Here is a 280,966-nt window from a genome sequence, read left to right on the forward strand (position 1 = left end):
TTTGACATTAGCCAATTTTCAATCTAGTTAGAATCCTAGAAGGAATATTATATAATCCTATATAATATACCATATAGGCACAGTGAAACCTGTGGTAAGGTATATTACACTAACATTGAATTTTAAAGCAATAATAAATAGATACATCTTTAATATATTTCTTAAAAGCCATACAGGAGCAAGGTAACAAGTATGACTGCTGATTGACAGTTGGAAACTGTGAAAGTCAATCAGCAATAGAAAGCAACTTGTAGGGGAGGAAGGAGACAGAGAATTGACCCAGTCTTCACTTGCTAGTTGAGCACTTTACCACTGAGCTTGGCCAATGTTTTGCTTTTATGTTTTGAGACAGGATCTTTATGTAGTGTAGTCTGGCTGGGAACTTGCAATGCCCTGCCTCAGCCCTCTGAGTGCTGGAACTACAGGTGTGTGCCAGCAGGCCCAGCTGGAAAGTAGCTTTTAAATGCTGATACAACTATACCCATTCACCTAGGATTTTATATACATTAAAATTACATTTTAAAAATAAAAGTAGGGACTGAGGAGAAGGTAGGTAGAATGGTTGCCACATAAGCACAAGGACCTGATTTTGGAGCTATAACACCCATGTTAGATGGTGTGTGTTTTGTCATGCATCTGTAGCCACAGTGCCAGAGGGACAGAGATAGGCAGAACCATGGAGCTACCTGGCCAGTCTAGCTGATTTGACTTGCTCCAGGTTCAGTGAGAGACTCTGCCTCAAAAAATAAGGTGGAGAGTGACTGAGGAAGTCACCGGATATATAATCAGGATTCTCTAGAGAAACAGAACTGATAGAATATGTAGCTTGCATCCTGGCTAGCCTAACATTGGCTGTCTCCCCATGGAAAGTCCTATAGTTGTTCCATTCACAAGGTTGAATGTCTCAGCTGGTCTTCAGTCTGCATCAGAATCCTGAAGAAGTGGGATCTAATACCAGTGAAGGAATGAACTTGCCAGCAGGAGTGAGGGAAAGCAGGCAAAGAGAAAATTCTTGCTTCTTACATGTCCTTTGTATAGGCTGCACCAGAAGGTGTGGCCCAGGTTCAAGATGGTCTTCTGACCTTCAGTGATCTAACCAAGAACAATCCCTCATAGGTATGCCCAACTGTTTCAGGCTTTAGTTAATTCCAAAGGTTGTCAAGTTGACAACAAAAATAGCCATCACACCTGATGTCAACTGTCTTAGTTAGGGTTTCTATTGCTGTGAAGAGACACCACGACCATGGCAACTCTTATAAAGGAAAACATATCATTGGGGCTGGCTTACAGGTTCAGAGGTTTAGTCCATTATCATCATGGCTGAAGGCCTGGGTGCACGCAAGCAGGACATGGTGCTGGAGAAGGAGCTCAGAGTTCTACATCTGGATAGGCAGGCAGCAGGAAGAGAGAAACACTGGACCTGACTTGAGCATTTGAAACCCCAAAGCCCACCCCCAGTGACACACTTCCTCCAACAAGGCCACACCTACTCCAGTAAGGCTCTGCCTCCTAATCCCTGTCAAACAGCCGCCACTCCCTAATGACCAAGGATTCAAATCGATGAGCCTTGAGGGGCCATTCCTACTTAAAGCACCTCATTGACCTTTCCCCTCTGCACATGACCTGCGTGTGCACCCACACACACACACTTTTACTCAGCGAATGAATCAGTCTAAAATAAAGACACTTTAAGATGATCCAAGTGGAGAGGACTCCACAGCTGCGAGACTACAGAATGAGGTGTTCAGGGCGAAGGGAAAAGATGGTGATCTACAGGGAGAAACAGAGAGCACCAAAAAAAAAAAAAAAATCTATGTAATGGAAAGACCGCCTCCCTCCGTCTCCCTCTTCTGTAACTAGTTTGAAGTTTGCCATCCTTTGCAAATGAGAGCACCAAGTGACCAAGCCTCACTGAAAGCAGTTTGGTAAGTTTGTTTTGCTGTTGTTTGAAGTATTAAACACAAACTCACTGCAGAACCCAGCAATTGCCTTGCTAAGGGCAGTTACTCAAAAGAGATACAAACAGGTCCTCAAACACATGGTTTTAGAAGGAATGTCTGGAGCAGCAACACTCTTAACATCCAAAAGGCAGAAACAAGCCAAAAGCCATCAAAAACAATGATGAGTGGGTGGGTGAGCAAAACACCGACCCAGTTCTAGCTTTCTTTTGTTTTGAAAATTTCAAAAGTCAGAAGCATCAGGTCCCTTGGAGCTAAAATTATAGAAGGCTGTAATCCACCTGATGATACAGGTTTGGGGAACCAAATTTAGATTCTCTGCAAAAGCAGCAATCATTGCAACCACTAAGCCATCTCTGTAGCTCCCGGTTCCAGCCTTCTTACCCATGGTGTTTGTGAGGTTTGTCATGTAACTCTTACCTTTATCCTTAGAGATGTCCTTAGCATTAAACAGCAAAAACATAACTGAAAGATCATTAGAAAACCTAAGGTGAGCCAGGCCCCGTGGCACAGGCCTGTAAGTCCAGCTACTGAGGAAGGAGGAGTAAGTTCAAAGCCTGGGTCACAGAACAAGTCTGAGGCTAGCCTTGACAACTTATCAACACACTGTCTCCAAATACAGAGTTTTAAAACAAAGGGTGAGATGTGGCTCAATTGCAGAGCACTTGCCTAGCATGCACGAGGTCCTGGGTTTGATCCCCAGGATCGTCAAAAGAAAGGAAGAAAGAAAAAGAGAGTGAGAAAGAGAGAAGGGGAGGGGGGAGGGGAAGCCTACAATGGCATCCTGGAAGACCTCTCTGAGTAATTAAAAAGAAGCAGGAAAGGATAAACAAAGCATAGAGGATGAGATTCGGAAGGGAAATAGTCAGATGACAGACATCCCAACTCCCCAAAGGTCACCATTACCTTAAATATATATTCATAACACCGCATGTTAAAGTGAAGATTATCAGATTGTACAAAAAAGCAAGGCCTACCATATGCCATCCACGGAGAATCTATTATAGATATAAAGACCCATAAAAGTAAGACTTCCGTGATAAACCTTGCAAATGCTCAGCAGGGTAACTGAAGGACCTTTTGAAGACCAGGTCCAAAATACAAGGTGAGAAACACTAGTGCGTATTTCTTAACGATTAAATCGTCAGTTGTCAAAGAGATGCAGGAGTCCTGAGTGTGTGCGTGCCCACTAACAGCACCGGAAAATGTGTAAGGTTAGAGTTGACAGAACGGAGAGAAGTCGAAGAATCACACTGTTGAGGAAATAAATATAACAGTCTGCTCTCCATAAACTGGACACGAAGAACCAGAAATACTGTAGATTTCCACAACGAAACCAGCCAGTGTCCACTCACTGATGCTTGTAGAGTGCCGCATTTAACTGCATCAGAACAACCTCTTTTTCAAGTGTGTGGAACATGAATTGGGACTATGGGTTTGAAAAGAACAAGCTTCCCCCAAGTTCCAAGGACTGCAGTCACTTTCTACAAAGTTAAACATACATTTATCTTGTATCTTAGCAAAGTTCCTCTTCCTGCGAGCCCAAGAGAAATGAAACATCTGTACAGAGAGAAAGACACAAGAATGTTCTAGTAGCTTTTTTTCTAATTAATCCAAAGGGTAAATGATCCACATGCCAGTCAATAAGAGCACAGATAATCAAGCTGGGCAGTGGTGGCCCACACCTTTAATCTTAGCACTCGGGAGGCAGAGGCAGGCCAATTTCTGAGTTTGAAGCCAGCCTGGTCTACAGAGCAAGTTTCAGGACAGCCAGGGCCACACAGAGAAATGCTGTCTTGAAAAAACAAACAAATAAACAAACAAATGAATGAACAAAAACACCCCAAAAACAAACAAGAAGGAGGAGGAGGAGGGAGAGAGGCAAAGGAGATGGATGGACACAATGAGATACTACTGTGGACGTGCATAGCTGAACCCGTAAACATCAGCTACAGCAAGCCAAACAAAGGATCTCAGACATAGAGTATGCACGGTATGAGCCCATTGGTATGAGTTCCACACACAGGTGACACTTATGTGTAGTGCTAGTGTCATGGTCTGACAGGTGGCTGAAGGCCTGGTTCCACTGGGGGCTCTTCAGAGGGCTGATAGGTTATGATGGTGCTGACCTCAGGAATGAGTGAGTTCCTAGCCAGATGCTCTCTCAAAAGGCGGGGTTGGTTGGGGGATGAAATCCGCTAGGTGTGTGCCTGGGAAGAACAAGTCTTGTCCCCAGCCTCTTCCTCCCTCTGCCTTCTGTTTACCACTAGAAAGGCTACTTGGACGCTCCCCACATGATGCACCACCCAGGAGCAGCAGAGCCAGGTGGCCATGGCCTGAAACATCTGAAAGCACAGTGCAAACCTTCTCCCTTAAGTTGATTTCTCCTGGGTATTATGTCACAGTAACAAGGTTTACTGACACAGACAGGTATCAGAGTCGTTGTTGCTTCTTGGAGAAAAGAGGGCAACAAGTTATATAGGTTATATACATGTGCATCATAGATAATGTGACATAGCATATATACATACAAGATAGGCATACATAATACATGCATAAAACATGCACTACACACGTCTATTTATATAATGACAATGTATGTGTATATATATACACATATGCAATATATACATATATAGTGTGGGTGGATATTAATATATACATATATGCAAATATAATATATACCTATATAAGTATAATTTATATGTATGTAATATATACATGTAAACCATATACCTATATAAACATAATGCATACATAAACAATATGTGCATATATAAAAACCATAATCTATGCACATGTAACAGGCTTGTATTATATGTAATGTATATGTAGACTATATACTTTGTACATATGTTCACATAGGTGCATATACATTTATATATGTAATGCATATAATTGCACAAGGCTGTTCTCACTGTCTTTTAAAGCTTTATACAATTTGCAGTTTATATATACATATAATTGTGTATTTCATGGTACATAAAACATACCTTAACTTTCAGAGAGTAAATACAATGTAAAACTCTCACAGGAGTGGCTTAGACTATAACCTGAGAACTCGAGAGGCTGAGGCAAGGGGATGGCGATTTCAAACGAAACTCGGCTACACAGGAAGACACTGTCTCAAAAACTCACCACCTCGGTGGTAGAGGGCCTGCCTAGCATGTCCAAGGCCTTGGGTTTGAGTCTCTCACTGTGGTGAACTAACACAAAACCGGAGCATCACCAGGGCCTTCAGGGGTCCTCATACTTTACAGGTGTGAGTCATGGAGACATCACAAATCACACAAACGAGGAAGCAGAGGCAGCAAGAGCGGCTATCGTGCTCACGACCACAACCTCACGAACCCCAGGGCCAGATGTGTCTGGTGTGCTCCCCTGCTGCGTCAGGTGCTCAGCCCCACAGTTAGAGTCATCAGCCCTGTCTCCTAAAGGAACCGGGACTCAGAGTCTGGAGAAAGGGGTACAACTAGGACTCGAACCTGGCTCTGGCCTCCTCTAGTGTGTCCTCTCAGAGGGCAGGTGTGACCCACAGGCAAGCCCCTCGTGTAGCCAGGCAAGCTTGGCCTTGCCCTGTTCTCCTCCTCTCCCTTGTCTCAGACACCCACCACTCCCACCTAGGAGTCTATAGACACTCGAGAGGAGAGGTGACCTTTTAAAGTGACGGGGCTGAGGACTCAGTCATAACAAAATCCAGAAGCTTCTGCTTTCGTGAGATAAGGCAAGCAATGAACAGAGGCGTGGTAGGAGGCCGGCCTGAGAGCCAAGTGGTTCCAATCATGTGAAGAAAAGGAAAGGAGAGTGGCAGAGCGGACGCTGGTGAATCCTCTGTGACGTGATAGCTGAGGTGTGACTTGCAGGTCGTGTGCCTGGGTGAGTCCTGGGGAAGAACTACATGTGCTGCTTGAGGGAAGTGTGACACAATGTAGAGGTCAGGTGACAATGTGGCCTGCGGCCTATATCTGCTATTTCTGCAGAAATGGCCCGGGCCAAATGCACTTGAAGTCTCTGAGACAATAAGGGGAAAAGGAAGACGCGAGATCTGGCCAGACCAAAATTAGGTCACAGCCCAGGGATAGCCAGGGTCAGGCTTTCTGCAAGAGGAGCAGAGAGTTGTCCTTGGCTAGTAGCCCTGAACTCTTCTGGGTGAGGCAGCAGCAGGGACTTCCTATCCACCCCAAGCACAGAGTTCCAATTCTAGCCTACTGAGGTACCGAGGCCCTGATGTATTCTAGATGCTCCTCAGGGCTGATGCTCTCTGCTTCTTTAAATCCTCATGGTGGTCTGGAGCTAGAAAGCACTGGTTCTATTTTCTAGATAAGAAAACTGACATTATCTCATTGCTGGGAGCTGAATCCCAATCTGTGCAGAACTCGGGTGCCTTCCCTTCTGTGATGCTAAAAAAAGCCAAGAGTAGTTACCTAGGCTAAAAGGTAAGAGAGTGAAACAGGGGAGCCTAAGGTACCTGTTGCATGTATGTATGTATGTATGTATGTATGTATGTATGCATGTATGAATGTATGTATGTCTATGTGAGTGGGTAAGTGAATGAATGTACAGATGTATGGTGGATGAATAGGTGGGGAAGTGGAGGGATGCGTAAGTGGGTGAGTACATAGATGGAGTGATTGATGGCTATATGATGAATGAATTGCTGGATAGATGGATGGATGGGTGGGTGGGTGGGTGGATGGTTGAGTGGGAGGATAGATGGATAGATTGATGGATAGATTAGTGGGCAAATGAATGCATAGATGGTTGAGCAGAGGGATACTGGGTAGAGATACATAGATGAGAGATAGGCAATAGATGTGAAGGCTAGTGAATGGGTGGACGGGTTGGTAGGTGGATGAATAGGTGGGTTGAGGAATGGATGGATTGGCTGGTAGAAGGATGAATGGAGGGTGTAAGGGAAGGTAGGTGAATGGGTAGATGGATGGATTGATGGGTAAATAAATGGATGGGTGACTAGATAGATGGATGGGTGGATGAATGAATAGATGCACAGATGGATGGAGAGATGATTACAGACAGACACAAATTTTCTCTAACATAGGCACTTACATTTTCATGGAGCTTCCTGGTTTTCTGAGCCTCACAGTCTCCATCCAGAAAGTCTGAAGTTTGCTGTTTTCAAACCATTGTCCTGAGTGGTAAAAGCCTCTTTTCAGATGCTGCCTGGTGTGGACAACAGACCATGATGAGAGAGGAAATGCTCTGGACAGCATCAGGGAAGGACACAGGTGGGGTACGAGAAGCTCTGGCCAAGCCCAAGCCCTCATTCTCTGCAACAGAACTAGACACATCTGCAAAATCGAGGAAGGCTATGGACAAAGGGTGTTTTTTTGAACATTCTGTCTTCACATGTAGGAGCAGACATCTTTAGGAGGGAAGGTAGGGAAGTCGGAGGTCTTAGACAAACCCTGTATATATGCACGCCATTTGGCTGTCTGGTGTGCAGGCAAGGGGTCCAAGGGAGTGTGGCTGGAGCTTCCTGACGGTGGGCAGGAGGTGAGCTGGGCCCTACCTGAAGCTTTGCTCCATTATTTACTCAGTCCATAGTGCTGCAGAGAGGAGCAGGTAACTCAGGCCCCTGTGTTATCGACTAGAGCATGGGGAAGCAGGCAGAAGTGGTCAGCCTCAGCTCCTGGCTTTCCTATCCATCCATCCTGGCTTCCTTCTTTAGGCTCCCCCAAGAAGGTGGGACCAGACCAAGCAAGACATCCATTTGGTTTTCCTGGAGGAAGCAGAGCCTCCATCTATGTGGGGACTGCCTGTGGCTTCTGCTGGGGGCTATTGAAAAACAACGTTCTTGGCAGGGGCTAGACTCCCAGCTGTAGTTTCTACACTGTATGGCATCTTGTGACTTGTGCTTTCAACAGAGAAGCAGCAAGACCTGGGGTGAGTCCAGCTCTGCCATTCACCGACCTTGTGATCAAAGCACCTATATTCTCTACAGCCTCATCCCTGGGCATCCAGCCTGGTGAGACCCACTTCCCTAGGCTAGAGCTCTGGCTGTCAAAGAGCCCCATAGCTGTCCTCAGTCTACCTCCCAGCCTGCCCCAGCAGCTCCCTCCCCGCCTCTCTTTCCTGGGGGCAAGGGCTCACTGTGGTTCCCTCTGACAAACCTCTCTCCTCTTCATGGTGTGTTTTTAAGGAAATACCAAGAGTTGGAACAAATAAACTCCCAACACCCTTGGTTGAAGGTAGCAGTTTATTGATTGTTCTCACAGCCGGCAGGAAGCAGGTGTTCGCACCCTGCAGGTGGCCGGTCCTCGGTAGTGCTGGAGGTGAGGGGTGGGGAGGATTCTTCCAGCCTGTCTCTGCCTCCAGATGGGGAGAGGGAGGAGATGCCCGAGAAAACACACCTGCCTCTTAAAAGCCCAGGCCACAGACCACACAAATCAACTCAAATCCCCCAACAGGATCCTACTGTTGGCCCACACCAGGCGGGGGAGGGTGGGTTGCATCATGGAACCCCTTTCCTGTGACAACTCCCAGTCATAGACAGGGAGCCTGGATTCAGGGAACAGTCACCACTCCTACCACTTCTGGCTAGCTTCACTTTATCCTTCAGATGGCAAGCTCACTGTTGCCTCCTCCAGTAAGCCTGCCTTGAGCCTCCAGGCACAATGGTCAGATGTCCCTCTCCTATGCATTCAACATCCCATCCTCCTTGGTGTTGTACTGCCCTGTAACTGCCTGGATACTGAGCCTTTGGGTAGTGAAATAGAGCAGAAGTACCTGGAGGTAGAATTCTGTGTTTACCTGAGCACCTATGGTATACAGCATAATAAGCTATTGGATGGGTGAGTGAATGAGTGTGGAAGTGGGTAGTGTAAGGATTTTGTATATGTGCAGCTCGGGGTCTTGTCTGGTGCCTTATGACGTCATCAACGGGTGACTGTGTCCCAGCCTTAAAGCCAGATGTGCACCCCCATGCTTTCTCTCTCTGCGCCCCTCTCTTTCTGTTTCCTCTCTGCCAGGCTTGGCTCTCCGTCCTATCCCCTCTTCTTTCAAATAAAGCCCATTCTAACTCTGGTAGCCATGGCTCGTGACTCTTGCGCCGAACAACGAGTGCCATTTATCCTTTCAAGTAGAGTGATGGATGGGCAGACAGATGGGTGGGTGGATGAATGAATGAGGTAGGCCAGTGGGTGTGTATGGTGGATGAGTGGACGGATGGGGTGGGTGGGTAAATGGATGGGTAGATGGGTGGATGGGTAGATGGGTGGGTAGTCAAGGGGATAGATAGATGCTGGGTGGATGGCTTGGTAGACAGATAGATGATAGTTCAGTGGGTGAATAGATGGACAGATGGATGGATGGATGGATGGATGGATGGATGGATGGATGGACAAATCAATGGAGAAAAGATGGACTTTTTCCATGTAAGCCTTCATTCCCATGCCCAAAGGCTGCCTGGGCTGCTTCTTGGCTCTCAGAAAGCTTCAGAGAACTGGAGGATTCTGCTGGGAAACTTCTAGAAGTTCCTGTGGAAACTCTGTGGAGGCTCTGGGTCTGTGAGTCCACTGGCATGGACAGTATTACTTGCCTTCCTCCTGCCCCGTTATTCCTGGCAGCCTGAAATGGGTGTATTTTAACCCCAAGCACTAAGCCTTCAGGGATCCTGAGGCTAGCTCCAGCCCCAGCAGCTGTAGAATATTTCTTCCTTTGCTCTTTCTAGGGAGTGGCCTCTGGACCCCACTGAACTTCTCTCTTTTCCTTGGCCTCATGGATAACTTCTATTTCCTTCCCTTCTTTGATTGGATCAGCCCAATGTTATCCAAGACTAACTGGGTGGGAAGAACCAGCAACCTACAGCCCCTTCCCAAACCTCTATTCTACAGCCCTGTCTGCCAGGCTGAACCCCTGAGGAGGCAGGGCCTCCCCCAGGCCATGAGATCATTTCTGGACAGCAACCTGGGCTACATGGCTCCCAGACAGGAACTAGGAGGAAAGGTTGAAGTGGAAGGCAGAGGGCTCAGAGCTTCCTTCTCTTGCTCCAAAAGAGGACATCCTCAGAAGATCCTGGGGCGTGAGCACTGAGTGAACATTAAAATGGTGGTCTCCATGTAGAGGCGAACCTAGTGCCAGCCAGAAGACAGCAGGGCCTAGGAACCCAGCTTGGGGCAAAGCTTGGTCTGTAGATTTACTTCTGCCCTGAAGAGCCAGTGTGTTTATTTCCCCCAGAGTCTTTCTAGAAGGCTTGTTCTCTGGGTCCCAGCTGTGCTGAAGGAAGAATCCATGTTCACCCAGCTCTGAGCGTCTGTGGGGACACCTGTCAGCTCTTGGAATCCAGAGGGACCATCCTAACAGAAGCTATGGTGGTTGGAGCAGTGAGGGTGTCTCACATGATGTTGCTTCTAGTTCTTGACTGGATTGATGCCTTTACTTCTCACAAGCACTCGAGAAACAAGGACTATTGCTCTCCTCATTCCACAACCGAGAAAGCTGAGGCAAAAAGAGTTAACTTGTTACCCAGTGACACCCAGGTCCACCTCCCTCCTTTTCATCACTCAGGGTCATGTTCTAGGTAATAAAATACACAAATCCCAAAGCCCAGGTTTGTGCCTTTCCACAAATGGACACGCTGGCATTACAACCACTTCAATCAAGAAGTAGGACGTTTCCCATCACCCTGTTGAGCCTCCTCATCAGTCCCCCACCAAGAAAAGCTGCCACTGCTTCATGTTGTCTGTCCCAAGCCTGGCATGGGTGGAGCTGCACAGTGTACCTGTACCACATGGCCCACCTCCTCCATCCCCCACACTACGCTGGTAAGAACTGAGCTCAGGGACTGAGGAGATGGCTCAGTGGGTAAGAGCAATTGCCTGCCACACAAGCATGGAGGTCTCAATTCTGATTCTCGGCACCCATGGAGAAAGTCAGGCCCGGCCTTTTGAGCAGTTCTAACCCCAGCACTATGAGGAACAGACAGGAACAATGCTGGGGCTTCCTGCCTGCCAGTCTGTCTCCAGGTTCAGTGAGAGTTCTTGTCTCAAGGGAGAGGGACAGAAAATTAGAATAGGACATGTGTCCTCTGGTCTCCATTCAAGTGTGCTCACACATACAACACACACACACACATGCTGTGGGATGTTCTGTATGGCAAATGTGTTGCTCTGATTGGTCAATAAATAAAACACTGATTGGCCAGTGGCTAGGCAGGAAGTATAGGTGGGACTAACAGAGAGGAGAAAAGAAAGAACAGGAAGGCAGAGAGAGCCACTGCCAGCTGCCGCCATGGCAAGCAGCATGTGAAGATGCCGGTAAGCCACGAGCCACGTGGCAAGGTATAGATTTATAGAAATGGATTAATTTAAGATATAAGAACAGTTAGCAAGGAGCCTGGTATGGCCATACAGTTTGTAAGCAATGTAAGTCTCTGTGTTTACTTGGTTGGGTCTGAGCGGCTGTGGGACTGGCAGGTGATAGAGATTTGTCCTGACTGTGGGCCAGGCAGGACTGGAGGAAAACTCTAGCTACACACACACATACACACACACACACACACACACACACACACAAACACACACACACACACACACACACACACACACACACAAACACACCCATCTTTGACATATAAAGTGACATCAAAGCTTAATACTGATGATTGTTAAGTCTTCAATAAGCAGGCTACAAACCATATAGCCACAGAGATCGGGTACAGAGTAAGAGACTAGTGGGAGGGTTAGATCACCCTGAGGAAGGGAAATAGAATAGATAAGTATACTGGATGGGAGGTGGGGGGAAGACTGGAATGGGAGGATCAAACAGCGAGAATGGAAGAGGGAGGTAAGGGACAGCTAAAACTAAGGGCCATGTGAGGGGTCATATGGAACTCTAACACAGCAGCAGCTTCTTAAAATGTATACCTATGTGAAGGTGATCTAAATGGAATCACCAAATAATGGGGGGCTGGACATCTCTCATTACCAAATGAAGGCTCCAGTTCTGGGAATGGGTTACATCTAATTGAATTGCTGGCCAAAGGAGCCCCATGGGAACCCCAAAACAACTCAGGCTCTTGCCCAGGCTATTGGTTGCTCTCCACAAAACCGTTGGTAAGGCCCTATTGCTGAAGACAATGCCCACATAACTCATAGAATATGAGAAGTTGGGCTGGTGCCGACCCAGAGCCTTCATCTCTGCTGACTGGTTCATGGTACCGGAAGGTACTCTGCGTGTGCCACAGGAGAAAAGTAAACAGCAACCCAGGTACAAACTTCAGTCCACAATGGTGACCTGCTACAAGACTTGCTGGTGCCATAGTGTCACAAAGCTTTGACACTAACCAACCACTGTCTGATTGGATTTAAGGCCCACTTCATGAGATGGAACCCGTCCGCAGTTCTGCTTGGGTGGCCAAGAACCTCAGGGACCTAGGGAGCAACCAAGCACTATCACTGTTCTGCTAACGGAACACAGCAATGAAATGACTTCTAATGACATTCCCCTGTCTCCACAGATCAGCGTCTCACTCAGTCATCATCAGAGGAGCGTCCTCCTGCAGTAGATGGGAACTAACACAGAGACCCACAGCTGGACAGTGTGCAGAGAGTGAGAAACCTCACAACACTCAGTCCTAAACGGGATGTCTCCATCAAATCCCTCTCCTATTCTGATTTGTTTTTATTTTATCTAATTTATTATTATTAATATTATTAATTATAATTATTATGTGTCTGTTTGTATCCAAAATCCAAATGAGAGAGAGAAAATAAGGGTGTGAATTTGAGTGAGTAAGAAAGTGGGGAGAAGCTGGGATGAGCTGGGTTGGTCTATAGATTTACTTAGATTACTGAACCATAATCAGAATATATTGTACTAAGAAAATATTTTTTTTTTTTAGAAAAAAAAGCTTAACACTGATGTTTCTCAGGGGTCCTCCAAATGCCTTCTATTTTCTCTGACTTCTGAATCAACTTAGAAAAAAGACAGTAATATTACCATTACTAGAGAACGCTGACAATAGAAAATTGTGCTTACCTCCATGAAAAACTAAACTTCCTAAATCTGAACCCCAGAATCTACCAAGCTGGAGCCCCTGCCTGGAGTGTTGGACACTGTCCTGCCAGGAACAGCCTGCCTGAGCCACGAGCATCTGACAGGAGGAGATCCAGACAGCTCTGGGCCCTATACTAGCTTGATGGTAGACTGGATGGGGGTAGGGGCCAGAAAGAAAAGTAGGGTGTCTCCTGTGTATGTTGCCTGGGTGGGGTGGGGGATGCTGATGTCTGTCAGTACAGGTGAGAGACATGGGAACCAGAACATGTGACTTAGAAAGGAGAAAAGCCATCAGGTAACTGGACAACCCACAACATTTTTAATAGGCCTAGGTGGACACAGAGCCCAGTGAGGTAAACCCTTGTCCCTGGCTAGTTTCTAAGCTCTGGCTTTGCTGATATGCAGAAACATGTGCCTTCAGTTTCCAAGTAACTATGAATCAGTGACAGCTTCAGGGGCTGCGAACCCTATTCAGTGTCTCTGAATGGTCACTTGTCAGGTGGGTGTCACTCTGCCCAGGTCCAAGTCCCTCTGCCTATCATCCTCTCAATGCTAGGAGCATCTGAGGGGGCTTACAGGGCACCTAATGGACCTGGAGACCTGGAGAAGCAGGACCCTTGCTGTGCCCTTCAGTAGGGGACCATCTAGTAACAAAGTCCACTTCCAAGAGGTGGAGTGGCCGAGATGGGCCTCTGACCCCTGGCCAGTAACACTTAATTTCTATCCATCCCCCTACCCACCCAGAGCACCTTTCTTCTAGGACATTTCCCAACTGTTGACCCTCTCCTACCTGAGGCATGGCTGTGATAACTACCCCATGTGACCTGCCTGTGCTTATAAGGCCATACCATGCTTTTGTGCATCTGTCCTTCCCAAGCCACCCCAAGGTCACTCCCCAGGAGCTTTTCCTGACACTGTACAGATTGTTTGGGGGAAAATATTATTCTCCCACAGCTGGGAACCCAGCAGGTGTGAGAAGACTGATATGCGTGGAGCCATCAGAAGGCCGCCACAAAACCACCCAGAGGTGAGCTGAGGGCTGAGGAACCTGGTCCAAGTTCAATACTCAAAGGGTCCACCTCCCACCTGCTCAGCTTCTACCACCATTGTTCACCATTGCTCTGAGCCCATCAGCCAGTAACTGAAGAAGGCAAACTGGCTGCCCCTTGGCCAGAAGCCAATGAGCACCTTGCCTACTTAGAATCATTTCTGGGAAATAAAGTAGTCAACTAGTCCATGTTGACTGCAGACACCCCGTTGCAGGCCATGAAAACCTCAGCTCTGTTCCTTCCAGAGTTTTCCCATGTTAGGGACCTGCACCTCAGAAAGAGCCAGGCAGGGCAGTTGGCTTCCAGGGAAGGCAGAGAACCCCTAAGAAACAGGGGTCACATGGTTCTGAATTGATGCCCTACAGCACCCAGCAGAAAGGACCTATCATCATGTTTATTAATAATTCCTCCAGTCTGAGGCACAGGGTTCCCAGTGCGGCCCATTTTCCTTCTTCTGTCCTTCTACAGCATACCCGGTACCTGGTGGGGAAGGGCTCCTCACTACCCTTCCATTATCTTTCTTCCCCTCGTTTCCGTCGCTATCCTCTGGCAATTTCTCTTCCAAACACCCTTTACAGTCCCTCTGCTACCTTCCCTGGAATGAGATTCTGCTTGCTAATTTATACTAAGACATTAGCATCTCTCCATTAGGGACTTCCTTTCTGGAAAGTCGAATGCGTCTCCATTTTACTCAGATATTTTCCCCCTCACGCCCAACCCTGCAATAAAGGGTTAAAGATTCCTCCCTGCAGCACTCAGGACTCCATTCAGCAAATTTCATAGGCGCCTCTCAGCTTCTGGTCTCTGTGAGGAGGACATCCTCCTCCGAACAGCAGTTTGAAATGAACGATCGTGAGCAGCAGCACAGAGAACTCATCTTTCCTAATTCTGACTCCAGGTCCTTTCAGCAATCTTCCTTGGAAAGGCTTGGAGTTGCTCCTAGATATTCATGGCTAGGGCATTTGTTCAGATTTTTCAATGTGGAAAATCGTCCCCTCAGCAGATTCTTAGCATTTTCCCTTCCTTTTCAGTGTTGATAATTTTGACTTGTGTTTTCTTGCCCTCGTAGCTACCTGGAGCCACTCTGTGGCCTGCTGAGGTTGGGGCTTGCCATGGTGAGATAGACGCCGCCAGGCTGCACACAGGTCGTGGCATTTCCTAGTTGGAGGGTGCTTTCACAACCCACACCTCAGTTGGTTCTTGCGTGGTGATTCAGTTAACCAACAGCTGTGCTGAGGGTTGGGGATGTGGCTCAGTGGGGCCGAGTGCTGCCTACCATGAACAAAGCTGGTCCCAGTCCCAGCACCATAAACATGCTGTGGTTGCACACTCCTGTAATCCCAGCACTTGGGAGGTAGAGACAGGACGATCATAAATTCAAGGTCATCCTCAGCTACAGGACAGCTTGTGTTCAAGCAGGGCAACAATTTGAGGCCAGCCTGGCCTATACGAGACCCTTTCTGAAAACACAAAACAAAACAAAATAAAAAGTGTGCTGAACCGTTCAGATGCACCAAGTGCTGTGACACCTGCCTTTGTCTCCTCTTTGTCACAGCTCAGCATGAGCTAGGGAAGCAAGTGTGACACTCATCATCCTTAAACACAGAAAAATCCAGAGCCCTTCGGAGTGGGAAGAATCATCCTCACCTTCCAGGTGAGGTCAGAGCGTGGATGGGACAGGGACCTGTACAAGGTCCCACAGCCAGGAGATGTGGGGGCTGAGGGGTATCCTGCCCTGCATCTCTGCCTGCAAATCTGGCTTCCTGATCCCTCAGGGCCAGCTGGCCTCCAGGCAGTGCCAGAGTCCCTGCTGGCACCTGTCCTAGTTGGCCAAGGGCTGAACACAAGGCTGGCTTTCCTCGATAGCCAGCCAAGAAGGAGAAGAAGGCCGCTGGTGGAGATCCCATTGGAGGTCAGAGCCAGGCTGAAAACCTGGACCTCTCCAGCTGCTCTCACCAAGCAGGTACCACCTGACCTTGGGGTTCACTGCTGCTGCGTCCCACTTTCCTACCTGGCAGGCACTGCTCTCAGAAATCCGGTTGTAGGAAATGACCTAATTCTGGGCTACATGGCTTTAGGCCCAGCCTAGAATCAAGGCTGTTGTTGCCAGGCCTTGTAAAGTGAGAATGAGTGCGGCCATTGGTATATGAGGTATATTGGTATATTAACCTCAACATGCCCACTGGTTCACAGTGATTCAGACTGTGGCAGTGGAGAACCTTCTGTGGTCCCTACTTGTCATCAAACCAGTACTGTGGAGTAGTGGCTTACACCTAGTAATTCCAGGACTTTGAAAACTGAGGCAGGAGTGCCATTAGTTTAAGGCTAGCCTGAGCTACGTAGTGTATTCCAGACTGGGCTAAAAGTGAGATGCTGTTTGAAATAAAGCAAACAAAACCTGCTAGGTGGTGGTGGCGGTGGTGCATGCCTTTAATCCCAGCACTTGGGAGGCAGAGACAGGCAGATCTCTGTAAGTTCGAGGCCAGCCTGGTCTACAGAGTGAGTTCCAGGACAGCCAGGGCTACACAGAGAAACTCTGTCATGAAAGAAAAAAAAATAGACAAACAAAATCAAACACACACATACTACAATAGAAAAGGGGGGAAGAAAAACAAAAATAAAGCAAGAAACAAATAGGGGGAAGGGGAGAAGAAAAAGAAAGAAAGAGAGAGGGGGAGGGAGAGAGGGAGGGAAGGAGGAAGAAAGAAAGAAAAAAAGAAAGAAAGAAAGAAAGAAAGACAGAAAGAAAGAAAGAAAGAAAGAAAGAAAGAAAGAAAGAAAGAAAGAAAGAAAGAAAGAAAGAAAGAAAGAAAGAAAGAAAAACCAAAAGGAAATCCTAAGGTTTCCTTTTTTGGCTCCACCTCAACCTGGCCCAGCCACATTTCCTTGGTTCATATTCAAGGCCACCTTCTCTACTTGTTTCCCAAACATCTTTCCTCTGTGCTCACTCTGCTCTCACCCCAGGCCCCACCCTAATCCTCTCCACACCCAACTCTTCCCATCGACAAACCAGATCTTATGTCCCAAGAAGTATCATCCACTCCTCCCCATGGAAGATACCTTACCTCCCTTCATGCCAAGTCACACAGACAGGTGTTCCTGGCTTCTCTGTTGCAGAATGAAGAGAGTCAGAGATGAAATCATGGCAGCCACGGGTGCTTGCTGGCTGCCAATCACTGTCCGAAATGATTTCCAAATTCTGCCTCCATTCGGGCCTTCTTCTGGTGTCTGGATTGGAGCGAGAGCCTAGGAGAAGATTTCTGGGAGATGGGACATGTGGAAGGGGGCATGTGGAAGGAGAAATGTGGAAGGGGGCATGTGGAATGGGGTATGTGGAAGGGCGTATGTGGAAGGGAACATGTGGAAGGAGAAATGTGGAAGGGACATGTGGAAGGAGAAATGTGGAAGGGGGCGTGTGGCTTTGGTTGGCAGGAGACAGACCTTACAGACTCACCCTGCTTCCTTGCTGTCTCCCACCATCCTCTGAGCAGCCTTGGAAAGGTCCACTGGGAAGAACATGCTCCTGGGAATCTGCTCACCCAGCCTTACATCACTCCTCTGCAGCAGCTCATCTGAGAACGCACTTTGTGTGGTGATTGGGGAGAGCCCGAGCTGCTGGTGGAGCTGGTTATCACTCTTCAGCAAGTGCTGCTTACAGGATGCTCCAGCTTATGACCCCATTTAATCCTCACTATTCCTCTCTTGTCCATTGACCATCTCCACTCTGCAGGCGAGCCTCAGCGAGATGGAACACCGGCCCAAGGTCACACAGCCAGGAACCCAAGTAGCATCTGCAGCTCTTGCTTTTTCTTGGGCCCCCTGTGGCCGAGAGTAGGAAAGATGGCTCTCCTGGCTTCGTGGTTTGGTGTAGCAGGGCAGGAAGCTGGAGGTGGCATTTAGTATCTGGCTCCTTTCTTCCTTTTCTGCCTCTACCCTTTCTTCCTTTCCCAGCCAGCTGGCCAGCCAGTATGTGCCAGGGACTGTGCTAAATGAGCCAGAGAAGTGCAGTAAAAAGGGCTTTGGGGTGTGGTTCTGTTGGGAGAGTGCTTGCCTCTGGTGCAGAAAGTTCTGGGTGTGAGATCGAGGTCAGGGAGGCCCCAGAGCTGGATCTGAGAGTGAGCAGGGCGTAGCCAGAAGGAAAGGGAAGCTATACCAACTGGGGTGCAGCTGGGCAAAGATGAGGCTGCCTGCACAGGCCCTGGGCTCAGGCTTGGATGAGAATCCTGGGGTCACTGCTGACCTCTACACAGACTCGATGGTCTTTCATCCCCTGAGTCTTGATTGTCCCCAGATCAGCACTACAAGGAGACTTCCTGCAGGCTGACGTGAAGATGCCATGACCTGAAGTGAGCAAAGTCGAAGCATGGAGCCCAGCCCCAGTCAGTGATCTGACCCAACACGACACCTCTCGGTAATAATGGACAAGTAAGACAAAGGTGAGGTGAGGACCATGAAAAGTGAATCCTCCTTAAGAACAACTGTGAAGGGCTGGCCACGGCTTCGGCTCAGGAGCCATGAGGAAAGTTCCCTCAGGTCCCCAAGAGTGATTTTACCTGAGGTGCAGGTTGTTCTCGCTCTGGTGCCCAGAGGCCCTCAGACCAATTAAGTCATCAGAGTCTTGGTGTCCCTTACAGAGCCCAAGTGATTCCAGTGTTCATTTGAGGCCAAGAGCATAGCCTGAGAGACACACTGGTGATTAGGGACCTGAGGGCGGATAAGACTCAATAAATATCGAAATGAGATATTCCCAGGCCCCAAGGAAGATGTTGAGAAGAATCCTGGAGATGGGTTGGGGATGGGGTGAAGCGAAAAGAGTTGGAAGTAGAAGTGTGATGGCAGTGTGGTGAAGTGTGTGTGGGGGTGGGGGTGGTGAAAGTGAGGTTGGGGGAACGCAAGGCTGAGGTGAGAGGGTGTGGAGGTGAGGTGTGGTGTGGAGTGAGGGGTTGTGGAGAGGAGGTGGAGCGGAGGTCAGGTGAGGTGCGGCTGTGGGGTAGAAATGAGATGTAGTAAGGTGAGGTGAGAGTGAGGTGGGGTAAGCGGGGATGTTGGAGTTGACATGAGGGGAGGTGGAAGTGATGTAGAGCAGAGGTGTCAGTCAGCGAGGTGAGGTAAAGGTGAGGTGTGGTGGAGGCCAGGTGGAAATGGAAGTGAGGTAGAGATGGGGTCGAGTGTAACAGTTAGGAACGGGTGTGATATGGAAACAACACTGTCCAGGGAGGAGACTTAACCAGCATGGTGGGTACATGGATGCAGGGAGCTAAGGCCAGTTGCTAAGGACACTTGTAAATGAAGAACCTGGAAAACCTCTTATCCTGGGCTGCCTTAGGATGAGGATCAAGGATGTTATGAATGCTTTGTTAACTTCACACAGCCTGGAATCAACTGGGAAGAGAGTGTCAAGGAAGGATTGTCCACATTGGTTTGGCCTCTGGTTATATCCGTGGCGGGAGTCATCTTAACTAAATCAATGCATGTGGGAAGACCCAGCCCACTGTAGGAGGCACCAATCCCTGGGTGCTATTTGGGTAGAAAAATCCAGCCGGGAAGAAACCAAGCAAAAAGCACACGTATGTTCATTTCTTTCTGCTCTTGACTGTGGGTGTGATGTGTTTCAAGCTCCTGCCACTGTGCCTCCCCCACGATACTGGACTGTAACCTGGAATCCTGAGCTAAAATAAATCCTTGCTCCCCTAAGTCGCTTGTTGTCAGGCGTTTTATCATAGTAACAGGAATGAAGCTAGGACAGATGGCTAGTGATGTCTTCATACACGCCAGTTTTTAGAGCTAAGTGACTCTAGGGAACATCGTGTTGGAAGGAGTCTAGCCCCTATGTGTGATTAGTAGTGAGGACTATGATGGCATCGCATATGCCAGGCATTTCCCATCCTGGTTGAGGAAGCAGCTGGGGTAGGAAGTTGAGATGGCATGTTTGTGTCCTCTAGAATCCATATGTTCACCCCAACCCCCAGTGTGATGGTATTTAGAAGTGGGGCATCTGAAAGGCGCTATCATTTGAGCCTGAAATGCTTGCCAAAGGTTCATTTAGGAAATGCTTGGTCCCCAGCCTGTGACGTTACATGTGACCTTGTTTGGAGGAAGTTAAGTCAGTGGGAACAGGCTCTTAAAGGGAACATTTGGACACCGGCTCCTTCCTCTCTGTTTCCCTGTAGTCATGGAGTGAGCAGTTTCCTCTCCAACCGTAATGAGCTGCCTTATGATGGGATACAAAGTGAAGCTGACCAGCCACAGAATGAACCTAGGTGTCCAAGTTACAGATGTGGAGGCTGGGCACTGAACCCGGTTCCTCTGTAAGAGCAACAAGTGCTGTGCCGCCTCTTCAGCCCCAAGCCTTTCCTTTGTGCGTGTTGATTTATCTCAAGCATTTTATTACAGAATGAAAAGCTAACAGAAAATTTGTGCCAGAAGATGGGGTCAGTACTGTAACATCCACGAGAGCAGCAGTAGAGGAGACTAGGAACCCTGGAGACACTGATGGGTGACTCTGGTGAGAATTCTGAGGACTGGAATGTAACAGTCGAGGTTACACTCGGGATCAGAGCAGAGCGAGAACTGAACTGGGAACAGGAGCAGAGGCCGTCCATGTTACATACTTGAACAAGAATTTGAGTGTTTCATGTGTGTGCCCTGAGACTAGGGAAAGCCTAAAGGTGATAGGCCAGCTGATCAGGTAGAGGACATTGCAGGCAGCTCAGGATTCAGACTGTGACACGAGCCTTGCCAGCTGCCTTTAAGTTCTACAGTGGGAACTGGGAGCAAAGGCTGAGGTGGAAAGGTTTGAAAAGCAGGTGGTGTGTCCAGGAAAGGAGCGCGCCTCACTGCTGATGAGAGGGTGTCGTTACTAACAAGGTCAGTGCTGCGGAAGAGAAGCCGTGGAGCTTATATCTGGACAAGAGGAGAGATGATTTGAGGAATCTCAGGATCAGCACGACCTCCCTCATCCCAGGCTCAAGGGTATAAAAGTGCGAACTCCATTCGGAGACTTTCCTGAGTGTTGGTGAAGTGGCTCAGCGGATAAAATGCTTTCTACGTAGGCTTAACAATCAGCGGTAGAGCCCGGCAACTCCATGGTACAGTCCACAGCTGTGCAGGAGGCAGAGAAACAACTGGGGTCTGGTATGTGAGCAAGGACTGCACCGGACTCCATCAGTGCCACACAACACCTGGCCAGAGATGCAGCGACAGAGGTAAGCATTGCTTGCTGAAATAATATCATGTGAAGGTGTTAGGTCACCTCTCGGAGAATCTGCCCCCAAGTCCTAACTCCTCATTCACCCCAACAGAGAAGATAAATCTGATTTGTCCCTGGTACCCCTTGAGCTGTGCCTGGGGTACCTATTTAGCAGGCAATTGCCACAGGCTGGTCATTGCTTGCAAGTATTTTAATTTCTGTAATCCCATCCTGAATTCCTTCCCATTTTACAGAGCAAGGGAACTGAGGCTTGAGAGGAGCCCAGTAAGTCAACAGGACATGAGCCTCGCCCCTTGGGTTCAGCAGAACCTTGAAAAGCCATCCATGTCTTTTGAAATCTCAGAAGCAGGAAACAAGCACTCGACTTCCCTCACCCTGTGGGCTCCTCAGCATGTTTCAGGGAGGCCGACTGCAGGAGGAGGTTGCCCACCTCCACTCAAGAACACTCACCCTCGGCACCGGCCCAAGCTCTAACAGCTGTCAACAGTAGCCAATAGGGCATGACTTGGGGTCCGGAGTCAGGGCTGGCTGTCACCGACTCCCGTGGACAGCATGACTCTGTCCCACTGTCCCTCCAGTCCATGGATCACAAAGGGTGAATGATACAGTCGGATGCAGTTTCTGACATCTGCCAGTGGTACTGTTAATCAAGTTGTGTAAGGAAGCAGCAGCAGGCATGAGGTGTGGCTGCAGAGGAACTAATCAAGGGGCGTTTCCTGGTGGTGGTGGTGACGCTTGCCTGTAATCTCAGGACTCTGGAGACAGAGGCAAGAGGACCACCACACATTTGAGGCCAGCCTGGTCTTCAAAGGGAGTTCAAGGACAGCCAGGATTAGAGTATGAAATCCTGTCTCCATACAAGGAGGAGGCAAGCTGTCCCTTGCTGTAAAAGTGACCACATGCTTAACGGCTCAAAATGACAGCCACTTCTTCCCCGGAAATCAGAAGTCCCGAAGTACACCATAAGAGAAGAGACTGAAACCAAGTCAGCTGGGCTGGCTCCTTTGAGGCCTCAAGAGAAGAATGTGACCCTTGTTTTTCCCACCTTCTAGAGACTTCCTGCCTTCCCTGGATCTTGGCCTCATCTCTCTAAGCCCTGCCTCCAACATCTATCACCTTCACCTTCCTAAACCCAACAAGGATGCTGAATGTCCGCCCCACCATCAGCCCTCATGGGTAACCAGGACTTTCTTTCCCTCGCAACAGTTTAGCTTAGTCACACCTAAAGCCCCATTTGCTAAATAGAGGGACACAGTCACAGGGCTGGGATCTGGGCCAGATGTCTTTAAGACCCTACTGAAGGGATTCTAGGAAGCTGGGTGGTTCTTCCTTTGAAAGCTTTGGGTGGGATGGCCAGTACCAGAGCTGATCACCATGGAGAAACTGCAAAGGTCTGAGGGTGCCCCTTCCCCAATTCATATGCCGATGGTTTTTGTAGGTACAGTTTGGGAAGATGACTAGAATTTCAGGAGGGATGAGGATGGGTCCCTCACAGTGGCATATATCACTTTAGAGTAAAGGGAAGTGACTCCAGCTGGCATGGATGTGATGACCTCCACACACCAAGATACAGTGGAAGGCCATCACTAGATGTGGACAGGTGTGGGTACTATGCTTCTGGACTTCCTAGCCTCCAGAACCATGACTAAACAAACATCCGTCTTTATAAATCACCCAGCTTTGGGTATTCAGTTATAGCAACGGAAAACAGACTGAGAAACTGTGGCGACTCCTAAAGCCGGGAGGGGGAGGATGGGGGAGAATAGAAACCCTCCCCTTTGCCCTGTGGGTTCCTACTGCTTGCACCCTCACCCCCGTGCTGCTTGCCCCCAGCCAGAGAGCAAGTAACCAACGGACTTCAGGGTGCATCTGAGCAGGGAGGAAGAGGGCAACGGGAGAGACCGAGTGGGTTGCACAATGCTGCCTCAGCTGTGAACTGCCCACGCTGAGGCCTGAGGTCTCTGGAGAGGGTCTAGGGCGATGGTGCTCAATCTTCCTAATGCTGCAACCCTTTAATACAGTTCCTCATGTTGTGTGACCCCCTAATCATAAAATGATTTTCGTTGCTACTTCATAACTGTAATTTTGCTACTGTTATGAATTGTAATATAATACCAGTGTTTCCCGATGGTCTTAGGTGACCCCAGTGAAAGGGTCATTCGACCACAAAGGGGTGGAGACCCACCAGTTGAGAACTCACCAGCAGACATCCCCTGGCCCCAGCACATGATGGAACTATGAGGAATTTGTCCTTCCCATGCTCAGCTGTTAGGATTTGGGGCAGAGGAACCACAAGGGAAATTCAAAGCAAACAGCCGGCAGGCTCTTCAAAGCACATTTCTGTAACAAAGATTGAGAAAGCAAAACGCCACAGGCTAGCAGGCAGCCGGAGCAGCCCAGGCCCTCTGAGAAGGGTGGGCAATTAGAGGAGCTGGGAAGCAATTAGAGCCACCCTGCCCTCCGATATCCCCAGAACCCTCTGAGGTCTTACACCAGCCTTGCCGTGGACTGCAGGCTGAGCAGGGAAACCAAGGACCCCAAAACTTCAATCTGCAGACTGAGGTCATGTCCTGAGTCTGCTTCCGACATCTCCGTGACCTTGAGTAAGGCAGCGGCATTCCCTCCACATTTAAGTTTCATCTGTGAGTTGAGGAAAATCTTCCAGGAGGAGAACAGCCTCCTCGGGGTCCAGGCTTCCTTTGGAAGGGATGTACTGGGTATGCTCAGAGAAGTATCTGCCCCTAGTGAGGAAGAAGGATGGGCCACCAGGCAAGTTTGCCCCATGGTCTGATCTTAGTGGAACTCACAAGGGACCTGGAGTGGGAACAGCCCACAGAGCAGACCTGGTGATCATGGCAGGGCTTCAGGTGCCAGATGTCCCATCCATTTCCTGCTCTGTAGACTGCCTCAGAACCCACAAAGGAGTCTGTACTCTCATCCCAGAATCCTCTGATTGATTATACTATTTATACAGTGACCAAAAACAAAATCAAAATTCCCCCTTTTTACTCTTAAGGCTGCGAGCATTTGGAGCCTGGCCCATGAGGCCTTATACAGACGTGGGGAGCCGCACTTAGAGGCTTCTTAGGCAAATAGCCCATCCTAAGAAAACCACCATCTGGAAATTTACTATTCAGTCAGATAATGATATGTCTGCCCTGTCACCCAGATATTGGAGCCTGCACCAAGGGGCCGTGAAGTAAAGCCCAGCAACTTCTTTTCAGATCCCCTCCCAGGAAACTCACCACAGCTTTCTCAAAGTGCATGAGGGTTTAAACATGAAATGTCCCCCATGGGCTCTTGTGTTTGAAGACTTGATCCCTGGTGGTACTGTTTGGGGAAGTTGCCGAGCCTTTAGGAAGCGAGCCTGGTTGGTGCAGGTAGGAATCACTGGGAGCTGGTCTTTGAAGGTACAGTCCCCTCCTGGTTCTGGTCTAGCTCTCTCTGCTTCCTGCCACCCACAGTTCACAAACCCACTGCCATACGGTCTGAATCACCAAGGATGGATGGGCCACAAGCCTTCCCCTCCGTGACAAACCGAAATCCCCAGAAAACCACAACCCCAAATACATCTTCCTCTCTCAGGTTGTTTCTGTCAGGAGGGCTGTCAGAGTCATGAGAAAGACAACTGAACTGTTGCTGGGATAAACCACCGTTTCCAAAAGCAACTTAGAGATGAAAATGTCCATCTGGCGTATGGTTCCAGGGGCGTGAGAGTTCCTCGTGCCACGAAAGCATAGCCGCAAAGGGCAGGAACAGAAAGCTAGGAGATGGCATCTTCAGCCACAGAGAAACTCTGAGTGAACTGGAGGCTGGTCAAGACTGTAAACTCTTACCACTTGTCGTGTGCTTCCCCAATCAAGACTCTGAATCCAAGAAGTTCAGTAACTTCCCCAAATAACACCACCAGCCCAGGACCATGTATTCAAATACGTGTGCTTATGGTGACACTCCTCATTCAAACCATCACACTGGCAATACGGGGAGGCAGGAAAATCATTATCTAGTCCCAGGTGACTTACAAACTACCCAGGATGCCCTTCGGATGCTGCTTCTCCCTGGAAGAAGGTGTATCCACCCTGCTGCATTTCTGCCTAGATGACAAAGCAGCTCCCAGAATCCCTGGTGACCGCCTCCCAGCCTAGCCTAGCAGCAAGGGCCCTCCCTTCTCAGTCTCATGCCCGGGCTCCTCAAGCGTGCACTGTGAGCTCATCCCTCTCTCTTCCTCAAGCTCCAGTGCCTCCATATAAGCTCCTCCATATACCCCATACACTCAGGAGGCATCATGCCAAATTCAGTGGGCAGAAACCAAGACATTTTTTCAGGAAATCCCAAAACTAGGCAGTTAAGACTTGGGTCCACACCCCAATAGTATAACTTATTAAATAAAATCAACCTAGAAGACAAACTGAGTCCAAACCTAGCTACTGGATGTTCTGGCTCCTTTTAGCCTGGCTCCAGACTGGGCTCAGGGTGAGGGGTAAAACCATGCTTTCCTCCACAAGACTGGTACCCTCTGGCAGGAAAGAGATGGAAGGTTCTCCAGGACATCCACAGGCAGGACAGAAGGCTATATTTTCCATAAGATTCTAGGGCTTCTGCTAAGAGAACCACGTCACACAGCCTGGCTCCTTGCCCTGCTGGAACCTCTCTGTTATTTTGGTTTGACTGTCTCCTCCTGTGACATGTGAGGCCTCATTTTCCTGTTTCCGGGAAGCGGCTCAGCAGCTGCAAGCTTCGTTTGTTTCAATCTCTTCTCTCCTAGACACTGTCCCCTGTTTGTGTAAACACATATAAACACACACAGTTCATGCATGTGTGCATGCACATGTGCTCAAACACACCTAATGTATGCACCACACACACACACACACACACACCACACACACACACACACACACACACACACACACACACACACAGTCCCCTTGACTGTATAATTTAGCAGCACCTTTTCTCACTGAAATTGCCCGTTCCCACTGTCACCCCTGTCCCACGCTCCCCACTCAGAGAGCCAGCTAGGTGTTGTCCCTAAAGGGAATTTCTATGATCACAGCCTTTTCAATCTCCCTTTAAATTAAAAGCAGCCAGGCTAAAGTGCTCCAGGATTTCAAAGCTCTGTCACCAGGCTTCAAAGGCTGTTCTCACTAATGAAATTAAATGAGATAATGTACTTGGAACTCAGCACACTGCCTGCCAAGCTTAAGCTTGTGAGCCTACAAGCTTATTCTCTGGGTCCGGGGCTGTGGACCAAGCCTTCAGCCTTCAGCAGGGAGGTCTCTGCTGGCCTGGGCTGGCTGCCAGGCACCTTGCAAGGAGATGGAAAAGGAAGGGAGGCCGTGGGCATTCCAACCTTGTCAGCTCTCCCTTAGGGCCCTCATTCTGTGGCTCTTTCTTACCACCACCATTGTGGTGGCCTCAGGAAGTCACAGTAGCCACCTGTCCCTTCTGACATGGACTGGACCCTTTCCTTCTGATTTCCTCATCTAAATAGACTGGCCATCACTCCTAAAGCCTTCTGCAGGAAGTACAGGGGGAAAACCCAATTGCGCTTTCTTTGACCAGATGGTTTCTAGTGAGTTCTTAGGAGGAAGGCTCTGGTCTTCAGCAGACTTCTGCAGGCCTCTGATTCTCCACCCTAAACTACCACAAAGACAGAGTGAATACCCCTGGGGACACAAACAAGCATCCTTGTGGGCCACTGAGGTAATGTAGAAAGAGGGGTGCCATATCCTAATTATCCTGCCTGGGCCCAGAACCTCATGCCAGTCATTCACTCATCTCCATGACAATCTTGAGACAGATTTGCCTAGGGTCAGAGTTGGAAACATAGCCCCATTTCTAGAGCACACTGTGAGCCAAGTGGATAGCTAACCCACATTACAAGTGTGAAATCAAGGGACCTTCCCAGAAGAGCTGCTATTGTCACGTGGCAAAGAACAAATGGACACTCTGAGCAGGGCTAAGGTACGTCTTCACCCCGCTGGGGAAGGTGGTCCTCTGAGCCCGGACAAGGAGTGTGTGGGAAAAGCCTCCTTCCATCATCTGCTATGGGGCTTCTTTCCCTCTCTCTACCATTTTTCAATTTCGCAACATGATTTTATAGTATTTATTTGGTACCAGGTACTTATCGCAAGTTTGATCCTCGTGATAACCCCACTATGACTGTCAGTGGGGAGGGCACAGAGGCAACCTGAGGAGTCCCTTTAAACTCTTAGGGATCTCCACTCAGGCAAACCCAGGATTCCTGGCTTGGGCACAGAAAAGAACTTCAGGCTTTGCCAGTATAACACCAAGTTAGGGTTTTATCGAAAATAGAAAGACGTACAGGGAAAGAAGAATACGCACATGAAAACACAGACATGGGCCTCTCAAAGAAGACACGCGGTTTATCAAAAGATGTTTTTCTTTCTTCCTTTCTTTCTTTTCTCTCTTCAAGACAGGGTTTCCCTGTGGAGCTCTGGCTGTCCTGGAACTCACTCTGCAGACCAGGCTGACCTCGAACTCAGAGATCCAAACTCAGAGGACAGAAGTGAGATCTGCCTGTCTCTGCCTCCAAGTGTTGGTATTAACCACATGCTCTGCCATTGCCCTGCTTTAAAAGACGTTTTCAACATAGACTCAAAGCCAGGGGTTTAGGGAACAGGAGGCACTCAGGGGAAGAACAAGACAGGTCTGAGTGTGGGTGCAGGCTCCTCAAGGAGCCTGGTGATCGTCTCAGCATCAGTCATACACACACACACACACACACACACACACACACACACACACACACACACACACACATATATATATATGAGAAATTTGGGTTTTTTTCCCCCTTCTTTCTTGTTTTTGGTGAGTGCTGGCAGTGCTCTGCAGGTACCTCGGGATTATAATCTGCTAAGGTAAAACCAGGAGCCACTGGGGTTGCACAGGGAGGTTGGGCACATCCTTTTGCTGCAAGGGGCTTTCTGTGAGATCCTTAGAGAACTGCAGGTCTTCAGTTAGGAGGGGAGGAAGGCCTTTAGCAGTTAATTGTGCTGAAATTCTTGCATCTCTGGTGGTGAGAGCCTTCAACCAGACTCCAGAGTGAGGGGTTCCTTTCTCTTCCCATGTTCTCATCATGTCTCTTGTCTTTCTACCCTTCCTCAGGGTAAGCACCCCAGCTCTACCCAGGAACTCTAGATCTAGAGAGGGCCTAGCAGAAGAAAAGTGGGAAGCCTCCTACAGAGGTGTCCCAACAAGGTAAGGAGGTGGAGGAGGCCAAGGTTGGAGGATAAGGAGGGGCCTAGTTCAGGGCAGCAGCTGGCTGCAGGTGTGGCTAGAGTTCCAGGCTGTCTTGGGAAAAGCCTCCCAAGGAGGTAAGGAAGCTACCTTGAAGATTCACACCAAGCATCTCCCCCTCCACAGGCCTCAGCCATTGGAGCCACAAAGAGTAATAGGAGACCTCTCTAGGAAGGCTGCCTGCTGCTGCCTTCCATCCCCTGAGGCCAGGCCTGAGCCCTGTGGCTGGCTGCTGGAGCAGGGTGCAGCCTCACCCAGACTGGAGCTACCAGCAGCACAGACTCATTTTGTTTTCGTTATTATTTTGTTTGTCTTGAGATAGCCCTTTTCCCACTTCTTTCTGAGGCAACGACAGAACCAGCTAGCAGGCAATTCACTCCTGTCCCTATCCAGGCTCTCAGAGGGAGTCCTCTGCTGGGAGGCCTGACCCCATGTTGCTGTGGGGATGATTAGGATGCTACCACCTGCCCCCAAATTCATGTTGTCAGATCACGGCCAAGTGTGGCAGGCTGGGGGTTTCATACGGGGTGCAACTGTGGGGATCTGTGCACTTAGGGGCCTCAGGGAGAGATGTTTGCCAGACCTCATAGGGTGCCCCATTTTCCTGTCTCTGTGAACTGGACCAGACCCTTTATCACTGTTTTCCTGATGGACATTCCAGCAACCTGGTCCCCATAGCAACCAGCTTGGATGTCACAAGGAAACCCAGGGACCCTCAGGCAGAGTCAAGGAAGCATAAAGACACATTTAGAAGACAGAGTGCCTGCTCCCTTCCTTCAGCTACCCCCTTGCTTTGTTGGATGTGTGAGGCACAGTGCATGAAGGCCTTGCTCGTGAATGCCTGCTTTCCTGTGACTTTCAGACAGCAGTTTCTCTGAAGATTTGAGCACAGTCTAAATAAAACCTTCCTTTCTGCCTCTCTTTTCTCCTCAGGTCTGAGAAAACGACTTCCATTTCCTCCCGTGGAGAGCAGGGTAAGGAAGCCATACTATGGAGGGCCTGTGAGTTCCAAGCACCCAGCTGGCTTTGCTCATCCACTTCAGAACTACCCAGAGCACACTTCCCTCCTAAGCAGAGGAAAAGGAGGCCGAGCAGCAGGTTGGGCACTAAGCCTGCCTGGCTCCCCAGCCTGTTCTCACCACTTGGGGATGGCACAGCTTCCCCTGTGCACCTTCCCGTGTGAACACATCTCTATATACAGCCGGCGGAGGCAAACTGCCAGGTGGGCCTCCACTCACTGCTTTAGGGTGCTCAGGCTCATTCTGAGAGGAAGGCCCTGTTTCTGGCCCTGGGGTATGCTCAGTGAGTACTGAGAGTACTGTGGACCAAGACAAGAAGGAGTCCATGTGGCTTATCATGCTCCCTCAGCTCAATGGAGAGTTACTTGGCCATTCAGGGGAGGGTCAAGTGTGCTGCCTGCCTTGCTTATGGTCTACCATTGGTCTCATCCTTATTACTCAAGGGGTGCTTAAACTCCTGTCTCAACAGTATTGCAGGGGATTCTCCTCAGACACTGTTCACCTCTTAGTGGTAACTAGCATTTCAAGAAGGTGAGGGGTTGAGTATCTCCTGTCCCCATGGGTCTCTTTTTCCCTCCACAAGGGAATGTTAGTGTTCCTGACCTCCTGAAAGTCTCCTGTAGGTAAGCACAGCTGCTCAGATGCAAAATGGCGATGCTAACATTCAACTGGAACACACAGCTACGTGGCAGCTTGGAACTCCAACAGTGAAGAGACCAGCTTCCCAGATCACAGTGCCATCTCTGTCCCATGGCCTTCCTAGTCTCAGCTTTGACCACTTAGGCCTGCAGGATAGAGCCTTAGAGTCCTTCTGGTCTCTATGGAGGCAGGGCAAACTGGTCAGCTTCTGAGTCATGATTCAGAGGAACCCACTCAAGCTGGTTCAGCAAAGGGGGTATCTTTCTGCTTTCCCAGCCTGGACATATAGGTAGGGCCATCCTGGACAAGTAGGTAGGGCCATCCTGGACAAGTAGGTAGGACCAGCCTGGACAAGTAGGTAGGGCCAGCCTGGACATGTAGGTAGGGCCAGCTTGGACAAGTAGGTAGGGCCAGCCTGGACAAGTAGGTAGGGCCAGCCTGGACATGTAGGTAGGGCCAACCTGGACATGTATGTAAGGCCAGCCTGGACATGTAGGTAGGGCCAGTCTGGGCATGACTGTGTCCCCCACCTCAGCTGGTCTCTCCTTAACCAGCTTGTCACCCCCTCGCTCTGCCAAGTACTACCTCCTGTTCCTCTTGTTACCATACTGCCCTAAGTTCCAACCCAGCCACAGGAGACCCAGGCAGGGCCCTCACCTCTCCCCTCCTCTCCTTCCCTTCCTAGGGAGGAAAGAAGTGACCGGCCCAGATTGAGCCACATGCCTAACCTGGGTCCAATCACCCATGTGTAGGGAGGGACCAGGCATTACAACCCTGCCCCCCCCCGCGGAAGGGTCTCAACTCCTTCGAGTACCTCCCAGGTAGGTGCTTATGAGCCTGAACATCCATCTTGCACCTCCACAAAGCTGCCCTCCAAGTCCCTCTGCAAGGAGTATTTTAAAAAATTTCAACTGGTTCCAGGTCTCAATAAATCTGTTGATCTTTAGATAAAGGCTTATCCTGCCAAAGGAATTTGTAAAATCATGTTCTTCCTGGTTATTATCTTTGATGTTCTTGGTCACTTGTGGAGATCTTCCTGGGTTCCAGGCACAAAAGGCAGAGCTGAGGCTGGAGCCCTTAGCCAGACTCTGTGCACACATGGGAGGTTCTACCCCCCTCTCCAGGTCTCTCCCAAAGCAGGGAGGAGACCCAGGGAAAGATGCTTGGAGATGTCTAAGCTGTGAGGGAGGTTTCTTAGGGGTGAGCTTGGACCTCAGAGGACAAGGGACATTTAGGAGGGGGACCCGCTTTGGGAAGGCTGCAGTAGGGTTGTCTGGGTGACAGCCCAAGTGACTTCAGTGTAGGAGTCTCCCACGGATGTCTGTTGGATGGACAGTCATTTGTTCCTTGGACCTCGTTTCTTGCTTCACCTTGGACCCCAGCACACTAGGGATACATGTTTCTAGTCTCTGTTGTAATGAATTGACTTGGAATAGTGTTAACATAGAGTGACCCAGAGCAGGAACAGAGACCAAATGAGCAACATACCCTTCAAGTCCTCCCTAGGACCTGTAGGTGCGTCCATGGGTGAGACTTCTCTCCAGGCCGAAGCTCCTAAGTCTGTAATGTAGACCAAGTTCACTCTTCCTTCTTTCTAGTTAAGGGGAGGTGCAGACAGGAGGTGTTGCCCAAGCTCATACAGCAAGTGGAGGTTCCAACTCCATGTACTTCAGGGATCCCAGGGGGAATGTTTGGATCACACCTGGGGACGGGTTTCCAGAGACGAAGAAAATCCATGCAGTCCCCAAACGCTGACATTTAGAGCAGAAGGAAATGTTTTGGAAGCACACAGACCTAACTTTGAATCTGGCTTTCCTGCGGGAGCCGGGGCAGTGACTCATCTTCCACGTAGAGATTAGAGGGATGGATGGATGAATGTTAGGATCGTAGGAGGAAGCCCTCGAGGAATGTCAGCTACTGTGTATTGCCAACCCAAGTCGCTTTGCCTCTGGGCCTCATTTGTTTTTTAGACTTCAAAATGGACTGAAGGACTGTTTCTGAGCAGGGCTGCTGATAACATGAACGAGACAGTGTGCCCAGGTCCTGTGCTAGTGCCTGGAACCCTCTCTCTGTTGAAGCTCTGCTTTCTGCTGGAGTAAGTGACACCCGCTCTAAGAAAAGCCCTACGTGTGAACTGGAACGCTCAGGCGCCAGCCGAGGAAACAGACCGCACGTGTCCCATTTCCTTCTCCACCTGGCGAGAGTTTCCAAGGCTCAGGGTAAAGCGGATGAGTGCGTGGGCCCAGTGGGTGTTCCTGGGGCTGAGGAGCCTGGCTGGATCCATCTCCCAGCATGCTCCTGGGGGAAGCCTGGAGAGGCAAGGTGGCCTGAGATGCCAAGCCTGGCTAGAGATCTATCAGGCAGCTGGGCACTTCTTGTAGTATGAGGCAGGCCTGGGGTAGGGCAGAATGTGCAGGGACACAAAACAGGAACATCTCTCTTCCAAAGACAGCCATGGAGTGGGCCCATGAAAAAGATGACCACAAATCAATGGGTATTTATGATGCTCTGGGCGTTGGGCCAACCAGCTGAATGGATCCCAGCCACCACCATCTGTGCGACGGGGCACATCACTTCTTGTCCCTGAGCCTCAGTCTCCCTCTCTGTGAATGGTCCTAACAATGGCATCAACTCCCGGGCCTGCTCTGAGTACTGGACTGGCTGACTGATGAGACAGTGCAGTGGCTGTCCCAGCCATGTTGGCTAGATCAGGGTTTGGAGGTAGCATCCATTGGTACACCCCTCACTACTCTGGAGAAAGTGAAAACATTTGGGTGTTCAAAGCGTGACTCCTTGGGGCCCCTGGCATGCACAGGAAGAGTGGGCATCAAGTTGGGTTTGTGGAGAAGCTGGTTTTGAGAGCCAAAGGTGAAGTTGCTGTGTTCGCAGTGCAGACAGATGTGGAGGCCTGTGGAGTCAGAGACACGGAAATGGGAGACCTGATGGGAGACTTCGAAGTCGAAAGTCTGTTGGGTCAGGGGCTTGGAAGCAGCTGATTGTGGAGTCAGGGGACTTGGAGGTAGGGGACTATGGGGCCAGGGGACTTGAAGTGAAAGTAGCTGTTCATTCAGGACACTTAGGAGTTGAAGGTTCCAATGAGGTCAGGACACTTGGAGGAGGTGTGGAGCCAATGAGATCAAGGGACTTGGGGTTGGGGACCCTGCAGGATCAGGGGACTTAGAGATGCAGAGCCTACAGATCAGACAGTCTAGCAAAGACCACACAACCAGTCAGGGGCAGAGGCAACACTGGAATGTCAGGTGACCCCTCACTAACATTGCTTAACGCACAGGGCACCTCCCCAGCTGCTGTGCCAACCTGCCTTGTCACCCTAGGTGGGGGGGGGGTCTGAACTGACCCCCTCTCTGGAGGACAGTGGGGTGAGATTGTCCCCAAGTGGCCATTTGAAAGCCACTTTGACTTCATCATGGACTCCTTTCCCATAAGCCAAGGAACCGAATTATGGAGATGTGCCCAAGCTTGTGAGTTCAAAAAAGTGGCACCACTGGTCAGGGACATGACCCCCATGGCTTTCACAGACATCCTCCCACCTCCACATTCTGGTGTCTCTGGGATTTCAGGCTTCCCTGGCAAGCTTTGGTGCTGCCAAGGCATTTGGTTATTTTGCTCATTTTATTAATAAATGTGTCCTGATGCCAAGTGCATGGAAACCGCTGCCTGGGAACGGCATCAGAGCATGCTCTAGGGAATCATCTAGCTGAGCTGTGGCTATGGGAGAAAGACAGGGATCTAAGGGGAGAGGAGGCAGGCACTGGGCAGCCCGTGTAAGACACCTGGAGGGATCCGGGGGCCTCAGAGACTTGGAGGAACCAGAGGGGAGGAAGTCTGTGTCTTAACCCCACAACCAGAGGACATTGGGCCACATGGAACCTAGAAGCCTGTTTGGCCCAGACACTGACAGATGGGCACACTTCCTTCCAGAGCTGCTGTGCCTGGGTGGGCAGCAGGGGTCAGAGTTAAAAGCCACCACAATGCCCCCACAGAGAACTTTGACAAGCCCAGTCAGAGTAAACCTGGCCTCAAAGAAGATGTAGGCCTACCTAGAGCTTGCTCTATGGAGGAAGCTGGCAGTCTCACACGTTAAGGACATGGCTAGGGACCTGCCACACCCAGGCCCCTACAGTCCATAGCTGCGGAATCTGCTCCTGATAAGGAGGCTGTCAAGGCAAATATCCCCAAATCAAACACATCATAAGCACCGTGGGACAAGTGGGCTTCTGTGCTGAATAGCAACAAGCGCCTGGTCCCCACCGGAGCTCCCCTCCCCTCCAGCCAGGGCGTGTGTTCCAGTCTATTACTGGCCAGTGAATAAATAATCTCAAGGCCCTGGCAGGATCTTTACCCTTTAAGGGAATGGAGCTCAGTTCATTTGAGAGGGAGAGAACACCGCCCCAGATCAAGGTCAGCTAGAGGAGTGTTGTTTGTAGGGGCCATCATGGCTTGAGCAAAGCAGACAGACAGACAGGCAGGATAATAGAAAGGTGGATACAAAGGCCGGGAGGATCCAAGGGTCCTTCAGCACTATTGGGCCAGGCAGTGACCATGCCACCATCCAGAGAGCCACCTCCTACGGAAGCCATCAGTGGTCCCATCCTGAGCTCTTTATGTGCTAGCCTGGTCTCCTCTCCCAGTCAGATTCTGACCTTGAAAACAGCACATCTGTGCTCTCATTGGAGGAGTGCTCACCAAGCACATAGGAGGCCCTGGGTTCTATCGCCAGCACTGCACAGGCTGGATGTGATGGCACACCCATGTAATTCTAGCACTTGGGAGGTGGAAGCAGGAACATCATAGGTTCAAGGTCAGCCTTGTCTATGTAGGAAGTCTGAGGCCATCTTAGACCCTATCTCATGATAATAATAATAAGGGCCTCCTGGCTCTTCTTGGGTTGGCCATGCTCCCCAGCCCTGTACGACACATGACTGATTATCTCTCCCTCACTCACAGTGCTCACTCCTTGGTTGCAGCCTTAAAAGGCCTCTGTCTTGGGACTTCTGTCACATTTGGTCACGATGTCAGTCTGGACACAGCTCTGTTGTCTCCCCTCTAAGATGATGAGTTTGAGGTTCATCAGAGGATCCAGGCCTGCTGTCTACAGTGTCCTATGCCCCCATCACCTGGTACACTGTAGGTGTCAGATGGACAACACATGGTGAGATGAACGAATCAGGCTGAATGGCCTCAATGGCAGCTTGAGGCTGCTCAATATACAGAGCCCGGCTTCTACCTTCCCAGATGAAGACCTGGCCAGACACCTGCCATGTCAGGTGCAGTCCAAGAGGGGTGCAGGAACCGGGGAGACGAGGGAGGAGGGAAGGGAAGCAGCCTTAGCACTCTGGGCTCCTCATACAGAGTGCCTCAGCCTCAGTGCTGGCTGAGCCCGCCTGGTGTGGCTCTGAGCGCTGCCCCCTCCTCACACTGTTCCGGAATCTGCTAACAGGATGACTATGGGGGCCTTTTCTCCCAAGAAGAGGTCTGTGCGACTTAGCAGGGGGCAGGGGCTGGCCATCTGTTCTTCAAGCCAGCTCCCTACAGAGAGGCCATTCAGAGCTCCGTGGCCTGTGTCTGCCCCTTTCTGGCCCTGGCAGGCGCAGATGGTCCAGGAGTCTGAAAGCCCTAAGGCCAAGGCAGAATCAGGGGGCAGTGAGTCTGTCCTGCACTTACATATGGGGGCACCCTCCTTTACCAGGCCTCTGTCCTGGGACTAGACCTGGAGCCAGACTACCACAGCCAACTCAAAGACAGTCCCCTAAAAGCGACTTCTCATAGTCGTCTAGCCCAGGCCTCATAAATGCCCTAGGAGGCCTGGAGAGGCCTGGGCAGAATCCCAGGACCTCTCACACTCTAGAAGGACCTCACACACTTCAGACAGGTGCTCGGTTACTGAGCTCTTTCTCCAGCCCTCTTTTCCTCTAATCACTGTCTCACTAGGTTGCCTAGACAGTCCTCAGCCCCTGAGTACCGAGACTACAGGACGGTAGCAGGCCACTGGAATCTGCATATTGATTGAGTGATTGATTAAGGTAGGAGTTTAGCTCTGGCTTCAAGCTCCTATGTAGCTGATGATGACCTTGAATGTCCAATCCTCATGGTACCACTTCCCTAATCTGGGATTACAAGGGAGGACCACTTTGCCTGCTTTAAGTGGCATTGGGGATTAAACCCAGGCCTCCATGTATACTATACTATGAGAGCACTCTACCAATGGAGCCACATTCCCATCTGTGTTTTTAATAGACTTCACAAGAGTCCATTAAAGTCTCCCAAATACTACCCTCTGGCTGTTTCTATTTATTTCCAGCCTGGGTGACAGTCAGAGGTCCATGACTAGGGGCATGGGAATAATTGTGATCCCCACTTAACCCAGGAAGAAACTGAGACACACACACACACACACCCTTCCCAAAGGCAGGCTGTTTTCCAAAATAAATTTGATGAGGTCTGTTCTTGCAGAGCTGGTGGCTCCTTAGTTAATGACTTCTGGACACTTGTCCTTAGGGGAAAGGAGGGATCCCCCGAAACACTGCCTTCTTCTTCTGCACAGCTTCATTCAAAGGTCTCAAGTCCTGAAAAGATTATGACATCTCCCTCATCCCCAGTGAATCCTAAATAAAAACAACAGAAACTCCAAATTAACTGTAAGGAATTCCCACAGTACCACAGCGTTCTAAAAGTAGTTCTTAAAAGAAAAAAGTGAAATTGTTTGAAACATCTCTCCCATTTTATTAGTGGTCTTGGGTGTAGAACACAATTTCTCATCTTGTTCTTCCTGGTACACACACACACACACACACACACACACACACACACACACACACACACACACAGCATGGGGTCTGGGTGAGAGGCAGGTGGACAGCTGGAGCATCCTCTGGGCCAGGACGGCTGCCCTCTTGTCTCCTTGACAACCCAGCTTCCCTGGAGAGACATCCTGGGTTTCCTCCATCCCTCACTTCCCCACCTCTACCTCTACCTCAATCAAGTCCTCTCCACTGGAAGGTAGGAAGTCCCCCAAGAACAAAGAGAAGGCTGGAGGGGCTGCATGGCCCAAAAGGCCTGCTGTGTGTCTCTGAGTAAGCCCCTTAACCTCTCTGTGTTTTAGAAAGTAAAACAAGGCCTACATTGCATGCCTGCCTTGACTCTGAGGAAGGAAGGCAGCCAAGGCAACACCCTTCAAAAGGTGCTTAGCCCAGAGGCACTGGCCTCAAGATGTGCATTCATGAGGCTTGTGTCCCCAAGAACTGGTGGCCACTGGACAAGATGTCCATCTGGGATGCCTGGAACTGTCTGGGAGACTTGGGCCGATCCATCCCCAGAGCCTTTCAGAACCTCAGCCTCCCAATCCATGAAGGAAAAGTGGGGACTAGGACCACAGCCTAGTCTCTGACTTTCCTCACTCTGGCACTTTCTATAGCTCCCGTTCACCTTTCCCAGCTATCTCTAGGCACCTTCTCCAAGGTCCTCCCGAACGGAAGCACTTGGCACAGGGCTTCTCCATCTCTGGCAGGAAAGGCAGGACCCTGATGACACCGCTGTGCCCCACTGTCACCTCTGAGTTCCAGCCACCGAGGCAGTCTCTCAGGGCTGACAACATCCCCTCCATTGTGCCCAGGGGGACGATGATGTCCTGGATTTAAGCCCTGAACTCAGCCCTGGGAGCCTGGGAGTCCCAGGGCCTCAGCCTGATTGCCTGTGGTGACTCAGGCTTCGACAACATTACAGCAGCAATTACTCCTTAAACTGGTGATTTCTCACTGTTGATGCAGCTAGGTGGCCTTTTTATTTTCTTTTCGGTTTGCGTTCACCAGGCTGGGGGAGGGGACGACTGGGCTTGAGGGAAGAAACAAAAGGAAGACAAAGAAAATGTCAGGGGGTGGGAAGAGGTCTGGGCACAGAGAGGCCCTGGTTGCCTGATTTCTCACCATCTGGGAGGCCGCCTAGGGTGGGAGGGACAAGGGACAGGCTGGACAGCAGGTGTGCGGGGGCAGGGTCAGAGGTTGCTATTGGCTCTTGGCTCCTTCTGGAGTTCTGATAGTGAACAGGACTCCAGGGCCTGGGGGAGATGAGGGGGGGTGGCCCAGCCTACCTCCCTTTCAAGTTGCCCTCATCTCTATGCCCCTTCCTTTTAGATGTCTCCCATGTGCCTGGCACTGGGTTAGGTGTGAAGAAGCAACAAGAATCTGGGCTGGGAGTCTCGCTGAGCTGATAGAATGCTTGTTCATTATGCGTGCCTGGGGTTCCATCCCCCAGCATCTCATAAGCTGGGCATGGTGATACACACAAGTTATCTTAGTACTGGGGAGGTGGAGGCAGGGGGATAGAAGTTTGAGTTCATCGTTGGCTAGCCTAGCTTACATGTGACTCTGAAAAAGAAAAAAAAAGGAAAAGAAAAAGAAAAAGATGAAAAGAGACAAAAGGAAGAAACATATGGTCCTGGGCACAGTAGCCCAGAGTCAGCCCTGAGCACTTAGAACGCAGCTGTCAAATCTACCACAGTGCCTCCTGGGAGTGGTTGCCAGTTTGAGGTATCTGTGGGGGCCTTGAGCTGCAGGGTCAGGGGTTAGACAGGCTTCCAGAGAAAATAATATCCATGCTGGTATAAAAGGAACGTGAGCAAGGAATGATAATTGAAGATGGAGATGAGCTGGGCAGAGGGATGAGGACAGAGGGAGACACAGAGGGGTCCTGGCAATAACATCTCTGTTCTGTCTTATTCACTGCAGCACAAGGGGCTTTGATGGGTTCCTCTCTCTCTCTCTCTCTCTCTCTCTCTCTCTCTCTCTCTCTCTCTCTCTGTCTCTCTCTGTCTCTGTCTCTGTCTCTCTCTGTGTGTGTGTGTGTGTGTGTGTGTGTGTGTGTGTGTGTGTGTGTGTGTGTGTGTAATGTGCATTCATTCCTTCATGTGTTTTAGATGTGGCCATTCAAAGTTCACCACAAATCTTACCGAACAAACTGGCAGATCTATGATGGCCTGGGCCCTGCGGCCACAATGTACTGTTTGCACGGCTGTGCACTGAACTGCTCCATCTGCTTTGAGAGTAACAGCCTGCCGCCCCGCTCTGCATTGCCATTGATTAGTAGTAATTACCCATTCTCTTTCCCTCTGTTTATATAACATGGATGGAGATAGTAAGATCTGAGAATATGGTGGAGTGTGAGGCATATCAGAGAAATAGGAACTCTTATGGTACCCAGTGATACGTGTGATAAGGTCAGTGGACAGGGTGAAGCAGTGGAGGGATACCATCCAATGTGATCTGCTGAAGTGTCATGCCAACTGAGACCAGCAGAGAGAGGGAGGAAAGGAGCCAGAAGCAGGCTTAGGAAGGACCTTTGCTGCAGAGGGAAGGGCATATGCAAAGGGCCTGAGGTGGACACACATTCGCTGGACCCAACACACAGGAAGATGAGTTTCCTGTGGCTATCTAGGAGGGGCTGTGTGCAGGGAACAGAGCCCACAGGACCACAGTGGCCACAGTGACAAGTGAGAAGGGAGGCTGTGTCTCCTGGTCTCTGATCTGCTTTGCATAAGCTCCATAGGGCTGGTGGGTCCAGAATGGTTTGGGGAAGCAGCGCTTGGAACTGGGGGAATGAATTAGGATGGGCCATGGTGTGGGGGAGGGGATGGAGGAGATGGGAGTGACCACTCAGAGAAGGATAGAAAATATGCAAGGGTGTTGGGTACTCTATCACTCCCAGTGAGAATGAGGGTAAGACAGTATCTTACGGTCAGGAGAGTAAAGCACATTTATACCTGCTTTATCCACCGAGGAAGTGGACGAGGTACTGACTGTGCTCCCCTTAGCAGCAGAATCAACAGGCTCAGATGTGCAGAGTGCTGCTCTGGGGAGACTTGAAAGAACTCAGTACTCTCTGCCTCAGCATCCCTACAGTCTCTTCTGTCTCCATGAATGTGGGTGCCCTGCTCACCACTGACCCGGGGTCCAGGCATCACTGTGTCTGTGCTCAGACTGGGGGCTGGAAGCACATGTTAGCCATTGATGACAGCCAGCGAGCGGGGAGGGTGCAGGTTCCATGCCTGCTGGGCTGACTGGCACGTGCTGTACCCTTCACACAAAGTTAGAAGGCTGTAACTTATTTATACCCAGAAACCAGTTGTTGCTTTCTGCCAGCTCTCCTGCATCCCTTCTCCAGCCAGGCAGAGAGACTCCCAGAATGCCCTGGGGCTGGAGCAGAGTGGAGTAGGAGAAAGGGCCAATCAAAGTTGTCAAGGCCACGAAATACCTACTATGCACCCTTTATAATTTTTCATTAAATTATCTAAACAATCCTGGGAAGCGGGGCAGAGAGACCAGGGTTCTGTCTCTATCGACAGGCAGCTTGGGAGACATAGGTAATGGTGACCATCCACAGGCTTGTGTGCAGAGTTCCAAAAGTCACCCACCCACCACAGCGGTGTTCGGCACAGTAGTGAGAGCTCAAAGAATCCCAGACCCGTTTTGCTGAGAGAAGACTGAGGCCAAAGCCTGCCAAGGCTACACAGCTAGGAGTTGTGGTCTGAGAACTGTGGGGTTTTGGAGATGAGGTCTGAGACCCTCAGCAAGGGTTGGATCTCAAAGTCCAGTGCTCTGAAAGGCCTGCTGTGTCATGGCGGCCTGGCTGAGGCCTGGCTGTGGAGCTGTGAAGATGGACGAGTTAGACAAAAAGCCACCTCTCAGTGCCTGAGGACTTCTGGGGACAGACAGGTGACAATGGATTCTGTGATTCGGTGTGGCAGCTGCCATGGTCAGGTGTGCTCAGAAATAGGAGATGCCCTTCAAAGTCTTGGCAGGAAGGACCTGTGTGGATGAGGGTGCTGCTGGAGGCCCGGCCTGAGCAAAGGTCAGGAGGGTTGAAGCCCTGCTCTGAAGAAATGGGGGCAATAAGATCTGTGGTGGTTAGAGATCTGCAGGATCTGAGGCTGGGGAGAACACCAGCCACCCACAGATTTAAGGATTCAACTTTCTCTGTGTGTGTAAAGCCAACCTGGACCCCTGTTTCCCATCTGAGCAACAGGCCACCTCCCAGAGGTTGACAAATTTGTTATGCACCCATTAGATCTGCACCCTGAAGTCCCACACAACACTGGTCTTTTCTCTCCCTCGTTTGTGATGGAGGGAGAGCCTGGGGTGCTGGAGGCTGAGGGAAGGGAGCGCCTGCTCAGTCTTAAGGGTCCCCTGGGACTGGAAATTATCCACCAGACCCCTTCCGAGGCTGGGGGCTATGCCTAGCTCTTCAGAGGGAGGAACACGGGGTGAGCCGCCTCGCAGGTGCTCATGTGGATGGCCCAGCCCGGGGTGAGGCAGGCCGCCTGGGCTGCGCAGCTCCCAGCAGTTACATAAGGACGCTGGGCGCCGGGAGAGCCGCCTTTGTTGCTGCGATCCGCCTCGGCAGCGCCGAGTATTAATAAACCGATCGCCCGGAACGCAGGCGGGCGGGCGAGCTGCGGGACGATTGGGGCTGCAGCGCTGGGAGGGAGCGACACCCACGGCGCCCTCCCCGCAGCGGGAAGATGATGCTCCCTCCAAGCTCCCCTCCAACCCCTTTCCCCACCCACCTGCTAGTGGGTAGGTGCTGAGAAAGCAAACGGTAATCCAGAACCCACCAGTGTGGGCTCCAGCCACTTTGCTACCATTTCCATGGTGCATGGTATCTGGCCTTACTTGTAAAACAGCAGAAAAGCACCTAAGTGTTAATTAAGGTGCTTACTCACACTAGTCTCCCTCTGCCTCCTCCTGGTCTTCCTCTCTTTCTTCCTCCTCCACACTCCTTCCTTCCTCCCCTTCTTCCTGGTCCTCCCCCACTCGCAGTCCTCCTCTGTGTCCTCCCAGTCTTCCTCCTTTCCTCCCTCCTCTCCCTCCTTCCCTGCTTCCTCCTGGCCTTCCTTCCTCTCCCCATCTTCCCTATGTCTTCTGTCTCCTCCTGGTCTTCCTCCCCTTCCCCATTTCTTCCCCTTTTTCCTCTTCTCCCTTCTCTTCATCCCACCCTCCTCTCCTTTGTGGTTCTGAGAGTTGAAACCAGGGTCTCACACTACAGCAAGGGTTGGACCATTGAACTACACCCCCAGCCTTTCTTTCCCTCTCCTCCCCTCCTTTTCCCCCCTTTCCTTTCCTCTGTGTACTGGAGATCAAACCCAGGGTTTTGTGCATGCTAGGCAAATGCTGTACCATCCAGCTACAACCCCCAGCCCTCCAAACGTAAGGGTGCTTTGGGTTTGTTTGCTTTGTTTGAGACAGGCTTTCTGTATGCAGCTCAGGCTAGCCTCAAACTCACCACCTTTGTGCCTCAGCCTCCTGAGTGCTGGGATTACCAGTGTGCATCTTGCCTGGAAAAGGATCCGTTTTAATGAGCCAATGTAGGAGCCTGACACCTCCCCCAAGTCTGTCTGGCGCACTGCACTCTGTGGAATCCCTTGGAGGCTTGTGGGAAGGTCACTGCCCTGGGAACCCCTGCCCAGCCCAGCTTTCTAATCTGTTGCCTGTGTTGGGGTGCATACATTTTTAAGACTCTCTCCCCAATGTGCTCTGAGAACCAGACCTCGGTAAAGCCCTTTGTAATCAAGAATCCACGGCCTGAGGAAGATAGCTCAGTTGGTAAGGCGCTTGCCTCATAAGCATGAGGAGCTGAATTCAGTCCCCAGTAGCTCATGTAAAAACCCCCGGTGTGGTGACTTGCACTTGTAATGCCAACCCTGGCAGGCAGAAACCGTGGCTATCTGGGGCTCACTGGACAGCCTACATGGTCAGCTATAGAGAGCCAGTCTCAAAGGTGGGTTGCATTCCTGATGATGATACCTGAAGTCATGCACATGTTCTAAATGTGTGTGCACATGCACACATCCAAGCACCCATGCACATTTTTAAAAATTCTGCTTGACAAATGTTTTCCTGGGACCACATGTGATTTCCTTTGGTAAACATGGGTGACAGTTTGAAGAAAAAGTTGGGACCCTTTGGGACACTGTCTGTGGGAGGTCTGGTGATCTCTGCTGTGGCCACCAGCAGAACCAGAGCCACTTTGGGCTCTGGGCTGGACTGTCAGGGTTGCATCCTGTGTAGTGTATGAGTCATCGAGCCTTCATTTCCTTGTCTATAAAATGGGTGAATAATGAGACCAATCTCAAAAGACTTAAGGCTACTCAAATTGGGAAAGCTTCTAGTGGGGTCAGGATGTCTTTCTTTGAGAGACTATGAAGTCTGCTGGGTGTGGTACCTAAGGGACCCAGCATCCTTTTGAGCAGGAGACAGTTAAAAGACTGGTTATAGCTTAAGCTAGAGGCTCAGGGGCCAGAACACAGCCCTCAGCCCAGAGTGACTGTTATGAGGGCCTCTGGGAGTTACCAAGCTGAGGACCAAGAATCTGCTGCCCTCTGTGCCCTCATATCCACAGCAATTCTTTTCATAGCGGGGGTCAGCACTCTTCAGTCTCCAGCCAGCCTGAGGCTCTTACCTGATTTGCGAGAGTGTCATCTAAGATACCAGGTCCCGACTCTATCCCCAGCCAATGAAGGATGGCTTTCTTGCAGACAGCAGCATGCCCCTCCTGCCCCTACCCCTGCCATCTTCTGTTCATTCATCATGGAGTCAATGAGTGTCTTATTGAGAACTTGTGAATTGGGCCCTGAGTTAAGGGCTGGCACATTCAGCTCCCTCAATCCCTCAGTACCCTGGACATCATCATGATTTCTTTTTCCATTTGACAGATGAATGGGCTCAGAGAGGCTGAGTAACTTGTCAAAGGCCACTAAGCTAGTTAGAGAGAGCCAGGGCCTTGTACCTCACTTGGTCCAGGAAGGATTTGCTGGTCTGGTCTTGTCAGCTCCTCAGCTTTCCTGCTACTGATGGCACTGGTTGGCTTCCCAAGCTGCCTGCCATTCTTCCTCTGAGAGGCCTGAGTTTCACTGTGGTCCTCCTGCCCCCCTCCCCTGCTGATAGCTTCTTTCTTCCAGGTAAGGAGCTGTGTGCCATTTCTTGCTCCCATAGCACCCATAGCCAAGTGTGGCAGTGGAACTAGGTCAGAGGGGGTGGGGGTGGGGGCAGCCATGGGGGCGTGAGTCAGGGATGATTTTTACATCCTGAAGAAGAAGAGGAGAAGCAGGCTGCATGAGGGAGGAGGGCCAACCTGGAAATTCCTGATCTTCCCCTTCTCCTTCAGACCCCCAAAGCTGTGTTCAGCCCAAGGCTACCCCAGAAAGAAGGGAGCCGTGGAAGTGAGGGGAGCCTCAGAGGAGTCAGCTTCTGCTTGGGCCTCAAAGGTACCCCTGTGGCAGCCTCAACTCACCCTGGCTCAACAGTGGTCACCTCGGAGCCAAGCTTTACAGCTTCAGAAGCACCTCTACCCTGTTCCTGGTGGCGGTGGCGGTGGCAGCAGCGGTGGCGGCGGCAGCGGCTCCAGCAGCAGCAGCAGCAGCAGCAGCAGCAGCAGCAGCAGCAGCTCCAAGCTAAAGGCTTAGTGTCATGGCTGAAGTTCCTTCGACTCCTATAAAGTTCACCCAGTTCTTAACTCTATTTGTACAGAGAAGAAAACGGAGGCTCAGAGAAGTAGAACTGCTGGCCCAGGATTTCAACCTATGTTTGTCAAGGCCAATATCCCCAGGCTCAACTACCACTGGACTCAGACAGTCCTGTCCTCCTCCAACATCTCCAGGGAGGTGGCATTGCTGAGACCTTTCTGTCTGGGCCCTGCTCCAAAGATCATGTCCAGTGCTAGCTCCCACAGCCCCTCTCCTTTCCTCAATAACCCTACTCGAACAGCAAGCACCTTCGTTTTAAATTATTATCACTGTTACTGTTATTGTGCGTGTGGTGGGGGTACCCATGTCACGGCACACGTGCTGGGATCAGAGAACAACTTGTGTAAAGTCTGCTCTCTCCTTCCACCTTTATGCAGTGCCTAGGGATTGAACTCAGGCCATCACGCTCGTGCAGTAAGCCTTTTACCTACTAAGCCATCTCGCTAACCTGAACTTTTTTGTTTGTTTGTTTGTTTTGGTTTCATTTAGAGATGGTGTCTCATACAGCTGAGAATGCCTTTGAACTCTTGATCCTCCTGACTCCATTTCTGGAGTGCTAGGATCACAGCCATGCATGCGTCACCATGCCCTGCTCATTGAAAGCATGTTCTCTTCCCCAGGGACCACAGTCCAGAAGTGAGTTGTGTGCCCCTCCCCCATTGCTGACACCCACCTGCACGCAGCACTGGCGCAGTCACCCACGCACTTGCCCATACGCCCTCCCTCTAGGGCACAGAGGTGCTGCCGTTCTTGCTGAGGAAGCCCAGGACAGGACAGATGGAGCAGCAGCTGCTGGGTCTCCGTAGGAGTGACCCTCATTGGTTGGCTGCTCCCCAACTCCAGCCCCACTCCTGAGGCTTTCAGTAGAACATTTTAGCACATTCAGAGTCCAGCCTCTATGGGAACAATAAGAATCCAAGTTTCCATTTGGCAAACCTTTTTATCCAGTCACTTCACTGACTTCTCACAAGCTCCAAGGAGCAGTGATGGCTGTATGTCCATTTCCTTCCAAGGTGCAACAGAGGGTCACCAGGACAGAGAGTGTGGAGCGGCTTTTACCCTCAGAATCCATGCAAGCTAAGTATCTGTGTTGCCTCATGTTCCGATGTGCCTGACCAGGTAAGCTTGCCTCCAGCCAATGGGAAGATGAGGTAACTCAGAAACATGTTTGGACAAAGGGCTCAGCATGCATTCTCTCTTACAATGCCAGGCACTTCTGGGAAGGACACCCCATCCTGTCTCCATTTATTGGTAGAAGACTTGGCTGAGTGGTGGTCTTAGGAATGTTCTTAAACAGATGCACATTGCTTTGGAGAAGTGTATGGACAGAGGTGGGCACTCTAGGGGAAATGAGTGAGAGATGGGTAGCTAGTCTCTTGCCACTCAGCACAATATTTCCAATTAGGAAGAGGCTGCCTTAGTAGTAGTGAGCACTCTGTCTGGCAGTGTGTAAGTCGAAGCCAGAGAGAGCTGATGAGGTCCATCAGAGGGGCCTGCACTTGGATGTGCTGGTGTGGATACCCTCTGAGCATGTGTTCTGTGATCTCTCAGCTGAGGCTGAGATATGCTTCCCTTCTAGAGATCGTGGATACAAATCTGTCCTCCCAAGAGGCTGGAAATCCTTTGAGAACAGGGATACCCTTCTGTTAACTCCAAGGCCCTGGGACTCAGCGCTTTACCTGGTATACAGGGCCCATCTGGGTAGCTACACCTCCTTTGCAAAGCATTATGAGGCTCCTGCCTCCTTATAGATGGACATGGAAGCCCCAGAACACAGATACCCAGAGCACAGAGGCTCTGTCTACATCCAGCACCACTGAAGGGGCAAGCTCTGCCACTGGTGAGTCTCTCTGGCTCCTCCTTGGCTCTGTTTGCATGCTTCTAGTGACAGTGAGCTCACTCCTTGTGATATAGCCTCTTAATCAAGGGTAGGAGTCATCATCAGATCCAGCCTCCGGAATTCTACCTTCAGGTCTTGCTTCTGGTGGAACACTGGGAGGTGTCTCCAAGTCGGGGAGGGTGCTCAGGGATGCCACTGGGTTCCAGGGACATAGCCTAGAGCCCTTCACGATAAAGGGACAGATGGTGCGGCAATGAACTCATCATCCCATCTCTATCTATAGGTGAGACTCTAAACTGTTCAGAAACCAGACCATGATGAAGCCCCCAGTCAGGGACAGGTGGCTTGGATGTGCATTTCACTCCACACACTTCGAGACAGGCCTGATCCAGAGCCACAGACGTGACTGGCTGAGTGATTCATTCATTACTGGCCATCACTAGCCAGGTGTTCAGCGAGAGCGGGTGGCACTGTGGGAAGGGAGTTTAGTTGCCTTGGTAATCAGGAGGCTAACCATCACTGAGAGCTGGCTTGCTATGCACCGGGGCACTGTTCTGTTTACTTCCCTGCAAAGGGCACAGCCCCTCCTGTCCAGCCCCAGCTGTTGGGAGGGCCATGGAGCCTGCCTGGTTCATTAGCACCTCACACACGGTCAGGCTTGGTAAACCGGAGCCTGCTGCTGTAACTGGAAATCCCAGCAACAGCCACAGGGCACTTCCTGCTGTAAGCCACACCCATTTTGTAGATAGGGAGACTTGGAGAGGTTAGGTAACTTGCTTGCCTAGGGCCACGCTAAAAGACAGAGCTGGGGTTTGAACTCAGGTGTTCTGGTTCTAAAGCCTGGAATAGAAAAGCAAAGCAAAACTCAGGAGCCAGAGGCACACCTGGTTGGGCTCAGGGGGCGGCCACTCTCCTCTCTGGCCCACTTCTTTACCTTGCTTCTGCATCCCCACCCTCCCTCCAGGCGGGCTGTAGTTACTTACCTTCAGTCCGGAAGACAAGATCTCAGCAGGAGGCAGGCCCTGGGCAATTGACAGCTATAAAAGGGCTTCTCCTGGAGCCAGGCAAGAGATGGGATGTTGTAGGAGCCTGTCTTTCTAGGCTGATAGGCTCCTGAAGACCTCCCGGGACCCCTCAAAGCGCACCCAGAAACACTCTCTTGGCATGGGCTGAGATAAAAGGCTGTTTGGTTCCCCCAACAAATATTCTGCAGTCCCAGGTAAGACCCCAGCCCTGACACACGCAGCATACAGCACAGGGACTCTCAGGTCGAAGGTCTCAGTGCGGTGAGAGTTCTTGTCATTTAGCAGTCCCTTCAAGCTGAGCAGACAAGCTGGGCTGACAGAATACCTACTCTCCAATATCTTCAGGCCTAGGCAAAGCATTAATGACTCACTCACGGTTTTGTGAACTGGGGCTAGCCCTATTTACCTCTTGGGCTGCTGAGAACGCGAAGATTTCATTTTTGAAAGTGTTTCAGCAAACGGTGACCATTATTAACCGTTTTATTTCACACTGGGTGGGAGGCTGCCAGCCAAAGCCAGTCCCTTCCTTCCTAGACACTGGTCTAGGCCTGAGAATGGGTATTTTATCAACTCATAGGGGGATGTTTGCAGTCCCGGGAAAGGGGCGCTGTTTTCAGAACTTCCGAGAAAGTCCTGGGTGGCGAAGCGGCAGGGTGTCCCCGTCCGGGGATCCCCTGTCCAAGCGGGGGTGCGCCCCCCCCCTCGCAGGAGGCGCCCGGCAAGGCCTCGGCTGCAGCCCTGGGTCCCCCAACCCCTCTGTGCCCGCCCTGGCCACCTCGGGGGCGAGGCAGCCAGGCGCGTGGGAGGGGACGGCGCGCCATTGGCTTGTGCGCGGCACTAGAGGAGGGACCAGTGCGGGCCGCCAGACTCGGGTGAGCCCGGCGGCGCAGGAGTCCAGCCTGCCCTGCCCTGCCCTGCCCTGCTCGCCCAGCGGCGCCGCGATGTGAGACTCTCTCGGCCGAAGCGTCTGCGGGGCACGCCAGCTCCGCGAGCGCAGCACCCCGCGCGCTGCGAACGTAAGTCCTCTGCCTCCACCGCTGCTAGCCTCGCACTTCCCCGCCGCTGCCACCGCGCCGGCCGCTGCCTGCGCAGCGGAGCCCGGGGACTCTGGGGGCCTTAGGGACCTCTAGGGGCAGCGGGCACCCTGCGCACGCCAGCCAGGCGCCGGGACACTTGGCACCTGCGGGTCTGCCGGAGCCCGGGACCCCCGCTGAGCACCTCGAGGCACCATCCTCTGTCCTTTTTGTTTATCTCGTTGCACTGACTCGGTTTCCCTTTCTCCTCCAGCTCTCTTCTCTGTCACCTCCTTCCCCTGGGGCTGTTTATTTCGCCCTCGGCCTTCTCCCGGGCTATAGCTCTTTGCTTTGGAGCCAGAGAGAACGGAGCGAGAAGCAGTTTCTTTTATCGCGGGGTCTCTGTCTTTCCGCGCTTAGTTTTCAGTCCCCTCCCCCTTTCTCGCCACCGCACCCCCCTCCCGCCTTTGTTTCCTGGCCCGAGGATTGCGCGGTGCAAACTTGCGAGTTCCCGGGTCCTTGCCCCCAGTGGTACGCGGGCGGAGGAGATGGCAGGGTTCCCGCTGCCCACTGGTCTGACCGGACCTTCGGTATGGGTGCGGGGGACTGGAGGAGTCGCGGTTTCCCTCCTCACAAAGTGGAGGAGTGTCAGCAGCAGCGTGGAGATGAGGGATGGATCGGAGGGGGAAGGGGCAAGGCCGGTGACACTCCAGAGTCCCTGCTGGAGAGCAGCGGACAGAAACATGGCTGGACCGGATCTTAGTCCAGGGGGATCAGGAGGGGATCACAGGTGAACCAGGGCGATCCTCTCTCTTTTAATCCGCGCGGTTAGCTGCGAGGGGAGAGCGTGGGGCCATTGGCTGGCGCGGGGTGGATTGGGGTCCCATGTAGTGCACAAAAATACTCAGCGCACCATCCCTGGGGCACCTCAGGACCAGGTGTTCGCTTAGGGTCCCCTCTCGCCTCCTTCTTGCAGCCTGGGTGGAGCTGGCTTCTCCCGCCAGTGGGGTGGAGGAGCCGGGAGAGGCCCAGGAACCGCCCCCACCTTGCCCCAAAGCCTGAAGAACACGGCCAAGGCCTCCTCCAAGTCCCCGTGCCCTCACTTCCTGTTTCGTTTTTTTAAGACAAACTTTTCTGGATGGGGCCTGGCGGGAGTAGATGAGTCCCTGGGTTTGGGGGACGCCCATACAGCTATGCCTCTCGTTGGAAAGCCACCTCTGGAGGCTCCCGGAGCCGGCGGTGGGACTATGGTGGGTTCGTGGAAGAATCCGGAGAGACATCACCTGCCTCTTAGTGGCAGCCCCAGGCTCAGTCTGAATCAAAAAAAAAATTTTTTTTTTCTTGTCGGGTCGTTGGGAAATAAGAGTATACTTCAGATTTCTGTTGTCGCCTTTGTCCAGACGGTGCCCTCCCCTAGAGTCCCCTCTGGTCTCAGTGTCCTAGCTCTGGCTAGTCCTGCTCTGGCTTCTCTTCTGCAGGACTCTCAAGTCTGGCTGCCACGTCCACTTGATGTCCCCTGCTTTTACCTTTCCTGCCCCCGACCTCGCAGCTCCTCTCGTCCCTACTGGCAGGCTGAACTTGTGACAGCCCCCTCTGCTGGAGAGAGGCCTGAGGCTCCTGGCTAGGGGCGGGGTCTTCATTCACGGTTCTTGCCTTTTCTACGCGTTCATTTACCGCCTAAAGTATCTGGGAGTACTACACAAAAGAACGATGACACAAATGGCCAGCCCAGGTCCCACAGGTCCCCGCACACCTGTGGAAGCTGCCAAGACTCTTTTCTTGGTGGTGCTGTGGCTTAAGCAAGGAGCGGCAAATAAATAAGCGATTGGGTCATGCTTGGTGCCTTGGAGTTGTCCCAGGACGAGGGCGGAGGCAGGAAGAGTTTGAGTTCCTGGCCAGCCTGGACTATGTAGGAAGACCCGCGTCTCAGAAGGAGGGAGAAAGCAAATTCTGTAATGTAGGGCAGAGGTCAGGGGGACGTGTAGAGTGCTGGGGTGTTGAGGCCATGTTAAAGAGGGGTCAGCGGTGTTTTTCCAGTTCTGCAGCATAGCCTGTGCAAAGAGCCGGAGGCGGTAACATGCTGCTCTGTGGGGTGGGCCGGGGAAGAGTTAGGCACTGGTGAGAAAGGACGGGGACCCCGCCCCCCCAATCTCATAAGTGAGAGAATTGATGCTACCGGAGGATCTGTAAGCTAGCAGCCCACCCCACCCAGGTCAGCATCACCCATCCCCAAGGAGGGGCATCCACATGTTGGCCACTGTGTTCTGAATGCAGGTGGGAAGGCCTCAGCCCCACCCCCCAAGTATCATTCTCTGTGTCCATCCCACAGCCATAGCAGTCAGGTCCAGGGAGATAGCCACCCAGGCTGGGTGTCCTGGAAACTCTCTGTCTTCCAAGACCCTCATACTTCTCCCCACCTGCCTCAGTCGGTGTGCTGGTCCTGACCCAGAGTCACCCCTATTCTGTCTCACCCCAGTTCCTCTTTGGAACACTCTTTTGTGTGGGCATGGAATCCCACACAAAAGGGAAGGGGGTCTGCTCAGACATTGCTCTAGCAAAAGGGGAAACAGACCAAGAAGTTGAATCTTCAGGTCTAAACAGCATCATTGTTGAGCATTCGCTACAAAATACAAGCTATTCTGAGTGTTCGTAGGCAGCTTCTAATCAGGGAAAGTAAGTGTCATTACTATGCCCATTTAACAGATGAGGAAATTGAGGCTCAGAGAGGCAGGTCCCTCTCCCAAGGCCACACAAGTTCTTGGGGTATGGAGAGCAGAGCCAGAATGTGAGCATGGACCTTTTGAGGAGTGACTTGCCTTGTTAACCACTCAGCCAGAACCTGAGTATGGGGAGGGAAGTATCAGCCTTGAACTGGGGTTCCCTACCCAGGGGAAAGCAGGGCTCCAGACCATTTAGTCTGAGGACACTGGCTTAGCATGGAGCATGCCTTCAAGGAAGCTCCCAGTCGCCCCTTCTATGTGGTTGACAAGCAGGGAGGGGCCTGAGGAGGGATGATAATGGCTGGGAAGGGGAGCTGCTGCCTTATTCACAGGACAGCCCCAGCCCTGTGGGAACTAGAAGCAGGACTGTCCTGATGGATGATGGGGCCGGCTGCCCTTGAGGGCACTGACTTGGTCACCAGGCTCTGGGGAGGCTGGCTCACTCAGGGTTGAAAAGGACAGGAATTCTCCATGCTGTGTCTTGCCTTTTACAAGTGACAGCAGGACAGGAAAGGCCCTGTCAATGACTTCTGAGTGGTGAGAGGCTGTGTGAGAAGCTGCCCTGCCTTGCATAGGGCAATGGCCTCAGACCTCTGGGTGAAGCCCCTCCCCAGCCCCCAAGGGACGTGGCTCCCAGGCCTGGGCCCCACCCACCTCCTTCAACACAGCAAGGATTCTTTATATTTTGCCCTCTAAGCTCTGAAGATATATGTGATGAAAGTCAAGGCTTTTCCTCTGCCCCTCCGGAAACCAGCCAGCTTCCAAAGACAGAGAGAGTGCTGGGTCCGGGGTCTTGCAATAATGGGGGACAGACCACCAAAGTCTACTAAACCAGAAGCAAACTTTATTCCAGAAAAAAAAAAAGACAAAGAAAAATAAATAAATAAATAAATAAAAATAAAAATAAAAATACATCACTGCAGGGCACAAAGCTTCTCAGCTAGCTGAGACCACAGCCAGAGTTGGATTTCAAGGCTGTGGCAGTTGAAGGGGGTTATGGGCCCTTTTTTATAGCGAGGGGGAAGGCATCAGGCACAGAATGCATGCTAGGAGTCATGTAGTTAACTTTGGTCCAGGCAATTGTCGGCTATAAGGGGCGAGGGGGTTAAAAGTTAACCCCTGGCTGTTGACAGAGGAGCTGGCTGTAAGCAGAGAGCCATTGTTAGCAGTTAACCTTTAGAGTGGATGACTCTCAGTGTTCATCTCTTAAGCTATAATTTTAGCTATAATTTTATTTGTCTATGTTCCTGGACCCTTCAAGAGGACCGGCGAGGAGATAAAATCTCCACAAGGTACTAGGAGAGGCAGGAAGGGCTGCCAAGGCTGGGCAGGGCCAAGCGGAAATGCAAATGAATGTGCTTATATTGCTGGAGTCCTGGTCGCCTAGTCAAACCTGGGGAGGGCCCTCAGGACCACACTTCCCAACTTCTACACAGAAAACTGCCGTGAAGGCAAGCCCTGGGTCATTATGCCAGTGACCTCAGCTGAACTCCTCGAAGCACAGTGACTCGGAGCACCCCGACCTCCCAGTTCCTGAAGGTTCGAGGAACCGGGCATGGACTCCAGAGCTTTGCCGCTGGGATGGGTCTGCTGCCACGGCTGCCGGGCCGGAGGGTTTCACATCGTGGTCTTTGTCTACTGGTTCCCCTTTTGTCCTCCTCACCTTTCACAGCAGCTTAGTGACTCCTGAGCTGGTGAGAGGTGCCAGTCCAGCCCACCGTCACTGCTCTGCCCACCTAGGCGGCATGCTGTAATAATTCTATTCTCTGGGGACTGCGGCTCAGCTAGGCTGCTAGCAGGTGCTGTGCACAGCAGCATCCCTTCCGTTTTCCCTTTGCTTGGGCCTGGAAGATCTGCAAGGAGACCCGTGCCACAGAGGACACTATACATGTCAATACCACTGCCTGTGTCCTGTGACCCTTGGCTTTGTGGGTGAGGCGTGACACCCATTTGCAGGGAATATGGTTCCTCACACAGCAGCAGGCCCGCCTGAGTCCAGGTCTGGGAATGCAAGCCTGGGGTGAGAACGTGGTGTGTTCACCTTCTGCTCCCCGTGACACTCTGAGATGTGGGTCACTTTGCCACAGGGCCCCAGCAGTCGATTCCTAGAAGGTGGTTAGACCTCCATCTTGTCGTAGACTGCTGGGGGGTGCCCTAGGAGAGGCCTTGGGGCCCAGGGGCAGCGTCTTCTCCACCTACCCTCTGACTAGGCCCTCCAAACTCTGAGCTCTGCCTTTCACTGTCCTCACTTGCAAACAGCTCTGTTCAGACCCACTTCCAGCTATTCTGTGCAGAGATAACAGAACAATGGGCTCCAGTCTATGGCACCAGTTCCCAGAGCCCTGCCCACATCACAGGCCCTGAACCCAAGAGAGGCCAGTCCTAGGGAGGGCTCTGCAGGCATTGGGGACACACAAAGACTTCCAGGGGAGATTATTCTGGAAGATGGCTTGAAGCTCAATTATGTTTGGCTGTGTGTGTGTGTGTGTGTGTGTGTGTGTGTGTGTGTGTGTGTGTGTGTGTGTGTGTGTTTTCCAGGAACACTCCATTACCAGGCACTCACACAGACAAACACAGGCATTCATTCCCCAACCTCCCCTCCCTAGACCCTCTCAGGAGAGTCAGTGAAAGCTTGCTCAGCTCACAGCGAACTTGAACTCTAGCTCAGCCACACCCTTCAAGCCAGGGACTCTTGAAGAAGTAAGTCACTTGGGCCTCAGTGCTCCCATCTGAAAAATGGAATGGACTTGGCTGTTGTCACAGGTGATAGTGTGGGCTTCAGGGGGTTCCTAGGCTGGATGTGCTGGCCGCTGGCTGCCGTCCCCAGTTCAGGCAGGACATGTAGGCAGCTCTCCTCACTGAAGGAGGGCAGTTACAGCACCTGTGTCTGTGCTCACGATGGGGAGGAAGCGGCTCCCTGGCTGAGGGACTATGGCTGTGACTCAGGGGAAGTCACCCAAGGCGCTGTGGGTGTTCTGGGTCCCTTCCTCCCCTCCCCCTCCCAGGGCAGCAGGTTTCCTAAGCCAGCCCTCCTGGGCACAGCCTCCTTGTCGGGACAGCTCTGCAGTCCGCTGGTTTCTATGGTAACCAGGCTTCCCCCGTCCTCCAGGATCAGCTTGGGAGGTGTGGACCCCTGCCTCATCAGCTCTGCTGCCCAGGGCTGGGTCTGGCTAGGAGTTCATTAATAACACAATTTTCTGCTGTCCTTGGTGTAGCACAATTCAGGGGCCCAACTCCTGGGCTGCCCTCTTTACGGTACATCACAAACCTCATGAGTGGACTAGTTTCTTAGATGAGGACTTAGAAGCTCAGAGGGGCTAAGTAATTTTCCTGAGGTCACAGAGCAGTGAAGAGGAAGAGTTGAATTTTGAATCCCAGTTTTCCTAATCATTAGAAGTTTGTTCCTTTAGTCCTGGCACTCAGAAGGCAGAGGCAGGGGGATCTCTGAGTTTGAGGCCAGCCTAGTTTACAAAATGAGTTCCAGGACAGCCAGGGTTACTCAGGGAAACCTTGTCTAATAATAATAATAATAATAATAATAATAATAATAATAATAATAGGAAAAATAAATAAAAAAGAAGGGGCACTCCTCATGCCTTGCCCTTGTACCCCCAGAACCCTCTTTTTCCTGTCTTGAGACCCGCACTCCCCTGGCCGGGTGTCTATTATAATATCATCCACGTCATTATACTGGAGCTCCTGATGAAACCATTGGCCTAAAGCGCATGCCTCTTTAGAGAGTGGTTCTGCCTCATCCTCTACACCCCTCTCCTGTCCTGGGCCACCACCAGCTTGCATGAAGCTTAGGGCAGATCCCTTAAGTTCCGGCTGTTCTGTGTGAAGGGATCAAGAGCCTGCCCTCTCTCTCTGGCTGTCCCCATAGACTGCAGCTGGGGAGACCTGGGCTGTGAGGACAGGTGCTCTGAGGAGCACAGGCCCTCTGCTCTCCTGTGGGGTCAGCCTTTGGAACTGGGAAATGAGAAGGGATAGGACATAAGCTGCAAATGGCCAGGGGTAAGCAAGCACAGGCGACCAGCCGAGCCCTGTGGAGGAGGGCAGGGTAGAGCTGGCAGGGAGGACTTTCCCCGCTTGACAGGGCTCAGAGTGACTGTCACTCTCAGAAGGTTGGAGAGTTGCTGGCTTCGTGAGGATGGCTGCCAAGGAGTCTGACAGGGACGGCAGACAGGACATCCGACACCCCTGTCCATCTCCACATCTGTGAGCATGAGGGTGGAGGATTGGCCACCCCTCCCACGTCCACAGTCACAGTGGGGATGTGGAGGCCCTCAGAGCAGCTTGCAGGAAGTCAGGCAGGCCTGAGTGGCAGCAGCCTTTTCCAGTCTTGTCGGCTGGGTGAGGAAAGAAAGGGCAGCAGGTAGGAAGACAGACCCCACCCAGGGCAGCGCACTTGACTGGAGGGCACACACCTACATTCTCTGGCACGTCTGCCTCCCTAATCCCCATTTCACAGGGGGAAACTGAGGCTGAGAGTGCTGTAGTGGCTCCCCTAAAGCCTGGGCCAAGATTCAAGGCCAGAGTCATTGGCTCAAAGCCAGCCTGTAGCCAGGGTTCCCAGGAATGGAGTGGGGGAGGGGCCATCACTTATGTTAAAGTGATATCAGGCCTGAAACCCTTAGCAAGTGGCTTTGGTAGGGAAGAGCGGGGGAAGGGGAGGCCGGAAGGCCACTGGTGCACCTGTGTGTGTGTGTGTGTGTGTGTGTGTGTGTGTGTGTGTGTGTGTGTGTGTGTTGGTGAGTGGGTGAGTCATGGGGCAGAGGAAAACAGTGCTGGGAAGCTTCCAGACCCACAAGGAGGGACGTGCTAACGCTGGTCTTGCACAGGGCACTGAAGTCTGGGAGCTTGGTCCCAGGTAGTGGGAAGGTGCTAATGAAACCAGGCTCCTGGTCCTCTCTGTCCAGAGGCACTGGACAGAGGGTAGAGGAAGCGCTGGGGAGGGTGGTGGTACCCTGTCTGGTAACTGCCATCTTCATCGGACACTAAGACAGGACACTGAGTGCAGACCTGAGGGAGACAGCGTGCTTCTCACAGCATTTTGTGAGTTAGCCCTTTCTTTCCCACATGAGAAGTGGGGAGACTGAGGCACAGGCACTAAGCAGCTGGTTTACAGGCCCACTTAGGCCACTGGAGATTCCAGAAGTGAGTCCAGGCAGCAAGTGTGTAGGCCTCCAGCTGTGGCTCCAGTGGTCACTTTCTGAATTCAGTTTTGCCCAGAGTCTTGCTTCTCCTTAGACCAGCTTGGGGTGGGGTTGGGAGCGGGGGTGGGTGGTTGTTCCCATATCCCAGATGGGAACACTGGACCTCAGAGAGAAGAAGACATTTGCTCTAACTGATGATGACAAGGTACCCCATTCTCTACACCAGCTGAACTCTGGTGTCCCATGCCCACGCTGTCACAGAGGGCTCTCTTCTGTGCACCTGCCTCTCTTCATACTCTGACCCATTTTCTCTTACTGCCTCAAGGTCTCTAGGAAGTTGGAACTAAAGTCCCATTTCACAGATGAGGAAACTGAGGCTCAGATTAATGACGTAACTCATCCAAGGTCACAAGACTAGTGAGGGGCGCAGCAGGATTGAGTTAAGTAGCGTGTCACATCTGGCCCCATGAGAAAGTCGAAGAATCCAGGGGCCTCAAAGAGTGAGATCAAAATAGAAATGGCCCACAGCAGGCGTTGGCTCGAGCATGGGGGAGCTGGAGTGGACGTGCATTGTGGGAGGCATTTGTGGTGTCCCGGATGTCCACTTTGTTCACACACCTCAGCAGGCCCACTCTGGGCCATTTACCTCAGAGGCATGGGAATGTGTGATCCCATCAACTACACACAAAGGAAGGCTAGAAACCTCATGTGGTACGACTGTCCCACAGAATCCTGATGTGCACTAAAAAGGAACGGGCACTTGGGGTACCGGGCCTAGATGAGCCAGGAAAGGCATCCTGTTGTGATTCTGTTTATACAACATCTGAGAAAATCCAGATGAGACTAGAGTAACAGACACCAGACCCGTGACTGCTGGAAGTGGGGATCAGGGTATAGCTGGGATGGCACATGTCCACTGCAGTCTGGACTAGTGAACCCGGTGTCCTGACCTGGAGGAGGCAGTGACATGAATTTTCTGCAAGGTCATGTCTGTGTGGATTAAAATGAAGGGTCAGAGGGGATGTGGGAAGGATGTGGCCAGGTGACTGACCTCTCCATCCTTAGAGGAGGGGTGGACTGGGCTGAGCTCTGCACCCTTGTATGATTTGGTTAGGGATGCTGGGGCGGGTGTTCAGTCTGTCTGGGGTCAGAAGCCCTTGTAGTCCCGCCAGTGTCTCCAGCACCCCCAGCAGGCACAGGAAGGAAAAACAACCACTCATTTTACAGATGAGGAGCAAGGGGGCTGGGTGTCAGGACTGGGGCCCAGGCCTCGCTCTTCCAGCTGGTCCAGTGGTCATTTTGAACAAAAGCCACTGGACCTCCTCTTAATGTATGGATTCCACCCTGGCATCCGCAGTCCGTGCCTCTCTGCTGTTGTGTTTGTTGGGAGGCCTTCTTTCATTTCGAGAGTCTGGCAGATTTGAAAAAGAACCTAGGTGATCCGGGAACATACCCTGGGGCTGGAAGACATGTGCTCAGGGACATGGTACTGGGCAGCAGGTGGCTTGGAGGAGGGAAGACGGCTTCTGCACTCTGCCTTGGAATGAGTGTGCCCGAGGGTGCTTTGGGTGAAAATGAGATGCTGGGGTACGCAGGGCACTTGGCACTGGCTGGTGCACGGGTTGGCTGGGATGCTTTTCTCTTATTGTTCAGGTGACCTCTGAACATTCCAGGAGGACGCTCCTCACCTGTGGAATCGTCCTCATTTGCACCCACCCTTCAGAGCCTTGTGATGCAGAGTTCTGGGGCTGCCTGGGGTCAGCCACAGCCTCACCTTGTCATCCCCCACCCCATACCCTGTCTCCGTAGACTGTGAGGACTGCACACAGGAGAGGAGTGCTCGTCTCGACTCCAGTGCCCATTTCAGCACCTGGCTCACTGCCCATCTCACAGTACGTGCCCAGGACTGGCCTGTGGTATTGCTGGCCAGCAGGGCCGGGGGCTGTGGAAGATGGTGGGTGGATGTGGGGGTGGGGGTTAGAGGCTGTGGATGCCGATGGCAGGGAGTGGGTGAGTTCTGGGCGGTATGGCCCTACCTGAAGCCTCATTTTTTGGGCCTAAGGCCTCCTTCCCTGATGATGAGCCCTCTCCTTCTCTAGGTCCTGGCCAGGGAAGGAGGCTGTCTGGGGGCAGGAGGACCAGCAGGCCGGCTTGCTGGCAGTGGGGATTGTCTGGGCAGGCCCATGCGGCCCAGCGCGTAGGGCTTAGGAGGGCCACTCTGGGCTTGGGCAGAGTCCTTGCTTCTGTGAAGTCTCTTTTGTCTCTGTAACCCATACATCTTGTCAGTGAGACCCATCCCTGTTCAAATGCCTTTTTCTAAAGCCCATATGCCACTCAAGGGTTGACCGTAAGGCTTTGTCTGACCGAAGCCGTCTGGGTCGTGCCATGTCCACGGGGGCCAGGCTGGCAGCATCCCCCTCCACCCATTTTACAGGAGAGGAAACTGAGGCAGCCGCAGCTTCATCTTCTCTCAGGCCCCGGGTAGGGCCTGGCCACACCCTTCTCACCCTACATTGGGACCCGGGGTCTGGAAGTCGAGCAGGAGCGATGGCTGAGGCCAGTGTCTCCCCCCCATGTCCCTCAGCAGAGGACAACATGGCAGCCAAACAGCCTCCTCCGCTCATGAAGAAGCACAGCCAGACGGACCTCGTGAGCCGCCTGAAGACCAGGAAGATCCTGGGCGTGGGCGGGGAGGATGATGATGGCGAAGTGCATCGGTCAAAGGTGCGTCCGACCAGGAGAGGAGGCAAGGCTCTCAGAGCTGCTGGCGCCTACAGCTTCCCTCTGCAACGGCAGGGGAATGATATGCATAGTGGCCGCAGTTTTGTGGAAAGAACCCAGTGCTCCTTAGGGACAGGCACAGACCGTCTTAAAAGCAGGAGCAGACCCTGCTAGCCCTGCAAGCTGTCCACGTGATTAGTGACCCAATGTACAGACGCGGAAGCTGAGATGCTGAGTAACTTCCCTGAGGTTACATCAGTGATGGACAGAACCGGGCGTCCGGTCCGTGGTGGGCAGACCCTGAGCTTTCCTTCTTAACTATCTCCTTTCAGCCTCTCTCTCATCTGGGTGCTAAGGGAGGCAGGATAGGTGAGAGACTCAACTTGAGCTTGCAGTGAGGAGACCTCTGTGTCAGTCAGAGGTGCTCTGGGCCCCAGGTGTACACACAGGTGCTGGGGGGAGCGTGGACGGGTGGGATGCTGAAGGGGCTGCCTTCCCTGATGCCTCTGACTTCTGTGTCCACAGATCAGCCAGGTCTTGGGCAATGAGATCAAGTTTGCTGTTCGGGAGCCTCTGGGACTCAGGTGAGTAGCAGGTCTTGTTTTGGTGGCTTTGTGTCCTGGGTATGTGTAAGGTCCTTCATTACTGGGCCTGGCTCTGGATTCCACCCACACTGTTCATGACCTCCCCAAACAGCCCTGGGTGTCTGTCTGGGCTTCCCCGAGTGTCCCCTGGGGTCTGGGTTGAGAGTGTGGCGGTAACTTTCCCCTCTGCACCTCCCAGGGTCTGGCAGTTTCTTTCTGCTATGCTCTTCTCCAGTGTGGCCATCATGGTGAGTCCTTGTGTCCTAGTCCTGGCTGCAAGCAGGTCTGGTGCTTACCAGCCGCTGGCACCTCAGACTTAGAGCTAGATGGAGGGAGGAGGTGGATGGGTGTGGCCCTTTACCCTCCCTCAGCTTCTGCATCCCACCACTGGTTGATGCTGTCTCCACATTGAGGTCCATCCGTCAGGGTCTTTGTGGCAGTCTGCCCCTCACCAGTGTGCTGTGCCCCAAAGCAACTAGCACCTCATGATCTGGGGGCTCTGGGAACCCCTGGGAGGGGGCAATCAGGTCCTGCCCTGGGGATCCTGGCTATGTCCTTGGAGGAAGGATTCATCCCCGCCTGGAGCTGACCCTGTGGTCCTCTGCTGCTCACAGGCCCTCGCCCTCCCTGACCAGCTCTACGATGCAGTTTTTGACGGGGCTGAGGTGACCAGCAAGACTCCCATCCGCCTCTACGGTGGTGCCCTCCTTAGTGAGTACTTCTGGACCAATGGTGGGGGAGTGGGGAGGCCCAGCTGGCCTCAGAGCAACACCTGGACCCTTGGGGATCCTGATACAGCCTCCTTACATTCCCAAGCAGGCTGGCAGCCTGGGTCCCTTCATCTGTGACTGTGCTGAGCATGGGCTGCCACCTTGTGGCCATTGGTGGAATGCACATGGTTGGTTGGGAGTATTGAGGCTACCAGCGCACTGCCCCGGGCGGTGAGCATTGAGGAGCAGAGTTGAAGGAAGCTCAGGTCCGGCCTACCAGTGTCTCATAGCCTAGAGGAGGGCAGATTCAGAACAGTGTCCTCCAGACCCTTCCCCCACTCCATCTTTATCCCGTATGCATTTGGCCCTTTTGGTTTCTTCTCTAATCAGAGCACACAACAGGTGACAAGCCAAATTATAGTTTTAAAGTTCAACATAAGGGCCATCACTCCCCTCCCTAAAGTATTCTATGGCTTACCACTGTGTGGAGATCAAAGCCCTGCATTTACACCTGACAGTCAAGGTCCTGTGTGGGGGCTGGGCACATCAGCGGATCCAGCCTCACCTCCCTAGCTGCTTCCTCTGGGTTATAGGTTGGGTCTCAAGGGCAGCTGCACTAAAACGTGCCCGCTCCTCAGTTTCGGAGGGCCACTGGTCCTTTGCACATGCAGCTTCTCCAATTTCATGCCAGTTGGACGTAAACTTGCTGTGAGCAAGGCAGTGGTGGCGATGGGCTGTCAGGGTGGCTGACATCACCTGGACACACTACGGCCACTTCTCTGGTGTCCAGAGATCAGACACCGAGGGGGAAGCCACGATGGTTGCTCTGACACTAAAATCAAGCCCTGTCCTGCTCTCCCAAAGTAAACCCTTCCTTGGCACAAGTTTTCTGTCCCCAGGGGCTCCTCTGTTAGGGACACTAAGTTGTAGGCCCAGGTAACTGAGTTCCCAGACTTCCCCACACAGCATCATAAGGGCAGAGGTAGCATGGACCTGGAGGTCCTTGCCCCATTGCGCGAATGCAGACACTAAGTCCCAGGGAAGAGAGCCTGGCCTGGGCTGCATGGGGCTTTAGAAACAATGTGAACAGCCTCCAGAGCAGAGCTGGGTCTGCAGAGACAAGGACCGGGAGAGGGGCAGTTTGATCTCAGGAGTGGGTTTTATGGGATAAGGAGGTTCGGACCCCTGGGCTGGGGGTCAGTCCGCCCCTGTGCTTGATCCCAACAGGCATCTCTCTGATCATGTGGAATGCGCTCTACACGGCCGAGAAGGTCATCATCCGGTGGACTCTGCTCACCGAGGCCTGCTACTTTGGGGTGCAGTCCTTGGGTGAGTAGTGTAGGGTGGGAAGGCTGGCAGGGTGCCGGAAGAAGGGGACAGAACACTGGGGACTGTGACACACACCCACGTCCTGAATCCACAGCCCACCTGCTCCCTCCCTTAGGTGCATCCTTCAAGCCCACCGCCCACTGATACTCAGGGTTGTGCATTGCTAGACACCTGCCACTCGGGGGCAGCAGACTAGGGGTATCTGTCAGCTGGGCTGGGCTTGGTATTGAGCTCCTGGAGGTCAACTAGCCCTCCTTCCTCAGCCCCCCCTCCCCAGGGATGAGGGAGGGCATTTAGCATAGCACCATGGCTGGAGGGACTTGAGTACATCTCTGTTCCTGACTTCTGACTCCCCTGACTTCCTTCACAGTGGTCACTGCCACACTTGTTGAGACAGGCCTCATGTCCCTGGGGACCCTGCTGCTCCTGGCCAGCCGCCTCCTCTTCGTCCTTGTCAGCATCTACTACTATTACCAAGTCGGCCGGAAACCCAAGAAAGTGTAGCTGGCTGGGACCTGCCAGGGCCTGGAGCTGGGCCAGAATAGCTGGGGACTTCACTGCCTGTGGGCCCCAGGCAGGTCTGCAGGCAGGCAGGCAGGCAGGGTGCACCCACCTTCCTTCCCTGCCAGGCACCCCCTGGAGTCAGCTTGCACCTTCTAGGCTTCTAGGAGTGACAAGTCAGGCTGGGGCTTCTGCACCCCACTCCTCGTCCCATACAGGGATAACCCCTTGCCCTGGCTTTCTTGACCTCTAGACTCTAATAGACACACAGTCTGGAGTGGAGTGCTGGGGTCTGGGCTGAGTCAGGGTTAGTTCCTCCACCAGGAAGCCCTTTTCTCTCTAGGAGATTATATCAGCCCCAGCAGCAGATCTCAGCTCCTCTCCATCCAGAAACCTGAAAACTGGGTCTCCCTGTATGAGTCCCTCACATCCCAAACACACACAGACACACATAGACGCACAGGCACACACACACACACACACACACACACACACACACACACACACACATACACACACACACGTTTCCAGGGCCCCTGCTGTGGTCGGCTATCAAGGGGAATGGCTGCCTCCCTTGGGCCTAGGTCCCCATCCTTGATCTGCGTACCTGACCCTCTCTTTGGCCTGCTGTAGAGTGTTCTGATACTCTGGCTGTCTGCACCCCGAAGTCCCTTCCGGACAGAGCAGGGTTAGACAATATAACACAAGTCCTGACAGGGCCTGGCACCCCAGCTGGCCATAGGCTCCTAGTGCATGAGGAATTCTGAAGGGGGGCAAGGCAGGGACTTTTCCTAGGCATGGCCTCCAAGGCCTGCATGGCTACACCTGACTCAGTGCCTCTTCAAGATCCCCTCCAGAGGCTGTCCCAAGGCCTACAGCTCCTCCCACTCTACAGAAGTAAGGACACAGAAGTGGGTCTGCCCTTCCTCAGCACCCTGACAGTGGGCGTCTAGAGCTGAAGACACACCCCTGGAGCCACCGTCCGTGTGGCCCCTCCCCTTGCTCCCAGCTCCCAGCACTTTTCTTCCCTTCAGCATCGAGCACACTAAGTGAGGGAGGTAGCCCAGGGCCTGTCTCTTTCCCTTCTGCAAGGGGGTGGTCCTCCCCTCACCCCACCCCCGCCCCCCGCCCCTGTGCCTGGGGAGCTTTTCTCCAGGGCACCTGGGTTCACAGCTTCCCTGAGCTTATTTGGCCCTGCAGCCAAGTGCCCCATGACAATGGCCGATGCCCAGCAGAGGAGACTCCGGGGAAGTTTTCAATGGAAGACATGCCCAGCGGAGGAGGCCCAGGCTGCTTCTGCTAACCATGGTCTGGCAGAGTGGCGAGAATCTGTGCTTTCAAAGAAGGGACCATTGTGAGCAAGCCACCTTCCGCTGCTGGCTCTGTGCCAGGCTCTCAGTCCCACCTCTTGACTCAGAGCACGGGCCCAGCCGCTGCCACCTCTCAGTACAGTCGCAGCTGCTGTAGTCGGGGTGGCACTGTGGACAGTTCTCAGTGGTGATGGGGATTTATCCTCTCGGATCCCCTGCGAATGCAGAGAGAGTCCCAAAGGGGGTAGTCAGAAAAGTGGAAAGTGCCGGCCCTGCTCAGCCCTTCTGGGGACATCTGCCAGTCTTCCCTTCCGCGACAGGAGGTGGCAGGTCCTGCCCTGGGGTGGGGGTGGGCTGGTCAGGTCACCTTGGTTAAACTGCAGTGATACCTTCACACGGGCTGGGGTCAAGGCCAGACCAAGGCTGGCATTCTGACCTGCTTGTGGCCTCCGGGAGACACTAAGCTAGGAAGGAGGCGGAGATGGAGATAGGAACCCCACCCTGAATCCAAGCTTGGGGTGCCCTGGCTGCCCCTCAGCTCTTGTCATGCTTCTGCCTCAACCCCCCAAGACCTCCTCTGTCATGGTCACTATTTATTCCTCAGTCCTTTTTCTTTTTGTAAGAAACAGTCACAAAAACCAATGTAAGACGATCTGTTTGGTGTCCTGTTTTATATTACAAAATTTCTCTTGATATAGAATATAAAAGGGGGAGCTTGGGAGTTACAATGATAAATTAGCTCTGTTTCCTACTGCAAGGGACATTTACAGATTCCAAAATAGACTATAACATATGATGTGTGTGTGTGTGTGTGTGTGTGTGTGTGTGTGTGTGTGTGTGTGTGTGTGTGATGGGGTTTCTGGAGGCAGGGTGCTGGGCTCAGGACCTGGGTAGGCCAGGGGCTTGGGACAGGGTGCTGAGAAGGGCATGGGCCACAGATCCAGTCTTAGCCCCCTTCCTATAGGATACTGCTGTCCCTTTGGCAAGTGGCTCTGGAACAGGCAGAGGCTGTTCTGCTCACTACTGGGTGAGGGTCACAGGACATCTCAGGTGAAGCTGTAGGTCCTGGGGTGAGAGGTAAAGGGAGGGTTCCGTTCCCCTCCCCTGGGAGTACACAGAGCAGGCCGCCAATCCCCACTAGAGTGACCTCAGACAGTCTTGTAGATGGCTACTGGCAACTTCACAGGGTGGACCGCCAGCCTCCCTCTTGGCCTACGAGGGTGCTGGCTGAGGAGTTGGAGCCATAGCTGGGTTGGATCTGGCCTACCCTGGGGCTCTTCAACATCTATATGCAAAGTTCTCCTGTTGAGAGTATGATTTACCCTGGAACTGCCTGGGCTGGCTGTCTGCCTTCTCAGCCCTCTGTCCCAGTCCTGCCCCCTCTGGAAGCCTGGGCTAGCTCTGGGCAGCAGCCCCTGTGGTTGGGCTCTGTCCTGTTCAGCCAGGCCACGAGCTTCCCAATCGACCTCAGCTGATCCGTTTGCCTTCCTAGGCTGTTGGAGCCCAGTATGCCGTGGGTTCTGAGTCAGAGCCAAGGTTCTCTTAGTCTGGGCTGGAGCCAGCAGGGGGGTCCTCTGACCTGGTGACTCAGTCTCCAGGCTTCATTTTATGGGGATGCCAAGTAAGTTGTCATAAGGACAACTTGGAAAAGTGGTGCTCAAAGACCCCCAGAAAGTCCAGGATGGGTGAGGACATGAAGAGGAGGGTCCCCTTGAACCCAGACAGCACAGGCAGCAGGGGAGCCCTGGGCTCCAGGCTATGACTCCTAGGTGGCAGGAAGGCAGAGGAAAGCTGGAATTAGATTAGGCTCTTCCCTCTGGGAGAGGAGAGTAGGCACCACTCGGTTCCTTCCACCACTGCCCCCCACCCCCACCCCCGCCCTGCTGAGACCATGGCAGACATAATTAATCAAACTTGAGATTCTGACAGACACCACTAATGGATTCAACATGGTCCTGACATGCAACCCAATTGGCAACCTAGTCTGTAGTCTGAGTTTGTGTGTGTGTGTGTGTGTGTGTGTGTGTGTGTGTGTGTGTGTGTGTGTGTGTTTAAGTTGTAGACCCATGAGTCTGGGCAATCTGAGCCTAGAGAGAATAGCAAAATGTCATTGGGACAGCCAAAGGACAGAAAGTGTGCCATGGTAGGAAGGGCTGAGAGGCTGTGGGGTTCTTTAAGTCTGCAGACAAGAGTTATGACCTTAACCTCTAGGAAGGAGAGAGTGAAGGGAATACATGGACAGAAGCACAGGAAAACAGAAACCCTTCTGTCTGTTGAGGTGATGGTGACGTCAGAGCTTCTGAAGGCAGGAGGCCGCATTGGGAGGTAGTGAGCTCCACATGTGGAGGTATGCGGGGGGGGGGGGGGGGGGGGGGGGCGGGATTCTTGGCAGGGACCTTGAAGAACACATTCAAGCCTCAGCTCTGGGTAGAAGGAGAAATGAACAATACCGGGGTGTCTTCCACCTGGGAGAAGAGGGGGGTTGTGTGGCCCACAGGGACAGGTGATGTATGGCAGTAGGCTTAGTAGAGGTACCAGCAGGGCAGAGTGGACACAGGACGGACTTTTCTCAGCTGTAGAACTTGGTGCAGGCAATTCCTGGCCAGTTTACATTGGGATGCTGAGGCAGATCTGAGGGAGGCCTGGCTGGAGTGACAGCAGCCCAGAGATGACCTTGTCATGCACGTGCTGTGTGACCGTGGACAGGTCACTGCCCTTTTCTGGGCCGAGGAGAGGCTTTGATCCAAGAGATGAGGAAATCAAAGACGGCCACTTTCAGATCCAGTGTCCACACTCAGCCACCCTCAGCCCGCCAGGAGCAGGGACAGCCTCGTCCTCCAGCAGATGGCGCTGCAGATTCTGTCCTTGGGTTGTGAAAAGTGCGTCTCCTTGGGGCCTCTGAGCTCTGGCTCATCCTCCAGGGTGTGTTTCTGCCTTCTGGGTGCTCAGATCCTGGAAATGTTAAGAAAGGGGGCCCAGGCCAGAGGACACTCCAGTCTGACAGGGCCCAGGGGCTCTGAGGCTGATAATCCTTTGGTCTCAGGAACAGCTGGTCCCAGGCCAGCCCTAGGTCCTTGTCGACATCCATAGCTCCTGCCTTGGAGCCAAGGTGAGGCCTCTTTAGTTCACATCTGTCTTTGTTTTGTTTTGTTTGTTAAAAATTAGCTCTATGCTCCTGGCCATCTGGGCTGGCTTTGCCTCCTCCCCTGGGGGCAGAGGACAAGGAAGGGAGGGGGCTGGCTACTGGACAGTGGTGGGCTGGGTATCTTCAGACCATGGCCTACTGGATGCCCCGGAAGAGGCACATGGCAAAGATCATGAGGAAAAGCTGCAGAGAAAGGAAGAAGGTGAACCAGAGTCAGGCTGGGTGCACGCCCAGGGGTCACCCAGCACACTTCCCGAGAGGATTTTTGATACCGCCCAGGGCAAGCAAGTGCTCACCATCCATCTAAGAAGAGGGGGTTGGAAAGCAAGCGATCTGTTTAAATAGTTCAAATCTGCATTTCTTGGGTCAGCAAAGACTTTAAGCAGAGCATAACCCTTCTTGGGCCCCAAGTGTGTACCAAGCGCTGACCATGTAAAGTAAATTTTAAGTGCTATATCAGCAGGCTTTCTGACCAGCAGGAAGTGAGGCACAGAGAGGTTGTACAACCTGATTCAGGTCATACAGCTCCAGTGGGGCAGCCAGGCTTGAGCAGAGACCTGCTGCCTGCCCTCAGAGCTCCCCTTGATTCTAGCCGCTGCACTCTCAGTGAGCTCACGGGGACACGATGAGGTTTGCAGAGGTTACAGCACCCTGACCTTGACCTCTTGCTACATTGAGGGAAAGCTATGCACACAGGACACGTTCTTGACATTTGCCCAGCCCCAGGAAGATCTGTGTGTCTGTTGTTAGTTTCAGTTCCCACGGGAGGCTTTGTTCACTTCCGGCAGTGCTAGCATACAGCAAGGGCTTAATATGTGCTTGTGGAATTAACAAATGATGCCCCCGTTTCCCCTGTGGCTTATATTATCCCGAGAGACAAGGCACAGAGGACATTGAACAAGGAGATATCCAGGGTGCCAGGTGAGCAGAGCATCCTTGAAGGGGGCCCTAAACAGCAGGAGGCAAGGGCCTAGCATCAGGCTGGCTGGCTTCATTGCCCCAAAGAGCATCCCAGAACTGGGCAGGGGGCCGTGAGAAGGGGAGGCTGAAGCGCCACCTAGTGGTAGCTCAAAGGTCAGCAGCTACTCAGATGTGTATGCTCTGGGGCCCTGGGATAAAGGGTACTAAGGCTTTGTTGTTAAAAAGACACCCTGAACACTTGCAAAGGCACGGCCTTATCAAGAAGCACCCCAGTCTTCAAGGCAGCTCACGTATCCCACAAAGTGCACTTGGAGTGCAGAGTTGGGGTGAGATGGGGTACCTCTCAGGGCCTGCCTACTCTCATTGTCCTGGGACAAGCAGACTTGTAGCTTCAGGCTACAGGGATTTCTCTAGCAGCAGATGTTTGCAGCAGCCAGCAACCATGGATCTGGGAAGTAGACTGTGTGTCCAGGCCCCAAGGCTTCTTCCCAGGGGGCCCTACTCACCTCAATAGCCAGCACCCCAATGGCAAAGGCCCCAGCCAGGTAGACATAGGTTTCAAAGGTGTTGAGGATCACTGTGTAACAGCCCTGGGAAGGAAAGGATAGGGATGAGGGAAGTGCATTCTGCAACTGGGGACCATTGTTGGCACTGGAGTCCCTGGTATTGGCCCCAGCACTCAGCAACACAGGCTGACATTTTCATACTGATGTGGGGCTGAGGAAGAATCAGGTCATTGACAGAATTGACAGTATCCCCACAGTGACATCCAGTCCCGAGACAAGCTGAAAACTTCCCAAGGCTAATTCAACCTTAGACCCAGGGTATGAGGAAATGTCCAAACACCCAGGCTTTCTGGTGCTCTTTAGAAGTTGGGACTGAACCCCAAAGGCAGAGCTGCCTGAGCTTCTTCAATCAGGATGTCCTATGGTGCCCCATGTCCTAGGGTGGGACAGCAGCTCGCAGAGGTTCACAGTGCCCCTCAGTCCCTCTCTTGACCAGCCTGACTGCTAACTTTTCAGCCCTTCTCCCTCAGTCTCACAGCAGCAGCCACCTCCATGTGACTCATGTGCCTGCTGCCTCTCTAGCACCTTGGGAGACAAGACATCTCCCACTGGGCCTCAAATACATCATACTTTGTGTCCCTGCCCCTGACCCCCATGGTGGCCACAGATATCCGTCCATAACAAGTCCTCTCTGTGAATTATATATACAGCAGTGTTGGGGATCAAACCTAGGACCTAATGCTGACCATGCAAATGCTCTACCACTGAGCCACACCCACCCCAGCTCCAAATGAAATATACACATTTTTTTTTTTGAGATAGGATCTCATGTAGTCCTGGCTGCTCTTGAACTCTCTATGTAGTGGAGGATGACCTTGAACTTCTAATCCTCCTGACTTTATCACCTGAGTGCTAGGATTACCCAGTTTATGGGGGTAGTGGATGGAACCTAGGCTTCATGTATGCTAGACAAGTCTATTGGTTGAGCTATACCCCCAGCTATCCAAAACACATTCTTAAAGAAACAGTTTTCTTTCTTTTATGATTACTGGAATATTCTTTGGGCCCAACTGAGGACTTTCAAGTGAACTGGCTTGGTGGTGTGGCAGGTGTAGGAATTGTACCCATCTCTGTGGGGTGACTGTTGGATTTGGGGTTCTGCCAAGACTGGGGTCTTGGTGTTCAAGTCTCTTGCTGTTTCCTACTCAGAATCCCACTATCTTTGGCTAGAAGTGGACCCGAGGAGGCTATCTCTGAGCAAGGAGACAGTAGGACCTGATCAGAGACAATGGCCAGGTGGGAGTCACAGTATCTTCCAAGTGGAGGCTGGCTAGGAGCTAAGGAAGGGTGGGGGTGCCTATTCTCCCTGGAGCACCATGGAGTGAGTGGACAGACTGCGTAGGAACACACAGACTCCAGCACGAGTGACCTAGTCAAGCAGAAGGTTGGCTGGTGGACACTCCCCAGGGACAGGGAAGCCTTGGCGAGAGTGAGCAGAGGGGATGGATGGTACTACCTACACTTAGCATTCCCTCTGCCAGGAGCTTTCTGGGATTCATGTATCCTCCATGAAGCCCCTAGTGAGAAGTAGCTTATCTGTGGTTTACCTCCTCAGAAACGGGGAGAGAGCAGGTGGGTGGCTCACTTGAGACCACGCACACAGCAAGAGGGGAAGCCCAGATTCAGAGAGGGGCCTGGGATTCCTTTCCCCTTTATCCTGAGGGGACAGAACTATTTCAGAAACGCTGTCCTCTTGTGTCCAAGCCCCTCTATCACAGCCTGGGTCTGACAACACCCTGGGCATCACTCCATGATGGAGCACCCCCATCTGGCAGAGGGACAGAACATCACTCTCCAGATACGTGTCATAGGGCCTATCCTCCAATGTTCGGGGGCGGGGGGATGTTCCTCACCCTGATTCCTTCTCATAGTCACCCCAAACCAACCAGAGAGAGGGCAGCTCACCCTGGGCAGCAACACCCACATTCTTATCATTAGGAAGCCCTTCACAGGCTCCAGGATGAGTACCTCACTGCCCACCTGGGATCCCTGCCTGGATATCTCAAAGGTACTTCACACTCAACATTCCCCAAACTTTACAATGTCCCTCAGCCCAGGAAGCATAGAAACACCTTTGTCACAGGCCTGTACTCACACTGAGATTTATCACAAGGCCAGTAATTCACCTCACCACCACTCCAGCTGTTGTATTATCCTTCCTCCTTGGGACCACTGTTCATGCAGAACTGTTTTGAATTCCTAGCTCCAGGGCAGCCAGAGTCCCAACCCAGCCACCTCCACATTCCCGAAGGAACTACACACTTCTAGCAGTCTGGCTTGTGCCAGTCACACATGTGTCCTGGGCTTTGTGGAAGGCAGTTCTGCGAGAATGCAACTGGAGATGGTCTCCCAGTGGAGGCTCTTCACAGAAAAGATGGCCCGGAGGGAATGCCAGCGAGAGAAGCAGCCCCGGTAGCTCCTAGCCCCACTGAACCCCCAGAGGCTCTGTGGTGGAGAATCGATATGGCTGTGTGGTCCTCAGCCCAGGAGACAGCAGGAGAGTCCTCACGGGGGAAGTGTCTAGAAACCAGGAACTTGCAGGAGAAAGTTCAGGATGAGGGGTGGGGCGGGGCAGGAGCCTGGCTGTGGGACTCTCCCCCAGTCCCACCCAACTCCCGATCCCTCAGCAGCTCCTTCAGTGAAGAAACTGTGCATCTCCTCTATGATCTGCTCGTTCTGTGTAGATCTACCACCACAGCATCTTCTCCCTGTCCTCAGAAGGGTCCTGGGTGGCTGCATTCTGGTGGAAGTGGGGGTGTCACACTTTCTCATAAGGGTGTGACTCGGTTGCCCAAATGTTCTTTGTTCATATCCCCTTGGCTAAACGTGTGATTCCGGGCCTTTGACAGACAGTGGGAGAGGCAAGGCTTCTGTCTCACATTTCTGAGCTGCCTGGGCTTTTCACCCCCTGCAGGGCAAGCATCAGGGAAGCAGTTGGGTCAGCAGGCCTCGCTTTCGATGAGCAGGTAATGGCTAAGGCCTGTCAGCAGTGGAAGCACGAGACCCCCCCACATCCCTAGTGCTTCCCACATTCAACTTGCTCTGCACATAGGTCCCTGCCATCCAAACCTTCAGCGGCCTGCTCTCTCCATTGCCACCACTTCCCGGTGGTGCCCTCCAGCTTTATTCCTGTCTCTTTCCTGGGGGTAGGAAGGCAGGCTGTGGGACAGAGGAGCTGAGCTCCGGCCTATCCCAGACGAGGTACAGGGACAAGAGCTGAGCTCTTGGTGTCAAGTTGAGGCCACGGGATCAGGTCTGAGCCCAGTGATGCCCTCCCTTGGGACTCTGAGAAGCTTAAGCTCCAGCCCATGCACATCTCGGCACTTCCTTCAACTGATTTCCACCCCCGCAACCAGCACTGTGGGATCACTTTTGTTCATGGTTCACCACCTACCACCTCTCCCTAGACCTGGGTCCCCGTGGGAGCAGGGCCGGGTCTCCCCTCTTGTGCTCCACCAGCTCCCGGCATTCGAAATTCTCCCAGGGAAAGTCTGGCCAGAGGACAAACCCAGATGTGGCTCTCATGCTCATCCCCTCCTTCCTCCCTGCCTGCCCGGCATCCTCATAAATAGAGTGTATCCCTAAGGAGGACCCCCGACCCCCCGCCGACCTCTGACTTCTATTATTAGAAGTTTGGAAAACTCACCTTGGAACAACAGCCCCAATTCCCACCCCAGCCTGAACCCAATCGTCTCTCGCCAGTGTGATCCCCTCCCCACTTCCTTGGATCTCAGAGGCATGAGTCGAAGCCCGTGCCGCAGCCAGAACGGTCTAAAAAAAGCCCCCGACCACCTTCCGACCCTCCGGGCAGACACTGCTTGCCCCCAGCTTTGCCCGTATTGGTGGAGTGTCTGCTGGGAGCAGGGAAGTACCTGTTTGTTTATGAATGGACTCCTTCCCAGCTGGCATTCCTCTCTGTTGACCAGCACCCCATCCCGAGTCTGGGGTTCCCTCCGGCAGCAGGCCTTGGGCACCTCCTCACTGTCGAAGGTCAGCAGCCGAAATACTGAGGCCATCTTGAAGTCTTCGGGCCCGTTGACCCCACAGCAGCCAAACTAGAAGAGAACGGAAAGTGGAAGCCAGAGCTGGAGCAGAGGGGCTGTTAGCCTCGGCCAGGGTCCAGCTCCCTCTGCCTTCCTTGTGACGGTGGTGGTGGCCAGTGTCCCTGGGCTTCGGGGTCCTCTCTGTAGGAGGGGCACGGCAGTCTGTTCCTTATCTCACCAGCACTTGGCAAGCACTTCACATATAGTTGCTATGATTTTAGAATATGCTATGCTAATTATTATTGTTCCTTTGGCATGTGTGTATTTGTTCATGTGCAGGGGTGTGTGTGTGTGTGTGTGTGTGTGTGTGTGCGTGTGTGTGTGTGCATGGAGGCCAGAGGTCAGTCTCAGATGTCATAATTCAGGGGCTGTCCTTTTTTTTCTTTTTCCAAGACAAGGTTTCTCTGTGTAGCCTTAGCTGCCCTGGAACTTGTCCTTTAGCCCAGGCTGGCTTTGAACTCAGAGATCTGCCTGCCTCTCTGCCTCCTGAGTTCTGGGATTAAAGGCGTGAGCCTGCATCACCCAACTGTATCTTATTTTTTGAGACAGACGTTTTACTGGTGCCTGGGGCTCATAGATTAGGCTAGGCTGGCTGGCTAGTGAGCCCCAAGGATTTACCTGTCTCTGCTTCCCCGGTGCTGGGATTATAAGCGTACATCCTAACACCTGGCCTTTTACATGGGCGCTGGGACTGAAACTCAGTTCTCTGTGGTGTCACAATAAGCACTTCACTAACTCAACCATTTTCCCAGCCGCTGTACTAATTATTATTAACATCAGTGACAATGGCTATTGCTTGAGGACTGAAGTCAGGGGCAGTGAACAGATTTTGTGGAGAGTCTGGACTTCGATTTACTAGCTGTGACAACTTGGAGTGCTGTACAAATGATTATTCACAGGCCAAGAATGGGATCGGTGATTCTTGCCCGATTGATGATGTCTGGCACAGGCAGGGGACTGAAAACACTCTAGAGGGTGACCTCTAGACCCTTTCCAGGTCAACATTATGGCTTTGGATGCTCACGCATTCCAGGACGGCATGGCAAGGGGCACTCACTGTGATCATGACCGAATTCCAGGTGGCAGAGAACACGTCCGTGTCATTATTGCCTTGGTAGTGCTTGGTGAGCTCCTTGGTGAAGAACTCTCGGGTGAGCTGGGGACAGAGGAGAGGATGCTGAGTCTGCTGAGTCTGGCCTCCCAGGTCATCCTAAGCTGTCCATTTTGGGGCAGGCACTCCTTCCCAAGGCTTGGGGCCTTGCTGTGTCATCACGGGCCATTGCTATGTCAAGGCTGTCTGCACACACAGTGCTCAGCTAACCCCAGGACGGAACACACTAGGGACCCTGCTCAGCCTTGCCGCTCTTCTCAGAGGATGAGCACTGGGGAGGTGGGGCAATTGCCATCCCATCCTTCAGAATCAGCAGGTGGCAGGTCCCACCTACAGGAAGCCAGGGTGTGGGTAAAGAAGGAGACTTCAACGACCCATTGCTCCCGACTGTGTCCTCAAAGTCACTGTTCCTCAAGCTGGCTCCTTGTCCCAGGCCAGCCCATGTGTCTCATCCTACCTTTTCTCCTGTTTGGAGCCCAGGCCCTTCTAGCTGTGGTGCCAGGCCTTGCCCACTAGGCTCAGGGCAAGGAGCTGGATGAAGCTTCTCGAATGAATGGCCCATGATGTAGGCTAATCAGAGGGGCTGGTAGCCTACTATGACACACAGCATGCCCAGACTGGGTTTGTCCTCTCCCACCACCTGATCATGTGACACCTGTCATTGGGTTGGATATAAATTCTAGAATATCAGGTGGTTCAGGAGAGGGGACCCATAAGCACCCCTGGGTGAGGACTTCTGGAAATACTCCCACAGAAGGAGACTGCACTGGGCTGAGTTGCTCTGGCCCCTGGCCCCTCCCTGAGGTGCAGGTCATGTTTAGGCTTGTGGGACAGCTAGTTCTAAGAGACTCTTGGGGGGAGGCAGGGGTCACTCTGCAGCCCCTGTGCTCGGTGGGTAGTGAGGGCAGCAGGGTGGGAAGCTGAGTGGTACATACGTGTTCCCTGAAGATGAAGGCCAGGATGGCTGCTGAGAGCTCTACCAGGAAGATGACCAGGATAAACAGGAAAAACTGCAGAGAGAAGGCGGCCGTGAGGCCCACGTGGGCACCATTTTACCACGCACCCTTCTGTGATAGAGGAGTGCACTCATCCTGTAAGGCAGACCTTTGCTGCCATAAATCACCGTCCTCATAACAAACACGCCAAGGATCTACCCTTGGAGGCACAGAGTTGCAATAAAACGTATGAGCAACACGGGCAGATAAATCTGTCTTCCGAGCACATGGTCACTGGGAGAAGTGGCTTTGTAGAGTGTACAATCTGAGCAGCCCTACCTGGGGGCCCTGGGAGGAGGCTGCTGCTGGAATTTGCTTGGGCTCCCTTTGGGGATATTTCCCTCTATGAATTGTCCAAGCTGTGGGATCCTGAATTTTTGGGGATTCCAGGCTGGGTCCCCTGCCCTGTTAACCTGAAGGCCACTTTTTTCCCTGCCCCAGTGTCTCTGGTTGCCATGGAAATAGGGAGGCCATGCTCTCTTTAGTGGAAGCAGGAAGCCATGTAATCTTCAGCTGAAACGCAGGCGTGAGATGGTCAGCAAGGTGGTGGGACTCCCAGAAAGTCCAGGGGAGGGGAGTTTGATGTCCAACACAGAGCCCTGTCTGCTCCACTCACTAAATCCCTGTGTTCCACAGATTAACCAGGGTGCTCTGGTGTGGAGCCCTCCCATGTTGGGTGGTCTCTTGTTAAGCTCCAGCCTCACCCCTGAGAGGCTTTCCTGACTTCTCCCAGTGGGCCCTCTCCACATCACAGCATCGAGCAGAGGCACCCCAGCAGGCACCCCAGGACTTTGCCGCCAGCTGCAGTCTGCCTCCCTCCAGCACCTGAGAGGCCTCACAAATGAACAAATGATCATGCCGACCCTGTGATACATTATGTGTCTCAGGCACCGGTCCTCACCAACACTGTTCTGGACTTGGCTCAAAAAATAGGAAGAAGCGCTTTGGCCTGCCTTCTTCAGTACACTTACAAACTCCATCCTCACCCCTGCTGGAGCCACCAGCAGGGGACCCACTGCGAGCACACCCGGGCTGGTCCCTATGTCCCATCCTCCTGGCCACACTCAGGCTGCTCAGCCTGTATGGGTTGTACTGGACCAGAAGGAGATGAGGGTGTTGGGCTTAGCTTGAGGAAATCTAGGGTCCCTCTTTCCTAATAATACGGGACGGGTAATGAAGATGGATGATATAATGGAGTGAAGATGTCCCCACGCCATGGAAGTGTCCCCAGGCCATTTGGATGAGCTGTAGAACCTGCCTCTTGCTCAGAACTCAGTCACTTGGCTGTGATGAGTGATGCCCTCATCACTTGGATGCCCTGGGCCATGGTGGATGGCTCTGAGGGATTTTCTCTCATCATTTTCTTTTTCCATCAGAAACCTGTCACTTCGTCCTCATCCTGGGAGACCCAAGTCATTTTCCCACTATGGCTTTTCTGCTCCAACACAGCTTCCCCAGAGAGGTCCCAAACTGTTGAGCATGGGCCACTTTGGGAAGAATGAAGGACAGCTGTCAGACTGACAGGCCCCTAGACCATTGCATAGTCTGCTAATGCAATGTCTGAAGAGAGGAGGCTTGTCTCAGACTATCCACAACGGGACCATCTCCCTGGCCCATTGCTCTGCCGAGGGAGCAACCTGTGGGCTCTCTGCATCCCCCATGGCTGTGCACACCACTGTTTCAGCAGGCGGACGGGCAGACACTCAGGTTCAAGCTGCCTCTGACCTCGGACTCAGGCCCTGGCCCCAGTCTTTCCCATGGCTCTTCTCTATCGCTTTCTCTGGTCCGAGGAAGCTGGGGCTGCCGAGGTGATGACTGGCCCCAAGGTGTGAAGACTGAAAAGCCCCAGGCCACCCCTCTCCTGCTTGGGGCTTCTGGCTGCCTCCGTGCTAAGAGAAGGTCTGCAGGCCGGGGGAAGCATGGCAGGTGAGTAGCAGCCTTGCTGGAGACAGTGTGGGGCAGCCTGGCACATCCAGGCTGACTCCAGCCGGAAACCCAGCAGTCCTCAAAGACTGGGGGAGTCTTGGGCTGAGGACAGGGAACAGTGTGAAATAGGCCAGAAAGCTTCCAAGGCGTGGGGCAGGACCCTGGCCGCTGCTCCCCAGTCTTTTCTGTACCCTTTGGCCTGGCTTCCGTGAGTCTGGCTATGCCTGGGCAGAGCAGCCACTGAGAGAGTGTCTTTTTGCAGCCTCCCCACCCTCCACCCTGGCAGAGATCTGGCACTTCCGTTGGGCTGGTCATCCGCTCTACTCGACGTGGGCTCCCCAGGGCTCCTCCCCACGCTGTGTCCTCCCTGATGGTGGGCAGGTCCTCTGGCTGTTGACCCCACAGGGAAGCTCCCAAGGCTGGCGGTGTCCAGGAGTCACAAATTATGGCTGGCCCGTGCCCATGCGTGATCGCTTTGCAGTCTCCGTGAGATTGTAGGTGGTGAGCTTTGCTTGAGAGCAACCTTGCTGATCTGCCGGGAAGACCACCGAGAACCACCGGAAGCCTGGGCACCATCTAGGAAAACAGCGGCCGCCACGTCCTTTGCTCCCACCACCTCAGTGCAGCATGCCACTCGTGGCGGTCTCCTTTCTGGAGCTTGGGGGAGGGGCAAGTGCCCTGGGCAGCAACCCTCCGTTTTGCTGCTGGACTGTGGCTCTAAGAGGAGGTGGTGTTGATGCCATTTGGAGGTGACTGCAGGTGATGGTACTGCAGCTTTGGGGTGACAACAGGAGCTTTCAGTTCTTAAGAGTTGTGAATGGCCAGCACTGATGCTTTTTATTTCCCATGGATCAGGTCAGGAGCAGAGCTAAGCAAGATGCACCTTTTCCCAGTGGATTGTGAACACAGAATGACAGCTGGGAAGATCTGGTTATCCCCATTTTATATATGAAGAGTCTTAGGTTCAGAGAGGTTAAGCAGCCAGCCCTGGGATGCACAGCCAAACATCAAAGCTTAAACTCTCACTAACACCTCTGATCTGCCTCCTCCTTGGGCCCCCATCCCAAGCTTCCATTGAGCGCCTGCTCTGAGATACTCTGGGCATGGACAAGCCAACACACACAAGGAAGACACAGGCTCACCCGGGGGTGGGCTGCACAGAGCTGAAGCCTTAGGAGAGATGCCAAGAAGAAATGTGGCAAATCTTGGCCCTGGGAAAGGGAAAGAGAAGCCTGCCCAGAGGCCGGGAGCTGGGAGCTCCCACCCAGTGCAGATCTGCCCTGCACAGGGTGTGAGTTTCAAAGTTCAGGTTGCAATACCTACACCAGACACAATGCTGTTTTCGCCCTCCTGGGACTCCTCCAGTCAAGTGACTTCTTCCTGCTCACACAGCTTCCTGCTGCTTGGGACTTTCCCCAGGGGGCACAGGATGCCCTCCCAGGGGATTCCCACCCTTTGATTACTACCTCTGTTGAGGACAGCAGAGCCTGGGTGCTCTTACCCATGGGGAATGTTCTGGTTCTCCTTTCTAATAAACTGTTTCCACACAGTACAGCTCATGTAACTGTTCAATATACTCACTCACTCTCTGCTTCTTCCCTCTCTTTCCCCTCCCCACCCTTGTTAGAATTAAAGATACTCTTTAGGTAAGTTGGATATAGGGCTCCTTGTGACATTCAGAGGTGACACACAGGAAATGGCCAGGACAGACTATCAGTCGAGCTGGTGTTGGGGGACACTGACCCACACATGTGCTGTCATCGTTAGCTAGGTTAGCCATTAGGTGACTGGTCACAGGGCCAATTATCCTCAGACGAAGGCCCCAGAACCAGTCAGGGCTTGCTCCATGTCCAGGTCTTATTGCCACAAACCTTGGAGCCAGGGTCCTGGGATAGCTAAAGCCGTATTCTGTTTGTCCTGTCCAGACAGCCAGGCTAAGGAGGAAGTCAAAAGCCTCCAGGGAGCCCCAGATGCCACCAGGGTCTGACTCAGAGGTCCTCTTCTACAGGAGCAACCACATAGCCAGCTTCAATTTGAGAAAGAGAACTGGTTGGAACCTTTCCGAAAACCTTCCAGAAGGGGCTGTAGCTCAGTAGGCAGAAGGCTTGCCTAGGATATCTAGTCCTGGGCTGGGTCACTAGTAGTGCACAAACTGGGCGTGGGGGCACCTGTAATCCCGGTGTTTTGGGGGGGGGCGAGGCTGGAGGATCAGAAGTTCAAGATCATTATTCTCGCCCCCATGGCAGCCTGGGCTTACATGAGGCCCTGTCTTGGAAAAACAGAAAAGCTTCTCAAATCATCAATGCCCCTCAATCCCACCCCACCACATACATGCTACCTGTACATGTGTTTGCACACAATTCACACACTACTACATAACCCACCAAACACAACACAGGTACACACATCATATACATATAGCAAAACACATATGCACGCGTAATATGTACACATGCACCTGTAATAAGCTATTCAGGGTACCACATACCACACATGTACACACAACACACTTAGAACACACACACACACACACACACACACACACACACACACACACACGCCCACAGCTCTAGCGCTCTTGCACATGATTTTGGCCTGTCCAGATCTATTCTGGGTTGGGGCTGAACGGCGCTGGTTTGGATGGCAGCAGTCTGAGTATTCTGCCTTGCTTCTGATCCACACTGACTTTAGGCTTGTGTGAACCGTTGGAGCGGGGTGAGCAGGGAACAGAGAGAGGCGGAGTGATAGGGAGGGAGATAAAAGGGAGCAGGAAGAGAAACTGAGAGATGGCAGAACCTGAGAGGGCAGAGGAGGGGCTGATATATGAGCAGGACCAAGTGGAGACAGAGGGGGTCAGCGAGGAGGGGACCCGGCTGGGACAGCTCTTAGCTGTCCTAAGGGGACTAGTCTGATCCAGCCTGTCCCCAGCTCTCAGCCTTCTCCTCAGACTTCACCAAAGACAAATGCCCCATTCTCCTCTCCAGCTGGCAGGGTGCAGGGCACACTTAGCCGAGGCTGGCAACACAGCAGGGCACAGGCTGCTCTCAGCCAAGAGCACAGGCTGCCTTCCGGGCTTGGCTGCTGGGATGGACCCATTAACAGCGATGCATCCCCGGGGACCACGGCGAGGAGGGGATGCATCCTGCTTTCCGGATCCCGTTTCTTTCCCCCCTCTCTCTTTTATTGAGACAGAACCTAAGACTGTAGCCCAGGCTGGCCTTGATCTCACGGCAGTCCTGCATTAGCCTCCTCAGTGCTGGGATTACAGGTGTGCACCACCACGCAGGGTTTACAAACCCTCTTTTTATGTGTACATATCTGTATCTGTGTTTTCAGTTAGCATACAAAGCAGCGGGTTTCTTTATGGCATTTTCACACCTCTTTAGTTTTGGTTGCTCCCTCGTCTCCCCATCTCCTCACCTCTTCCTTCTCAGCACCCCCAATCCACCTTTCATATCATATGCATTCTGGTATCTTCCCATTTCCTCCCTTAAAGTCTTTTTTTCCCCTCTCTTGGGCCCCTTGCTAGTTTTCTGGCCTCTACCCAGTGCTTACTCCTACACAAATACACATAAATAAAAATTAGAAGCTTGGATCTGCATGAGAAAGAACATGCGCGATTTGTCTTTCTGAGCCTGAGTTACCCCACTTAATATAATATTTTCCAGTTCCACCCACTTTGCCTGAAAATTTAATAAATTTCATTTTTCTTTATGGCTGAATAAAATTCCATTGTGTATATGCACCACATTTTCATTATCCATTCATCCATTTTCTGACTATTGTGAACAGAGCAACAGTGAACATGGATGTGCAAGCCTCACTGTGGTGTGGTAGCACATGGAACCCTTGGGGCACACGCCTAGGAGTAGCACAGACTGGTCATCACGCACTGAGACCAGGTCCTTCTTAAAGCCCTTGCCTGGCTCCCCAGCTAGAGAGCTGCTACATGCAGGAGCTGACGGATGCGGAAGGGACCATCCACTAGGGGGCGCCCGCAGGTTTCTTTGTCTCTCCTAGTAAAGTTGGCCGTGTTCCGCTCTGAGAAATAAAAGGACCTACAGCTCCCCTGCCGCTCGTGTCACAGGCCATTGCACTTCCTCTCTGGGAGGTGGAGCACACAGCTATGGTAGGAATGAGCCACATGGGGGTGTCTTAATCTGGGAGGAGCCCCAGGCCAGATGTCCTCCTCTAGCAGGCCTGGTGCCACTGTAGCAAAGAGAGTTTCACTACTTGCAAGGCAGTGCCTTTGATCTCAGCACACTTGGCTGTGCCCACGCTGAAGGGATCCCCTGGGGGTCTGAACCGAGTGGCCTGCCCTCCAGGAGTGAGGCACTGGCTAGTGTTTTCTGTCCCGGCTCCTGGGCCTTAGTCCACGGGTCCTCTATGAGGAAGTCCTGCAGCCCACCAGCCAAGGTGGCCCTGTCACTGAATTGCATGCCATCTATGCACAGGGAGCATCTTCAGGTTTGAGGTATGTATGTATTCATCCCTAAGCAGGAACCCTGCAGCAAAAGCTGAGTTCAACGTTGAAATTCTCTTGGCCCCAGGCCCACAGGAGCTCCTGGGAGAGCACCCCATCCACCAAGACCAGGACAGCAAGCCCACCTCACCACAGCCCAGAGGAGTCCAGAGAAAAATCATCTGCTGCTGCCTGATCTGCAGAGAGTCAGCCTCCAGCATAGGTAGTCGGTCCCTCGACACTCAAAGATGCTGAGGCTGAGAGGGTAAGAAACCAGACGGGCAGCACAGAGCAGGGTACACACTCACACCCAGGCTTGCCTCCTGCCTAGCACATCCTCCCTCGGTGGCTAGGTCACCTCTCACAGCTTGGGCATGATGGAGGGGACAGTTACTCCGGGTCCCTGACCCATCTCTAGCACCAAGGGAACTACAAGGGTACCCCAAAGCAGGAGTAGAAGGTTGTGATGGTTAACATGGACTGTCAACTTGGCAGGGTCTAGAGTTACCTAGGCGACAAGCCTCTGGCCACGTCTGTGAGGAAGTTTCTAGGTTGGGTTAACCGCAGAGGGAAGATGTGCCCTATACATGGGCATTACCACCCCATAGGCTGGGATCCCAGAACGAATAAAAACCAGAAGGTGAGTTGAGCACCAGCATGCATCTCTCTCTGCTTCCTGACTACAGAGACCATGTGACCAGCTGCCTCAAGCTCCTGCCACCATGCCTTTCCCCCCTTGATAGATTGCACCTCCAAACTGAGCCAGAAGAAACCGTTCCTTTCCTAAGACGCTTTTGCCCGGCCATTTGTCATAGCGAGGAGAAAAGTAACAAATAGAAAGAATTAACAAGCAGCTTCGGAAAGCATTCCATCTCCACTCCGGAAGTGGAGAGCTGCAGTTGTGATCTGCCTACAGCCAGCTTGGCTTCGTTACTAAGGGTTTATAGATCAGGGCTTTTGGAGGAAGGAAACCATCCTAGCCAATACCAATGCCCGCAGTGGACGGTACCCTGAGACGCCTGGCTGTTTCGACTCAAGAGGCCGAGGCCTCTTCAAGAACCATGAGCAGAGGCCCCACGCAAACAGCGGGCTTAGGATCTGGGGCAGCAAAGCTCGGGGACGGCCTTGTTCCTGGGGAGCAGTATCACTCAGCTCAGACCCCAGGGGGACTTCTTGAGCATGAACACAGTCAAGTGTGTTGTGGCCAAGGGCACTGGCTTGACTTTCGGGGGTGGGGGTTGGGGGTAGGGAAGCCAGGAGAAGTCAACTCCCAGAGGCATGGTGAGAAGTCCCAGGGCAGCACAGGGTCACTCTGTGTTGGGATGGCAAGGAGTTAGATCTGGGGAGAGGAGGGAGACTGACTTAAGAGGTAGCTAAGAATCTTCAAATGCTAGCGCTCCACCAAGCAGTCCTCAAGCTGCTGTCACTGCTCAGCCACGAAGGGACCAGAACAGTCTATTGGTCACAAAGTTAAAATGTAAACCAACGGCAGTGAGTACTGTTACCAACGCCCAAAGGGAAGAGGTATGTTTGTGACGGTACAGTTAGCTATCTCCTATCCTTAAACCGCCATCTTGGGTTTGGGGCTACTCAGAACAGACCTTACCAGACTCAAAGTTAAACTAACAGAACATAGTTATTTTTTCCATGGTTGGTCTAAGGAGATGGAGAGGAGTTTTCATGTCAAAAAGCTCAGGTATTGTCCTGAGCAGAACTCAGTTTTCACGCCCACCTCAAAGGCCTCACTGGACCAAGATTTGAGGAACCAGGTTCTTTGCTCTCTCACACAGACTCATCTCAACCCTCCAAAGCGTGTCTTCCTACCTCTGTCAAATTCAAAGCTCTCTCAACCTTCCTTCTGGTCTCTGCTTCATGTTTCTGGAAAGGTGCTCTGGGAGTGTCCCTGACCTTAGCCTCCTCACCCAAGGGTGAGACGACAGTCCAGGGCTTCCGTGACAACCTCTGCACCAACCCCTGAAGGGCTGTGGGTAAGTAGCAGGACATCTCAGGGCTTCCAGATCACTGACCACAATCAGTGGGCTGGAGATTGAACCCAGGACTCTGTGCGTGGCATGTAGGTTCTCTACCACTGCGTTACATCCCCAGATCTCAGGACTCACTGGCCTTCCTGCTGACAGCCACAGAGGTGGGAAGAACTTTTTAATTTCTGAAACCAGGATGGGCTTGGGAGTCAGCAGCCCTCTATCCCTCCCATAGCAGCCACAGATAGAGTCGGGGTGAGGGATGGGTCACTCACAAATAGCAGCAGACACCTGTTCTCTCGGACAGCCCCACAGCAGCCCAGGAAGCCCAGAAGAAACAGTAGGCCACCCATGGCCAGGACGATGTAGGCGCCGGTGGTCAGCAGGGGGTTGGTAGCCACAATCTCCCGGAAGCCAGTGGGATCCACGAGGACCCAGATGCCAACGCCCAGCAGGCAGGCTCCTCCCAGCTGTCCATAGGCGGGCACGGAGAAAAGAGGACAGACAGACAGTGAGGTTAGACGTTCCTTCCACACCCTCCCCTCAGTGAGGCCCGGGCCTGAAGTGCTGAGACATGCAGGGTTAGGCAGGATCTCAACATGCTGAGCCTGAGTCTCCACAGCTCACAGGCCATTTTGAGTCTCCGTGGGACTCAACGTGGCCTGTGGTTCCTTGGCCTTCAGCATAGCTCATACCCTCTCAATTTATTTTCTGACCTGTGTGTCACCTCAGGCTGTGAAGGACTGTGCCACAGAGGGTTTATTTGTGACTTTCATATGCTTCTTAAAATGTCACAGCTCCAAGCTTAGGCGGTTTCCACACTGTGGCCCAGAGGAGGCCATTGACTTGCAAAAGGTCACCTCTCAAGTTCACGGCAGAGTCAAGGCTGCAGCCTAGATCTCCCTGACACTGAGCAAGCTCTGAGGGCGATGCTAAGATCACAGTGGCCACACTAGCGGCAGGGTTTGCCCAATGAACTCCCATTTTTTGTTGTTTTGTTTTGTTTTTTGAGACATACACACAGGTGTGTGTATGTAGGTTTGGCTGTCCTGGAACTCACTCTATAGACCAGGTTGGTCTTGAAGTCACAGAGATCCAGCTGCCTCAGCTCTCAAGTGCTGGGATTCAAAGCGTGCGTCACCACTGCCTGGCTGAACTCCCAAAGCCTCTCACTGATGTCTTTGCATGGCCCATCTCTCTCTCCATGCCTTGCTCATCTTGGGAGAGAAGCGGCTTAAGCTGGAGCAGGGGTTGTGTCTTATGTGTATTAGCTGTGTGACTTTAAGTAAAGTGGCTGACTTTTCTGAGCCTTGGCACCCTCATGGTTAACTAGCAGCTTGAATTTCCACCTCCCACATCAGAGCAGTCACAACAGATTTCAGCAGTCAGGACATTCCATTTCTCTTGAGTATGGACAATATTGGAAGTGGGTCTGCTCTGTGTGGAACTGGGTTGACATTGAATCTGGGGGCTAACAGGGCCTGATGTTCCCGTTGGCACAGGTGAAGAACAGCAGGTAGGTTGGGGCGGGGGGTCACTGCCGCCTCTGGCTTACTCAGCAGGCCTGTAAGCTGTGGACAGAGCTGAAAGGCTGGGTAAAAGCCACTGGCAGGTGCATCAGGCGGGGTGGGTGGAGAGACTAGAGGAGAAGAGGGCAGGCCGGAGGAGAGGCCAGAGCCGATTGCTGTACCCTAACTTTTGCCTCAGTTTCCCCACAAATCCTCCAGGAAGGTCTGCTCCTCTCATCATTCTGGGTGGCTTTGGAGTTTAATAGTCGTCTGCTGAGAGCTGACAAGGAGGGTCCAGGCATGGGAAAAATGGGCTGGGGTCCCCAGCTAGGAGAATGCCACTTTGTCTATAGGCTGCCTAGTTCCAAGGTCTGGGAGTGGGTTCCAAGGAAACACAAGATGTGAAATGGAACAGGCAGAAATGCAGACAGCCTGCCACTGCTAGCAAAGGGACTATTCTTCCAGGACTGTCCCCAGGGGCCAGTGGTGGTGCCTGAGCTAGAGAGCCAGGGTTGGTCAGGGAAGCCCGTGGAGGCCCAAGAAGTGGAGGGTGGGGCTCTGCTACTGGAAGGGGCTGCGGGCCTCAGTAGGGAATTGGGTGGGCTGCTAGCATGGAAGAGGCTTCCTGATGCCAGGGCCTCTGCCCCTTCACACCCAGCCCATGGTTTGGAGGGAGATGGACTGACTTGTGCTGTGCGGGCCACATTCTAGTCAGCTTGTTCATTATCTTGCTAAATTTAAAAAAAAAAACCTGTTTTAGTGAGTCATTAAGAGATGAAGATGTCAGCCAGGCGGTGGTGGCGCACGCCTTTAATGCCAGCACTCAGGAGGCAGAGGCAGGCAGATCTCTAAGTTCAAGACCAGCCTGGTCCAGGACATCCAGGCCTACACAGAGAAACTCTGTCTTGAAAAACAAAACAAACAAACAAAAAAGGAGAGATGAAGATGTTGAGATTCGGAGTGATGAAATGTGTTTCCAAGCCGCAGAGCTGGGGTGCCAAGGCAGGCTCCTCTGAGAAGCTTCCAGGTACACAGATGGCTGCAAGCCTGGCTAGATCATCTTGGGGGGCATGGTAAGAAGACGCGCGTGCGTGCGTGCGTGCGTGCGTGCGTGTGTGTGTGTGTGTGTGTGTGTGTGTGTGTGCATGTGGAGGAGAAAAGTCAACCCTAGATGTTGTTCCCCAGGAGCCAGCCACACTTTTTGGGACAGTGTTAGGTTAGGCCAAGTCCCGGGGATGTCTCCCAGAGCTGGAGTTACGAGCATGTACCTTCACATTTGGCTTTTTGTGTGGGTTCTAGGGACTGAACTCGGGTTGTCAATGAGCCATCTCCCTAGTCCCTCTAGCCTGTCCTTTGCCAGAGGCCGTCCCGTCTCAGGGCCTGGTTGAAATGTCTGCTGTGATGGGAACAGAGGTGGGGACTCAGGAAAAGGGCAGTCAATGTCAGGCCTTCCCGGAAGCCCACTGGTCAGGTTCATCTAGCTGTGGGTACTTAGCTTCCTGTGGCCATTTTAGGGAGGAGGCTAGGCTTGTCAGCAGCAGAGACCAGAGACCCAGGGGAGGCCCAGGGGAGACCCAGGGAGACCCAGGGGAGACCCAGGGGAGACCCAGGGGAGACCCAGGGGAGACCCGGGGAGACCCAGGCGCACTTACAAATACGAAGAAGTTGAAAACGAACATCAGATACTTCATGCAGCTCAGACAGTCGCCCTCCATGGTGTTCCGTCTAGAAAACACAAGGTCACTCAATTCCTCACCTGGAGACACCCAGACAGACTCCTCCAGCTGGAGCCCAGCCCGGCCCCTCCCAGGAGCCCCGGTCCCAACTCCTCTCTCAAGGGCGAAGATTGGCTCCTTGTTGGGTCAGCACTGGGTAAGGACAGCCAGAACTTTAATCTGGCACTTTAATTCTTATTCTCTAGTTCCCTGGCTCTGGTCTGCCACCGTCCTCTGAAGTGCATGCCACACACCACACCACACACAGACACACATTCACACTCCATATGTTTTACACTATATATGTACATATATAACACATACACACACACTATTACACTTCATATATTACGTACACATACACACACAATTACACTCCATATATCACATACACACTACACACACACTATTACATTCCATATATTATGTACACACACTACACACACACACACATACTATTACACTCCATATAATACATATACACACTACACACACACATACACACACTATTACACTCCATATATCATGTACACACTACACACACACTATTATACTCCACATATTATGTACACACACTACACACACACACTATTATACTCCACATATTATGTACATACACACATACATGCACACTATTACACTCCACATATTATGGATACACACTACACACATACACTATTACACTCCACATATTATGTACACACACACATACATGCACACTATTACACTCCATATATTATGTACACACACTACACAAAACACACACACACACACACACACACACACACACACACACACACACACACACAAATAGGTGCCAAGAAAGAGACTGTCCATGGAGTGTAAGGTCCGTTGTGGTGGTCCTCACTCCACTGAGTTCCAGAATGTGGGGAACAGCTGTAATGAAGGCTGTGAGGACAGACCACCCCTACCCCCCTCAAGGCTGCCCAAATCACACAGTATCTGTGGGTTTTTGCTTTAGAATCTAGACCCCAAATGGCCCCGAAATGCCAGGCTCCCTGGAGACTTGCAGAGGTGGAGGATTAAAAAGCTGGACCCTTGCAGGGTCCCCCTCCATACCTAGCTGAAGACTCCATCCTGTCAGCTCCTCCCTCTTGTCCAGACATTCCCTGAACCCCAGGGACCTTGCTGCAGCATGGAGGGAGAAAGGGGCAGTTTACAGGACAGGGGTTTTCACTGGGAGGCATGGCTGCAGTCAGCAGTTCTCTAACTGAGTTCCCTGAGGCCAGGCAAACCCTGGTTATCTTCAGTATTCTCCACCCCTACCCGGGCCCGGGACTCAGCCCTTCATCTCCAGCAGGCTTAGAGCACAGTGTCTTAGATTAGAAGTAGACAAGCTCCCTGGGGAGGAAACCCTGTTTTCAGATTGCTCGGGAGAATGATGGATGTTTGATAAAGGAAGGCCATTACGTAGATAAAGTCCTTCAATCCTGGCCTAGAAGCATGGCATGTCCTTCCTCAAGACAACCCCAGGAGACAGGAGTAACAGCCTGGACCTGTTGCCCAGAGAGCCCTCATCCAAGCCTCTGAGGGTCCTAGGCTTACAGTTGCATGCCATGCAACTTACTGCTTCAAGTAGAATAGAAACTTAAGGCTTTGAGGGGTGCTTAGATCTGACACAACCAAGTGCTGACTTAGGATTGGCCTGGGTACCTTACGTCACCAGCACATCACTGAAAGTCATCATTCTTCCCGAAGAGTTGAGAAGTATTAATGTGACCAATGACATGTAGCCAGCCAGTGATGAACCTTGCCTGGGGCAGCCCAGCACCCTGTGGGCACCACCTTCTGTGGGTGCTGTGTGGTTATTCAAAAGTACACATGGGCCTCGGGGAGACATGCTTCCCCAAGAGCCATGGCCAGTGTGTTCACTGAGACACTTCCAGTGTCCAGGACAGACCGGCACAGTGGCATCAGTTAACACAACTTCATCAGTGAGTGAATGAACGCGTGGTGGAAAAGAGAAATAGAAGACAGAATGGCAGAGTCAACAACTAGAAACTGAAGGGGACAGATGACAGAGAGTGATCAAGGAGAGGTACGGGAAAGGATTCACAGACTGGACAGAGTCAGAGTTGGGGTCAATGTCGGGGGGCGGAAGTGTCACCTGGGTAGCTTTCCGGGAGTCAGCAGGACGAAGTCTCCTAGTCAGAGGGACTGAGGTGTGTCTCTCACCAGCCCAGCTTGTCCTAGAAGAGAAAGTTGACCGTTACAGGATATTGGGCACTGAGGCGCAATGAACGCAGGGCTCCGGATGTGCACACCGGCGACGGCTTGCTAACTGGCCATGGCACTAATGAGAAGCTGTCAAGATGTGAGGCCATGCTGGCTGGGGAGGGCTGCTGCTCTGGCTATCTCCTTCCTACACAGCTGTCCCCAGTACCCTGCTGGCTGCACACGAGCCATGTCTTCATGTGGTTTCTGCCATGGTCTTCATCAATGCTGCCCTGAGGTGGCAGGCTTGGGTGGCCACCCATCTGATGCCACCTGGGCATCTATCACACCTGTGCAGCAGGGCCATGCCACCAAGTCCTTCCCAGCAACCACAGGCTTCCATCAGGGAGAAGTCTGATGCAGGGAGCCTTTCTTGGTTCTGCATGAAGGTTTGCTGGAAGGTTCCCCTAGACAGCCCATTCCCAGCAGTGCAAAGGAAGCTGGGCTTACTCTGTGGAGGCTTGTGTTGATCACACGTGGGGGGAGTTCTACAGCCCAGACCAACTTACAGGCGGTGTTAGAGAACAGACCCAGGAGAAGGTCTGTACTCTACCAGTGGAGCTGGGGGTTGAGAGTTCTTCCCAGGAGAGATGGGAGGATTTTAAGGTCTTCAAACACCTGCTCAGATGCTCTTCCTCAAGTGAAAGCCCACTTGGGGCCAGTGAAGTATATTCTGGGTGACAGATTCTCCTTTTTCCTACCATCCCTTCTTTTACTCATCCACCAGTCAACTGATTCATCTGTCTACCCATCCACCCATCCATTCATCCATCCATCAGTCCTTCTGTCCATCCACCATCCACCTACCTATCCACCCATCTATCTACCCACTTACCTCCCCATCCACCTATCCATCCACCCACTCATCCATCCACAATCCATCTATCCATCCATCCACCCACCCATCCATGCACAGTCCACCTATCCATCCATCTACCCATCCATCCACAATCCACCTATCCATTCATCCACCCATCTACCTACCCTCCCATCATCCAACTATCCACCCACCCATCCATTCACACTTCCACAGGGATAGTTCACTGGACAAGATGAAGCCACCTGACTTGTCACAGCTCTGGGGTCATTCAAGAGGTGTGGCTCTGCAGCTAATCCATACTTGGCCATGGGACTTAGAGGAGCAGGGCTGGGTCATAGTTTCCCAAGTGCTCCTCTTCCCCTGCCCGATCCCAGCCCTGGTCCAGCACCATCACACTTGTCTATCATCCCAGGCCATGGTCCTAATTGTGCCGTGCATCATTTTCCTCCAAATACAACTGCTGGGGGCAGGGAATGTGGGTTGCACAGGAGCCAACCCAGTGTCTAGGAGGAGTGGGTGGCCAGCACTTACCTCCTCGCCAAGGAGCACCCACCACATATATGCTGTCTGCTGGCACACAGGGTTCCCCATCTTTGAGGCTGAACCCCACCTGTTGCCCCATTCCTCCTCTCTGTTCTCCTGGGGGAGCCTGTCCCACAGTCTGGCTCCTGTCTGCCTAGAAAATATGGCTCCAATCATTTCATCACTGCTTCTTAGAGCCTGGGACAGCCCCTGCCTTACCAAGTCCTTTGGGACCTTGGGACAGTCACTCTGAGAACTGCAATGTCAGTTTTGAAAACAAACTGGGGAGAAAGAATCAATAGTGCCAGACGAGAGAGAAGACGTGGGAGGCTGAGGCTCTGTGGCTCTCAGTGTTATCACACATCAGGAGTAAACGGATGTCTGGCCCAGACCACTGGTTATGTGTGGAGCCGGGTGTGGGGAGGACCGTGGATGCAGCGCATGGTCGGCATGGGTACAAATGGCTTTGCCCTAAGTGGCCCCACATTCAAATGAATTATTCCACACTGTGCCAATTAATAGTAACTGTAAGATAGAGCCTGTGTTTATCAAGTGCCTGGCTCTGCGCGGCCCTTTCCTGTGTTCTCTTATTCAATATTTACCTAGGAGATGGGTCCCAGTATCCCCTCTTACAAGTAAGGAAACTGAGTTAGAGATGACAACTAAGTTGCCTGAGTTCACCGATCTGCTTAGTAAGATCTTTATGATCCAGACATGGGTCATTTAACTGAAAACCAGAGCTCCTGGCAGAATAGTGTCCATGGGACATGAAGGCAGAGAAAGCCCTGAGAGAGGAAGAGCCGTGCCTTGGTCCCCAACATCCCTGACCTGAGCTGAGTAGCCAAGCACAGAGCCTGGGAAAGATGCTCTTTTCCTCCCCTGAACCAGCTGGAGGCTGTAGGGGCAGTACCCAGCTCTGCCATCCCCTGACAGATGGGAGCCCCTAGGCCCAGAGAGGGCAGGGATGGGGCTGAGGTTATGCAGTACCCTGGGGCTTTCCTCAGCAGGCTCCTGCCTGGGCCAGACAGCTTTATTAATCTTGCCCCTCTCATGGCCCCAGATGGCAGCTTGGCCCATCTGCAGGGATATGGGGCTGGGAGGGGTGCTCTGAGTAAGAATAGCTGGGTTCATAAATCACTCCTTTTGCCTTTACTGCCTCCAGAGCGGGATGCCGAGACCCCATCTGAGGAAGCACACCCAGGCCCAGTTTATCCTGTATACATCTGTGCCAGCAGAGGGTGCTGTGGTCCAGGGCAGAGCCATTGCTGGGTCCCAGTGCAACCAGTCAGTGTTCGGAGTCTACTGAACAAGCGTGTGTGTGTGTGTGTGTGTGTGTGTGTGTGTGTGTGTGTGTGTGTGTGTGTGTGTGTGTGTGTGTGTGTGTTCCTGTCTCCTCTCCTCTGGAGGAGCCTGCACCCCTCACCTGGAACATGAAGACACTCAGCTCCAACTCCCTATGCCCTGCCCATGGTCACTGCCAGGACGGAAGAGCCTGATTAGCTGCAAAGATCTGAACACCCAGCACATTCATTTCTTCTCCTCCCTTCTCCCAGTACCAACCGGAACCAGCCGTGGGCTTGGTCCAGTGGAGGCCAGTATTCTCCCTCACGGCCACCACCACCACTCAAGTCTAGTGAAGATCAATAACCAATCCTCAGAGAAAGGTGTTAACAGCGACATCTTCTGAGTGTCCTGGACATACATGCCAGGACGGACACAGAATAATGTTCTCCAGCCCAGTGTGTCTTGAGGGGGCCTGGAGGTTTTCAGGGGGCGGAGAGAGACAGTGAAAGGACTGACTTTTTTTTTTTTTTTTTTTAATGGAAGCTGATAATGATGCCAGGGCCTGTAAGCTCACTTGATCCTCAGCAGAAACCTCAGCCAAGTGCACGATCTTGTCACTAACTGGATGAAGCCACGAAGCCGGCAAGTGGCTAGAAGGTCCCAGAACTGGAAAAACCATACACAGCTGAGTGGGGCCCTGAAACCCACACTAACATGTAAAGCACTTGTGGGAACAGCACCAGTCTTGGCCACCAAGTTCTGGCTAGGGGGTGGAGAGGGCTCATTTGCTCACTGACTGTGCCTCTGGGCCTCTTCCCAAGACAGACGGGCTGGGCTCATAAACAAGCAATTGGCCCGAAATCCCGGGGAGTCTGCCCATGGCACAGGGCAGACACAGGGAAGGGGGGTGGTGGTGAAAGCCTAATTAGGCTCCAGAGGGGTGGTGCCTGAGGGGAGGGCTGCTGTAGTGAAACTGAATTCAAAGGACAGCCTTTCCTGCTGGGTGCTCAGTGAGCCGTGAATGTCTGGGGGCCAAGGGACAAGGCAGCATCTGGGAGGCCCCATCAAACTTGTGAGTTCAGCCAGGTTTGGGGCTCTGCCATTGCCCCTGCAATTCAGACCTTTCCTGGGGTCCCACCCACCAGGGAATTCTCAAAGACAGCAACTTGGTGGGGACTGTCTCCCAGTTCTCATTTCACAAGGCATACGCATGCCCAGAACCCCAAGCCCCGACAGCCTGCTGCCCAGCCCTTTACCCTGCATCCTCCTCAGAACTGTACTTTGCCTTGGGCTGACACTCCAAAGCACTTGGCACACTGTCCTCGCTGGGTCCTCCACGCTGGGAGGTGGCATTCCTGTGTTTCAGATGAGGACATGGCTCATCAGTCCAAACACACTAGAGGCCGGGGGAACTACTGAGACAAAGTTCTCTTTCCCAGGCTAAGTCCTCCAGGGAGGTGACTCCAGGGACAGCCAGCCTGCTGAACTCGCTGTAGTCCTAAGGGCTGGGCTTTACATCAGCTGCAGAAGTCCAGGTCCCAGGCCTTGCTCAGCAGGTCCTCTCTGTCTCACAGTGGCTGCGCCTCACCCTCATCTGCTCTCCCTTCCTACCTCCCATCCCTCAGAGCCTGGTTGGAACGAAACCCTTTGAAAGGCTTAGTGATCCATCCCAAAATACTCAGTGCTGTTGCTGGGGCAACCTGGCCCATCACACATCCAAGACTGAAATGTTGAATGGGTTCACGGGTATTAAGAGGGCCTGGGAACTGGGAGGGCAGGGGCACAGGTCTGAGTGGGAGGGAGGGGGTAGGGGACCCCAGGAATTCCTAATGGAGCTGCCCCCAGCCCCCGCAGGAAAAGGCAAGAAGGCTCCTGGTCATTGATTGCTGTGACTAAGTGTCTGACAGGCTCAAACAGGTGACATGGAGAAGTCAAGCAGAGGGAGAGACAAGAAACTTGCTGGCTGAGAGAATGTGGTGGACTGGGCTGGAGGGTGTTTTGAAGGAACTCCCCACTTGCAGATGGAAAAGGGAAACTGCATTTCCCTGTGGATGCTGGCGTTGTCTCATCTGATCTCACCATAACCCCACAGAGTAGGTTTGCTGTCATCCCTGGCTGACAGCTGAGGAGCTGACCAGAGAAGTGAAGTAACCTGCCCAAAACTAAGCGGCAGGCTGCAAGCCAGGGCTGCATGGCTCCTAAGCCAGTGCTCTTCCTACCCAGTCTGCCTGTCAGGAACCATGTCAGGAAACACAGTGCCAGCCAGTCACTCACAGCAGCTAACAGGAGGCATGTGCACAGACCTCAGGTCCCAGCCCACTAACCAACCAAGGGTAGCCATTGCAGCTCCCTTTCTCAGATGAGGAAACTGAGGCCTGAATTAGCACTGTCTCTACACAGCCGATGGGTCTTAAAGATCTTCAGAGAGGACAGCCTCACTCTTGTGCCCCTGCAGGTGGGGAAGTTCTTTCTGGTATCTAACCAAATTCACACCTGCTTTACATCAATCACAGCCCAACTCTGCACGAATCCTTTTGCCTGACAGCTCCAGAAGCCCTTCACTTCATGATCTCACTGGATTCTTACAGCGTCCAGGGAGGCAAAGGTGAGTGACTGTTTTGTGGAGAGAAGGGTCCAGAGAGGTTAAGGAGCCGAGCTGAGGCAGCACAGCTACACTTGGAATTGTTTGCTTTGGCCCAGGCGCTTGGCTTTCAATTTTCCTGCCAAGATGATGTCATGGTTCCTTCAGCCCCCTGTACCTATCAGCATTCCGTGCGTCTCACCACCTGCCTCTCTCTGCAATGAGTTTCATCCCCTCTTGCCCGAACTGCTGGGACACTGTCGGACTCCGGCCGGGGCTGGGGCTGTCTCCCCAGAGGCAGCAGATGCCTTCCTGGTGCAGAGAGAGCAGTTCCGGGCCCTTTCCTTCCCCTACCAGCTCCTCGGCCCCACGGCTGGCTTCCCACGGCCCAGGGCCAGGAACCGCCTTAGTAGCAGAGACAGAACACAGGCCTGAAGGGCTCACTGGATAGTAAATGGGGGTGGGGGTCCTCCAGGACAGCTACAATCTATTCTACTCACGTGCCCCAAGGAGGGGTGGCTGAGACCTGAGCAAAAGAGGACGGACTGCAGGCGTCGGGCTCAAAGGATGGAGGAGGCAGATAAGGAAAGAAGCGGGGCTGTGGCAGAACCCCAGCAAGGCCCAAAGGAAGATGAATCATGGAGTCTGAGGCCAGGCCTAGTGGAAGGTGGGAGGGAGAGAGGGAGGCAGGGCCCTCTTTTCTTTCTTCCCCAGCTCAGGGGGTAAAGGTGCCCGCCACCTCATGATGTAAGCCTAATGACACAAGTCAGGTCCCTGGAACCTGCGTCAAGGTAGAGAGATGGGACTACAACATTGTTCTCTAACTCCATAGGATGGCTATGGCACGTACATCCCCCATAATAATATTAATTAATAACGTAAATTAAAAAAAAATGAAAAGCAGCAGCCCAGCTCTTCCCTGGAGTCATCAAGAAAGATGTGTGGAGTAAATGGGTGGGGGAGGGTGGGAAGGAGACAGGCAAGGGCTTAGACGTGCAGGAGGCTGGTCACCATTCCCATGACACTCAGAGGCTCCCAGGCGGGGGTGGGGGGAGATGCTGGCTCTCCTGGGTAGCACTCTAGCAGGGTCTCCCTACTTCGTCCTGGCTTTTATCCAACATGCCTAGGACCAGAAGCAGTACAGATTTCTGGAACTCGGGTTATTGGAGCACCGCTAACCCCTGATACCCAAACCCCAAACTTCTTGAGTATCACATGAGCTCTCCAGAAGCTTGGTGCTTCAGATTTTCAGATGGGCAAGTGCGGCTCTGAGGCAGCGAAACTGTCATCATTGTCATCATCCACTCGGCTCCTCCCATTGGCTGGTGCTGGCAGGTGGGAGGAGCTAAGGGAATAGACAAGGAGGGACTTGAAGGGGACAAGAGAGGTGGGGCCAAAGCTTGTGAACTGATGACTCCCCACACTGGCAAGGCATACTTGGGGCTCTGCTGCTATCTAGTTTGGGCCACGGCCTATCAGTCCTGCCAGAGAATGCCATCATAGAGAGCCGGAGTGGAGCTGAGTGGGCCTGGCTCTGAGGTTGTCTGGCTTCAGAGAAACACTGAACAGAAGCTGGGTGCCTGGTTTTAAGGAACAACGAGGGATTCAGCTCAAACCGGAGGGTTAGACATGAGTGTAGGAAAGGGGACTGAGGCAATAACAGTGATGTTAAGAATAAGAAGACACGGTGACACACATGCTTACTAAGTGCTGGGCACAAATGTCAGCACGGCGTCTAGTAACTCATTTAATTCCTGTGACAACCCATGCAGTGGGTATAATTATTATGTCTGTTTTATAGATCAGAGAGGTGAAGTGATGTGCCTGGAGTAGCACAGCTCTTGGGTCAACATTTGAACCCAGACAGTCTGGTTCCATCTGGCACCCGGGCTGGGACAGTGAGTGTAGGCAGTATCTCAAAGCTGGAAGAGCAAGGCGTGGAGCTGTCCAAAATTAGAAAGTCCACCTCAAAGAACATGGTGTGGTGGCAACCTGGGGACCCAGGGTCTTGCCACAACCGGTAAGGGAAGAGAGCCCTAGCTGGAGAATTGTCTTGATTGTTGATTGATGTGGAAAGACCCAGTCTACTAGGGGTGGTATCATTCCCCAGGCTGGGCCTGAGCTGTGTAAAAGTGAAGAAAGCCAGCTGAGCAAAAGCAGTCAGCAGCATGGGTGCACTGGTTTTCCTTGCTCTTGACTGTGGATGTGGTAATGACCAGCTCTTTCAGGCTCTGTGCCTCTGTGGGTTCTCTGCAATGATGGTCTGTCCCCTGGAATTGTAAGCTAAATAAAGCCTTTCTTCCTTAAGGTGCTTTGGGTTGGATTGTTTTACTATAGCAACCGAAATGAGACTAGAACAATGGTCAAGAGCAGTAGATATGCCAGTGGGATCCTCTCCCCGCTCATCACCTTGTCTGACCTCAGCTATTCTGAGGCCAAATGCTCCTGTGGTCCCGAGTCATTCAAATGTTCAGTGTCCACACAGGAGGAAGCAGGGAAGTCCTCCAGAAGTGAGGCATTATCTCAACTCCTTAGGAAGCAAAACTTTAGCCATGCCCCTGGGCCACACCCTGAGGTCTCAGGTCCCACAAGGCCACACAACAGGGCCAGCAGGCCTTAGAATGGTCCTTTTTGGAAATGGACTTGTGTTCTGCACATGGTGTAAACAGACTTCATCCCTTGAAATCCAAGGCTGGGACAAACCCAGGTTCTCAGCAACACCACGAGTACTCGGCAGGCTCAGGGGTTAAGAGTTAATTTCACTAGAGCAGAGAGAAGACAGTCTGCTGTGCATGTTGAATCTCTGCACTGACTACACCATACACAGGGCCACATGGGGCCCTTATATATCACACACATCTTAGCTGGCTAGGGAAAGTCACACACATGCTTACATGCTCACATGACAGCTAGAGTGTGGTCTCCAGAAATGTGTCCCTTCTAAGTCCCTGTCAGGTGCTAGTGAGGGCTCCAGGAGCACCATGCCATGCTCCAGTCAGGCAAAATAGGAACTTCCTCACAGTTCCTAAGGATGTAAGGGACTCCACAGCCAAGTTTAGACTCCAAGGCCAGCCAGCTACCTCTGGGCCTTTGCCAAGCTCTATCCTCTTGGTCTTGGGTCCCGGGTGGCAGGCTCTATCTTTGGCCTTCCATCTGACTTTCAGCTCTTGGTCCCTGTTGGTACTTCTTCTCCCTTCTAAATGAACATGTATGTGCATGCAGTTGCACACATGCACGCACACACACACACACACACACACACACACACACACACACACGAACCAACCTCCTCCTGGCCAGATGGATGGCCTCTTACCAACTCAGCTGGACCACATCTCTTACTGAAGCCTCATGTGGGGCCTGGACATCAGTCCCCTAGCCTTGCCCTGGGGCTGTGACCCCCAGAGGGAGGCAGCTGCCTTTCATTTAGAGGCTCTGCATGCGGGCATCCCTGTGCATAGCCACTTACTGAGGTGGCCTGAGAAGTACAGGGCCCTGCTGAGATCAGGAGGCCTGGGAGCCTCCTCATTGGAGAGGAAGGATGTGAGAGATGTTTCATTTCCTCACTCCGCCTGGTAATTAGGGGACAGGAAGACCCCACAGACTCCGAGGAGTTCCCAGGGCCCACAGGAACACTGCTGCACATTTGCTGTGCTGGGTGCCCGAGGTGAGGAGCAAGCTTCAAAGCGGGCCATCCGGAGTGGATCCGGCCCTGCCTGCGGGTGGGTGCTGTGTGAACTTGAGCGAGTCATTTCATGTCTGAGCCCCATACAGTGACTCCAGAGACAGCAGAGGATCCTGGTGCTTGCACACTGCAGGAACAGCTGATGATGAAGAACCTGTGTGTGACCTGCACACCGCGCCTGCCCAGGCCCTTCTCTCCTTGACTCCTGCACACCATTCTGAGACTCTCTCTGCTGTGCAGTATGCGTGTGTTTGCTTGGCCTTGTCACAGAGGGCCCAAGGACCCCTCCTTCCTGGCTCTGTCCCCACTAGGTGTCCAGTTACTTCAGAGAGGGCTGATAGAAAGCTCAGAGGGGACAGAGACCTCATCTGTTTGACCAATGGAGAATTCCAGCCTTGAGTGTGATGTCTGCTGCAGAGAGGGCCTAGTGGATGCTGGGAAAAGGAAAAAAGAGACAAGGAGGAAGGGAAGGAATCTGGGCCTGGGCCTCAGTCACGTGCTACAATCTGGCCGTGGCTAAAACCTCCTGGGAGACGCGGGACCAGCTGCACAAACTGTGAGGCCCAACGCTAGAGAGTGGTCCCAGGTTCAGATGTGGCACATCCCTGTAGGCCCAACACTGGGGAGAACAAGGGAGGAAGGTTGTGAGTTCCAGGTTAGCTACACAGTCAGAGTCTAGGCCAGTTATCAGAGGATCCGAGATGTGGACAGGCTTGTCAACATCACACAGCACGAAACGGCTGACTGGTGATCTTATGACACCGAATCTCACAAAAGGTCCCTCCTCAGAACCCTCGGGGCCTTCCAAAAGATACCCAGCACCACACATTTCTGCAACTTGGAGGACCCTGCCCAGAGGTGAGCGTGAGAGAGGACAGCGGCCTCGGGCTCACCTCTTACCTCACACAATCCTGAAAACATTTTTTTTTTTTCATTTTACCTCAAAATCCATCCACAGTTGTGTAACGTCAAAGTCGGGCTGCTGCTTCCAGATCTGGAAAGTGCCAGGGTGTTGTGGGAAGCCCAGTGCTAATTCCTGAGTCCTAAGAGGAGCTCCCCAGCCCTGTAGGAACCAAGCACCTGTTTGCAAAGCACTGCCGCTGCACAGCCTCCTCAGCGGCTTGCACTGCCCAGCTGAGGTCAGGGTCAGGCCTCTTCCCTGTCTCTCTCCCTCAGGATGAGGGCAGACCCAGAGGGCAGGGAACCTGGAGTTCAGGACACTGGATGTCACGCATCCTCCTGCTGCAGCAGGCAGAGGAAGCTTGTTTACCCTGCTTAGACAGTCAGCTTCACTGCCGAGTTCACTGCTCCTGTGGGGGACCATGGCTGGGGGCTTGGGAGGATCGGATATGGGGGAGGGGTCTCCGATGGTAAGAGCTGGAGCATGGCTTATGTTTGGGGGTCTGCTTTGCAAAACTAGGTCTGAATCTAGAAAGACTGGTAGTCTGTTGTACTGCTCTGTGTGTGTGTGTGTGTGTGTGTGTGTGTGTGTGTGTGTGTGTGTGTATGTGGGCATGCCTATATACATCTCTGTGTGTGAATGTATACTCATATACGTGTGTGTGTGTGTGTGAGTGCATGCCTATACACATCTGTGCATGTGTGTGTGTGTGTGCGCGTGCGTGCGTGCGTATGTGTGTGTGTGTGTGTGTGTGTGTGTGTGTGCGTGTGTGTGTGTGCGTGTGTGTGTATGCACAAGTAGGAACCCAGGCGACACTATGGTCAGTGGACATGTGCACCTGTGTGCCCCTTCTCAGAGTAAAGTGAAGACCAGAAGGAGCTGGGCACGTGGTGGAGCACCTGCCTGTGATGGTCAAGATAGCCACACAAGTCCACTTTCCAATGCAAACAGAGCTGCCTAATCTCGGGGCATGGTGCAGTGGCCCCCATTAACATTAATTAGGATAAATTGGAGTCCTTGTCACCTCCTAATTGCAGAGAACAGACTGCACAAAACCTATATGCCCTTCTTGTTCCAGCTGGCAAGGTGACCTCCGGGTGACCATAGGCTTCTGGTACTCTCTTTATCCCATAGGACTCTAGATGACAGGATTGTCCAGGGGACAACATGACAGAAGCTCAGGGTGTCCCCAGTGCTCTGACTGCTTTACTTGGGTGAGGGGTGGTGAGACTGGGTCCCCCAGGGAAAAGGGCTCTGGGGGTGGGAGAGTGAGTGACAGTGTGAGCCACAGGAGAGGGCCCCCGGGCCCCACAGCCCTGGCCGACAGCTCTGTCCCCAGAAGGACAGAGGGCCATCCACTGCATAACAGCGAAGCCACTGCTGGCTCTGGACCCCTCCTGTACGACACACCCCACTCCAGTCAGTGGCTATCAGAGGCCCAAATCTTGAAGACATGTGAAGACCCGGTATGATCCCATTGTGACTTCCATGTCACCAGGTCCTTCTCCAGATACCACGGCCCACAGCTACAGTCTTCAGAAACCCAGCCAAGCCATTTGGGGTCCCCCAGATACTTGGCTACAGTCCTGGGCCACTGAGCGGGCTTACCCCACAAGACATGTACTCAAAGCCCCTCCCCCAAGGACCAAGAATCCCCTCTGCTCCTTTAGAGCCAATGTTCTCCTGTGGGTCCACCCAGTGTCCCCACTGTCCTCAGACCCCAAACCAGGAAGTCTGTCTGTCCACAGACCCAGCTCTGCTTCCAAGAGACAGCTCACTGCTTGCTCTTTTCTGCCTGGAATCTAGAGAGGTCTTACAGCAGAGGCCTTTCTTACCTATATTCAAAACTATATCCAATATTAGCTGACTCCCGAGGTTTTCAATTCTGTTCTTTACATTACATTTATTTCTATTTTTTAAAACAAGGACTGTATATATGCTCCATGAAATTAAATCATTGTCCATTAACCCCCATGCTCCGAGCCTGTGGTTGGGCCTAGAATACCTGTGCTCCTTTGTCAGCCCAGAGAGCTCCTGCTGACTCTGCAAGGCTCACTGTAATGTTTCTTGTGTCATGAAGGCTTCCCCGATTTCTCCAGTGCAGGCAGAGGTCCCTTTTGCTCAGTTCTGGCCCACATTTTAGAGCCAGAGAAGAGCGTCCATCAGAGACCCCCAGGCTACACAGCAAAGTCGTGGGTCCCAAAGGCGGCTCACGTGGGTGACTCTCACAGCACAGAGCCTGGAGCCTTGCTGCCTGGTTCCCTCCAACCCTCCCACCCTCCATCTTGCCTTTCCAGAGCCTGTGTCTCTGAAGACAAACTTGGACCCTCTCTGTTCTCCCTCACAGGAAGGAGCCAGGGTGATCTCCCAGCCTCCGGGGATATAGATCACTGTGACACCTGCAGAGAGCAGAGTGACCCATTGTCTTACCAGGTGGGGGCAAGAAGCATGGACTCTGCCCTTCCTGTAGGGGACTCTAGACTGAGTGTGAGCATTCAGGCAGAGTCCTTCTAGAGCAATTTTGCCCCTGAGGTCCAGCCTCTCAGGCCCCTGGGCCCGGGACTGTATCTCAACTTCTCTTCCAGTGGCTGACTCAGCGGGTTCTTTCCAGTCTGGGCCTCCTTTTCCTGCCTGTGGAGCATCACACTGCAGACCCCTGCCTTGAAGCAGCGCAGAAGCACGACATTCCTCACAGGGCACGCAGGAGACAGAGGTCACGGTGCCAACTTCACAGGAGGAAAATGGAGCTAGCAGCACCTGAGGCCCGAGTCTGTGAGGGAGGTGAACCTGGTTCTAGGCCGTCCTACATCCTGGATAAGACCCCGGTTTAGGCCCAGGATTCAGTAGCCCTGAGTATGGTGAGTGAGTGCCATGCCAGGCAATAGGGAGCAGGGTGCGTCCTGGGAGCCCTTGGCAGACCCCACTCAGAGACCCCAGGCCCAGACTTGCTCCTGGCAAGAGAAGGTTGTTCGAGGGCCAGACAGTCCAGGCCAGGAGCTGCCACGAGGACTGAAGTGCTGGGCCCATCTGCAGGCTGGGAGCCCTGCTTGTAGATACAGCTCTGGGCACTTGGTGGGTAGCTATAGGGTCCAGCACTTGACAGAGGCATGAGTGAGGCTGACTCTGGGTGGAGCTGAGTAAGCCCAGGAGCAGAATGTGGGCTGATCACAAAAATGGGCCATGGGGCTCCCCTTGTGTTTATCTGCTTCCTAGGCCTTAGGGATAGAGCAATGAGGGGGGGTGGTGGACCCCAAGGTTTGATTCCCTCCTGCATCTTCCAGTGATTGTGGGCAGCACGTCTTATCGAGCGCAGAAGATCCTGCCCTCCTTCTGAGTTTCCAAAGAAAAGGCCACTAAAAGGGGAAGAACTAGACCCAGCGGGTCCCCTGTGGCTGAGGACTGGGTACCTTTCCAGGAGTCATGGAGTTGGCTGGGGTGAAACCAGCCTCAGTTTCCCCAGCCTTCACCCTACCCCCAGCTGGCTGTTGACAGTGACCACTGCTCTCACCAGAACTAAAGCAACCATGTGCCCATGCTGAGATACCAAGCAGAGGTTACTTCTCCAGCTGGTCCCATCTCACCAGCTTCTGTTCTGACTCAGATGATTCTAGAAGGAGGCCTGGGAAGACATGTGGCCAATGTCAAACCTTGTTGTCTAGACAGACTTGGCATAAGTTGGTGTTATGTGACCTTTCTAGGTGCTCATCTGTGCCCTGGGGTCAGTATGCACTGTCACATAATGAGGGGAGCACAGTGCAGCCAAGCACACAGACCAGCTCCTGGCTAGAGGCCCTGACGGACGGGAGGAACATGTCACTCAGAGGAAAAGGTATAAAGACCAGGGACTGCTGGGAGGCCAGCACGGCCTGTGCTCTTAGAAGCCAGTCTCTGCCCCATGCCCAGGGATAAACTAATGACAGTGCTGTGTGGCTCACACTGTGCTAGCTCATCTCTTCCACAGCTGAGGAAGCCGAGGCTGGTGGTATGAAGGAGTTAGCCAGGGGGTCAGGCATGTGTCCCGGGTTGTACACACGGCTCCAGGATACAGGAGGGCAATGAGTAACACCATCTCCATGCTGCAGATGGGGCTGGTATGAGGGCATGACTTAGCTGGCCTAGTACAGTGTGGCTGGGCTAGACCCAGCAATGCTAAGCTGGGACCGCCCAGCTCTGAGGAGTCCTGCCTGCCAGCTGCCATCCTTCCCTGCAGTGACATTGATGGACTCCTATTCCTCTGGAACTGTAAGTCCTTCTATAAGCTATCTTGGTTATGATGTTTTATCACAATAGAAAATCAACTAATAGAGGAGGGCTTCCAGGCCCCTTGGTATAGCCAGTTCTTTTCCAGAGCCTTGGAACACACTCCTCCAGCCCCATCCCTCTCACTAGGCTTTGAACTCCCCTGCAGTGGTTTGAACGAGAATGGCCCCAAGGCCCACACATTTGAATACTTAGTCCCCAGTTGGTGGAACTGTTTGGGAAGGATTAGGAGGTGTGGCCTACTTGGAGGTATGCCTTCAGGTTTCAAAAGTCTCCCACTGCCATTTCTGCTTCCTGATTGCAATTTTGAGCTCTCAGTGGTTCCTGATATCGTGCCTTTGAAACCAGAAACCCAATTAAACTCTTTCCTCTATAAATTGCCTTGGTCATGGTGTTTATCACATCAATAGGAAAGTAACTAGGTCATCCACCCTGCATTTACATATTCTTCTTTCCCCAGGCACACCAACAGGGACACAGGACCCTGGAGCTGCCTTGGCTTCCTGTCATTGCCATGTGCCCCTGATGATAGTGCCCAGGACTCAGGGACTATCAGAGATCTCTGGGCCATCAAAGTGTGATAAAAGCTCTTGGGTTCTTTAGGTACTGGGAAGACTCCAGCCAAAAGTCCTGGAGCCAACCTGAATGCTCCAAGCTGCCACACACGAGGCCCTGGGGTCTCTGGGCTGTGTGGAGCCTCACACTGCCACAGGACCACAGAACCACCAGCTCGCCATCCTTCAAGAACCCCAACAACGTACTTTCCTACCTCAGCCCATATCCAAGCCCACCTCCTACTGTGTTTCCAATTCCAAATGACACAATTCCTCCAGGAAGCCTCCTCGCAGCTCTGTCTCATCTACAAGATTGATTCTCTGGAGGGCAGGGCCAGGTGGCCAGTCCAGCCAGACTCCACTTGGTAAATATGACTTGAATAATTAACTGGGTGCTGTTAACTTAGGGCAGGTGATGGCTGTGTGACCTTAGGCAAGTCACTTGGCTTTCCTCTGCTGCAGCTTTCTGAAACCTGCATGAAGAGGAGACTAAGAGCGTGCCTGTCACCAGGTTGCTGTGGGACTGGAGGCACACAGCGTAACATGCAACATGTCTGCTGTTGTTAAATGGTGTGTGTGTTTATTAGGTTGTCACAGAGTCAGTGCAGCCAGGGAAGGACAGAATTCACTGCTCAGTGCTCCTCTTACAGTGTCCAATAACACAGCAGGTATGTGATTATAGGTGAGGGTGACATTTACCAAGCCCTCTTTAGATAAGAGGGTGTTGAGTGCCAGGAGGAAAGTTCCCAGCTGAGGCACACAGCAAGCGGCCGGCACAGAATTCAAACCCAGGGCCCGTGAAAAGCAGGGAAGTCACTTTCACACCAGTCTGAACTCGGCATTCTTGGTTGGAAGTGAGCCGCCCATCGCCAGAGGGCAAACAGAGACTCAGTGACTACCTCTCAGAGAGTCAAAAGAGATGACCTGGGCATCCTCCAAGTCAGGTGGCCTTCAGAGAGACAAATTCTCCCAGACCTTTCCCCTGGAGAGTTACATGTTCTGGGTCAAGTGAGGGAAAGGTTTGCAGCCAACCGAGGAAGGGGAGTGGTGGGTAGGACCTGGCTGGCACCTTCTAGTTGGAGCCACAGCTCCGCGCAAAGCTGGATGGAGCTGATGTGACATTTGAACACACATGGCCCAGGGCCGGGGCCAGGGCTGCCCCAATGGGCTCTGAGCCAACTCACTTTAACCCAAATTAGCTTGAGCTGTGGCTGCATGTAGACGAGAGACTGCAGGGCCTGCTTGCTGCCACCCCCACAAAGCAGGGCCCTGTCTGGCGCTCCACCTGGCTGCCCCTCTTACCTCTGCCTACTCCTGGCCTGCGGGGGCTCTGCCCTCCTTCTCTTCTGCTAGTGCCCTAAGGACCAGGCTCAGACCACCCTTTATAATGTCCCCCCTCCCTGCTGAGGCTGGACTCCCCACAGGATGTGCTCTGAGGTCCTGCCCCAAGAAGAACCTGGTCTGGTCTTGCAGGGTCCCTCCACCCTATCCTATTCCCTCCAAAGAGCTGGACTCAAGAGCCCAGGGAAGGAGGCTGGAGCCATGAGGAAGGGTCTGGAGCGGGGGCTTCCTCTGCTAGCTCCCCTTCACCTGTGTTATTATTTGGCATAGAATGTCCTCACAGCTAATGTGTTTGAATACTTTATCCTTAGGTAGAGGAGCTGTTATGGGGAGGGGCAGGCTTTGAGGGTTCTAAGCCTGTGTCTAACCTGTGGCTGGAGGTTTCTGAGGATGAACTTTGTAGATGGTGAGGCTGTGTCGCAGTATCCAAAGGTTGGACAACTGGAGGTTGGACCACCTCCAGTCTGAGGGCCACACTTCGGATTCACTGAGATGGAATGAGTGAGCTACAAACTTCTGCTGCCACAGAGCCCTGGCTGCCATACCTTCCCACCACGACAGACTGCATCCCCCAAACCCGGCGTCCAAAGACACTCTTCCTCCCTGAGGTGGCTTCGGCTGGGTACTCTGTCACAGCCAGGAGAAGAAAAGTAAGTGACATCAAACACGCTGAGGCCAGCAGGTCCAGGCCCCACATAGTCCCTCTTGGGGAAGCTGGGCCCTGCTCTGGCATGGACAGTGCCTCCATTGCAAGCCGTGGCCCCGGAGGTGCCGCTGGAGTGTTGTCTCCTCTGCCCCAAGTAGGCAAAGGGGCACCTGGGGAACAATGTGGGCCAAGACTTACTGCAGAGCCTGATGGCTAATGGCAGCTGCTAAGTCCTCAGACGAGGAGGAACAGCAGAACGGCACCAGGCTCCACTCATGAAAGACCTTTCGAGCCATAGGACAGGGTTCCTCCTTGACGGAGGGTATCTGAGGTCTGTCCTGTCCTCTTCCTCTGTTCCAAAGAGGCTGTCACCAGTTGGGCACCTTGCAGTGACAGCTTCTGGATGCAGAAATACCTTCACCCTTGATGAGGCCTCAATGGTGCGCTCTTGACCGCCGCCCCTGGCTTCCCATCACCTTTTCAAGGGCACAGGTCAGTTTTCCTCCTCTGTGTAAACCTTGCCATGGCCCCTAGGGGAAAGTCTGGGCCCCACATAGGGACCTATCTGTTCCCTACTCCCCCATGCCCTCCTCTAGTCCAACACTTGGGAAAGGGCAGATGGCACCACACACACATGGCAGTGTCAGGGTCAAGTTCAAATGTGCTGTGTGTCCCTTCAGGACCACCAGGAGGGCCTCAAAACAATTGTGTTCTCTCAACCCCAGCCGCTTCCCCAGAACAGCAGTGGAAGACTCCATGTGTGTGACAGCACAGACCCTCCACAGGTGGACAGTGGCCAGCAGCTGCCCTGCCAAGTTGCAGGAAGCTGGGCTTCACCAAGTCCTGAGACACGTGACAGGAGAGAGGGACACAGCGTGTGGCCACATCTGCCTACTTGGCTCTCCTAGCCTGGGCTGAATGTGGTTGGGCTTAAGCTCTGGCCTCCCTAGGTCTCTGAGACCTCAGGGGACCTGGAGTCAGAGCCTGAAGGTGCAGGGGAAGCTGGGCTGCTCCACTCCCATGGGACCACTCTGCACTGACCTCTCTCAAGGCTTATGGCCTGGACAGCATGTCCCCATGGCAGCCATTAGTCAATGGCTCTTGACTCTGCTCCTTCCTGTTCCCGTCCTTAACAAGAAAAGCCACGGAGACATGCTGTAGTCTGGGGAAGCTCCGTGTTGAAAGAGAACATGACTGGGAGGTGGGAATGGAAGAGCCAAGGGGTGATACAAGGGTACTTGTTTTTAAGTTAAACCCTCTGAATTGTTTGAATTTGTTTGTTTTATTTTATTAATTGTGTGTGTGTGTGTGTGTGTGTATGTGTGTGCACGCACACGTGTGTGTGAACCAGTATGCATGCACATATGTGCATACACGGAGACCAAAGGTCAACCCCAGATGCCATTCCTCAGGCACAGTCTACCTTTATTGGAGACAGGGTCTCTCATTGACCTGGAGCTTGCTAAGTGGGCTATGTTGTCTGGCCACAGGCCCCAGGAATCCTCCTGTCTCGGCTTCTCCAAGCGCTGGGATTACAAACATGTCACTCTGCCCAGCGTTTTTATGTGGGGTCTAGGAGTCAGATTCAGGTCCTCACGCTTACACAGTGAGCATGACACCAACTCAGCCATCACTCCAGCCCTCTTTGGATTTTTTGTCTCTTTTGAGACAAAGTCTCTCTATTATGGAGCTCTGACTGTCCTATGTAGTCCAGACTGGCCTCGAACTCACAGAGATCCTCCTGGCTCAGATTTCTGTGTGCTGGGATTAAAGATGTGTGCCATCATCCTGGCTGCTCTTTGGAATTCTTAAATAACATGTATTATCCTGTTAATGACTTTTAAAAGAGATGCCTTCATTTACATGTGTCCGTGGGTATGTATGAGTGTATGTGCACCACATTTGTGGAGTGCGTGTGGCAGCCAGAAGAAGGTATAGGACCCCCTAGAACTGGAGTTACAGATGGTTGTGATCTGCCCCATGTGAGTACTGGAACCTAACTCAGGTCCTCTCAAGAGCAGCAATTGCTCCTAACCACAGAGCCATCTCTTCAGCCTCTCCTGATAACTTTCACAAAATATCCTGTCTTAAAATGCAAAGCGCTGAGCTGAACTCTATTGGGAAGACAGAGTTTTCTGCAAAACAGTTTAAGTGGAGCCATAAACACACCCTCCAAGCATTCTTCCCAAGCCCTCATCCCACACCCCAAGTGCTGTGAGGTGGCTTGCACACGGGATTTAATTTAAAGCTTACAATAGCCCTCTGTAGTTGGATGTTACAAGAACCTGTTCAAGGCCTTCCTTCTTGGAAGCTGGGTCTAAATTCTCAGTTTTGACAGCCAACCCCACAGGCAGCCTCCTGCCACTGATGCAGAAACCGATAAACTCAAAGCCATTTGTTCTTCGTCCTCGGCACTGCTGGAAAACCAATGACATTCTCCAGGAGCAAAATCAAATTGTCACAGGGACACAAAGCCAGAGACGAGCATCTCTACACGAGGCCCGAGACTGGGAAGCAGAGATGGCTGAGAGTCCTTGCAATCTGTCCCACACATTCACCAGCCACTGAGGGTGCCCCCACATCAGGCTCTGGACACTGCTGGAGACAGAGGGGGAGAGATGCCCACAGCCCTTAAGAAGGGGTGAGGAGGATGCTGGCCAGGAAGGACCCTCTACAACTTACAATATTTGTGCTGTCTATAAATATCCCAACCCTTTGTAATTCAGGATCCAAGCAGTGAGAACAAAGTGCCATGCCATCACATCTGCCTACAAGCAGACCCTGCTGCATCCCTGAGACACTTCCATCTGCAGAGAGCAGAGCTCAGCCCACACTTTGGTTCTAGGGATAATGGTATTTCACTTGGACTTCAGTCTAGGAAGGCAAGAAGGGATTAATGAAAGTTCCAGGAGCCACTAGGGCAAGAGTGGGATTATGCCCATGGTTTTAATCTGAAGATCCAAAGAGTCCTGTGAGCAGGGTGCATGGTGTCCTCTTCAAGGGGATAGTATAAGACTCTCAGGACCCAGGCATACGCTAAGGGCTCAGTGTAGCATCGCATGAACAGATGAGTGAATGTAATGGGGGAGAAGAAGCTGTACCCCATCTGGAATTACAGGTTGGTCTCCCAGTTCATCACCAGGATTTGGGTGCCTGGATGAATAACCTGTGTTCCAAACCCTGCCTAAGATGCTCAAGTTGGACTCTAAGGGACAGCAAGATGTCTGACCAGATAAAGGTGATTGTCATCTGTCTTGGTTACTTTTCTGTTGCTATGATAAAACATCATGAATGTGAAAGTTTATAGAAGGAAGGGTTTATTTGAGTTTATGGTTCCAGAGGGATGAGAATCCACGCTCCCAGTGGGGAGGTGCAGCAGCAGGTGGTCACAGCAGCTGGAGTAGCAGCTGAGAGCTAACATCTTAAACCGCAAGCAGAGAGCAAACTGGGAACGGCGCAAGACTTTGAAATCTCAAAGCCCACCCGCAGTGGGTGACATACTTCCTCCAGAAAGACCACATTTTCTAGACCTCCCCAAACAGCTCCACCAACTGGGAACCACGTGTTAAAATGTTAGAGCCTACGGGGGACATTCTCATTCAAACCACAACACCACGAAACCTGAGGGCCCAATTCAATTCCCAGGACCTACATGGTGTAGGGAGAGAACTGACTCATGAAGGTTTTCCTTTGACTTCTGTGTATGCACCAACACACACACACACACACACACACACACACACACACACACACACACACACACACACACAGAAATATAAGTTGGAATCTAAAAAGTAATGGCATTGGTGTGCCTCACACGGCACTCTGGAGGCATGTCTGATCAGTACATGAGTTCTGGAAGAAGTGGGTTATTATGTGTGTGCCTTCCAGCATGGAGGGAGGTCCTTGGGAGTGATGGAGCAAGACTGGGGAAAGTGTGTGGCTGGGGACAACTGTGGATAACGTGGTTAAAGCTGGGAGGAGACTTGCTCTCACCTCACAGATGACAAACTGGAGGACAAGGAGGCTATAGAAACTGAGGGAAAAAATGCACCCTGCAATTCCAGCACTTGGGAGCTACAGGCAAGAGGCCAGGGCTTCAAGGCCAACCTGGCTTACATCACGATCTCTTACCTCAAAAACAAAACAAAGTTAGCCAATCTCTAACTCAAGGTCTGTCATGACGCTTGCAACAGTGCATTCCTGAAATCCAAGCACTAGGAAGGTGGAGGCAGGAGGATGGTGAGTTTGAGGCTGGCCTAGACAGTGAGAACCTGCTTCAGAAGACAAGAAACAACCCACCAGAATAAGCCACGGAAATCCTGCAAGCAGCTAGGAGATGAAGTCAGCAATCCAGCTCCTCAGAAGGCCTCCCACATGCTTTCCCAGGAGCAAGAGACTGAGAGAAGGGCCGGTCGACTCCAGCCCCAAGAAGCTTTGCCAGAACTCTACCCGAGACCTCTAGTCAGCCCCAAGGTGCACCAGGCTGGCCTGCTCTGAGAATTCATGTTCTCTAGTTTCTACTCTTGTCTTCTGTATGATACTCCCATGTCTTCTCCTGTCCAGTACCCCAGCTCATTTTCAAACCCAGCTCTTAGACACTGAGGCCCTGATTTACTATCCACCCAAGAAGCATCTTTTCCCTTTGGCATGGAGCCCCAGATCTCCTGTAGAGTGGGCCAGGAGCCCCTGAAGCTTGGAGTATTGGTACCAGAGACTCCTGCTGTTATGCTGCATAATGGTTTCAAACCCAAGAGGTCTGTACAGAGATCTCTAGTAGGGCCCTCCCCCCTCTAGGGCATCTCGAACTCTGAGCCTTGAAGGGCAAGGACCAAGTCATTGTATGATTGTTAATATGTCAGATCCATGTGAGGAGGCTTTTGAAAAATGATCAGAACTAAAAAAGCCTGCAAACATCTCCCATGTCTGACCAGGGTTGAGCACGGAGGGAGACCCTTGGGAGTGGTGGAGGTTAAAACCCCAGAAGAGGATCCTGCTCTCTCCAGGATCCTCCTGGAGAACAGGGCAGCGAGCCCGAGGGCGAAAGGCCTTTGTGCCCTGCTCAGTTCCTAGTGTCTAAAAACACAGCACACAGCAACCACTCGGGACCCAGAGGCTGGATCAGGGGTGAGCAGGCTTTGACCATGAGGAGCTAGGCACACCATATAAGGGCAGGTCTGTGTGTGAGTCAGAGCTGGGGAGCTGGTGGGGGGGGGGAGGGGAGCTCTCCATGCTGGTGGAGAGCCCAGAGGTTTGTAGGTTTGTGGTTGACCAGCACCAGACACAGGACAGACCTTAAGCAGCCCTTGACTGCAGCTGCGTGGCAGCAGTGTGCTAAGCTGTGCTTTTCAAACTTTTCTTTTTTCTGCAGAGCAATCTCCCCCCCCCCCCCCCCGCACATGAAATCCTACATCACACCTTAAAGATGGGGGGCAGAGCTGTTGCTTTTGGGTTCCCAGGTGGGGGCTATCAGGCTGGCCTGTTCCTCTGGGATTGTCTTCTACCACTCTTCTCTCTCCTTCAGGAGCTTTAGGGAAGCCAGGCTGGGTTGGTCCTCCCAGAAGGGCCCATCCTAGACCTGGGTCTTCTGAAGCTAAATCAGTTCCTCCTTCCTGAAAAGGCAGGGGAACCCTTCCCACAGAATGGAGTTCAATCCGAGCCCTGGGGGCTCAAACAACAGGGTGACCATCAGGGAAGCAGAAGGAAGCTCATGAGAAAGCCTGCTGCCCCCTGCGGATCTGGCAGATATGGGCTGCGCAGTGGGAACGTCTGGCCTTTTAGATGCTTTGATCATTGAGTCCTTGTGCTAACCAATAGGACAGTGAGGGCTATGGCGGCGGACAGGGTACCCTGCGGATGGTCTCAATGACAACAAGGAAGACAGTGGAGGCAGGCAAGCCAGGCAAGCCAGAACTCCCTCCCCTGGTAAAGTGGTGCCGGGGGAGCCTGCGTCTGTTTTTAGAACGCACCCCAAGGAGTTCACCTGCAGATGTGGCAGTGTCAGGAGGGCTGGCTTCTGCAGGCTGGAGGCTGTCTGTCCAGCAGGTGTCTACCTGGAGGGGAAGCGGGAGAGTCCTGACTGTCCAGCCAGGTTGATGTCACCACCTCCCTGTGCTCCATGCCTCCCCCTTCAGGTCTGGCTTGCAATGCCCTGGGACTCCCAGGAGGCAGTACAAAGAGCTGAGTCTGCAGAAGCCTGGGGTCTGCACTGGGGACCTGCCACCAGGACCGAGCTGAGGTATCGAGGAAACCATCCAGAAGCACAAAGGTATGTGCACATGGTGCATGGGTGCGTGCATGAGTACCAGAGTAACACATGCAAGCCTGCCGCCAAGCTGCACAGAACAAAGTGCCCTTCAGAAGGGAGGCTAACGAATGTGCCCAAATGCACTCAGATGCAAAACTTAGTTTCAGTGGTATGAATGAGTGGAAGCGTTGGGTGTCTGAGCCCCTTGGAGAAAAGGTCCTTGTTCACGTGAAAACACTTTCCTGGTATGCAAGCAAGATAGACCCATGGTCCCCTGTAACCAGTGAGGAGACTGATGCCCAGAGAGGGGGAGTGACTTGTCTAGAGCCACACAGCAAATTGGCAGAGCAAGCTTGGGTCTCTCCAAACGCATGGCCCGTACTCCAGGGAGGCCTACTCTTCTGTAGCTGTCAGACTTGCAGCCTGTTGAGCAGTCCCCTGCCTCAGCAGGAGCCTCCCTGACATACTGTCAGGAGTGGACCAGTCATAGATCACAACGAAGAATTCCTTCCTGTCTGTGTTTGAGTTCGGGCAAGGTGTGGGAAATGGTGCCCTGCGGCCGGAAGCATGGGAGACAGGCAGACCTTAGCCACATGCTTGGACAACAACTCCTTTTTCTTAAGTGGGACCCTGGGCAAGTCAGATGTCTTCTCAGAGCATTGGTTTCTTCATTGGTAAACAAGACAGATAACGGTATCCTTCCCCAAAGGTGACTGGGAGTTAAAATGCCTCATAGGTTTTGAAGCCCAGAGGAGAGCATTTGACATGGAGCAACTGCTCAGTCGATGTAGGCAGGTGATAGAATGAATGTGTGTGTGTGTGTGTGTGTGTGTGTGTGTGTGTGTGTGTGTTTGAGGGGCGAGTGTCACATATACAAGGGAGGTGGAACATGCGCTGGGTGACTGCCTGGTTCCCGGCAAATATTTAGGCACACATAGCTCTAAAGTCCTCCAGCAGCTCCTCCCTCTACCGTGTCCCTCTCACAGCCCATCTCAGCCTCCCCGTGGCTTGCCTGGCCCTCTTTCTGAGCTACTGATCCCCCACCTGCCAGTGATGTCCTCTGCCCTAGCTACCAAGCACCACCTTTCACCAGCCAGCACAACGCAAATGTCGTTAGCACTCCACAAGCTGGTGCTAATGCCGCACCAGAAGGCAACCAGAGCCGAGAACTGGGAGGGTCCAGGAGGCCCTCGGATAGTCCCAGCTTTTCAAAAGGGTATTATAGAGGAGCAAACAGCTGCAGCAGTGAGGGGACCAGGAAGACTGTCTCTGGAGGAGGGTATGGCATGAACCTCTGGATGGCACTCCACTGTCCCTGTCCCCACTTCAGCCTTGACCTCTCAGTCTCTCTGGGGGGGGGGGGGGGCTTCTCCCCAGCATTCCTCTTCTCTCTATCCCACCACACACTTGAAGAGGCTTATTTTGGGGGCTCTTGCCTACCTGTTCCCATACCTCTCAAGCCAACTGAGAAATAAATCATGGACAAGGAAGTGACCTGGGGTGGGGTCTTCCTCCCTGAGTGTGGTGGTGTCAGCAGGTCCTCCAGGGATGGGCAGTGGGGAATCAAGGTTCTGGTCCCAAGGCCAAGCTAACTTGCAAGATTTCCTGGCTTGCAGGTGCCTTGATTTCTCCATCTGTGAAAGGTAACTTACACCTTCTATCTGCTTCTGCAGGTTCTTGGGGCAGGGCAGAAGCCCATGACTGAACAGATGGGAAAGTCTCCGCATGCCACAGACTTCTCGTTTAATCCTTATGGTATTGTCTTTCCCATTTTATAGATGAGAAACTGAGACTTTCCCATTTTATAGATGAGAAACTGAGACTCAGAGAGATCAAATCAGCAGACACAGTTGTGTATGGTTTCATGATTTGGTCACTGTGGGATGGTGCCGCCAAGTGTGTTGGAAAAAGACTGTGACTAGAATACCGTAGGTGTTACACACATGTGTGCACCAGGACACAGGGCAGTGAGGATGGGCAGTTCCAAGTTTGAACAGGACACGTGGTGCATGTGGGCCATCTTTATCACAGAGTGAAGTTCCTGACCTCAGAAGGGACGGCTGGAGAGGACATGGCCCAGTGGAACAAGGTGCCAGGGTGTGATAGTCCCAGCCTCAGGTCACTCCACAGCCACACAGCCTCTGTGATCCAGGTCTGTCCCCACAGGTCCTCATGGGCCCTCACAGGTCCTGGTCTGCACTTCTGCTCATTGCTGCTCAGTCTCCATGGTCTTGGTTCAGCATCTCCACTCGTGGGTGTCCTGTCCAGCCTGGGGAAACTGGTCCTGCAGATGGAGGCTGGTGTATGCCGGGCCTGCTGCCATGTGTACGGAACTTCACAAGCGCTGAGAAGGAAGAGGGGTCCAGTGGAGCCTCAAATCTGCATTCTCACCCTGGCCTCTGTTGCCTGTGTGATCATGGCAGGCAAGAGCTATCTGAGCCTGTGAAAGTTCTGTGCTGTAGACATGCCTGAGGCAGAGTGAAGGCACACTGTGAAGGGCTGTGGTCCTCATCCCAGAGGCCAGCACAGGCCAAAGAAGCAGTCTAGAGTTCCCAGTGAGCCTTGACCAAAGGTCTTACCATGCCTTTATGGAAACCCCTCTCTCACTCCTGGGCTTCAGTTTCCCCTTCCACAAAACTGAGAATTGGACTGGAGATACATATCAGTGGTAAAGAGCTTCCCTTGCATGCACAAGGCCCTGGTTCCAGCCCAAGCACAATTAAAACAAAAAGGGACAGAACTATAGTGAGGCACACAGCTCCCCAACTCCATGTCATGTTTTTCTTACTTCACACTCCTCAAGGCCTCACTGGGACGATGTGTTAGACACCAGAGGCTCTTCAAGTGGCAGGAGATGGTGAGGGGTCACGCAAGGTTTGGACAAGAGGAAAAAAGACAGTGGCTGATGACCAGGAGGAAGGTCAGCCTTGGGAGAGGAGAGAAGCACATGATGGATGGAATTAACAGAGGGATGGCAGAAGGGATGGTGGGAGGAACAGAGGCTGACCACACTGCCGGAGGCAGAGGGAATCTGGACAGAGCCTTTCCCTAAGTGTTCAAGGCCTGATCTCAAGCTCAATACCCAGGGAGCCTGGAGGAACAAGAACTTTCACTCACTTGGAAAGCATTAATTGAACACCTGCTGTGTGGGGGACTCCAGAGGGTACATTCACTTTCCAAGGAGCCTGGAGCCCAGGGAAGGAGACCGCCCAAGTGTGGGAAGGAGGGGAGAGTTAAAAATTACGTGGCTGAGTTCAGAGGGGAGACGGGCACTGGGAAGGTTTCTCAGAGCAAAGGGCAGATTTGGATGTTTGAGGATTAGAGGAGGGTGCTGTGGCAGAGACAAGGGTGAGGAAAGCATGCCAGTGCCCAGATGTGGGATAAGCACTCAAGGCCATGTGCCACGGTGGCCAGCTGGGGATGACGCAGGCAGGGGCCAGTGACTTGGATCCTTGAACACCAGGCTGAGGATGCTGAACTATCACAGTCAATGGGAAACTACCGGAGGGTATAGAGCAGAGGTGTGCATCAGGCAGGTTGGAGACAGCAGGGAGCCTAGGTAAGTGGAAATAGAGGAAGAGAGGGTGTACAGAAGGTGGGGGGCCTAGGAGGCTGGGAATAGAGAGATTCTGGAAGACAGGGGCTGTGGAGGGACTCTAAGGCAAGTCAAGATGGGCCAGAGACCCCATGGGAAGGAAGACAAGGAACTGTGGTGTTCACAGCCCGGTTTGTCACTGCTGCCAACTGTGCAGCCTAGAGGAAGGCATTTCACTCCTCTGGGCCTCAGTTTCCCACCCTGTCCCTCATAAAATCAGAAAAATTAAGCCATCTCATAGAGTTATAGAGTTCAACCAAGCACTTTAAATACAGCAAGGGCTGGGTGCTCAGTGATGGATGCTGAGTGCTGGGTGATGTGCTATTGATTTTACGCCCAGCATGCCTTCCCACGTGGCAAAGGACACTCATGCTATAGATCAAACAGCCAGGCTGGTCTCTCTGGGTCTCATCAACCCTCACATCCCAGGAGAAGCAAGTTGCAAGCCAATAAACTGTGATGACTCAGAGAAGTCTGATCTTAAAATATTATTAAAGAGAAAGACTGTTGTATGACTCTGTACGGCCTGTTTATTAAACTCCAGCTAATAAGTAAAATGAGTTAAGTTAATGAAAAACCAACCTTCGGGAGAGATAGCATCACCTAATGGCAGCCCATAAACATCAACATGAAAATTTAAAACCTAGAATGAATATGGACGCCCGCAGCAGGGGAGGCTGCAGGAGAGCAGCCATGGATTCCAGCGCTTTCTCCTCACTCATGGGGTCTTCAGGAAGTCATAAGGAGGAGCTATTTCCCATTGTTCACACACCAAGGATGCTAGGTGCTGGATTTAAATTGTCTCTCACTCCTAATTAGTAAGAATGAAATTAGAATCCATGGATGGCAGAATTGGAGAGGGCCTGGGAGCTTCTGCACACAGATTTCTTTGTTTTACAGACTGGCAGCCAGAGAGAGAGAGAGAAGAGGGGGGAGAGGAGAGAGACAGAGACAGGGAGAGACAGAGACAGACAGAGAGAGAGAGAGAGAGAGAGAGAGAGAGAGAGAGAGAGAGAATGAGAGAGAGAGAAGTGGTAGGGAGAGAGATAGAGAGACAGAATGAGAGAGAGAGACAGACAGACAGAGAGACAGGGAGACAGAGACAGACAGACAGACAGACACAGAAACATAGAGACAGAGCCATTTAAGCCGCACAGTTAAAGCACACTAGCATATTGTCTGTGCAGAGGGACTGAGCCCATGTGCCAACCAAGCTTAACCAGGAAGGAGACTCACTCTGGGGACCTTGTGCTCTGTACTGAGGTGTGATAGACGTTCAGTCTCCAACCCAGGTCAGTAGCTCCCTGGGTCCCATATAAAGCTCATTGTATGTATTTGTGCTTGGGGTGAATAGTTGTTTCTAAACTCAGTGGGCATTCTCTCTCTCTCTCTCTCTCTCTCTCTCTCTCTCTCTCTCTCTCACACACACACACACACACACACACACACACACACACACACACATACACACACATACACACGAGTATGGAAACCATCGGTGGCACACACACATGTGCATGTGTGTTTGTGTGCATGTGTATGTCATGCTTCAAGCTGTGTGTGATTATAAAGCAGATGTTTAATTACTACCTGAGTGTAATTAATCAACACGATTAATACACCAGCCACACTGCATAATTACCTTGCAATTACATGGAAAAGAAATATTTTATTACTGAGGGTTTGCTAATACCATGGCACTCAATGGGCAGTGAGCTTTCTTACTCCTCACCACACACCATGGCTCTCCTAGGCGGATGTCCTAACCATTCATAGCTCAGGTGGGCTGCAGCTTCCTCCCCAGTGGCCTGGCATCTGGTCAGTTTAAAATTTTTGTTTTGGTTTGTTTGAGACGGGATCTCACTCTGTAGCCAGGCTGGCCTTAAATTCACAGATGATCTCTTTGACTGACGCAGCTGCTCCACTGCTGTGGCTACCGGCATGCACTATCATATCCGACCCCTTTGGAGGGGCGAGCTGGGAGGGAGGAGGGCAAGAGTAGGGGTCACCAGGGAGCTGCTGCCCGGCAGAAGTCTAAGGTTTCCCTCTGAGTGACCTCACTGCCTCTGCCTTCCCACTCCCTCCCAGTCTCCAACTCTAGCTGCATCAGAGGAGAGCAGGTAACAGGGAGGGCCTAGGGGACACAGGGAGATGCTGGGGACACAGGGAGAAGCTGGGGACACAGGGAGATGCTGGGGACACAGGGAGAAGCTGGGCGACTTGCCAAGACTGAACAATTCCAAAGGCCCATGAGGGATATCTGGCAGATGGGCTGGGGCTCTCTAGCATGGCAATCCTAAGGGCCAGTTGGTGGGAGAAGATGTCCTGAGGGGGCAGCCTCGGGGACCCTACAGCTGCAAGCAGGGCTGACTCACAGGTACCAGCCACCTGCTTCAGACTCCCCATTCTCTGAGGAGCAGGAATCTTCAAAGAGCTCACTGACTCATGGGCAGAGGCAGCCTACTAGACACAGAAGACTGCTGTGGTATGTCTTTCCGTAGGCCTGTGAATATGTGTCACTCTGATTGGTTGATAAATAAAGCTGCATTGACCTATGGCAAGGCAGCTTAGAAACAGGCGGGAAATCCAAGGAGAGAGACGAGAAAGAGAAAGGCAATCGAGAGAGACGCCAGCCACCAAGAAAGAGGCAGCAAGATGCCAGCAGACTGGTAATGCCACGGCCATGTGACAACTTATACATTAACAGAAACAGGTTTAGTTATAAGAGCTAGCTAGCAAGAAGCCTGCCATAGGCCATACAGTTTATAAATAATATTAAGCCTCTGAGTGATTATTTTATAAGCAGCTGCGGGACCACAGGGCCAGGCAGGACTGGAGAAACCTTCCTGCTGCAGAAGACCCCTGCCCCTCACCTCCCTCCCAACCTTTCAGCCTCACTGGTGCAGCCTGCACGGCACCCCGAGCCCTTGCTGCCTGCGTGTTTTAACTGTCCATTCTTTCATTTGACGGCCACTGTTATCATCTCCATTCTAGTACTCAAAGAGGTGCCATGTCCTCAAGAATTCCAACACAGAATTACCGCGTGTCCCAACAAGTCCACGCCTGGGTCTGTACTATAAGGAACTGAACACTAGATTCAAAGTAACGCTACACTTGGGGGTGCACATCTGTATTTTCATAGCATCCAAGGGGAAGCAACTCTGGTGCTAGCCCTGTCTCCATACCACAGGATATCGCCATCAGAGCAGCATAGCCTCACACCAGCAGGACATGGAGGAAGCTCCAGTGTCCCTGAAGGACAGGCCGCCTCTGCCAAGGCCACAGATTACAAAACTCCAACATTCATTCTGTGAAGATCTCTTACTAGGGACAGACAGAACTTGGGTGCCTGTGGTTGGTGGGGGGAGGCTTCTTCCTTTTTCCAGGTGAGGAGAAGTTCTGAAAACAGAGGTGATCATACAATGCTGTGGATGTGTCAGATGCCGCCCAATAGTGCAGTGCTGAGAGACAATGCAAAGGAATGTGGATTTCACCTCAGAGGGAGGGAGGGAGAAAAGGAAGGGAAGAAGAAGAAGAAAAAATGGAAGGAAAGGGGGAAGGGGGCAGGCAGAGAGGGAAATGACGGGGTGGGGCAGGGAGAGAGGACAGAGGGAGGAAAGGAAGACGAGAGAAACAGAAAGGAAGGAGAGAAGAAAAAGGGGGAAAAGTGGACACACACACACACACACACACACACACACACACACACACACACAGAGAGAAAATCTCCCAATTTCTGCTACCAAATTCTTATAACCCCTCAAGGTCTTTGTCAGAAGCCACCTTCCTGAAGTCTTTCCAGGTTCTTGGTAGTTACAGCTGGAGTCCCACAGTCCTGTGTCCTGCTGTCCACTGCCAGTGCCTCCAGCTCCTGCTGGCGCTGGAGCTGAGTATCACATAGCACTAATTCCCACAGACTCTCAGCTCGGTGCCTATATCTGGGTGGGGGCAGAAAACCACCTATTTCCTGGCCAGGTGACTGTAGGTAAGTCCCAGAGCCATGATTTTGCCTAGACAGTTCTGCTGGTCTCTGATGAACTCCAACTTCTCTTTCGGGACCCAATTCACATGCTTCCTCCTGTGTGAGTGTCCTCCTGAGCAAGCAGCATGGTTTCTGGCACACACTCTGCACAGTTGCATTTCTGAGTGACTAATGAGTTTCTCTGACATCTTCATGGTACATTATCCTGCATGCTACTCACCAGACTCCAGTTCTCTCAGCTGTGTCTCTTGCCTCAGGCAGGTCCTCAGTAAAAGTCTTCTGCTCAAGATCTTTCTAGTAACTGCTGCCATACCTCCCTCACTGACTTAAACTAATGGGTGTACAATCACACAAACACAGAAGCATGTCACACCAAAGGGATTGTCCATTGAAAGGTTGGCATGGAGAATAATCCCAAACACCAAGAAGCAGCCCTTCTAAAACCCTGTGGGAAATTTCATAATCTGCACCAGAATGTGAACTAGGTGAAGATGCCAAGAAATTCTCCCCTACTCCAGAGAACAGAGACAGTTTCCCTGGTTACAGCCCCCTGCAATATTGTGGATGTTGGGACATGCTAAGGGTAGGGAGCATCATTTCTCCAAGTGACACTCAAAGCAGAGAGATAACTTTTGGGTCAGCCTAGCTCCTTGCCAACTGTGGAATATATGACAGGTCTCTGTGTTAACAATGCAAGGAAAACACAAATTAAAATCCACAGTGAGACATCACTACAGCTCCAACAGAAGGCTGAAACTGAGCAACTGAGCAGAGGGATGATGCCACGTGTAGGTGAGGAGCTAAAGAGACCAGGGTTCACACACTGCTGGCAGATGCCACGCCTATTCAACTTGACAGCTATGAAAGCTAAGCCCACAGCTCAGCATCCTTCAACCATTCGTGTGCCCAACAGAAATATCTGCACCTGACCATAAAAAGATGTGGACCGGAAGGTTCCCTGCAGCTTTAAACACAAGCCCCCAAAAGGGAAAGCAATCCAATGGGGCATGCCACTGCACACGGGGAGGTCAGAGGACAATCTGTGGCAGTTGGCTGTCTCTTTCCACCATGTGTTTCTGAAGAATGGAATCAGGTTATCAGGTTTAACAGAAAGTACCTTTACCCACTAAGTCATCTCACCCGTCCCTCCTTCCCTTTTTTGGGCACAGTATCTTGCAGCCTAGGCTGGACTCAGAGACACTATGAATCAAGGATGACCTTAAAATTCTCATCCTCCTGCCTCTATTTCCCAGTGCTGGGTCAACAGGCGTGTGCCACCTGGGCTTGCCTCTGTAGGAAGTGAACACAATAACTCCACCAAATCCTCCAGGGAGAATTGCCAGAGGCCTCATTGTTAATGAGGGAACCAAGTTCTCTTTGACCATCTGTAGAATAGGCTGGTGAAGCTACCATCTGAGCAGGTGCTACTTGGGGTGGCTCCCCCACACTCCTGGTGTAAGGCTCGAGGTTCATCATGTAGTATCGGGGTTTGACCTCAGGGCTTAGTGAATGCTAGGCAAGCATTCTAACAACTCAGCTACATCACCAGCCTCCAATTGCTTTATTTCTGAAGTTTAAATCACACCTTATCCCTTCCTGTTCAAAACTTTACCTACAATTTATCCAAAACTTTAAATTTAATATTAAGATTTTAATTTTAAGTAAGTTTAAGATTTTGTGTTGGGCCGCCTTCATGGTTATCCTGGGGTACATGTGGTCCATAAGCTACAGGTTGCTGGGCACACCCACAAGTGAGGTGTCTCTTTGTTGAGCCTCCCAGGCACTACCTCAGAGCTCCTGCTGCCCTCAGAGGCCAGTGTAGAGGAGTTTCCCAGTTTCTTCAGCATTGGCAGCTTCTGGCACGTGATTCTCACGGCCACACTGGAGGGGATGCTAATGAGGAAAGCTAAAACTCAGAGTTGAAAGGCAAGCCCATGGTCATCTGTTGGTCACCAGAGGCCCGTGCCTCCTGCTGGCTGAGGAACACAGATGTGTGAGGCAGTCTCTCCACACCACGCTTTTCTGTCTGCAAAGTGGAACAGCCAGGCGGCAGGCTGGGGCATGAACAAGCAGGGTAATTAACACCGTGTGCCAAGCAGCAGGCAGCTGGGCCAGGGTTGAAAGGGAATCTGGAGGCCTGCTTTGCCTTGCCTACCAGGGTCTGTTTCAGGTCCCTCCTGGCAACAGCCCAGGGGTGGCAGAGAGTGCCTGCTGGAGCCAACACTAGCCTACCCTACTCCAGAATCTAAGTGCGCTCCTCCTGCCCAACCCAGAGTCAGGTGCCCCTGGGGGACGAACACACCACTGGAGTCCTTTGAACTTCAGTTCTCTCGTTTGCAAAATAAGAAGGAGAATTCCCCACCCCAGGGCTGCTGAGCACATTAGCAGATCACCTACAAAAAGCACTTTGCATTTTTTCTGAAGTGCAATGCAAATGTTGTCGTTTGATGTCTTACACATTTAGTTATAATTATATTGGCTCTCCCTAAAGAGGAGGGACCAGTGAGATAGATGGCGGAGGATGCTGGAGACTGCCTCTCTACCACAGGACTGTCCCACAGCACCGGAGAGTCTTCAGTTCTTGCCTTACCCAGGAGTGTGGGGGAGCCACCCCAAGTAGCACCTGCTCAGATGGTAGATTCACTAGCCCATACTATAGATGGGCAAAGAGAGTACTTGGTTCCCTCACTAGTAATGAGGCCTCTGGCAATTCTCCCTGGAGGATTTGGTGGAGTTATTGCGTTTGCTTCCTACAGAGGCAAGCCCAGGTCAGCTAAGGACGCTTGCTTCTCATGGAGCTTCATTCAGGTCTCTGCTGTGAGTTCTTGTCATGGTTCTGCCAGACACCCTGGATGGCCACCAACACTGAGGGTGGCACCTGGGGTGCACACAGAACAGGCAATATGCTTGGGAGGGTGGAGTCTGGCCACCTAGACTGACAGCCAAGTATGCCCCTGCCATTTGGCTGCTCAAAGACCCGAGGCTGTCCTGGTCCCTGCATCCCCCAAGTTTCTGTTCCTCTTGCCCCCCACCCCCTATACTCGGCTGCACATCTTGACTCCAGGAAGCAATCAGGCAAGGTGAGTGAGGCAGAGAAAGGTTGATAGTAGCAAGAAGGTGTCCACATATACAGCCTTGCGGGACAGAGCCTTTGTCGGAGAGGGCAGGGACAAACAGGGAGGCTGGACTTGGACTCGGAAGCTGTGCAGAGGAAAAAAGAGAATAGCAAATGATTCCAGAGACCTGGTGGGAGGAGAGGGGCTGATGTGGGGTCCCAGGGAAAGGTTTGGGAAGAAGTGGAGAAACTCCTTAGGGGATGGCAGACACAGGTTGTGGGGGTGGAGGGTGTTGATCTAATCTCAGAGTGTCTGAGAAACACTCCCTAGAGGCAGTGGCAAAGGAGGCAGCCTTAAAGAGAACAGGACCGGAGAGGCTGGAGCAGCATCCCAGCCACTAATCCTTGTGTTACAGTGTTTCACAGCATAAACTGGAGCTGGCTTGCTGGGCAGGCAAAGGTTGACAGCTAGAGCCTGAGCTGGGGTTAGGGTCTGCGGCAGAACCAGGTCTCTTCAGAGAACTTCCATCTCAGCTCTCAAGGCCTCTCAATGAATTAGAGAAAGTCCACTCTGACACCTACGTCCACCAGCCACATCTGCATACCTTTCCCACAACCTGATGGCAACCTGGGAGGGACCTGTTGGGCACTGTAGCCTGGCTGAGGCTGCAATGAAGTTAAACCATCCCACACCCTGGCAAAGGTTCCTGTGCCCTGCTCAATCACCAGGGGAGCCAGAGGCTTATGGCATCACCAATGCACTCTCTCCTGGCTGTTCATGTCCTATGTAGTTCTTACGGGGCTAAGGCATCAACTGGGCTATATTCCTCCCGGGGGCTGTGGGTGGGATATGAGAGTGTCCTGTTTATAGCTTTTCTAACAACTTGCCATCCTGGGACATGCTGGGAGCATGGTTCATGTCCCTCTAATCTCCCTTGACGGGTCTGGAGGTCCTGTGTGATTAGACTGTCCTACATGGATAACCCAGAATATTCACTGTTCCCCAAGTTCTTTAACTCCACCACATCTACAAAGTCACCTTAGCTGTGGTAGAACACTCTGGCACATCTCAACTCCCAATGTGGTTAGCAGCCCCGCAAGCCCATTTTAAGTTGAAATTACCTTATGTGGAAGATACTGGAAACCCACCTAAACCCTCTGATCTTGGTCTAGCCACATAGCGAGAAGCAGCATACACAGTATCAGGAGAAGATTTGAATTGAAGGTACAATTTTTTCACTAAAACTATTTAGACATTTATTTATTTGTTTCGTGTGGAGGGTGGAGGCACAAATACACCCACAGCATGTGTGTGGAGGCCAGAGAAGGACTTGTGGGAGTTGGTTCCCCTTCTACCATGTAGGCTCTGAGGATGGAACTCAAGTTGATAGGCTTTATCTCCTGAGCCACCTCTCTGGCCCCAAAGAGCTATTTCTGTTGGATACATATTATTTTCACAACACCACAAATAAAAAACAAAACAACAAAATAAAGAAACACATGAGCCATCATAAACAGAGGCCTGTCTCTACACTCACAGTCCCCGGATACTAGGGCGTGGACATCTTAGGAGAGTTGTATTCTGTCCACCACACCACCCAGAAGCTCATCACATGTAGAGCGGGTCTATTCATGTGCCCCCATCAGCTAGGAAATGCAGTGGATACCAGAGTAGCTGGTTCAGAGCTGGGCTGCAGGCTTCACCCAATCTTGCCTCTGTCCCAGGGAGCAGCTCAGATGCTCTGAAGGGGGATGGGAAAAATCAGGAAATAAGACCCCAGCCTTGAACTCCGACTTCAGTCTGTGTGTGGAATGAAAGGGTTGACCAGCTCTAGCAATGACAATCCTATGCTGTGCACCTACAGGCCAATACTTAACCTCACCAGCCCTGATCCCAGGCTCCAGGTACAAAGGGCCCTCTGAACCCCTTTATACCTGTGTGCCTCAGGAAGCAACCTTAGACACTCACCAGGGAGGATTGCCTTGAACTTAATGGAGCCTCCTCCAGTGTCCAGGAAGTCAGAAGTGCCTGGAAAAGCCCACCCCTCCCCTCCCCAGGTGGCCCCCGGGCACTGCTACTGAGTGGTAGGATGAAGACCTGTGTCTTTAATCTCAGGTTGAAACAAACTGAAAGTGGGGGGGGGACACAAACCCCAGAGTTCTGCAGCCACTGGGCATGGCATGGCTCCCGAATGGCCTCTTCCATGTCCCTGTCCACAGATACTTGCCTTGGGGGCTGCGGTTGTTATTCCATTTGCCAGAGGTCCTGTGGGTAATACAGTTGTTATTCTAGCCTCTGAGGAGGAAATCAAGCGACAGGTCCACGTTACAGGACAAGCTAGCAGCTATGGGATTGGAACTCACACCTGACACCATTCCTGATCAGGTCTGTGACTTCCCCACGTTCCCACAGACACAAGAGAACAGGAGGGTGCCGGGGAGGCACTTAGGAATGAATGGCAGTGGAAACCCCTCATGGGGCCTCGGGGGTCTCATTTGCCCCCTCAGAAGCCCGACACAGTGAACCCGGGGACCCAGGTTAGCGTTAATCCCCTGGACTAGCTTCCTCCACAAACAGCTTTCTTGGCGTCTTGGCAGCTCAGGTCAAGACTTATTCCTTAAGTTGGAGATTGAGGTTCCTGGGGCCCAGTGTGTTTGCAGGTCTCCCTGTCAGGGCTGCCCCAGGTTCAGGTTGGAAAGCACAGAAGGTACCATGCTCCCCAATCTCCCCACGACCCCAAGCACAGTACTTTCAAATGGAGAAAGCAGAAATACAATTTCTCCCCTGTCATAGATGGCAGGCTTCCTGGAAGAGGTGTCTTCCGAACACAGAAGCTTTAGGCAGGCAGAGAAGAGCAGAGGCACAGTGCTGAGAGAGGAGGTTGTGAGAGAAGAGCCCAGCGAGGAAGGGCGGAGTGGAGAACAGCCTCATCTGGCAGGTTCCCAAGAGGCAGTGGTGGAAACACAGTGCCAAGAACGCTGAGGACATCTGGCTCTTCCTGTCCCAAGACCTTGAAGACGGCGATGGGTAAGCTGATGTCTCTAAAGAGGCCGCTGGCTTCCGAGAGCCGGGTGTGAGCAGAGGCAGAAGGACATGGGGTAGCAGGGCTGGAAGGGGGCAGGTCAGCACCGCAGGCTGTGAAATCAGAAGAGGAAAGCCAGGAGGTCTGTCTCCCAGTGACGGATGAGGCCACAGAGAGACATGGGTGTCTCTGGGAGAGGCCGGGCTGACCCAGGGGGAATATGACTGTTTTCTCTAAACCCATGTTCCAGTTGTCATGGAGAGAGGCAGCTCAGGGCTGGAAAGGTGCTTTGGCAAGGGTGGAGTGGGAGGGTTCTGGATCTGGATGGGCAAAAGTAGGAGCAGTGGAGGGGGATGAGGGCAAGAGAGGGCAGCTGAGTACAGAAAAGAGGTTTCCCCCTGCCTGGTGGAGTGTGGGGTCGTTTGGTCCTTAAGACATGGGCCGTGCCAGGTATTGTGCAGGGAATTAGAACTATATGAGTGGACAGACAGGAAGAGGGGACAAGGCAGCCTGCCTGTGGCTTGGGGACAGCCTTGGCAGAGGTACCAGTCTCTGCCTGTCTTTCCTCTCCTAATGGAGTGAGAGCAGGGTGCTGCTACCAGCCGGGGGTTGAAGGAAATACCTGTGAAAAGCCAAGTGCTCAGGCAGTACCTGGTGCACCATGCACTCAGCTAGGGAGCTGTGGTCTCCTCCTCTCTTCCCTTCTGCACCATCATTCCTGAAAACCCTGGCTTTGAGTCACAGCTGACTCAAACTCTGGCCCCCCATCCTTCTCCAGCAGGGATGGGAGCGCTCGAGGACCATGTGAACAAGCCTGGTGTCATGGGTCTGGGTCTTTGGACGTGTTTATTCAAGGCCAAGTTCTGAGTTTCTCCGGCATTGGAACCATGAGACAAGGAAACATAACAGCTCCAGCTGAGTGCTCTCCTGACATCTTTGGGACACATCTTTTGTCTGAATGCCAAGATCTGAGCACACAGGGTGTTTTCATTAGTTTCTGAGGCAGGAGAAAGCCTTTCAACAGGTCTGATGAGGTGAGGCAGGTGGAGATTCCCAGGAGGCTCTCTCACATCTCTGTTTCCCTGCACAAAGTCAGAGTTGAAACTCAGTGTCTACTGGGCCCCAGCTCCCTGGGCGGAACACAGCAGTGGCTCAGGGGCACTTAGAGCCTCATGGATTAGATCAGCAGTGTTGAATAATAGAGAAAGCCATTCTGGAAAGTCTGAGGACCAGAAAGTAATCCATTCCAGGATATGGAGCATGTGTTGGGGTGGACCACAGTCCTCTCCATGCTCAGGTGATCCCCCAGTTGCTTAGACCAGGACGTATGCCCTGGTGACTCACACCAAGGCTTTAAACACCCTTAGCTCCTGGTGGGCTTGTGTGTTTGGTTTCTGCTCAAGTTGCTCACTGCCTCATAGCTTCCTGGGCTTTATGGGAATCTGAAGGATCCCAGGCCTCTTGCCTCAATCTCCTTCTGTATAAAGTCATAGACAGGCTTTTTGGTATCTAATTGATTCTCCGTTGCGGTTTTCCTGCTCGTGCCGGTTCAGCTATTCATTCCCTGAATAGCCGATAACACGGAGCAATATCTCAGTAAAGGGTCAGCCAAGGCACTGGGAGGGGCTTGAGAGCCAACCAACAAGACCCCTGTCCTCAAGGCTCTCACAAAATATCATCATCATCATCATCATCATCACCACCACCACATTTTAAGGGAGGGCATCTAGCTCAGGCTGACCTTGAACTCACTACGGAGCTGAGGATGAACTTGAACTTCTGCTTCTGATCTTCTACCTCTTGAGATCTGAGATTACAGGTGTGTACTGGTTTATGTGGTGCTGGGGACGGAACACAGAGTTTATGTATACTAGGCAAACACTACCCAGCCCCCGTTCCCCAGCCCCACAAACAGTTTGACGTCAGCAAAAAAATAATCTGGGACTCCAGTGTGAAGTGTGTAACTCAACAGCAACACAGTGAGAAGAATGAGAACCTAGGTAGTTCCCTCTGAGAACGACAGCCTGCTGAGCACTGGGGAAGGGAGGAGAGGGCTGGACAAGCTCCAGGCAGAGGGAACAGCCTGTGTGAGGCTTCTGAGTAAGAAAGGGCCTGCAGGGTCCTGGGATCTGAGCAGGGAAGGCTGCTACAGACAGCATGGCGTGGGGTCGGGAAGGGAAAAGAGGGAGGAGGTGATGAGTGGGGAGGGAAGGGCTGGATCTCACAGTACCCGTGTACCACCAACACAGTGAGGGTGCGTTTCAGTGCAGTGGGAAGCACAGAACGCTCAGACATGCGGCCCATTCAAATTGATGCTCCAACTGGAGTTATCTGGGGTTGTCCAAAAGGACCCCACAGCTCACCTATTAAAATGACGAACGTTTTAAAAAAGGATGACACCAAATGCCAGCAAGTCCATGGAACAGCCAGAACTCTCACTGATGGCTGGCAAAAATGCAAACCGGCACAGCTATTTTGGAAGACAGTTCAATGTTTTTTTTTTCCCCCAAAACTAAAAGTACCTTGCCACGCCATCTGGTGACTGCCCTCCTTAATGCTGCCTCAAGCAGTGAAAATCCACGTCCCCGCAAGATCCTACCTACAGCTTTATTCACAATTGCCCAAACTTTCAAAAACCACCTTTGATAGGTGCGTGAACAGCTAAGCCGTGCTGTGCTCAACCAGTGAAAGGCCACCTGCCCAGTGACCAAAGGAATTGAGTAGAAAGACCTGGAGGAACCTAAATGCGTCCTTCTCCATGGAGGAGTCAGTCCAGAAGGCCTGTGCAATGTGTGACTACAGCTGCACGATATTCCAAAGGGAACTAGGAGATGCAGAAAGGACTAGTGGGGGAGGGGCAGGAGAAGTGAAAGACAAGACAGAAAGAATTTTAGGCGTAGACAGCCCTGAGTGATACAACCATGGTGGAACCCGTCATTCTGCGTTTCTCACAACCTGTGAAATCTACAGTTCAGAGGAGGACAGGGGTCCCTAGTGTGAACTATGGCCTCTAGTTAATAACAATGTATCAACAAGTGGATCGCAAGAACATAACATGGGAGCGAAGATGTGGCTACCTCAGCTATCTCAGCTCAGTATAAACTACAGAACACTATGCCTGGGCTCCGGGAGGGGTGTCTGAGAAATACTGTTTTCTGATCACTTTTTTTTTCCACTGTTGTAAACCTAAAATCGTTTTTAAAAAGTCAATAATAAAAAAAAAAACCCACGTTTTGAAAGGCCTGTCTAGGTTACAACAGACAACGCAGGGTAGATGGGAACGGCAGCTGACCAGGGTCCGGTGAGGGTCGTCATGTTGATGAGGGCGGTGATGGGAGGGAGGAGGGACGGAGTGAAGTCACTGGGAGGACCAGCGATCGATCTAGTTCACACAGGCTGCAGAAAGGGGACCTTGATAGGGAAGGGAAGGGGCTGAGGCCATCAGTGCCCACGGGAGAGCTGGACCTTGGCAGGTGCAGGTCTAGTGAGAAGGAAAGCAGCCCATCCAAGCTTCCAGAAGCTTCAGCACGCAGGGGCAGTTGAATCCACCAGAGCCTGCATCCCCCACACTAGGGATTCTCATGGTGACATCAGCCTGAAGAGGTCTGGGGGACCTCTCTGCATGTTAGGAAATCAAGTCCTGTTGAAACGGGGAGAATTGTCACAGATGCTGCAGCCCAGATGACACCGTGAGCAGAGGCCCTCTCTGCCATCTCATGTGACCCTGGCGTAGAGTCCCAGATGGAAAGGCCTCCCCAGTACTGTGATGCACAGCAGTGAGTGTCTTGAGAGGGTTTGGAAATCCCAAGTAGGCTGGTGCAGTGGTGTACACCCTTAATTCCAACACTTGGGAGGCAGAGGCAGATGGATCTTTGTGAGTTTGAGGCCAGACTGGTCTATGTAGTGAGTTCCATGACAGTCAAGGCTATGTAGAAAGAAAAGAAAATGCAAAGTGCCCAGGAGGGCAAGCATGACCTGTCTCAGACTAGGGACAGCAGATAGCTGTCTCCTCTGGACCCACCACCCTCAGCATGAGACACCACCTGTCTGGACATGCACACCATCCTCTCAGTGCCAGGCTGCCTCCTGCCTCCTCCCACACCCTCCCACATGCCCAGGCTCCTTGCAGAGTCTTCTAGAGTCTGATGCTGGGATGCTGCCCTCCTGGTCTACAAAGGTATTCAGGCTCTAAGGCTTGGAGTAAACAAAGAAGAAAGTAAAGTTGAGTCCCAAGGAGCAGGGTGCAGAAACTGAGACAGGCTGGAAGTAGAATGGGTGGCAGGCTGGGTGGAGGGTCCAAGATGGGGATGTCATTTCAGCCAGCATACACGGACTTATTCTTTCTAGGTGTTAGCAAGTTGGCCAGGGATAGAGATATGGCTGTCCTGCCTGCAAGGTAGAGCTAGTGCCCAGCCCTATAATACAAGGCTGTCAACCCATGGCAGCCTTGGGTGGGAACACAGGCTGAAGGTGATGGAGAACCCATATCATCACCAGATGAACTTCCATCAGGCCACGTGTTATCAGGTGGCTCCCGATGACTCAGACACCTCAGGTCAGCAAGATAGCCTGCCCTGCCTTGCTTCTACCTGATGGTGCTGAGAATCCAGAAACAAAAGGAACCCAAGGGACAGGGGGAGGCAGAAGCACCAGAGTGGTAGAGTGCCACAGACCCAGGCTGCCCAGTGGGTGAGGTCTCATCCTGCTTGTGAAGCCAGTCCTGACTGTAAGGTGTCCTGGGAAAGTTTCCACAACCAGGAGCAGGGAATGCATTGGTTAGGGCAGGGCCCCATTATTCTCCTTTTCAGGGCTCTGGGGTCCCCATTTAAACATCCAGGGGCTGTCAAGGACACAGCCTGTAGTCTGTGACCACACTCCCAATTGACATCCATTCTTGGGAAACAGACAGGGAACAGGGTGGGCTGATAATTTTTTTTTTTTTTTTTTATTGCAAGCACCAGCAAAACTTTTGGTGTCCAGCTACTGCCAATAAATACCCATGGCACAAATGACGGAAGGAATCAATAAATGAATGATGACAAGGTCCCTAAGAAGCACTAGGTATGCAGCCTGCTCTGACTCAGCCCTCTCTTGGGACGGGACCATATCTTAACAATATCAGCCAGAGTAAAGTAAACTGGTCCCGGCCATGGAGGGTGGAAGCCTGGCCCTGTGTCTGCCCCAGCTCTTTCCTCCTCTTCTCCCCGGTGGGGCTGAGCGAGGAGACATTACAGGCACAGGGCAGAGGGTCTTGGTTTTACCACTGAGTTTTCTCCTTCCTCCCATTGTCCAGACCGAGGGCACTGTGTGTATAGGTCACAGGGGGCCCTGACGGCACAGGAAGGAAGGAGCAGAGGGGCTGGCTCCCTGCCTCAGCGTTCCCTCTGACCTTGTCCAGCTCACTCCTGCTACAGCTTGATTTCTTCTGTCCCTGACCCCAGGGCCGGTGGTCAGCGGTCTGCAAAGAGGCCCACTGATTAACCAAGGAGGGGGAGGGGACTACAAATCACCCTGCCTAATAAATAACCAGGGCCAATAAATTAGGACCTTAAACAATGACAGCAGGTGGGGGCAGCGCCAAACCTCCCCCCTCTGACAGAAGAACGCAGGAGGTCTGAGACCCTGGGGTCACTCTGCTGGAAAGCTGAGTCCTCACTGCTGTTTGCCAGGCTGGGTATAGGTGGAGGGTGGGGAATGGGAACAGGGGGATGGGAATGTAGGAGGAAGGGGATAGGGGGAAGAGGGGAGTAGGGCATGGGAGTGGGGGGTGTCAAGGCAGAGGACTCCATTTGAACTGCTTCCCAGTGGAAGGCTAAGAGAAAATTCCAGCACATGTCCTAGACATGAGGTTCAAGCTGAGGAGCACAGATCCTCCACTTCCAGAAGCAATGGGAGCCTGGGCAGGGCAGTCCACCCCCTCTCCTCTTACTCCACTCCTCCAGCTACTTGGATCCCGTGAGTTTGTGGTCATCAAATGTTCGGTTCTGGCCTTGGTCCTAGGTGAAGCCCCTTGTGGTGTGGAGTGAGGCAGAGGCCCCAGTGACCCAAAGCAGAGATAAACAGGGATGCAGTGGAAGGGGGGTACAAAGTGCCCCAACTTGACTCTGCCTCTGATGAGAGCCCTAGCTTCTTTTTTCTCCTCAACTTGGTCTAGTGGACCAAGAAAGGAGACAAATACAGAAGCCAGGGCTAGATCCACAATTTGTCTCTCTTCTGTCCTGGTCTTGGGCTATCTTCACCCCAAGACAGGTCCTCTCCTGGGACTGTTGGGAAGCACCACAGAAAGGGGTTCAAGGCCAGCTGCCCCACTCCCGGCACAACACTGGTATGCCCTTTCTGGAGAGAACAGCTGTGGTTGGGAAGGGGCTGCCCGGCCAGGAACTACATCTCCTAGCATGCTTTGCACCTGTGGTCCTGGGACTTGTTGTCACCAGTGGGAGTACCCTTGAGCTTTGCTTTATTAGGGAGCAGAAGTGTCCTCTCTAGGGCTCTTGCTTCTTCTGTGATGACCTTGGGAGCCACATGGGGAGAAATCCAGGCTCTAAATGATATGAGGAATGCCTCCAGCCTTTCACAGACCTGTTGCGGACTAAGAAACTAGCCTGGGCTAAGGAAGCCACAGAGACTCTTGAGACCTACGCATTGGCAGTTGTCTCATCCACATTTTCCAGAAAGCTGGGGAAAGCTCTGGCAGTGGGAGAGCCCCAGCAATCCAGAGACTTCAGATGAGAACTTTTCAAAATCGGGATCTGCACACCTGCTTCCTGTCCCTCTCTCCTCCACCATGCAAGCTTTGAACCATTTGTCACCTACCCTCCACATCCATGGATACCCATGATGCCCTGTTTCCTGCCTGTCTTACACAGGCTTCCCAAGAGGAATTGTCCAGCCCAGTTCACTCTCTTTTCCACTTCTGCCTGTCTTGCCTCCCTCCCCAGCCCTGCAGAAGCATCCTTCCTCCATCATGGTCTTGGTGAGGAGGGTCTTGACTCCCCAGATGCTCAGTTCTTCAAATGGAGTTCCCTCATCCATGGAAGAATGTCCTTCAGCGTTGGATGACTGAGAGCACAGATGCATCAAAGCTTGTGTTTATTGTATTTTCCTATACATACATAATTCATATGCAAGGTAAAGAGATCAGGAATGACAACTGGAAATGAAACAGAGCAATCAAAGCAACAGGCTATAATGAAAGTTCTATGAACATGGCCTCTCTCAACATCTCACCTTGCCGGGTTGGTTCGTTCTTCCTGTCATAACCTGTTTCTTAAGGGAAGCACTTGGATGTTTCTCTTTTGTGTATCTGAGCTGGCAGCAGGGACAGAGCTTTGAGGGGGAGCATTACTAAGAAGAAAGAACTACTTAAAAATAAATACTGTGATGCAGCCATTAATCTGAAAACCAGGATAGCTACTAAGTGTCTCCTGGGAGGGTAGTGCATCCATTGTGGACACACTGGACAAAGAGATGATTCTTGTTCTCTGGATAGGATGGATCAGGGATGATGCAAGATTGCATCTCCATGTTCAGAATGGCACATAATATAAAGCTTGTGAAATGTTTATCTCTAGAATTTTCTGTTTGATATCTTTGACCACAGGAAACTAAGATCACAGGTAGCCTCAACCAGGAAAAAGAAGAGGGGTCTCATATAAGTGTGTGGGGGAGGGATGACCACAGTTCTGTTATCTTAATACTTTCCCTGATGTTAACAAGTGACTGCAGGGTCAGTGTTTATAAAGACAGGAAATTTGCCTCAGCTGGTGAGGACCTTCATGCTGCACCATCCTGTGGAGGAAGGCAGAAAGGCAAGAGAGGTCACAAGGCAGAGGAGGTGCTGAGCCCATGGCCTGTGGTGAGTGTCCTACTCCCTCCTTAAAAGCACTGGCCCGTCTGTGGGAGCAGAAGCCTCACCAACTAATAACTTCTTCCTTTCTTTTTATTTTCTCTTTCTCTTCTTTGTTTTTGTTTGTTTGTTTGGTCTGTTGTTGTTTTGATAAGACGTCAAGTAGCTCAGGCTGGCTTCCAACTCCCTAGGTAGCTCAAGGATAAAGGATGACCCTGAACTCCTGATCCTCCTGCCTCAGCCCCTCAAGTGCTAGGATTTCAGATGTATACCACTACAGCAGGTATGCAGAGTTCTGGGAATCTGACACTGGGCTTTGGGCCTGCTGGGTATGCTCTCTGCCAGTGGAGTGACATCACATCTTAAAGGCCATCTCTTCATTCCATCATGACACTGCTCATTTCAACAAGATTTAGGACATGACATTCAACAATCACAGCTAGCCCGGACCAGCCACAGCTTCCAGGAGCCTGGCCACCTGCACAGGCTGCCCACACAGCAGGAACCTAGCTCATTCTAGACAATGTTTTTGTTGGGGATGAAGATGAGGAAACCATTTCTAGCCTGGAGAGACTCTGAGTCCAGATGGGAAGAGAGGGTAGCCCCATATCTCAGATGGGGAAACGGAGGCTCAGAAAAAGCCCAATGTCTAAAATAGCATGGCTGATTAGCAAGCATCCTGTTGTTTGCAGACCCAACAACCCTATGAAAAAACTTGTACTTGGGCGGGGGGAGCAGCATCTATGTAAGCCTGGCTCAATTCCCAAGCAGGGACAAAGGAGAGAGAGCAGCCCCTACTCAGCCTCTCTTCTGCTGAGTTTATTATCTATAATGTTCTAATTAAAAGTCAAGTACTCTCAATAAGCCCCAGTGAGACCCAAGAAAATGTCTGGCTCCCAATTTCAGCTCCATGAGAGATCGTCCAGTATCATATCTGCCAACATTATCTGACCTTCCAAAAGTTACCTGCGGTCTCCTGCACTTCAGCATCCCTATGTGTGCCCAAGAAGGCAGAGGCGGGCCTCTCTGGCTTCAGTATCTATGGTTCCACAATATTCTCATTTGCTTTATTAGACACCAGGAACTGCCTTACCTGTCCCCCTACACCTTAAAAACTGAACACTTCCTGCCTGTGTGTGTGCCCCAAGATCTAACCCCTCTGTCCCTCACAGCAATATTAGAATGTAGGTGATGTTATTGAATAGATGAGAATTCTAGGGCCCACGAAGTTTAAGTAACTTGTCCAGTAGTGAACAGTAAGTAAGTGACGAGATCAGGATTCAAACCCCAACAATTTAGGTGGTGTGTTACACTTGTCTCTCGTGAGTCCTTTTATAAACCATCTATGGATTCTGAGAAGCAGATAAAGGACCAAGAAATGCCACCCAAGCACCATGCTTGAGACCAAGGAGCAGAGCCGGTCCCATGGAGCTCGCCCTGACTTTATAGGCATAGACTCAGCCTGGTGTGTCAACTTTCCTGGAAGAGGGATTCAGGCTGCCTCAGGAGGAAGAGCTGAAACAGTGAAGACTCAGGGTCCCATCACCAGGTGAGGCAGTGTCAAGGTCAAGAAGAGTCAAGCCAGTCTAAGCCAAGAAGGTAAGAAACCACAGTAAAGGGAGCTGGTCATACCTTGGTCCTTTCTGTCAGTCCCAGGAGCTCAGAGGTGCCACATTTTTATCTCTTGGAATCCCCAGAACCCTTATGATACCAAGAGAGCCACCTCTCTTGGCTGGTGGAAGGGCAGATAACCCTGTGTCTCTTATAGTCCCTAGGAACCAAACCCCTGAATCACATTTCTGCTGGGTCACAACATGTCTCCACAAAACCATTGTTTACAAAAACTGAGTCCTTGATCAGGCTTTATGTTACAGACTGCAGTAACGTAAAGATCCGTGCTGTCACAATACTCATTTTAGTAAGGTTTGACAAACAGAGCGCAAGTGAGAGAAACTATGTGTGAGGGGAAACAGAGAGAGGGGAGGGGAATAAGACCTTTCCAGCTCAGGAAAATGGGAAAAGCAGAGTGCATAACAGAGGGGAGAAAAGTCAATTAAATCATGATAATTACTTCCGCTGCCATGCCCGAGAGCTGCGGGAACAGCTATTAATTAGGACTTCCATGTTGGCTGAAGCCGTTTGACTCCACCAGGCTGCCAGTGTGCTCCTTAATGACATTCTCCCCAAGAGCTGATGTGTGAAAATATTTTCACCCTGGCAATTAGCAGATTTAAAGAACCTAACACACACACACACACACACACACACACACACACACACACACACACACACACTCACGAGTACATGTGGGGCCAGGCCCCTGTAACTGGCATGAAGTGTAGCAATTTTTTCTGTTCCCAGTCCCCACTCCCCAGAGTCCCTGTAATCACCAGTCCCTCCTTGCTCTGTAATTAGCACCACAAGAATCTTGTTTGGGTGTAAATTCCTATACTGAAGTTTAGACTTAGGCTAGGAACCCAAAGATGTAGCAGAGACTTAACACCTGCTCTGCCTCAGGTAAAATGGTCCAGATCAGCCCAGAGAGAGCTTCTGTGGAGCCCCATGACCTCTGAGGAAGGGGCTTCAGAAGGAGAGAATGCCCCTCATGTCTAAATGTGCATCTAGATGCTGTGATGCACATATGGCTTAAGGACGAGGAAGGGTTCCAGACGATTCCCACCTCTGGGGTAAGAAGATGCCTTGTTCTGCTCAGTGGCCTGTCCAGCTTAACTTTGCAACAGCATGGTCAGGAAGGATGGGAGAGGTCACCTGGGCCACTTAGAGGTTCGTGAAAATCAGCCCCCATGCTTTTCAGGGCCTGGGGCTCTTCCAAATACACCATTAGGCTAATCTTGGATACTTTGTATCATCTGGTATTATTTCAATGGAGTAACTTGATACACAGTATCCGGCCCCCCAAAAGAAGGTAATCTACATCCTCCTCTTCTCTGTGAGGATAAGAAGCAGACATTGGTGGCCCTGAGGGCTGCTAGAGAGGGGGAATAGGGGATACTGGATTGCTTCAGTTCTTTCCTGCCCTCTTGTTTCTAAGAAGAGAGCACCAGGGACTCAGGTTCCAGGCAGACACAGGACACAGGAGCACCACCCTGACCAATGGGAAACAGAAAGCCCATGGAGAATGTGGTGGGGCCCTGCCAATGCTTAGCAGCTAGTGGGCCGAGCCAGGAAATCCTGCAATCCCTGGCTCTGCGCTTTCTCTGGCTGCAGAGTAGAGGAGAGGGAACAGCAAGGGTCAGAGGCCTGGGAGGGCCTTATCCTGAAGGATGTATAGAAATAGCATACCCTGACCCAGGAGGCTGGGAGGACAGTGCTCCTTCAGGAAAATGCCTTTCCTGTCATTCAGACACTTCTGCCCTGGCCAAGCGAAACAACAGGACTCACCCCCATCACACTCTAGCTGCTTGCAGAATGGATATCCTGACTTGCAGGCAGGTGCACCTTGTTCTCCTAACCTAAAGAGCATTTCAGACTAAAGAGGACAGATGTCAACACACAGCCTGGAAAAAATCTGACATCTGCTCACCCATATCACTTCTCACTCCCCTTTCTCTGGTCAGCTGATTTCATCCTGGCTACAGGCTTCTGCTTGGGGTCCTCAGTGTTGCCAGGTTCAGCAGGATTAGTCATGGTGACCTCTGAGGACTGTGTTGGCCTGAAGCTCAGAGAAACCATGCTGAGAAAAGTACCTGGACCACCATGACGGAGGGTTTAGAGCCAGGGTCAGGGGCTGGGTGGGACTTCAGCTGCAGGAACTTCTTGCCCTCTGATGTCAACCAGAAGGAGGCCTTGCACTGCTCGTGGAATACAGTATGCAGTCAGGAGCACGAACCCGGGTCAGTGTGCAAAGTCAAAAGGCACCAAAGCTGCAGTTCCCGAGTCTTCCCTTCCCACCCTCCTGTGTAGCCTCATGTTCCTGCCGAGGGGTCTTGATCGCATTTGATTTCTCTGCTGGTTAAAGAATTAAAGTACAATGGAAAATCTCACCCTTTGTTTTAAGCTGCTGTCTCCAGGTCAGGAAGGTGAGGAAGAAGCCAGTATCTTGGAAGTTTGGCATCTTTGTTACCCAGTTAAGGCTCCGTTCAGTATCTGCTTACCGGTCATGGATCTGCTAACTCCCGGTTCCTCGGTAAGGCAGAGTGGCCACCCTTCCAACCTTGACTTGACCACATGACTAACTTTGGCCAGTGCGATGCCAGAGCTGAGGCAGGATGTGTCTGGTGGCAGGACCACCAAGGTCCCTTGCCTGCTGGTCAACAGCTACAGGAACAGGTCTCACTAGTGAAAGCCACCCCAGCCTGAGCCCCAGATGAACATTAGGAACAGGCCACAGATCCCAGGAAGCTCAGACTCAAACCAAAGTTGAACATGAGATAAGAGCCGGAGGCCTGGAATCTAAACCAGCCCTGCCAGGTGGCTGCTGGCCTGCAGCCCTTGAACATGGGAATCATAGCTGTGTGGAGCCACCGGGCTTTGGAGGCTTTTGTTAAGTGGAATGATTTGGTGACTAATACAGCTCCCACTCACTCTGAGAAAGACAGACCAAGTGACTCATTTGAACTCACAAGGCTGGCAGACAGCAAAGCTTAAGCTGGGACCCAGTGTGGTCCTTGGGCACACCCAGGTAGCTTCTCCAGCAAGCTGATCTGGAGATACCAGAAGCCAAGCTGGACTTGGGATATCCACTCCAGGCTCATGCTTCCTTGAAGGAGAATTCACCTCAGAAGCCCTCCTGGGGGGCTCATACAGGCCTGGTACCAGAGCCAGCTTGGCCTTAGGCTGCTTGGCCTGAAGTTCACTTGTAATCCAACCTAGACCCACCTCTGATCCAGCACCCTTTTATTCTTTCAAGGCAAGATTGAGCTGAAAGGGTGTGAAAAGGACTACCTTTTTAGGTGTCCATATTGCCTGGCTCCTGCCCATCCCCCACACCTAGGGGGACAGCTACTAGGACCACTCAGCTCTACCTGTTGGCAGAATCCATCACCAAAGGCAGAGAGCCTGGCAAGAGTTGGAGGGGACAGAGGTATCTTGGTACTGGTGGTGTTTCTGACTCCCCACCTCAAGACCCTCCTTAGGGTACAGCCTTCCTTCCCAACTAGACAGAGACACTCAAACAGTTGCAACTTGTAAATCTGTTTATGGCTTGTCCTTGTAGCTGACATATCTGCTACTACAAGTCAGTGAGTTACTGAAGGATGAATGAATGCACACACGGATGAATGAGTAACTGCACAGACGAGTGGGCACACACATAAATGAATGGGCACATGAGTGAGTGAATGGGCTCACAAATGAGTGAACGCATGAATGAGCAGGCACACGAGTGAAAGGGCACACAAATTAATGAATGATTGCAAATTATCCGGTGCATAAATGAATGAATGAGCATGTGAATGAGTGAATGGGTGTATGAATGAAGGAATGAATAAATGACACACATGAATGAATGGGCACATGGATGAATTAATGAAAACTCAAATGAGAATGAATGAATGGATGCGCAGATGTATAACTGGACACAAAAACGAATGAATGACTCTGCCACCAACTCTTACAGGATTGGTCCTCTTGGCTAACCCTTCTCTGAAGCCACAGCTCTAACCCAGGCACAGTGCTTGCACAGAGCAGACCTGCAGTGTGGCGGGAGCTGATAGCAGTCTTGCTTTGAGAAACATCTGCTCTCTGCAGCAGAGAGGAGTTGGAAGTGGCCATAGATGTACATCCCAACTTCAGAACAATTTTACTGGTAAAGGAAATGAATCCTCAGGCCTCCGCCCCGGCACTCCGAGAGATGGTCCAACACCCCTGCATTCTCCACCAAACAATGAAGAATTAAACCACTGCGGAGGCCCTTCTGACTTTTGTCTGTTTTCTATTTTGGGTTTCCTTTGAAAAAACACTTCTGCTGCTCTGTGAAGTTTGATGATTCTGAAGGCTGTCTCCAAGGTCCCGTTCCCAGGGTCTCTGGGCCCTTGATTTTTATTTTCATGTCTCAGCGTCTTGTTCTTTTTCCCACTTGTGGATGTGGCTGGATTCCACGAATACAGAGGGCCTGCAGGAGTGGAAGGATATCGGCCCCGCTCAGCTTGGTCTTCATGGTGGCCAGATGGTGTCACAGACCTCCAGCTCAAGTTTTCTGTGCTGGCCCTGTCACATTGCAATAGCCTCTGAGCTACATTTGCACCATGCATGCAGCTGGGACCTGGTAGCTGGTACTGTTGCACGAAGCCTTGTCAGGTTCATTCAGAGACACCAAGCATTTTGGTCAAGGTCACACAGCAAGGGAAGGCAAAGGGCTAGTGCTTGGAGGTCTCTCCCAGTCCTGCCAGCTAACTGGGAACATCAAAAACCCTTTAAGAGCTGCTCTCTGATATGAGAAAACATAAGCCTGTGTACAACTTACACTCCCTGTTCTCATGACAACCGTATAGTGTGAGCTCATGGACTATGCCGGGTACCTTACATACATTGTCCCAACCATACGAAGGCAAGCTGGTTTTATGATTTCCCCACCTTTCCCCAGGGAAAGGCTCAGAGAGGTTCTGTGACTTGTCTGAGGTCACACAGGAAGCAACAGACAGGACTCATGTCCATTCAAAGCACTCCCTGTCCTTTGGGTTGTCCTTGCATCACTGCCTGTGGGTCCCTGCCCAGAGTTGTCCAGTTGACCATTTCTGCTCGGGGTCACCTCTGCCAGCAGCCTGACCAGACACCTTCCTTGGGGAAGGAGGAGGACATTGCAAACTTCTGATACCAGGAGGGACCTGGTAAAGATCATCATAGCTGTAGAGTACCAGTCTACCTACCTGTCCCCTGGGAGGGTCCTGGAGCACAGCATGGGAGTGTACAGTGGCTACTGAGAGGTGAGGAGCATAGACACTTAGAGCGAAGCCAGAGCCACACTGGCATACTGGGCTGCTCTCTAAGTGCTCAACTCTGTCTGTCTGTCTGTCTCTGCCTGTCTCTGTCTGTGTGTGTCTCTCTCTCTGTCTCTCCCCCACACACTGACATAGCAATACTCCTCGGAACCTTAAGGTTCCGCTCACACCCACACAGCAGTGGTATAGGGCAGGGCTGCCTATGTGCCCTTCCCTTCCTCAGTGATCCTGGGACTCCAGAGGCTCAGCAGCCTCACCATGGCCCAGTGATATTGGCTCATGACCTTGACCTGTGCAATGTGGTAGCTCTGTGGGGGTGGGGGTTGACCCCGGGGCCTCTTCTTTACCTTTAAGATTTGGGATTAGACCAAACGATTTCTCCATCTCCTCTGAAGGCAGACCCTACTTTCCAATCCCTGATTGAGCTGTCCCCCAGTCCTGAGGAAGGAGCTGTCATTAAGTCTAAAGGTGGTACCCAATGAAGATGAGTCCTACTATCAGTGGAGCTCTCCTGTCCCACCCTGCATTCCAGATGCCTGTGGGACCCCCCTGAGACTGTTTATGCATCACTGACTACAGAACAGAAAACCCTTTAGTTCATTAACCACAGAGGCTACAGTGCATTGGACACAGGAAGTGTTCACACTATGGAGGACACAGGAAGTGTTCACACTTTGGAGGAGGGAAGCTGAGAGCCTTGTTATGTCGCTGGGACCTAGCTGAACACAGCAGAAGTTCAGACTCATGTAGTCATGACTGTAACTCTAGCAGGCAACCAAGGCCCAGAGAAGTCAAGTCATTCATCTAAGGTCACACAGTCAGGAAGTAGCCAGGCTGGGATTTAAACCCAGGTCTGCGATATGAAAAGTGTATGTTCTTTATCTTAGTTTTGTGACCCACCTGGCTTTGGGGTACAGCAGATGTTCTCATCTTGGGGACTCCCCTGGTGAGATCTTTGAGACTTGCTTTAAGGCCCCCCTTCCCCTGCCAACCCAGAGCAAGCCAAGTCAGGCATCTAAACTTGTTTCTGCTGGGGACAGAGGAGGACGAGGCCGCTGACACCAGGACAGGTGGCACCCCCGTCTCTTACGAGACTCCGGGCTTCACCAAGGCAGCGTCTTCAGTGGACAGTCCCTGGGACAGTCCTGTGACTGTCCACTGAACAAGCAGTTTAAATGTTCTGAAAGAGCACAGACACGATGCAGGCTGTGGAGTTCATTACCAGGAAGGTCACTGTGTGTGGACCTCGAGGCTCACACAGAGCACACTTTCTTCCCCATCCCTTCTTTTCACAGACTTGGAATGACTCCGAGGGCCTCAGAGAGGCAGAGGAAAAATCTCAAAACATCAGATCATGGCTGGCCATGGGACAGAGGTGGGGATGCAGTGTAGGGTGAGGTACACGCACGCATTTAAAATTCTAATCATGGAAGAAGACGACGAAAGAGCTTCAGCTCCATTTGTACAACAGGAAGCCTATTATTATTTGGGATGAGACAGATATTAGCCAAATTCTTTAATTATAAATGCCCGCTGGGTAATATTAAGAAATGACAATGGGGTACACATCCGCCCGTTCGTTTAAAATGAAGGAGGTTGGGCTAGCGAGCTGGCTCAGCAAGTAGAGGCATTTCCCACATAAGCCTGACAGGCTGAGTTCAATCCCCAGAGCTCACACAAAGGCAGGAGAGAATCAACTCCACAAAGCTGTCCTCTGACCTCTGCACCCATGCCCTGGCACAGGTGTGTGCGTGTATGTATCTTGCACACACAAAAGTAAAAAAAAATAATAAAGTAAAATGAAAGGGAGGTTGGAGAGATGGCTCAGTGGTTAGGAGCACTGTCTACTCTTATAGAGGACCCAGGTTCAGTTCCCAGTGCCCATATGATAGCTCACAACCATCTGTAAGTCCAGTGCCAGGGGATGCTCTCTTCTGACCTCCATGGGCACTACACACATGTGGGACACAGACATATAAGCAGGCAAATACCAATGCACATAAAATGATTTCTTAAAATGAAGGGGAGATAGCGGAGCAATACAGTATGTCTAGTATGTGTAAGACCCTGAGTTCAAGCCCCAGCACCCCTAAAGAGAGGGCTACCTGGTAAACTATAAGAGATAAAAGTGTCCAACCAGAAAAGCCTGTTTCCAAAGTCTGTGTGGAATTGCAAGTCTCATATAAACAGGACAGTTGGCAGTTAACACACACCGTGGTGGGGAGACGGAACCAGAGGCTGCCTACAAATCCATATAGCCACTGGGGAGCCAGGATATCAGTTCCAAGAAATGTCAAATCCCACCCCCTCCCCACAGAGAGCAGACCCCAGGGAGTAATTTCATGTTCAAATTGCCTTCTAATCCTACAAGATTGCAGCCCTTCCCATCCCTGGGCCTTTGGGAGGATGCATTTGAATATCAACACTCACCCTGTGCGTTGGAAAGTGAACGCTGAGGTTCAGTGGTACCCCAGCACTGTCTTGCAAGAATGGGGCCGTGATGGAGAGTACGGGGTGCCCTACTCTGAAATACCCTTCTGTGGGAAAGCTTTCTTTATGCTTCCTGTTAGTTTCCTGACTCTTGCATAATACCACAGCTGCCTATGAACGGAGGTTCTGAAATGCCCACCAGGGCAGGTGCCAGAGGAAGACGGCACAGGCTTCCTATCTGTCCCCTGCAGCTGCTTCTTCTTCTAGCTGTGTTACCCTAGTCCACTTGCTTTATTACTTCACCTTCCCGAGCCCCAGTGCCTCTGTTTCTAAACTAGCAGTAATCTCACTTCCCTCGGAGGGATGGTAGGGGAGAAACTTCCATTCCCGTGACGTACCTGGTGCCTTCCTGGAGCCTAAAATACAGCAGAATCAATGGCTGGAGAGATGCCCCAGATGGGAAAGAGTGTTTGCCACGTGATCAAGAAGACCAGAGGTGGTGCTCCAGAACCCATGTAAAGCTAGGCATGGCAGTGTGCATATGTAATCTCTGTAATTCACAGGGAAGAGAGGCAGAGACAGAATCCCCAGGAGCTCACAGGTCAACCAACCTGTTACTTAAACAAGGCAAAACCAACATTAGAAGCTGTCTTTCATGCCTTGTCATGACCCTTCTGCCTGCACTGATGTTCACACACACACACACACACACACACACACACACACACACACACACACACACACTCATGGGAGAAATCAAACTATAGCTTCCTGGATGATTAAGACAGTGTCTTCTCCAGACTCTTGGGCTCACAGATGACTGTCTCAGAGATTCCTACCCCAACATACAGCATTCAAGGGGACCTCTCTAGGTCCTGGAACCAGGCCAGCCTCTCTCTCAAGACTGGGGGTTGTGTCTCCCCTCATGTCCTACAGGAGCCACCTGGAATTTAACTTTAACGTCAACATCCAACTAAGTCAGAGCTCTCCCATGGGGTGCTCCCCATACCACTCACAGTGAGAAATGGGTGCTTAGCAAGTAACGGGTCTGTGGTCACCAGACCCATAAGCAACACCTCTGAGATTCAAACTCAGGAGTGAACTGTAAGTCTGGAACCACCCTTGCAGAGATGAGAAGATTCTGGGGAGACATTGGGGTCTTCCCCTTGGCTGTCAGATATTGAAACAATGGACCCAAGAAACTGAAATTCCCCGGGAATATCATGCTGGGAGAAGAGAAAGGCAGAAGCTTGGTGCCAGCTAATGGAGGAGCCTGCCTCCCAGGAAGAGATTCCACACAGTTCTGACAACCTGTTAGATCATTCTGCAGTAGAGAATGGAGCTAGACAATGATGGGTCAGCATCTGAGGTGGGTGGGACCACACCTTGACATGGACAAGCTGTGAACACCCCTTGCCCTCTTTTAAAGCCCAAACTATTGTCAGGACTCTGAGAATGGTCTTAGGAGGTCACTGGTCCTCTTCCCAATGTGGCCACATTAAATAGATCTTTCTCTGCCTTTCACTAATTGGTCGATTGGAGCTGAGTGACTGAGCTGAACTTGGTAGGACCACCAGGATCCAAGCTCTGACCCTGAAAGCTGTAGTGCCTGCTCCCTGTCGGCCAGTGTGGGGAGCAGAGGGCCTGGACCTCAGCTGCCCTCCATCTTCCTGTTTGCAGTAGCCACACCCTTGCATCCCACCTACATTCTGCTCACTCCATCTCCAGCATCCGGCCTGCACTCTTCTTTATTGAACGTTTTTCTTTCAAATGGCTTCAGAACAAACTCATATTTTAAACACACCCTTGTTTCAGGACACTACCCAGGAAGCCACGGACTAAATATACGCTACCAACAACTCATTCGGGCAGCTCCATGCCCATCCAAACAAACAGGGTTTGAGTTCACATGAGCTGGACAAACCACATGGCCCCATTGTCAGACTTGCATTATGCTTGACACAGGTCTGCCAAGGGCTTCTTAGACTGCTTGACCAAAGTTCCAACAATTGTTGGAGAGGGTCACTGGGATTTGAGGCATTCAACCCCACAGTGAGCTAGACAGATTTTTATACAGAGGTGAGTGACATTAAAAGTAGAATTGGGGTGCTGGGGAGGGGGTTCAGTCAGTAAAATGTTTTGTTTTACAAGCTCAAGGACCTGAGTTTGAACCCCAGCACCATATAAAACTGCCAGGTGTGGTGGCCTGCGCTTGTGATCCCTGGCCAGTAGGTGTAGCCCAGTCAGTGGGCTGCTGCCAATGAGAGACCTTGCTTCAGAGATAACGGACAGCATTCATGAGAATGACACATGATGACGTTCTGCCGTGACCTTTAGCATGAGTACATGCACGTGTATTGGTATGTCTCTGTGTATGTGTGTGTGCATATATGTATATGTGTGTATATATATATATATATGTGTATATATACATATCTGTATATATGCACACGTGCGCGTGGCGCACACTCACACACACAGAGGGTGGAGGGGGAAGGAGGGGGGAGGAGAGAGAGCAAGAGCTTCCACAATTCCCTTAAGTCACCTGAGCAAGTTTGAAGTTGTCAAGGCAAAGGCCACAGGTGTTGATGCAAAGCAGAGATGAATCTTGGGAAGAGTCTCTCAGAATCCCCCCCTTCCCTCTGACAGGCTGCACACAAACAGAGCTAACAGCGGCTAATTACGAACGAGGCTTGAAAACACAGGAGATCATCGCGTTCCCCGCGGTGGGGCTCCTTCCTGAACTGTTTCCAACAGGCACCCACTAATTGTCAGCGAACGGCAAAACATTCAGTTTTGCAAAGCCCAAGCAGCGGTGTGTGGAAGGAAGGTGTGCTCGACTGAACAGCATCCCCTCAAAATTCTCACCCATCCACAACCTCTGAACATGGCCTTATTTGGAAAAAGTCTGCTGATGTAGCTAGCAGGATGAGGTCATCCCAGGTCCCATGTCTGTGTCCTTAAAGAGATGAGGACGCACAGGGGAGGGGCCGTCAGATTAGACCATGCAGCTACAGCCTGAGGAACAGATGCCAAGGGGTGGCTAGTAACCCCTCTGCAGCGGGACAGGCAGGGAAGGCTTCTCCCCTGAGCACTCAGAGGGACTGTGTCTAGGCTGCATTTTTATTTTAGGCAACTTGGGGCCTCATGGTTTTGAGACTGTACTCATGTTGCTTTAAATTTTCCTGTTAGGGTCCAATTGCAACAAGAGATAACTGACCCTGAGGTAGATATGAAAGTCCAGAGAGACCAAGGGACTGAGTGGAGACCCCAATACTATTTTCTTTTAGAACTGGGGCTAGGAATCAGCTTCCTACAGCTGGAGTTCATCCACAAAGAACCTACCATTTCCTGGACTCCCACAGTCAGGCCAGCACATGGAACAGAGAGACCTGAAGACCCTTCCTCAGGCTCCCTGCCTAATAGACCTCAGAAGATGCCCGGCTGGATGCCTTCAGTGGGAACCACTTTTTCTAAATGTCTAGCTCACAAAAAGCTATGCAAGTAGCCACAAAGGCCTCCTGGCCCCAGCCAAGTCCCTCTGTGTGTTCTCTCTGTGAAGACACCAGTGTCCAGGGCTCCTCCTTCAGGCTGCCTTCCTCCCATCAGGCTCTCACCCAGCAGGGACCAGTCCAACTGTCTTGGCCTCTCTTGATGGCATCTAGTGATGTATCCCCAGGGAGGCACATGGCTCCCATCAGAAAGGCAGGGCACATCCTACCCAGTGTCACAGGGCTTCCCTCCCAGTCCCCTTCCCCAGGACAGCTGGGTTCCCACTACTAAATGCAGCCTACAAAGAAAGGTCTATTATTTCTCTATAAACTGATTCTTCTCCTCTTCCCAGGCCCTCTGGGGCCTGGGCCTTGCAGATCACCCCACTTAAACACCCTGTTGTGTTTTTATTGCTCAAACTCCATCCCAGATTATTAGCGGGTTGGGGGGAGAGTCGGGGGAAGTGGAAAGGTTCTCTCTGTTTCTTCTCTGCCTTCTCCCCCACCCCTTCCTCCTCAGAAATGCAATCCAGTTGTTGTTTTAGGCTGGGATTTGTAAAAAGCCTTTGGACTTAAAAGAAAAATGTCTATCCAGACCTTCAGGATAAACATACCCCACCGTAAGTGCAAGCACAGGGCTACCACAGGAGCCAAGGAGCCCCAGACCCGGGCCCACGATGAATCACTCACCCCACCCACTGCCCCCTTACTATCAGTGAAGGGGCTTCTGGGAGGCAGCTCTACTGAATAGAGAGGAAAAAACATCTCTCCCTGTCTCTCCCTTCCATCACCAAATGCTGTTGGCCTCTGCTGTGGGCCGGGCATACACCATGCTGTACCTGGGCTGTGGAGAACCCACACAGCCCGGCAGTGTGGCCCTACAGGAAATCATCTAGAAGCAGAGAGACACAAAGAAGAGTAGCTTGAAACATTCTGGTCTTACTGTCACGGCTCCACAAATGTTTGTCAGATTGCCACCCGGGGACTGAGATTGCTGCAGAGAGGGGATTCAGATGTCGGGAGGGCATGAGGAGGAATCCTTACTTTGTTGATCAAAGCCTGGCTCATCATTCAGCCTCCCTCCAGCTCTTTCAGAATTTTTTTTTCAAGACAGGGTCTCTCTACATAGCCCTGGCCATCCTGTAACTCGCTATGTAGACCAGGCTGGCCTCTAACTCATAGTGATCTATCGGCTTCTGCCTCCCGAGTGCTGGGATCAAAGGCTTGCGCTGCCGTGCTTGGCTATCCTCCAACTTTCTATTGTCTCTAACAACTCTAAGTATTTCTAGGTGTGTGGCCACAGGGACTTAAGATGGGACACTTCTGACCTTGCCCTGTCCAGCCTGTCTCAAAGTCCTCCTGTTGCTGGCTCCCCCGCTCCCTATGTCCACCCCAGTACTCTGCCCTACTGAAGGGCTGTACCTTTTTGTCTCCAGTAAACAACTCTCCTCATTCTTCAGGCTGTGGTCTGTTCCCACCAGAGCCAGATCCTCAGACCATTGGCCCAATTCCGGACTCCTTAGGACTCCTGCAGCCTGGCCCTGGCCTGCCTTTCCAACAATACTGTCCCCACCTCTCCACATGTCTCAGAACTACCACGGGAAGTAGTAGTCCCCTGGCTGGAACATACCAAAGTTTTCGCATCCAAGCATGGGTACAGAGTTTCCCGTGACCAGGGAATGCCACCTTCTCAGCCTCAGTCCTTCATGGACACTTCAGTAAAGACTTCCTTGTCCCCTCTTTCAATTCCTGTCCTCTGAAAAGCCCGAACTGTCCCTGTGGTGCCATCATGACCCACCTGTGCCACGGTCTATGGTACTAATTATTTTCTTACTAAGCTGAAATCCTCTGTGGCAGAAACTTGGTCATAGAAACCACAAAAATTTCTACACCTAGCAAACATCAGGTGCTAACTAGGGGGAGGCCTAGGAAAACATAAGGTGCTCAAGTTATAGGTGGAATATACAAGTCTCATTTGAACTATGTGTATCCACTTCCTCTGTAGCCTCACCCCTCCACTGTCCCTCTCCCCAAAGGGCTGGTGCCTCCCTTATGGTCACAGCTCACAACAACAGTGCTCGGAACGGCACAGCAGTAATAAACAGGTTGTGAGCAGGCTGGGGGGTGGAGGTGGGGCTGGATGATTCTTTGTCACTTTTCCCCTTTCTCTCCAGCATTCTTGGGGCTAGCCTGGACACACTAGGGTTCCTTTCTGCCTGATCCCATGTTCTGCGGCTCCCACCTCATAGCCTTTACCCCTTGATACCCAGCCACTTCTCCCCAAGGTCCACAAGCAGGATACATGAGTGTGTGTGTGTGTGTGTGTGTGTGTGTGCGCGTGTGTGCGTGTGTGCGTGTGTGCGTGTGTGTGCTTGTGTGTACTGAGTACAGCACCCACCTGCTCCCAGTGGACGCCTAGACTACTTAAGTCTTCTGTCCCCTTTCTAAGGTCTCAGCCCCCATCAGTTTCTCTAATTCATTCTCCACGCTGCAGCTAGAGGGATTTATTTAAAATGCAAATTAGTCCCTGGAGTGTCTCTTTTTCAGACCCTGGAAAGGCTTCTCTATGCGCTTAGAATAAGATGTAAACCCCAGCCCCAGCCAGCCACCTCCCCTTCACAGCCTCTGCTGGGTCCCCAATATTGAATAATCAGCACAGAGCCTTTGTGTGAGCCAGTCCTTTTCATGAGATTCACAGTCCATCAAAATCTAAGGACAGCCCCAACTCAACCACCAATGCCCCCCAACACCCTTCCTGTGGCCCCTTCACCCTGGGGGCAGGCACCTCTAACCTAGTTGAAAGTGCATGGTTGACAATCTGGCAAGGACAGTCAACTGCTGTCGTCATTCTACAAGGTCAGAGACTTGGAGAAGGACAGGTGCTCCCCTGGGGAGTCAGGACACAGCCAGGGATGGAACCCGGCAGCTTCCTTCCAGGTTTGACTCCCAATCACACCCCAAGGGGTGCCATCTTACACTCACAGTCCCTCAGCCTGTCTGCAAAACAGCAGTGGGGTCTCCAGATGCCGGGCAGATGTTCATTTCCCCCTTGGGTATTGACTGGGGACCTTCTACACGGTCAGCTCTGCCCATAGACACAGATGCACCTAGCCAAGTCAACTAGTGGCTAGCAAGTATGTTAGACATTAGCAGGACTCAAGGGCGTTTGGGCTGAAGCTCAGTCAACAGCTTATAAAACTCAGGACTAGAGCTTTAGGTCTCTCGAGCGCTAGTCAGGTGGGCCGAGGAATGGCTCAGTCGTGAGTGCTTGTCATGCAAGCTGAGGACCTGAGTTCAAGCCGCAGAACCCATGCAAAAAGCCACACGCAGTGGCACACATGGGTGATACTCACACCCCTAAATGAGAGACAGAGACAGGAGAGCTGTTGGCCCATCTGGAGTACACAGCACAGTGGCAGAAACAAGACAGACCCTGCTTAGAAACAAGGCGAAGGGAGAGAACTGGCTCTTGAAAAGTTATCCTCTGACCTCCATACTTGCATATGGCACACATGTACCTGTGCATGTGTGCGTGCACACATGTGCGCGAGCACACACACCCACACACACACACACACACACACACACACACACACACACACACTAAACTCTTGAATTTCTAGTTAGAAATTAAACTCTTCCGTCACTTGAGTCCTGACTCTGGCTCGGAAGGAGTTGTGACTTTGAGACTTCCTGAACTGCTTGGAAGGTCATCAGTTGGAAATGTTCTAAATCATACAAGGTGATCACTAGCAGGAGGTAGGACGAGAGGGCTAAGAGGGTAAAGGCTCTTGCTGCCAAGCCTTATGACCTGGGGTCCGTCCCTTAAAGACCCACATGATAGAAGGAGAGAGCTGACTCTTCAAAGTTGTCTTCTGACATCTACGTGTGTGCTATGGCATGAATGAACAACCCCCACAAATAAACAAATAAATAAACGTATAATTTTAGAGAAAATAATATAGATTTTTAATTTTAATAGTATAACTTTTTTTAGAAAAAGGTCACTGCCTAGCATGAGGCTTTCTGATAAAGAACAAAAGCATATGATTGCCCCTTTTAATAAGAGTCTATTTACATTGTCCTGACAATTACCTGAGCAAGAACATGCCCCTCAAGTAAGCTGCCTGTTCTGGAGGCTTGAGAAACGTCATAAAGCCTGCATAAGATGCAGGGTCTACCAACAGTCCCCGTGGTCACCGTCCACTCTCCCCGAGTATTCTGCTCTGCAGTGGCCCTGTGGCCACTGTCTCACCCTGAGTGTACTGCTCTGCAGTGGCCCTGTGGCCACTGTCTCACCCTGAGTGTACTGCTCTGCAGTGGTCCTGTGGCCACTGTCTCATCCTGAGTGTTCTGCTCTGCAGTGGTCCCGTGGCCACTGTCTCACCCTGAGTGTGTTCTCCTCTATCCTGCAATAAAACCTGCTTCTCCTCTATACTACTCCATCTCATTTGAATTCTTTTGATGGAGACCACAAGGACCTGGAAACTGGGGTGAGCCTGGAATGGGATCTCAGTGATCGTGAGAGACACAGATAGTAACTGCTTGCTCAGCGACAGTGCAGTCCACATCAGAAGGAAAGCCAAGGCTGCAGAAAGGGCCGGTAGAATGGCATTTGTCATAGGCCCTTCTGAAAATGGATCTAGACCATAATTCATCAGTGCAACTGATCATTTGAGTAGTTTTCAAGTATTCACAAGTACACACTCCAGTACCGCAAGGGACCCACGACCCAACCGCTCAGCCCTGGCAATACTTATCATGTGTCCACAGATATGTCATTAAACATGGCGTGGCTGGGAGGCAGGAGGTGTGAGGTCCGGGTATGGCTTCATTAGACATATGGCCTATGAGACCACAGTCCTCAGCCCAGCTGGGACCTGCACTGACGTTGTTGAGTCCCTTGGCTTTTCCCAGCAGACAGGCATCAAACTGCTGAGGGGAAACCTGGGCAACTAACTGTTTCTGTCTTCACCCACCCAGTGCTTAGCAGCTCCCTCCAGGGAAGAAGCCACATGCACCTAAGAGAAACCTGGCCCAGAATCTTCTGCAGGCAATTGCTGGCTAGCATCCTGCCCAGGCATCTTTGGGGAAAGAGCAATCACCAATGTAAACGGAGCACAGCACCCTCTCTCAGCTTCAAGAGCGACTTGAGAGCACACTGTGGCCTCGGAGCTTTAGCCGGAGCTGAGCCTGGCCAGCTGGGAAGAGAATGCCTAATCGGCAGGACTCAGAAATGTTTAAACAAGGGTTGGGTGCTATTGAGGGCCGCTCCAAATCTTAAACCCGCCTCTAAGTGATAACCCAAGCAAAGGACACTGCTCTCCACACCTCCATGCCTCACTCTGTAGAAAGGGAATACAGTAGTACCTGCCACCTCATAGGACCTACCCACCTCAGTCAGGGCTGGCACGCAATAAATGCTCAATAAACAACTCTGCACAGTATTCCCGGGAGTAGGCACCCAATAAGAGAGTTTTATTCAGCCCTATCCAGGCCTGCCTGGTATTTGCTTCTCCATCTCCCACATTCCTGTTTATTGAGTTGAGCAGGACAGGGCTGCCTCTTCCTGAGTCTGTCTGGCTCCATTGAGCCCACCCTGCAGGGGCAGATGGATGTCTGTGGAACTGAAATGCACTTGGGTGGGGGGAGGGGACCCTTGGGAAGAATGAACTGGCCAGTGCATAAAGAATAAAAGAAAGAATCTGAGGCTAGAGTTGTTTGGGGGGTGCGACCTTGGACCACGGGTTTAGGGTGCCCCAGGCGAATAAGAGGTTCTGAAGGTGGAGAGGGATAGGAGAGGGCTCTGGAGTGCCAGGCCAGTCTAATCTGGTTTTCCAAATAGACAAGGGTTCAGGAAGGTCTTGGGCAAGGGTGAGGAATGTTCACAGGACCCAGGGGAGGGGGCAGAGGGGCTGCAGCTTCACAAGCCTCCCATTGTGTCCTGGCCAACTGAGGGCCCCACAGCAGCCACACTCTTGGGAGCTCCCAGAAGAACAAGGGAGGGCAGGGGTGATGGGGAGGGAGGCCCCTCAGGGACAGAGTCTGAGAGCGGGGGTTGGGGGGGTGGGGGGAGGTGGGGGTGGGGGGGCTGTACAAGGGACAATGGTGGTGAAGGGAGGCAGGGTGAGTCCAAGGAGATAAAGCTAGTTAGTGATCTGGGTTCCCCTGGAGGCCCCTGTCCTTCTCAATTCAATAAGCAGGAATGTGGGAGACAGAAAAGCAAATGCCGGTCAGGCCTGGAAGGTGCTGAATAAAACTCCCTTATTGGTCTTACTGTCCCTTAAACGGACAACCTGAAACACTAAACCCTCTCTATTTCTCTTGGATATGGCCCTGTCTGGCAGTGCTTCCTCGCCCCTACTCCAGCTCCTGACCAAAATTATACCAGCTTCCTGCTGAAAGCCTTCCAGTTTCTGGGCTTCTGGTATGTTCTGCCTCAGCTCCAGGAGGGCTAGGGGAGGGTGGGATGGAGTATTCCTGGATGGAGTCCAGACCTGAGCTAGCAGCAGACTCCAAATGTGGGTTATGTGGCTTGGGATGGATGGGTCAGTGGACAGCGTGGCTGGCCATGCAGGGTGGGGGAAGGGCTGCTGGCAGACACATGCCAGGTCTGCTGTTGCCAGAAGTGTGACTCCGTGTGAGTGGCCCCATCTTTGTGAGCTGGGCTTCCCTCCTTACAACAAGGTTGGTGATGACAGGGTCCCTGTCACAGAAGCTGTCAGTGAAGGGCTGGATTGAACGTTAGCTCCTGCCACGAGAGTGATGGTGGCGCATACTCAGGTTGGCCCTCAAGAGCAGAAAGGGACTTCCAAAGAGCCAGTCTGGGAGGTCACTGTGCCCTCCGTCCCTCTTCAGGGACAGCCAACCACTGAGCAGAGGAAGGGGCCTCTGGGATGAGTAGCCATGCTGAAGAGCATGGAACAATATGACAAGGTCCCGGCACTGCAGGGATCCCGAGTTAAACAAGCTTCGTGGTACAGGACTTCTCAGAGCCATTATCCCCCTTCAAGTACACTCTAAACTCCCAGAAATGGAGGCACAATCCATGTCAGTTCCTAGACTGCTTTGCTAGAAATCCTTTAGGGCTGGGGGGTCAGTGTTAGGGCCAATGCCCCATTATTGATGTCTCCCTGTGGAGACGAGAAAATTCTTCAAGATTCGTCCATCCTATGACCAGCACAAAGCCTAATGGGATGCACATGAGAAGTGATGGACAGGGGATGGAGTGTGACTCACAGGTGTTGTGTCTGAGCATCCGAGATGAGAGCCCCACTGTGGTGAACATGGAGGTCACATCTCCCAGCAAGCTCCACCTAGATCACCTTCCCAGCTGCCCAAATGAGAGGGGCAACAAACGGGAGACCTCACCAGTTTTCTGGTCTCCGCTGCCCTGTAACCTGCCTGCTGTTCTTCTCTTCTGCTCCCCACCACACACCCCATCAAGCTGACCTAAGTCTGGTCCAAGCCCCATCTGCCTTCAAAGGTGCAGACTTCTTTGGGTCTCTTCTTTGGATCTCTGTGAACTGGGCTCTGTAAGTCTTGCCCTGATCCCCTCTTGGTCTGTTGTGGAAAGCCAGATGGATAAGCAGAAGGCACAACAGTCTCACAGGAGGAGATGTTCACAGGGCCATCCTTATGGTCCTCAGGAGTCCCCCCTCTCAGGACATTCAGAATAAAAGGGCAATATTCAGCCCAAGGAAGACGCTCCAAAGGCACACGCCTGGAACAGAGTGGAGGTGTCCCCTGAGAGAAGGGTACATTCTTAACACCCACAAAGACAGCACTATGAAAACTTCCTAGCCATCAAACTGAGCACACTTTGGAAGCCAGTGTCTCAGAGGGACCAGCCAGATGCCTGAGAAAGCCCTGCAGACTCAGGTAAGAAACAAACCCACACATAAGCTCTACCAACCAGCGCACGAGTGAAGGGAAGCCCCCAGGGAGGTGGGCTCAGCTCAGGCAGACCTAAGCTGTTGCTATGTGACAGAGGACATTCCTTCCTCTCTGGTCCGGAGCCTCTCCAGTGGTCAGAATAAAGGAGTATGACCAGGAATGAGTACCTTTCTCCTGTCCTCTGGGCTCCATCCTGATGTCACAACTTACAGGAAACCCAACCATAAAATCCTTAGGAGGCTGTAGCACGAATCTTAAAGGGTTTTATTAATAAAAACAAACCCAGAGCCAGGTATTGGAATGAAAGCTGGAAGATCAGAGAGACAGAACAAGCCACAGCCACCTCACCTTGCCAGCTTCTCAGCCAATCCTGTTTCCTCAAACTGGAAGCCTCTGACTCCTCACACAAATGGATCTCAGCTGAACTGCTGCTAAAAGTCTAAAAGCTTAAAAGCCTCTAGTTCCTGGTCCTTACGCCTTATATACCTTTCTGCTTCCTGCCGTCACTTCCTGCCTGGCTCTGTTTCCAGTGTGGTCTTGAACTCACAGAGATCCGGATGGATCTCTGCCTCCAGCATGCTAGGATTAAAGGCGTGTGCTACCACTGCCTAACCTCTATGTCTAGTATAGTGGCTGTTCTGTTCTCTGACCTCCAGATAAGTTTATTGGGGTACACAATATAACAACCACAGGAGACGAGCTGGGAAAGTGACTCAAGCCAGCCCACAAGGTCCAGGGCACCGGGTTTTCATCTTGTATCTTCATGGCATACAAATAGAACAAGTCTTGTGGGCTGGTAGAGGAACCCTCAAAGGTAGGGGTAGCCTGGGACAGAGGACCCTTATGCCCCTGTTCTCTGAGCCAACTGAATGTTGAAAACCTGAAAGCTACAATTTCTCATTGCTACATCCTCTCCACCACAGGGAACACATGCCCTGGGTCACTGCCACTGAACTCTGAAGCCTGACCATAAATAATTAAAATGAAATTACAGTTGTCAAAATAAATTAGCAGGGAACCAGGAGCCTTGCCATGCTGTGAGTTCTGCTCTTCTCTGAAAGCTGACCGTGGGCACGGGGTCTTCTGAACACAGGGCGACTGAGTGTCATGAATTCTCAACACAGGAAGAACCAGGGACACCTTCCAGGGCTGTGCAGCACAGGAGGACCAGGCTGAGCACACGCAGCAGGGGTGCACCCTGAGGGTTTGGGCAAGCAGTGTCTGGCTGCATGTGCCAGTAAGAGCCCTGGTGAGTAGCTTCAAGTCACTCTAAAGCCCCCAGGCCCTTGGAGCAAGTTCACAGGACTCAGGGCGCAGAACACTGCACCCTGGACTCTAAACTACCTGAAAGAATCCATTCAGTTACTTGGCTCATTATCCCTCAGATAGGGAGAGAGCCCTTGTATCTAAACTCAGACAGACCAGCTCTAGAGTGTGCATTGTAAGCATGGTCAGATGCAGAATCGGGACTGAGGGTAGTTGATGGCAGCGACATCCCTGAGGGGATGTCAAAATTTTTTCCCATCAGAGAGGGCCAGTGAGGAAAACTCCACCACAGAAAGCCGGTGGAAGGAGCTGGGGAGGCCAGTGGCTGACGTGAAGTGAGTGAAGGCAGGAGCCAGTTCACAGGTCTGATCGTGAGAGCCAAGAGAAGACCTGGACAGGATGGAGGAGGGGAGAAAGGGAAGGCGCTCCTGGGGGCAGGCTATGATGTCAGACTCCCTGGAGCCACTCAGCATACCAAATGGTACCACGGTCCTCATGGGACCAGTTCATCACAATAAACATTAGTAATGCGCACTTATTGAGCACCTACTATGTGCCAAGCTCTGCGCTGAGCACTGCCATCCATACCCCTCCTCTCAGTCTGTCCTCATGCTTGCTGTAGGAGAGAGGATGCTGCCATTATCATCCACTGTATACAGGAGGAAACAGGATTCAGATCCAAGGGCTCACTCCCTAGCCAGGGAGTCCTGAATCAGCCGATTTTTCTTAAGTCTCAGCTTCCCCATCTATGAGCAGCCTAGGTGGCTCATCTAATTCTCAGCCTTATCACCAAATAAACATATCACACACACACACACACACACACACACACAAAGTCCCCTTCTGCAGACCAGATACCCCCATATACTGGGGAGCTCTTGGTGGGAGTGGTGGTCTAGAGCCTGTGATTTCTGAAACTAAATGCTAGTGTGGCTTTCTCTTTGTTCCTCTAGCCATATATCCAGAGACAGCCCTAGCTCAGGCCCACAAGATGGGGTGCCTGAAAAGAGCCCCTGTTTCTCCCATCTCAAACGTCTTGCATTCATTCTGGGATGGAGCAATCAGAGCTTGTGGATTAATGGACATGGCTCTTGTTTTTAAGTCCCACCCGCTGACAGTCTGCCTGATTCCCTCATCTCCCTGCTCCTCAACCTTTTGGAAAAAAAAAAAAAATACAGGCAGCCTGCTTATCTTAGTGTGAGGTTGCCATGGAAACAGCATCCCCTGTGAGATGCTGTCATAACACTTCAGTGTGGTTTGGAACACTTAAAGACACAGCCTCCTCCCTGGCCTCAGCCATGGGGCAGCAGTCACATGACTGGAGAGAGGCAGGGTAGAAGAGAAGAAGCAGGCAGATCCCAGCTTTGGACAAGTCTGCCTTCATCATTTGAGGGTGTGGATTCACCAGCTTCCTGTGCACGGCTCAGGTAATTTCTAGTGTTCCTCACCAGTGTTGCCACGAAGTTGGCTTGGTGGTGCCCATTTTACAGAAGAGGAAACAAAGGGTTGGTGGATTAATCTGTCATAGCAGATATGGCTAGATACTGATTCCTAGTCCCCATCTGGATATCTGAAGTCTAAAAGGTCCTTGGAGCAAGTCCATGGGGCTCAGGGCTCACAGACTCCACATCCAAGATCACAAACTGCCTGAGAATTAATCAGATTCCAAGAGGTAAACACAGCTTCTCTGGGGAGAAGATCTCCAGTGCAGGGATCTAACCACTGAAATAGTAGGTGTGGATTCAGATAACTAAGAGTGGCCAGAGTAAGGCCTCTGAGGCAGTGTCTGCTGTGAACTCATTACTGGAAGCTTCTTGCATGCCTAGTCTCACCTGTGTGAGCAGGCTGTGACTATTGCAGTAGACCACTTTCCAGGTCTCCTGTTGTCCCATCTGACCTACTGTTTGGGTGAGTGGAGGTAGAGAGACTGTTGTGAGTGGTCACCTGGGCCAAAGGTGTGCCCCTCTGGTGCCTGTGAATTTCTGAGTGCCTCCCCACTATCCCTGTTCAACAGGAGGACCCTGGGGCCTGGGCTGCTCACTCAGAGCTCAGAATAGAAGGGCTTTTGGGGAGCCCACTTCCAGTAGTGGAGCGATGTTCAAGCCTCCATCCTTCGAGATCCTTTTTCATGATAATGCCTGCCTCAGGCTCCACTTCTGAGATATGTCCCTAATCCGAAGCCTGGCCCAGCCATAGCTCCTGTGTCTCCACAGGCCACAAGCTCTGGGATTCCCCGATGCCCTGAGATCTAGCCTTTCCCCTCCATTACATCTTTGCTCATCTGGGCCTTGTCATATGCTGTCTGTCTGCTCTGCTGGAGCTCTTCCTGGTCCTTCCCCAGGATGAGGTCCATTGACCTTCAATACCAACCAAGGCATCTTCTTGGGAGGTCTTCCTGAGCCTTCTCCCACCATGGCCAGGTGGCCATGACATCACTCCCACCCAGTTCACTGAAGCCCCATGGTGGACCTCTACCAGCTCTCTTCCTGCTGCTCAAGGCTGCGATGAACCCCAAGGATCATCTTCAGCACTGAGTTCTTACTGTCCACATGTGGTCTGCCACTGAGAAAGTACTGAGGAAACAGAATGAGTGTGTGAAACTGCATGCAGGAAGCACCTACTGTAGGCCAAACACAGACACCACAGTCCCATGAGCACTTGCAAGGCCCTGCAAGGCTGACCTCGGTTTCTTCTTCCTCCTCTGCTTTTACCTGACCCCCACTCCCTGCTCCACAACCAGTCAGTGTCTTCAGCCCTAAGGACTCACAATCGTTCCTCAGCCCACAGCCATGCTACAGACCATGATCAGGCTGTCTCCGCTCAGATGTCAGCCCACAGAGAAGACAACTAGCCTTTACCACCATCCTTCATCACAGTCCTCGGGGCTGCATATATGTATACATTTCAATATGTTTATACAGAATTAAGATGAGCCAAGAATAGACATTTAATTATGTACATAGATTAATAAATACATGACATTGCATAACATGAGGAAGTATTTGTTGTCTATGCATTCATTCACATTGAATCCATGATGAGCGGTTGGTGTTCTCAGGAGAGCGGAAGTTCCATGGGGGGTGGGGAGGCGTTCTGTCCACTGCTCTAACTCCAGGATTCAGGAAATGGTCAGCAACACACTGTAGGTACTCAATAAATGCTTTTAAACAAATAAATCTAAGGCTAGGCCCAGACTTCCCGCCGAGACAGTGCTTCACTGTAAGAACTGTGAAATACTGAAGGGGCTGGGTTAAACTACTCACCGCGTAGCCCAGGACCCAGGGTGGTGACACTATTCCATAGGCGGGGTTCTGGACTGAGTTAGGAGAAAGGCAAGCTGAGCACCAGCATTCACTTTGCTCTGCTTCCCGACTGTGGATGCCGTGTGACCACGGGCCTGGGCTTCTTCTCTGACATGGAGGACCACACCCTCAAACCATGAGCACAAATAAACCCTCCCTTCCTTGTGTTGCTCTTGTCAGGTCTTTTTGTCACAACGATGGGAAAAGTGACAAATACAACACCCATTTGTATAGCAAGACAGACACTGAGCTGCTCTTCAGCCTGGTAATTAGCCCCTATCAGCCACTGGAGCCATCAGCTGCCAGAGATCCTCCCCTGCTGTCAGTGGGTCCACCAAGGGTGAGAAGGGTGTGCCCCAGACAGGGAGGTATGCTTGGAAACCTCACAGTGTCCGACTGGCTTGTCTTACTCTGACTCAGTGCCAGGCTTAGACATCTGCCATCATCCTCTCTCCCTCTCTCTCTCTCTCTCTCTCTCTCTCTCTCTCTCTCTCTCTCTCTCTCTCTGTCTCTCTGCTTTCCTATAGCTCAGAGCAAGGTAGTGTGTGCATGCTAAGCACACCACCACACCCATGCACACTTGCAGCAGCTCCACTCTTGGGCCCTTATAGTTCAGCCACAAAGTTACTGCTTCTGTGACCAACCAAGGGTCCTGAGTCCATGATATCTGAAGTCCCACACTCAGGGACAGGGTGAAGACACATGCATGATGATGTCTACCTGACTGCTCAGAAAGCCCTGAGAGGCTAACTCCTTTGAGCATGAGCTATGTCCTCCCCACCCCACCCCCAGGTCCCCAAACAAGCAGCCAAGAACCCTGGCACAGGATGAGGATCTGAGGTGACTTCACAGTCCGTGATCCTCAGTATGGTCCTGGAAGAGAAGGTGGGGAGAGGAAAGCAGGGTGCCTGTCTCCAGAGCCCCTAGAACTACATCTTAAACACAAATCACTGTTTCCCCTTTCCAGTGTGCCCCGCTGACAGACTATGAAAATAAATACTTTTTCTGCTGCTTCTGGCAATATTTTTCTTCTCATTCCCCAAATACCACAATTCCTGGTATTCAGTATGCACCCCACCCCTGAATGGCTCCCAGATCAGCATCACCAGTAGTGATGCCTCCTCAAGAGCATGCCTCCCCTGTATGATAAAATGGCCATGCTCAAGGGCAGCCAGTCTTCTATACTACAGGCTGGTCCCCATTTCTCAAGCTTCCTCAAGGTTTATCTTCGATGACTTTCTAAAGGAAAAGCCTTACAGATCTGAGCTTGGGTGGCTGGCTCCTCCCCTACCCATGATGCGTGTCTGTTGGGAGCTGAGAAGCTAAGATCCTAGGGTGATCCAGGCTCTGCCTGTGGAAACACCAGAACCAGACAAAGGACCGCTGACACAGCCACACCCATGAGTGAAAGGCAGGGGCTGACATGAGGGTGTCTGGCTCAGGCTGTAGCGTTTCTCACATGTTTCACAGAAGACACATGCAGTCTTTGGTCACTTGGTCCTTACTTCTATTTGCAGCAGGGCAGGGAGGCGTGTAACCTTACCCCAGGTTTGTGACCTCCTGACTCCTGTCCAGCTTTTCCAGGAATGGCAGAAACAAAGCCACCAGCTTTGTGCCACCAGAGTCTGGAAACATGTCCATTTACAGGATGGCCTTCCCCCAAGTTGCCCGTCCATTACTGCAGTGACTAGCTACGTATGGCTAGTTGCATTAAATGAGAATTAAAGTTGAGAGAACGGTTTCTCTGTCTTACTGGCCAGAAGTGTTGTGCGTGGCTCCAGGTTGGAAAGCACACATCTGGAGCATTCCAATGTCACAGAAAGTTCCAAGGGACAGTACTCAGTGAAGGCTGCAGAGATGACCCTGCTGATCATCACAATGGCCTGAGAGTGCAAGTCCCAGGTCAAAAGCTGCTCCCTGAGGCCCCTGCTCTCTGATGTTTCCACCTGCCAACTGCTGATTGAGCTCTGGCCTCTGAACCCTCACATGACCCTTGAAAGAAAAAGAACAAAGTTTACCCAGACGGCTCCTATTTCGAGGCTCTAAATTTTTGACCTCTTCAGCGAAAATAATGGGGAGTTTATGGCCCACTAAATCCTGTGTCAGGCTCCTATGAGCTCACAGAGAATGACTCGGGATATGGCTCAGTGGTAGAGGGCTTGTCTATCATGTTCAAAGTCCTGGGTGTGAGCCCCAGCACTGAATAAACTGGGCATGGTGACACACACCTGTAACCCTAGCACTGGGGAAATAGAGGCTGGAGAGTCATAAGTTCAAGGTCATCTTCAGGTGCATAGTGAGTTCTAGGCCAGCCTTAGCTACGTAAGACCCCGCTTCCAAACAAACAGGATGTTAAGTCTAGTCTGGCTAAATCCAGTCAATACCCCAATGTCTACACCATAAAAGAGAAAGGGGAAATCTCCAAACAAAGGGGACATTATGAACACCATAAGCCCACTGCGCCAAAGCCGCACATGTTCTGTGGAAAGTTGAAAACACCCCCGGGGTGCAGCAGGCTGAAAGACAAAGGAGGTGTTTGAGGAGAAAACGATAGTGTGAATGGGTGGTGGGGCCCATAAATGAAGGAAAAATTTATCATCGGAGTTAAAGTTCCCCATCTCTCAGTTTCCCCAACTTTAAGACAGGCATCTGAACGCTCTGCAACTCTGTTTACAACAGGACTATTCGACCAGACCTGCTGTTAAAACACAAACTGAGAGAGGCTATGAAAGCAGTGAGACGCAGTCAACTTTCCAAGTGAACTCTGACTAGGGAAAGCAAGCTGTCCCTTCTGAATTCCTGGCTGTAGGGCCTGGAGATGGGTGTGTATCCCCTGCTTTATTCCACAAGTATCCCTTTGTGTATCCTGGATGGCTAATAAAAGCCTCCACAGTGATGGAGTCTCTCAAGCCCTGTGTAACACCTGATTTGAGCGCCTGCCCCATTCAGATTTAACTCAACACTTTGTCTTGTTACCATGTTTAGGGTGGTTAAAATCACCACTGAGATTTTTAATGATACATTTTATTTATACAGCACTCCACATTTTTACAGCATTTGCTGCCGGCATGAGCGGTAAATAATTTAGAATAAGGAGTGAAGTCAGCCTACCATAGAATTCTCAAACCCAAATCTGCTGCCCACCTTCTAACCCTCCCTGCACCTGCTGTGAGGTGCCCTAAGTCTCAGTTTCCCAATAAGAAGAAGGTTCTCACCCCGTACAGTTTTCAGATGGCTATGTGCTGGCATTGGATCAGCCAAGGTATTTTTCTGAGCCCTTTCTATGATCTGGGCATAGCTCAGAGCTCCGAGACATGAGCAGGGAACAAGGCTAAGGCACTGGCTGCCTTTGGAGTCCATTGTCCAGGGAGAAAATTGGACAATGGACAAAGACTATCACAATAGCACTTCCTTACACTAAGAAAAACGGAGAGGAGAGCATGGGTCCCTGGGTCCCTGTGATGGTTAAAAGTGTTAGCTGGACTGAAACATCTCCGGGTATTTCTGTGAGGGTGTTTCCAGTGAGGTCTAACTGAAGAGGAAAGCTCTGTGCTAAATCTGGGTAACATCATCCCATGGGCTGGGGTGGGGGGAGGGGGTACTGTACTGAATAAAAAGGAAGAAGTGAGCTGAGGACGACAGCACAAGTGTCTTCTGGCTTCCGCAGTCACTGCAGATGCAATGTGACCAGCAGCCTCAACCCCCTGCTGCCATGCACCTCCCCCCGCACCCACTCACCAGGGGCTGCACCCTTGAACTATGAGCCAAAAGGCTTCCTTCCTCAAGTCGTTTTCATCAGACATTTTGTCACAGCGACAGTCTCGGGAGAGTTTGGCACAGTTTGGGCTTTGGGGGAAGGCAATGGGTTGACTCAACTATTGTAAAGATGGGAAAAAAATGGCTCTTGGTGATCCACTGGTGTTGCAGTCCCTTCCCAGGCCTTGGTGGCAGGGGTGTCCGAGGAGGAGCCTCTGACAGCAGCACGATGACCGCCATGCACTGAGCCCGTCAGTACCCATATCCACTTTACTATGAACCTTTTATGGACCATGCCGTATTAAATGATCTGCTTTTAAGATGTGCCTCAGTTGCTCTCAAGCCAACCATAGTGGCTGTGCCTTTTTCCTCTCACGGCACTAAGCTCATGGGGTCCCTGGAGGCTTCCCTAATGAAGGTGTTAAAAAGTAAGCCTTGTAGGTGAATTGAGGAAGTCGCATGAACAGCCAGAGACTGTGTGTTCCAGAGAACGACTTATGTGAGGCTAGCTCCCAGGGGGAAGATGCTTCGGGATCTGGGAGGCAGGACACAGAATGTGATGTAGATGATACAGAGGATAGAGACAGAGCCTGTGGCAACGGTTTTGGGATTAATTCAGAGAGCTGGGGAATTAAGTAGAGCCATCTATGATGGATAGGGCTTCTACAGAGCTCTCTAGTGTTTGCAGGGAGTAAGATTTGTAGGTGCACAAAGGGCCAGGCAAGTATATATGTGAGCAAGTGTGGAAACAGAGCTGGGACATCCAGATGCACATGCTGTGGTTATTGTTTTCCAGTCTGTGGCTTTCCTATTCATTTCCTTACCCTGTGCTGAAGTTTTTCATTTTAATGAAGTCCAATTTATTGTATCTTCCTTTTATGGTTACTATTTTTAATGGCCCAAGAAATCTTTGCGTACTTACAAGGTCTTGAAGAGTGTTCCCTATATTTTCTCTAAGAAATGAAGAATTCCCTTAACGTAATAATAAAACAACAACCCAAATAAAAAACTACATAGAAGACAAGCAGATAGATTATTTCAGGCAAGAAAATATTAAAATGATGGGAAATTTGTGTAAAAAAATGCTTATTATCATCAGCCAAACAGGATGCAACAGAAGACAAGGGAAGTAGGGAGAGCTCACTGAGGGAACGTGAAGGCCTGATTTCAGATTTGTAGCACCCACTTAAAAAGTTGGGTGTGGTAGCATGTGCTTTAATCCCAGGGCTAGTGATCTCTGGGGCTTGCTGGCCAGCCAGACCATTCAGTCAGTGAGTTCTAGATTCAGGAAGAGAACCTGCCTCAAAAAATAAGGTAGAGCCGGGCAGTGGTGGCGCACGCCTTTAATTCCAGCACTTGGGAGGCAGAGCCAGGTGGATCTCTGTGAGTTCGAGGCCAGCCTGGTCTACAGAGTGAGTTCCAGGACAGGCTCCTGAGCTACACAGAGAAACCCTGTCTCAAAAAACAAATAAATAAATAAATAAATAAATAAATAAAATAAAAGGTAGAGATTGATAAAGAAAGGCACTCCAACACTGACCTTTGGCTTCCACACATATCATACGCATTTGTATACATGTGAACACACACACACATACACACACACAGCTATGCATAGTGGCACAGACCCATAATCCTAGTATTAAGGAGTTAAGGAGGCTGAGGCAGAAAATTCCCAGACCTGGATATATAACAAGATTATGTCTAAGATAGATAGATAGATAGATAGATAGATAGATAGATAGATAACAATACTAAAGCACAAAGAGCTACAGCAATACAACTTGTAGAAAGAAGGAAGTGAAAGAGCTAGCCACCAAAGTGTTGAGTTGTGGAAGAACCGGGCAGGTTCCAGACACCACAGATAGGAGTCTAAAATGCTACCTGCTCTTTAGAATACACCTCAAGGGTAGCTGTTAACACCTTTAGCCTACATTTTATCTTCGATACAGTTACTATGATTGTAAGACATTCACCAAGGGAGAAAAAGTCTGTCTCCAAACACAGACTTGGACTCAATTTTTATTGAGGCATAGTTACATCGTAGCCCCAAATGGAAACAGTATAAAGGTCATCAACACTAGTGAATAACCAAGTTGTTATGGACACGGAGAGGAAGACTCTACTCAGCAATACGAAGTAAACAGCTACTGATGCCTGCAACAGTCAGGAGTATCTTAAAGCATTAAGCCATGTGATGGAAGCCAGAGATAACAGTACCTGCTGCAGGATTCCATGTGTAGAATGTTCTAGAACAGCAAAGCTAGTATGTAGAAATAGAAAGCACTGTTGTCCCTAGGGAAAGGGTCAGGAAGAGACTGGATAGGGACAGAAGAAAACTTCTTTAATTTAAAAACTTAAATTTATTGATTTAGGAGTATGCATATGTGTGGGCATGCACTCCTGTGCATGTCACAGCACACATGTGGCGGGCAGAGGGCAACTTGCAGGAGTCAGTTCTCTCCTTCCACCATTTGGGTTCTAGGAATTGAAACCAGGTCATCAGACTTGGCAGCAAGTGCCTTTAACCCACTGAGTCATCCTGCCAGCTGGACGGGAGAGATTTCTGGGCAGACAGAAACCCCAATATTGTGATGACTGTGCTGTACAAAAGGATTGTCCTGTCACCGTCCAGGTCTCTGCATCCTCAAGGGCTGTGGTTCTTGCGGAGAGAACAAGGTTGTGGGATGGGCGGGTGTGGGAGTTCTGGGCCAGGTTTGGAACCTTTAGAGCCCTGTACTGTTATAGAATATTGCAGATATGCGATGCTTTGCTGAAAGAGTCCATCATTACCCAACAAAGACCTGTTGACTTACTGTGCACTGTTACAACCCCTGGAGCAGTCAAGATGGCACCTCAGTGTCCATCACCCATCAAGTAGCTTAGCAGATGCCTGCAGGCTTGTGTGCACATAGGTGTGTGCCAAAGCATCACAAGGAAACCATTAGATGTTCTGATATCCAATTAAAGATGTTAAAACATTCCTTTTAAGCCACTCGGGGCTATAGCTGGAGCTCAGCTGGTAGAGTGCTTGCCTAGCACAAAGTCCTGGGTTCGAACCTCAGCTCCATATAAAGTAGGCATGGTGACACACATCTGTAACCTCAGCCCTAGGGTGGTAAAAGCAGGAAGATTATGAGTTCAAGGTCATCTTCAGCTACATAGGGATTTCAGGGACAGTTTGAGCTTTATGAGACACCCTTCTAACTCTCTCAAAAATAAGAAAACCCACTCATCCCCTTCTTTCCTCCCCTAAGGCCAACATCATCTGACCTTACATGGAAAAAAGCCCTCCCCCTCCCCACCAAGCAGGTGAGGAGCAAGGGGCCTTGGTCTGGAACCTGCGCTCAGCACACAGGTGATGGTGGCCTCCAGCAAGGGAGCAACCACAAGGTGACCAGGCCACCAGTTTCTGGCCACCCAGTATTCTGTGCAGAGGCCTCTAGAGATTTGCACATACAAATGTATTCCTTGTCTGTATGTCCGCATACAGTAGACACTTGATAAGCTCAAGGCACATCGAGTGAGCACATCTGCCCAGCTGCCCCCTCTGTAGCCGGCAGAAAGACTACAAGGCAGTTCACGAAAGAAAAGGGAGGATGTGAGAGGCAGGAAGCAGCAGCAGCATCTATTAACAGTGGGAGAGAAGAGTGAATTCATTTCCTCCCCGTAATTTGCCTGTAAATATCCACAAACCATGCAATTTCTCTCAGCCTCCTCATTAAAGATAAACGCATAAATAAACAAGCCAACGTAGGTGCTCTGCACTCAGGCAGCGTTCCTCTCTTAAAACACCACAGAGACTTTGTGTTTGTTTTGAGACAGTCTCCAGTAGCCCAGGCTGACTGCGAACTCACTTTGTAGCCCAGGCTGGCCTTGACTTCCTGGTTCTCCAGTCTCCACCTCCTGAGGGCTGGGACACAGGTTTATGTACCACCACAACTAGTACCCAATACTGGAGACGGAAGGCAGGGCTTTGTACACGCTAAGCAAGTACCCTAGCAGCTGAGCTACATCCCCAGGGTGACTAGCTAGTTTGGTGCCCTTACTCCCATAGTCCTGGGGATATGCTGGGGGGATGGGTGACCAAGGCCAATCTTGAGTAGGTGCTGTTCCCCAGGGACCTGAAGCAGACTGTCTCATAGGACCCACAAGTGGCTGACCCAGCACCCCAAGAGACCGCCCCAAGAGGACTCACTTGGTTCAGTTTGTTTCAGCAGAATATCCCTCCCTTTTGACAGGGTCAGAGGTCACTCACAGATAGACCTCTGCCTTCCTTGGGTCCCTTGATAAGGAGGAGGGGGGAGCCTGTTAAAAGTTCCAACTGCATGGCCCAAAGAGAGGGACATGGGAAGTCTCTAGCAGAGAGGCCATCAGAGGCCCAGCACAGCCCTGGCAGAAGATTGCGACTGCGCCTTAATGGGAAGAAGTGTTTCAGGCAGGCCCAGGGCCCCTCAAGTTATCCACAGTCCCTTCTCAGAGAGGTCTTTCCTTGAAACCAGGGTAGAGTGGGGGGCAGGGATCTGGCAGGAAGCTAGCTGGTCAGGAGCTTAGACTCTCCCTCCTCTCTAGACTGGGGGTGTAGAACCAAAGCCCACCCTATGGCTTCCTCACATCATGAGCCAAACCCATGGAAGCTTGGGGAGTTGAACTTGCTTCACCAAGTCCTGGGGTGATGGTGCCAAAGCCATAGTAGTAGCTGGGCATGGAGCACTCTTCCCTGAATCCTCATGGTGGCCCCTGGAGGCAGGCCAGGCACATTGGGATTCCATTTTACTAAGAAACTGAGGCCCAGAACTATAGTCACACGGGGGGTCGGGTGGGAGGGGGGCAGAATCTGAATTAAAACTGGCCATCCAGGCTGCAGGATCTTTCTCCACCAGGCCACAGGGAAGAAGGAACACAACCACGAGAAGTGGGAGGGTGCACAATCCCAGGACACGCGTGCTCCTGACAAACTGGGAGGGGTGCTTTGTCCCTGGTGCCCAGCCCACTCACAGCGTCATCTCAGCATATCAGCCCCTCTGCAAGGATAGGCCTGACTCACAAAGGAAGAAACTGGGGGCCAGGAGCTCACTGCTCTCCTGGCATGCAAGCATCAGGGTTTCCGCTTTTGCCAACATCATGGCCACTGCTGTTGGCTTTAGACCCAGCTCTTTCACCAGCCAGATGTGACTGCTAAGTCAGGTGGACCTGACTTTCCGCACCCACACAGTGGCCTTAATGCCCTTCCTGAGCCCCATGGTGCAGGATATCTGGGGGAGGGGGACGCGAAGGGGACAGAATGCGGTGGCACAGAGTGCATCACCCACGCCTGCAGGCTCCTCCAGTCAGGACTGGGCCACTCCACGAAGACTGACATTTCCCGTGGTACTCCCAGCACCCCCGAAGGATCCTCTGCCAGCACAGAGATTCAATTACGGTCATTATGGTGCACTTAGGAAAACCAGGGAGCAGGCTAATACATTTTCGAAAGATTGGCAACAACAGAGGTTGAATCAAAACGAGTTTCCTACTTAACCCTCAGTTAAACAGAAAATCCATTTAGCCGCAGTGCAGTACCGTCTCCCCAGCCTCCTCTACTGTTCTTCCTTTTAACGGCCCGCCACTTAGCATAACGTCTTTAACACCCAAAAGCTGTCTTAGAATTAAAACTAAATCATTGATGGACAGAAGGATGCCACCAACCTCTAGGGAAGTGGTTGTCAACCTTCCTAACGCTGAGACCCTTTTTATACAGTTCCTCATGTTGTGGTGACTCCCAACCATAAAATTCTTTTGTTGCTACTTTGAAACTATAATTTTCTTACTGCTATGAGTTGTGATGTAAGTATCTGATATGCAGGATATCTGATATGTGAGCTCCCCCCTCCTCATGGGGTTGAGACCCACAGATTGAGAACCTCTGCTCTAGGGGTTTGCAGTCCAGGACTCAACTTCCTCTAACCGACACAGCAAGAGAAAAACCACCCTTGCCTCTGCCTTCTCTTAAGATGGTGGGCACTGGAGGCAGCAGCCCAGAGTCCCAAGAGGGAGGGTTAATTGACAACACTAAGTCACAAACCAAACACCACAGTCACTGGAGGCTACCACAAGGGGAGGCTGAGGATAGGATGTGCTTTGAAGGGACCTTCAAAGACCCAGTGACCTCCAAGTGTGCTAAGCTGCAGTGGACTTAGAGATAGTCCCCCCATGAAATGGGAAGGAAAGTCTATTGGCCACAGGGTTTCTGTATTATCCACAGCACCACTGACTACAGAGTGTTGCCTCTTGCAACTTTTCAAGTGTGTAAGGGTCACAGTCCCCACCAATGTGGCCACTGGAGGGCCAGCCTCCCCCAAGCAGGGGCCTGCAGTGGGACTGTGTTGAAAAGAAGTCTTCCAGGCAGTCCCAGAAACCCTAACAAACACTACAGATCCCTCTTAGGGCCTTTCATTGGCACCAATGGAAAGGGATGTGGAATGACCCCATAGACCCACACACTACAGGCTTGGTCCTGGGTACTCCTGGGAGGTGGGAGAATTTTAAGAGTTTGCTTTCTATTGCTGTGATGAAGACACCATGATGAAAAACAACTTGGGGTGGAAAGGGTGTATTCATATTACATGTCTGGATCACAGTCCATCATTGAGAGAAGCCAAGGCAAGAACCCAGGCAGTACCATGGGGGAATGCTGCTTCCTGAATAGCTCTTCTTTATGGCCTGCTCAGCTTGCTTTCTGATACAACTCAGGATCATCCCCCAGCGATGGTAACACCCACAGTGAGCTGAGACCGCCCACATCAATCATCAATTAAGAAAATGCCTTACAGACTTGCCAGACAATACGATGGAAACATTTTCTCAATTAATTTCCTCTTCCCAGATAACGCTAGCTTTTGTCAAGTTGACAAAAAACGAAACAGAACAAAACAAAATAACAACAACAGAGCAACTAAGAACAGGAGCTTAGCAGGAAGTCCTCAGGTCTCTGGGGCGTGTCCTTGAAAGGGCTATTAGAATCCCGCCCCTCTTTCCTTCCCCTTCACCTCTTGTGAGGTGAACAGTTTTGCTTGGCAGTCCTCCTCAGACACCATCCACTCTGGCTTTTGAGGCAGACTCTCTTCGTAAGACCTGAAGCTCAGCAATTAGCTTCCAGAAGATCTTCCTGTTTCCACCTCCCCAGTGCTGAGATGACAATCACGGTGCCACGTCTGGCTGTTTACACAGAGTTTGGGCATGGAACTTAGGTCTTCCTTGTATGACACGCTGGCTAGTTTTGTGTCAACTTGACACATAGTCATTGGAGAGAAGACAGCCTAAATTGAGAAAATGTCTCCATAAGATCTGAGTGTAGGCAAGCTTGTGGGGTTCATTGTGAGCCACCTCTGACCTAGTGGTCTCAGGTGCTGTAAGAAAGCAGGCTGAGCAAGCCGTGGGAAAGAAGCCAATAAGCAGCACCCCTCCATGGCCTCTGCATCAGCTCCTGCCTCCAGGTTCCTGACCTGTTTGGGTTCCTGTCCTGACTTCCTTCGATGATGAACAGCAATATGAAAGTATAAGCCAAATAAATCCTTTCCTCCCCAAGTTGCTTTTGGTCATGATGTTTCATAATGGCAATAGTAACCCTAACAAGGTCATATGGCAAGTACTTAACAGACTGAGCCCAAGAAATATATTTCTAACATAGTCAGCCTAGGCAGTATTTGTTCCATGTACTCTTTAAGACACCAGTGGAAAATTTATCTGTTGTTTATCTGAAATTTAGACTTAACCCAACATTCTGTGTTTTATCTGGCAACTCCTTAAAGTATCTCTTTGCCAGTGTATTAGCCAGGTTTTGCTACTGTAACAAATACCTGAGATGAGCCACTTATAAACAGATATGGTTTATTTGGGCTCAGTCTGGGATGCCTCAGTCATAGGTTGCCCTGTTGCTTTGGGCTATGATGGAGCATCCTGGTGAGAATATGTGGCCAAGCAAAACTAGCACCTGATGGTGTCTTCTGGTCTCTATACATAAATGCACATGTACACACACACACACACACACACACACACACACACACACACACACACTTGAACATGCACATGGCCACACATGTACACATACATTCCCTGTCTGTATGGAGTTCACATTTAATGGAGCATCCTGTGACTTTGCTCATGAGATCTGGAAAGGCTCTCAAGACGCAAGCAAACAATGGTGACTGCTGGAAGTCGGTGGCTCTGGGCAGCAGCAGGGCCCTTGCCCTCTGGGATGCTGGGATGCAGCCATACACACCGTCCTGCAGTGAGAGATTGGAGTGAAGAAAAGCAGGAAGTCGACAGAGAGGCCCTTCGAGCCAGGATTCCATGGAAGCCATGCCTGGGCAGGCGTGAACAAAGGCAGGAAAGGAAGGGGCCTCTCATCCTGAGAGGGGGCAACAGAGCTTTGCTGCATTTCCAAGCTTCCAACTGTTGTTTTATGGCCTGAACAATAACAGACACGCTCACGCAACCCTTGTTATCTTTGGAGAACATCCTGGTGGTCTAACCCATTGCAAGCGGTTTGAGGCCGGAGATTGGGGTTTTCAGTGTCTGCACCAAGAGATGCTAGGAATGCCTGTGAGGGGAGAGGGAGGAAAGAAGGGTAAGTTATAGAGACTCTGTGTGCACAAGTGCCAGGGCTGGCCAGTCCCCATATGTTAAGGATGTCCTAAGGGCCATGGGGATCTCTCTAGAAGGAGTGGCCAGTGTTGTTCCGGTTCTCCTCACTGCCTCTCGGAGGCTTCAGGGTCATGCATGGGCTGGATGCTATTTGGACAGTGGGCAATCCCAGTTCCAGCTTCTGGCCTGAACCCCTCTCTGTCACCATGTCCTCTGCCTTTCTCAAGAGCCACTGTCCAGCCTGACACTGTAGGATGCAGAACAAGCCAGAGAACTTGGACGGCAAGGCAGCAAGCAGGCTCTGCACCTCATCTCCCAGCCCCAGGGTCTCCTGGAGAACATGTCTGCCTCGTGGCTCAACAGTTCCGAAGAAGCCTCTTCTTTGAAGTTGATGTCAGCTCCTGAGGGACCTTTCCTACTGAAAAGACTCTGTGGGGAGTCCTGGCAGAAATTCAAGACAAAAACCCCTGGATCCTTATCTCTTGGTGTTTATGCCATTTTTAATTGGAACAGCTGCATCCACACCCAGCTGTGCTGAAAGGGAAAGGGGGTGGAGAGGGAGGGCAGGGGCAAGGACAGGGGTCCTACTGAGATAAGCAGGTGGGACTGACTTCCCAGAGGCCACCAAGGTAAGCTGCCACTCTGGGGACCAAGCTTGGTGCTCTGTTCCTCAAACACAAAAATGGTCCCTGAGATTCTGACTGCCCATAGGAAACTACAGCTGGACAAGTGCCAGTTCAGGGCCCATCTCCGGGACAGAAGGCTCCACAGTCACATGACAGGACTCAGCCACAGGTCCCTTCCTTGTCCTCACCTAGTTCCACCATCCCCATTCTCCGGCAAGGACCACTGGGAGCCGTTTACCCATGGCTAGTGAGGGAAGCGGGCAGCGGGCTGTCCTTCTGGGGGTCGGTATCAAGGGTAAGACTTGCATGCATGGAATGTTAACCCTCAAACCAGGAACTGGAGAGATGGCTCGGCCATCAAGAGCGATTACTGCTCCTGCCAAGGACATGGGTCCAGTTCCCAGCACCTACAGGATGCTTCACAACTGTCAGTAGCTCCAGCTCCAGGGGATGCAGGGCCTCTTCGGACCTCCATGGGCCTCTGCACACACCTGGTGCACGTACGTATACCCAGGTACACACACAAGAACATCAAATTAAAAACGAAACAAAACCTGAAACCCAGTAACAGTAAATAGTTCAGAGCAGGGTCCGGGATAAAACACTGCTTTGAGAATGACCTTGTGGTGACCTAGGGTCTAAGTGACCGCTTCAGTCTCTAGCAGGTTTTAATAGTATGTATGAACACTTCCAAAGAATATGCCAATATAACTTAGCCTGTCTATCTGCCTTTCTTCATTCCTTCTTTCCTTGAGGGTCTTGTGGGTCAGAGAGATGGCTCAGCTTGGGAAAAGCCTGGAAATCAAGCCTGATAACTTGAGTTTAATCCCTGGCACCCAGAGTAGAAGCTGAGACTCTGTTCTAGAAGTTGCCCCCCTCAAGTTCTGACCCCTCCCCCACAAGCCCTGGCACACTCATGCATACACATTTTGTGTATTCGTAATGCATATGTAAACATATACATGTATGAGCTGGGCATGGTGGTGCATGCCTTTAATCTCAGCATTTGGGAGGCAGAGGCAGAGGCAAAAGCAGGTGGATCTCCGCATTTGAGGTTAGCCTAGTCTACAGAGCAAGTTCCAAGAAAGTCAGGATTACATAGAGAAACCTTGCCTTGGGAAGACAGGGGGAAATGCATGTATGTATGTATACATACACATGTGAACAGTAAATTAAAACATATAAAAGAAGGTCTTGCCATGTAGCAAAGGCTAGACTAGAGCTTGCTTTATCCTCCTGCCTTAGCCTCCCAGGCGCTGGGGCTACAGGTATGTTTTAGCACTCCCTGACCTTTTAGCCTTTGAAGAGTATTGTGCTTGTGTGGGTGATGATGTAGAGTACACCCATTCATTCCAACAGAGCTAACAGCTGTGGAGTCAGAGACGTGTTCATTTCCAGAGCAAGGGCCCAGAGTCGTCCGAGCTCCCCATGGTGCTGGCTATCCTGCAGTTAAAGGACAGCTTTCAAATAAACAGTGGAACTGTGACATCGAGGATGAGGATATACACACACTGGGTTGCTGCCAATGCTGCTATCCCATGTGGACCGTTTACTGAACCTTGTGGGCGTCACTTCTAGGAATTTCTTCAAATATATTTTCCTCGGTGTGAAAATATCCATAAGTGTAGTGAAAACGTGATACTTTAGGAACTAGAGAGATGGCGCAGCGGTTATGAACACTGTCTAGGTTCAGGACTTAGTACCCACATGAAAGTCACAACTGTCTGTAATGCTAGTTCCAGGTGACTCAACATCCTTTTCTGGCTTCCATGGGTTTTGCATGCATGTGATGCATAGACATATATGCAGGGAAAACGCCTGTACACATGAAAATAAAAATAAATATTTTGGAGTGTTAATCCAACAAGACACGGTGGTGTATGTTTGCAATTCCAGCTCTCAGGAGGCTGAAGAGGTAAGGTTGTGAATTCAAGACCAGTCTGGGCTACGTAAGAAGGCCCTGTCTCACAAAACAAATATCAGTTCACTGGTTCTTGTGGCTTTGTGCCGCTTACTTAAAAATTACGTTTCTTTCTTTATTTTGTGTTTGTGTGTGTACTCACAGGACCATGCACATCACAGCACACATGTGGAGGTCAAAGGACAACCTGAGTAGCCAGTTCTTCCCTTCTACCATGTGGGTCTGAGGGATCAAACTCAGGCCACCAAGCTTGGTGGCAAGTGCCCCTCCCAGTGAGCCTTCTTGCTGACCCTCATCTTGCTTTTCTGTGGGTTGTAATGGTCGCCTCCAGGGTCCCACATACAAAGATCATCATAGACCTGAGTATCTGAGTCCCTCTTCCGTGCTCCGTTATAACTGGTCTCATTCCGTCCCTGTGACTGGAGAGAACCTTGTGCAGAAAGGTGGGTATTAAACGTTCTGCCCCGGGTGGACTATGCTGAAGTAATAGCTGCATGTGTCCACTGGGGTGTGGGGCTCCAGCATCTTTCTTGGTGGTCAGTGGATGAGATAATGCTGGACTGGGAAGGAGGAAGACTTGGTGAAGCATTCAGCCTTCTCAGTGTGGGCAGGCCTTGTCCAGTCCACTCGAGACCCAAACAGAACAAAAGGTCTAAGTGCCCTGATTAGAGTGTGCCTCCTGTGAAACTCAGGTGGGCCCGTGAGGAGGTGATGAGGAGTGATAGCACATGAGGACCCTTCCTAACCAGCAGGATTAAGGCCTTTATTAAAGAGGCTTCCAGCAGCACTGGCCCTTCCTCTCCATCTTCCGCCGTGTGAGGGCACAGTAGTCCCTCGTGGAGACACGATCTTCACTAGATAATTAAACCTAAATCTGACACCTCAGTCTTGGGCAACCCAGCCTCTACTCAGGAGGGTGCAGGGGGCATTCTTTTTAAATTATCCAGCCTTGAGTATCTTGTGGTAGCACAAAATGCACTAAGACACTAAGTGAGAAAAGACTTCACCAGCTTGACTTCATGACCCTGGACACTGGCTCTTCTTCCTTCCGCTCCTGACCTCAGATGGAAACCTATGTCATTGGTTCTGCTGGATCTCCAGCTTGCCAAGTGCTGGCCTTGGTGCTTTACAGCCTCCATCATTGCAGAAGCCCATTCCTTACAACACACACACACACACACACACACACACACACACACACACACACACACACACACACACTTGGTTCTTGTTTCCATTCCTATGGGAAACCCTGCCTAACACACCTAGGTATAGCTCTACAGAACCAACTGCTTTCTCACTTGAGAGAGCATTAAGCATATGAAATTTGAAATAAAAAAAAAACAGGGCTGGAGAGATGGCTCAGTGGTTAAGAGCACATACTGCTCTTGTGGAAGATCTGAGTTTGGTTCCCAGTACTCATGTGAGGCAGCACACGATTGCAGCTTCAGAAGATCCAATGCCTCTGGCCTGCACAGGTACCGTCATTTGTGAACACATACCCACACACATTCATATAAATAAAAATAAAACAAATCTTTTTCTTTAAGAGCAGACAACCACTTCTACTAAAACTCAAACAAAAGAAGTACAAGACCAGTCAGGAAAAATGTAAAACTCTGATGAAAAGAATCAAAGAAAAATAAAGCATGGAAGGACAGCCCATGGTCATGGGTAGGACTCCCTACTGCCCACTTATCAAGGATTCCCAACCAGAGCTCCAGATTTCAGTGGAATCTGGCCAAAATCCCTCAAGACATTTTGTGATAATAACCAATTGATTCTAAGGTTTACACATGTGGGCAAACAAAATCCCTAGTTAACCAGGATAATCAATCCCGTCTTAGAGAACAGAGGTCGGGGAGCAGAAACTGCCGCTGTTAGGACACACTGTACTGCCAGGGTAAGCACAGCCATGTGGAACTTGCAAAGGCACAGACTGGCTAATGGAACAGGCTTGCGTGAGGACATAGACCTCATAAATCCTGCCAACTGATCTTTGACAAAGAAGCAAGGGTGACATAGTAAAGAGAAGATCCAACAAGTGGTGCTGGGGAAACCAGACCCTGCACAAAAACCATCCCCACCATCGTTACCGTCACTACAATCATCCTCATTACCATCAACATCACCATACTGTCACCCTCATAATCATCATCACAACCATCACCATCATCACCATCACCACCAACCATCACCCTCACCACCGCTATGATCATTACCATCACCACAACCACCATCAGAATCGCCATCATCACTAATCATCACCCTCACCATGATCATTACCATCACCACAACCACCATCACCATCATCACCATCATTGCTATCATTACCATCATCACCATCATCACCATCACCACCATCATCACCATCACCATAATCATTACCATCACCACAACCACTATCAGAATCACCATCATTACCATCATTGCCATCATCACCATCATCACCACCATTGTCATTGCTACCACTACCGTCACCATCAAAATATTCATCAGCATCATTTAAACAAAGGCCTTTAACAATTTATAAAAATTAATTCAAAACAGAGCACAGACCTAAATGTGAAACTACAGAGAACAACATTAAAGACAAACTGGATAACCTTGCCCAGCGTCGTAATCACACCTGTAACTCCAGCACTCAGGAGGCTGAGGCAAGAGAATTGCAAGGTGAGACTTTGTCTTCTGAAGAGAGGGAGGAAGGGGGAAAAGGAGGGAAGAAGTGAGTTCTGAGAAGATGCAGATTTGATGGCAGTGCTTGGGACTCAGTGATCAGCCTAGACTACGATTTGAGACCAGGAGACACCCTGGAAAAGGCAGTGCTGTGAAGACCTGAAAAGATGTGCAGGTGCTGGGGCTGGGGGAAGGGAGGGATGGCCAGGTGGGGCTTAGACACCTCTAGGGGGGTGAAATTATTCTGTGGACACTTCATGGCCATGTTTGTTCTCATTTGTCAGAACCCACGGACCAGATGTGAGTGATCCGTCACATAGGCTTCAGACTGTGTGGCAGTGATGTGGAGTGTGCATTCATTGACTGTGACACAGTCTTGATGCGGTATGCCCTCAGTGGGGAGCTGTGACTTTGGTGGTGGGAGGCACAGTTGAATGCTCCCCATCTTCCCTCCAATTTGCTATGAACCTGAAAGTTCTCTGGGAAGTAATATCCTCTGAGAAAGAAAATGAATGAAAGAAAAAAGCTTCAGATTCCAGAGAGAGTCTCAATCTTTGATCCTACATTGTCCTTCCTTCATGATCCTACAGTGTCCTTCCTTCATGACATGGGATGGGTTGCTCCCTGGCCCTGCCATCAGTGGCTCATGGGACAGGTGACATGTGACAAAGACTCACACAGTTGCATGCACTACTAGCTGGGCCAACCTTCTCCCTTTGTTTGCAGGCCAGCTAACACAATATTCTGGTCTTATCTTTTTCCCGAAGGAAAGAGGCAGCTGGGTGCAGAGCAGGTCAGAAGACTTACAGACGAGGTCCGTTTCTACTCCTGCTTGCTGTGTGACCTTAGGCTGGTCACTCCCCTTCTCTGATGCCGACAGGGCCCTTCATGAGACAGTCCTCACCAGAGGCCCTCGGTCTGCAGTTGAAGCCCTTCTCCAGCTGTGATTCATAGCTCAGATTTGCATCATTATTAAACAGTAGCAGCCTCTCAGGGCCGCGTCTGCTCCTCACTGCTGCTGCTGCGAGACAGAGAGAATCAATTTGCTCGCTGGGGAAATGAAGACATTATTATTTCTCCAAGATGTCCTGGAATAGGGACCCTACTGAGCAAGCAGGCCTGTCTGCCTGGCTCCATGACGACTGAGCCAGGGATGTGGAGGCTCCCAGGCAGAGGTCCACTTGGCCTTGCCTCCTGTAGGGACCAGAAATGTGTGGCCCCCAACCAACCTTTTTTTGTGTGTAGACTTATAACTGAACATAAGGGGTTGGAGAAATTGCTCAGTGGTTAGAGCACCTGTTGTCTTTCAGAGGATAAGGACTTCATTTCCAGCATCCGCATGGCGGCCCACAACCAGGGGACCTGATACCCTTTCCTGACCTCCACAGGCATTAGGCATACACGGGGTGCATGCATGCAGGCAAAACACTAACACACACAAAATAAATTTAAAACAAAACAAAACAAAAAACAACCCTGAACTTGTAAAGGGAAGGAGGCACAGATCGGGCTGGAAGCCTTCAAAGGGGGCAGAAATGCTAGGGGCTGTTGTGAGTTACAGGTACACACAGGACCAGCCTAAGCTAGAAAGTTCTGGAAGGCATTGGGTGAGTGAGAAGGAGACCTGGGTGTTGAGACTCTGTCCCCAATACACATCTCAGGCCCAGAGCTAGGAGGCAGCTATAGGAGAGATGTGGCTGGAAGATGCTTTGTGAAGTTACGTTCTGGCTGGAGGCCCTGAGTCAGAACTGAGTCAGCACGGGAGAAACACAGGCCATGTGGAACTGCAGGCCAGACAATGACGTCATCATTTGGGGACACTGGTGCTCCATCCTCACAGTCAGTGCCCTGAAGTCCTATGGGCATCTTCACAGGCTAGATGATGGGCTGAGACCATCACCCAGGCTGATAGCCGGCAAGGAGGGGCCTGGAGTTCTCCCCTCAGGTACTGGGCCCTCATGCCTATGGATGAACCACTGGCCAATGTGGTGTCCCCAGCCATGGTGGATCTTGTCTGCAGCTTCAAAACATGCAGAGAAGAAGCTGGAACCCCACCAGGGCGTGGGAATTACTGTACCGCATTATCACATCTAGCGTCAAGAACATAAGGCTTCTCCTGAGTGGGGTCAGAATCTAGCTAGAGTCAGGCTGAGCTTGGGGGCTGAGGAGGAGAGTGATGCAGGCTGAGTCTGCCCAGAGGAGGGTACTCAGGAAGTCAAGACAGCGCCTACCTTTGCATCCCAGAGGGAGGTCAAGGTAGCTGGGGCCCCTCAACCAGCAGATGAACAGGGCTGGAGCTGGCGTGTGAAGAATAGTCACACTTCTTCTCTGCAGCCCCAGAAAGCAGATTCAGGCCAGGTAGAGAGAGCATAGAGGTTCCTGCTCAGCCCAAGGAGATGTCCTGACCCATTAGAGCCAGTCCCCCACAGCCGTATGAATCCCTGAGGGTGAAGTAAGAACCCAAGGTAGAGACCCAATCTGTTCAGTCACCATTGAGCTACTCCAACTCTTTGCATGGCTGAGCCATCAGGCCCCTTCCCAACCCTTTGTGTGAGAAGAAATAGAATTTTGGTCCACCTTTTAGAGACAGAGACAGAGCTCAGAGAAGTTGGGTGCCTTGGCCAAGGTCACACAGGAAGGCAGAGCTGTCACAACATCCAAGCCTAGCTCCAAGTCTTATAGGGAGTGGAAAGCAAGTTGATCAAGGTCACCTGCCATCTCCAAGGTCTTCCAGAGGGTGGGACTCTTGATCTATCTGCCTTCCGGTCTCAGACTCTCAGCTCCATCACAGTCTCCCCACCCCATGCCTTCTCTTCTCCATCTTTTCAGCAGCCTCTCAGACACCCCCATCTCACCTGCTTGGAAAGCCCAGGCGTGCTCAACCTTGATTGAACACTGGAGTTCCCTGGGGAGCTTTGAAGCACAGCAGTGAGCCTCAGAATGACACCCAAAGGTGCAGCCACCAAAATCTAGGGACAGATACCTGACCAGTGGAATGGAGCTCAAAGTCAAGAAACGAACCCACACCTGAAAGACTGACGAAAAAATAAACTCACGTGCCCGTGATTGATTCATTTTCAGCAAGAGTAACGGACAAATCAGGGGGGAAGGATGGTGCCTGACGGAGCTGGGACAGCCGCTATTCCCTATCTCACACCACAGAAAATCAGTACTCTCAAAGGAGTCAACACTCTGAGGCTAAGGCTAGAATTACAAACTCCTGGAAGAAAATGGAGGCGCTCTTCGAGACCTTGTATCTGGTAATGGATTCTTGGACAGGACATCAAAGAAGGCATGAACAACAGCAACCAAACAAAACAGACAAAATGGAGCTGCGAGCATCCTCTGCTGGGGCAGTGGGGTCTCCCTCCATCATCCACTCCCTCCTGCCACCTGCTTCTTGTGGGCAGATCTCTGAAGACTTCAGAGAGGGCTGGCTGGCAAGACAGAAACGCCTCTCTCTCTCTCTCTCTCTCTCTCTCTCTCTCTCTCTCTCTCTCTCTCTCTCTCTCTCTCTCTCTCCATATCTCCATATACAAGGTCTCATTGTGTAGCCAAGTCTGACCTCTCTTGATCTTCTTGCCTCATTCTCTCTGAGTGCTGAGATGAAAGGTGACTGACTGGGAACTTCTTTTGTCCCGTCCCATGCACATTGTACAAATGGGTAGAGAATTAGGGAAGGGCGTCACCATGCACGGAAGCTGTGCCCTTTGGGTGTTCAGCAGACAGTTTCAGGGGCGGGAGGCCTGTGCTGAATTCTTCCCTAACCTCTTGGTAGACATGAGCCCTGGAGCGGGTCACCAACTTCCCTGACACTCCAGTGGCCCCACGCATAGGAAACTAATGAAGCTGGCTTTTGAGTATTGGTACAACCAACAGTTACCTGCTGAAGGGTGACCAGGAGTGATATGTCAGAATGGAGTAGAAGCCGGGGAAAGCAGCTCCCACCCCGGATGGCCTCACGCCCCAGCACATCAGAACTGAGTGCTCGCTGACACAAGCCAGACCCCTCTCCCAGCCGTTTTTAGACCAGGCACAGGAAAAGGTATGTGTCTCCTGGGTAACATCACTGTTCGTTGATAAACATCCACTCTTCCATCAGGAGGTCTGGGTATTTTTAGGAAGGTCCTCTAAGAGGCCACAGGACCCCAAGAGGGCTGCCATTGTTCTAAGCAAATGGAGCAGGTGACTCCTATTGGCCATCACCTTCCCTCACCACACCTGATAATAGGGCTGAGATTACAGAGTGGTTGAGAGGCTGAGAGGGCAGAATGGGATAACCTGGGAAGCATGTGTGCCTTGACCCAAAGAGGTACACACTATTTGCCTTTTTCAGAGATGAGCTGTCATTCACTCGATAGGTATAGCTGGGCCCCAGCACAAGGCAGCACCACGCAGACCCTGGACTCTGCTTGTTGCTTGGAGGCCACTTGATGTTGTTTTCTGTGACTGGCATTTGTCAGTTAGGAGGAGGGCCCAGGCTCAACCTTCAGGGACCCAGTGACGACTCCTGCTGCCCTGAAGGAGGGTCCTGGGGAGGCAAGCTCTCTCTCCCAGTAGCTTGAGCCCTCTCATAAAGGAAACGGGGTAGCTCCGGGCTCTGTATATGTCTGTGGGGATCGAGGCCGAGGCTACTGCTGGAGGTTGCAGAGCTGGAGAACTGCAGGTGCCCAAAAGGCCACTGTCCGCTAGAACCTCAGCCAATCCCAGCTCTGCTAGCCACCCAGCCTTACATTGAAGCCAAAATCACACCCAGGCAGCCAGCTGCCTAGCACAAAACAGCGGAGGAACTGAACCAGCAATGAGAAAGGTGGCTGAGTGAAGGCCAGCCATAGACAGCTGGGCATCTAGATAGGAAATACCACCAGCCTACTGCACAGCAAATCTGTATGCAATGACCAAGCCCTGCGGACAACAACCCTGGGCATGGGAGAGCAACAGAGGGGCTCACACAAGAAACTGTGTGGGGTACTTCTAGAATCTTTCCCGTCTCTCCCCAGGATAGCGTGAGGAGATGTTATTTTTATAGTTTCAAGGACAGAAAACTAAGACTCACGAGTATTTTACAAAAAGTCCAGTGTAAAAACATGGAGCCCCCAGGACAAAGAAAAAATACCACTTTCATGCTTCTTCAGGAACCAGAATTTCACACAAGAAGTTTAGTTAATAGGTTTGGCTTTGCCTGGAGCCTCAAGTCACAGAATGAGTAAAGGACCCAGAACCATGGTGTCATTTAGTCAGGGGTTCAAATCCTGCCCTGTCACTCAATGCTATGTGACCTTGAGAAAGTCTCTTTGCCTCTCTGACCCCAGGTTTTCTCTACTCTTTTAAAATGGAGGTAGAAACACTGCCAAGATCATACACACTGGTGGTTGCAGCCGGCCAGAAGACAGTAGGCCTGAACTCTTCATTCAGGAACCTTCCATGAGGCCACTCAGCATTTCTGGGGTCCTGGATCCCCAGAGGCAGAACTCAGTCTTGTTACGCTCAGTATTATCATGGACAAGGGGACGGATGCTTGTCCTATGATGTTAAATGTCACCCTCAGGGTGGTGAGCACTCTAGGGAGCTGCTTCCTCCTCACAGTCCTGAGACTGGGGTGGATGCTCAGGGTGACCAGAAAGGGATCATGGGAGCTGTGTCCTCCTCAGAGAGCTAGTTCCCACTTCCTGGATGGACCCCCAGTTGCTTCTGCCATCCCTGAATTAACATCAGGGCACGGAGACTGGGGTAAAGCTGCTCTCCCCTGCCCGGAACCCCTAGGGCATGAGCCCCAAGACTCTTCCCTAGAAAGGTGGTTTTGGAGGGCAGGAGACAGATGAGAAGTCCGGCCATCTTGATTGAACAAGGCCGCCACCACTACATCATGAAATCCTACCTCTTCCAGCTGTGGTCTTTCTTCCTGGGGAGGCACCGAGGTCCCCTTGAAGTCTCCCGATGCTGGGCCTCAGGGCAAACTCTAGAGGAGGACGAGGGAAAGCAAGGGTTAGTGGGGCACGTGCATGTGGCTTCTGGGGTCACTTCTGTCCCGACACACACTCTTATCCCAGGGTTCCCCTCCCCCTCGACACTGTACCAACAGAGACTGCCAGAGCTGCCCACGCTTCCCAGAGGGCAGCCTCTGTCTTTCCAGTTTTCATCCCCATATTTTTGTCCCCCCTCCAGCCCTAGACAGCCTGGACTCACACACCCGACACTGAACGGACCAGAACACCAGCCTGAGCATGTCTGCTTTGAGCTGGAAAGGGCCTTCTGAGCAACTGAAGGAAGAGGAAGGAAAGTCCACCACCTGGCTCCATGGGCAGGTCTATAACTTCAAGTACTGTACATGAAGAGATACACAAGGGGGCGGGGGGGAGCATGGAGGTGACATCCCAGTTCCACAGGGTGGCTCAGAAGGCAAGCTTCTCCTTCTCTGTCTCTCCTATCACATTGAGGAGGAGTTACAGAAGGGTAACATTCACCACATCCTAGTGACATATTGGCTAGGCAAGGCTTAGACTAGCCCCAGGAACTGGCTTGTCACACACAGCTGAGTAAAATAAGCAAGGCTTGCAGCCACCATGGCAGAGAGGTGGGAGCAAGGTCACAGTTGTGACCCTCTGACCACAGGAACTGAGCCAAACTGCACAGTGGAGGCCCTGTCACTTCATGCCACCTAAGGCAGAAACCAGGACGCCACCATGAGAAAGCCTGTCCACTTCAGGGTTGAAGAACCTGAGCACGGAGGAGGTGAGTAAACGTCTCAAAGTCTAAACAGAAAGTTTTGGCAAGACGGGGACTAGATCTCAGATCTGAGGAGCCCAGAGTGACAAACGTACTGCTTCCACGTGGGAGACGTCCCAGTGGGGCAGGGATGAGTTTAAGGTCTCCTTCACGAGAGAGGTTCTCAGTATGTTAACTGGTGGGGAGTGGTATGGCCGGGGGCATGCCTTGGCTTTAGTTGGCTACCTGTGCAGTGTCATCAGGCTGTGTGAGCCCTGGGAACCTCATGGATCATGGGTCAGAAGAGTGCTGCAGTTGAAGGAACCTAAGGTACACACACACCGATACACATGTTCACATGTGTGAACATAATCACACCGTGCATGCATATGTGCACACTTGGACATATGCACAAACACATACATGCATGAATGTGCATATATGATGTGTGTGCATGCACACGAAAGTGTGCTCTCTCACACAGACAAGTGTGCATAAAGACTTTTCATTTTGGAGGGGTTTTTATTTGTTTGTTCATATTTTGGAGACAGAATCTCACCGAGCCCAGACAGATCTTCAACTCACTACATAGCCAAGGCTGACCCTGAACTCCTGATCCTCCTGCCTCCATTTCCCCAGGGTTATAAGCCACCACACCTGGCTAGAGTTTTCATTTTTAGACCCAGAAGTGAACATCCTTACTTATCCATCCGAAATACTCAGTAGAACATTGGCACAGCCTGTGGGTGTGATCCACACCTACCTACATCTGACTGTGTTGCACACACCTCTGTGACACACAGATAACAAATGGAGCCTTAACTCACAGGATGAACACCTCACTTGTCTGTGGCATTGCACCCCTTTGAGTGAGAATGCCCACACTCTTGGCTCTTAACGTATCCCATGGTGCTTGTGGACCAAACTTCTTTATTATCTGCTTAGCAGATACCAACGGCCATGTCCATTTCAGGCCAGGAGAACCTTGCTACCACCGTGCCTTGGTGTCCACGGCAGCATGTCTATATCAGACAGACTCATGGCGAAGCACAGTCAGAAGGTGCCTCTTGTCTTGGTTGTAAACCTGAAGCAAGGGTTTTGCTTAGGGGCTGGATGTCTGTTCGGGTCCTCTCCCAGGGGCTGAGACACAGTGTCCCAGGACAAAGGGAGGAGTCTGATGGCTGGCGAAGACAGATGTCCAGGGTTCCACTGCCCGGGGCACCTCTGAGGAGCAGGCACTGCATTTACTGGCTCAGAACTGATAATGAGTTTTTATGAGCTCAGGGGAACACTCAGAACACGTATTAATGTCAAGCATGCCCGTCAGCCATGCAGCTTGAGTGAATGTCACACATTAACGAAATTAAAGGCTCCAGCCAGAGGCAGCTGCAGGCTCATGTCAGGAGGTTGAACAGGCCCTGCTCTGACAAAATCACTTTCCACATCAGCTGCTCCCACCGGAGCATCTCTAGGGCAGACGGATCCCACCTTCCTGCGCCCTAAAGGAGATGAACTGTCTCCACATAGCCAGGAAAGACCAACCTCCCACCAAGCCTCATCCCACGGGAGGCCACTCTGCTGGGATTTCATTCCTATCCCTTCTGCCCCTGGGGAGGGTGGTTGTCACCCATGTTCCAGTCAGAGAACCCCTGGGAGACAAGAAAAAGGGTCCCAGGAAACAAGTGTGAAAAGATGGTAGCCAGGTGTGGATAGTGACCCCTGACCTGTTGAAAGGAAAGGCCAGGAGCCAGGCAGAAGGGCCTCCACTCCCACTCAACTTCCACTCCTGTAGACCAGATTTATCTTGGGCAAAGCTCCCCCTGAGGTCTGAGGTTGGCCACAGCTGAAACCAAAAACCTAGCTCAGCAAGTGGCCTTGAGCACAAGGGATCCACTTACACAGAGCCCCAAAGCCTGACCTGGGAGAAAGAGCCAAGTCTGGTAGCTTAGAGGCTGATGGAGGACTCCCCCAAAAAGGCAAAGACGGAAGCAGCGAAGAGTCTGACACCAGGCTCCAAGATCGCAATCATTGTAATTTTAAGTACATCTAATAGTGCCAATTAATTTAATTAATTATGACCTCACTTTTTATATGATGCAGTCTGGTTTCTGAGATGCTAAAAGTTTATTTTGAAAAAAGCAGTACTTTAAAATTTACTACAGTGCAAGCTTGGGTTGGAGGACTTGTGGGCATCTCTCTCTCTCCAGTCCCTTACCTTTTGATTTAAATACAGCAGGCTGGGGATGGAGAGATGGCTCAGCAATTAAGAGCATTGACTGCTCTTGCAGAGGACGCAGGTTTGATTCCCAGCACCCACCTGGCAGCTCATAGCTATCTATAACACTGGTTCTAGAGGCTCTGGTGGCCTCTTCTGGGCTCCTTGGAGACCAGGCACACGTTTGAAGTATACACATCTATGCAGACAAAACTTCCATACACATACACATTAGACGGATAAATAAATACAGCAAGCTGAGACAACAAGGTGTACCCCTTTGATAATGCCCCCCCTGCCTTTGGAATGTTGCTTCCTGAGTCCTCACAACACAACACCCTTATGAAACCAATAAGCCACCCACTGTTCTGTGATTTCCCAGGTATCCTTCCTCCTCCAGCTCCTTCTTCTAAATCCTCCATCCCCATAGCTTCTACCCATGTCCACCCAGGCTCAAGTTCATGATCGCCTGTCCATTGGCTGCAGAGGGGATTCAAAGCTTTGCTACCAGTGTCCATCCTCCTGCCGTTCCCTCCACCCTGCCTTCTCTGCTGTTCCCTCCAGCCTGTTGTCCCTGCCGTTCCCTCCAGCCTGCCATCTCTGCCGTTCCCTCCAGCCTGCCATCTCTGCCGTTCCCTCCACCCTGCCTTCTCTGCTGTTCCCTCCAGCCTGCCGTCTCTGCTGTCACAGCAAGCTCCTAAGTGTACAGTGAGCACTGGGTCTGTCTGCCGTGGGTTCTGTGGCCTCCTTCTGCAGGGATACAGATCTTTTATCATCTGATCCTCACTGGCCCCCGGGCCCATCTTCAGGTCCTCTCGGTAAGAACATACACCCGTCAAAGTGAACTCACCTGAACCATCCCGCTAGCGTGCTGGGCTCTACCTTACAGATATTCTCTCCTCCTGGAAGTCTTTGTCCTTTCCCAACTCTGAGCTTTACTCCTCCCAACACTTGCCAAACGCCTAACCACCTTCAAAACCTCCCTTCAACCACCTTTTCTGATAAATCTTCCCAGCATCACCACAGATATAATAAAACACAGTTCTCTTATGGTCCCTTAATAATTTGTGTCTGGGTGTGTGGGTAACATAATATACATGTTTTGTTTTTGTGATTTCTTTCCCATCTACCAGACTATCGCCTCTGCCAAAATAGGGACAGTATCTTCCCCCATTCATTGCCCTTCCCCTTGTGAGCTCAGGCCCAGGCTCAGTAAATAACAGCTGGATAGATGGATGGATAGCTGCTAAGAGAGATGGGTGGTAGGCAGGTAGAGAATGAGTTATGAAAACTTGTATGGCTGAAAAAAGTAGTTAAGATGGAGTTGTAGGAATGGAGGGACAGAGGGTAGGTGGATGAGTGTGGGTGGATAGGTAGATGGTTGTGGGGGATAAATGAATGAATGATGGGTGGGTGTGTGGATGGATGAATAGATAGTGGATGAGTGTGTGGATGGGTGTAGGTATGGGGGCTGAGAGATACAGGTAAATGGGTAGGCACAAAGACAGTTGGGTGAATGTGTGGGTAGATGAAGAGAGTTGGATGGGCTGGTGGGTAGATGATACAAAGGCAGATGGAGGACAAACAGATCTATAAGATTATCAGTTAAGGGGCCAAGAACAAGGACCTGAGTTTGGATCCCCAACACCCATCAGCACTGTGGAGACTGAGAGAGAAGGATTCCTGGGCTAGCTGACTGGGCAGTCTAAACAAATCAGGAAGTTCCAAGTTTGGTGAGAGACCCTGTCTCAAAAAATAAGGTGTAGAGTGGTTGAAGATGACACCCAGTGATGACCTTTGGCCTTCATCACACACACACACACACACACACACACACACACACACACACACACACACACACACACAATGGTGAATGTGTTATGTGTAATATTTACCACAATAAAAAAAATTAGGAGGGAAGGGGAGCGACCAAAATGAGTGGTCCCTAGCCACAATCCTCGGCGCCTACCCCCTCTTTCTCTGAGGCTTCTGCCCAGAGAGCAGATGTGTTGCCTCCCCATCCACAAGGCAGCATTTAATCAGCAACAGCTGGACTCTGGAATATTCCATATATTGTTCCCAGATAATGTTGAAGAACATGGGTTTAGTCTCTCCATGTGGCAGGACCCAAGTCATCAGGTTCCAAGAGGAAGGCAGCCAGCCTTTTCCTCGCCAGCTCCTGCCCGAACGCCCTCACTCGATCCCTCTCCCTGCCCCAATCTCTCTCCCTGTCTGCACCTCCCTTCTTTACCCTGGCTCTTTGTTCACCATTGCAGCTTCCCAAATCACCTCCTAGCTCCTGGTGAGTCCCGAGACCAGGACCCTGGGTCTTGGGTCCTGGAAGAGGCTGTGGCGTCCAGATGCAGCTCTCCCTGAGCACCTCGCAGGGCATCCATGCCAAGTCCCAGAACCCAGGCTGGCCCTTTGCCATCCTAAGGCATTGCTGCTGACAGATAAAAAGCTCCACAGTTCATGGCTCCAAACCAAGCCATGGCTTTGTTTTGCTTTGTTTTAAATTAGCTACATGGGGGGTTAGCTTGGGAGTAGAGGGCGAGCAGAACTCAGGCATGCTGGGATGCATTCCTGCTTCGTCTTGTGTCTCATGGTCCCAGGTGGCCCTTAATGAAGCTGCTGGGGTACCGAGCATATCCAAGGCCCAGCAAGACTCTCCACCTGCACTTGTCCTGTGGGGGGTAGGGGTGGCGGGGGCTGCTGTCACTCAGCCTCATCAGGCCTAGTAATGAATCTCTGAGTCAGCCTACTAATTGTGTCCCCGTGTCTCAATAGGATGGTATTGGAACCACAGCATGCTCAGAGAGGGATGAGTAGAGGGCCATCCCAACAGCACAGGGGCTCCAGGCACTGCAGCAAGAGTCCCCCAAGGGTCTTACAGGATGTCAGGATCCCAACCCTTTCTCTATGAGGCCTCACCAGGATTCAATTGCACATGTAGACCGTGGCTCCCATCACCTCTGTTTATAGAATGGGCATGTTGCTCGTGTTTCCTTGCATCTGGTGGTGGTGGGGGGGATGACAGTAGAATTCAATTTAAATGTGAAGTGAGGTCCTGGGGTGTTCTTGGCCATACTCTTCTCTGGGCCAGGATCAGGTGATTCCAGATAGGATGAAATGGGGCACAAAAGCAGCTTGATGCCCGTTGATGGCAGGAGGGCTCTAGGGCCATATAAGACTCCCAGTCTGAGCCAGTTAGCTGTTGTGGGCCTGAGGAGGCAGAGAAGACAAGTGCCAGTGTATCAACCCCATGAATTAGCAGAGAAGCTGTAGAGTCCTGGTGCCCACTGTTAATAACACTCCTGTCCCGCCTCCCATCTGTTCAGGGGCTTGGGGACTGTCTGTGACAATGGCACTTGCTAGACAAGAGTCTCATTGTGACTTCCTTTGCAGATCTGCCTTAGACAGTCAGGGGGAAGGAGAATGTATGGCCACAGAGCCCTCCTGCTATCAGCTGGCGCCAAGCTGCTTTTGCGCCCCATTTCATCCTATCTGGAATTGCCTGATCCTGGCCTGGAGAAGAGTATGGCCAGGGGCACCCCAAGACCTCACTTCACATTTGAACCCTACCCTCATTTTTCCCAGATGCAAGGGAAACATGAGACCATTTTACAGGCAGAGGTGCTGGGAGCCCAGCACACATGTGCAATTGAACCCTGGTGAGGCCTCACAGAGAAAGGGCAGGGATCCTGACATCCTAACTATTGGCTGCTGCTCATCCATGATTGCAGACTTGCTGGTCATTTGACAACAGAGGAACCTGCAAGCCTTAGTGGCTTCAGGGATTTGTCTATAGAGGTGGAGCCCAGACTGCTTGTCCCCTGGTCCCAGGACCCATGGCCTTTCTGTAGAGCCATCTGCTTGAAGAAACCTGTGGAAAATGTGGGCTTTGCAGGGCTTCCAGCAAGAAGTGGGTGTTCCTACACAAGAAAGTGAGGTTCAAGGGGGCCCAAGGCCCTGTCCAAAGCCACAGAGCTAAGCCTGGAAGAGGGAGGTTCAGAACCCAGGGCTGCAGTCAAAGCCACTCAAGCTATGACACCATGCCGCTGGTAACCAACACCATGGTGTGTGTCCTTCCACGGAGACAGCCGAAGTGCAGTGCTCCCATGCCACTGGGCTGCCTATGTAAATATGTCTAGCGTCTCCAAGGCTTCTGGAACCTCCCACGCTCTGACACAGGAGTCTAGAACAAAGCCAGTCTCTGCGCTGGTGTTGGCTTTGGTGTGAGTTGTACCGTGCATGCCACATGGCTGCAATGTGCAGCCTTAAACCTGTGAGCTACACGTCTTCAGCTATTTTGCCTCCCAGAGAAGCGGTATTTAAAAAGCCACATGATGGTAATAGAGATATTTTAAAGCAGCCGCCCCGCCGCTAGAAAGGAAGCCGAAAGCTGAGAACTTGAACCTGCCGCTGAGGGAAGAGCCCAGCCTGTGGCAAACCGCAGCTTTCCTTCACAGCTGGGGCTATTAATTCAGGCTTTATAACCCACAGGGCTGCGGTGGAGTCCAGGCGAACTGCACCTCGACTCTTTGTAATTCTTCCCTGCTCCCACATAAATATTCTCAATGCAGAAGGGGCTGCAGGAGGTAGGAACACAGGGCTATTAGCATTTTGATAGGGTCTCCCAACACGTGAAGCTACAGGGCTTTAAAATTCATAGTACAGAGATTAATACAGCCCTTTGCAGCTCCCTTCCCAGTTGGAGATGGCCAGCAACTTTTACCCCCTTTAGGACCTTGATTGAGAAACAAAGTTAGAAATCCAGAGAGCCTAGTTCCATCCTAAGAGAGAAGAGCCAAGGCCATTTTCTGTGTGGAATGTGTCCAGCCCTCCGAACTCTAAATGACAGAGTCAGGAATGAGGGCTGGAAATGTCTGTACTCATAGGCAACAAGGCCAAGTTCCTAAGAGGAACCTTTGCTTGTCCCCAACAGCTTGGCTCATCTGTTTGTCACAGACAAAGCCTAGCCTCTCAACCCCAGCGTCTCTGCCTGAATCACTGTGTGCCAGAATATTAGCACACCTGGGATGAGAGACTCAGAGAGGAACTTCAGCTCCACAACCCCCCTGAACCCCACAAACTCAGCCTAGCTGAGGAGACAGGAAAAGTGACGAGCACAATGACACAGAGTGGGTGACCACCCCAACTCTGCTGGGGGGCTGCAGGATGACGGGGCACTCTGAGAGGAGACCTTCTCCACCAGCCTGTGCTCATCAGCTGCTCACATCTTTGGAAGGCTTCCTGGCTCTTCCTCAAGCCAGGCTGATGAAAACACACTTGTCTTTCACACCCCAGTACCCCCAAAACCAAAACCCAAGATGGCAACACACCCATCACTCTCGTGTGACCAGGACACTCAGATGCTGTTAAGAAAGGCTTGCATCACGGTGAGAGGCAGGGAGAAGCCTGGCCCCCCACTACCTATCAGCCCACCCAGAGAGTGCAGGACTCTCCTCAGGTTCTAGAGGAATGAACTTTGTGGGGCTACATAGGAACCGGAAGACTGTTTTCTTCCCCTTGTAAAAAGATCACTCCCAAGGTTATAGTTTTATTGCCCTGCATAGGACACTAAACAGTTTCATATCCTCTCCCGATGCCTGTACCATCACCGCCTCTGGTTCCCCTCAGAACTGCCTCCAACATCCTGCTGGCTCCTTCCGATTGAGTCACATCAGCCTTGGACCACGTTCACACTAGATTTATAGGTGGGTCTGGTTTTAATTTTTTCTCAATTATACTGACAATACATGCTCAATTATATGTGTGGCATGTCTGTATATGGACCTACATGCATATATACACATGAACACAAATTGTCAGCAAAATCTCTGCAGAGACCTCTGAGTAGCAGAAATCAAATTGGCTCGTGATGGCCCATGTTCATTGACTGCTGGATTAGGAAACATCTAGAAGATGTCTGTGGGGGTGTGTCCAGAGACTGTTTAAAACGGAGAGGATTGTGAGCTGGCACTATCCTGTAGGGTAGGGTCTAGAACTGAATAGGAAAGAAACTGAGAGCTGAGTCACAGCATCCGTCTCTCTCTGCTTCCTGAGTGGATGTGATGTGACCATCCACCCCAAGCTCCAGCTGCTGTGACTTCACAGCCCTGATGAACTCTCTTAGATCACGAGCTGGAAATGAACCTTTCTCCCCTTCAGCTGCTTCCATCAGGTAGTCTCATCACAACAGTGAGCAGAGTACCTAGTACTTAGTACCTAGTATCTTCGTCAGTGAGTGGTTCTTGAATGGGGCTGAGTCTGGTTGAGCACTCCCTGAGCTGAGCACTGTCAGGGGCTTCCTGGGCAGTAAAGACTGGGGAAGCAGGGGCTAGAGAGGTGGCTTGGGGGTTAAGAGCCTGTGCTACTCTTGCAGAGGACCCGAGTTTGGATCCCAGCACCAGGATCAAGTAGCTCACAGCTCCTGTAACTCTAGCTCCAGAGGCTCTGCTGCCCTCTTCTGGCCTCCATGGGCACTATACTCACAGGCTCATACCCCCACACAGGCACATGCATAATTTCAAGTAATTTTTGAAATTAAAAAAAATGGAAAAGCAAAAATTAGCATCAAAAGGCAGCTGGGACATTTGAAACTCACTTTCTCTATATGAGTTAAGGCAGGGGGGACTTCCCACCACTTTAGCCGGTGGTGGCCTGCTTATGAGGTGGCTATCATCTCTTGCCTGATTCCTCAGATTAGCTCTTCCCAATAAATTGGTAAGATTTCAATATTTTATTACATTTATTAATAGTGTGTTTGTGTGTGTGTGTGTGTGTGTGTGTGTGTGTGTGTGTGTGTGTGTGTGTGTCTGTCTACGGCCACGTGTGTGCCATGGCATTTGTGACACTCAACTTTGGAGAATCAATTCTCTCCTACCATGTAGATTCTGAGATCATGCCGGATCATTGGGATTAATGGCAAGTACCTTCTCCCACTGAGCCAATTCTCCAGCCCTCAGGTTTTAATTTAGTTATTTGGAACATTCTAGCTTGCCTGCTTCCATTTTGGGTGGCCTGCTGGGGCCTAGTAGAGCTCAATCCAAAACAACGGCCTCTCATAAACTGTAATTAACAGTACACACACACACACACACACACACACACACACACACACACACACACACTGCACAGGGGAAATATGGAAAGGAACACAGGTAAACTGTTACCTCTAGGTAGTTGGCGCATGTATGTGTGTGACTCAGATAATCAAAGAAAGAAAAATGGGTAAATTCAATTTGCTAACTGCAGATTCATGCCTGCTCCTTTCTGAGAGTCCTTGAATTAAGAGCGAAGGCAAGCTGCTTGTTTCCCCATCAGGCACTTTCTTAAGCCCTCAAGGGATGGACTAAAGCATTGAGGCCTGTATCCTTTGATGAGGAAGGGTAGCTTCAGGCCTTACACTGTGGGTGAGCACAGCAGGTATCCTGAGATCCCAGGTCCAGACACTGAGAGCCACATCTGAACCCCACATCTGAATCCCAGAGCTTGCCTATCCGTGTCCTCTTAGATCCCTGCTGCCTGCCTCCCAAGTGGAGAAGGAAGAAATAAACACATCTGTCGGGCTGCCAGGGTCAGGCTTGCAGAAGATGGTGTCCCCACCCACTCCCAGAACACAGAATATGCTGAGAGCCAAGCTCAAGTTGCGCCAGCCTGGAATTGAACTCACATGTGTCTCCTCATCACATGCAAGCAGGCTCTGGTTTCCATTTATGCCCTTCCCATCACGTGGGGACAGTGGACACACAGAGGTGATTCCCCCCGCCCCACCTGCTCCAATGGTATCATCGCCCCCAACCACAATGAAGGACTGGTTGACTACTGCATCATAAAGCGAGGGGAAGCCTGCCTTCTGCCAACAAATGTCTCAGCGTGTTGGGAGGGCTCCAGCCTAGAAATGCCAGGGGACATGGCTGTGTCTCTAACTCACTGACCTTGGCCAAGTCACCACGCCTCTCTAAAACACATCTCCTTGTCTTTAAAATAAAGGGGATCCAAGCCCTAGATGTTTTCTAACATCAGCCTTTCTTCACTGGCTCGTCATCTTCCCAGGGTGTTTTACAGTCACCGGAGACTCTCCTAATATATTAACTCTCACAGAAGTGCCTCATGGAGGGGGTCATTGCTGGCCAAATACAGATGGAAATTAGGTTTTAAGGGAAGAAAGTTATGATGTAGTAAACCAAACACTGGGGTGGGGACTGCAAAAGAAGGCGAGCAGGGGGAGGGGTGGGAAGAGATGCCTCACCAAAATGGAGCTATCATGAGAATCAGCTCATATGTGACATTGCACGGACCACAATATTTAGTTAGGTAGGTAGTTAGCCTGGCAAATATATTTTCCTTGGTTTCCAAACACCTGTGGGCTCAGGCAACATTATTTGGGTAAATGCTGATCTCAAAAGCACCTCAAAAAAGGACTCTATTTTCTCCACTTCTCAGCAGACACCCACACAGTCTTCCTCTTTAACTGTAAGGAAGAAAGGAGAAAGATCAGTTCAGAAATGTCAGCTGCTAAGGAAGGGTCAACACTGAAAGATGCCTCTCTAGGTGATCAAGGGCCCGAAGAGACACAGGAGACCTCTCTTAGAAAGAAGACAAGGCTCATGAGAATGACCTGAGGAGATGCATCTGCTTGGGTTCCTGGCTGAGTTCCTGAGTTCAGGAAGCTGAACAACAAGCCGTTTTCACAGCTGTCTGTCGAAGGGCACATGCATGTGCTCACGGGGCATATATAACTGGGTTTTAGTTCATAGCCCCTTATCTTAGTTACTTTTCTAGTCTGTGATAAAACACTATGACTAAAGCAACTTATAGAAGGAAGAGTTTTGGGGTCTCGGGGGACAGGAGTCCATGACCACCATGGTGGGGAGCATGGCAGGCAGCAAGTAGGCAGGCATGGTGCTGGAGCAGCAGCTGAGAGCTCCCATCTGATCCACAAACAGGAAGCAGAGCCTGCCCCCAGTGACATACTTCCAACAAGGCCACACCTCCTAACCCTTCCCAAACAGTTCCATCAAATGGGGACCAGTTATTCAAACACAGGAGCCTATTGGGGCTATTCTCATACAAACCACCAAACCTACCACATAAATGTTGAGTCATTTCCTATTCTAAACTTCCAGGCATCCTGACTGCAGGCCACAGGTCCTCATCCTTTGCCAGCATGCTCCATTTACTTTTTCCACTGGACTGACTGATCATCCTCTTTGTGAGTTCACTGGTGCTGCACAGATTCAAACAGTACCATGAAGCACCGTCTAATACAGCACTACATACTGATGAGTGAACTGAAGCCTGAACAGGCTGCTGGCGGCTCTTCTACAGTGAACTGTGTTCAGATCACCCAAGCAGACTCTTCAACATTCTAATGTCCAGCAAGGCACCAGTCCAAATCTGCAGCACCGCCCAGACCTCTGGGCAAGGAAGACGTCCATGGATGATTATTTGTGGCATCTAGCCTAATTCAGACCTTAGGTCACATGGTCACATAACTAGTGACCGATTCCTCAGGCCCTTGGCTGTACCCAGAACCTCCATGGTTCTGTCAATTTGTTTTCTTCTAATATTGCCAGACATCAATAATTGATCTTGGCACTCCTTCCAGCTGTACCTGGATAAAACAGCCCCATCCACCCATCACAGGGCTCAAGGCAGACCCTACTTATTGATCATCACTGACATTTGAGATTATATATATATATATATATATATATATATATATATATATATATATATATATATATATATATATGCATGTCCGCCAGGTACTATCACAACATGTTGCTCCTGCTGGTCAGCACTGGTCCCCAAAAGCCTGACTTCTCTCCCAGTACATCAGCCTTTCTGAACCCAGAGGGATTAGCAGAGACACAGAGAAAAAATTGGACCTAACCTAACCCGGTTCTTTTTCTCTGTTGTGGTATAGTTTTGTTGTTGGGTTTTGTTGGTGGTGGTGGTGGTGGTAGTGGTTGGTGGTTGGTTTTGAGGCCTAGTGCCTTGCTCTAAGGTCACCCAGAGAGTCTGTGGTAAAACTAGAACTTGATTGTTATCACACCCCAACTTCTAATCTAGGGCTGTGTCCCCCCCCCAACTCCATGGAGTTTCTCCTGGTCCATTAGGAACCCCTGGTAAAGTCACAGCTAGGGCTGGTAGCCTCATTTCACTCTACCTAATCACACAGCTCACTTCTTCCCTGCTAAGCAGTAAATAGCAAGTGTCAGCCCAGACTGGCTGGTGACTGGGCTCTCCAGGCAGACAGGGCCAGGCCCAGAGCAGACCTGCCTCCTTCTCGTGCTGATCCTGGGCTTTAAGAAAGAGATTTGCACTAATGCGGCTGAGATTGGGAATCCAGCATCGCTGAAAATTGCCCTTTTGCGAGGTGCTAATACACACAACCCTGAGGAAAAGGCAGCCCAGGGGAGGAGGCTGTGCAGAGGTGTTTCTGTGCAGCCCAGGAGACCTCTGTTGTCTCTGGCTTCCTGTCTTTATTAAGCTTTGCAGACAAGCGCCTAGTGCGTCTGGCTGCAAACGAAACCCAAGCTATCTCATTTTCTTCGCTCAGCCAGGTCAGGCCCTCTTTCTCACGTCCTCCCCTCCCCCATGCGTGGTAGAGATCAAAACAAGGAAAACAAACTAAAAACAACCTAAAACCTTGCTAGCCTCTGCAAGTCTGCCTTTCGGAAGCTGATCCTGGGCCTTGGGACGGCGTTGCAATGGGGCAGCTTCCCTTCCGAGCTGGTGGGCGCTCTTCTACTGAGTTGTGGGGGGGAGGGACGTGCTGGCCTGCATGACCGTCAGCAAGAGAGGCAGGACCCACAAGTTGCCAGCTTGTGGGGTTTTCTTGTTGCGCTTGGGCTGGGAGGACAGGGCAGTTCCGTGTCAGAGGACTGGAGGCGGCTGTCTGTCCTTCGGTGCTCACCAGTGTCCCACACTCAGCCACTCTGTCCTCCCAGCCACACCACCTGCTCTGCCACTACCACTAAAGCAAGCAGCAGGGCTTTGTTCGGGCTCACACCACGCCGAGACAGCCCGGCTAAGTGTAACCACTGCACCACAAGGCTCTTTCAACTACCAGGAACTAGCAGGGAGGGGGGTGTGACCTACCCCTACTCTTCCCACCATCACTCTCCTCCACGTTCAGGCTCCCCCCCCCCCCATTTATGATACAACCTTTGCTAGTTAGTGTTTTGTCAACTTAACACAAACGAGGGAAGAGGGTCCTCAACGCAGAAACCTCCCTCATCATGACCTGTGGGAATGGGCATATCCTCGATTAATGACCCATGTAAGAGATGGGCAGTGCCACCCCTGGGCAGGTGCTCCTGAGAGGGATAAGAAAGGTAACCAAACATGAGCCTAGTCAGTAAGCAGCCTTCCTCCCTGGTCTCTGCTTCAGTTCCCGCCTTGAGTTCCTGCCCTGACTTCCCTTGAAGATGGATTGTGATGTGGAAGTATAAACCAAATAAACCCTTTCTTCCCCTAGCTTGCAAGGGGCCGTGGTGTTCATCACAGGTATAGAACCCAAACTGGGGCCTAACTCTTGATATTGCCCCAAGGCACAGGCTCAGGGACGACACCCATACACATAGTACCTAGACGTGCATCACCAGTTCCTGGTTTTTAGAGGAGGCAGGCTGCTGTTGACGACAGCCTGGTAACCAACGGGAGGCAAGACTCCAGATGTGCATGAAGCAGATGGCCAGTCACTGAGAGAGACTGCCTTGTAAGACCCCCCCTCCAGGTAGTCAAGGGTAACATAGACTCAGGGGACCAGGCAGAGCCGGCAGGAAAGGGCAAAGAGAAGCAGCTCTCTGCAGGAGAAAGGTGGGGAGCTGAGCAGGAAAAGCCTGGACACCTGAGAAAGGGCCACAGCAATGTGAGGGTTTGTGAAATGGGAAGGGGTGGAGGTCAGTGCTGGAGGGACTGCCATATTAGCAATGCCCAGTCCCTGTTACCCACACAGTACAGAAGCCCTCTGTGTTCTCGGGTGGCCCTGAGGATGAGGTCTGAGGACTTCGCCTGGGGAGAAACTTAGGTAGGGTCTCCACCTAGCTGGAGACAAAGATCTAGAGCAGGCTGATGGAGACAAGGACCTAGAGCAGGCTGGAGTGTATGAGAGGGCATGCGTGGCTGCTCGGTGGTATCCCCACCCTCAGACTCAAGTCCTCAGCGCACACAGTGGCTGAAGGGAGCACCCGCATGAAGCAGCTGCCATGCATCACCAGATCCAGGCAACTGTTCCCTTTCACATTAGGTCCTTTGTGTCACAGTGTCCAAAAAACACAACAGAAACAAACTTCAGGAAGGTAAGTTTACTTCGACTTGTGCTTTCAAAGACTTTCCGGCCCGTCGGTGTCCAAAAAACCGTGCCACTAGCAGGTAACAAGCATTCACAACAGCCTGAGGAAGGCACTTCAGCCCAAACTGTAACACCTTACTGTGGAACAAGCCTGAATTTGTAGACTTTTAGACAGACCTCACTCCCCTTTCGGGGCCATCGAGCAAACACTGTAACTTCTGCACCTTAGGTCTCCACTCTGCAAAGCAGGTGTAAAACCCCATTGTAACGAGACTGCTAGGCACCACAGGACATAGTGTGTGGGCCCAGTGGGTCCTTGGCAAGAGTGCTGTTTCTGTGCTGGTGAGTGGGGAAGGGTCCCAGTGCACTGGATCTCCTCTTACTGCTTCCCCGCCCCCACAGCTCACCCACAGTCACACAGCTAACCAGGATTCGAGTTTGATCCCAATCTGTGGGACTACAAAGCTGGAATCTGCCTCAGCTTCTCACAGCCCCGTTTGAACACAGGGGAACATTCCAGCAGCTTTCAGAACACTTCCTTCTAAAGTGTTTCATAGGAGTCCATATGTTGCTCACCCAAAGATGTGTGTGAACACACATGCAACTTGGTTTGACGATATTGTTACCACGATTACTATTTTCCAGAGAGAACCTTCCACCAAGGCCTACACACACACACACACACACACACACACACACACACACACACACACACACACACACACACACCTACCTCAAACAAGTTTGAATAGACGTTTACATGTAGTTGTGCTACTTGAGACAAAAAATTGCCCATTATATAAATTCTATGACATGGCAACTACTTTCTTAAAAGAATATGTTTATTTGCGTTTATTGTGTGGCATTCATCAGTTGCTTGTATTCTTCAAATTATTTTAAAAAGAAAAGATTATCAAATGAAAGGGAAGGGGTGTGTGTGTGTGTGTGTGTGTGTGTGTGTGTGTGTGTGTGTGTGTGTGTGGTGTAATCCCAGATATTAAAAAGCCCTCTTAATTTATTTAGACAACACCCAAGAGATGCACAGCTTCTGGCTTTTCTTCCCCTCTTCAGACTCTGAGGTGAACCCAGTGACTGTTGTTGGACGAGACACTGAGACTCACAGGATTCATTTCTCTTATGAGGATGAGACATCAGAAGCTCACAGCGGGGCTGGAGGTGGTTCAGGCAGTAATGCGTCTACTATGCAAGCCTGAGGCCCTGAGTTCAGATCTCCGGTACCCACAGAAAGGCTGAATGTCTTTACCCCTGGGGTAGAGGTGGTAGGATCCACTGGGGCTCATTGGCTGGATAGTCTAGTCAAATCTATGAGCACCAGGTCCAGGTCCAGCCTCTTTTTAGACCCTGTCTCAAAAAATAAGATGGAGACCAATAAAGGAAGACACCCAACATTGATTGATGTCTGGCTTCATTGTACGTGTGCACACACATATACCTAGACATAGATATGCACACACACACACACACACACACACACACACACACACACACACACACACAGTATATACAAGAGTTTGTCAGAGCCAAACAGAACCAGACCCAAGGCTTGGAGGCTCTGGACTCCAAGTCCAGTGCTCTCTATAACAATAGGTGGAGGGTAGCCATTTCCAGGCTAAGTGTGAGCTACAGCCGAACTCTTCATTCGCTTTGTAATGATGTTATATTTCCAGGCCTGCTAGGGACCCCAGGCTCAGAGCTTGGCCCCCTTCGTGTTACAAGTCTTTAGACAGAAAAAGTGAGAAGGCTCCCAAATGCCCAGGAAGCTCAGCCTATGCTACAGCTCTGGCCCAAGCAACCTTCACCCGGCCGGCCGGGCCCTGCTTTCTCACAGGGTGTGCTGGCAGAGCCTCAGAGGTCACTGCTCCCCTTGGCTCCGCGGCTGGCTTTCTCAGCAAGAAACCTTTGGAAAGAAGCCTCAAACAACAGCAAAAAAGCCCTTTGACGAGCAATACCACAGTCCGGAGGAGTGGAGACGGCCCTCCACCTTCACCTGTTGCCGGCCAGTTCACAAAGACCTCGGGAGGGGCCCGGAGACTCTTCCTGACTACGCCAAGTCCAGGCTGTTGGACCCCACGAGATGGAAAAGCCAAGATGATGTTTGTGGGGACCAAGGTGGGTTGAGCAGATAACATGGAGAGGCTAGAGAAAACCAGGAAGCCATGAGAGGCAGAAGTCCCGTGGGCTGGCTATTTGCTGAGGTGTATGTGGCGCTTCAGTCCCTTGTCAGGGAAAGAATGACTGTGGCCACGAATGCAACTGACCGAATCCATCACAGATCCCTGCCTCTACCTCAGGCAAGTGAGCTGTGCTTCCAACCCACTCCCCACGCCCACCCCGCCTGTGCCTGTGGTGCGGCAAGGGTTCCTGGGGTTTTGCTGGAAGGTGCTGCTCTCTCTGGTAGTCCTTCCCTTGACTCCTCACCAGGAGGCAGGCTGGAAGTATCCGGAAGTTGGAGTCTCTGGGAGCATCCTTTTGTGTGGCACTGAAATTGGTGACTAACAAGTGAGCTTCCCCTGCCAGGTGGGATGATTGAAGTGTGTTTTATACAGTTGCTTACAGAATCCCCAAAGGACTGGGCCCCAGCGGCCCCTCGAGGGGAACTCACTTCTGTTCATCCATAAAGTATTGGCCCTCGAATCCTTCATCAGGGATCTGCTGTTGGAATTGGCCCACTGAAGCAGAGCAGGCCGATACAGGATGAGTGAATAAATGCCAAGTGCAGAACAGTGTGTATGAAGCTACTACATGTTAAGGGATTTGATAAAGGACAAATATCAGTCCTGGCTGCCAGGCTGACTAGGGACTTGAACACAGCCATGTGGTTGTGTTCAGACATGCCTGTCCCTAACCCCTATGACAAGTTGCCTCCTCTGATTCTTGTACCTGGGAGGGATCTGGATGTTGAGCCCTCTAGCCTCCCTGGGTTAGAACCTCTAAGAGATGGCCTCTTTTCTTCTCTTTGCATCAAGCCCTCAGTCATTTCATGTGGGGTCCACAGGGGCATTCTGTTTGAGCCGAGCCAACGACTCAGCCCCATTCCCATAATTCCTATGGGTGCCTGTTAAACCTGCTTGGAGTCACAGCCGCAAGCAGAGCCTGCTCCACTGGCAGGGTCCCTGAATGTCAGGAAGCAGGTGGCCCAGCCTGCTCCCCAGGAGGCTGCACACACTTGGCCAGCCTGAAAGCAATCTGTCCCAACAGTAGAGATGGCCGTGTGGGGGCGGGGTGGGTGGCAGGGAGCCATACCTAGCAGTATCTCTGGGCCCAGGCCCCATGAAAGTGGTAGTTAACTCCAAATCTGTCTCCCCACTCCAAATCGAAGCTCTGTTAGTTCATCAAGAGAGCCCAGTCCTGAGGTCACAGCGGTGGGGGGTGGGCAGGATCTGGAACCTTTCACCATTAGCCAGAGTCTGTTGCTGCATTAGGCATCTATGCCTGTGTTGGATGGTATCTAGCTGTTTTTCTGGAGCTGCCCCCTTCTCTCTTACTCACACTCCGATGCACACTCTGCATCTCAAAGGAGAGTCTCTCCCTTCACACCCCTGCCCTTCTCCCTGGACTTCCAGATGAGTCCAGCACTCTTGCCTCCCTAACTCCCCACTCTCACAGAGATGAACACAAGAGTCACCCTGAAGGGATGGGAAGTGCTAGGGACAGAAGTGGCTACTAGAAGAACTTGGAAAAGGTTCTGGAAAGTTCTCAAAGCAATACGTTTCAGCAAACCAAAGGAGGCCATAGAGTACCAGGTGCAAAGCCAAGAGATGGCCGTACCACTTGTCAGCCCCTTTGGCTCCACACCCTGCAACGTCTCACAGGCCCAATACGATCACCTGGAAATAATGTCCCCATGTGCAGACTGTCCAGTCACAGTCAGCTAATGACAAGCCTAATGTTTGAAGGGCTGGTGACTCAGTCGTCCCAAGGAGCCTTGAATGTTCACTTCAGCACTCTCCTGCTAATGCCATTGCCAAGCTGGTTTCAGCTGCCCTTGTGGCTGGTTAGGACCAGGGGACAGATCTGGCCAATGTACCAGAGCTGAGTGGTATGTACCATCTCCTGCTGAAGCATGGAGTGCCTGCTGGCATTACCACCATCCTCTTCTCATTCTGTAGTGACTTCAATGCCACCTACATGGTTCAGAAGAACAGCCATATACAGGCCACGGTCACCATCTCAAGCACCACAAAAAGCAGAGATGGAGGCCAGGCCAGCAATACACCTCTTCCTGTTACAGCCCTTTGTTGTTGCCTAAGATTATTCCCCTCCTGTGAGCAACCATGTTCCCAAACCTTTTAACCCACCTGTCCCCAAGGTGCCTAAGTGATATATGCAAGATGAAAGGAGGGATTCTCAGAAGGTGCCCTGAGCAAGGATGGTCAAAAGCATACGTGGGTGGGGTGTGTGTGTGTGCGGGAGGTGGTCCAAATTTAAAGATCCTTACTAGAGCTCTGGAGGTCACAGGAAGAAGTATCACACAGTGGCTGAGCCCATAGATTGAAGAACCAAGTTGAACTAATCTCAAATCCCAGCCATGCTGCTGACTCCATGTTTTTTTTCAGAGCCTTATTCTCCCACCTATAAAATGGGAACAATAGCTAAAGCCCCCAGTGAAAAGAGATGATGCTGTGTGGTCTAGCTCTGACTCATAGGAGCAGTCTCACAGTGTCTATACCAGGCAGATATCACTGTTAAGATCACCTAGAGCAACAGTCTTCATGGGAAAGAGGCGTAGGTGCAGCCTGGACCGTCCCCTCCCAAGCAGCCTGAGGAAGCTTCCCCAGACAGGACAGTGGACATAGCCCCCACTCTGCAAACCTCAGACCTGGCCCAATTCACATCCAAAGAGGAATCAGGGTCAGCTGGGCAAAATGCAACCTACAGAACCCAAGAGCATTTATCTGAAAGTCCAAAGTGTTTTAGAAGAAGAGCCGTGGCTGGGGTGATTTTGGAAGCTGTCCATCAGGCCAGCTTCTCATCAGCACAGGTGGTCTTGGTACCCAGTTACAATGGGAAGCAAAGTGGATGGGGGAAGACTGGCAGATAACGGCTGGGGGACTAGACATCACCTTGGCTGTCCTGCAACAGGGACAGGGCTACCATAGGAATAACCACCGGGAAATACACAGCCCTAGTGAGGTAAGAAAGGAAGAAAACAACTGGACACCCAACCTCGTCACATTGTCTCCCATCCCTAAACTACAGTGGGAAGGTGCCAGTGTTTGCTGTGTGCTGGCTGCAGTGCCAAGTGTTTTACCCAGATTATCTCACTGATGGTCCACTGCAGTCTGATGGGAGATCTTGCTAATTCCATTTGATAGAAAATGGAAGACACCAGAAGCTGTGTGACAACCTAAAGTCACGTAACTGACAAGCAGGGTAGACAGCATTTATACCCAAGTACTCTAATCGCCATGCAGTGGTTTTTCTAAGCAAATAAAGAGCCTGAGGTTCAGAAAGGGCAGTGACTTAGCTGAGGCCACACAGCCTCATCTATGATGTAGATCAAGCCTCCTAATCCCTGGTTCTCTGATTTGTCTACTCTACCGCAACTAATTTCTGGGTGTACACACAAACCTTCCACTCAGGAGCCTGTTTCTGCTTACGTCCGACCCAGAGTCTAGGCTAGAGAGAGCAGGATAATCAGGGCCCCGGAGTCTAAAGCTAGAGAGAGTGGGATAATCAGGACCCTGCTGAAAGCCTGGCTGTGTCAGCTGCAGACCCGAGGCTCACCATCTCATTCTGTTTTTCTTTGTAAAAAAAAAACAAAAAAAAAAAAACAAAAAACAAACAAACAAAAAAAAACTTGTGATCGGCCCTACTCCATCAGATGGAACACTGACATTACTCCAAGGTGCCAGCCTGTGGGGCAGGAGGAACCCAAACTGGCATGTTTGCCTGAGAGCATCGGGTTACAGAGACCCTGATCAGTTGGCATCATCTGTTCCCTGGGACCAAGTGTGGGGTTCTGAGCTCTCTCTGTGGGGTCCCAGCTGAGCTCAAACAATAGTTCCTGATCTCCCTTCTCAGTGGCTGATGAAATGGGCCAGAAGAGCAGCTCTCTGGAAAGGGGGGGGGGGGGGGGGCTGCTAAAGTGTGCAGTCCAGCCTCAGGCCCTGGCTTTTCCCAGGGAATGGGGACTGACAGGCAACCAGAGACAGACACCTGCACTGGCTGTGTGACATTCCTAGCAGGGACGGTCACAACATTACCCTCTCTCTGCTCCCAAACTTCCCCCAAACACCAGTGTGTGGTATTGGTCCACACAAGCTGAATGACTACCCCTGGGTGTGAGCCCACTGGGTTCTAGTACCAGAGGCCAGCAAGAGGAGGCCAAACAGCTTGGAGAAGAACCTCTTGCTGGACTAGAGGCAGCGTCCAGCATGGCTGTCCAGATCACCAAAAGGCTTCCCTGGATTTAAGTCACAAGGCCCCTCCATCTCCAGAGCTATTTACAGACAGGGAAGCAGGGTCACAGGGGAAGGGTCTCATCCAAGGCCTCACTGATAAACTGGCTGGCTGGATTTCAAATCTGCTCTTTTCCCTGTACCAGCCCCTCCCACAACCCAACCCCCCCAATCCCTTGACTCCAAACCCAAACAGCCCTGAGCCCAGAGCACTGAAACGTCATTTAGTTAAGTAGGGAGCTATTTCCAAGCTGGTGTGGAAGTTATTAAAAGGTTGGGGTTCTTTCTGGATTCATACCAAGATGTCCTACAAGCACGCCCAGAGGTCCACTTCTACAACATTCCCTGGAGCACTCGTGATTGATTGGCATTTTGGATTTGGGGTTAGGAAAGACAAAGAAATGGGCCCAGGCTTGGATTATTGCTAAGTCGGAGACTGGGGATTTACCTGGAGTCAGAGACTGGGCATTTAGCAGGAGCAGAGACATGAGCAGCCCTAGAGGGTGGAGAGCCTGTGCTCTCTTCAGTGTGGGGGTTGGGGTGAGTAGGGAGTAGAGAGGGAAGACAGCACCCCAAATCCGCAGGCCTTAGAGTGGGGGACAGGCTAATACCCGGGTTCCAAGGGAGAGGGTATCCTACCAGGCTTCCAGCACACACACACACACACACAGTCACTAAAATAAAACAAACCAAACACTTCTTTTGTTTTCTGGCTCCTGGAATGCCTTAAAGACAGATCCAGAGACAAGGGCTTCCCCACCCTTTCCTTTGCCTCTTTGCCTCAGCCTTGTGATTCCACAGAAGCCAGGATGAAGTCTGTCAGCTCTGCCATTCCACACAGAACCCAGGCTGAAGGCTGATCTCACTGACAGAAACTTTGTCCTGCACCGAAGCACTGGCTACATCTAATAAACACACACGGCTTTTACCCATGCTGAAGGCAGGACCCCATCTGTCTCTTGAGGACTGAGGGATCACCTCATTTCCATCACCTTGCAGGGGTTTGTGGGGCAGCTGGGATGGTGAGCACGAATTCCTAGCAAGGACACGTGAAAACTTCCAGTCACTCTGAAGCCATGGTCTCTGGTGAGCTCATCGGTACTCTCTCGGGGTAGAGAGAAGAGAGACAGACGAGTTTAGAGAGAAAGATGAGGCATCAGCCCCCCAGAGTCCCCTCGATATGAACAGCCCTTCACACAACCAAGATGACACTTTCTACAGACTCCGGAAGTCAGCATGTCCCTTCCCACAGGGACGATACAGGAATCTAAGAGTATGGGAAGGAAGACAAGTTTTCACCAATACTTGGGAGGTGATTAGACAGATGTGTGTGGAACCCAGGAGATGAGGTGCTCTCCGTAATGGCTGGGGACTGTGACCCTTCTGATGGAACTACAGAAATTCCTAAGGAACCCCACCACTCACCCAATGTACCTGTGCCCAGAAAGAGGATGAGTCCTGCCCACCACGCCCAGAGATCTGCCAGGACCAGGACAAAGGGAGCCACTTTTACAAAAAGGGTTGGGTTTCAGTAACTTCAAGTAAATCCCAACCAATGTTCTATCCCATTGTTTCCATGCCAGCTCGCTGTCCATGTAAAGTTTCTTTTGTTTTTGTTTTTCTGGGTGTAAACTGTTCACTCATCCTTGCCAGCAGAACATGAAAAATCATCTCATCACACTGATCCATCTGGTCGTCGCAGAGGCACCCCACCCTCCGCCCGATTCGCTGGGGCAAGGTGGGGCGCTCCTCCAGACAGACCCCGCGCGTTGCAGTGGTGCATGCATCTGCCGAGCTGCGGTCTGTAAAGATCCTGGGCTGGTCTGGGAAGCCGATCGGGCCAAGGAAGTGCTCCCCCTGGCGAGGCAACTATCCCAGCGTAAGCAGGACGCTGATCCCGCGCGCACCCACCACGGCCAGCCACGCTGGGAACCCGCGGCCACCACACCCCACATCTGGCCACTGGACCCGCCCGGCAGCCTCCTAGGTCTCCGCATCCACAGAGCTGCACACCTTCCCTCTCAGGGAATGATAGCCCGGGTGCGGAAGCAAATTCAGGCGCGCTCTCCTGGCCGGCCACCAGGGTCCCAAGAAGGCGACGTGCGCTCGGTGCCCCAGCACAGCCGGCGATCCGCCGCGCCCAAGCCCTGTTCCAGGTCTCCAATGGAGACCTGTCCGCGCTCCGGGTCACCTGGAAGCACCCCTTCCCTCCCGGCACATCACCGGCCGACACTCCGGACCTGAGAGTCCCACCTGCCGCCCTTTTGTCGCCTGAGCCCCAGGGATCTACAGGCGCAGAATGGCTGCACCTGACCCGGGCGAAGTCCGCGACCCGGGGCGTGCTCGGGGTCACACGAGGAGGCGCAGTCCCCTCCTCCAGGGGAGTCAAAGCAGAACTTAGTGGCCGCTTCCCCGAGCGTCCTGAAACCCACACTGGTCCGAGATCTCCCCTGGAACGCGCGGGGTCCCTGCGCCAGTACGCACAGAGGGGTACAGTGGTCCAGTCCTACCTGGCAGAGGCCCGGCCACGGGGGAAAGTTTCCCCGGGCGCAGAGTGCGCTCGCAACTTGCGGGGCGCCGGCAATCCTGCACGGTGGCACTGGGCTAGGCGACGAGGAGCGGCGACGCCCGCTGGGGGCCCGGGGCCGAGAGGCCTGGCGCTGCTGGGCTTCGGAATAGCTCGGAGCTGTGTCCGCCTGCAGCCTGCAGCCCCTGAGACGCCGGCGGCAGCTGCAGCCGCTCGCCCGCCACCGCCGCCGGCCACACCTCCCGCCACCCTCCGGCCCGCCCTCCCGCTCCCTCCGCCCTAGCCTCCGCCCCTCGGTCTCCTGTCGCCACTACTGCCGCCGCGGTGCTGACGCGTCTGTAGGCTAACCTGGTCCTTGCCTCCCCACTGTGTCTCTCTCACCCGGTCCTAGCGCGTGGTCTCTAGAGTCGAGCTTTCCCCCATGGCCCCTGTACCCCTAAGCCTTCTCCCCATGCTCGCTCGTTGTTGGAATTTAGGAGATTGCTGGAGGAGGGCGAGGGTGGCACCCCAGACTAGGACATTTATTCCTGGGGAGCTTTCTCGGTGTCACCAGCACCCTTGGGTGTGACTGCACGGCTGAGATGTGGGATCCTCCACTGAGACGTTGCCCCTTGGTGTTCCACTCACTGCCAGGGAAGTCTCTGATGGGAACCTGGGCGGCAGGCACTGTTAAGGCTCCTTGCTGGTGACTGCCTCTGGCCTGGTGAACCTTCCCAACTCCATCAGCTGTAAACCACGGCACTGCTAAGGACCAGACCTGAGGCTCTCATCCCACCCACTTCCCCACCCTGCACAGGGCACAGCTAACCTACGCCACACGGGGATGGGGGGGGGGGGGGACGACATACAAAATTCACGAGCAGGCATATAAGAATCACAACCTAACAGAAACTGCCATGAGAGGACTCAGATTGCAACTCCTGTTGCCTCACTGGCAGCAACTATCAGTGTCCAGCTTTGACACTTCCACTGGAACAGTCTTGTGTGGACACACACACACACACACACACACACACACACACACACACACACGAGTTAAACTACACTCTGAAAGAGACCTCAGACTTCTTGGCCCACTGATCTCACTCAGGACAGACACAGACAGCCTTGGATGTGAAAGCTAGTGCAGTCAGAATACAAGACTGAGTTTTGAAGAGCAAACAAAAAGCCTTGGCCTATCCTTGCCCACAGTCCAAGAAGTAAAATGTCTAAGGTCTCTCAGGGCTAGAACCACTTCACAGAGTCGAGAGAGAGGCCAAGGCGGGTTTGCTAAAGGGGCATGCAGCTTGAGAACAGGTCTGGATTCTGCTCTTCAGTGGGCCTGCACAGGTATGGAATTCTGTCACTATATAGACACCTCTCCAGCTTCCCACACAGGGTCAAGGGGAGGCCGACCCCTCTAGCTGAGAACCCCTGCAGGCCCTGAACTCAAGGATGCTTCTGTAAAGGATTGCTGGCGTGGGCCTCCTGGGACCACAGAGAGAGGCACCACAGAAACTCTGTGAGAATCAAGCCTTGAGTGAGGGCCTGGGCTTGACCAGAGTGGGAGGCTTTGGATGATTTAGCTCTGGTAAGAGCTGGCAGAATGGCGTGAGGAAGACGGCACTGGTTGGGGACCAGTAAGATGGCTCACTGGCTAAAGGTGTGTGCCACCAGGACCGAGAACCTGAGTTGCACCCCAGAACCAACTTAGTAGATGAAGACAGCACAGGCTGGCTGCACAACTCACACCCAAGGGGGACAGTGATCCCAGCTCTAGGCCTCAGTCTCCTGCCTCCTGCAGAACGTGGACCTGGCCGGGCCCCAGGGTGAAGGCTGCCTGCTTAATGGCTTTCTTGAAATCAGCACTTATTTTATATTTTGTTTTACTTAAACGAGTTTGTTTTTAAACAGTGATATGTTATACCACAGCCATAAATGGAAAAGCAGCGTCGGGTTGCTATAAATAGAGGGCCATCATAAAACAAATACAGTGTGAAATAAAACGGTGTCATTAAACTGCAACAATGGATCTTCAGTCACAATAAAAGAGAGTGTAACAAGATCCCACTGGCTCTTTTTCCTGAGAAGGGCTGATCACTCCCAGGCTTATTCCCTCCTGAAGATCAGCGAGGGGCAGAAAGAACCCAAAGCAACCGACTTGGGATGCCCTCACATCAGGAAATGTGATACCTATATAGCTGAGGCAGAAAAATACTCTTTTCTCCCCCCAAATAGGGAACCCTGAAAGTTTAGTCTCAGGAGACGTAAAGCCACACTCCGTTGCTGTGAGAGCTAGTCCCCTGCTCACAAAGTGATCTCCATCTTAATGCTTCTGTGTGTAAAGTTCAACAAACAACCTGAGGAATCCCTTTAACTATTTTATCAAGAGAACAAGAAAATTCCCAGAACTGTGGGAGTTTATCCGGAGTTTCCCGGTAGGCAAAGAAATTTTCCAAGGAGATAGAATGGGGAGGAGAGACAGGCCAGGAGTGAGGTGGAAGGGATAGCCAGCCTTGACCTAGTGGAGCTCAGGTTAGCTTAGACCCAGGAGCAGTCTGGCTCAGAAGGTTCTAGATTCTTCATTGCCCACTCCAAAGAAACCTTGTGGAGAATTCACTGTAGTCAGGCTGTTTCATTGTCTAGATGGGGATGTTGAGAAAGCATGACAGGCTGGACAGATGGGGAGACCGGTGATGACCTGAGCCTCCTGACTCCTAGGCCAGGACCTCTTAACTCCCTGTTTTAGGGAAGGGCGTGATAGTTAATATTGTCAATTTTATAGACTCTAGAATCATCTAGGTCTTAGGTTCTAGGAGATGAATCTCTGGTTATGTCTATGAGGGAGCTTCTAAATTGGGTTCATTGAAGTGGGAAGATCTGTCTTAACTGTGGGCAGCTTCATCCTATGGGCTGGGATTCTTATTATTATTCAGAATAAGAAGAAAGAGATCTGAGCACCGACATTCATCTCTCTCTGCTTCCTGATGGTAGATGAACATGACCAGAGGCCACACCTTCCCCACCATGTCTTCTGTGATGGACTGTCCCTTCAAACTATGAACCCTGTTTCCTCAAGCTGCTGCTGTCATGGCAACAGGGGAGTAATACAGGAAATGTGGGAGACATGGATTTTGAAAATACTCACCTCTCTCCCAAGGAGTTCTTCAAGGTTCTTTTCTCTGACACTCACAATAAGAAAAAAACCAAAATGTCCCATTGGCCTAAAAGTCTCAAGTCTGTCAGAATCAGCTTGGGCTAGACAACTCAGGTGCTGGGGCTCAGGTCCTGGACATGGTACAGCTGGAGCAAACATCTGCAGTGACATCCTACACTAAGAGCCCTGAACCAGCAGCCAGCAGCTTGCAGCCTGGAGCTCTGCCCTCACCAGGCCTCAGTGCTCCCAACTGGCAGATGACGCCCCAGATATGAGCATGGGTTCTGAGTGGGCTGTCAGGCCCTGCTCCAGTACCCCGGGAATCATGAAAAAGGGCAGAAATGCCACCTCCTTCTTCCAGTTCAACTAGGTCCCTTAGTCATTGGCTCTGTGCCATGGTAATCCACTTCAGCTGGAAAAGAGCATGTGTCCTTTTACAAAGAAAGGGTTTGAAAGCATAGGAAAAAATGGCCAGTGACTCCAGCTTTGTTACATTAGGGCCACGAGACAGCAAACTTCTTACTCGGGAGTGCTGTCTTGGGTCTCCAGCACCCTCAGTGGAGGCTGCCCTCAGACATTTGCTTAGAGAATCCCAACTGTGCTGCCTGGAAGATGTCACTTAAAGGCTCTGATCTCTCTCTCTCTCTCTCTCTCTCTCTCTCTCTCTCTCTCTCTCTCTCTCTCTCTCTCTCTCTCTCTTTCTTCTCTCCTTGTGTGTGTGGGGCAGGGCGCACACACCCCAGCACACTCATGGCTGTCTCAGGACTACTTTGTGTGCTCAGTTCTCTCCTACCTTTACATGGTTCCAAGGATCAAACTCAAGCTGTCAGGCTTCCTTCACTAACATTTTACTCCTACCGGCCCAAACCACCCGATCTTCCCAAAGACACCGTGGTGACCACCCTCCTGGCACTGACGATGGGAGGCTCTCAGGGAAATCTTTGTCACATGGTACACACTAGGTAAAGCTAAGCCTGGAGGACACCTGACAGCGTGGGTTGACCTCACCCCCACCCCCAGGTGTTTGACCTTCCAATCTAATCTAGCTTTCCCAAGACAGTCTGCACTTGAAAATTTTAATCATTGCCTCCTTTTCTCCTCCAAATTGTCTCCTTTTATGTGTCATTTGCAGTCACTTCCCAAAACATTGGCAGTTCATTAAATGTACACCCAAGAGTGATTGCATTTGTTTATCTTTCCAAAGCCTCTCACAAAAAATGAATCCCTGGGTCCCAAGAACATGCTCTGAGTTTGGAGGGTTGTACTATTGTGTTTTCAGGTCCTGGAGCAATTGTCAACCCTAGGCTTTCTCCTCTTCTCCCGATGCACTGCTCCGGACAGCCCAGCCAAGTCTTGGAGACTTTAGCACAAGTCCCCCAGGGCCCACTGCCTCCTCTACCCCAGGAATACTGCTGAAGAGAAGGTATATTTGGATGCACTTGTGCACTCACTCATGTGCGCGCGCGCACGCACACACACTCACACACACACACACACACAGAGATGCTGCAGGAGAGGGGCAGGGGTCTGGAGCCTCTGCTGGGAAGGGGCAGCATCCAGTTTCTTCTTGTACTTTGTGGCTAAACTTTCTAGAAAGCAAGCCTGAGAACGGCGTGGAGAATTCCTACCCAGGATTGCCTGCTGCACTTCTGCCCACCTCCACTGTCTCTTTTAACTTTGAGCAAACAATGTGATATCATGAATAGCTTCCTTCTGCCCATGCTCGGTGGGAAAATTGTACATATTCAGGTTCAAAACCTTCATTCATGAGCTGTGTGCCTTCAGTCATGCTGTTTTGCCTCTCTGTTCTCTTCATTCCTTGTCTTTTAACATGAGGAGTGCCTGTGGTGTTCCAGACACTGGTAAGATATTTAGCTGTCTTCCTGCTCACTTAAACCCCCTCACAGTCCGTGGGGCAGGGGCAGTCAGGAAGTCCATTGTTTCAAAGGGAAACACATGGAGACCTACCTAGAGTTCCCCAGCAAATCAAGCATAGGGCTCCAACTCTCCCTTTAATTACATCAAGATCAGCCAGGGACTAGTTTGTGCATTCTTCTGAGCCAACGAGGGCTGCCTATGGGGAAGCTAAATGACCCCACAGGAAGCACATGGGGGCTCAGAGGACTAGGGATTAGGTGCTGGACTGGTAACAAAACCAGTCATCACTGTTCATGGTATGGAAGCCTGCTCAGGCCCTGGGTGTCTGGCAGCAGCTGGAAGCAGAGCGGGCCACCTGGGTTCTGGCAAAGCTTCCTCCATGTCACAGCGACACAGGCCCTTCCAGTAGAAAGGACTCTGTCACTACCCTGGTTGTCCAGGCAGCTCAGACTGGAGTCTCTCCTCACTCAATCCAGCTGCTCCCCCTTGTGTTATAAGCTACACTCTGTCCCCTAAAGCCATGTTGGAGTCCTGGTCCTGGGGACTGGGCCTTATTTGGAAATAAGGTCTCTACAGACGGTGAAGTTCGGATAAGGCCCTAACCCAGTGTCCCTGTCCAAAGGGGAGTGATGGACACAGAGACAGACATATGACAGCAAGCCAAGGGGCACTCAGGACAGCTGTGTACCAGGGGCCAGCCAGAGGCCAGGAGGAAGCCACCCAAGCGAGGTAAAACCTGAGGTGACTGGCCTTCTGTGTCACTGAAGTGGTAGCTCTTTGCTAGGACAGTTTAAGAAAGCATCTTACCCCTCATACCTCACCCACTGAACCTTCATACCCCTCCCACACCCCCTGAGCCTCTACACCCCTCCCACACCCACTGAGCCCCTACACCCCTCCCACACCCATTGAGCCCCTACACCCCTCCCACACCCACTGAGCGTCTACACTCCCCCTCCACATTTCCAGGCAACAAGACTCAAAAGAAACATTCACTTGGGGCCTCACTGAATCTGTGTCAGGGTCCCTGGAACAGATGTACAAAACAAGGGGAACCCAAAGATAGTTCTAGCCCTGGAAATGGTTATCCAGGTCACAGTGCCAGAAGCTTGGTCAAAGAAGTGCTAGAAGAATCGTGGCTATCATCCCCATTCCATCAGAGGGCAGAGTCACCAGACAAATGCCCCTAGTTAAGTAGCAGAGCTGGGATTTATCCTAGACCCTGGTGTACCTGGTCATGTCTCCTTGCTGTCTTGGCCTTGTTGCCTCTGCTCTGTTCCAGAGAAGCTCTCAGATATGGGAAGAAATCCAGCCCCCCTCTGGTGGGTGCAAGGGACTGAGTCCCACTATGGAGCTCACAGAGTCCCTGGATGGGGAAACCAGGATGACAGGGTGCCCTGGTGCATGTGTGTGCTTGCATGTGTGCATATCCATGTCTAGGATCCCCATGTGATGGTTCAAGTCTGTGTGTTGTGTATCTGGGCACATGTATGTCCCCAGGTGTTGGTGCAGCTCTATGCGTGTCTGTACATGTCTAGACACATGTGTCCCTGTGTGATGGTGCTCGTCTGTGTGTGTATCCATCCCACCTAATGGCATCTTTGTTTTCTGCAGAGAGGCGGATTCTCTTGCTAAGAGAATGTTCTGATCTTGCCTGACTCACTTAATGGGAACAGCAGGTTCACACACCAACTGTGGACCTCCCCCCCAGAGCCTTTCACCTCAAACACCCCCATCTTACTCATGGCCAGCAACCAGCTTTGCTTTGACAGGACATGTTTGTCACAGCGCAGCCTGCTGACCCCCAATGATGTCTTCCAAATAGGATGCAAGATCATGTGGGAAGAAAAGCAAGGGATCCAGGCTCTAGGCAGAGAGGAACAAGCAGAGATTGTTTATAATGGACCACCCATGATTTTGACCAGAAGAGAAGCATCCCAGGTCAGAGTGGGTAAGTGGTTTGGCCAAGGTTGTTTCTCATGGACAGCAGGCCAAGCGCTGCACCCATGGCTGCAAATGCCCACTTCAGCCCTAGTTTTCCTTTCTTCCTGGCTTTTCTCCAGCTCTGCAACTGTCCACCAATTCCCTACTTTTCATCTCAAACATGTAAAACTCTAACAAACTACAGACAGGCTTCTGTCTGACTGTTCCCCGGCGACAGAGCAGCAGAAGCCAATTACAAGGTAGATAAGCATCCTCGTGAGAGCGCCTTGCAAATGCCCGTCCAGTGCAAACAGCTGAGCTCCATAAAGCTTCACAGAATGTTTGCTTAGTGCCTTGGTTGTTAAGAATCCAGCCTTTGCTGTGAGACCCTGAGACCCTTCAGTTACAGCACAGCGCACCACAGCTCATATCTGCGCATGCATGAACCAGCTGCTTGGCAACAGCCTCATTCCAAGGTCCATTCACAGTGCCTGGCTCCTAGAAGGGACTCAAAAGAACATTTAGTGAATAAAAACATAAAACAAGTGGGACTGAAGATGTTGCTCAGTTGGGAGAGTGCTTGCCTAGCATGAATGAGGCCCTGGGTTAAATCCTAGCATAAATCAGGCATGGTGGTGCATGTCTATAATTCTAGCACCCAGGAGATGGAGGCAGGGGGATCAAAAGTTCCAGGTCTTGACTTCAGAGGGAGTTAGAAGTCAGCCTGGGCTACATAAGACCATGCCTCAAAAAATAAAATAATAAAGCAAATGAGCAATAAATATTAGTATTAGTAAAATGGAATTAAGAGGTTACAAGCTTTCAAGTTGGTGGGAACTAAGTAGAATATGCTCTTCACAAACAACATTCTACAAAGCACCTGATATCAAAGTCATCAGTCTACATCCTAAGGCTCAAACTTGAGATGTAAATCCATTAGAGTGGCCTTAAGGGTGCAGTTCAGTGGCAAGCTCTCACCTAACATGCAAAAGGCCCTGGGTTTGCCCTCTTTTGCTAAATTAAAAAAAAATAACTGGGTATGTAGAGGAGTGGATGGATAGGTAGATGAGTGGATGGGTGGATAGATGGATGGATGGGTGAGTAAATGTATGGATGGGTGGGTAAGTGGATGGGTGTGGGGGTGGTTAGGTGAGTGGACAGATTAGTGAATAGATTGAGGGATGAGTGGTAGGTAGGTAGATGTATGGATGGATGTGTACATGACAGTTTGGTGATAGATTGATGAAGAGTGGGTGGATGAGTGGGTAGATGAACTGAATGGATAGATGGATAGTAGATAAATGGTTTGATGAGTCTATGACTGGATTGGAGGATGGTGGATAGATGGATGGGTAGGTGGCGGTGGAAGATAGATAAATGGGCAGATGGTGGGTGGGTAGGTGGATAGATGGATGGGTGGATGGATTTCTTTGTCTGTTCCTTTGGCTCTTTCTGTCTTTCTATGTCTATCTCTCTTTGTGTTTCTGTCTCTGTCTTTTGGTGTGTCTATCTCGGTCTATCTCCATGTCTGTCTACCTCTCTTTCTCTGACTCACTGTCTCTGTCTCTCTGTGTCTGTTTCTGTCTGCCTCTACTTCTCTTCCCTCTCTCTATTCCTTGTTCTCTTCCTCCTGTCTCTTTCTCCTATTTTCACTCTCCTTTTTTAAAATTACTTATTTTTATTTTATGTGCATTGATGTTTTGCCATGGGTGTCGGGTTGACCAGAATCAAAATTAAAGACAGTTGTGAGCTGCCATGTGAGTGTTGGGAATTGAACCAGGTCCTCTGGAAGAGCAGTCAGTGCCCTTAACCACTGAGACATCTCTCCAGCCCTTCACTCTCCTTTCTTTCCTGGCTTTCAGAGAGGGTTGGGGCCTGGAGACCCCATAATGCATAAATTACAAGGTCATTGTGCCACTTCTGAGCCAGAGTCTGTCACATGGATGATCCCCTTTTCTGATAACACAGTGGCTGTGGGACCCGCAGACCTCTGTGGGCCTGGTTCTTTTCTGCATGCAGGAGGTGGAATGATTGCCATAGTTATGGTGGTTCTCAGAGATCACGATGGAAGTCTAGTATCGATGGTATGAACCAGTCCCAGTCAGGACCCAAAACATCTCTGAGGACCCTGGGACCTGGACCTCTAAACAGGCCTGCCTCCCCCTCACCTGCCATAACCTGGAGAGGGCCACCCAGCTTCTTAAGGGACTTGGATGATGGCTTCTTTGAAAAGATGTTAGACCCATGGCAAGCTCATCCTGTTGGACCTATAACCAGGATGAACTTAGCCAAGTGTAGGAGGGGCCTGGGACAAAGTGCTGGCCTCTTACTAATAGACATTTTATCCAACATTATCATGATTTGTGATGCTCAGGTAACAGTGGAGAGGACTCTGGACAACCCGATCTCCTCTGTCATGGACATCTGAAAGGCTTCCAGAGCAGAGGATAGCAGGGGACTTTAGGGGTCCATCGGGACAGGGGAGAGATGACTGACCAGCATTTAAGGCAATGAGACAGTTTGTGGAAAGATCCTAGTTGGAGAAGGGTGTGATGGGATGATCATAAATGCTTTGGAAGCTATAACCCTAGTGCCTACTTCATCATTCAGCAGAATAGCTGTTAAACAAATGCTTTGTGAATGAATGGATGGATGAATGAACAAGTGAATGAGATTCTGGAGACTCCATGGAGGCCAGAGACCCAAGGGCAATGAATGGCTGTGCAGGAAAAGCTGGGAGAGGGGGGTAACTTGTAAACACACAGTGAATGCCTGAGAACGTGTGAGGGTCGCTGTTCTGAAGCCTGTGAAGTTCAAGAACCTGGTGCTGGTGTGTGGCCTTCACGCTGTCATCTGTACTGGAAAGGGGTAGAGCAAGAGGATTCAGGTGGTGAACAGGAGGCCAGCTCTGTTTCAGGCCTTCGGATAACAATCTTCAAATGCTTAGCTACACCTTTAATTGATATACACCTGACTGCACATTTCTGGGGCGCCATGTGATCCTCTGGAACCCGATGCAATCTGTCCTAATCTCATCATGTGATTGGCATTTCTTAGGCTAGGCTAGGGTCTTTTGTAATAATATCCATCCACCACTCATGGGGACAGTCCTTCATGATCTAACACGTCTCATGGGCCCCCTACTCTAGAGCTGCTGCCTCTGGGACTGAGTTTCTACACCAGCAGGGTGTGTAAATACACACCTGTGATTCCAGCATCTGGGAGATAGAGACAGGAGGATGGAGAGCTGGAGGCTAGCCTGGGCTACAGAGAGAGACCCTGTCAAAAAAAAAAAAAAAAAAAAAAAAAAAAAAAGCTCCTATCACAGGAACTTTGAGGGAATCCAAGTCCCAGCAGACAGGTTTCCTAGAGACTTCCCTCTCAAGAGAAAGGCTCTGGGGCCTGATGGCTTGACCTCTCAGGCTTTTGTGCATTCATTGTTTGGCTTGTTGGCTTGTTCTTTGAAGAACATGCCAGCTGGCTGGGGATACTTCAGTTGGTAGAGCGCACGTGTTAAGGCTTGATTCTGGAGGACAGTCACTGTAGTCCACAGGCACATGTGCCTCTGGACAACTCAAGACATACAGGAAAGGAGATGGGTTATTTCAGGAGAAATGCAAAGGGACTTGGAGGAATGCCAGACCTCATCTGTGGCCTGGCTTCGAGAAGGCAAAAGACCAGAGAAGAGGCAACTGGATGGCTGTGCCATTTACACAATATTAACCTCACCCAAGGTCCTAATGCTGGCTTTTTTGGATCATGTGCCCTTGGTTGACAGACACTCATGTAGACTGAGGGCTTCCAGTCTCACTGTTGCTGGTGCCTTTCAAATGTCAGTGTCTGGAATCTCCACCTCCACCTCACTGGCCTAGGCTGGATTTCATCCCCAGCACCTTGTATACCAGCCATGGTGGTATACACCTATAAGCCCAGCACTAGGGAAGTAGAGGCAGGAAGATCAGAAGCTTAAGGTCATCCTTAGCTACATAGGGAGTCAGAAACCAGCCCGGGACATGTCTCAAACAAAACAAACAAACAAAAACACCACCCCCAGTGGAAGGCATAATGATAACTTGAACAAACCTGTGCCCTGACACCACCAAAGTCACTCTTGCCCTCCCGGAAACTGCCACTCCAACCCTTGAACTTCAGTCCACAGCACCAAGCCACTGCTCCTCCATCTGCATCCAATTCCTAAATACATTTCCAGTGTCTGCTGTCTGGATGCTTCTGTTCAGAGAGGACAGAGACTTGGCCAAGCTGTGATCTGGGCTGATGTGCTGATGACAGGGAGAGATGAGATGTGCTGTAGCTGGTGATGGGCCAGAGGCAGCACTCAGCACTTCACAGCCCTGTTAGGTCTCTACCAGAAGACAGAGCAAGGACTTGCCTCTCCCCTGCTGTATCGCCAGGGTAACTGAGACTCAGCTCCATGCCCTGGGTCCCTTGAGATGCCTCTGAGGTCCCAGTTCTGATCAAGTCAACTTCTGGCTCCTCTGAGTCCAAGTTGCCTCTATGAGATGCTATCTTCTTTGCTCAGGCCCCTTCCCCAAGTCCTTGCTTCCTGTGACAGACTAGGTTGACAACGAATTTCAGAAGACTGGGCTTAGGTGCCATCTAAAACTGTCAGGGCCAATGAAAGCCTGAGCCAATCCAGAGAGCTGAGACTTCCTGCCATAGGAGGAACAGCACACTCACTCACTTACTGTCTGATTAAGTCTCAGGCCAATCCCTTGAGCCTGGAAGTGGGGCTCCTCTAGCCTGCCTCCATCTCTGGGCGCTATGCAAAGAAAAGTCCTGATTCCAAGAGACCCAAACAGACAAGATGTTTCATTTTCTTTTGAGGGGCATGGGGTGGGGTGGGCAAGATGCCTTACCACTGAGTTATCCTCAACTCCTAATGAAAGTTTTAAATGAGATATTGTAGTAAGCTTTCTTGTAAGACTATCTTTGAACTGCCAGCCTGAAAATAATGACCCAGAGACTAATTATTAATCATGAAAGCTTGGCCTTAGCTTAGGCTTTTCCCCAATTAGCTCTTATAACTTAATTAAATGATATTTTTTAATCTATATTCTGCCATGTGGCTCTGTTACCTCTTCTTAGTACAGCACATTCACCTTGCTCTGAGTCTGGCTAGAGACCCCTTTCTTCTTCCCAGAGTTTTCTCTCTGCATAGAAATCCTGCCTATACCTCCTGCCTAGCTATTGGCCGTTCAGCTTTTTTTTTTTTACACCAATCACAGCAATATACCTTCACACACTGTACGACTATCCCACAAAATTTCCTCCTTTTTGTCTAAATAAAAGAAAAAGTTTTAACTCTAATACCTTAAAATTATATACAATAAGAACAATTATCAAGTAAGAATTACATTCATAATGTCCAATCCATTTGTATATGAAAAATTTGGAGAAATTACTCTATTATCTATCTTATCTTGATAAATGCAAAGTTTTATACCTAAACCATTTTTCATCATAACTCGTATTACCATCCTAAAAATATCTATTTAGACCTTAAAACATCTTCTTAGATAAACAACTTAGGCTTTTTATGTTTCTCAACCTTATAAACTTTAATCTCTTATGTAAGTTTAGTTTCTGAATTTGATAACAAGGAAAACTGTAAAACTATAGCTATCTCATCTTCAACTTCATCAGAGACCTGGGAAGGATATAATATTATCTAAGTAAACAGAAAGTACAAAACAAACAACTTCCAAAACTATAAAAATTACAGAAACAGCTGGCTGCCTGGACAGTCACCCAAGGTTCCTCTGCAACTTTGAGGCATCCATCTTTGGCCTATGGGCCTAGAATATTTGACAGACTTTTCTGTGAAGCAAGAATATTAAAGGACTGTCCTACCTTGTCTTGGCAAAGTCCAGCAGTTGCCTTCTTTTGTGTCCTGCTTATCCAGTTTCAACAGTGTATGGTCAGCAGTCAAGACAAGGGCAGTTTCTTGCCCAGATGGCTAAAGATTAAAAACTTTGCCACACTGAAAGTAAACTCCATATGGAGGTTCTTCAAAGCCCATCATCCTTTCTGAAATAGATTGGTATTGCCAGGAGCAGACGTGTCTCACTCTCACGAAAAGGCTTATGTTTTTAAAACATCTTAAATGCCATATTCAGTAGGTCTCTGAAGTGTTTAAAGACCACCTATCTATCTAAAATATATCTGTTTGACCTTGAAAACATATCTAACATGACTCTAAGTTTGATTATTATTGATGGTTAGCTACTAACCTGTATTTCTTAATTATACATTACATTTTTAAATGAGCTGCATAGGTACAATACCTGAAACAAGAATAGATAGATAGATAGATAGATAACAAAAATAAACTTAAATTTGTATCAATATACAAAAATTCATAACAATGTAAAATATTTGAGATTAATAATTGTTTTTAGTCTAAAAGTAGATTCACTAATCTACCCTTTTATTCTATCATTTCTATACTATATTCCCCCTTTTTTCCTTCAGAAACAGATCCCTGAATCTACTCTTCTTGGTTTTGCTTTCTCCCTGACCATGACCAACAACAACTTGCAAACAACCAAACCTAAATGATAATAAACATCCGTAATCTACTGAATGACCAAAAACCACCCACCCCACCTCTTGAGAATGTGAGCGTCATGTTCTTTAGACTGCTACCTATTTTCTGGGAGTGACAGCATCTTTATGGGACCCTGAGAAAATGTGACAATGGTCAAGTCCTGGTCAAGAGCTAACTGTATTATTTTTTGTTTAGTCTCTGTGTGATGGGAAAGTATAGAGCTTATCTGAAGTCTTGGCTGGATAGTCTGTGAGGCTGGACCACCTCAACTATCAGCTTTAAAGTTGTTCTGGATGCAGAATTTTGAGGAAACTGTAACAGAGGCATTTTGAGAGGCTGGATTACCTGGGCTACTTGCCTTCATTGGTGTCTGTTTTTTATTTTTTTAAACACACAAACTTTTAAAGGTAACATGTAAATCTGTATTAACACAGTATGGAATGTGCAGATTCTTTGTTTTATGCTTGAGCAGGTAAAAGGCATCTGTCAACTTTATAAGTTCGTTTGGACTGCATAACCAAACTGTAATATAATAAGTCATGAGGACTCTGTAACCAACAAGATTTGTCATATCTCATCCAATCTCAGAGCTGTTCCCATGTAGAGGAATCAGCACATATGTCGCCTGTCTTGTAGTTTGTTTTGTTTTTTGTTTCTTTCTTTTATGTCTGTAGACAAGATTTTCAGGAGGTCTCCCCCAATGAAATCTGATCTTCATTTATTTTAAAAGAATTCATAGCATTTTGTTTCCTCTGCAAACAAAAGCACTACCTCTTCCCCGATACAACACATTTTCTGACTTCCATTCTGAAGTTAAGATATTCTTTGTTTTGTTTTGTTTTTTTTGTTTTTCGAGACAGGGTTTCTCTGTGTAGCTTTGCGCCTTTCCTGGAACTCACTTGGTAGTCCAGGCTGGCCTCGAACTCACAGAGATCCGCCTGGCTCTGCCTCCCGAGTGCTGGGATTAAAGGTGTGCGCCACCACCACCCGGCAAGATATTCTTAAAATATATAGGTTGGTTTAATTTAGCAGTTTCCATAATCCAATGTCTCTCAGCAGCTATCTTGCTTTGTTTATTAGCCTTTAAAAAATTCAAAGTCAACAAAGCACCACGCAGGATCCAAACATGCTATGTATTTTTAATCTTTACATGACTTATTCCTTTACTCTCTCTTTAAAGATGTTACTTTATTGTTTTTAAACTATTTATTTTTCTATGACTGTCTTTACCCATTTTTTCCTTTCTTTAACATCTAATACATTTTTAAATAAACTGTAACCTGTTCAGAGGTTTTCTCAGCCTGGACCTGGCTTTTTTTTTTTTTTGGCTTGTCTGCAACCTCCTCTAACTGTGAGCTAAATCTTGAATTGGTAGGCTACCACCTTGAAGTTCCACCTAGCTGGCTCCACCCTCCTCAGTTCTGTGAGAGCCTAGCTTCCTGTTGGCAGGTACTGGCCCTAGATCCCCATTTACCCACCCCCAGCTCTGGGAATTTGTTGTGTCCACCTGTGGTGGGAGTTTGTACCTAGTTCCAGATGCTGAAGTGCTCAGCTGTACAGCACGGCCTCTTAAAAGAGCTGCACCTCTCTACACTAAGCCTACCCAAGAGGCCGCTTTCTCAGGCCATTTGTGGGTATTCGAGGCTCCACGCTGGATGCCATATATAGTAATACTTTTTCATTGGGGTTGCCAGCCAGGCACGGAGAAGAAACAGGAGATGCAAGATGGAAGAGAAATATTACCATGTGGCAGAATGTAGATTAATATAAATGGGTTAATTTAAGTTACAAGAGCTAGTTAGGACAAGCCTAAGCCAAAGATTAAACTTTCATTAATAACAAATCTCTGTGTTGCTAATTTGCGGGCTGAAGGTCCCAATGAAAAAGTACTACAACAAGATTTTATTAGCATATATTACTCTACATAACAATGAGTTTCGTGGTGGCATTTCCATTATATGTATTTAATGCATTTTGATCATATTCACTCACAAGGACCTTCTCTTGTCCCCTCCCCTACTCACTGACCCCTTTCCTCTTCCTTTTGTATCTTGACTTTTTTATCTCTTGACTTTTGTATCTTTTTGTATCTCTTGACTTTTGACTTTTGTACCTTTGTGTGTGTCTGTGACCAATGAGTTTAATTAGAGGTGCATACGTGAGTCTGGGGGAGGGGTTATTTACAGACGTGTGAGCAATTTTCCAGCGGCCACACTACTAAAGAGAATATCCTTCCCTCATCCCAGCCACTAATTGCCTATGAATCCTCAGGCAAGAGTGAGGCCTCAGGAACTTCTCCCACTTTATGACAGAAGGCTGACTGGTCCTGTCTTGTATGGGTAATCACAGCTGCTCTGAGTTCAGGAGTGCACGTCCTGCTCGGAAGACAGTGCTCCACAACATCCCACCCAACCTCAGGCTCTTGCACTCTTTCCACTTCTTTTCCACCAAGCTTCCCGAGCCTTGGACAAGGGGCGATTTAGATGTCCTCTCTTGGACTGGACATTCGATAGTCACCACTTATTCTCAACACTTTGACCAGTTATGGGTCTTTCCAGTAACTGCTGCCCCATTGAGAAAGCAAGCTTCTCTCACCGAAGCTGGGAGCATACTGATCTATGGGCGTACACACAAACATTTTGGAAGGCAATTTGATGGGCACATCATGCTCATTTAGTAAAAAATTCAGTGACTTCCCTAGTAAGACCTATGAACTCCCCCAGTGACAGGCTTTTTCTTGTATAAAGAGAAGTACAGAACTGGAGTCAGGTGTGACGGCTCAGTGGCGCTGCCACTGAGCCAGGTTCCCTCCAACTTTCTGCTTATCCATCTCTTTTGTTTGCTTCATGGTAGCAAAGTGGCTGCAGAAGCTCTAAGCAGAACATGCCTAGACACTTCCCACAGGCCCAAAGAGAGCTATCCCCTTTCTATCAGGACCCCCTTTTGGGGGGGGGCAAACAATCTTCCAGAAGCATCCCATCAGACTTCCTCTTGAAACTCACTGGCCAGAACTGCACACATGAAGAGCACCATGCCCATGACATCGTGCTAATATTGCTGTGACAAGGTACCACAGGCTGGTTAACCTAAGTAGGAGAGGTTTGCTTCTCAAAGTTCTGGAGGCCGGAAGTCTGAGGTGATGGTAGTATCAGGACTCACTGCTCTCCATAGGGAGGAGATGATTGTCCTTGGTTCGTAGTCAGTGTCTTCTCTCTGCGTCTTTACTGGCTCTCCCTATGAGTGTGCCCATGTCTTGATTTCTCTGCCCTCTCCTTCCTTCTCTTTTGAAACCTGGTCTCATGTTTCAAGCATGAACTTCATGCGTAGCTAAAGACGGCCTTGACTTTCTGATCCTTCTGTCTCTATACCCTGCTCCAGGACGACAGACTTGCACTGCTGTGCCCAGCTTCTGACCTCTGCTTCCTGGACTCTTCTCTGATGGTATAAGTTCCCAACCAAACAGCATCCTTTTAGACTAATCCCCTCTTTAAAGACCCAAACTCCCCAAGGTCAGACATACACAGTCACATTCTGAGGAAGGGGAAGTTCAGGTTTCAGTGTGAGTTTTGAGACACCTTGGGTCAGCTGGGGCACCTGGTGGAAGTTCACCAAACACCATTGCTCTGTGGTTTCCTGCCAGGGTCTTCTCCAGCTATTCTGTACTCACATGGTCTACTCAGTTTGGGACTCCCTCTGACCTACGTCAACACCATGGCCCTCTCCTTAGGCCTGACTTTGGCAGATAAGCCTCCACGAATCCAATCTACACCTATGAAAAGACAACACATGAAGTCCACCATGGAGGATGGTGGTACAGGGACCCTTCTTCTCTTGCAGTTCTAACCAACAGACTACAGCATTCAACCAGAGGCAGGCCACTACTATGTAGCCAGAGAGGCTCCTGCCTTTTGCCTTGCAGACTGGGGAATCTGACAGCCACGTGGGAGAAGTCTGGATGGTGGGGCAAGAACTGGGAAGAGCGCTTGTCATGGCCTTGAATACAACTGCAGAACTGTGCTTTGCCTGCAGCCCCAGAATGAGGTCAAACTCCCCAAGGTCAGACATACACAGTCACATTCTGAGGAAGGGGAAGTTCCCAGTAACGGGCCCTTTCCCAGTCAAGCCTTCAGCTGAGGTCAACTGCAGTCTTGGCATGGGGACACTTGGAAGCAGGGGGCATGGGTAGAGGTGACTGGAGTCCTGCCCCACAGAAGCTATCAGCCAATGCATATAGGGTCTTAAGTCACCAGGCTTTAGAGTCTTTTGTCGCCCAGTAGTAACAGCTTATACAGGGTGATGTGTTTAGTACTGATTATCTTTCAGACAGTGAGACACATGTCTGGTACAAAATGAGCCCCCTCCCCTGTCCCTTTGGATTGGGTCCAAGTCTTCATGTACACTAAGTAAAAAAGCTCTATCACAGAAATACATGCCCAGTACACAAAATGATTTCTCAATAGAATGTTTCCACATTAATCATTTCCCCTCTGAGGTGGAGGCGAATCTTCGCTTCCTGAACCTGGCCTGAGTGAGGCTGGGGGTTTGTTAAGACCCCGAGTTTAGAAAGACTAGGCTTGAGCACTGGCTCTGAGGGCAGGAGTGTTCCTTCCCCGGGGCCTCCCACTCGTCCTATGTCCCACAGTGGAATGCTCTGGTCCATTCTGTGTTGTTATAATGGAATGCCTGAAGCTGGGTAAGCTCATGAGACCAGAGATTGATTTCTTAGGCTGAGAGGTCCAAAGTCAAGGGGCTCAAGTGTGAAGAAGACCTCCATGCTGGGGAGAGGCAAAGGCAAAGGATGAGAGAGAGAGGGAGGGAGAGGGAGGGTTTACACAGGTGCACAGACTGACCTCCTCTTTTGTCGGGACTCGACGCCACTGATCTCTAACCCCCCCCCCCACACACACACACACCACCACAGGACTTGTATTAATCCAAGCCCCGGGGCAGACCCAGTGTATGTGATCACCCCACTGTTTTAGGAATGACATGTTCCCACAAGTTCACATGTGAACATTTGGTCCCCAGCTGGTGGCATTAGTTTTGGAGGTGGTGAAGACTTGGGGAGATGAGACTGCTATCAAACTTGGGGGTCACAACTTTTGCCCCAAGTCAGGTCTGGTCACCTCCAATAAGTGAATAAAAAGAGTCAAATTGAAATAGAAGATCAGAACAAAGGCATTTATTCAGTGGGGACACAAGGGGGGGGGGGAGAAAGATCCAGTGACCCCTTCAGTCCATCTCCAGGATTCTGAAGTGAAATCAACATTTAAATATAGGGCTCAGGACACACTCATCTAGGTAGTTCTAGCTAAGGCATGGTCTCGCCCACCACTGGCCTGTCCTTACCTGGGTTTCAGTGTCACTTTGTAAGGTGGACTGTCTCTCTATCAGGGACACAAGTTCCGCTTTAGAAGACCTCGGCTACAAGCCCTCCCTGGGGGAAACAGTTCGCTGCAGCGCTCCTTTGAAGGGGACACCAGTCCCCCAGTGCCTTCTTCACGCTCTCCTCCCTGCCCACCATGTGAAGAAACCCTCCAGCCACAGCCCTCTGCCTCTGTGATGCTCTACCAAGTCATGGGGCCAGGAGACAACAGCCTGAACCCTGAAAGCGCGAGCCCTCATCAGTTTGGAGCTGCTTTCTCGGGCATTTTGTCCCTCCCAGCCCCCTCCTCGAAAGCCCCTACTCCCCTTTCTGAGATCTCAGTTTGCAGACAGCTAAGGGCCCGCAAACCAAGGTGAACTTCTAATTGTCCTGCAGGAATAACAGTCCAGTAGGAAAGGGGGAAACTCTGAGGCCCCTGGAGGCAGCAGGGTGCCATCTGATACAAGTTTCAAGTGTCGCCATCCCATGTACTCCACGGGCTTCAGGGTATAGCTTAGAAACTGCCAGCAAGTGCTGCCATCCCTTGTAGAGTAAGTCTATAGAAAGCAGTCACCCAAGAGGGTGGTGGGGAGCAGCTGGTCCCCTGGCTCTGGCAGGTCTCTAAGGCTGGAGTGAGCAAGCCCCTCATACTCCCACCCCTACCTCAGACTTAGCCTATGCAGCTGGTCTCCAAGGCTAAGGCAGGAATGGTGGGTCTCAGACATGGAGCAAGAACTCAAAGCAGGAACAGTGGGAGCTGAGACAGGGAGTCTCTGGTGTTTTCTCTAAAGGGCAGAACTAGCTGAGAGCTGGACCCTTGCCAGGATCTGGACTGACAGAGATGATGTGTGGTCCCACATTATATAGAGCCCAGTGGACTTTGATTGGCTGGGTGTGTGTGTGCATGCAAATAAGATGGAGAATAGGCCTAATTAAGTGAGAGACGTCAGAACTGGGTAAGAGAAAGACTCTCAAAACCCGTGTTTCTTTTCTTTTTAAAGACATTTTAAACATATAATTATCTTTTAAATTATGCATAGGGATGTGTGTGTGTGTGTGTGTGTGTGTGTGTGTGTGAGAGAGAGAGAGAGAGAGAGAGAGAGAGAGAGAGAGAGAGAGAGAGAGAGAGAGCATGCACGTGTATGCATGCCTACGTGTACATGTCATGCAAATACATGGGAAGCTAAAGGCACCAAATCTCCTGGAGTAGGAGTTAGACAGTTATGAGATTCCTGACGGACATAGGTGCTGGGAACAGAATTCAGATCCTCCAGAAGAGCAGCACATACTCTTCACCACTGAGCCATCACATCAGCTTGCCCAAATCGGTGTTTCAGTTAGAGCCACTGCTACCCCGTCTCTGATGTAGCATCAGAAGAGAGGAAAGCAGGTGGGAGGAACCCCCATTTCCCTGGTTTGCAGCTCGGATCCACACTGGGCAAAGCAGTCTGTTGTGCTGGGGAGTTTGGGCTGGATTTTTGGCTGCAGGGACCAACGTCGTGGTTCCCTTGTCCCACTTGAGGCAGTCCAGTTATTGCAGTAGGCTAAGTGAAGCTGCTGTCCCCTAGCTCCCGCCCTGATGGTCCAATGGCCTGCTCTGCCTGTTTAGGTTGCTGCTGGGAACCCTCTTGCTGCTGCCATCAGCCAGGTCACCACTGGGGCCACCTCTTACCCTTCCACCACCTCCTAAGACTGCTGAATGGGGGTGGGGGATAAATTCTGAATTCATGAATTTTGGAGTTCCCAGTTAAATGCAGGAGTAACCTTGGGCCAGATGCACCCCAGCTTCACACGCAAGGGACCCTGGGGTTTATTATTTGCCTCCCCTCCCCCTGGTCTTTTCAGAAGCCCAGACTCCAAAAACGCTATAGCTACCCTTCCCCCTCCCGGAGGCTGGCAATGCTTAGTCAGCCAGAGGCTCTTGGTGGCGGACTGGACCACTCCTTGCACAGCCTGTCTGTGCTGAGATGCCCATGCTGCCTGTGGCACCTGGTCCGTGGAGCCAGAGCTGTGTCCAGCACTTTGCCTGCTTGGCCCCATCCCCACACAAGTTGTGAGTCATCCTTTACAGAAGCCTTGTGACCATGGCTACTGCTCTGGAGGAGGCCAGGAGTCAGCTGCCTCCATTAGGTCTGTCCAGTGTCTTGGAGGCAGGATGTGTCACAACAGGGTTACTCTCTAGCCTCCCCCCAAACACGTCCTGGGTATATATGGGGATCGGTGTCTCACCCTGTGTCTATGAAACCTGGTCTCTCCCACTGCTCTCCTGACCCTCTGCCCCCGCCTGCACACGGTTTTGGCTTCATCTCTCCCTCATTGCTGTCATGGTTTCAAGAACACTGGCTTCTCCCACTTCTCAGCCTCTGGTGTACCTGCCCCAGTCACCTCCAACCACCCAGTCTCCCAAGCTGAAAGCCTGTTCCCTAGCATTCCACAAGACTCTCATCCTGTGTGTCACCTGCTCATTCCTACGTCGTGGGCCTCTGCTACCCTCACAGATAGTGGCAGGCCAGGCCTAGCTCTGGCAGCTGTTGGGTGAGGTGACAGAGAGGGAGGAGATATGAAGCAGACCAGAGGAGGAAACCATTTCTAGATGAGTTCATTGAGCACACACTGTGAGCCAGGCCTGGACCTGGAGCACCAAGGGAGGGCTTGGGAATATAAAGCAGTCCCTATGGCCAGCAGTATAGACAGGCAGGGGGCCATGGCCTCCCAACACTGAATCTGAGAGTCAAACAACACTTTCTGGGAATGCTGGCTCTGCTCAAAGACCTGAGAGGAGGCAGGGAGAAGACAGGGAAAAGAATGATGTGGGAGGCAACATCAGTGGCCATTGGAAGGAACAGTCACTGTGAATGGCAGGAACAGATGTAGTGGGCAAGAGCAGTCACTGTGGACAGGAACAGTCACAGTGGGCAGGATGGTCACTATGGACAAGAGTGGTCACTGTGAGCAGAAACAGTCATTGTGATCAGAAACACTCACCTTGGGCAGGAACAGTCTCTGTGGGCAGGAACATTCACCATGGACAGGAACAATTGCTCTGGGTAGGAATAGTCACTGTAAACAATAACAGTCTCTGTGATCAGGAACACCCATCATGAAGAGTCATTATGGACAAGAGCGGTCAGTGTGGGCAGGAACAGACACTGTGGGCAGGAGAAGTCACTGTGATAGTTACAGTCACTGTGGGTAGTTACTGTTAGTGTGGGCAGGAACAGGCAATATGGACAGGAGGAGTCATTGTGGGCAGTTACTGTTAGTGTGGACAGAAACAGGCAATGTGGGCAGGAATAGTCCCTGTGGGCAGTTACTGTTAGTGTGGACAGAAACAGGCAATGTGGGCAGGAATAGTCACTGTAGGAAGGAATAGTCATTATGGACAAGAACAGCTGGTGTAAACAGAAACAGTCACTAGTGGGCAGGAAGAGTCGCAACGAGCAGCAACTATCACGTCAGTAGTAAAAGTGGTTGTGAGGGGAACAATAGAAGTAGACAGAAACAGCTGCCACAGGCAGGAGCAGTCATTGTAGGTGGGAGCAGTCATTGTAGGCGGGAGCAGTCATTGTAGGCAGGAATAATCAATCACTGTAGGCAGGAACAGTCATTGTAGGCAGGAATAATCAATCACTGTAGGCAGGAGCAGTCATTGTAGGCAGGAGCAGTCATTGTAGGCAGGAACAGTCATTGTAGGCAGGAGCAGTCATTGTAGGCAGGAACAGTCATTGTAGGCAGGAGCAGTCATTGTAGGCAGGAGCAGTCATTGTAGGCAGGAGCAGTCATTGTAGGCAGGAGCAGTCATTGTAGGCAGGAGCAGTCATTGTAGGCAGGAGCAGTCATTGTAGGCAGGAGCAGTCATTGTAGGCAGGAGCAGTCATTGTAGGCAGGAGCAGTCATTGTAGGCAGGAGCAGTCACTGTAGGCAGGAGCAGTCATTGTAGGCAGGAACAGTCATTGTATGCAGGAGCAGTCATTGTAGGCAGGAGCAGTCAATGCAGGGAGGAACAGTCATTGTAGGTAGGAACTGTCACTGTAAGAAATGACACTGAAAGAAGTCCTAGGCGGGAGCCATCACAATAGACAAGAGGCGTTCAAGGATCTATGTATGGATGGAGGCACATGACCTGCTTAGTTAACTACCCCCAGAGCATGAGTAGGACCCTGTGACTACTGCCCACTCCAAGCTTTACAGAAAGACTCTTCAGCCTCAGGCCCCCCTGTTTCCAGAGGAGATAGGCCTGGAGACAGTGTTATTTAGCAACTCACAGGCTCTGGTCTGGCCTTTTCCTGCTTCCTTCTATTCTTCTGACCTGGCCACACTGCAGCTGCTGCAGGGCTGGAGGCTCAGGGAGGCTGCCCTGGCTCGCTTATCTCTCTCCTGCTGTTTCCTGCCTAGGGAGATAAGGAGAGGAGGTGGGTGAGGATGGAGGCACTGGGGACCAGCTCCCTCTGCCACTGTGGAGTGTCCAGGCATGGGGCTGAGCAGATACGGTGGTGTGATGATGTGCCTAGCCCTATAGCCCTTATCCTGTCCCCACCCATGAAAATGGGATGATCACTGTATTTATCAGGGTTCACTAGAGGAACAGAACTGACAGAATATATGTACATGATGTATATGTATGTATGTATATATATATATATATATATATATGAGAGAGAAAGAGAGAGAGAGAGAGAGAGAGAGAGAGAGAGAGAGAGAGAGAGAGAGAGAGAGAGAGAGGATTCAGGATTCATTAGAATGGCTTCTTACAGGATGTGGTCCTTACAGGATGTCTACCAATGGAAAGTCCAGGACTCCAGTAGTTGTTTAGCACATGAAGCTGGGTGTTTCAGCTGGTCTTCAAAAGACACCAGAATCCCAAAGAGGTAGGCTCTAATGCCTATGGAGAAATGGACCTGCCAGTGAGAGCAAGAGCAAGCAGCAAAGAGAGCAAGCTTCCTTCTTCCTTTGTATAGGCTGCCAGCAGAAGGAATGGCCCAGCTTAAGGTGTATCTTCCTACCTCAAAAAATCTGTATTAGCCAGGCAGCGGTGGCACATGCCTCTAATCCCAGCACTTGGGAGGCAGAAGCAAGTGGATCTCTGAGTTTGAGGCCAGCCTGTTCTACAGAGCAATTCCAGGGCAGCCAGGGCCACACAGAGAAACCCTGTCTTTAAAAAAGAAAAAAATCTCAACTGAAAGTTTATCTTCTCATCTCAAAAGATCCATATTAAAAGTGGGTCTTCCTGCTTCAAATGATTTAATTAAGAAAAAAAATATCTCACAGATGTGCCCAGCTGCTTGGGTTTTAGTTTAATTCCAGATATAGTCAAGTCGACAACTAAGAATGGCCACTCCAGTGACCATGCTCATCTCCTAGGACAGTGGCTGTGCCATCATCCAGGGACTTGATGGGGACAGTGGAAGTCACAGCCTGACCCAGGGCGATGGGGCAGGGGGTGGGCAGGATAACTGCAGAGGAAAGCATGGAGTGATCTTTCTCCTATTGAGCTCATGGCAGCCACCCCACCAGGACTTCTTGGGAAATTTGTTTTTAACATCCCGATGCCTGGGACTTCCAGGAAGGATCTGGGCTCTGGGTTCCAGCTTCCTCCTCCCTCTCAGCCCCAGCATCCACCTGAATATACAGGGACAAAGGGACCTCCATGAAGAAGGTCACAGAAACCTCCCAATCTCTTCCGTAGGCTTTTAGGAGCCTGATACGCCCTTTCCTAATCAAGCGTCTCAGTGGGACTTGCTGGTGTCCCTTCCTGTGACTTTAAAGTGGACCAGCAGAAACGACATCAAAAGGAGGAGGTGCAAATGATGGCAGAGGAGACCCTGAGTACCCACTGGGAATTTCACCCTTGATGAGTCCAGTATTTCACTTATTTATTCATTCAATGAATAGTTTTCAAGTAGCTAATGTGTGCCCAGTACAGTTTGAGAGAGAATGTAGATAGCAAGGACCCTGACTATTAAAGATAACAGTAAGCCAGCTGGGCAAGATAAATTGTGATTAGTGATTGTGGTGAGGGCCACCAGAGCTCTGGGATGGAGAGGATGGAGGGCCACCTACTGTGGGCAGGGAACCAGGCAAGGTCTGTGCGGAGGAACTATTGCATGGGAGGACTGTCCTTGCATTTGTATAAAAGATTTATTTTTAGTATTATGAATTTTGTGTGTGTGTGTGTGTGTACACATGCACATGCACATGAGTACAGGTACCCTCAGAGGACACAAGAGGGCACAAGATCTCCTGAAGCTGGAGTTATAGGTGGTTGTGAGCTGCTCAACGTGGGTGCAGAGAACAGAACTCCGATTCTCTGCGAGAGCAGCAAACACTCTTAACTACTGAGTCATCTCTCCAAGTATCTGTATTCTGATAACCGGGGTCCAGGGTGAGAGCGGTAGATGGGGATGTGGTGTTGGGAGAGTGCAGGTTTAAAATATCTCAGCGGAGAGATCACTATTGAGCTCTTTTCTGCTTCTCCTCCATCCAGCACCCACTTGTCCGCCAGGTCATCTATGGCTCTCCAGCTCTGGGCCAGTAGCCCGTATGTCAGGAAGCTACTGATCTGCAACACGCTCCACCCTCTTGCTCCCTCCCCTTCTGGCCTGGTGAGGCTCAGCTCGCCCTCCTCATCCATTCTCCTTTCCCAGAGCCTGTTATAAAACACACAGTAGCTTGGCTCAAAAATCCTTCCATGGCTTCCCATTACCACACAGCTTTACCAGGTCTGGGGACACAACACAACCAGATCACAGCCTTTGCCCGGGCCTGTATTTCCTCCTGTTGGTGAGGTTTCCTGTGGCTCTAAGCACATCATGCTGCTTGTCCTCCACAAGCTCACTCATGTAGTCCCCCTGCCTGGAGCCCTGTCCCCTTCCTCATCTCTGGTGGAGATGATACACACTGACTATAAGGTTACAGTCATCCCTCCACCCGTCTCCAGCACTCTGTCCACTTCTCCATCCAGGTCCTTCACGTATGGAGATGGGTACAATGCCCTGATGTCCTCAGTGCCAACCAGACAGGAGGAAAGGCAGAGTGCTGCACCGAGTACTCCATAGACCACATCCCCAGGTCTCTGTTCTTGTCTATAAAATGAGACTTTACAAGTACTCCTTACGTTGAGTGATTGAGCTGGTGTGGTGACAGACTTCAGTGGGTGGGAAGCTCCCAGGGGTCTTTATAAAACAGATGCATTTGGTTGGGGGACAGGCAATGAATGGAGTTGGACAGTCCTGCCCAGTGAGAAACTGTCCCACAACCCCCTTGACACCTCCAGAACCTGCTGGGAATTCATGGAGATTACCTGACTCTAGACGCTGGCCACTTCCCATGTCAACATGAAGACATTGCACACATTGAACACAACGCTAGAGTTTGCATGGGGTGACTCTGGACCCAAGCAAGCAAAGTCTGAAGTCTGTAGTAGGGTGCTTCAGGGTGTGGGGAGAATGGCCCCCAAGCTTTGAAGTGTATGTCCCAGGGATGGGATCTCCTTTCAGCACCCCTAAGTCCCATGAAGCTGCAGTAGTCAACCTCACAGTGACTGCCCAAAGGCTGCAACCCCCGGTTTGCTTCCAGACCTCAGGGCAGGCAGAGCATGTCCACGGTCAAGTGCAGGTTACTTCACAGGATACACTTTATACTTCCCCCGTTGCTACAGTTGAGGCATTACCTACCAGTACTTACAAAACAATGTGAGGGGCTGGAGGTGTGACTCAGTTGTCAGAGCTCTTGTCTCGCATGCAGGAATCCCCCCTAGGGTCCTGCACCATATAAAACCAGAAATGATGGTGCATACCTGCACTCAGGAGGCAGAGGTAGAAGGAGCAGAAGTTTAAGTCATCCTTGGCTACATAGCAGGGACAAGACCAGCCTGGGCTACGTGACGTGAGATCCTGCATGACAGACAAGAGTAGAATTTAAAATAACATGTGCAGTTAAGTTGCCGTGTTTCAGGTTCCACTGGGATGTTGAACGGCATTAACGCCAGCATCAAGGGTCCTGAGAGCTGAGCTCTGGGCTACTTAGAGCTCACACCCTAGCTTTCAGGGCTCTGACACATTTGAGGGGGAACAAATGAAGCAGTGACTGGATACACTCTTGGAGGAATCTCTTTGAATCCCTAATATGTCCTCATCCAGGTGACCTGTCACTTGGGCTTTCTTAGACTCTGCTTCTCCCAGTCCTAGAACATTCCATGGAACAAGCTAAGCACTGGGCTTCCTTGGTCCCTGTGGTTGCTCAGCTTCTTGCTGGGTGTGGGAGAAAACTGGCCTGACCTTTGGGAACCTCCAGTAGAGGCCACCTGGATGTGAAGGCCCAGTCAGGTCCACAGCCCAGGTAAGGACTCTCCTTCCTTCCCACTGAGAATAAAACCATGGGGTCTGCTTCAGATTCATATGGGTTTTTGTTTTTTTTTTTACAGATTTTCTCTGGTAAGTAACTCACGATTGTTGTCAAAAGAGCTGTGTGTGCACAGGAGCATGGAATTTTCCATTCCTTCTCTGTCATATGAACCAGAAGCAGGATGGCATTGTTAATGACTTTGCCTGTGGCTGGCTCCATGTTTGTGCTCAACACTGTGCCCACTCACTTCAAATCTTTTTTCTTTTTTTTTTTTCCGTTTTACAAAATCCAGATCACACGGCATCTATTATTGCAAGATCTGTTTTGACGGTGCGTGGGGCTCGAAGGCCGCCTGCCAGCACGTGGGCTCTTTTAACGGTGCTTTCTCTGTGCACGCACCTTTGTTAATTTGTCTGTAAATGGTTTCATTAAACTGTTTTTTCTCATAGAATGAACACAGGCATACAGCGAAGACTTAATAAGATGCTAATTTTGCTCTAGCCTCTCAGACGGCCCATGTTTGTTTCTTATTTTTCCAAATGAAAGTTAGAAGAAAAAAAAAAACCTTCCTGTGTTGCTGTTTGTGCACTTGAGCCAATGCCTACTGGGGGGTCTGAGAAAGGGGGAGGCTTTGAACAGTCCCCCATGTTTACAACACAGGTGATTTTATTTTTTAGAGCAAGAATTAATAGCAGCTGTGCTCCGTTGTATTGCTATAACTGCCACTGGCCAACGAGGGAAAGTGGGTGACCGTCGGTGAAGCCTAGACCACACCTCAGCACGGCCCCAAACTCGGCACACATTGACGACTGACACAGACAGTGACTGGCTTAGTCTTCAGAATGATTCTAGGAGGCAGCGGCCACGGTTGTCCTCAGATGAAGCTCAGATGAAGAAACTGAGGCACAGGAAAGGAGAGGAGTAGGCTGGTGAGATGGCTCAGTGAAGCCAGTCCCAAGAACCACACAGTGAGAATGGAGAGAACGGAGTCCTGCAAATCCCCTGACCGCCACACACAGCATGGCATGTGCATGGCCCCCTCCAGGGACCCCTCCATCAAGATGTAATTCAAACAACAAAGAAAAAAAAAAAACAGAAGTGTTTGCAGGAGAAAGCTCAGCTAGCATGTGATGTGGTGGGGACGGGAACCTGGCTGGTCCCATGGTTCTGAACCACCACCCCCCATCTCCATAGCATGTCTGGTGGGGTCCTGTGAGCTTCCCTCCTGTCCATATCACAACGGGAAGCCCTCAGGGGTACCTTCGAACCTCATGACAGCCCTCACTAGTTGGAGGAGGGGTCGCCTGTACTCAGCCTCACAATGAACTGCTTCTCAGTGCTCTGCTCTGCCCAGGGTACCAGGACAGAAGAACACATGGGCTGCGCTGGACCACTTGCTGTATAGCCCGGGGCTTGGAATTCTCTTCCTCTCCCCTCTAGATCTCCCTGCAGAGTGTCAGCATGTTAATTGTGCCAATTCCAAAGGGGCCTTGGTTCCAGGACTCTTGTCTCTGTCTGGCCCATTTTGCTGTGTGACTTTAGGCCATTCTCTTTGCTTCTCTGAACCTCTGCTGCACTGGATGCAAAAGGGGGTTGGTGCTGTTGCTGCTCCCACACAGACAGAGGAAGAGTTGATGAATCTGTGTGGGTCTGGCCAAGAACGAACGTGGTGAGACTTGGGGAGGAGAACAGGTTTGGGGTGAGAAGCTGACCTTTGGAGTGGGAAAGAGGCCTTTGTGCTCCTGGGTGTTTGTTCTTGCAGTTAAGCAAACCGAGGAGACCCTCCTCCCTGAGCCTCCAGTGAGAGGACATTGTGAACAAAGGAACGTGATGGACAGGTCCCATCTAGACAGAAGGAAGCAACTCTGGCTCCTGTTGAGACTCTGGGAAAAGGGAAGTGGAACTATCTGATCTACAGAGAAGACAAGAGGTTAAGTGTGGAACTGTCAAGGTCCTGGGAAACCAATCAGAGCGATCAGAACTGAGTCTCAGGGTCCCTGGACCCAGCAGTACCTGAAGCCTGATGCGCTGACATTTCCATCAGGCCCCAGATTTCACCTTTTTTTTGTCATTGTTGCCGAATTGTGGGTGTGTCTGTTTCCAGAGCAGCTGAGGACAGATGTCAAGTGCAGAGGAAGCCTGGGCTGAGTGTGTGGAAGATCAGGGTACACTGGCCAGTGTGCGCAGGTAAAATGGGGCGCTTCAGAGGTGAGGAATGCTGCCTAGGCAGGAAGTGGAAAGAGGCAGCTAGTCATGTGGGATGCCTGGAAGGTTCCCTGGAAGCAGGTATTGCTGTGGGATGTTCTGTATGGCAAATGTGTTGCTAATTAGTCAATAAATAAAACACTGATTGGCCATTGGCTAGGCAGGAAGTGTAGGCGGGACAAGGAGGGGAATAAAGCTGGGAAGTGGAAGGCTGAGTCAGAGAGACACTGCCAGTCGCCATGATGAGAAACAGCATATGAAGATGCCGGTAAGCCACGAGCCATGTGGCAAGGTATAGATTTATAGAAATGGATTAATTTAAGCTGTAAGAACAGTTAGCAAGAAGCCTGCCACGGCCATACAGTTTGTAAGCAATATAAGTCTCTGTGTTTACTTGGTCGGGTTTGAGCAGCTGTGGGGCTGGCAGGTGAGAGAGATTTATCCTGACTGTGGGCCAGGCAGGAAAACTCTAGCTACAAGGTATTACTGGGTAGAGGTAGAGAGCCACATGGGTGAGAATTGGAGGATTCATCTCCCTGCACAGTTAGACCCCACCTTGGAGTGCAGGAGTCTGTGCCCACGGCTTCAGGTTCCACATCTGGGACACTCCTCTCCTTGCCACGTGAAGACTGAACACACAAAACAAGAACAACAGCCAAGCCCTCCAGAGGGAAAGCCGACAGAGCAACCCTGGGGCTTGGGTCAGGGTCAGCGTCTGAACAATCCTTGGGCACTATGTGAACCTCTCACAGGGACTCTGAAGAGCACATGCACACGCGTAGACTTTTCCCTAGATGGGCTTGGGGAGCTTCTGTCCAGACCAGAAGCAGTGGGATGGCCAGGCTGACCACAGAGGGCTGTGGAGTCTTTGGTGGCCACACCAGCCCTGGACCAGTCACTAGACTGTAGCTAACACACTCAAAGCTCTTACTTTTGCTGGGCATTAACTCCAGTCCTCCAGGTAATTTATGAGTGAGGTCGTTTGTTTTAGATTTCATCTATGTGTGTGGTGTATGTATAAGTGGATGCTTTATACATGTGTGTACCAGTTATGTATAGAGACCACTGGTTATGTTGCTATGTATCTTTCTCAATATCTCTCCATCTTTCTTTTCTTTTTTTATGCTTATTTACTGTGTCTACGTGAATAAGGTGTGTGGGGGTTTATGTGCCACAGTGAGCATGTGAAGCCCAGAGGACAACTTGCAGGAACAGGTTCTCTCCTATGACCATGTGGGTCCTGGGAATCGAACTCAGGTCCCCACACTTGCATAGCAATCACTTTACCCCTGAGCCTTCTTCCAGCCTGCTTTGTTTTCTATCGCCATGTTTGTCTGGTACAGCTAGCAGAAAGGATTCTAGGGAGGGAGGAATGAGTGTCCACAGGTGCTTCCCCCAGCCTGGCAACACACGCTTTCGGGATCCTGGAATACGGCTTTTACAAGGTCCCATGTTACAGAGAGGCAAGGTGGAGTCCGGTGAGGTAGGGTGTCCTCCAGCAGCAGGACTGGATGTGCTCTGCCCCTGGCCCAACGTTCTTGATGTACAAATATTTTGAGAGCTGGGGGTGCATGAGGCAGCTTGCTGGCAACATTGGTAAGTGCTGCAGCATTCATGGGGATGTCTGCTGTCTGCATCTGGTAACCCCAGGCCTGTGGCTGAGGAGACACGGAGGCAGCCAGTGGGGGAAAGCTTGTCTGTCCTCCTGCACTTGGACCACCTCATCCCGGTATGGATAGGCACTCACTTTTTGCTGGCCCGGTACAGAGGGCATTCTCTGAGCTCACCACCCCTCACTCACCACCCTGGGCTCCTACACCCCCACAATCCCTCTTCAGCCCCTCTTCACCTGAGTAGAGCTGACTGCTTTGCCCTTGCCCAAAGGCAGCGTGAGAGGTGGTCTTGATGGGGGAAGCAGATTCCACTGATAGGACTTTGGGGAGGAAGGTGGTGAGTGTGGGGTGTGGCCAGCAGCACTAATGGCATTAGCAGGCCCCAAGGTAGACAGGGTAAGCTCTTACTCTGGGACCCAAGGAGGCAACATGTGGAACTAGATGCTGCTCCATGGGCCCCATGGGCCCCATGGGCCTCCATTCCTGTCACTCAAGCCACCCGGTATCCTGAGGCATCAGGAATGCCTGAGATACTGCTAGTCCCAAGAGGAATAGTGTTCACTTTTATCTACTGATGTCACCAGCCCTGAGGGCCTCAGACTTCACAGTGGCACTCTGAGGGAGACAGTATACCGCCTCCATTGCGTCTCCATGGGACCAGGGAGGTCATTTGCCTAAAATTACACAGCATCCACCAAGGTCTGGGGGATCCCCAGCTCATTCCTTTAATCTCAATGGCTTTGTAACTCCAAGTTCAGTGTCCATAATATCATTTGAGGTCCTGATAAAATGCTTGTTCTTGGCCTCATGCCTCAGAACCAGGCTGCAGATGGAGTGTGACAGTGAACCTCCAGGAGATGTGGTTTTGACAAGCACCTGGGTCATCCTCATGAACAAACCCCACGCTGTCAGAAGGATCCACTCAGAGCTCTGGAAGGTTCCCAGCTGTGGCTTGTGAACAGTGGGAAGGAGGGACTCTCTGTGATGTGTGATGGGGGAAGGGAAACACTCATCGCAGCTCCTTTCCCTGAACACTCTCCCTGGACAAGACAGGCAGGTTTTCAGGACCTAGTGGATAAAAGTCTGTCAAGCCCTAGGATGAGGCCTGGTGGGAGGCAGCAGATAGGCCCTGTGCCTAAGGCTGAACCAGTATGTTCCTGGGGTCATCCTTTCCTGCCCCTTCCACTCCCAGCTGCCTGTCTCTCCTCCCTAGGACACAGTACTACACTCTGATAGACACCAGGCACTGAGCAGCCTCTGCCAGCCAGGAGGGGCAGGAGAGCTGCCCTGCCCCCGGAGCCTCAGACCTGTGGAATCTAGCCACACCTTGATGGAGATTGTCCCAAGGGGGAACTATTTCGAGTTGCACCCAGGTGGCTGGTGGGAGGAACCAGTACAGCCTGCAGAGGAGACAAGGTCACATGGCCAGGGTCACATGGCAGTCATACCATGTCAGGTTGACAAATTCTCAAAACTAGTCCATTGTTTAGACATTGAACCCTTGTTTCAACTAGTATCACATAATCAACAACAACATCAGTAAGAAGAAATAGGCAGGATGCAAGGGCAATCTGGCTGCGACATCTGTCACCCTATTGTCATCAGGATTGGCTCCACTGATCAGGTTGGCTAGATGGGTGTCCCCTTCCTCCCTCACTGCTCCATGTGTGTCCCTCCCTAAGCTGAGCACTCTGTCAGTCAGAGAGGACGGCCTTCCCTGAGCAGAGGAGGACTGGTCTCTGGTCAAGGGTACACAAGTAGCTGTGCTCCCCAGCTAGAGCCTCCAAACGAGCTCTCAAGAAATAGACAACATCTGAGCACTGCCCAGCAGACAGACCCTTCACCTGGATCACTCAGTCTAAGCCTGAAAGCAAATTCCCATGAATAATCCTTATTAGACATTCTCATTATTTTATAGATGCAAAACTGTAGCACAATGAAACGATGAACACGCTGTTGCCTGGCTCTGGCTCCGGGGGTTACTTGGAGCACAGTTTGAAGACCAGGCTACAGACCACTAAACACATATTTGTACCCGAATCAGGAAACACCAGGACTCTGGGTCACACTGTTTAGCCAGGGACAGTTCTGCCTGGGCCTGAAGCTTTCTAGAACTGACCATGTCCTCTCACCCCCAAGTTGCTTCCCCAGCCCACCCTGTGGTCCTGTTGAAGAACTGAGTCCACCTGGCCTTGACTGGCTTCTGGACCCAGGGTTTTCTGCTGATCCCACCCTCTCCCAAGCTATCTCCTCCTGGTGGCTTCCAGGACCTTATTGGTTCCACCCTGAGGCCACTGTTAAATCGTCTGGAGGGCCAGTTATTGACCCCAGATAGCCAATCAGCTTCTTTCCCGGGGTCCCCAAGCTGGAAAGGGGGAAAGATTTCTGCCCAGTGGTGGTGAGATAGGGCTTGGGCACAGGCGGTCAGGTCTCTCACCGTATCCAAGAAGGAAGTGGAGGTGCCTGCAGGGAGGGCAGAGAGACCCGTGGTCATATCCCCGCCCTTCCCACGCTCAGTTGCTTACTCTTGACGTCTGCCTGACTAAGGCATGCTCACTTCAGTTGCTCCCCAGAAGAGAAGGAAAATCAATCAAATAATCAATCAATCAATCAATCAGAGAAGAATGGAGCTACTTGCCAGACTGTCTCCTGTACATTCTTAATGGCCCACCTACCAGCCTTCTTCCCTTCACTTGCCCTGTACTTACCAGCCAGGCTGCACTGCTTTGGCATGACATGAATTTTAGCCAGTGGGATAACAGAGGTTCTGTGGAGCTTAGCTGGGTGTGAGGGAAGGAATCCTCAGGTTCAAAGGGCATGTGAGTCAGGACCTGTGAGGAGTCACACACCTAGTCCCACACTCCTCTGCCTTACATGTGTATTTAATTGTGTGGGTTTTTTTCCCCCCACTGGAGAGAGAAAGGAATGCTGAATCCACCCCCTCCCTTTTACCTGTTATTCCCTTTTGTACAACAAGGAAGCCTGAACCTGGGCACACAGTTGCCCATCCAAAGATGGCATCTCCCAGCATCCCTTGCAGCTAGGCATGGTCATGCAACCAACATGTGATGTAGGTGATTCATGCATCCTCTGTGACTGTACTCACAAAAGGATGAGTGTGTCTTCCCCTTTCTCTCTCTTCTTGATGACTTGCAGTGATAAGCCACCTTCCTTGTGAATGAGGACAAGATAGAGAGACCTTATCCCAATACCTCTGGGCCCCCTGTTAACACTGAACTAGCCTTGGAATGAAAAAAGAGAGGGAAATAAATGTCAGTATTTACCAATCCCATTACTGTTTTGGTTTCTGTAACAATAGCTATGTCTTTCTGATACAGCAGCTTTGTCTTCCTACTTTAGACTTAGGGTGGTGTCTGGAACTGTGGCAGCCATCTTGTGGTTATGAGGGGGAAGCCTAGAAGCTAGCCGAAAAGCCAACTAAGAGTTCTCCTTCCCTGGGCTCCTGAATTTGCCAGCTCTGCACCAATTATTCGATTATCCATCACTTCTTGTTGCCGTGATAAAGCACCATGACTAAAAGCAGCTTATGGAAGAATTTATGTTTTGCTTATAGTTCTGGGGGAGGGGGTCCATGATGGGGGAGGGGGTCCATGATGGGGGAGGGGGTCCATGATGGGGGAGGGGGTCCATGATGGGGGAGGGGGTCCATGATGGCGGAGGAGGCACAGCAGCAGGAGGCTGAAGCAAGAAGCTGAGCCATCACATCTCCACCTGCAAAAAAGGAGCAGAGAGTGAATTGGAGGTGCTGGAAGTGGGACGAGGCTACACATTCTCAAAACCTGCTCTGAGTGACACACTTCCAGCAAGGCCACACCCCTAAAAGTTCCATAACCTCCCCAACCAGAATCACCAACCAGGTACCAAGTGTTCAAAGACTTGAGCCTTTGGGGGCATTCCACATTCAGGCCCCACGGTAGACAAGATGATGCATCTGTCCTTCACCAGAGTTTGCTCTTTGGTTTTCTAGCACTTGCAGACAAAGCAGCCACCTGAAGTTTGCTATCCGTCCTGTGGACGCGTTGCCTGAAGTCACCCAGTGGGAAGGGACAGTGGAGCTGTGGCTCTGTGGGGAGCTGGCTGTGTGGCTGGGGCCCATGCATCATCGTGAGGTTCCTTCCATTCAAGCTTCAAGTCCAGGTTCAGCTCTGTCCAAAGAGGAGGTAGGGAGCGTATCTCTGGGTCTCTGGGCTCCCTGACTTGGACTTCTGTTTCTGCCCATGTTTGCATTTCACCATGATCTGGAGACCAGGGCTCCCCTTGGTCAGTTTAGGGTCTGGTGGGGAAGCGAAGCCCATCAGCTCAGATCATGAGCACAGCTCAGTGAAAGGGCATTGCAGAGGCACAGACAGGGGATATTGAGGCACAGTATATAGGCACCAAGACAACAGTGGGAAGCCACAAAGCTCCCAAGGCTGCAGGTACCAGGGGAGCAGTCAGCTGAGCTATAAAGGATCAACCAGTGTTCCCATCTCCTCTCTGGGGTCCCGGAGGCATCTCCCAGTCCCTAAACCTAATCTCAGTCAGGAGCATGTGTGACCCAGGGGTGTAATCCTAACAAATCAACATTCTGGGGCAAGCGGAGCAGAGTGAGAAGAAGGTGGGTCCCTGGGTCTGTACCACAGCCAGCCCTGGTAACACAGGACCTGGGGTAGAAGTCACAAAGCAGCAGCTGGCAATGGGCTGCCCTCCAGGAAAAGTAGGCACCCCCTGGGAGAAGGGAGCTTGGAGCTGCTCCCTGCCAGACGGGCTCCAGAGGGGCTCATAAGAAGAGTCCATGTGAATCAATGGCAAACGATGCAAAATGCAGACAGATAAATAACTTAAAAGACGAGGCTTGCTGGGAAGGGCTTCTGATCTCAGCCTGGCTGCTGGGCAGCGGGGCACACAAGCTCTATTTTTAATCAAGGCCAGTTGGGTGAAGACAACCAGATCCTTCAGCGGCTTTGAAAGGAGATCCTGCCTCCTGTTACCTAGCTGGGTTGCCTGGCCTTATCCTGGGGACCACCCTCCAGCCCCAGCATGAGAAAGGTCACCACAAGCTCTCACTAGGAGGCAGGGAAGATGAGACCCAGGGTTCAAGTCCCATATGTCTTAGGCATATGGGGAGCAGTTGCAGGATGTCTACAAACCTGTTACGTCACCTGTGAGATGGGGTACCAGCAAGGCCCCCTGATGGGTGCTGTTGGCCTGCCGTTCTTAGCTCAGGCTCCTTGCAGGAGAATGAAGAAGCCCAGCTGAAATTCTAGGGCAGGAAGTCACTCAGATCTGTGCTCTGCTCTACTCCTCTAAAAGCCAGTTGCCTTGTGGGCAAAACTGACCATGCCCACCACCACAGCAGATGCGATCCAAAGAAATGTCACTCAGGTAGCACTAGCTACAGGAAGCACCAGGCAGGGGGCAGCTGTTTGGTTACTATTAATTCTTTTTCCCCACAAGAAGATTGGGAGGAAAGAGCAAACAGCCCGAGGTTACCACCACAGGGCAGCCTTGAGCTAGACCTCCACCATCCCAGTCTCTCATCTGTAGTAGAATAAAGAATGGAATAGCAAGATGCCCCTTAAGTTCACAAAATACCCTGGCCAGTGAGCAGCATGCAAAGAAGCCTGGCCTCATCTGTCTGTGCTTCAGAGTGGTCCTGTTAACTCACCCCTCTGACCCTTGGTGTCTTATTCTGCAAGGCTCTCCCCACACAGTTGCAGCAGACGATGTGAAGCATTTTGCTCTTGACAAAGGGGGGTTGTCTGGGCTGGAGAGATGGCTCAGCGGTTGAAAGCACTGGCTGCTCCTCTAGGGGAACCGGGTTCAATTCCCAGCACCCACATGGCAGCCCACACCTGTCCACATGGATCCAGTTCCAGGGATCCATGGCACCAGGCATGCATGTGGTGCCCGTATCTGCATGCAGGTGAAATATCCATACACATAAAATAAAATAAATAAATCTTTAGAAAAAATAAGTGGTTGTTGTTTATATAAAACTTATTCCTTAGGCAGGATCAAGGTCCCTGGTACCCTGTAGGAAAGGAACTGAACAGTTCTACTTGGATGAAAGGGAAGACCCAGACATGAGATATTTTCACCCAGTAAAACAGAAACTCTGATGAGGGGGCAAAGATCAGAACTACCCACCTTCCACTTCCTCGGGCAGCACTTCCTGGTAGACACCACCCACAGGGGGCCCTCTGAGAACTTGATGCCTCTCCCTTTGGACACTCCTGGAGTGGAGGGCTGAGTCACATCCTCCTCCTCTACCTTAGTCCAGGCTATGAAGCTGCACACACACACACACACACACACACACACACACACACACACACACACACACGCTGTTGTTCTGCTTCTCAGACATGGCCACTCCTGTGAACAGCACTCAGACCAGGATTGCTCCCACCTCCATATGTCATATTCTCATATCACATTCACAAGAAGGCTGTCCACAACTGCACAGCTAAGTATACTCCATGTCTTGGCTCCCAGCTGTCTATCTGTGATGATGGGGAGGTTATGTGGCATTTGTTTTGAGGGTTTTTTTTTGTTTGTTTTTGCCTCTGTTTTGGGAATCTGTGCCATGTATGTGGGCCTTGCCACCAAAATTTCATCCACTCTTCAAGGCAAGTATCCCTGGCTGTCCTGGAACTGACTCTGTAGACCAGGCTCAAACTCACAGGGACCCACCTGCCTCTGCCTCTCAAGTGTTGGGGTTAAAGGCGTGAGCCACCACGTCAGAGTTTCCCTGGGTGAGTCCACTGGACAGGTACAGTACAGTGCCATAATGTAGAGACTAGCCACAGAGCCACTAGACCAGGGCAGTGACTTGCAGTGCCCGCCCCCTACCACCACCTTCAGAGCTTACACTCCCAGAACACATTCTATTCCCCAACAGGTTCTTTCCCAGCTCCAAAGCTGAATTTGGGGATCATGAAACCCATCCTCCTCTAAGACACCAACATCACTTTTCCTGTTGTCTCTCTCCATCCCTTCCTCTTTCCCTGGGACAAGATCAGGCAGAAGGAACAGGAAAGGACATGGCGGGGAGTGGGGGGCACATCACATAACAGGGACCTAGAACTGGGGTTTGTCGGGTCCTAGAGGCCATGCTCCTGGCTAGCTTGATGCAGCCTGTGGTTAGATGCAACTCTATAGGATTCGATCTGACAGTGGAATTTTTACAGTGGAATAGAAAATAGCATTTTCTATTCATGGTGCTTACACATAACATAACCACAGCTCATTCATTTTAGTTAAGGATCCAGAGAGGCCACATGCAGTTAGGACCTAATGTGCAGGTCCAGCAGAGCAGGGGCTTTGAGGACTCTTGAACTTCTGGAAAGCTAGCATTTGGTTGCATCACTGTAATAGTAGCTTCCACCACAGAGCCCACGGGGTTGCTGCTTGGAGCTAGAACGGTGACAGAGACTGATGAATGGGAGAGCCGAGGCTCTGCCTACATTTGCTGATTGCCCTCTTGAATTTCCAGTGCTTTTCCCTATGTTGGCGTCTGAAAGAGCACTGTCGGGTAGAACAGGGGCACAGCTCGCAAGAAGCATGAAGAGTCAAGGGGTGGACTGTGTCAGGCAAATCGGTCATGCCATGGCCTCAGGACCCATCTGGCCTGGTACAAATTCAAAGTCCTCCACTTCCTAGCCACTATCTTTATTAGCATGTCAGGGCTATGCTGTCAGCAAGTCCCCTCCGCCAGGGCAAAGGTTTCTCCATCTTGGATTCCACCAATGGGCAAGGCAATGGGACATTTGCAGCCAGCACCTTTATGCCTCTCTTCTCCAGACTGTTCTGAGGCCAGCTTTGTACTCCTGCCTGGCCAAATGCATAAAGGCTTGTTAATAATGAATAGGACCCTGTCTGCCTTACTTAACACTGAAGCTCCAAGCAGATGCGCAGCCCTTTAGAAATGATCCGGTCCAGCTGATGAGGCCCCTCGGGGCGCGTTCCTGCAGCCAGCCTCTTGTTCCTCCTAATGGAATCATAATGTTAATGTGATTTCAATTAGGGCTGCGTTACACAACACAGGTGCTGGAGCAAGCCTGAAGCGGGGAGGCTCCTTGGAGACTCATTTTCCTGGGAAAGGTGCATGTGTTTCCAAAAGCACCTCGGATCCCAAGAAAGAACCAGCCACTGGGCTGAATGGGAACTGTGGGGCACATTCGTGCCCCCTCAGGGGCCCTGGACTCTTTGTTTTCCACTCAAACCTGAACAGCAGCCCTCATCCTGCTTACAGCTGTGTCTCGGGGACTTCTGAGGTCTAAAGGCCCCAGTATGAAAAACACTAGCCCAAGAATGGAACAAAAATCTTACCCTAGGCAACTGTGTTTCCAAAGTGGCAAAACAGAGCCTTTGTTTTGTTAAATGGCCACAGCCTGTTTTTTTCTTTTTAAATCTTTATTTTTATTTTTATAAACATGGAGATTTTGCCTGTATTTACGCCTGTGCACCACTTGTGTACCTGGCGTCCATGGAGGTCAGAAGAGGGCCCCTAGATCCCCTAGAACTGAAGTTACAGGTAGTTGTAAGCCACCATGTACATACTGGGAATTGAACCTGGATCCTCTGGAAGAATAGCCAGTGCCTTTAACTGCTAAGCCATTTATCCAGCCCCCAGCTTTTCTTTCAGAAAAAAAAAAAAAAAGCACGCATGTATGTATACATAGAGATGTAGCTGCCAGATGTGATCTGGATGCTTCATGAATATACTCATTCCTCAGATTTTATCAAAATGAATGCATGTAAACATTTGGGGGCAATTTTCATAGAATGCAATAGCCCTCAAGAACATATTGCCAGACACCCCCCACACATACCCTGAGAAACCAAAGCCTAGAGCTACAGGGCCAGCTGGGCCCCTGGGGAACCCTGGCCATCTGCCATTCTGCAGATGAGGAAGCTGGAACCAGAGACAGGAAGGGGTTTGCCAAGGGCTGCTAGCAAGTCAGGGACCCAGGGGAGATCAGAACCCAGAACCCTGCTCCCTTCTCCTAAGATCATTGTGGAGAAACCAGCAGGACAAAGTAAACGTCACCTCAAATTCCACTACCCAGAAAGCTCCACGGCTAACCTTCTAGAATATTCTTCCGATTTCCTATCAATAAACATATATAGCAGCGAGTATCTTGGTAATCTAGTACCTTTTTCACTTAGGTTTAGCATGGCAGGGACACAGTCCTGGCCATGTATTTGTGAGACTTGTGACAGCCCAGTAGCCCCACTGGCTGAAGCTCTTGTCCTTGAAGCTTTATCTTATCCAGAGACTCCCATGATGCCTCCACGCAAGCACCAGAAAGGATTTGACTTCTCAGAGGTCCACATCTTCATGCCATCGCCTTTGCTGTGGCTTCTGCCTCCCAAGCCCTTCTCTGTCTAGCAAGTGACTACTCAACCCCAGCGGCACCCCTACAGTCGAATCTTCCCTCACAGCTGCCCCAGCATCACACTCTCCTGTCCTTTCCCCTCGAAGTCCTTTGGATAAATTTTGTAGATGATTATGGGGTCGATCTTGTAACCTTGTATTTCTACTGTATAGGGTATCTGTTTAAGAAGGTCTAGGAATGCAAACAAATATCTGTAATGTTGTCAAGGATGTGATCGATGCATTATATGTGTTTATTACTTTTATGCTACTGTCTATGTTTCTACATGTGATGGATACGGTGAACTTTCACAGATCAGAGAGCACCCAAAGGACACTTTCTTCCACTCCACAGTGTGCACAGAAAGCCAGAGAAATTATTTCAGCTGTGTATTTGCATCCCTAGGGACTTGTTGTGATGATGCTTTATCTTGGTGTCCTCATCTGTGACATGGGATGCTTTGGATAGACACACCCAAAATAAGATTATGCAAACAATCTACACAATCTCTCCATAAATACTAGATGCTATAGTTTGTACTCATATTATTACTATAATTGTTATTAAGCCTGTGGGTTTTGAAGAAGGAATGTACAGAGTGAGGGAAAGTTGACTGACTGAACGAATGGATGGATGATGAATGGATGGGTGATAGGTAGATGGATGATGAATGAAAGACTGAAAATATGAAGGGTGACAAGAGGAGAATGATGAGTGAAGGGTGGATGGATAACCTCAGGATAGTCATATGAATGCATGAGTGAATGAGTAGATGAGTGGGTACATGATGGATGGATGATCAATAAATGGACAAGTAGATGAGTGAGTGTATTCATACATGAATACATGGGCACATGTATGTATGTATGATGAATGAATTATAGATGAGTTAGATGGATATGTGATTGCATGGATAATGGATGGATGAGTGAGTAGATGGGCAAATGGATAAATGAGAAGGTGGTGGATGGACATGTAAGTACTTAGATGGAGATGGGTGGATGGGTAGATGGATGGAAAGATGAATGGGTGGATGGACGGGAGGGTGGATGGGTACATGGATGGATGGACAGATGAATAGATAGCAGGTAGATGAATGGGTGCATGGGTGGATGGTAGATAGATGTGTGCTACATCCTTTCATGGCTCTAGGGATTGACCTGACTGGTCGGTGAGGAAATGAAGAAAAGGTAGGCACACAGAGAAGTTGAAATCAGATGAACTGGGCTCTCTGATGGTGAAGCCACAGCACTCCAGAAGCTCAGACATGTTTATTATATATAATAGAACAGGGAGATGGGGTTATTTAATAGTACTAAGTCAAGGAGGAAGGTATATAGCTGAGTGGTATACAGCTGAACAAGGAGGCAGGTGTAGTTAATCTCACTAAAAACAGTCTCTGTAGAGGAGCAGTCTTCCAGCTGTAAACATCTGGGGAGAGAAGCTATGGCGGAGACTTTCTGCACACTCTATCAACAGACCAGAGGAAGGTTTTGCCCTCTCTCTGAGCCTTACCCAGGGAGAAAGTTTTGCCAATTTCCCTTAGGTCTGAGACTTTGGTCTTTGATATGTCCTGTTCGCATCAACAATACACACCCACTCAGGACTTCACATACTCAGGACTTCATCTGTTCCCCATATCACTGGTTAGGTAGATGGATACATGGGTGGATGGATGGATGGCAGATAGCTGTGTGGGTAGATGGGTAATGGGTGGATGTGTGGGTGAGTGAATGGATGTGTGGATGCATGGATAAAGAGATGATGGATGGATGGAATAGTTGGTAAGTGGACAAGTAAGTGGGTACATGGAAGTGTAGAGGATGGATGAATGGATGATCAGGTTAGTAGGTAGATGTGTGTGTGTGTGTGCATGGTTGGGTGAACGTTAAATATACAGGTGTTTGGGTAGATGGATGTGAATGGATGTGTGGGTAAGTGGATAGAGACATAAATAGATGAATGAGGTGTAAATGGGTTGGTAGCTAATGGTAGACTCATGAGTGAATGGGTAGACAGATGGATGAATGGCTTGCTGAGTGAAGGTTTCATCTTTCCTTTTATAGTATGATAGAGGAGAAGTAAGAGGGAGGCAGGGAGACCAACATCTTGGATTGAGAAGTTGAAGGCTGATTGACACAGTCTGTGAGCATAGCCCACACCTCACCCAGGATCCAGAACTTAGTCTGATTATGACTGTCCCTGTGCTGCCTTGAAATCATGTTCCCGGTGTAGAGAGAGAGACTTCCTGTGATACCTCAGAAGGGACAAATGCAGGGCTAGCATCTGCTCTGATCAGAAAGGCTCCTGAGTTCATGACCATGGCCATCACTCACCATAAACTGGCTCCTCGGGGAAGAAAACCTGAGCCTCTTCCACTGACAAGGTGAAGTGACTATCACGGAGCCCTGCACATCTCAGAAACACCATTGCTGCCACCCTGGTCTCACCCGTGAGCTCCTGCCCCTCTGGCATGTGCTGGAGAGGTCTCAGAACAATCTCACCTAATCTCCGCTGCATCACAGGGGCAGGAGGAGTAGGATGAGTCCCTAAAAGGAGGGATACACACCCTGAAAGCACCAGCTCCGGCAGGGACATGAGAATCCACAGGTCAAGTGAAGACACAGTGGAAAGACGTGGCCGACCACCCAGGGCCCTGAACACAGGGACCTGAATACAGTTGAACGGCTTTGGGGTTTTCTGGTGACCCTTATTACCCAGGCCCTGTTCCCTGGTCTGTGGCTGCTGGATAGAGCCACAGAGGCACTTTAGGGACCTGGGGAAAGTGGTGTGCTACTCACCACACCCATGCATTAACTCAGGGAAGTTTCCCTCTAGCACCCTGGGACACTGAGGGTCAACTGAGATCGCCATCTCTGGCCTCAGGCTCTGTGGCTGACAGAAGGGGTTCTGACCAAGTCCCCCTCTGTCTTTGAGGCCCTGGTTAGTATTCCAGAGTCTCTGACCTGTGGAGGGAGCAAGACAGCAGTTGTAGTCCTTCAAGGCTACAGTCACAAAATGCCTAATGGAGATTCACGTCAAAGCTGAGGATGCCCCATTCCTTTGGTGGACCCGGCATCAAACCCTTCCTTCCTGCCATTCCTTGGATGGATAGACAGGGGCAGAGACAGGGAAGCTAGGGGAGGGAAAGAGAGAGAAGGGGGAACATTAGGAATGCATTTTGGGTCCTAGAATAACAGGAGAGGATTCTCAGGGTATGTAGGTTCCACCTGAGGTTGTGTCTCTGTGTTTTGCTGTGAAGATGTCTGAGCACCAGGATCAGCCTGGAGAGAAGGGAAAACACAGTAAGCTTTTCAGGTTTCATAAAGCTCTGCTGGGGCATCCTGGGTGGAGGAGGGTGTCTGCTTGGGTTTAGGCCACACAGATATCCGAGGCTGTGCAGAGACAGTTCCGCACCCAAGAGAGGAGCCTGGCTGATGTCATCTCTCCCTCACTGGCTCCAGAGCTTAGGGAAAGGGAAGCAGAAGAGGCAGGCAGCAAGTGCATCCAGGAGCTCAGCATCCTGAGCATCCTCATCACCCAGACAGTGGTCTTTAGGTCAGCTCTCCAGCTGTCCTGAAGCTGGGTCCTCCAAGGGAAAGAAGGAAGAGATTTAGAATCAGCATGGTGGAGGGCACCAACCCTCACTGCTCTCTGATTTCCCACACCATTTCCTTCATAGCCATCCCACAGCAATGGCTGGCCCTGTTCCAAGATGAGTAATCCTCCCCCCAGCCCCCTGCATATCCCCCCTTCTCTCTCTCTCTCTCTCTCTCTCTCTCTCTCTCTCTCTCTCTCTCTCTCTCTCTCTCTCTCTCACACACACACACACACACACACACACACACACATCAGGAGACTTTTTTTTTTTTTTTTTTTTTTTTTTTTTTTTTTTTTTTTTTTGGTTTTTCGAGACAGGGTTTCTCTGTGTAGCTTTGCGCCTTTCCTGGAACTCACTTGGTAGTCCAGGCTGGCCTCGAACTCACAGAGATCCGCCTGGCTCTGCCTCCCGAGTGCTGGGATTAAAGGCGTGCGCCACCACCGCCCGGCAGGAGACTTTTTTTAAAAAGCAGGAAGATGGAAGTTGAAGTAAGGAACAAGATACCCCATGGATAGGACACAAAGAGATGACAATTGCTCTGACCTCCTTGGTGATCCAACAGATGCCATGGGTCCCATAAGGCACGGCTAAGATGACAGGGGAGGAAAGCCTGTCATCGGCACTCCATAAAGAAATCGAAGCGGAAAGTGAAGATGTTTTGAAATGAAAGATACATTGAAAATAGAAAACTGCAAGGCTGCAGAGACGGCTCAATAGGTGTAAGTATGCTTGCCACAAGCCTGAGGACCCGAGTTCCATCTTTGCAACCCACATGGTGGAAGGAGAGCGCCAACGCCCTCCAGCTGTCCTCTGACTGCCACTGCCACATGCATATCATGGCATGCATGTACACACACACACACACACACACACACACACACACACACACACACACGACAGTAAGCACATTAATACAATGAAATGAAAAATAATAATGAATAAGAAGAGGGGCTGTAGCCAGTCTGACCAGCAAGCCCCAGACATCGTCTGGTCTCCATCCCACCCCTCCCCAGCGCTGGGATTATCAGTGCATACCACCACACCTGGCACCTTCACATGGGTCCTAGGGGTTGAACTCGGGTCCTCAGACTTCTGCGTCAAATGCTTTACCGACTGAGTCATCTCTCAGCTGCTCCTGAAACAGAGATGTGAGTGTGCTAGTAAGACAGGAATTCTAGACCACCATCAGCATTAAGCAACACATTCGAATGGAGGCTGAAGGAGGGATTAGCAAGCACCATGCTGAAACTCAAGTCCCAGGAGTGGGGACTTTGTAGCTGTGGGTTTTTTTTTTTTTTTTTCTAGAAGCTTATGGTGTTGGGGCAAAGGGGCATCACAAATTCCTAAAAGATGGAAAGTGTGGCCCAAGAAACTGACCAGATGGGTTTCCTTCCAAGAGAAAGGCAACAGGCAGTGTTCTAGTTTCATTTCTGTTGCTGTGGTTAAACATCTTGACAGGAAACAACTTATAGAAGGGTTGTTTCAGCTCACAATTCCAGGTTAGTCTGTCGTGGAGAAGTCAAGGCCTGCCGAACAGCTAGTCACATCATATCTACAGCAAGAGCCAAGAGAAATGAGTGTGTGCATGCTTGTTTTCTTGCTTATGCTCAGCTCAATTTCTCCACTCATCCCCCTGTCTAGGGGATGGTGCCTCTCACAGTGGGTTGGATTTTTCCACATCAATTAACTTAATTAAGACAATGCCCCCATAGACATGTCCACAAGCCAATTGAGTGTCGACAACCCCCCCCCCCAATCTAGACTCTCTTCCCAGGTGATTCTAAGTCATGTCAAGTTGACAATTAAAGCTGACCATCACAGACAAACCTTGTCAAGAGCCCACATTGTGGGGAAGAGGTGGCACTTCGTCTTTCCACAAACATACTTGGGCAATAAAATTTCGTTGGCAACGGGATTTGTCAGAACAAATAATAGAGGATGGAGGAGCTTGAGGAAACACACCCGTCATCATCTCCATCAACTACAGAAGTGAAACTGTGAATTTGCTGTAGATAACACACCACCGATGTCATAAACATCATCACTAAAAGTCGTAGGAATACGGTGACTAAGACCCAGGAGACAGAGGAGAGATGGCGAGAGGCAGTGTGAGCCTTCTTATTCCCTCGTATCTCACAGTGACAGAAAGTCAGTATGAGGTGAAGCTGGGGAAATGTCGTGTTAAAAATAACATAATTATTACCATTTCCTAATCCCCATTTTAAGTATTATATTTCCTAGCTTTGAAGGGCCTGGTAGGACCTCAAGTTGCTTGTGGTGAAAGTTGTGGTTTTTTTAAAAGTATTTATGTGAAATACAGCAATTTCTTCAATTTATTTTTTTCTTAATCTTTTATTCTGAAATAATTTTAGTATTGAATGGCTGGGGAAATGTCTCAGTGAGATAAGTCACTTGTCAGTAAGCCTGATGACATACATGCATTCAATCCCTGGGACTCACATGGTGGAAGTAGAAAACCAATCCCCTCAAGTTGTCCTCTGACCTCCACACACATTACATTTACTATGATGTAATAATTAAAATAATTTAAAGAAATATCATTTGAAAATCCTCCCTCTACCTGGCTTCCTTAGCCAACCTACTGTCTAATTAAAGACTCCGGGTTTATGTGACACTTTCAATAAAATCCTGCCTTAATTCAGATCTCTCTGGTTCTTCCCTGATCTGCTTCAGTGTGAGTGTCCAGTCCAGGACACCACAGTGCCTCTGAGGTCATGTCTCCTGGATCTCTTTCAATCTAAGACGTCTTGTGGTGTTCCCTTGTCTTTTGATGAGCTTGGCCCTCTTGAGGACTCCTGGGAAGATGCTCTGTAGATTGTCCTGATGTTTTCTAATGACTAGACTAAGGTGGGTTGGGAGGAAAATACCACAAAGGCGGATGGCCCTTCTTGCTGTATCGGATCAGAGGAGGCACGATGACCATGGCACATGCTGCAGATGCCATTAGCCCTGCTCACTTGGTCAAGAGCATCTTCTATAAGATCACTGCCCTTCTCATCACAAACCACATTACTTCTTTAGCTACCTGTCTGTTTGGTCAGCCCTGTGTAGCTGTGGGTTCTACACTCATGGACTTAACAAAACTTGCACTGAATATATTCAGAAAGAAGAAATTTTTCTGTATAAATATTTTTCTCTCTTTCAAAAAATGTAGGCCTTTCTTTCCCAATCAGAAGAAGCAGGGCCAGGCTCCTCTGCCTGTTGAGACCTAGGCTTGTCAGGTATCACACTGGACAGGAGACGGCTCCCAGCTGTGTTCACTTGGTCTTTCTTGGTCCTAGCTGGTTCTAGGGAGAGCTTACTCAGAGATGGGGGCACCAGAAAGAAGCAAAGGCGTCAGAACAGCCAGCCCAAATGGAGGCAATAAATGCCAACAGGGCACAGAGTCCATGTGAGATAAATCAGGCTCAGCCACTGGCTCTGGCTCTCAGAAGCTCTCTATGGGGATGGGGGCTCTGAGTGCTACCCACAAAGAGAGAGAAAGCAGAGGAGCGAGGCCCCTTGTCCTGCCTCCCTCATGGGGCTGGAAGCACTGAGTTCTGGCAGTTTAACCCTTCCCTAACTACTGCAGCCATCCCCAGGCCTGGCCACAAAGAATAGAGGGGTTGATTGTGCAGGCCCGCAGGAACAACAGAAGCACACCTCCGCCTTCCCGGGGCGGTTTCCAGGACAGGGTCAGCGGACGAAGGACAGGAGAGCTAAGAGCCAGTGAAGGTCCTCAGTACACATTCCAAACGCTAAAGCATCATGATTAGACAGTGACTGACAGCCATGGATGACCTGGCCAGGGAACAATGGGGCTGGATGATGATCCAGCCTTGGCCTCCCACTGTGTGACCTACCTCAGCCAGGGCAGAGACAAGGTAGGCTGGACAACCCAGACAGTGTTCCACTCTCATCTAGAAGCCAGGAGCCAACCATGGCCTGAGGGAGGGGAGGAAGGGGTTATCTACAGGAACACAAGCAGGGTAGAGGCCTGGGTTAGACCACACCTTCACACTCCCACCGCACACACTTTTTCCTTTCTAATCCTTTCCTTTCCCTGTTTGGTCTCTCTGTGTGTGGCAGGAGGTAGGTGTGTATATGTAATGCATATATGTGATATGCTCGTGTGGAGGCCAGAAGCTGGCACCAGGTGCCTTCCTCTGCCGCTCTCCGTCTTTTTGAGACAAGGTCCCTCAATGAAACTGTAGCTCACCAGTTCAGTAATACCCTCTATCCAGCGAACTCTAGGTGTCCTCCCATCTCTGCCTCCCCAGTCCCAGGATTTCAGGCATTTATTCCCATGTTCCCATGTTCATCTTTTTATCTGGGTGCTAGGGATTCATACTCAGGTTTTCAGGCTTGCTTAGGAGGCCCTTACCCACTGATTCATCTCCCTAGTGCATCTCTCTCTCTCTCTCTCTCTCTCTCTCTCTCTCTCTCTCTCTCTCTCTCTCTCTCTCTCTCTCTCTCTCTCTCTCTCTCGGAGCTGGAGAGATGAATCAGTGGTTAAACGCACTGACTGCTCTTCCAGAGGACCTGAGTTTGATTTCCAGCACCACACGACAGCTCCTAACTCACAGTTCCAGGGAATCTGATGCCCTCTTCTGGCCTCTACAGGCAGCAGGCAGAAAGTGATGCACAGACATACATTCAGGCAAAACGCCCATACACATGGGATTGGAAATAAGTAAATACACTCAAATTTTTAATTGCATTTATTTATTGTACAAGTGTGCACATGCCACTGCACTTGTGTGGAGGTCAGAGGGCAGCTAATCGGCTTCCTCCCCCTAACTTGTCGTCCTGGGGATTGAACTCAGGCCTTTAGGCTTGGCAGCAGATGCCTTCACCTGCTGAGCCACCTCACTGGCCCCCTCACTGTTTTTTAAACACAACAGTCTAACCATGATTTATGAAACATTTGCATTGCATTAGGCATTAGAAGCATCCTAGGGATAATCCCTGCAGGGAGGTGTGGCTGGTGTGCTGGTTTCACACAGATATCAGGCATTCCCTCTAAGGAGCTTGAGTCAAGCATCTGTAGATTTTGGAACCCGAAGGTTTTGGTGTCCATGGCCGGTCCTTGGACTGTTCTCCCAAGGGGCCAGAGTGCATTAAAACAGACATGACTTCATCGTGTGCTCATCTAGCGTTCCAGCATTCACCGCAGCGCCACCGCGCTTACTCGCCGCCGCTAGCTTCTTGCTGAGAGAAGCCTGGCTCTCGTTACCCGCCATATGGGGACTTATGTGTTCAGCCTCGCAGACAAATAAAGTCATTTTAAGATTCCTAACCTGGGCCGGCTGAGAAACAAATGAACAGGCTCAGTGTTTGCGCCTAGTTTGTTTCATCTTCAGCCCTTACGGTATCCAAGCAACACTGTCCACTGGTTTTGAAAGTTACTTACTCCAGCTCCTTTTCTTCCTCCAAACTTGGTTTTTAAGCAAGGACTGGAGAGATGGTACAGTGGGTAAAGGTGCCTGCTGCCGCGCTTGACGACCTGAGTTCCATCTCAGAGACCCACATGGTAGGAGAGAACTGACTCCCACAAACTGACTTCTGCCATCCACACATGAACACCGTGGCACGAATGAGCTGGCTTACACTTGCACACACGATGCGAAAAATTAAAAATCAATGAAGTTCAATGCAATTATTGTCATTTACCACAGGGTATTATTAGCCTACATTATTATGGCACAATGCTCTATTTTTCCTAATGTCTGTCTGCCTTTCTCTCTGTACATCTTTGCAAAGCCATATTTAGAAATGTGTCAATCAAACATTAACAGTAATTCCCCTAGATGATGATGATTTACATTGTGCAGGTCCATAGCTTATCATTCATATTTATAACAAAGGTATATTTTTACAGAAAACAATACAGCAATTGTTTTCTATAGACAGGAAGGAAATGGCCTGCAGGTGGGAGGCTGCCGGGGTGGGAGTTCCTATTGGCTTGAGCAGCATGGGGGTCATCTTTGGACGTTGATGGAACCAGCACTTTCAGGAGAGTGATGGGACAGGTGCCAGCCTGGACAGGATCAGGAATGAATGGAGAGTGAGTCTAGAGGGGCGCCTCCCAAGGGGTCATAGCATCTTGTCTTTTTTCTTGTAATGAAATACTGAGCATTGAATCTAGGACCTTGTACATGCCAGGCATGTTCTCCACCACAGAGCTCTATCCTCAGCCCTCTTTTCACTTGGTGTGTGTCGGGGGTGGGTGGGGGTGGGGGTGCAGATGTGTGTCTGTAGAGGGCAGAAATCAGCACTGGGTGTCTTCTTCCATAGAAAGGGTCTCTCTGAACCCCAAACTGACTGACGCCCCAGGATCTTTCTATCTCTGCTCCTCCAGTGCTGGCTCATGCACTGGCAAATGGATCAGGCCACCATGCCCTGCTTTTTATGTGGGTTCTGGGGACTTGAACTCGGGTCCTCGGGTTTGCAAGGGAAGCACTTTACTACCTGAGTCATCTCCCCGGCTCACTTTTTTGTTGTTGTTGTTGTTGTGTTTGTTCTTTCGAGACAGGGTTTCTCTGTGTAGCTTTGGAGCCTGTCCTGGGACTCACTCTGTAGACCAGGCTGACCTCGAACTCACAGAAATCCACCTGCCTCTCCTCCCGAGTGCTGGGATTAAAGGCGTGTGCCACCACCGCCACCACCACCTGGCCCTCTTTTTCCTTTTTTATTGTGAGACAAGGTCTCACAAACTTACCTAAACAGGCCTTGCATGTGCGGCCCTCCTGCTTCAGCCTCCTGATTAGCTAGCACCACACAGAGCCTGGCTGCATCTTATTTCATCCCATCTCACCTCACCCCTCAGGCCCAGGAGTATGGGATTCACTCAGAGCCTGTTGAAAAGGTTGCATTTGGTTGCTTTTGTACCAAGCCCCCAGATAACTCTGGGGCTGCTGGTCTTCAAGACTGCACCAAACAAACCCGAGCCGACTGCTCCTGTGGTTGGCTGTGCAGGAAGCAGGCGAGGACAGCAGCTAAAACAGTCATGGGATTAAGGGGAGTGGCTGGGTTTCAATTATTTTGTTTATCGTTGTTTGTCTTTTCTATGTACCTAATAATATTTAAGCTGAGAGACAGACGGGGGGGGGGGGGGGAGGGAGAGACAGAGAGACAGAGACAGAGATAGAGACAGAGACAGAGAACAAAAAGAAATAGATAAACCCTTGCTGGATTCTCCATGGTGGAGAATTTTAACAGACGTTTCTCAGTAGCGTCCTGAGGGACCCTCCTGCCTTAGCATGCACCACCATGATTTGGCTCCCGCAATTCTTGCAGGGTGATGGTCCCTGAAAGGTCTTTTACTTCCGCCTCCTGGTATGGATAAAGAGGAAGTGATGAACCCACACATTCAGAATTGGAATCTCAAAGAGGAGAGGGGCTCGGGAAAGAGTGGGTGACATGGGAGGACCAGTGAAGGAAAGGGACCCACCCAACCCTGCCCTCACAGAGGGTGCTTGGAGCCCAGGGAAGCTGTACATGTAACAAGGTGGCCAGCAGCCAGATGGTGGCTGAGAGATGGGCCTTGCTGATACCAGTCCCAGGCAGGACCCATTAAAGGCATGAGAGGGCCTGTAACAGAAGAGTTGACTGTCTCAAGTTTCAGCCACCCTTGGCCTTTGACCCCACCCGCCCACCCCCAGGCCAAGGTGTGACTCACTTATCTTGTCTGTTCCACATCTGCCTTCTGCCCCCTTACCCCCTACTCATGCTTCAGCCATCTGGCTATGTCCCCGACACCTGGTCTGGCTATTATGAGACTGAATGAACCAACCTGTGGATGCTGGGAAGGCGGGAAGAAGAGACCAAGGGACCAAAGGATGGATGGATGGGTGGGTGGGTGGGTCTCAGAATGTAAAGTGAAGTTCAACACCCTCCCAGCCTCGTCATTTCTGCCTAGCCCACCAAAAGGGAAACTAGCAGGGCTGGAGAGATCAGAAGAGCTGCCCAGGGCCACACAGCAGATCAACCCTGGGGACTGCAGCCTCAGGAAGATCAAGGGAGAGAGAAAGGAACAGCTGGGAGGAAGCCCCCCACCCACTCCCTGTGGGGGGAGGGGGCTGTCAGCACCATCTCCTCCTCCCACTCCCAGGCTGTGGGAAGCAAGCTGAGCCCAGGGGCAGGGAAATGCCCCAGAACATTTGGCAGCCTGTTAATTTAATCCTCACCGGGATAGGGGCTCAGCTAGTCACCTAGTTTCCCATTTCCCTTTCCCAACCAAGGACTCCAGGCGTCTGGGGAAACAGCTGGGCCTGCCCAGCTGTGTTTTCCTCCTGTCTCTCTGCCCCACCCCCACCCCAGCAAGGAAAAGGAAAAGGACAATTAACAGGAAATCCAGGGAAGGCAGTTTTACAAGCCAGGGCTGGTGCTGCCCTGGGAGCTGGAGGCGCCAGAGAGGAAGTCCTAAAAAATGGATGTTTATTTTAATGAGAGGTGATGGGAGTGGGTGGGCGGGTATGGGGGGCCTATGAGGACATAGGGTATGTGCTCACCTGTCACAGGGTTAGGGTTAAGGTTGCCGGTGCGAAAGCACTCAAGACCAGGGTGTAGAAGGCACAGGCTTGGTACCGAGGCAGCCATCTGAAAATGTGGTGGCAGAGTTGCAAGGCTGTATAGGTTGCCGTCCCCTCAGCCAGAGAACCAGGGCCCACATCCAGGGCTACACACAGACACGACCGTTGCAGCTACTTGCCTGGCCAGATGGCTTGTTTGCTTGCTCATGAATGTATTCACTCACTCATTCATTTTTTGTTCACTCATTCATTTGTTCACTCATTTCATTCATTCATCTATCCACTCACCCACATCGTCTTCCTAACTCTTTACCTACTTTAACCCTTGACCCTTCAATCATGACGGCAGGGCCTCTGGTCCTAGATACCCATCCTGGGCAGGCAATGATCAAGCAGCCTGGCCCCTTCCCAGGGAACAACGCATGGCTCAGTGACGTGGACACGTGGAACTCTGCTCCCGGATCTTCTGTCCTTTCGTGAGTCTGGTTCGGGGATTATTGTTGCCCTTGGGAGAACTGGGGACCTTCTTCATAAGCAGCCAGAGCCAGACACGCTTTACGAAAACTCCACCCTCTCCATCTCTCATTCAGCCCACAGCCCTTCAGGAGCCCTGTAGGTCAGCTCCAAGGTCAAGGATGAACGGCTACAATCATTCCCTCACTTGTCCCTTCCTTCCTTCGTTCAAGAAATTCTCACAGCTTCTTCTGTGTTTGGACACCATGCCAGCCACGGTGCCAGGTCCCAGGGATTTGTAGTGAATAAACGCAGGAGAACCTTCTTCTCTGGAGCGTGCACAGAGAGATGAGGCAAAGGCTAGGGATGCGGTGTGGCTTGGTTGGAAGACTGCCTGCCTAGCATGTATGAGGCTGTGGGTTCGATCCCCAACACCGTAGAAACAGGGCATAATCTCAGCACCCGGGAGGTGGAGGCAGGAGGATCAGAAGTTCAATGTAGTCCCTGGCCACATACTAAGTTTGGTGCCATCCTTGACTATATGAGAACCTGTCTTAAATACCAGTCGAGTTATAAAACTCACAGTGTCCGACACTACCAGAGGCTATGGGAGGCTGGGGGAAGCTGAGGGGACAGTCACAGCAATCTGACTTGTACGTCACCCTACCAAGTGATACACTAGATGCCAGCATCACACAGGCTTGCCCCCACTTCAGCTTGCTGCTGCCTGAAGCTGGCTCGATGGTCCCTCCAGCTTTGTGAATGACAACAGAGAGGCCGTAAAAAGACTGCCAGAGTTGCCAGTCATGGCAAGGCTGGGGTACAGCCAGAGCTCAGTCTTCACCTATCAAGGAAAGAGACTCCCCCTGCCACCAAAAACTTCCTATCTAGGAGCCAACCAGGGCCTCCTGCCTCCATTCAGATCCCTGCTGACTGGGGCTCTGCCCTAGGAGGGCCCCAAGGTTGCCTATGTCCCAGGACTCTTGCTGTGTCTCAGGAGAGAAGACACTTCATGGTGGGCAGAAGATGCGACTCTGGACTCCATCCTGCCCAGGTGGATAGGTGAGGATGCTGATGGTCATCTCTTTGCCTCTTTGCTCCTGAACTGTGGGTTATCTGAGGTAGTCCCCGTGGCACAGGGGATGGACAGCATAGTGTCCCAGTCAGCATGGCGTATCTTGGGGACAGAATATGATGGCTTCTCCCATGGAGGCAGAACAACAGTGAAGGGGAGGCTGTCCTCTGACTTACACACACACCGGCACATACATTGCAGGAATGCATATGCACATGCACACACAGAGACACACACATCACACACACACACACACACACACACACACACACACACACACACACACACCACGAATTAGTTAAAGAAAGTTTTAAACCTAAGTCCTTCCATACTTTCCCTCCTTCCAGGAACAGAAAGAGCCTGATTCATAGGTCTGAGGTGCCTCTCTTGACCTGGAAACTATCTCACTAATAACAAGGACTCAGTACTTGGTGTATAATCCCCCAACCTGCAGCCAGCAGGTCCCCTGGAGCATAGAGACCTCAGAGAGGCCTTGCCCAATCACTGGTGCACAGATAGACATATGCACACACACACATGTGTGTGTATACACAGAGAGGTAGACACACAGAAATTCCCAGACAAACACGCACTCGTCTCCCCCTTGTCCTCTGGGGCACTTAATGAATCCCTTAGCCAGTGATTAGGACATATATGCTAAATAATAAATGAACGTAAACTCTCATATCCAGGAAACCAGAAAGCAGGGCTGGACTCTGCCTGTCTGCAGCAGCCCTGCTGCCCAGGCTGCCTACAGTCAGCTCTGAGGGGGAGGGCAGCTGAGTGCAGCTGGAACATGGGAAACTGCTGAGCTGGCCCATCTCCCGTGGGGTGTGGGTGTTTCTCTGCAAGTTGCTGAGACTGGCTGGTCTTTCAGTAGGGAGATGGGGGAAGAGGACACCAAGGGAAGCTCCTGGGGTGATGATCTGTCATGGTCAGGAAACCTCTGCCCCATACTCCACCTCCAAGGAGCTCCCTACACCTGTCTTTCGGGCCCACAGGGACTCAATGGGGGAAAGAGTTCTCAACTAGTCTTCCACATGTGTGGATGTTCTCAGCCTTTAGTCTTGTCTTCTGTGGCCTGAACCCACCCAGCCCAGCGGGGATTGAACTTGAGCTTGAATCTCTCCAGATGTAGAACACTCACAGAGACCCATTGGCCGCCTGTGGTGGCTTGTCTGGAGTTGTCCTGGGATGTCCTTCTGTGGCTGGTCACAAGATCCCTGAGGGAGTGGACATTGCTAGTTGAGCTGAAGATGGGGGTGGGATGGATTATCAAATGCAGTGTTGAGACACTGCTTGTAGGGCACGGGTCTGTGCTACCCCTGAGAGAACTCTGCCTGCATCCGCACCCATGGGGACAGCTATCTCTGGGGACAGTGAGAACTCAAGTAGCCATCAGGCTTCCATCAGAGATGTGGTGGGGGAAGGAAACCATTCTGGACATCTGCCTAAGGCAGGGACTCCATTCTCTCTGAAGAGCCTTTTAGAATTGGCTGGTATAGAACTTTATAATCTTGGGTTCTTTGTACCAGTCAAAATTTACAAAAAGAGAGCTGGCAGTAAGCTCAGTGGGCAGCGTGCTTGCCACACGAGCATAGGGACCTGAGCACAGATCCACAACATCCATCCATGTAAAAAGCCAGGCATGGCAGTGTATACCTGCTGTCCCTGAGCTCGTGGGCCAGCCAGAACAGCCAAACCAGTGAGCTTTGGGCTCAGTGAGAGACTTAGTCTTAAAAGATAAGGTGGAGAGTCAACACGATGGTTGCGCAGGTAAAGATGCTGGACAACCTGAGTTCAGTTCCTGGACCCCATGTGGTAGAGAGAGAGAGAATCAATTTCCCAAAGTTGACCCCTGACCTTTATGTTATGGTACAGTGTGTCCACCACCATAATCAATCAATAAATATTTAAAAAATAATATGGAGAACAGTTAATGAAGAGGTCTGAACTTGACCTCTGACCTCAACGTGCATGTGTACACGTGTGCACACTCACACACATTAACATGTATACACACACAGAGGCACAATTATCTCCCAGTCCGCATTCTTTCACAGAAGCACTGCGCACTGACTGCCTTGAATACTAACCTTGCGAGAGGAAGGTGGGCTTGACTCCTACTTGGTACGCAGTGGCCCACGCTGAGCACTTTGGGTTTCTGGGATGTCTAATAATAACCCATGCTTTGTGTCATGCAGATAAGAACCTCACTACCCATCAGCTCCCCTGGGCAGCATAGTATTTGGAACAATATAGAAACTAGGGAAGGCCTGGGAAGAAGAAGAAGAAGAAGAAGAAGAAGAAGAAGAAGAAGAAGAAGAAGAAGAAGAAGAAGAAGAAGAAGAAGAAGAAGAAGAAGAAGGAGGCACCAGAGGCTGCAGAGTTTAACAGTGTACATGGACTGAAGGTCAGACCTCTGCACCCCACATCCAGCACTTTCCCCCATGCTTGATGGAGGAGCTGGGGAGAAGACAACCCTAGAAGTGATAGGAGCCTGTCCCTGCTGCTCACCCCAGGAGAAGCCTGGAGGGTGACTGATATTTGGCCTAGCCCAGAGCTCTGTGGGCAGAGCAGCCTTGATCCCATTTCTTCTCAGCTCAGCTGCTCCCAGTCCCCGCGGGACCCACCCCAGAGCCGGGCTCCAGGCTGTCACTTCAGTACTGCCTCCTGCCTGCCAGTTCCCTCTGGGAATGCTCTGTGCCCTCGGCTGCCAGCATTTCCGGCACAACAATTCTCTGCTGCCAGGAGGGAGAGGGCCACATGTTCCCCATATGCCACTGGGATGGAAAGTTTGGACCAAATAGCTGAGCTGGCCTCTCCTCCTTCTCCCTGGATAGAGGCTCCCTTGTTCTTCTCTTTGTCCTCCCCAAGGGACCTTCCACTCTGACCAAGCAGGGGACACAATGTAGGGTCAGGTCACGGCTCATGTCATACCTACTGGCACTGGCTTCATCTAAGTCAGTAGCCCTGCCCAGGAATCAAGCTAACCATGAAGGTACCTCCTGTCAGGACCGGCAGGCCAGGGAAAGGTGAGCTCCTCCGTGGGGTGGGCTTTGTGGGGTAGGCATGAGCAGCCTTTGTCTCTCCAGACTATCCCCACCTACCCATCTTTCACTGTCAGCCACACTTCACAGGTTTCTCCCTCCAACCCGTCTCCTCTCTCTGCCTCTCCATCTCTCCCCAGGCTCTCCAATGGCTCTGTTGGATTGTGCCCTCCCACACCAAGTTCCTGTGTTGGGGACTCTATCCCCAGAGCACTTAGTGTTGAGAGGTGGTTAGGCTGGGGAGCTCTGAGAGCTGTTATGGATGGGCTGATGTCACCCAGGGAGTGAGCTCACAGCAAAGGGTGGTCAACTTCGCTTGCTCCTTCTTGCCCTGTGAGCCCCCCTTCCCTGTTAGGACACATCAGGAAGGCCCTGTCTGGACGCCTTCTCCGTACTGAGTCAAATACCTATCTGCTCGTTATAAATGACCAGCACAAAGTAGACTTCCTTCTGCACCCTCTTTCTGTCCTTTCAACCATTGCTTCCTCAAGTCTCTACCAATTACCATTTCCATTCATCCAGCCAACAAGCTTTCTTTCCACCATCCCATATTCTACTCATTCAATGAATCATCCACCATTCACTCACCCATCCACCCATCTAACCCTCCCTCCATTCACCCATCCATCAGCACTTCCATATCTTCTTCTCTCCCTGGATCACTCTATCCCTCTTTATCCCATTACCCTAACATCTCTTCATTCATCTCTCCCATCCACCCCTTTCTCTATTCCTTCCTATTTCCTTACTTCCGTTTTCTCCCACATCTCCCTCCACCCCTTTATCCTTCACATAACAAGCAAGCTGTGTCTCCATCACCTCCACTTATGATGCCCTTGTCTGATATACCCGATAGAAGCAACTTAAGGGAGGAATGATCTGATGGGACTCGTGGTTTCAGGTGGATTTCGGTCGAACATGGCAGGTAAGGCGTGGAGGAACAGCTCTCCATCTGTGCCTCAGCAGCACGTGGTTGGGCTCCTCTCATGGGGACTGGGCTAGGGAGCAGGGGGCTAGACCAGAACCAGAGGCAGGAACAACCTTCTGTCTAGTATCTGGTTTCCCACCCTTTCACTTCCCCGAGTCTCTGTTCACTTAATTAGAGTTCTTCCTGGCCTGGGATCATCACTGTGTCTCCTCAGATGAGCAGGCTTCACACCGTGATGTCTCCCTCAGGTTTCTCTGATTGGACCTCATGGTGCTGCCTCCAGCACGTTATGCAGGAGGGAAAGTTCAGCCTACTGGTGAGTGCCATGCCACAGGGGCTGCAGTTAGAATGGGTCCTGCGCTTGGGGAGCAGCTGGACAGTAGAGAAATGCCGGAGGGACCCAGCTGCCCGGAGCACAGACAGGAGCTAGGTGTCTCACACCCCTCTCTCCGTGCCCTTCCCTGTGAAGCTATAGGGAAGCTCTGGTTTGTTCCATTTAGTCGCTGAAGTACTAGAAGAGAGGCCTGGGCGTGGTGGGGATTGGGAGTGTGCCTCTGCCCTACCACAGCCCACATTTTATCAGTTCTTCTTAATCTCTCCGACAACGTGCCTGAGCACTCCTTGGGCAGTCAGTCTCTGAAGGCTTTGTACATCATGTACAAATGACAGGATGACTCTCGGCCTTTGCCATGAAAGCCCTCAGGGCTTCTCACATGTTGGGCAGACCAGGAAGCAGTGAGCTACACCGAAACCTCCCAAGCTGAACCCTAGTGGACTACAGCCAAGCTAGGCATCCCACTCCAAAGGTTCCATAGTCCCCCAGCACAGCACCCCATCTGGGACCAAGTGTTTAAACATGTGAACGTTTAAATTCAGACTGTAGAAGGGTTCTAGTGAATGATGTCGCCAGCCTCACCTTGAATCTCTCCACCAGCAAACCCTGCACGCCACCAAATGGCCCTGACTTCCCATCTGCACCTGTACCCTCCCACCACATGCCCCCCAGCCTGAAGCCTTCTTTCCCAGGAGACATCCTGCATACTCACTAACACACCTCTCCAAGGACTCCTCCTCCTGGAGGTCTTCCTGGATCACCCACCCCGTCAACTCCAGCAAGGGTCCCTCATTTCATGTACGCACACAGTTTGTTTACCCTCCCTTCTACATGGCTCCCTCTCTGTCTTGCCTGAAGATGAGTGAAGTTATATTTTTTTTTCTCTCTGAGCTCCACCGACAGGGTGTGGCTTCTCTGTCAGTCACCAGTCCCTCACATACACAGTCTAGAGCCAGAATGTGCTTAGTGGACAAGTCAACGATAAGTACAATGAGCTAGATTTATAGCTGGGATGGTACTAAAAAATGTCTACCGGCTAGCAGAACATGGATAGTGACCAGGAGAACAGTAAGGGCCAGCCAGGCAGCATCCCTGTCTGCAATTCTTCCACCCAAGTACTAACCAGACCTGACTCAGCTTAGCTTCAGAGATCAGATGAGATCAGGAGTGCTCAGAGTGGAATGAATGGCTGTAGACCCTGTCTGAAATTCTCAAAGCGCACCAAGCTTGCTCCCTGCCCCACCCCACCCCACCCCCAGGCCTGACATCCACCCATTGTGTAGGTATTTCCTCCAAAATTCTGTTAAGGCTCAGAAAACAAACAAAACTCCAGAAATTTCTAGGATTCCCAAGACCCCCTCCCCACGGTTATACGATCAGTAAGGGCAGCTGTGGAGAGGGGCACTCTGAGGAGTCGCTGAAAGTCCTTCAGGAATTCTAAGGATGCCGCTTTGTGAGTCTCTGTGCTGGGGTGGGGGCCAGTGATGCAGCTGTCTTGGTTCACCTGTGTTCCTGTAAGTAACACTTCACTCATGTTCCTGTTAGCGACCCTTCACCTCCTTTGAGTAACCCCTCACCCGTGTTCTTATTAGTAACCCCTCATCCTGGCACCTGTAAATAACCTTCCCCTGTACACCTGTTAGGAACCCCAGTGAACTCACCGGTTCGATAAGCTAGGCTCAGCTGAAATCACTCATCACCTGTCATCAGCACTCTATTGGAGTGGATAGGTATCTATCTATTCATGTCTCTCCGGGAAAAGCATACATCACCTGAACCGGAGGAGAAGCTGATGGTTCTGCATGTCTTGGAGGTTGGAAAGGGGGTGGGGGAGGACGGGGAGGGTCTGAACTTGATCTGGCCATCTCAGACCTGAGCCTTCCTTCCCTAGCCTTTCTTATCCCAGCCTAGCTCTGTCCAAACTCTGAAGCAGTCTGAAAAGGGGGTAAGGAACCCAGGAACCACATACTAAGCGCTGATGTCTAACAGTGTGCCCTCAATGTGGAGCTGACCTGACCTGTACCATCCTGTTTGGTCCACACTGCTTTCTGGAGTACCCACCATGGTTTGCCCAATTCTACGGATAAGGAAAGTGAGGTCTAAAAAGACGAGACAATTTTCCAAGACTTCCTAGTGAGCACAGGGCCAGGGCTGGAATTCTCATGGGAGATTCTCAGGGCAAGTGGCACCCCATGCACTTTCTTCTTAAAGAACCTAACCCTATGTGGTGGGAGTGGTCTCCTGGAGCTGGGCACCAGGCCCAGGGTGGTTGCTCCTGGCTGTGGGGCTTGTGGGAGCTGAGACTGCAAAAGAAGCCCATCCAGTGTGGAGAGCCTGACTTTGCCAGCAACATGGTGTGGATGCTGTCGCTTCCCTCCCCTGCCTGTGTTTCTCACTGTGAAGTGGGTATAATGATATGTATACTTGAGAGGATGGTGTGTGGTCAGATTCTTGCTGGGACACAGAAGGACCGCAAGGACCCCAACCATCGGCCTCTTGCCTCCTGGGCAGCCAGGCTGGGTGGACAAATGAAGCTGTAAACCCTCTTCAACCCAGTGAGCTCTGCAAAGTAGCATCCTGTGAGGTTCCTGGTTGACTGGGACAGACAGCAACAGTCCACCTTGACCTCCTAGGCTGTGCAGTGGACAGTGTGCTGCCCTTGGTGCCTGTAGGGAAGCTCCCCTCGAGGACCTGGTATATGGTATACCCTGGGTCTGCTCAAGTGCCTATTAGCCTGAGGAAGCAAAGAAAATTTTGCAAAGCATGTCAGGGGCAGAGGGACACAGAGATGGAGAACTGAGCCCTGCCCCCTTCCCACTGAGCTTTGGAGCTAGCTCCGACCCCACCTCTCTCGGTTTGAGACCCCATGGATCTCACAGTGGAAGAAGAGAGGAAAAACAATGCTTCCTGACAATGAAAGCGGCCCCACATCCCTCATTTTGATTGAGTCAGGAGCAAAAGGGCACAGCCAGCAAAATTCTGCCTCTGGCCTCGGGCCCTGCAGCGCCTCTTCCTTACACTTCCTAGCCTGAGGCTGCAGAAACCTTTCTGAATAGAACATGGGGTTCAGCATGGGGACTTCTCTTGGAAGTCCTCACTTGGCAGATTGCTCCAGGTTGGTGTGGGGACATAAAAGAGCTTATCCTTATGACAAGTGCTGAGTGTCTTCTTAAATCTGTGTGGTAGCATGTGGGTGGGAGACCTCCACACCTTTTACAGATAAAAAGATGTGGGTAAGAGTACCCAGCTGAAGTTGGTAGGTTGGCACCTGTACTTAAATGCATGCCCCTAATAGTCTGCACAAAGCAGTGTGCACGTGCATGTGTGTGCATGCATTTATGGGAGTGAACACACATGTACATACATATTCATGGTACCCTCCTTTTTATTTCCAGGTGCTGTCTGTTCTTGGTCCTGCAAGGGCTGAGTGAGTTTGCTGGCCCACCTTTGCAAGTCCCCACCTCACCCTAGTGGAGTTCACTGGCATCTACTCCGGTCCTCTGCAGAGCATGGCTGCATGTGGACAACATAATTGGCCTAAGCAGACACTCCTAAGCTCGGCAACTGCCTGGCCTTGTACTACGGGTTAGAACCCAGGGTCTCTGGGTATTGGCTACTGGGGAGAGACTCAGATTGGTGTGTTTCCCCTGTTACACACCCCACAATGAGCAGATGAACAAGAAGTCACTAGTGCTTGTCCATGAAAGATGCCAGTGTGTCAGAGTCAGGACAACGTTTCTGTAACCACACCAGGGAATTCACACTGGTGCTTTCTGGAGATGTGACTGATTGGGTCTAGGGACTCTAATTCAGGTTCCCCACGACCTCAGGCCCCCTTACTCTTCTCCCCGGCTTGTTTTCATGAGGAGGCTGAGTGACATGTTCCCTGCACATCCTCCAGTTTGGTGGAGCCTGCGTCCTTTGCTCAGGAGGCCTCCTTGGCACCCTCGCCATTAGCCACAACTTCTGATAGGCTTGTGTACTGTGTACTGGGGCTAGGCTAGGCTGCCAGCCTCATCTCTCAGTGCTCCACATCACAGGTCTGCCTGCACTGCAGTTCTGCCTATACCTCTGCCAGCGTGCATATGAGACCCCGACTCATAAGTGAACTCAGGAGAAAACACACAAAGCACTTTTCATCCATGGTCCAACAAATCCCCAATATGGACTCCCAGGCAACCAGGGCTCCGGCATAGGACAGGGCAGGGTGGGCATCTAGACCTTGAAGCTGGGAAGGGAGAGGGGGATGGCCGATCTACCCCAGCTGTTCAAACATCCAGGCCCTTTTCCCTCTTCCTTCCCAAATCCCCCGTCAGCACTCAGGCCTGGCTCAGGGCCACTCTGGCTCCCCCGGTCTCTGCAGTAAACACCTTGTAGAGATTTCCTCCTGTAGACAGAAAGGGTCTCTAAGCTTCCCAGGCCAGGAAACTACCACCCCAGAGGGGAATGGGAGGAGGTACCAGGTTGGTAGAGCAAAAAAAAAAAAAAAAAAAAAAAAAAAACAACCAGAAAGGATGTCTCTACTGAGCTCAGAGGCCAGCATAGAAAGGAGTGTGTGAACCATAAGAGAGCAGGAATACTGCTACCCTGGACTCCCAGCCTTTGCTCTTCCACCTGGGTGGTGCATCCCACCCGCAGTGACCAGCCCCTTGGAGTATCGCTCTTCTTCGCTACACCCAGCTGGGGTGGACCTAGCTTCCTTCCCTAAGCATGCTTCTACAGCCACAGCTGTAGACCTACCACACTATTGCATAGAAAGCTTCGACCCTCAGCAGCTGTCAAGGGCCCAGGAAAGAGCTTCCAGGGGCTCACTACCTGTGATCCATTCTGCCATCCTTAGCTCATTTGTTCTCTGTGTTATGTGGTGATGTCTAAGTGAGGCTTCTCCCTATGCTCCTGGAATTCGTGGGACCCAGGGGCCTGAGTCTGGCCAGGCAGTTCCTGAGGGGGCTTGAACCCAGAGCCTATGAGAGCAACAGGAGCTGACCTCTACAGACCCGGTCACTCTGCTCTTCGGACATTTGCGCTCTTGTTCTGTTGCATGGTCACACGGCCTGGTGTGGGAGGCACTGCCGTTTAGTCTGTGGAAGAAGCAGCTGTCGTGTGCCAGGCCGTCTGTGCTCTCTGAGTTTCTCACTGTAGGTGCCGAGGTGTACAAATAAGGCTGTGTTCATTCCATTATGCCCTTCCACTCTTCAAAAGGAGAGCTCGGGGAGGGGAGCTGGAGAAATGGCCCAGCAGTTAGGAGCACTTGCTGCCCTTGCAGTAGCCCCTCTGTCTGGTCTTAGCATCCACTCGGTGGCTCACAACACCTGTAACTCCAGCTCCAGGGGGTTCTGACATCCTCTTCTGGCCTCCGAGGGCACTGAACATGTGTGGTGCACATATATACGTTCAGGTAAAACATTCATGCACATAAAATGAAAATAAAAAATAAATAGCATGCTGATGGGTCTCCTCTTCTATTCCCGCCTCTTAAACGTGCTAAACGTGCTGTGCAGCGTTGGAACCATCCGGGGCTGCCGTGCTTGGCAGAATTTGTCTGTGAAGCTGTGGGAGTGGGCTCCCCAACTGTGGAAACTTTGAAACTTCTGATTAAGCCCCAAGACGACTGGGTCAAGGCCCCAGGTGGTACCTCCTTAGGAGACACTGTTTTATATCATATTTAAGTTTTACATTTCTTTTTTAATATTTTAATTAATTAATTTTTATGTATAAAAGTGTTTACCGGCATGTAGATCTGTGTACCACATATGTGTCTGGTGCCCAAAGAAGCCAGAAGGAGGCATTGGGTTCCCTAGAACTCTAGTTGGAACTAGAGTTACAGACACTTGTGAGTCACCATGCAGGTACTGGGAACTGAACCCGGGTCCTCTGAGAGCAGAAAATGCTCTTAACTGCTGAGCATCTCTCTTTCTAATTTTTAATTAAATGTTATTGGGGGGGATGCATGCCCCAGCAAGTGTGTAGAGATCTGAAGGTCACTTGTAGGAGTCAGTTCCTCTCCGACCATGTGGGTCATGGGGATTGAACCCAGGTCATTGCCTTAGTGGCAAGTGCATTAGCCACGGAACCACACTGCTAGCCCTAAGCTTTGTATGTCTAACAATTCACGGATGTCACATAAAGTTAATAAAGACCTGATGATTTTAACAGCTCAAGCGAGGTACCACATGCTCCCTGTACTTCTCTGCCTCCTCCTCCTCTCTAGGTCCTGCCAATCATCCTTCTAACCTTTTATACATGGATTGCATTTTCCAGAATTTCATAAAATAAATTCATACAACTCTCTGCTTCCTGTAGGTGATGAAAATGTGATCAGCCCACTTCCAGCTCTCCACCACACAGTCCCTCACTGTCACTGTGCCTTCCCCTTCATGATGGACTCTATCCCTCTGGAGTTGTGAACTGAAATAAACCTCTGCTTCATGTGCGTGTGTGCGTGTGTGCATGTGTGTGTGTGTGTGTGTGTGTGCGTGTGCGTGCGTGCGTGCGAGAGAGAGAGAGAGAGAGAGAGAGAGAGAGAGAGAGAGAGAGAGAGACTTTGTCTTCTTTTGTTTGTTTGGTTTGTTTGAAGTTCATCTAAGTCACTGTATTAAGAGCTCACTCCCTTCTGCTGCAGAGTCATATTTCATTGTACGGATATACCACAACTTACCTCTTCACCCTTCAACGAACTTTTTGGTTAACTCCAGATGTGGATACCAGAAGCAAAGCTTCTCCAAACACTGGTGTGTAGACTGAATGAACACAGCTTCCATTTCTCCCAGGCAGAGGAAGGGCTATGTCACGTGTTTAGAAACGGACTCTCTTTCCTAAGAGGTAGGGCCACTCGTCACACCCACCAGCTGTGTATTGTAGGCTTCGTTGCTCCTCTCCAACGCTTGATAGGTTCAGTCTTTTAAAATTCAGTCACTCTAATGATATAATTTTTAGCAACCCCTCCTTGGGGGTTAATCTGTATTCCTCCATTATAATGACATCACACATATTTTATGTGCTCATTTACTGTCGATACAGGATGCTTTCTTTAGCAAAGTATCTGTACAAATATTCTACCCATTTCCAATTTTTAAATGAAGTTTTTAAAATGCTTTTTGGCCGGGTGGTGGTGGCGCACGCCTTTAATCCCAGCACTCGGGAGGCAGAGCCAGGCGGATCTCTGTGAGTTCGAGGCCAGCCTGGGCTACCAAGTGAGTCCCAGGAAAGGCGCAAAGCTACACAGAGAAACCCTGTCTCGAAAAAAACAAACAAAAAAAAAAACCAAAACAAAAAAAAAAATGCTTTTTGACAATTTAATGCATGTATATGATGTATCTTGATCGTTTAGACCCCCTAACTTCCCACTCCACCAGGCACCCCCAACACACACCCTTCACACCTTCAGGTCCTCTCCACAAAGTCTCGTGTAACTCAGGCTGGCCCTGAACTATTGAATAGCCACGGTGTGCATGTGGAGGTCAAAGGACAGACTTTGGAAGTCAGTTCTTTGACCAAGCGGGTCCTGGGAATCAAACTGAGTGTCAGACTTTACAGCAAACTCTTCACCGCTGAACCATCTTGCTGGCCCCGTTTTGTTTTGGTTTTTCGAGACAGCGTTTCTCTGTGCAGCCCTGGCTGTCCTGGAACTCACTCTGTAGACCAGGCTGGCCTCAAATTCAGAGAGATCCTCCTGCCTCTGTCTCCCAAGTGCTGGGATTAAAGGCTTGTGCCATCACCACCAGGCTTGCCCACAGTTGATTTTTAAATGCTACATGTGTATCTTGTCTTTTTAACTCATCTGGTGATTTGAATGAGAATGTCCCCCATGGTGCTCAGATGTTTGTATACTCAGTCTCCAGGTAATGGCACTGCTTGGAGAGGTTAGAAGATGGTGGCCTTGTTGGAGGAAGTGCATCACTAGGGCCAGGCTTTGAGAGTTTAATGATTCTTGCCATTTTGAGTTCACTTGCTCTGCTTCTGGTTTGTGGTTTGAGATGTGAGCCCTCAGCTCTCAGCCACCAACTCCAGTCACCATGCCTATTGCTGGGCTTCCCCACCTGGACAGTGGTGGGCTTTATCCCTCTGAATCCATAAGCCACGTAGCCCCTTCCTTCTGTAAGCTGTCTTGGTCGTGATGTTTCATCACAGTGATAGAAAAGCAACTAATATATCATCTTATTTAAGATAGTATTTGTGCCAGGCAGTGGTGCACACGCCTTTAATCCCAGCACTTGGGAGGCAGAGGCAGGCTGATCTCTGTGAGTTCGAGGCCATCCTGGACTACAGAGTGAGTTCTAGGACAGGCTCCAAAGCCACACGGAGAAACCCTGTCTCAAAAAAACAAACAAAACACAAAAATAAACAGAAGAGAGAGAGAGAACGTTAGTATTTATATAGATTCCATAGGACAGTATAAATGCTGTATAAATCATCATGTTATCTGCAAACTAAGGACAGTTTTTACTTCTTGTTTCATAATAAGAATAACTGTTGGGGCTAGAGAGATTGCTCGGCAGTTAAGAGTTCACACAGGTCTTGCAGAGGACCCAAGTTCAGCTTCTGGTACCCATATGGTGACTCATAAACCTCTGCAACTCCAATCAACTCCAATCTGATGCCCACATCTAGCCTTCACATGTACTACACACTTTAATGCTAAAAAAAAAGTAAAAGTGTAAAATAAAAAGGTACTTTTTTCCCTTTTCCTGTTTTTTTCTTCTCTTATACATAAAATATAAATAAAGAGCCCTTGGCTGGGCGGTGGTGGTGCACGCCCTTAATTTCAGCACTTGGGAGGCAGAACCAGATGGATCTCTGTGAGTTCGAGGCCAGCCTGGTCTACAGAGCGAGATCCAGGACAGGCACCAAAACAACACAGAGAACTCCTGTCTCAAAAAAATAAATTAATAATAATAATAATAATAATAATAATAATAATAATAATAATAAAGGGCCCAGTGGTGCTGATGCATGCCTTTAATCCCAGCACTCAGAAGGCAGACTTTTGAGGCCAGCCTGGCCTACAGAACAAGTTCCAGGACAGCTAGAGCTATATAGAGAAACCCTGTCTCAAAAATAAATAAATAAATAGATAAATCTTGAAAACAGTCAGAACTTCCAAGGGAATATTGACTAGAAATCCTGTCAGCAGGCATCCTTGCCTGGCTCCTCTCTCTGGGAACAACTCAGTTGTGCCTCCTTGGAGATGCAGTTGCAGGGTCTATAGTTCTGGTCATCAAGCTGGTGAACTTCCATGCCAGTCTAGTTTATTCCTTCTGTTCTAAATCACCCTGTTCTATCTTACTCTACCCCAAGGGCTTTTCTACAGAATGGATGCTGGATTTGACAAGCACGTTCCCTACACTCATTCAGACCATCCGACAGTATCTATTTTTAATCTCTTAGTACAGTAGGTCCTTTTGACTGACTTTGTGTGGTGAGCCAACTACACATTCTGTAAAGAACCCACCCGGTCATGAGACACCTGCTGTATCATTGTCACATTTTATTTGGTGAGACTTTAGTTAAGAAGATTTGTACCTCTGCTTGTGAGGATATCTGCCTGTATCCAAGCTATAATCTTATTTTCTTATGCCTTTGTCTGGGCATAGCATCAGAATAATAACAAACCCACCAGAATGAGGTAAGAAGCTCATTCATTGTGTGTGTGTGTGTGTGTGTGTGTGTGTGTGTGTGTGTGTGTGTGTGTATTACTCATTTTTTTTTTTTTACTTTAAACTTTTTAGTAGAATTCCCCTGTGAAGTTATCTGAACTTGGCTTCTTCCTTGTGGAACACTTTAAATATACATTCAATTTTTTTTTGGCTAGAATTAGAATTATACAAGTCATTTTCTTCTTGAGTGAGCTTTGATAGTTTGTGTCTTTGAAGGAATATCCATTTAACTAAAATTGCCAAACATATTGGCATAAGGTTTATAATATTCTCATGTTATTTTAGCAGCCATGGAGCTCAAAGTGATGCATACTGGCAATGTGTTCCTCTCTGGAGAGAGGTTTATTGATTTGGGTCCTCTTCTGACTCAACTTTTGATCTCATTCTGCTCCATATGTTTTTCTATTTTTAATTGTAGCACCTTTTACTCTGATCTCCATTATTACATTTCTTTTATTTTAAACTTAATTTCCTTTCTGTTTCAACTTTCTTAGGGTAAAAACAGAGGTATTTACATCAGACTTGTTTTACCTCTACGTTGCTCTGAATTCTGTCTTACATGCATCATAAACTATTTAATACCTTATTTAAATATTTATTCAGTTCAAAGTAATTTTTAATCATCCTTTTAAAGTAAAACATTTATTTTATTTTTTTTAATTATGTGGAAGTAGGTGTGTCTGTGAAGGGTTATATACATGAGTGCAGGTACCTACAGAAGCCAGAAGAGGGTGTCATATCCCCTGGAGTTGAAATTAAAGGCAGTTGCAAGCCAACTGTTATGAGTGTTGAGAATGAAGTCCTTTGGAAAAGCAGTACATGTTCTTACCCACTGATTCATCTCTCTGTCCACTACCCTCCCTTTTTGAGACAGGGGTGTACATAGCCCAGGCTGGCCTTGAACTTGCTATGTATATGAAGCTTCTGATCCTCCTGCTTCCAGTTCCTGAGTGCTGGTGTTTCAGGGATGTGCTGCCACACTGGTGTATGCAATGCTGGGGATCGAACTCAGGACTTCATGCATGCTAGATAAACACTCTGCCAAATGAGCTACACCAGTCTACCCTCACACATTTTGAAAGTCTTGTTATTAGGTCATAAGCATTTTGGGATACTATTTTTTCTTGATCAATTGACTTCTTTATCATTATAAAATTACAGTGTTACATAAGACTCATGTATGGTCTTTGCTCTGAAATACACTTTAATATTAATACATTCATTCTAGTTTTCTCTTAGTTAATATTAACTAGTTTCCCCATATTTTTCATCTATTTGTGTATTTACATTTATAGACAATGTATTATTGGGTCTTGATTGCCTCTCCAATCTGTTAATGTCTTCATTCCTTTTAACTGGGATGTTTAAGCCATTTCTATTTAAAATAATTATTTGTGTGTATATTAGAATTCTCCAGAAAAGCAAAACCAACAGAATTGTCTATCTATCTATCTATCTATCTATCTATCTATCTATCTATCTATCTATTATCCATCCATCTACTTACTAAAGGATTTATCAAACCAGCTTACAAGAGCAGAGGCTGAGTAGTCTACAGCAGCATCTGTCTGTCAGTAGTTACTCAGTTAGGAAGCTGGAAACCTCAGGATCCGAGTGAGGCGCGTGATGCACCCCATCCTAGCTGAAATCCTCCTGCAGATCCACCAGTGCACACATGTGTGCAAAGGCTGAAGAACCCGATGCTCATGGGCCACAGCAGCAGAAACTGTACCTGCCCAAGCAGAGACTGTGTGTTCCTGTAAGTGTTTCCCCCTCTGCCTCTTCACCCCCACCCCGACTCGAAGACTCCCAGACAGGGTGGGCGTTTCCCACTTAGTTCACAGCCTATACTGAAAATACCCTCACAGACAATTCCGAAGTCCGTCAGATGGACCGCCAAAGCAGCCATCGCCACAAGATTTAAAGAGCCCCATCTTCACTCTCTGTGTGTCCTCTGTTCTTAGTTTTCATTCTCTTGTTGTTGGTTTGGTTTTATTTTTTGGCCTTTTTGGAATATGTTTATCTTATTTGTTGGACTTATTCAATATAACCCTTTGTCATATTATTTAGTATTTTCTAGATTTATTTGTGTGTGTGTGTGTGCGTGCACACACATATGGACTTGTGCCATAGCATGTGCGTAAAAGTCAAAGGAAAGCTCAGGAGAATCTGCTCTTTCCTTCTACCGTGTCGATTCTGAGGATCAAACTCAGGTGGCCAGGCTTGGTGAAAGGAGGCACATGCACATGCTAAATAATACATACATACATACATACATAAAAATAAACAAAATATATAAATTTAAAATCTGATATTAAAAAAAGAAGAAGCAAGTAGACAAGACAAGCTTGTGAGCTCCAAGAGCAAACCAGACTAACTGGTCAGGTACAGTGTTGCACTCCTTTCAACCCTGCACTGAGGAGGCTAGTGGAGCTCTGTGATTTTGAGTCCAGCCTTATCTATATAACAAGTTCCAGGCCAATCAGGGACACATGGTGAGACCCTGTCTTTAAAAAAAAAAATTTAATGAAATAAAACAAACAAACACACAATAAAATGAGCTTGAGACTGGGTGTTATATTAAATAGATTTGATCCTCTATGAAAAACACACTTGAGCCGGCCGGTGGTGGCACACACCTTTAATCCCAGCACTCCGGAGGCAGAGCCAGGCGGATCTCTGTGAGTTCAAGGCCAGCCTGGGCTACAGAGTGAGTTCCAGGACAGGCACCAAAACTATACAGAGAAACTCTGTCTCAAAAAACAAAAACAAAAAACAAACAAACAAAAAACACTAAAGGAAGCACACGGACATCAGGAGTAAAAGCCACGTTAACCAGTAGTGTTCAGTGGTCTGGCAGCAGTCACAGCCATCTGGACTGAGATGTGTCTGCCCCGTGGGACTCTTCGTCAGCTTGGATGGCCAGCTATAAGACAAGGTCCTTGTTTGCATGTGCTCAATTTCTTCCACTGTCTAATGACTAACAGCTTTATTTTTCTGCACAGGCTTTAGATTGCTGTCTTTAATATCTCAACATTCTTACTCAACGTCATTTTACTCCTCTGCTAAACAATATGAAGAACTCTTGCACTTTTATTCCACCCACTCTGCTTCCAAGACACCAATCTCCCTCAGCACTTCCCTTCTCCTTTATTTCATAGCCCTCAGCAGCTGCTATGACTGTGGTGTAGACAGTCATTTGGATTTTAACCACCGTGGTTACCCACCATTATCTTTCACATCTCAGGTCTTCCAAATGGAATGTTTCCCTTCCTTTGTGCAAAAAATGACTTAAAAAGTCAACAATTTTACTTCTCTGTCATTTTATAGTCATGGAATCCATGCATTTGAATGGCGTGGTTCAGTGGCCTTTTGCATATTCAAGGGATCATTTAAGATGCAGGTAACCAACCTTTGGATGTTTTCATCACCTGATAAACAACTACAGAGTCATTAACTGCTCCACGCTGCTTCCTAAATATCTCAGCCCATGGCAACGATCAAGTACTCTGCTTTGTATTTTTATAGATTTCCCTATTTTAATCATACAATCTATGGTGTAATCATACAGTGTATAGTTTCTAAATTCATCATTTTGGAGGCAGGGGTAGTGGTCCATTCCTGTAATAATAGCACTCTGGAGGTAGAGGCAGGAGGATTGGGTGTTCAAGATCATTATCAACTATATCATGAGTTCAAGGCCAGCCTGGGTTACATGAGACCCTGCCTAAAACAAAAATAAAACAAAACAAGGCTCATTATGTCATTCCATGCACCATATTCCTTTTTGTTACCAAATAGTATTCCACTGTATGAATATGCCACTTATTATTACTTAATCATTCTTCAACCAAAGTTCAGATATCTGTTAAGAATAAAGTTGCTGTGAACATTCATGTACCAAATGTGTCTTAGTTTGGGTTACTATTACTGTGATGAGACACCATAACCAAAGCAACTTGGGGAGGAAAGGGTTTGTTTGGCTTACACTTCCACATCACAGTTCATCATCAAAGGAAGTCAGGACAGGAACTCAAGCACCATAGGAACGTGGAGGCAGGAGCTGATGCAGAGGCCATGGAGAAGTGCTGCTTACTGGCTTGTTCATCATGGCTTGCTCAGCCTCCTTTCTTATAGAACACAGGATCATCTGCCTAGGAGTTGCACCACTCACAATGAACTGGACCCTCCCTCATCAATCACTAATTAAGAAAATGCCTGCCTGGTGGTGGTGGCACATCCTAGCACTTAGAAGGCAGAGGTAGGCAGATCTCTGTGAGTTCAAGGTCATTCTGTCTCAAAAAAGGAAAGAAAGAAAGAAAGAAAACTCCCTACAGGTGGATCTTATGGAGGCATTTTTCTCAATTGAGCTTCCTCCTTTCAGATGACTCTAGCTTGTGTCAAGTTGACATAAAACTAGTCAAGACACAATGTTTGTGTGGTTGTGCTTTCATTTCCCTGAAATTTATATCCAGGAATCCAATTGCTGTATCATATGATAAATTCTTGTTTAATGTTTTGAGAAACTGCCAAACTGCTTTCCAAAGTAGCTACATCATTTTGTTTTACCACCAGTAGTGTATGAGCATTCCTATTTATCCATATCTTTGCTAATGTTGCATCTCCAGCTCCTCCTTCACTCCCCCTCTGTCTTGTCACTTTTCTACTGTTGTGACAAAACACCATGGCCAAGGCAACTTACAAAAGAAAACTTTTAGTTTGAGGGCTCATGACTCCACAGGGCTAGAGTCCATGACCAGCATGGAGGGAAGCATGGCAGCAGACAGGCATGGGGCTGAAGCAGAGGCTGAGAGCTTTACATCTAATACACAGGCAGGAGGCAGAGAGAGAGCCAACTGAATATGCCAAGGACTTTTGAAACCTCAAAGCCCACCCCCAGTTACATACTTCCTCCAACAGGGCCACACCTTTTAATCCTTCCCAAACAGTTTCACAAACTGGGGATCAAGTATTCAAATACATGAGCCTATGGAGACCATTCTCATTCAAACTACCACTCCTTCCTACCTCTCTTCTTTCCCTTCTGCCCACCCTCCTCCTTCCTCCTCTACCTCCTCCTCTCTCTCCTTATTATAGCCATCCCACAAGGTATGAAGTAGTAACAACTCATATTAGTGTTGATTTGCATTTCCCTAATGATTACTGACGCTCGGCTGTCCCCACCCTCCATGTGCCCATTGGCCTGTTCTATAGCTTGGTCAAAGAAAAGTATTTTCAAATTCTTTGCCTGGTCTCCAGCACACCATTCTGAACACATTGGATCTGTCAAGCCCTCTGCCTGTTCTTGTGCTTGGTGGTCCTCCCTCAGTCTGGTGCTAGCTCTTGTGTGTATGCAGACACATTCTCACGGCCTGTAGTTCTTTGAACTTTCTTTATAGTGTTTCTCACAGTGCAGACACTTTTGTCTACCTTTCCTTTCAATGTGTTTTGGGGTTGTGTCTAAACCTGAATGTGTAATCATACCTAAGATCACCTTAGGATTTCATCTGCACTGCTACACATTCTTAGGAGTGTTTGAATTTTCAGTTCTTTGATATAGGCTTGCGATCGATCTCCAGATAATTTTAGTACTCAGTGTAAGAGCCCGACTCCATTCTTCTGTGTGTTGATATTCGGTGGCTTGAGAACCATTTGTCGAAAAGAATATTCTTCGCCCGCTGAATTGTCTTGGCACCTTTTCCATTCCTGTTGGGTTTATTTCTAGGTTCTCGGTGCTGTTCCATTGATCCAGCCGCTGCCAAAGTCATATTGTCTTCATTACTCCAGCACTGTGGTTGGTTTAAACTCAGGGAGTGCAAAGTCTCCAACTTTGTTCTTTTTCAAGTGTGTTTTAATTCTTCTCCTTCCCCTACATTTCCATATGCATTTTGGGATCAGCCTGTCAGTTTCTGTAAAAGCAGCCTGCTGGGACTTTGATAGGAGTTACACTGAGTGTGTAAATCAATCTGGACTCTGTCGCCATCTGAACAATGTGAAAATCTCCCAGTATATGAAGAAAGAGATATTTCCATCTATTTATGCTTCCCTTAATTTATTTCAGCAATGGTTGATGGTTTTTAGGGAGAAATCTTTGCCTTTCTTTTGTTAACCATATCCTGGAGTATTTTACTCATTTTGATGCCACTGTAAGTGGAGTGATCTTAAGTCCATCAGGGTCAGCGCTGGAGAAACAGAATGACTTTTGTACATTGATTGTAGATCTGGCATCCTTGATGAACCTGTATATTGACTCTTTTAGAAAAATAAATTAAAACTTTGTTATAAAAACTTACAAATGTAAAAACATCACACACTAAAGTTAACTAGACCCAAAGTCTATGTAGTTCAATGAACTTCTAAACAGAGTAGCCATTTGGAATGGAAGCTAAAAGTTTCACAATATATTTTACATTCTCACTATCAAATATATTTTTATGCACTTATCCACCACCCAAAAAAAATCCATGACAGAGTTAGAGCCAGAAAAACAATAAACCCAGGGAACTCAATTCCCTAACAGAGCTTTTTGCATTCTAGTGTTTGTGGCTGTTTTATCTACAGTAGCAAAGAATTAGAGTCAACCTTGCTGTCAATCAACAGATTAATGGATAATTAAAATATATATTTATGTGTGTGTGTATATATGTATATATACATATATATGGACTACTATTCAGCTCTAAAAAATGTAATCACAAAATTTTCAGGAATTAAGTGATTAAGTGAGGTCACAGTCTCAGGAACAAACCATTTGTTCTCCCTCATATGCAGAATTTAGCCAAAAATAAAAAGTCCATTGTCACCATGGTGGAGAACACGGTGGCATGCAGACAAACATGGCACAGGAAAAATAGCTGAGGGTCCTACATCTGGATCTGCAGGCAGCAGGAAGACAGAGGTTCTGAGCCTGAATAGGCGTTTGGAACCTCAAAGTTCACCCCAGTGACATACTTCCTCCAACAAGGCCACACCTCCTCCAACAAGGCCACACCTCCTCCAACAAGGCCACACCTCCTCCAACAAGGCCACACCTCCTAATCTCTGTCTAGTGGTAGCATTCCCTAGAGACCACACATTCAAATCTATGAGCCTATGGGGGCGTTGTTATTCCAACCAGCACAGGTATTTTGCCTGACAGTATGTCTGTGTGAGGATGCTGGGTCCCCTGGAACTGGAGTTAGAGACAATTGTGAGCTTCCGTGTGGATACTGGGAATTGAACCTGCGTCCTTTGGAAGAGCACTCAGTATTCTTAATGCTGAGCCATCTCTCCAGACCCTGTTTCTTGTTGGTTTTTTAATTGTT

At 50.7% G+C, this 280,966-nt stretch overlaps 2 protein-coding genes across 6 annotated transcripts; one reads left to right on the top strand and one right to left on the bottom strand.

The window, feature by feature from the left end:
• The first annotated feature begins 48,265 nt into the window (after positions 1-48,265).
• Tp53i11 (tumor protein p53 inducible protein 11) lies at positions 48,266-64,251 on the top strand. Of its 4 annotated transcripts, none has more exons than XM_052724481.1 (8): positions 48,266-48,571; positions 58,254-58,336; positions 58,879-59,168; positions 59,691-59,749; positions 59,949-59,997; positions 60,364-60,460; positions 61,687-61,788; positions 62,159-64,251. In XM_052724481.1, exons 3-8 carry the CDS (start codon positions 58,992-58,994, stop codon positions 62,290-62,292), a joined length of 618 nt encoding a protein of 205 aa, XP_052580441.1. In that variant the 5' UTR covers positions 48,266-48,571; positions 58,254-58,336; positions 58,879-58,991; the 3' UTR covers positions 62,293-64,251. The 4 variants fall into 4 exon arrangements, with proteins under 4 accessions (XP_052580441.1, XP_052580442.1, XP_052580443.1 ...); XM_052724482.1 differs by having other exon boundaries at positions 48,281-48,571; positions 59,029-59,168; XM_052724483.1 differs by having other exon boundaries at positions 48,282-48,571; positions 59,032-59,168.
• A 1,707-nt stretch (positions 64,252-65,958) lies between these two features.
• Positions 65,959-205,827, bottom strand: Tspan18 (tetraspanin 18). Of its 2 annotated transcripts, XM_052724479.1 has the most exons (10): positions 205,601-205,827; positions 181,320-181,400; positions 88,102-88,183; positions 85,911-85,983; positions 83,026-83,220; positions 74,321-74,395; positions 73,332-73,430; positions 72,104-72,286; positions 68,172-68,255; positions 65,959-66,927 (listed from the first exon to the last, which is right to left on the bottom strand). In XM_052724479.1, exons 4-10 carry the CDS (start codon positions 85,971-85,973, stop codon positions 66,880-66,882), a joined length of 747 nt encoding a protein of 248 aa, XP_052580439.1. In that variant the 5' UTR covers positions 85,974-85,983; positions 88,102-88,183; positions 181,320-181,400; positions 205,601-205,827; the 3' UTR covers positions 65,959-66,879. The 2 variants fall into 2 exon arrangements, with proteins under 2 accessions (XP_052580439.1, XP_052580440.1); XM_052724480.1 differs by lacking the exon at positions 181,320-181,400.
• Between the last annotated feature and the right edge of the window lie 75,139 nt (positions 205,828-280,966).

Source organism: Peromyscus californicus, unplaced genomic scaffold (genome assembly GCF_007827085.1).
Source record: "Peromyscus californicus insignis strain IS unplaced genomic scaffold, ASM782708v3 Scaffold_7__1_contigs__length_154581171, whole genome shotgun sequence".
Lineage (NCBI taxonomy): Eukaryota > Metazoa > Chordata > Mammalia > Rodentia > Cricetidae > Peromyscus > Peromyscus californicus.

Bases quoted from the DNA above. Each gene is read 5' to 3' on its own strand.
- Tp53i11 (XM_052724481.1), top strand. From the start codon at position 58,992: ATGGCTGAGGCCAGTGTCTCCCCCCCATGTCCCTCAGCAGAGGACAAC. The intron at 59,169-59,690 runs GTGCGTCCGACC...CTGTGTCCACAG, and splicing joins GCGAAGTGCATCGGTCAAAG to ATCAGCCAGGTCTTGGGCAA. The intron at 61,789-62,158 runs GTGAGTAGTGTA...CTTCCTTCACAG, and splicing joins CTTTGGGGTGCAGTCCTTGG to TGGTCACTGCCACACTTGTT.
- Tspan18 (XM_052724480.1), bottom strand. From the start codon at position 85,973: ATGGAGGGCGACTGTCTGAGCTGCATGAAGTATCTGATGTTCGTTTTC. The intron at 83,221-85,910 runs GTAAGTGCGCCT...GCCTATGGACAG, and splicing joins TTTTCAACTTCTTCGTATTT to CTGGGAGGAGCCTGCCTGCT. The intron at 73,431-74,320 runs GTATGTACCACT...CTCTGTCCCCAG, and splicing joins CCTTCATCTTCAGGGAACAC to CTCACCCGAGAGTTCTTCAC.